Genomic DNA, 264,968 nt, shown 5'->3' with positions numbered 1-264,968 from the left:
AGATGCAGCGCATCGCCGAGGTCCAGCGATCGCGCGAGGTCGAGCACAAGCGACAGCGATCCCGCGATGCCCAGCTCAAAGTGAGCGCCGCCGCCTCTGGGGCCGCCTCTGTTTCTGCCTCGGCCTCGGCCTCTGCACCGGTCGTCGCATCGACAAGGGTGGGAGGCCAGAATCGGCATGGGAGACATGGAAGCTTGTCATCCTTGCTGAGGTTGCCGAAGGGCAACATGAGCGATGACGAGCAAGGCGTCCGTCAAAAGGCCGCATCGCTGATCCAGAGGACCTATCGGGGGTACCGGGTGCGCAGGGAAATGAAGGGACTCGGCGTCAACGCGACAACGCGCTGGACTCATGCGCTGCGCGAAGCCCAGTTTCGCGAAATGACCAGGCCGAGGGCGAGGTCAGAGCTCGGCGAGGGCGGTGTTGTCAGTGTACTGTCTCGGCCAAGCTTGGAGGGCGAGGGCGGGCCGGCGAGCGACTCCCCAAGCCGGTCCTCGACTGCGGCCAGGCAAAATTGGAAGAAGGCCGCGATCATTGCCAAGAGGGCGACGACCGATGAGAATTCCTCATCCGACTCTGATTCGAACTCGGAGTCATCAGACACTACCGGCAGCGAGGCGTCCGAGCACAAGGCAGAGATGAAGAAGCTTCGCCAAGAAGCCAGAGAAAAGCGCAAGAAGGACTCCAAGATGATGGGCCTGCAATACTTCCTCGAAATGGTCGATTTGAAACACCGCTACGGGTCTAATCTGCGAACCTATCACGAGGAATGGAAAAGGGCAGACACTCACGAGAACTTCTTCTACTGGCTCGACTACGGTGAAGGGAGGAATGTCGACATAGAGGCATGCCCGCGAGAGCGGCTGGACAGAGAGCAAGTGCGTTATCTCTCCCGCGAGGAGCGGCAGTACTACTTGGTCAAGGTGGACGAGGACGGCCGTCTGTGTTGGTCGAAAAACGGAGCAAGGATAGACACCACAGAGCAGTGGAAGGACAGCATACACGGCATCGTACCCGCGGATGATCCTACGCCAGCGTTTCAGTCGTACTCGACAAACGAGACTCGCCTTCTGGGAGACACCAGCAGCGGTGAAAGTGACAGCGAGGACGAAGACGAGGCTTCAGAATCCGAGCTGGAGGCGGCGCGGGCTGCCAAATATGCCAACCCGGGCATGGATCAGGCCAAGGGCGTTAAAAAGGTCAAGCACGTCTCGGCTTCAACCATCTTCAACAAGCTGCTTAGGAAGTCTGTCAAGAAGAACACCTGGATTTTTGTCGCCGACACGAGCTTTCGGTTGTACGTGGGGATCAAGAACTCGGGCGCCTTCCAGCACTCCTCGTTTCTCCAGGGTTCTCGCATATCCGCAGCAGGCCTCATCAAGATTAAAAACGGCAGACTCACCTCTCTGTCGCCGTTGAGTGGCCATTACCGGCCGCCGGCGTCGAATTTCAGAGCCTTTGTCAAGTCGCTCAAAGAGGAAGGCGTCGACATGAGCCACGTCTCGATCTCCAAGTCCTACGCAGTGCTTGTCGGCCTTGAAGCCTACGTCAAGTCCAGACGGAAGGGGAAGGATCTGGTACGAAAGATCACACATAGGAGGGACAAGATTATCGCACCGGAAGAGGTCAAGCGGAGAGAGGAAGAGGAAATGGACAAGAGCGAGAGCGCGGCAAAGGAGAGGGAGTTTCTGGAAGAGGAGAGGAAGAGAGAAGAGAAGGAGAGGGAGGAGAACCGTCTGGGAGTGCAGGTGTTGCAGAAGCTACGCGTGACCCCTAGAGAGCCTGAAGGACAGAAGGGGAGCGAGGAGGCTACGTATAAGTGATTGTTGAACGTCATTTGCTTCTTCATAACGGTAACGATTGCAGCGGTAATGTAATACCTGATACCCTTTAGATTAAATTCCAGATGGCTATGAAAATGTTTGGACAATGGTGCTGATTGTTTAGTCAAACTGCGAACCAATTCAAGTTTCAAAGAGGAAAGTGGTTGTTGATGTGAATTGAAGCCAATTGATTAAAAGCATCTATTGTGAAGATTGAGTAAAGGAGGGTTTGAATGGTTGAATTCAATTCCAGAGGGAAGAGCTGGAAACGTCTCTTTGAGTTACAGTGCTTATTTATAGCGATCAATGCATCATCTTTCAGACGAGCCTACAGCAGGCTCATTGCCTATAAGCCGCCCAATAACCACCTAAAGGCCGCTATAAAACGACCACTCTGAGGTCTCCACGTGACGGCATTCTGGAGGGACGTTACCAGAGTCTAGCGCTGACCAGGAGGTCAAAACACCCAGCGTAGCTAACTGGAGACAGCACCAAGACAGCCACCCACACACCCACAAACACCACTAGAAATCGGGGGAGGAAGCAAGACGAAAAAAATCAACAGGTTGTCGACACAACACCACAAACATCGGACTGCCCTCGTGCAACAGATTTCCATCAACGGCGATCGGTGCATCATGATCGCATTGCCCTCAATTGGCAATGGCGGCCTCCATCGTTCGTTCTAGAAGGGCTGAAGTCTCTTCCCCCTTCCAGAACCACCTGCACTCACCGCGTCACCACCGGTCGCAACCCCAGCGACGGATGCCTATCGCCACCGCGGCATCGTCGCGTCAAAATATCCTCCATAACACCGTACAAAACGCCAAACGGGCCCGCGAGGTGTCGGACTCCGACCTAGATCCCATCACATCCAAGAAGGCACGGATCAGTATCGAATTGCTCGCAAAGAGCGCCCGTAAGACGGAGAAGGCTCCGCCGACAAATGCGGCTGCCCGTGCTGAAGTGCCTGCTGTCAACAAGCCCACATCCCTTGCGGCTACAGGCAACAAAACCACCGCCAAGCCCAACCGAGCTGTCGAGGCTGAGCAGCCAGCCAGCACCAAACACCAGGAAAAGGTCATCAAGGGCCTCAAGCACGAACTCAAGGAGCTCCAGCCGTCAGCGCCTGAGATCAAGGAACAGGGCCGCAAGCTGCGGTCGCAAGAAGCGACGCGCTTCAAGAGCGAGCTGTCCGCCTATTTCCCCGACTACGATGAGGTAATCGGGAACGATCCCAAGGAAGAACGTGAGCACACCATCTCCCTCGTTTCCTCTTCCACAATTGCAAAATTGTGGTGTCGTCATCAACTCAAGCTAACGCGCCTTACCTATTTTTTTTTTCTAGATATCCTGAACATCGAGACGCCGATCGTCGTCGTCGCAGGTCAGCCACTTCCTGACTCCAAGGGGCACATTCCCCCGCACGGCTCGACAGCTAGGGGCCAAAATTACGCACCCCACTCCTACGATAAGTGGCCTGTGAGAGGCTACCGCGACGCCCTCTTCACCGATCTATTCGATGCGCAAGTCATCAACTTTGGCTTTCTCGAGACCCAATACAAGGGCAGGACCCCAAACGACCCCCTACCGGATTCATACTTTGAACCGGCGCACAAGAAGGCAGAGCGCCTGGAGAGATCGATTCGGAACTCGGAGAAGGGACGTGCTCAACATGAGAAGGATCAGATCATCCGCCTGCTCGAGGGGCTCCAAGGCCATGACTGGCTGAGGACCATGGGTGTCAGCGGCATCACAGAGAGCAGAAAGAAGACGTTTGAACCGGCGAGGGCCCATTTCATCAAGGGATGCAAGGCCATCTTGGAGAAGTTCAGGCTATGGAGCCAAGAAGAGAAGCGCAGGAAACTCGAAAAGGAACGCGCATTGGCCGAAGAAGCACGGGCCAGAGAAAAGGAATCGAGCAAGGACTCTGAAGAAGAGGAGAGTGAGGAGGAGCACGAAGCGGAGAGCGAGGACGATGACAGCGAGACAAACCCAAGCAGCGCGGGCCGCGAGACCGACCAGAGTTCGCGAACGAGCAGCGACCGGACCAGTGATGGCGATTCCCGCGAGAACAGCGATGTTGATGCCCATATCGAAAAACAGCTGCGTAACGACATCCTGATGGCGTCGTCGAAATCAGACGGCAAGAATTCAAAGCAGCGCAAAGCCCCTCCTGCCCGGCTACCAACCCCGGAGCCGCCACCGCCACCTCGAGAGTTCACTTCCTTTTTCGAAAAGAAATACCAGAGGGATGCAGCTCTGAGTAAAAGCCGCAGGAAAGGCAGGACTGTGCTGGCTTGGGGCCATCCGGTACCGGAGCCACCTGAGGCAGACTTCGACCTGCCCGAGGAGTTTCGAGACGTAGAGACCCTCAGGTCACAGGCCAGGCGGAAGCGACGAGACAGGCGAGGTGTGGGCAAACCTTGAAGATATCTTGTTGGCATCACGGTGACGTAGTTGTCATCGTTCGGTGGGTAGAAAACTACTGAGCAGCACGGCGTTTGAGTGTGGAAGGTTTTATGGTACTCGACTCGGTCAGATGGGGTTGCATGCCGGTGTCTCTTTCTCTTCCTGGAGCTCTCGGGCACTTTGACTGTTTTTTTTGTTAAAGAAAAAGAAAGACGACTTGTACATCCATGGCCTGGCGTTATTGGTTGGTTTGTGGGTTCACATGCCTAGCTGGATGGTAGAAACTCCTGGAAGTGGGAGTCATGCCTATGGGATCCGGATCAGAATATACCCCCAAGAAGCGGAGTTTATGTACTGCTTTGGTAGCATCAAGAGGAATAAGTAAAATAAAAATATCGGTAAAAGCCAATACCCCTAGTCTGCGACCTATGTGCATCTGCAGTCCTGTAGTTCGCAAGAAAATGAATGCATGTTCTCAATCTTCTGCAAAGCTTCAAGCTAATTTGGGGAGCTTTTTGGATCTTACAAAAGCTGAGCTCCAGCTCCCTGGCTCTCTGTTCATGAGTGTACCTAGGTACCTGATGGGCCAAGAGCCCCGCTGAAGCTGAAGCCCCATAACAGTGAACTTCCTATCAATAGCGCGTCACAATCGCCCTAAGCTATTCAGTCGCAATAGAAGGCATGTACAATAGAGACGATTGGTGGTCCGTGCGCCAGCGATCGCAACCATGGGTCTGCTCTCACTGGTATTGCTTAACCTTCTCTAACTTGCTTAGCATTGCCTTTGTTTGCCTCACTATATTTAATACAAAGGCATTTCTCCCTGCCTGACCCTATGTGTGGCTATTGACATGATCCCGCGATACCACGCGGTATCAGCCTTCAATCGCCACAGCATAGCACGCGCTCTACCGAGAGCAGGCGCTGGAGATGCCTGGTACCGTGGATGAGCCATCACTCGAGGCTCACGAGCCATCGCCTCTGGAGGAGCGAGGAAGCGTTCAGAAGTTTCTGGTAATCAACCAGGAGGTGTCGGTCGAGGTTGATTTTCAACAGCGCAGCATTTCGGGCGAGACAAGGCTCAGAATCTTCTGCCTCGACCGCGACGACCAGCCAGAAGAAGTCGCACTCGACGCCCGTCAGTTTGAGATCGCTCTCGACAGGATCACAGTCAACGGCAAGAAGCCGGCCTCTGTGACCTACCGCGACCCCTACGAAGCTCTCGACGTCCCCAAGGAGTATGATTTGACGCCAGCACATCACACGGTTCTGAGAGAGCGCATGCGATCGCTCTTGCCACGACCCCGGAAAGATCTTGCCTTGGAGAATAGGGAATCGGTGGGCTGTTCACCGGCGGACGGTGCCCTGCGAATATCGCTTCGAGAGGCTTCTTCTCTACAATCTCAAGGCAGCAGTGGACCGCGGATTCGAGTATTGAACAATGCATTCATCGACCGAGAGGGCGTATACGAGATCGTCATACCGTTTCACGCCAGCCACATTCGAGATGGCCTTCAGTTTGTGGGCGTCGAAGACTACGACGCTCGCTACCCACATGTCTACACCCGCCATTCCTACGAGCCGGGAATCGCCTCTTGCATCTTTCCGTGCGTCGACGACCCCGGCATGCGATGCACCTGGAAGATCCATGTCAAATGCCCGCGGACTCTTGCCGATGCCTTGAGGCAGCCCCTCGCTTCGCAACCCACTTCGAAGAACTCAAGCCGCCCGCCCAAGCCGCGCTCGAGTCGCGATGTCGCCATGACAGAAGAAGACAAATTACTGGACATGACTGTTGTGTGCTCAGGAGTTCTCATTGGGGAGAAGGTGGATGAGGACGACGACACCAAGAAGATCATGTCCTTTGACATTACCGAACACCCTGCTGCTCCCCAGCACGTCGGCTTCGCTGTCGGCCCTTTCGAGCACGTGGATCTGTTCTCCGAGTTCCGCTCCGAAGAAGACGACGAGAAGCTCGGCGCCAGCGCTCTCAAGATTCACGGATACTGTCTTCCCGGGCGAGAAGACGAGGTGCGCAACTCTTGTGAAGCCTTGGCTGCGGCTGCGGACGAGTTCGCCATGACCTATGGACGATACCCTTACGACAGTTACAAAGTATGTTTCGTCGAGGACATGGTTGCGGACACAGTACCCCTGCTCTCGTTCTCGCTCTGCAGCACGAGGTTACTCTTCCCCGAAGGGATCATCGACACCGAGATCGACGTGACGAGGACTCTGGTTCACTCTCTAGCCTGCCAATATTTCGGCGTTTATATCGTGCCAAACCAGCGCACGGATATCTGGCTCACCGTGGGCATCTCGTACTATATGACCGACTTGTTCTTGGCTCGGCTCTGTGGAAATAACGATTACCGCTTCCGAATCAAGACCATGGCAGACCGGCTACTAAAAGATGACATCAAACGCCCATCGCTTCATGATCTGGGCACTTTTCTATACCTAGGAGACTCCCAGATGGAGTTCATGGCTCTCAAGGCTCCCCTGGTGCTCTTCATCTTGGACAAGCGGATGACCAAGGCTGCTGGCTCTGCCGGCGCTAGTCTCGCCCGTGCCATATCCAGAATCATCAGCAAAGCCAACACGTCCGTCTATGGCGACATCAAGAACGAAATCATATCATCTGAATCCTTTCAGAAGCTCTGTGACAGAACAGCCTCGAGCCAGTCCTCGAAACTCGAGAACTTCTGGGCACAGTTTGTTCAGGGTGCTGGTCTGCCGTACCTCGAGATCAAACAGAGATTCAACAAGAAACGACTCTGCGTCGAGGTGACCATCCATGAGAAGCAGGACACGGAACGGAAATCGCGGCCCCTCCAGAAAGATACCTTCTTTCGTGAGCTCCTGGAAAAGCGGCAGCGTGTGCCCGTACAGAACATCCCTTTGCTGTTCACTGGATCCATGACCATCCGGATTCACGAAGCAAACGGCACCCCCTATGAACACATTGTAGACATCCGCGAGGACGCAGGACGCGGTGTCAAATTCGACATCCCCTACAACACAAAGTACAAACGCCTTAAGAGGAACAAGAAGAACAAGGAGCGCGCTACTGCCGCGGCCCTTGCCGATCCAAGCGGCGAGAATCAAGAAGACGCCATCGTATTCTCGCTTGGAGACAGGCTCGACACTCCAGAGGAGATGTTGGCTTGGAAGCTCGCTGACTGGTCCGAGACTGACGAGAAAGCGATGGAGAATGATTCCTACGAGTGGATAAGAATTGACTCGGATTTCGAATGGATATTTGACGGCAAGGCCAACTTTTCTCCTTGGATGTACACTTCGCAGTTGCAGCAGGATCGGGACGTCGCTGCGCAGCAGGACACTCTCGTCTATCTGAGCCGAATCCAGGCTCACCCTATCGCTGCTACGGTCCTGACGAGGACTCTGTATGACGATCGATACTTTCACGGCCTCCGAACTATGGCTGCAGATATCCTATCCAGGCAGTGCTGGAAGAACAGTGCCGACCCCGATGTTGACTTTCGGGGTCTTGACCAGTTGATTCGCGTGTTCCGGACGTTTTTCTGCTACCCCGATAGCAACACCCCACGTCCCAACAACTTTGCGGACAAGCGGCAGTATATGGTCCAACTTGCGATTCCCAAAGCCATCTCAAAGGTCCAGTTTGAGGACAAGCACCCTCGCGAGGCACAGCGATTCTTGTTGGAGCAACTGCAATTCAACAACAACAATAACAATATCTATTCTGACCACTTCTACGTGGCTAGTCTTTTGGAGGCGCTGGCTACGAGTCTTACCTCTTCCCACTCGGCGCCTAAGAAGCAGGCCGAGATGTCCTTCAGCTTCGACTCGGACGGAGAGGGCGAGCTCGAGATAGAGGACGATGAAACCATGGTTGACACAGAGGGCAAGCAGCTTCTTGACCAGGCGCTGGAGGAGATTGAGCGATACCGCAGGATGGACGAATGGACGGCTTCATACCACAACATCTGGACCATTGCCGCGCTGAGATGCAAGAAAACGTTGATGAAGGCCGGCGTCATCCCCACCTCGCCACTTGACTTCATGCAGTACCTGCATGACGGCACCCTCGACCTGGTCCGCATCACAGCATTCGAGGCACTGATAGAGCTTGGCCTCATCCTGAAGCCAGCGGTGCTCGGGCTGCTACTCTCGGTCATGACCACATCTAGCTCGCCCTTCATGCGAGACAGTCTGTTCAAGCTCTTCTGTCAAGGACTGGCCAGCATTGCCTTCGGTGAAGCCGGCGAGCCGTCACAACCCGAGCGTCAGGCACCACCGGAGGATGGCGCCCTGGTAGTCCAGCAAGCCGACTCGATTATCGAACACAAGAAGGCCGATGTGGCGCGGAAGGCAGACATCATGGTATCCGCCGCTGCTCTCAGAGAGCAGGTCAAGGATAACAAGCAATTCAGAGCGGCGATGTGGAAGGCTGTGAACTCGCCCGTAATCGGCTGCGTCGAGAAACGCAACCTTCTCGAGCTCTGCGATGTGCTGTTCGAGGGCGAGAGCAACTTTGTCGTCACTGTCACGCATCCTACCATGTGGAAGGTTGAGTGTGTCGGAACGGCACCGCGTCTGATACTGAACTTCAAGGCTGTGCCGCGGCCGCTTCGTGAGGCTCCTCCGCCCCCGCCGCCTGCGGCCCCGGCGGCAGCTTTGCCTCCTGCACCGGTCGTTGAGGCTCGCCCCTCCGTCATGTCGCCTCCGCCGCCGTCTGAGCCCAAGAAGCCCGCAGGAAACAGGATCAAGCTTCAATCGAGCAGATCCTCTCTCGGCGCGCTTCCGCAGGCTTCGCCAGCCCCAACTGCAGCTCGTACGGCGCTGCCCTCATCGGCCTCTGCCCCGGCTATCGACTCCATATCCGTGCAGCCCGCCCAGCGAGCGGCGCTGCCCACGTCTCGGCCGGCTCCTCCGCCCAGCGTTGGCCTGTCCGCTGCCGCACCGCCTTCCAGCGCGACGGCCGACATCACGGCGCGCCCGCCCAAGGCGGCGACGTCGTCGTCGTCGAACAAGCGCAAGGCCGACGACGCGCACGCCGAGTCCAAACGCCCCAGGAAGCTCGTCAAGCTCCAGCTGCCCCCCGGCTACCAGAGGAACCTGCCCGAGAACACGCGACGCTGGATCGAGTCGTCGTCGGTGTCGCCCTCGCCGCGGGCCTCGTCCGTGCACAGCAGCGACTCGATCCGCGCTGCGGGCCCGGCGTCCCTGGCGGCCAGGTCGGGGCCTTCGTCCATGTCGCCGTCTGCGTCGGGTGGCGCGAACGCCGCTCGCAGCCCCAGCGTGGGCGCCGGCGCCCCCAAGCCTGCCCGCAGGCCGTTGCCTACGGGAGCGCCGCCTACGGCTGGCCCGGCGAGTAACGGGTCGGTTGCGGCGGCAGCCCCCGCGGCACACCCGGCGCCTCCTCCGTCTGCTTCGCCGCCCGCCGAGACGCCGAAGCCCAAGACGCTACTCAAGATCAAGTTCAAGCCCAAGGCACCTAAGCCGTAAAGGTGTTGGGGGGAAATGGTTCAGGGTGAGAAAGGGATGGGGTATGTGTGTGTGTGTTTGTATGTGTAAGAATACGGTATTTCAGGTTAGATTGTGAGAGGGAAGAAGGGGATGGATGCGTGATGACATCGCCCCCAGAAGCATTTGCTCATTTGCTTGGCGTTTGGTGCTGCGCTGGCATTAGATCGGATGAAATCGAGATCCTGCACAGCTGCATTTTGTGTATTCTTTTGTCCTTTTCGATCATGTGAGAGTCGCGTTGAGTGACCAAGTTTCTGCTTCCCAGGGGACGGAGGGGATCAAGAATGAACAATGAAGAGAGCAGAGTTACGATGACAAGCCCCTAGTAGGCAATGACAAGGCGGAGAAGGAACAACTGTTCGCATTTTGATACCCTAGATTCCGCAGTTACCCAAGTCAAGATGCCATGTTCCCACTGTCCGAGATATGGCCTTTCTACACGCCGTTTTGTAACCCAAACCATGATGATGCCACTCCCGACGATACGCCGCCCTTGTTATTCAGGTAGTAAAGCCCAATGCACCCGATCCAGTCCAAACAATCCCTCATGCACTCAGTAGCCAGCCAGATGGGCAGGTAGACACAAGCCGTCCCCAGAAGGGCGGGAGGACGGGAACCAAACGCCGTAGTATGAATGTATGCATGCCCAGAATCAGTTGCCCACTTGGATAGGACGGAAGCTCTCAGCCGCGTCTCCTCCCCGCCGCGCCGCCAGCACCAGTACCAGCACCGCTCGGAGCGCCCGTGATCCTCTCGTCGCGGCTCCTCGTCGCCCGGGTCGCTTCCGGCCCGGCCCGCGCATGCCCGCCCTGCTGCTGCCTCGCGTGTTGTTGTTGCTGCTGCTGCTGCTGCGCCTGCTGCTGCGGCCGGTGCGGCCCCGCGGCGCCGTCCCCGTAGATCCGCTGCTGCAGGCGCTGCCGCACCTCGCGGTTGTGCTGCACGACCTGCGCGTGCGGCGGCGACGGCTGGTGCTGGTGCTGGTACTCCTGGTGGTGGTGCTCGTCGACGGCCATCATCATCGCCATCATGCCGCCTCCGCCGTTCTGGTGCTGGTAGTGGCGGCGCGCGGCCTCCTCCTCCGTCTCCTCTTCCCCTTCTTCTTCCTCGTAGTCTAGCTCGTAGTCGCCGACGGGCTCGTCGTCATCGGAGGAGAGGGGCATTTGCTGCTGCTGTCGTTGTTGCTGGTGGTGGTGGTGGTGGTGCTGCTGGAGCTGTTGGTGGTGCTGCTGCGCGAGGGCGCGGCGCTCGGCGCGGTCCTCGTAGGCGGCTACGTCCTCGGCCGTGATGGCCAGGGTCGTGGGCGGCCGGCGGAGCATGCTTTGTGGTAGGTCAATGAATGTGTCGCTTTGTCTTTGTGTGAGTTGAATGCGGCGTGTTCAGGCACCGGAGGGTGTGGGTGGGAGGGGGGAGAAGAGGGCGGTTCGACGCAGTGCGCTGGGCGAGCGAAGAAAGCTCAAAAGGTGTGCCGCCGGAGTGTTTTTTGTTGGATCGCGACTAGGTGGGCTTCTTGTTTGGGAGCTATATGCAAGCAACATGTATGATCTTGCTGATCGGCAGAGAGATACAGAGAAAGGATACTGGGTAGACGTCTGTTTCTACATGTGCTGTAGAAGCCCGTTGCATCATATCACGCTTGTCGCGTCTTGAGGCAGGGTGGATGTCGAGATAGAGTGCTAGCATCCATGGATTGGTGGGGTGCGCTAGGCACTTCCCGCTGGAGCTTCTGCTGCTGTTCCGAAGATTAGGCGGCCTGCCGCATTTACAGCCCGTCCAATATCACCAAGATGACTTCTGATGCTTGTCGAAGTAGTAGAGCATTGCTAAAGTGTTATTAAGCAATTATCAAAATGCTGGTCTTCAACAGAACCTCGCTCTCTCTCTCCAGTTCGTGTACCAGCTACGAGACTTCCTCCTTGCTCACTCATTGCACGTCATGAAATTGGGCCAACCAGCGAGTCGTATACATCAGTCTCATGCATTCGTATCTCTCTTCGTATGTGTGACACACCTCCTCGCTCAAAACCCATGAGGAACATACAAAGTGAAAACCTGGGTATATATGTATCCCCTCCTCGCGCTCATGCAAATGACCAAAAAAAACTTCAAGGAAGCTCAGCCCGGCCGGCCGGGTGAAACATAGAGGACCCTCCGCCGCTACCGCCGGCGCCGCCACCACTTCCCTCTCCTCCACTACCGCCACCACCTCCACCTCCCCCAAGTTTCGTTTTCAGACTCTCCTCCATCGCCCGCCTGAGCTCCTCCTCCTCGCCGTCGTCGCCGTCGCCGCTCTTGCTGGCCATCTTCCCCTTCGCCTTCTCCAGCCTCTGGCGGTGCTCCTCCTCAGCCAAGCTCTGTTTCTTGATGTACTCGAGCACGATCTCCTCCTCGGTCCGCTCCCGCTCCCGCTCCTTGTGCACCTTCTCCGACTCGGCCAGGGCCCGCTTCAGCTCCTCGTCGGCCTCGGCGCCGGCTGCGCTGGCTTGCTGGTGGTGTTTCTGCGACTCTGCGATCGCCCGTCGGAGCGCCTCGTCGTCCTCGTGTCCCCGAGTGGCCTGGTGTCGGCCCGACTCCTCCATCGCTCGGCGCAGTTGCTCATTGTCCGCGCCATCGTCATCATCTCTTCCGCGGCCCTGAGCCGTGTTCTCCATCACGCTCCTCCGTACGGCCTCTTCGATGAGGGCCTGGTACTCCTCGTCCGTGATATCACCAGTCACTGGCTCGGGACCACGCTTGAGCTGCTCGGGAGTTGGCAACTCGGCAACGACCTGGGCGTGCGTGGGCAGCTCGCTGACAGAAGTGGCCGTACTAGGGGCACTATACAGGGTGAAGTCGTCCCGAGTCGATGGCCGGCTGCTACCGATTGTGCTCGTCTCCGCGATTCGCTGCATCTGCAGGACACTCGCACGGATTGCTTCCTCCACCCTGGCGTCCTCTTCGGGGTTGCCCCTCGAAGTCTGTCGGACCGAGTCTCTGATGGCCTTCTCAAACTCGTCGTGCTCGTCGGCAGTGTAGAAACTCCCGGTTCGGTGGTGGCTACGAGTGGGCGAAGACGTCCCCGACCTTCGAGCCCTCCATGCTTCTCGCATAGAGTGCCCTATCCTGCGTTCGTCGAATGACATGTTGCGGGTATGGAACCAGCTTGTTCTGCCCTGCGGTGATGTAGCTGTGCCCGCGTCATCTGGACTGAAAGGTGTAGCCGGAGGAGTCACGCTGCTGTCGTCTCCCTGATCGTTCTCTTTTGCCTTGCCCTTGCCCTTCTCCTTCTGCTTGAGGTGGTAGAAGCCTTTCAGCTCCTTCCTCCTGACGCCCCATCGTGCGACAATGTCCTGCTGCTCTTCTTCCGTTGCAGACTGCAGCTCCTCCATTCCCTGCAAAGCTCGCGAGGTTATGATGTAGTTGAGCACACTCTTGCTGAAGAAGCTCCTGATCTGGGCGTCCACGCCTTTCATGGCGTAGGCCGGAAGAGACCAGAACCCTAATGACACGCAATTAGTTCTGCCACCACTCACCAAGGGAAGATATCACGAAACAGCGCAACATACCAGCAGCAGGTTTGAACACCAATCCGCCAATACCTTTCCCGAAGCCTTTGATGAGGCCTGCCGCGCCCTCCTTCTCAGCACCGCGAATTGGTTGTGTCACAAGGCCGGATATGCCGTCGTACAGCCCCAGGCCAAATTCCTTGCCCGCAAGCTTGAGCCCACTGGCAAGATCCGTGACCTTTTCCGGAGGCCGGACGGTGTCATCGTTATACAGCTTTGGCGCGTTCCGGAAGCCGCGTGCGAGGCCCATACAGAAGTTAAGAGGACTCCTGACTCCAGTGGTGACGATCCTGCCCACGCCTTTGCTAGCATCAAGGGCATTCTCGAGGTTCAGGCCAGAGGGGCCGGGGTTCGGGGAAGTACTGCGACTCGGCAACTTGCCCTTTAGAGACGAAGGCGTAAGAGGTCGGTCGGCGCTCGTCGTGGTAGTAAGGTTCTCGGAGGAAGCCGCTGCGGAGGCGGAGGCTGGTTCGGAAACGGAAACGTGCTCAGGAGCACTGATAGTTAGAGAAGGATGAGACTGATGCGTGGATAGGCTGGCTCCATCCGAGACGCTAACGCTGTCCGAACGGGGGAGAGCACCAGACATCGCGGCATTGTCAACAGAGGCAGTCTCTGAGGTGACGGCCGACGCAGGCTCACGGGCCGTAGAAGAGGAAGAGCCTTTGGACTTGCATTCGTCCTTCATCGCCACGCTTCTCTTGAACATCTCTCGAGGGAAGTCTGCGATGGCCATTGAAATACTCCCCACGTCTCCAATGAGCGCCGCGGTGACGGCCGAGATCGGGTCCCAGGGCTGTTCGTCCGTGTTGTGTTCCTTCGAGCGATAGCTAAAACAATGTCAGCCGAATGCAAACTTGATCAGTAGTAGAATAGGTACCCACGGCTTCAGATCCGTGTATTTGATCAGCTTCTCCTTCACCAAAACGGCAGCAGCCAGCGCGCTCAGTCGAATCTGAGTTCTCCGGACCCGCCAGACAGCCACTCTACTTGGTGCGATCGAGCACCTCATGGCTTCGAGGTCCAGGAACTCGTGGAAACTCTTGCCCCCCACATCCGTCCCCTTCTCCTCCCTAATCTTCTCTCCAAGCTCCTGTGCCTTTGCCTGAATCTCGGGCTTGAGGCACTCTTGGATGGCGCCTGCAAGCTTCTCTGCCGTAAGTTCTGCATAGGGTATCGGGTTGGGACCGGCGCCTGCCCGCGCAATCATAGCGCCCCAGAACGGCTGGTCTCCAAAGAAGGGCACCACGACTGTGGGCTTGCCGAGCTTGATGCCCGCAGCACTCGTGCCCGCGCCGCCATGGTGGACAACCGCCGAGACGTGTTGAAACAGCCAGTCGTGAGGGCAATTGCCCAGCATAAAGACGCCATCGGGAATGCCCACAGAATCAGCACCGATACCGCCCCAACCTTTGGACACAAGCGCTCTGACTCCAGTGGCTTGGATCGCGTCAAAGATCATCCGAGTCAGCTTGTTCGGGTCTTCGACAACGATGGAACCGAAGCCGATGTAGACAGGCGGTGGTCCAGCGGCGAGGAAAGCTGCCAGGTCAGGCTCGGGTGTGTAGTTGGAGGCCAGATTGAGGAAGTAGAAGCCAGCGATAGAAATCTCGCGGCTCCAGTCGTTTGGCTTCGGAATCAATGCGGGTGACCAGCAGTATGTGGTGGGAACGTGCAGCCTGCTCAGGATGCCAGGCGCCCAGATCAGCGACATCGGCTCCAAGTCGAGGACGTTGGTCCGAAAGCGGTTGATGACATCTCCCAGACCTTGCCATGTCATCATCTCGACCATGGCGTACGAAACAAAGTTTGTCATGACCACATCGGTGTTGGTGGATTGAATATTGGCCAGCGGGTGTGGGAATGCCCGCGTGGGCGACCAAGGCATGGTGAACATCATGTGCAGCGGAATGCCCAGCTTCTCGGCAATATGAATGTGCGCGAAGCTGGGCGGGTTTGCGATGATCACATCCGCCACGAACGGTCGATCATCTGTCGTCGTCGGCAATGTGAAGCTCCTCTCATCCAGCGGCTCGTTCCTCTTGTGAGGCTTTGGCGGTGGGCCAAGACCCGTGCCCGTCTCGAAGCAGGACCGCCAGCATCCCAGAATGATCTGCTCGATACCTGTTCGACGCTTGGTGACCTCTCCACTCTTCAGGGCGTCGAAGCCGGGCATCAGACCTGGGTTCTTGACCATGAAGGCCATGAGCTCGGCAGGGTCGCCGCCGATGCTGAAGAACTCGAGGCCATTCTCTTCAACAAACTTCTGGAACGTTGCGTGAGTCGCCAGCCGTACACGGTGGCCATAGGTCTCTTGCAAGACTTTGCCGAGTGCCACAAAGGGCTGTACGTCACCTCTGGAGCCAACAATCTGAATGACTACATTCAACTTTGGCGGCGGAGTCTGGCCAGGCCGCCCACCTAGGCTGGGTGGGATATATGGCGGTGGCAGGGACTGAATAGCAGTCTTTTCAGGCGGGTAGACTTGCGATTGCAGGGCGGGTGTCAGCAAGTCGGAGAATTTGCGACTTGTCTGGTTGATGTTGATGTTGACTCTGCCATCGCCTACCTTGGGAGTCAGCTAAACACAGCCTGGGAGTGCAATTCCAAGCTCAGTGAGCTTGCTTACCTGTTACGACAGCACCAGCGGCAAACCCGGATTGTTCAAGCTGGATCTGATCGTACTGCTCGCTGTAAGCCGGCGGCGCTTCTGAATGCCCGCCAAGATCGGGCGGCAGGTCAAAGCCATCGGTGACTAGAGCACGATGCGAGTCGGCATCGTCCTCGCGGGAGTCCGTGCCGCCAGTGAGGGGAGCTGCCGTCATCGCGAGGGTATAGCGACTGGGAGGCTTGGCGACGGGGAGCTTTTGGCTTGCGATCGACCGTGGCGGTCTTGGGAGAGGATCGCGGGTGCGATCTTTATGTAAGGCAAAGATGAGAAGGCTTGCCTAGAGCTTCATGCGGCAGTTGGCAGAGTGGATCAAATAGGTAACCAGACACGAGTTCCAAAGCAAGTAAGTGGGTATGCCGGTAGGTGGTGCTCAATCTTTCAAAGAAACGGAGAGTTTAGCTAGGAGGGAAACCCCTGCCCGAACGAAGGAACGAGAGCGGGCTTGTCTCAACAAGGCCGATGGGAGGATTCAAGAGGCCAGGCCAGAGACTCAAAATTCTTGGCGAGGCAGTGTTGACGTGAGAGAAAGGGCTCGCACTCGCATCCTCCTCATTGAAAAGCAGCGTTGAGATGCAGGCGAGTAGGCAAATGCAGGTAGAGAGTGGTGGTTGAGATACACACTTGGCCATAGGCACGGAGGGAGGCGAAAGGCAAGAGGTAATGAGCAATGATGTAACACATAAGGTACCTAGACACACGCACATGGCCCTGATTGCAGGGCAAATGCGCGGGGGGATTGGGAACCAACACTGAAACCAACGAATAAAGGATGCTCAGAACGCGAGCTAAACCGGCCTCCTCCCTCCGCCCAATAAACCGCCGATCTGTCTGTCGTGCGGTGTAGTTATGACATACATAGGACGACCCAATCATAGACCGGAAACCATATTTGATCAATGAAGGGGCGAATTCGGCACATTTACCCTGATCGTGAAACTTGGTGGCTGTACCTAGCTCCAGGTATCTCAAGAATCCTGAAGAGAAAGCCTGAATCAGCAAGTTCACAGGGCGGCCTGTTGCGAGCTATGGCCCAACCCCAAGCAAGCTTAAGGTGCTGACGAGTCGCTCACGCAATGCAAAGTAGCGCCAGGCGGGCTGTGCTGCCTCCTGTCAGTTGCGCAGCTTGCGCTCCACCGTAGAAAGCCCATGAAGCGGACAGCCTCGCCCTGCGACGTAAGCACTTGGCCATATCCTAACTGCTCAGAGCGACGACTAAGCCTCTTCCAGAGGAGCCATGCCGAGTATCATAAACACCTTATGCTTATTAGCATTGGGGCCGGCATGTTAGCTGATTGCGTATCCTCCGGATGTTTAATAGTGCTGCCTGTCGACCAGCAGCACATGTCACCCGTGGACGTACCTCACTGATCCCTTGGCGTTCAACGCAACCAGGAGGCGAGGTGCCAGCTCAGAGCCCAGAAGCACAGTTGAGGAGAACCTAGTACTGCATTGTTTTCTAGATCTACCCCGGGATATCGTACAAAGAGCCCGTCAACGCAGATAAAATTGCAAGCAACCCCTTCCGCTCGCTCGCCCACGCGAGGAACAAGGTTCCCGCGAACCGAGGCCACAGCACTCAACTAGGTGCTGCTCACTAGCCCCAACAACACCAGGTTTTGAAATCCTAGCCATCTCTCCACGTCCGCACAGGGTGCTTCCATTAGTTCATGAGAGCACTCCTGCCCGCTCATGCCGTGATTTCCATCGCACAACGTAACAGATCACAGTCGCTGCAGGACTGGTTTCCGCGTGGCGAGTTTCCCCGTTTTTCGCCTCCCCCCTATTTAGCTAGAGAATCGTCGAGTGATCTTGGCGATAACTGAGGAAAGAGGAAGGCGTTAGCAAACCCGAACCCAGCCCACATCTCGGCACGCGAGAGAAGACACATACTGTGAAGAGCGACAACGCTGAAGATGAAGACCAGCGACAGAACCAAGACGACGACGGGGTCGACCTTGAGGCCGGGGGACTCGTCGGTGTACAGCCCTGCAAACGCAAATATTAGCATCTCATGATGAAGTGGCACTGTCAATCCCTCCTGGACATAGGGTGGTTGGTCGTGTGAGCACGTACTCAGCATAGTGCTGCTGCTGCCACCGGCACCCGCCGCGCGCGTGCTGCTGGGACGCGCATTGGCAATCTTCTCCTTCTGGTCGGCGGCGGCGCGGCGACGGATCTGGGTCTTGGCTCCTCCTGGGGGCGCGGGCGACGAAGGCCGGACGGAGGCGCCAGAGGCAGCAGCCCCGGGGGCGGGCGACGAAGGGCGGGGAGAAGACTGTCAACATCATCCGTGTCAGCAAGTCCCACAAGGCATCTGGAAGATGGGGATGCAAGAGGCATCACAAGTCGCGCGGTGTCGGGAGAGCTCCGAGCAGTGATCGTGAACCCTCCTCCCTTATGCGATCAAACGAGCCCAATTGCGCCAGTCCGAGAACGTACCATAGTACTCGACGATGTGTGAACAACCGGAAAATAATTCAAATATGAGACACAAGGAGAGAAGAGAAGAGGAGTCACAAAGCGTGTGAGAGCTGGACGTGAGGTTGGACTGGGTTGGGTTGGATGGAGATGAGAGAGTTGATACGTTCTCCCTAAAAAGCTCCGCTCACAAAAAGACCCTCTGCAATTGAGGCCACGGTTTGGAAAGGGCCAGCCCCATGCCTCGATTACTGTGGGCTGGGCTGGGCTGGGGAAAGTTGAGGTTGGTGGGCCCGTGCGTCCTACGGTGCGTCCTACAAGTACAGTGGGTTTTCCGACACACGAATTGGACCAGCGCTACAAGTAACTAAAGGGGAAGCTAGTCCAGTCTGGCCTGGAGGCTTTGGCAGGAGGCGCCTGGAGCAACAATCTAATCTGACCTCAAATCTACTCCTACCTACCTAGGTAGGTATGGAGTACTGCGAGCTTCTTGAGTTTCTCCAAGTGCAATAGTCTACCTACAGCCTACAAGTACATTCACCTCGAGGAGGAATTTCTCGTCTTTGATTCCGTGCCGCTGGACATATCTTTACCCTTCAAAGCTTTTGACGGATCGAGATATATGCTGTCCAAAGGCCCTGTGAGAAAGGGACAAGCAACGAATATCACCCCGTTGTCCAGCCAGGTAAGTCAGGTATTTGGTAGACAGAAGGCTTTCTCGCTCGATCCGCACGTTCACCAGTATATCAATTTGGCAAAGAGACTATATGTATAAAGACCTCGAAGGAACCGCTCACCGCGGTCATTTGAAGGTATCCTGTCTTCCCCGTTTGCTTTCCTTTTTTGCCCCCTCGCTCGCCTTGCTCTACCTCATCTGCATGATGGGGTCCGCTGTGTGTAAAACCTGTACAACCATAAAATGACAACAAGAATGGATTCCGTAGAATTTGTGAATGTCCATGTGTGTGGGGGGGAGTGTGTGCGCGCGTGACACGAATACGATTTGACCCTGTCTGCTCGCAGACATTACTTGTATAGGTAGGTGGTTATGACGAAGAGAGGTGTAAGGTAGATAGCCCAGCAAGAGAAAGGAAAAATAAGAGGTGTAAGATTGACAAATGAAACATGAAAAAAGGGGGGGGTGCTCTCGCCCTGTTGATCGGTCGATGATGGCGTATGCAAGAACACGCAGGGACGAGGCTGCGCCGACGCAGTTGCAGGCGTTCGCCTCTAGTCCAGTGTCCACCGTGGGCGTCGAGCTGCAGCCTCCTATCCCCAGACCATAAAAGCCCTAGCCGATCGCCGTGGCCGAGACAAGGCCATGCGGTTCCTGCTGTTGAAACCCATGTGCTCTTCCTGCGCCAGGAGGGCCACTGAGACAGAGCCTCCTTGCATGGTGCTGTCCCGAAGACCATATGCTCCGGCGTCAAAATTATGCTCGACAAAGAGGGGTTCCGTGGTGTGGAAATATTCTAGAGCCAGATCGGCCGCTCCTGCAGCCGTCGTACTATTTGCAGAATTAAACAGTAGAGCATGTCGGCCGATACACCCGGCAGATTCGTCCAAACGCCTTCCGCTATGATCGAGCAAGACTCGATTTGTGCTCTGAGAGAACAATGTGTGCTCTGGGTTGAAAATGGAACAAAGAGAATGTGACCTTCTAGAGTGTGACGTCGAGGACCAGACTGACGTCTTGAACTGTCGGGCCCGCAAGATCCTCGAGCACCGGAATCAGGTCAAGCAGTTCATTATCGTGCGCATCCGAGAACCAACTGCTGATAGGTACAGCATGCTGGGGGTGGAAGATGTAGGAGGTCGGCGAGTTATCGATGATGATGGTGTCCTTCAGGTCCCGTCCGACCTGCGAAAGGTCTTTGACATAATTGCCTTGGTGGTTGTAACAACTTTCGCGGAACAACCTGTGGTGGACGACATTGTGAATATCCAGCTGATCAAGTAGCGGATCACCATACTACATGTCATGTCAGCGGAACGGCCACCATGGCCACAGAGCAATGTGAATAACATACCTTGGAGACTGATGCGGTAAACACAACGACTTCGTAGAGCTCTCCAACTCGCTTCATAAACTGGTCAACGCCCGGCCGCTTTATGACATAGACATTGTGGTAATTTCCCTCAATCTCTACTGGTATCGTAAAGTCGGCTTGGTGGAGGATCTAACGCATCGTCAGTCGATGTGTCAAGGACCCTTCACTTGATGTGTACATACCTTGAAGGAGCTGTGAACCAAGGTCTCGTCAAGATCTAGAACCAGGCATTTTCTGCCTTTTAAATGCGGTTCGATCGGGGGCAGCAGCGCCTTCTGCTCCGGAACATCAGGGGCGGCCAGTGCCATCATTGGGTCAGGTTGAGGAATGGGTGCACTCGAGGTTGACGGTGGCGGTGGTGGGACCTTTGGCAAGATGTCGGATGTGGCGGGCTGCTTCTCCTTTTGGTTTGCGGTGCTCTCCTCGTCTTGCATGTCGACATCACCATCATCGTCTTTGTGGTTTGCCCTGCCTTGGGAAACATCCGCAGTTCCTTGATTTGGCGGCTCCACCGTCACGACTGGAGCACCGGTAGGTACGGTCCTGCTGCTGGCCTCCCCATTGCCCTGGTCAGGAGTTGCTTGTTGGTCTTGTGCGATGGAGGTGGCGGCTCCCTTCATCCTGGACGATTCGGGGACCGCATGGGCCGGCTGCTGGGCTTCCTTCTCGGATATTTGCTTTGCAGGAGCATTTTGGTCCGACGGCGTGATTGTTCTGTGGCTGTGGCTTGCGGTGGTTGGCCGAGGAGGGATCTTATCCAACTGCTTCACCGGCACATTCTCCTCCCCATTCTCCAGAGCGTTTGCGTTGTCGGGCACCCCACAGCAGCCTAGCAAAGCAAGCAGGCCACCCTTCTTCTTCCGGGCTGGAGCAGCCGCAGTCGCAGGCGAGTTTGGCTGTGTGTTGCCGGGTGTACTTGTGGGGGCTGTGCCGGATTGCTTGCTTGACGCGCTCCCGTTCCGGCGATGACCCATCAAGCTCCCCTTGGACTCTTTCGACTGACCATCCATGCTGCCTCTGGGATCGCTCGCTGTGGCACCACTAAGGCCTGTAGAGGTCGGCGACGGTTGGTGTCTGTGAGAGGATGATCTGGACGGTACGTGGAGCAGGCCTCGTCCCTTCTTGGAATTGGTGGTTTCTTCGGGCGCCAATGTCTCTTTTTCCTTGGATGATGTCTCCGGAACCATCTCCACCTGTGATTTCTCCTCGATGTCTCGTGACATGTCCTTGCTTCCGGTCGTCTCTCCGTGGTCTCTTGGCAGACTGGCGACGGTTTATAGACAGAAACTACGATTCCCGTTAGCCCTTTGTCGCCGAGCTGACAATAACCCGCTGCTCCAACACAAAGTGTCTCTGTTGCGCAACCTCGGATAGCAGATAATATGGTTCGGCTAGGATGTGACCTGCCCTATGATCACGCGAGAGGATGCGAGCCGAGCTGCTGCGTCTTGTCTTGAAAGAGCGAAACCAAGGTCAGGGGTGTAACGAGATGTCGCGGCATGCAACCGACCCCGAGACCTCACAGGCTGCAAATGAGAGAGGAAAGAAGAATATGCAGTGTGACCAACCTCTTCAAGCAGAGCGCTGCCAACCAAGCCAAAAACTACCTCGACAACTACTCCGGCGATGTCAGGCCCCAGCAGGCCAATTCCCGATAGCACCGCCCACCGCTCTTTGAGACAAACGGGACGTCGATGTCGATGCCGAACGGGCCACCGTGCGCGCGCGCTCCGATGCAGGCTGATCCGGAGAGTCGAATAGGATCACGTCGGTGCAGGATCCTGGGAGTTTCCCGCGCGAGCCTCAAGAAAGAGACAAGGAGAGGCGGTGGTGGCTAGGCGGATGGGGGAGAGTGAGGAGCCGCCGGGAAATTAAGGCTAAGAGATGGGCTATAATCGCACAGTCGGCTTAGAAGGGTGCATGGGCGACGACGAAAAACGCGACAATTGCGGGAGATTCAGAGAAAGTTGGACGCAGTACGGATTGGGGGAGGGCGGGTTGAGGAGGCTGAAGAGGTGAAATCGCAAGCGAAATGATTTTATGGAACGCGGAGGTCAGTGATGGACCAGGAGCACAGACAAGGTCGTAGGAAGGGCAAGGCAAGGTAAGGTAGGCGATGGGCGCGCAGAAGCAGGTCGGGCAGGGTGCGCTGGGGGGGGAGCACTGGGTGGTGGACCGTGGTGGTGGTGGTGGGTGCGCGGCGGACGGGGATGCTCAGAGGTGCAGCCAGCGAGCCCAGCGAAGGGGGGGAGGAGATTACCCATAGGCCAGATGGGAAAGGAGCATTTCGAGGTTCCTGCGGGACGAGTGGGAGCTGTTAGTGCAGACTTGACCTCCCACACGGTATCGCGTACCAACCTGGGAAATCCTGCAGACTGCGCCGGCTTGCCAGGTTCCGGCCTAACAGGGCGCTAGCAGGGGACAAGTTCTCTGGACCTGGACCTGGCCCCAGCACGGCTCTAGCTTCCATGATCCAGTTCTCGAGACCGGCCACCCACAGGCCTTTGAATGGACGGCCGCGGGCCTGCCCATCTTCCATCAACTGCCCCCCTGGTCCATCGCTGCAAATAGAATTGCGATTTAATTTGTACTCACCATACCATTCTGCTTTGCCAGAGACGGGGTACGAGCGTCTCGTGGTTGATGGTTTTCATCTTTCCCTTGTGGGAAAGGCTCTTCCAAGGGTTGGCTTCCCTATCTCCATCAGATCCAGATTGAAAGAGAAAGAGATAGCAGCGTCATCAAAGAAGGAGTACAAGTACTTGTACAGGTGCTCCGGACGGAGGAGGTGGACTCCTCCTGGCTGGATCCCATTCGTGAGCCTCAAAAGCTGCCCACGCCACGGACCGTCTCTGCAGCGCCGCCCGCTTCCTCTAGGCTACCTAGGAGGTACCTAGCAGCCAGCCAGGAGCCCAGGACAGCTTCCCGGCTTCCAGTCCGCACTGGCTTCACCTCACAGCACGCTTCTGCTTCCCACCCACACCACCTGCACCAGTCAAGACAACATGCAGACAAGACAAACAGCTTTGCCGTCGCCCACTTCGCCACATGCGACGGTGCGGCAGTAGCGCAGGCCCTTGGTGCGTGCGATGTATCCGTCAACTGGAAGAGGCGAGCTCAGAGCGAGATGGTCTCCAGCGGGTGATGCATGCTACGTGAAGTTCGCTCAGACCTGCATGATCCTCCCCTTGTCGCCCTCCGCAGAACATCTCGAAATTAGGTGTCGGGAGTGAGATCCAGAAGGTCGAGTTAGCTGCTGCGAGAAGCGGAGAACCTGAGCACATCCCCACGAAGTCGTGGATCCAACACACTGATTGGCCGCCTAACCGCCCTCTGCAACAGTACTTGTACACTGGGCGAGTCTGGGCGTTCTGTTGGCGCCCACCCACACGCTTCCCATATCTCTTTGCATCCAGAGCTTCAATGGCTCCAGGCATCTCCCCCGTACGTGGATCTCGGCGGGCCAGAAATAACCAGCGGCATGATGCCGCCCAGATCGGAGAGCAAAGCCGGTGCGCTGTCTCTACTTGTACTTGGACAAGTAGGGTGACTGACTGGCGCGGTGGAGATGCTGGATTCTAGCTACAGTTTAGGTGAAACGGAAGCCGCCCGAGCAGCGAGCATTGACGGCGACTCGCCCGGAAGCCCGGAAGCGCAGGCACGCTCGTGTGATTGATTGTGCACAATGCCTTCTCCGAGGAGGCGTGCAGGGCAGACAGGCTGGCAATTGGCAGCGAGCCCAAGTGTCAAGTTTCGCTTACCTGCCCGTGGGGTTCAGGGACGTGGATAACTACTGGGGCGTCGCAATATGCGTCGACTGTAGAGGATAGACTGCATGGCATTCGGGCATATCATGCATGGTTTGGGATTTATCATTTCCAACATCCCGCCGTCGCGCCACTGTCAAAAATGGCATTCACTCGGGTCTAGGTGAAGTTGGTGTGAACGAACCAAGCTTTGCGAAGATCGCCGAGCACCACCCCATATGTTGTCAAGACAGCATATCGCAGACAACGAAGCCTGGAGGGATCCACGCAGGATGGAGAGCGGGTGTGGCACCAGCTGTCATGTGCTGGCCATAATGACGTTGAAGCTGTGGCTGGTACTTTAGCCATCAGGTAGCGCTCGTGCCTCGGAGTTGAATCTGGGGTACATTCACATGCCGGGCATTCTGTCCCAATTCCAATTGCACTTGACTAGCAGACGATCTCCCACCGCGGGATGCCTTGCCTCAAGCATACCATCCATCAGTTCCAGCAGCTGTAAACATCCGGAAACCATCGCATCTCGCGGCATACGGCCTTTTCAAGTGGCCACCGTCGCAAACCGCATCGCATCGCATCCCTGCCAGCCTAGAACTGCTTGCACTGCGCGGCACATACACCGTGGGATCCCCCGACCATTCTCCCCTCCATGGAGCCATCCCCGATATCTCGCCATCGGTAGTCAAATACAACCTATCTGTGAGCCCTGATCTCTGTCGAGACCGCGGGAGCGCGCATATCGCGCAGACATGGCTGCGCAGTCGACTCTCCGCCACTCGGCGGCCGAGGAGGCCATCGCCGCCTTCATTGACAAGTACAGCGACCTCATCCGGACGCGACTGCGCAACACCTCTCGCACGACCCGCCTGCTGGCCACCCTTGCCCTCGCGACCTCGATCATCCTGAGTGCGGAGGGAGGGCGGAGATGGTGGAAGTCGAGACGGGACGAGAAGGAGCAGGGCCGGAAGCTGGTCCGGACCAATTCCTGGCTACACAACAAGGATGGCTCGCGGACCATCTACGTGCCCTACAAGGACAGCACTTCCAAGGTTGTCATCCACGGGACCAAGCCGCTCACCTTCGATGCCCACCGCCGCCTCTTTCTGAACCCGCCTCGCGTGTCGGGACTGGGCGACGGCGTGGTGCCGGCAGCCCAGACCAAGCCCGGGCTCAACCTGGCCTTCCTCCACCAGTTCCTCAGTCTCATGAGCATCATGATCCCTAGGTGGAACAGCAAGGAAGCAGGCCTTCTGCTAAGCCACGGTGGCTTCCTCATTCTGCGCACATATCTATCGCTGGTCGTCGCCCGCCTCGATGGCGAGATCGTGCGCGACCTCGTGGCAGGCAACGGCAAACAATTCCTTTGGGGGATCACCAAGGTTCGTCGCGCGATTCCTGTGTCTATGGTTCGTTGTTCTGCGTCATCTAACAGTGCGAATAGTGGTGTGGGCTGGGTGGCATTGCTTCATACACCAACGCAATGATCAAATATCTCGAGTCCAAGGTCTCCATTGCCTTCCGCACGCGTCTCACGCGATACGTTCATGACCTTTATCTGAACGAAAACCTCAACTACTACAAGCTGTCCAACCTGGATGGCGGAGTCGGCCAAGGAGCCGATCAATACATCACCCAAGACCTCACCCTCTTCTGCGCTGCCGCGGCGAACCTCTACTCCTCTCTAGGAAAGCCATTCGTCGACATATGTGTCTTCAACTACCAACTCTACCGCTCCTTGGGACCGCTAGCTCTGACAGGCCTCCTGAGCAACTACTTCCTGACTGCAAGCATCTTGAGGCGCCTGTCTCCGCCTTTTGGCAAGCTCAAGGCCGTGGAAGGCCGCAAAGAAGGCGACTTTAGAAGCCTTCACGCCAGGTTAATAGCCAACGCCGAGGAGGTCGCCTTTTACGGAGGTGCGGATATGGAGAAGTATTTCCTAAACAGAGAGTTCAAGTCACTCAAGAACTGGATGGAGGGCATCTACATGCTCAAGATCCGCTACAACATCTTGGAGGACTTCATCCTCAAGTACAGCTGGAGCGCGTACGGCTACCTTTTGTCATCTCTCCCGGTCTTCCTGCCCGCCTGGGGTGGTCTCGGCGGTGCTACAGAGATCGCCGAGCAGGTTGCCAACTCGAGCAGAGAGCGCAGTCGCATGAGGCATTTCATCACCAACAAGCGCCTGATGCTGTCCCTGGCCGACGCTGGGGGCCGGATGATGTACTCGATCAAGGATTTGGCAGAACTGGCCGGCTACACTAGCCGCGTCTACACTCTCATTTCGACCATGCACCGCGTGCATGCTGACGCGTACTATGTGCGCGGCCGCGAGAACGAGCTCTACTCGCTCTCCGACGTCCAAGGCACAATGCAAAAGGGCTTTGATGGAGTTCGCCTCGAGAACGTGCCTGTCGTCGCGCCGGGTCTCTGGCCTCAGGGAGGTGACGAGCTGATCGAATCTCTGTCTCTGATTGTGCGCAGGGGCGAGCACCTGCTGGTATGTCACAGACACATCTTCCCACCATTGCTGATGATACGACTGTACTGACCAAGCATTAGATATCAGGGCCCAACGGCGTCGGCAAGAGTGCCATTGCGCGCATCTTTGCGGGCTTGTGGCCCGTCTACAGGGGTCTGGCAAGTCGTCCCAAGGCCACCGGGGAGGATGGCATCATGTTTCTGCCTCAGAGGCCGTACCTCACGATCGGCACTCTCCGCGACCAGGTCATCTACCCGGACGGCGAGGCTGACATGCGAGAGAAGCGGAAGAACGAGCACGATCTCAAGCGCGTCCTTGAAGACGCTCGCCTGGGCTACCTGCCTGACCGCGAGGGCGGCTGGGACACGCGCAAGGAGTGGAAGGACGTCCTCAGCGGCGGCGAGAAGCAGAGGGTCGCCATCGCCCGCCTGCTCTACCACGAGCCGCAGTACGCTTTCATCGACGAGGGCACTAGCGCTGTGTCCAGCGACGTGGAGGGCTTGCTATACGAGACGTGCAAGGAGAAGGGCATCAGTAAGTTTTCATTTTTAACCCAATATCGTCTGACTCACGAGAGGGGCACACCGAAAACTGACCAGCGATTTTTTTTCCTTTCAGCTCTGATTACCATCTCGACCCGTGCCTCGCTCAAGAAGTACCACACTTACAACCTTGTGCTGGGCATGGGCGAGCACGGAGACGAGTGGGCTTTTGAGCGCATCGGCACGGAGCGGGAGAAGATGCACGTGGAGAAGGAGCTGGCTGACCTGCGCGAGCGCCTAGCCCAGGTCGAGGAGTGGAAGAGGAGAAGGGATGAGATTGAGAAGGAGCTGGCCCAGGTGTGGGTTGAAGGAGGCGATGCTCTCAGCCCGCCTGTGCAGGCGGAAGTCACTGGGCCGGCGGCAGAGGAGACTCAGCCGTAGCGCGGAGATTTGATCTTGGTTAGATAAAATACTCTCTGCCCATAGACAGATGATAGTGTACATCATGATGGGATCTATGCTTGCCGCCTTTTTTTTGACCATAGCGCCCACTTGTTTGAACAGCATATGCATGTACAAGTAGTCTGTCCACTCCTCGACGAAGGATAGGTAGATATGGAACAACACATGAACTGTGCGCTGTACCTGTAGTGTACAAATGTGTAACATCAATATCAAGCCTATCGGCCAAGCATCGTGGCTGATTAGTTATATGGCGGCTCGGTGAAGTTGACAAGAAGTCCATCTGTGGACAAATAAGCAATTTGGTGAGCTTTTCAGCTCGCCGTTGGCTGTTTCCGAGGGCGCCAATCTACCCGATCCCTGCAGCTCGGCACGCCACGACAAGGTTCTGCTCAGGCCCGGTCCAATACGTATCATTTCTTCAACACCCAATTGAACGCTTCGTGTTCGCATGCGTCCATGCAAGCCTCGTTCCCATGGGCAAAGCAATCGAGCGGTCCGCGCCGTGCTGCAATCCAGGGCCCGAGATAGGTAAATGCTTGGCCATCACCGTCACACAGACCTTTGGTGTGATGACGAATCCCCTTCCGTCCTTGGTTATCAAAGGGGCCTCTACCATACCTCGAGGGTACCGGCCAGCGCCCTGCTTCCTCGATGAGGAGCTGCAGCCCTAGCCCGGGCGATCCCAACCTGATAATGCCACCCCAAAGAGGGTTGTTTGCCAACTAGTGTCGGGAGCGGCAACGACCAAGAACGTTAGTCTCACCAGTGGTGCCCCCCATGATGATCCGGTGGCGGGAGGCGGGAGCTGAACTGGGTAATGGGCCCCGTCTTTATCCTCGTCCGCGTGTTGCTTTTTGACTTTCCCAGGCGTCGCCTTTCCACAGCTTCGGGCATCGATGCGGCTTCCCTAGTCTGGAGACGGTCTGCGCCGCTAGGAAGATAGGACACACAGTATGGTTGATCGTATATAACCTATGACACCCCGAGGAAGAGCCCGCTCGCCGGCCTTCCCCCACACTGGGGAACCCGTAGCTCTTCGTTGTCGTCGCTGTGCTTTCCCAAATGAGAGTCATATTTCCTTCCTATGGCTTGAGGTGTCTTGAAAGCTCTTGAGCTACCCACGTGAGGTTGACGGTTGGCGTGTTTCTCGTGGCACGGCAAGTCTTGACCGTCGAAGCCTTACAAGCCGTCTTTTGATACGCCGGGACCAGGCGTAATTGAGTCCTTCAGGATGGCAGGCAAGAACAACAAGACGTCCCTCGCAAGTGTTGGCCGGATGCCAATGATCTCGGAGGATGAGCAGGGACAACTTGCGCCCGCCCTCCCCGCGCGGTCTGGCCGGCGTTCGGCGATCAGATCAGGGGCGGCGGACCCTGTCAGTCAATGGTCGATTACGCCGCCGTCGTCCACAGCCAGTAGCGATGAGTCCCCGTCTGAATACAAGGGACCGCCACCGAGGGCGCCGTCCAAGACGGAGGAGTGGTTCCGACGGAGGGGCGGGTGGTATCGCGTCGGCCTCTTGGCCTTCTTGATCGTTGCTCTCGTCGTTGGGCTGGGAGCGGGCCTGGGCATCGGACTCCGCAAGAAGAACCAGTACGAGACCCCTCCTGACGACATCTTCACTTGTGTGGGGACCAGCTCACTGACAAGTCTTTCTTCTTGACCAGGCACTCTTCGACGACGCCACCAAGCAGCTCCAGCCCACAGCCCGCCCTCTTCCCCTCGGGCTCCTACTCCTTCACCGCCGCCCTGGTCAACACCTCCACGGCCTGCTCCTCCGACCCGCAGGCCTTCGCCTGCTACCCGTACAGCACCTACTCCCCCTCGGACCCGGCGTCCTCGGCCGCCACCTTCCACTGGGTCATCGCGCAGCTCAACAGCTTCACCTACGCCGTCTCGTCGAGCGCCAGCCCCTTCGCGCCGTCCTTCGCCAACGTCACCATGGCCCTGCTCGACGGCAACCAGCACGCCGAGCGCCTCGCCTTCGAGTTCCCCGCCGCCGTCTCCGTCGTCGTGCCCCCCGGCGCCACCACGTGCTGGTACAACGGCACCGTCTTCTCGGCGACGCTGTGGACGCGCATGCGCGCGACCTACCCCCCCGGCGTGGAGGCGGCGCCGCCGCCGACCAACGCGTCGACCAACTTTGCGGCGTGGCCCTTCCGGGTGGAGATCGTGCAGCGGCAGCGGGCCGGGGCCGGGGTGCCGGACTGTCGGGACCGGAGCGGGCAGCCGCTGGACGGGCTGGCCGGGAGCGGCGATTGCGGCTGCTGGTATTCGAATTACGGGTTGGGCAATGGTAGTAGGAGTGATGCTGGGAAGAGGTGGACCGGGTGAAAGGGTTTTGTAAGATGAAGGAGAAACCGAATACCAAGTTGTTGAGTTGGCGAGCAAGCACGGACTGCCGTGGCGAATAGTGTTATAGCACTGCTCCTGCTGTTGCTCAAGACCAGAAAGCAACTAGGAGTTGCTGGAACTCGGGGAGCGTCGTTGGCCCAACACCACGCCTATCCCGCCTGCATCACTCCTCAAAGGAGCCAAGCAGCCTTTCGTGGACGAACTTGCCCACATACAGCAGCATATCATGATGCTCTACTTCCACAATATGGCCTCTAGCAAACCACCGGCTCTTGATCTGATAGCCGCGTTTTCCTTGAAGACGAAAAGTACGCGGGATGACCAGGGAAACTCATGATAGCATAGGAAGGTAACACACCAAGTACTGAATAGTTCTTAATCATTTGTCAATTATACATAGTCAAAACTCGATAACGCATCTATATAAATGGCGATTCGTCCATGCCTCGTGGCATGGTATTGTGGGATTGGCTCACCCAGCCCGAGGCCTTCTGCCGGTCCCTTCGACAACTGCCTTTTTGAGACAGACAGCAGCTCTACCTGTCGATACCCGTCAATACCTTATCACGAAACCACCCGGTCACTTGTTACCCTACAGAACCAAAGATCTGCCATTCATAGGTATCTCCGAGACAAATCATCGATCAATGCTCCTTATCATGCTCCGCGAGAGGTGACGGTCCGGATGAGGCTGCCGTTGGGCCAATGATCTTGCCCTGATTAGGAGCCGGCTGGTGACATTGATAATGGAGGGCATGATGCCATTTTTCTTCCCCGATAGACCTCGACTTTCGGGAAACAAGCCGAGTCAATACGACTCTATCTTGCACAGTACAGTAGGCAGCCTTTCTGCTTCCCGGTTACTCACGAGGGAGGGTTGCCCAGACGGGACAAGTGTGATCTAGGCCATCATGGCCGCGTCGTTTTGAGGATACAAGCTCTTGCTTGCCCCCATCCTTGATATTTTCCCCGAGCCAGCCTGGGAGGGTTGCGCCGAGCAGCAAGAGAGTCGATAAGACAGCATGCATCAGCGGGAGATCCCCACCCAACGACGAAAATTCCCGCCTGATCCTCCCCGGTCTCAACCCCCCAAAAAGCGTGTTTATGACACAAAGGTTGTGGTTCCGTTGTCGAGGGGGAGTCGAGAGGCTGCTCAGCAAAGCAGGCACACAACTTAGACGGCCCCAATAATCAGAATAGCCGCAGCTGACTAGCAATTCAGCCTGAATACAACGGGTAAGTCTAGCGCTGTGGGACTCGGCCTTGTTGTCAGTGAGTTTAGAAAATCCCAAACGCCTTGGAAACCCACTTGATGCGGCGCCTGTGGGAAAGCAAAGTTGTGGACCCTGAACCTCTCCGAGTCAAGTTTCTGGAAGATCTCGAGACGGATGGTCATGATATCCTTCCACGAGTGGCAGGGCGTAGGTAGCGGCAGTACTCGGGGAGATGGGCGTTGGGCCCGACTGTCGTTCGAGTGAAGGCAATCCAGCACCCATCAAGACATACTTGTCTACCAAGTACCAAGATGTCGTGTTCGTGAGCTTTCTCACAAGGTCTCTCTCAATATGTCCTGGGTTCACTCGGATTCCCGTCGAGCACCACCACTGCCGCCGCCGCCGCCGCCGCCAATCACGTCACCGCCCTGTGGACCTTGAAGAAGACCCCGACGGGTGCCGACGATTGGGACGGTGGTTTTGAACGCACATACATCTCTGGAGCGTGGGGATCTTTTAATGGCACTAGCCCTGGTACCGAAGAGTCGGAGGCAAGACGCGGAATGTCGGTCCCTCACGTCACATCTAGATGAAGAAGCCCTTCGACAGCAGCCGGCTGAGTCGCTTGGCCTAGGGCCGCCGCCTTATTTGCCATGTGGACTCGGACGAGGTCGTATAAATATCTGAACAAAACAATCTCCCCCGCTCACCGATAGTCACCTGCTGTCTCTCTGTGCTTCCTCTATTTAACCTGTGATTCCAATCTTCCCTCCTCTCGACTACCTATCACAGGTCCTTCCCTTCCTCTTGAACGACTGTTGTAAGAGTCAGTAACCTCACCAATCCAAACCTCGTACTGCTCGTTCTTCTCCTGACCTCCAGTTTCTAGATATCTTCTCCAAGAACCTTCACCCCTACCAGTTCTCAGAGAATATCCCCCTTCAGATCTCCGCACAATGGCTGTTCCCAACATCAAGCTCAACAGCGGCTATGAGATGCCCCAGGTTGGCTTTGGCCTCTGGAAGGTGAGAGAGCCCAGAAACGCCAGGGAAACAGGTCTGGAGTGTCAAGTCTAATTCGTCTTGGGTGTGATTCTCAGGTCGACAACGCAACCTGCGCCGACACTGTCTACAACGCCATCAAGGCTGGCTACAGGCTCTTTGACGGTGCTTGCGGTACGTACATGCGTTGACAAGATCTGCTGCTTTTCTTTCCCCGGCCATGCCCAGCGATATCACCAGGCGGAGTAACACCTCCTCGAGAAGGGGAGAGAGAGAGAGAGAGAGAGAGAGAGAGAGAGAGAGAGAGAGATGTAGAGAGGAGAAGAGGAAGAGACCAAAGAAGAGGAGCCCACAAGACCTCTCTGCCTGCGAGCTGCATTGCCTCGAGAAGACCAAGAATCAATTTACCCCTCGACTTCTTCATTCATCCACGGAACCCTGGCCCCCCTGCTCGACCAGACCCCCACCGAACAAGCCCCAAATCCACCCACTCGCCCACCCAACCACCTGTACCCTTGCCTGCGTGTACCTAGCTGCGCTAAAGCCAATTCCACATCTGGTAATTTGCTTTGTCCACTTACACGCATCCCTGCAACTCGCGGACCAACACCACCACCACCACCACCACCATCACCACCATCATCACTATCTCCGTCTCAGTACTCTTCACGCCCCCTCCACCACCTTGCAGTTGCTAGAGATCTCCGAAGGAGAGAAAAAGAAGAAGAAGAAAGAAAAAAAAAAGAAGAAAAAAAAGCAATAGAAAAATGCTGACACCCCCCCCTGCACAGACTACGGCAACGAGGTCGAGTGCGGCCAGGGCGTCGCCCGCGCCATCAAGGACGGCCTCGTCCGGCGCGAGGACCTCTTCATCGTCTCCAAGCTGTGGAACACCTTCCACGACGGCGAGCGCGTCGAGCCCATCGCCCGCAAGCAGCTCGCCGACTGGGGCGTCGACTACTTCGACCTCTACCTGATCCACTTCCCCGTCGCCCTCGCCTACGTCGACCCGGCCGTCCGCTACCCGCCGGGCTGGCACTACGACGGCGTGTCCGAGGTCCGCACCTCGCGCGCCTCGATCCAGGAGACCTGGGCGGCCATGGAGCGGCTCGTCGACGCCGGGCTCGCGCGCTCCATCGGCGTCTCCAACTTCCAGGCCCAGCTGCTGTACGACCTGCTGCGGTACGCGCGCGTCCCGCCCGCGACCCTGCAGATCGAGCACCACCCCTACCTCGTCCAGCCCGAGCTCGTCCGCCTGGCGCAGCACGAGGGCGTCGCCGTGACGGCCTACTCGTCCTTCGGCCCCGCCAGCTTCCAGGAGTTCAACATGGAGCACGCCACGGCGCTGACCCCGCTGACGGAGGAGCAGACGGTCGCCCGCATCGCCCAGCGGCACGGCAAGTCGCCGGCCCAGGTCCTGCTGCGGTGGTCCACCCAGCGCGGCCTCGCCGTCATCCCCAAGTCCAGCAGCGAGGCCCGCATGGCCCAGAACCTCGACTGCACCGCCTGGAGCCTGTCCGACGACGACATCGCCGCCATCAGCGCCCTCGACAAGAAGACCCGCTTCAACCAGCCCTCCAACGTGAGTTTTTCCCTTTTTGCTGGTCTGGGACGGGCTTTTCCTAATCCTAGCTTGTGTTTTTGTTTTTTTCGTTTTTATTTGCTGACCTCTCCGCACAGTACTTCCCCACCGAGAAGCTCTGGATCTTTGGCTAAATGCCCATCTGCCTTTTGACCCCCTCCAACACATATTAATACCAGCGATAAAGGAGGACGGACGGGGCGGCATGGAAGCGGGAAAAGAGGGGGGAATCCTTATCAAGGTAGCTTGAACAGCGTCAACATTCCGCCGCATCCATATATCTTTTGGCGCGTGGATCCTTGGGAAAGTGAGGAGGGGCCCGCCAGTTTACATAGACATGGGAATGCATTGATGGGACAAGAAAGAGGAAGGTAAAGTCGCAGATAAAGAGCACCACCAAGAAGCATCTCGCACTATCGCCTATAACCTAGTGGCAGGTACAACCATCTGACAGCCGAGAAGCAAGAGAATCAAAGATGTAGATGAACCGATGGCATCCAGGTGGACAACCACCTTCTTGATTGTATGGATGTCTGTATGCCTGCCGGCGAAGACGCCTGTCAGTCTAATAGCCTTGCTGTCTTCCAGTCTCTGGAACCCACGGCAAGCTATATTCTGCCCTGTAGTGATACATGTAGGAGCTCGTGTCCGTCAAACACGGCTCAAGCTGGATAAAATAAACGGTGCAAACCCCAACGCCGTGCCATGCTATAGTCCATCGTCAGCGCTCTTTGAGCGCATGCATTCCCTCTCAAGTGCGGACAAACGCTATGGGGTGAATTAGTCACCGATTCTGCAGCCACAACGCGTTTTGCCAATTGGGGACTCGACTTACTCGCATCAATCTGCTGCACCTGCGGCAGAGCCAGCCGCACCTTGTTCCTGTACAGGGCCGGGCCCCGTAGCTGGACCGGGTTGCCCTCGAAATAGACCGTCGTGAGCTCCTTCTTGTCCGCCAGCTCTTCCTGCATCTCCATGAAGTCGGAGATCTGGTTGTAGCTTGCCCAGACTTCTTCAAGGTGCACGAGCGGCTTCAGGCCCTTGATACTCGTGATCTTGTTGTTTGAGATCTCGAGAATGCGGAGATTCGTGTTCTTCTCCAGTCCCAAGACGTTCTCGAGCGCGTTGTGCGATATGTATAGCTCCTCGAGCTGCGGAACCTCGCTCAGGGGTGACAAGTCGCGGATGCGGTTGGACTGGATACTGAGCAGACGAAGCTTGGGCAGGCCACCGAGGCCAGTGAGCTCGGTGATCTTGTTCTTGGCCAACCAAAGCTCCTCCAGGGCTTTGAGGGAATCGAGGTTTTCGATAACGCGGATGCGGTTCGAGCCGAGCTCGAGCATGCGCAACTTGTTGAGCCCATCCAAGTTCTCGATGTGGCCGATCTTGTTGGAGACGAAGTAGAGGTCCGTGAGCTCCGTGAGATGATTGATGTGTTTGATGTGGCGGATCTTGTTGAAGCTCAGGTCCAGAGACGTGAGCTTGGTAAGCTCATCGAGCCCGTGGATGTGTGAGATGAGATTGTCGTAAAAGTCAAGTTCCTGGAGCGTTTCGCCCAGAGACGATAGACCCTCGATCCGCTGGATAGCGTTCTGTCGTAGACAGATGCGTAGAACCTTCTTGAAGCGTTCCAGCTTCAGGGCGGGAATGGAGTGCACCCGAGAGTGGGTGCAGATGATTTCGTCCGTGTCCGAGTCTTCGCCGTCGAGCAAGTCTGCAGGAGAATCATAATGACTTAGTACCTAAGCTGCCCCCGCGAGAACTTGATTGCCAACTTACCGTCATCCGCAGCGATCTCCTCGCCAGGCAGGACATTCTCGTCATCTGAGTAGTCGGGGTCTGAGAGCGCCTCTGGATTCGATACCAGGGCATTTTTGGTGTCGCTAAGCTGTCTGCTCGACATGGTCGGACCAGCCGCAACTCGTGGCGGCGTAGACAAAGAGGATGCTTTTTGGTGGTGGTTGTTACTGAAAATGCAAGGGCAAAGTCGGGGATGGTAGGTATTGATGCTGGTGTTGTTGCATAGGTGGGCTGAGCCCGAAAATTAGGTGATATACAGTGGCTCTTGCCCCATTTACACCCTCCACTCCCGGGGGGACCAAAACACAAGTCGACCCCGCCTTGCTCTCCAAGCTGCATGTGCGCTGTCAAGGCGGCTCCAGCGGCGCTTGCATGTGCTGGCCTCGAGGCCCCCACAGAGGCGCATCCATTGTTGCGATCCGTCAGGCATGACGAATGGGACTCTAGAATTGATGACACCACCTGGGGCGAGTCAAAGTCGAACACATCAGGGATGCAACTCACTTCACGCTTACTTGCAGGAGATCGTGAATACAGGGTTGGGTTGGTTGGACCCTTTGTCAGGTGTTTAGGTACCCTTGCTTTTCGTTCATTCTGCTCCTGTGAAGGACGCCTGCTGTGATACCTTATTGCCCAATATTCTGGAGAGGTGAACTCTTATCTTGTTTTATTCACTACCCCGGCCCGACCACTGGGGACCCGGCCTCACAGCCGGTCTTCCGCTCGCGTCCATGAGCACCAATTGAGATCATGACTATTCGGCGCCTTGGCCTGGGTCATCTCGCCCTCCGACATGCCGTCTCACAAGCCAATGGCCTTCGTCTACAAACCAGCTCGTGGCCATGGTTGATTTCCCACGCGCCCTCCCCGCCTGGCGTTGGTCTTGGGGAGAAGAGGAGGTCGATCCATTCAAACGCTTTCATTCTGCCGCCTCTCATGTTCACTGGCCTGCTGGCGGCGATGTGGGTATGGAAGTGTTTCATGATGATTGTCTTTCAGAACAAGATTATCTACATGCCAGGTCTTCCGCCAAATGCTCGGAGCGAGAGGATCGAGACATATGAAAAAGAGTGTACGGGCGTCCGATGGAGGGCGGAACGAACCCGTGCCGAAGACGGCACCAACATAGCACTCGCGGTTGGAGATGTCACTCTACCAGATGGAAAGGCGAGTTCAGAGCCATCATCTCACATATACATCTTATACTTTCAGGGTGGGTTGAAAGAACGACAAAAGATCGTGAACCCTGTCGCAACCAGTCCAGAGCTGACTTGAGTGGCACAGGCAATGCATCGTCGCTTCCACCTCGTCTGCCGTACTTGTCAAAGGTCCTTCGGCCTATTGCGAAGCTCGACGAGGTGCGCAAAGGAAGGACTCGTGTCACCATGGTCTGTCTCAGCTACCGAGGCTACTGGACGTCCAAGGGAAGCCCATCGGAGACAGGCATCAACCAAGATGCAGTCGCGGCAGTGAAATGGGTTGCTCAGCTTCACGAGAACACCTATGCGAACAACCAAGATGACAGACTGGTGAAGCCGACACTGCTCTTATGGGGACAAAGCATTGGGTCGGGTATTGCAACGAACCTAGCGGCTGCATGTGCAATGGATGCGCCCATGCCCGTGAGAGCAATGATTTTGGAAACACCATTTCTCTCGGTGCGAGAAATGTTGGTCATCCTATATCCTTGGAAATGGGTACCCTATAGGTACCTCTGGCCTTTCCTTCGTAATCATCTGGATAGTTGGAGGAATCTCGGCACGATCACCGATTGTCACAGAGCGAAGAATGCAACTTTACCAAAGATATTCATCCTCGAAGCTGGGAAAGATGAGTTGGTTCCCGCTGAGCAGGGAACAAGACTACATCAGAGGTGTCTAGAGCTTGCATTACCGGTCGAGAAAAAGACTGTCGCTGGTGCCTTTCATAACGAGGCGATCGTGCGACTGGATGGCCGACAAGCGGTCACCGACTTCATCAGCAGACAGATCACGACACCGGCGCGGCGGTAACGGGCCTCGAATACTGGAATTTGCGATTGCAGATTAGCTAACTCCAAACTGCTTTCACATCAGCAACCTCATTTGAGAAGCAATCTGGGACTCTCAAACAGGTGCAGAGTTTCAGGAGGTGGCAACACATCCCATCCCCATCCGCATCCCTGATAAGGTTTCCAAGAGGGAGGGGGCAAGAATAATCGACGGAATTCATCAGGAGATACCTCAATGTTAATATTGCATATCTTTGCTCTGGGACCTGCGAGGGCTATTCCGCTGCGGAAAACAGATGGATTTGATGGATGGTCAAGTACTTCTGTTAGCAGCCCGTCGACTTAACTTGGGTTTCTCAATGCACACACGGGGAGGAGGCGATGCTTGTGGAGAGCGACAAACCCAACTCAAGGGACCCATGTTGGGATCAAAAGCAATTTTCCAGAATCCGGTCTAAGCTGGACTCGGCGACGGCTGAGGATGGAGAGGGGTAGGTGGTAGCGGTGGTGAATACTGGTGAAGCTCGGATGAATAATTCACAGGTGCGAGAAAACGGCCCGTTGGACGATGAAGAGTCAATCGGTCCTACGCCGGGCACCCGAGGCCAGACATTGCTCAATTGACGTCGAGTATGACTCGATTAAGGACATGACCATTCTGGTCGCCTTTGTTCTTCGAAATTCCGACATTTTATTTGCGGACTGGGCGAATAAAGTCGGGGGGTTGGTGATGATGGATGCCTTATGATCCCAGCACAAGTTCACGCACATCGAGACAAGGCAAGCAGGCAGCTCTGCATCCGTCAGCTCCGCATTACTTTCGCCATTGGCCGGGGGTGCTTGAGCCCAAAAAAGCAACGAGAGGCAGGTTTTTCGAGCTTCCAAGCCCTGCTAATGTGCAACCGGCACTTGCATCCGCAGCCCATCCCCTCGAGCTGATGGAGCGATTTCCACCCATCAACCCTGTTGGTGTCGGGAAAAGGAGTCAAGGGAGTCACTGCAGTGTCTGAACTGTCTGACCAGCGGCACACCAACTCCACCTTCTGATCCTCACCCCTGCCGGCCCTGGCAGAAGCCCCCGTCGGCCCCGTCCCTCCTACCCACTGACCAGCAAATGAGAATCACGTGTGTTGGCGTTGATATCGCGCTTACGGAGCGACCCCCCCTCGCACCGAGATTACGACTATCACCAAAAAGCGCGCCAGGTTCTCCTCCAGGCAGAAAATGCTGAAGTGTGCATGTACCACCGCATGGGCCCCCTATGGCTGTCCCCTATATATAGGTGGCCTTCCTGCCGCTCAGGAATTTCCTCAAAATCTCGCCTCTCTCGCTGCGAGTCGGTTGCCTCAGGTAGGTCGGTCATTGTCTAGGTAGAGAATCACATCGTTTTTCATTTTCCATGCTCATTTCACAACCTTTCGCACCCGACATCGCCTGCGATACCGGTCGTTTATTTATTTTCGCTCTTAGCGGAATTAAATCGTCGTCGTCGATGCAATAAGTCTCGGAAATCCTGCTCCGGTCCTTTTTCGTCTCATCCAGCCACCATGTTCAGCCGAACACAGAACAAGAGCTTTTCCAAGAGCTCAAAGATACACAAGTCCAGCGCTTCGTTTAGTAAAGATGCCGGTGTGTCGAAGCGTCGTCACGAATCACGCCCTCGTCGCCCGACGACGGCAACGACTGCGACTACCGCTGCCAGCGACGGATCACCGTTGATGACCAAGTATGTCTGCTCCACTGTCATGGCTATTCATGCACGTATGCAAGTCATAGCTAACGGTTTGGCTTGCAGCAATCTGACTTCTGCCATCGTCACGCTTGTGGTCGGCCAAGAACAGAGGATTTTCGCCGCGCACGAAGACGTCCTCTGCGCTTCACCCTTCTTCCAAGAACTGCTCCGAGGCCAATACATGGAGTCGCAGTCGAAGCGCATCGCCCTTCCCGAGGAGGAGCCCGAAATCTTCTCGTCGGTTCTCGAGTACCTATACAAGGGCGACTACTACCCTCGACTGATGCACAACAAGAGGCGAAACTCGTGGGAGCTCGAGGCGCCAGCCGAAGATGGGCGTGGTGTCGAGTCGACCATCTATCATCACGCTGTGGACGGTGACCTCTTGAAGGATACTGTCATCTATTGCGCTGCAGAGAAATACGGGCTCGAGGAGCTTAAGCGGGTCGCGCTTCGGAAGCAGGGCCTTCGTGAGTGAACTGGCCGAGCTAGCTACGCTGTCAAGTATTCTGTGTCAAACTAACACACTACAGAATCCGGGATCCAGTGCAGTACCATCCTCACCTCGGCAAGATATGCGTATGCCAACACTCCCGACACGGATTCCAAGCTGCGGGCCCACTATCTCGCTCTCATTATCCGCAGCCGCAGCACGTTCAAGCGGAGCGGGACGATGCAGCTGGAAATGTTCAACGGAGGCACCCAACTCTTCTTCGACCTCTTTGTAGCCTTGTGCAATCATGTGGATGACATTGCCACCGCTTCGTAAGTCATGCGTCGTTTGCTATTACACGTGTCCAACGCTGACTGGTTTCCGAAAAAAAAACAGGTCAACACCTCGAAGCAACCGTCACTTCTAGGCCTCCGCAAGGCTGTGCTCTCTAGGTGCACACACTGCGACTCTAAGTTTGCCTTGTCACATCACACTCGCCTCTTGTCATCTTGGCCAACCAAACTCGGCCACCAAAAAAAAAATACACCTTCTCAACCGCGAACCTTAATGACTTATGTTTCTCTTACTGTTGTTTCATTCTTACATTCTCGCTCACGACAAAGATTTCGACCATCAGAGGGATAGGTCACTATTGGTATCATTACAAAGACTTGGAGCAGGCGTTTTCTTTTGGGGTGAATGCTTTTCTGTAGTCTTTTGCTTACTCTTGCTGGCGTGGGCTGTTTTCGGAGGATCTTGTCATCGTCTTCACTTGTAACATATCATCTTCAAAAAGTCTTGTGGGCATCGTCAGGCAGCTGGAAGCAATCCCGGACGATGGATGAGGCACACTGTGGGAATAGGGCCGAGCTTTTGCGTTCGCTCACAATTTATGGCTCTTGAGGTTAGACTGTCATCTCGAAGGAAGAGACCGGATTAGTGGCAGGAAAGGGAAATCTACTGTATCATTATCATTCTTGACAGTCTCTTCTGCGGGTAGAATTATCGTGAGATTCAGATTGGCCTACTTTAACTAGCAAGTTTGTTTGCATGGGGTGTGAGATTGGGACTACTCTGGAACCCGGATCGGGAGCATTGCCACTGAGAGGTAGTATCGTGGGAGACATGTCTCGCCATATCTGTGAGGCTTGACACGATGCAAGGCTACTGCACTCCGGCAAGGCGAGTGTGGCTCAGGATCAGACGCAAGAGACAAGCAGGAGCTCATTCACACCAATCGGGGCCTGAAGCCTCATCTCAAGCGGCATCCACACACACCTACCCCTTCGCACAACATCCTTGCACAGAAGAGATGACTCACAGGGTGTGGGTACACGCGAACCGGGAGAGCTTAAGTGCTTGCGTACGGGACAATCCCTCCACGTACAGGCTCCACAAGCTGCACCGTGAATGTGGTACATCCCCCTGTTCCCGACTCTAGCCCGATGCACTTGAGTTTACTTCTTTTCACTGATGTGCCGACTGTTTCTCCCTGTGAGGTGATGGCGGACGGGGGATACTCCCGGCTGGTTGGATGGCTGTGGGGTGGGATGGGTGACTAGTCCTTCACAGATGTCACGTCGCTCCGCAGAGAAGATGATTGTGCAACTCTATTTGTCTAATGCTAAGATCCCGCCGAGCTATCAAAGTACACGGGCCGGGACTGTGAGTCGATGGGGCAGGAGCTAGAAACTGCATGCAGAATGCACTGTCGTGCATGACCAGGGATTGAGCACTTGCTCATACCACCCGCCGGCAGACAACGAGTTGCTGCAGCGAACCACAAAGTATGCAGAGGGCGCCGTGATAGCTTCGCCATCTATGACTCTTGCTTCTTCGGCCCTTGTGTGTCGTCCCATAATCTGCTCGATCTGACGATACAGATTTCCTAAAGAGCTGGCCACGACGTATCAGTGCTGCCATATGATGTTCATGGTACACCAAGTGTGGCTTTGCTGTTGTATTCTGCATTGAATTCCAAAAGCATATGACTCTGTTTCGTGAGAAAAGCCAGCCTTCACGTCTGAAGGTATCGAGTAGCCATGTCAGACACCTGTACCAGGGAACGCACCAGCCTTGCTCAATACAACAATGCCCCTCTCACGATGTATGTAGCCTTTCATGAGGTTCTGTGAAGTTCATGATGTTAGTAAATAATGAATGAGAGAAAGAGAATTCATGCACCCAGGCAGTGACAGAGAAGGTGGTCTGTTCCTGAGTTCAGGGGACTTGTGATCATATGCAGAGTCCCCTTCACAGGTGACAGTCAGTGGTGACTTACCTTGTAGATCATGTTGGCTAGCAGGCACTCGACCTCATCCCCATCGATCCTCTCTTGACTGCCTAGACTGATAGCCGCGGCAAATTCTGCGACAGGTACTCGAGTCCGCCTCATTGGTGACGCGCCAGGCTCCTTGGCTTCCTCAAAGCCGCCAGCAATGAAGACTTTGCGCAACAGGTTTCGCAGGGCGATATCACGGCCTCGTTCTAGAGTTAGGTAGATCCGGCGCTTGACAAATTCCTCCTCGCCTTCTTGAAGTGCTAGGTCAAAGTTGTGCAGCTGACCCTTCTTGATGCATTGCGAGAGCGGGCCGAAAAGAGCCTGCAGTCTAGGATAGGGCCTGAGAAGCTCTTGAGTGGGTAGGGTATGAGTGGTGAGTAGATGGCATGGAATGAGGTAGGTTAGGATCAATCTGTGGTGTGCACGTTAGTCAAGGTGCAAACTGAACACCAGGATGCAGGATGCCTACTCTTGATTTCGTTTGGCATCTTTGTGACAAAGCATCCATGCGGCGGTCAGATGCTTCTCTGCCTAAGTGTTGTTAGCATAGTCATATTGAGTCGGTGATCAAAGCTGCATACCTCTGTGTAGTTCTCCTCAAGGAAGAACAGCACACCCTGGTAGTATTTGAAGGTCACCTGCTGCGAAAGCGGGAATGAGTCAAGAGCTGGCATATCGCCCTGGTAAGCATTCAGTGCTTTGAGGACATTCCTGGAGAGGCTGGCTGAATTCAACCTGAAATATGTCTTGAAGAGAAGGTTGATGACGCCATAAATGCCCCATTTCCTTGACTCGGCAAGATCCGGGGTTCGGTCGCTCAAGCACAGAGTGAAGATGCGGTTCAGTTGTCTTGCACAGTCTTCAAGATGCTGGTGCTTCTCTGTCTCAGGGTCGAAATCGTCCTGGAAAGAGGCGCCTTGGTCATTGGCGTTCTTGCTCCTCTCGTCATCAGCTTTGATCGCGAATATCCTCAGATACTTGCCGATGACGTAGACGCAGGGTATGGACCAGGCCTCAAAGCCATGATTAGTGTAGCCTCTAGTTATGGCAGTGGTCAGATCCCTCCAGGTCTCGAACACTTTGGTCCATGAGGTCGTGTCATTGTCGCCAAGCTGACCAGTCACGGTCAGGATCTCTCCGATTGCCTTCCAAAATAGATAGTACACTTCCACCCATCCCTCTACTGTTGACCTGGAAAGCCCCGTGGACGATGTTGCTCGTTGAATGTTGCGTTTGATAAGGTTCCTGGCCTCATGATAGTTCGTGCTGCGCCAGATCTTCAGAAGGCGATCAGGGTCACTGGACGGGGCCTCGGGCGTGAAAGTGCTGGCAAGTTGATATCCCGCACGCTTCGAGGTTGCCTCGCCAAAGTCGCGAAAAAGCGAATCCATTATGATGGAGAATGCTTCTTCAGCCTCGTATCGCAAGCCACGCGATTCAAGGGATTCCAGTGTTGTTTGAAGGTTCAGGCCGAGATGTATCAGAGCAGGCGTATGGTGGTGCTGAGAGCTTGTGAGAGAGGAATGATGAGATTGATTGGCTCGAGCTGCGGTAGGTGGAGCTGTCTGAATAAGGTTAGATCAGCTCTCGAGTTTCGAGACCCCAGCCTCTGGCTCGAGGCCCACGTGCACCGCCACATCCACTTTGTGGCTCGAACTCGCTAGCGTTAGGTTTTCTCAGCCCTGACATTGAATTTCTACACTACGATTTTTTTCGCAGCCCATTTCTGGTCGAAGTTTTGAAGTCAGCTAACCTCAACAGCAACGACCAAGCATTCAAGGTGAGTCCTGTCCATCACCACCACAATCTATTCAGTACTGACATCTCTCAAGATGGGTAAGCAGTTAATCTTCACTTTTCCCCGGTGCAGGTGTTGGAACGATGGCCATGTCGACCGAGAAGCCCCCCGACGATTTCGCGATCATGGACCCAAGTGCGCCAGGAACCACGCCCACGGACGGCAGCCGACATTTATCGATACGAAGTCATTTTATGTGGCAGTGAGGAATTGATTATGAGCGACTTGGACGTTTCTAGAGTCGATCTGACGCGATATGACGGACATGACGACGGAAGATTCGACAAATTGTCAAGGGGCATCTCGGCGACATTACAGCCGTCGAACTGGGGGAACAAGGCAAATTATCTCTTGCGGGTGGCTAACATGCGGTTTCCAGGTCGCCTTCAGGAATACCAGGTCATTGGCAGACATCTGCCGACCGAGAACAACCCTACCCCGGCCCTGTACCGGATGCGAATCTTCGCTCCCAACACGGTCGTTGCCAAGTCCCGTTTCTGGTACTTCTTGCGCGGCCTGAAGAAGGTCAAGAAGGCCACCGGCGAGATCGTCAGCGTCAATGCGGTATGTTGCGATGGACTCGATGCGCGAATGGCCAGATTGCTCATTCAATATTTTTTTTTAGATCGCCGAGAAGCACCCCCTGAAGGTCAAGAACTTCGGTGTCTGGATCCGCTACGACTCTCGCTCTGGCACTCACAACATGTACAAGGAGTACCGTGAGCTCTCCAGGACCGACGCTGTCGAGGCCCTCTACTCCGACATGGCCGCCCGCCACCGTGCCCGCTTCCGGTCGATTCACGTAAGTATTGCCGTGCGTATTGAGATACGCACAGCCCATGCTGACCAGTGTTCAGATTCTCCGCGTTGTCGAGCTCGAGAAGACCGAGGACATCAAGAGGCCCTACATCAAGCAGCTCACCACCAAGGGCCTCACGTTCCCCCTCCCCCACCGTGTCCCCAAGACCTCCACCAAGAAGATCTTCAGCGCGAAGCGACCGTCGACTTTTGCTTAAAGGGTATCGTGCAGTGGGGATTTGGGCGGGTTTCCAGGTGTTTATTACGGCTCAGGGAAATGTCACTAGCATTTGCTCAATAGGCAGAGCATAAATGAAGTCAAAAATTTTCGCATCCACCAAAAAGAAGAGTTCAACGTATGCATGAAGTGGAGCTGGGGTATCTTGTGATTGAAAACTATGAGAGGAGCGGCTACAACACCCAGCTCGAGGGCATGATGTCTTGAGCATCAGTGTTGGCATCATAAGCGTCCTGGACAAATTCTGTCCAGGTTGTCCAATCCATTACTGGATCATTCAGATCCTGCCCGGCATCTTGATTAAAGAAGCTAGATGCAAACTGTGGAAACTGGTTGAAGTCAGGCAATACCAGTGATGGGGAGTCGGCTGCAATAGGGGGGCTGCGATCGAGATTGAGTTGAGCATTGTAAGCCCTGGGCAGATCAATCTCAGCGGAGTCTCCTCCCGCCAGTGCACTGCTGGCCTCACCAGCCGCGGGCTGCTGTTGTCCATGGCCAGCCTGCGGCTGCTCTTGGGCCCTGGCACGGGCTTCTCGCGCCCTCTTGAGCAGCTTCCGTATCGGCTTCCACAGGGTGCCCCGCTTGGCGTCGGCGATGCGGTCCCTCCACATGGGGAAGACCTTGTCGATGATGCGCCAGGCCCTGTCGACGAGCTCGCCGCGGGTCTGCTCGCACAGCTCGGCGAGGGCGACGGCGAGCGGGTGCCACTGGACGTAGGTCTCGGTCCACCACTCGTGGTGCTCGGCGCCGGAGCAGGTGCGGATGACCTCGCTGAGCTCGAGGACGGCGACGGCCGTGCGCAGGACGTTCTCGCGGGGCACGCTGGGGCGGGTGGCGGCGAGGCGGGCCTGGAAGGGGTACTGCAGGAAGAGCCAGAACTTGAGGATGATGATGCGCACGGTGCGGGCGGCGAGGAAGGAGGGCATGTGGGCCGGGTCGTCGGTCGAGGGCCCGATGAAGAGGGACTCGAGGCGCTGGATCTGCGCGAGGATCTCCTCCTCGGACGAGGCGTTGGCGAAGCGCGCGCCCGGGTCGTTGAGGTGGATGAAGAAGCCCGACGACATGGCGCTGCAGAGGCTCATGGACGTGTCGGTGGGCCCCTCGCGCCCGACGATGGGCGCGTGGTCGTCCGGGCCGAAGTCGGCGTCGTCGATGTTGGTCGGCAGGATGGTGTCGAAGGAGTCGGTGTTGATGAGGGGCTCGGTGCCGCGGTCCTCGACGGCGCGGATGTCGATGACGACGAGCTGCCACCAGACCCGCCGGCGCAGCTCCGCGACGTAGGGCGGGAAGCTGGAGCCGTCGCCGTCCGAGTGCAGGCCCAGGGCGCGGGCCAGGCGCACCGCGAGGGCGAGCAGGGCCCAGGAGGCGCGGCAGCCGCTGTGGGCCCTCAGGCAGCCGACGTAGATGGTCAGCGCCTGGATGACCTCCAGGTCCGTCGTGTTGAGGTAGTCGGCCTTGGCCAGCGCGATCTCGGTGGCCAGGCGGAAGCGCTCGGCCAGCACGTGCTGCGGCTCGCCCAGATTGTCCAGGCACGCCTGGTTGCGGGAGCTCACGGCCGCGCCGAAATACATGGCGAAGAGGAGGCATTCCGGCAAGGTAGACGTGAACTGTGCCCGGCCCGACTTGACAAACCTCTCGATCTCCCTGACTATGGTCGGCTTGTGTATGATTTTCAGGACCAGGTCCACGTTGGTGAAATAGGTCGAACAGAGGTATGATATATGTTCAGGAGACGGCTGGGTGAGCAAGCCCTGTGTTGCTGAGGCCGGGTTACCGAACATGCCATACGAGGTAGCCGTCAGAGGTGCGGGGGGTGATCTTTCCGAAGACTCGGGGCTGGTCTCGTCTGCATCCTCTCCCTCGCTTTCCTCGTCGTCACTCGGTTGCTCGAGAGTCTGCTTGAGGCCTTCCACCTCGCTACATAGCGTTGACCAGAAGACTGGGCTGAGATATTTATCGACCGAGCCACGACTCGGCTCTGGTCTCAGAGGCACAGCCTTGAGTTCTTCGGGGTTGTCCGGCGCCTCGGGGCCTGCTGGCACAGCGGCTCCGGCTGTTGCGGGGGGCAGTGTCGCGCCTCCTGGGCCGGGTCCAAGCTCCTGGTCGACGGAGCCGAGGGCTCCGGGATCAAAGGTACCGACAATACCCTCGAGGCGGGACAGTCGGTTGAGCAGCTCGGTCTGGCGGTTGTTGCGAGGCTTGCGGTGGCGCTTGCGGTCCGGGAAGACGCACGGCACGCCGATACGGCGACACGGGGCGCAGGCCGGGTGGACCTTGTCACACTTGACCTTGCGCTGCCGACAGGTGGTGCAGCTGAGCGGTTTCAGTGCCCTTTCGCCATCCCTCTTGGTACTTGACATGGTTTCTCGCCGGGCGAAGACCCCCCGTGATCTCGGGTGCAGTCTCAGGTGCAGTCTCAGGGCTGTACCTTCTACGGTATGCGTATGCCTCTGGTGGTATGACAATTATGAATCGTGGCCGAGAGAGGTCCGAGCAATTAACCGCGAGGCAAATACGTAGCTGGAGCTAGTTGTACAGCAATTTTGATGCTGGTATTCTTGCGGATCGAGACTGTCACTGCAAAGACTGGAAGACTTGCTGTTGCGGTTCACACTCAAACTCACGATAAGAACACAAAGGAAGATCGGCGACTCGAGACGTCCATGACTTCAATGGTGTCGAGTCTAGAGCGGGTCAAATCCGGGCAGTTTTTATCAAGTACTGCTTTCAAAAATTAGGTGGTGGGCTGCCCCGATTTCCACGAAGCGATACCTGAGGAGGAATCGGAATTTAAGCCTGCGAAGCACTAGGCGGTGGGGATGGTGCCGCTAAGGCTCAAAAACAAGCTTCAGGGTTCTTGACTGGGCTAAGAACTCGAGCCAGACTATACCAGACCCTCAAAAAGGTTCGAATTGATCGAGCTGATCCAGCCCCTGGTGGTGGTGGTGCATTTGTCTAAGTAAATGTCGGTGTGGTTACAATCCGTGCCAAGGCGAGAGAGATGGAGTTGACTCATTCAGCTGCCCTTTTGAGGCGCACACTGCACTCCGGGTGGTTGACTCCTTTTTGGTTGCTGAGAGCAGAACCACGATGTCACTTTGTGAGCCAGGTCGGGGAAATTGAGAGATATGGCGCACTGAGTCACTTCCCTCCTGCAGGAAGAAGGAGCATGGTTGACCCGAATGGCGTGCATCTCCTAGCATCTCAAAAGATGAGTTGTTCGCCGTTCCCAGATTTGATTGCTCCCTTCCCGTCTCGACCAATTTCTTTCCTCCAAGTACTCAGCAATTGCTCCCTTCTCTGGGTTTGGTGATACACAATGGCGCTTCCAACCAGTCTCGAGAACGAGCCGTGGGTGATTGTCAAGACCACGCTGCCCGCAATGCCGCTGCCACCGAACTCAGGACGCAAAGTCATCCACACGGCCCGGCTCACGCTGAAGCCTTGCTCGCAAGACGATCTCGCCGAGTTGTTCGAGCTCCGTAGCCAGCCCGAGGTGATGGTCTGGACAGCGGCCGGCCGGCCAGACAAGAGCCAGGACGAGTCGCAGGCCAAACTGAGCTTGTTCATACCGCCCAACGATGTCAAGACCTTCAACTACTCCATCTTCTGGCGGGAGACGGGCCAGTTCATCGGCATGGGCGGCTGCCACATGTTCCAGGGCGAGTTCGGCTGGCCCGAGATAGGGTACATGCTCCGCAAGGAGTTTTGGGGCCGGGGCCTGGCGACGGAATTCATCCGGGCCTATCTCGATTCGTACGAGAGCCTTCCCCGGGAGGAGGCCGAGTTGAAGGTCATGAAGTGCAGCATCCCTGAGGGCCAGGGCGAGAGCGGAGCGAAGGTGGATGAGCTCTTGACTGGTGTGGTGGAGGGAAACAATGACAGGAGCTTCAATGTTGTCAGGAAAGCAGATTTCGAGATTTTCGTGCACTATCTTGAGCCGTCCGATGATGGTGAGCCTGTCGTGTTGGCGGGAGTGCGACGATTTGTCAAGGCGAAAGCATAGACATACAAGTGGCTCATGCCATTCTTGCTCAGAACAGTGGAACAATTCCTTACATACAAGGTCAACAATCGCGGTCCACCATGAAGAATTTCGGCACCGACTTATATGGTCAGTGCTTGCACGACTTGACCGTGTAAGGTTTGGCTTCAAGACGGCCAGCCAGCCAGGTGCACCTCGGCGCTGTTTTGAGGGTCCGGACTTCGGACACGATGGTCGTGAATGTCCGGGCTGTCCCGCTCATAAACCCCATACGGAATGGAACCACGGGCGCAAGTGGGAGCCAAAAACGGTGGGCCGGGTAGCTCACGTACAAGCGTATAAGCCCAGTGGCCAGTGGGATGAAGCTGACGTTGCCTGGAGGCTAATGATATCAGATGTATGTATATACATACATATATCTCACGAAACCCTCCTGGCACTGGTGCATAAAGTATCCAAGTAATCACCACTCAAAGCTCTTCAACTCAATCCCACACATCGACGCAGCTCCGGATCAATACAACCAAACAGTCCTGCACATATTCAAGATGCCCGAATCAATCCCTGCGATCAGAATCGCGGCCACCACTGGCATTGTCGCATCTGCCTGGATCTCTGGTATTTGCCTCCCCCGCTTTCCATCTACAAGTAGATACCTGTACAATACAGGCCTCCTTGGCTAACACGCTTCACCAAAAAGGATCCATTGCCGGCCTGTCCCTGATGGCAGTGCCGGGCATGGCGGCCGGCCTCGTCCCAGCACAGGAGCTGGCCAGGCAGTGGGAGGCCATGTTCAACATTGGCAAAAACCTCGGCCCCGGCATGGCGCTGTTTACGCTGCTCCCGTACAGCTACGCGGCCTACCAGCGCAGCGCGGGGAACCGCGACTGGAGGAGCTACGCCGTCGCGTGTGGCCTGACCCTCGCCATCGTCCCATACACCCTGATCCTGATGCGGCCGACAAACAACCAGCTGCTAGCGGCTGCTGCGGGCGCCACGCGGTCGCTGGGAGACGAGGCCGTCAAGGACTTGCTGGGCAAGTGGAAGCTGCTGAATCTCGCGCGTTCTTTCCTGCCGCTCTTCGGCTCACTGATTGGGCTCTCGGCTCTACTGGCTTGAAGGGTGGTGATTGGTACACGAGGTTGTGCGTGCGCTTTGGATGGATGGTCTTGGTCCGAGGTGTATGGTTCGATATGTGACGATATGATCTTGTACTCTACTCATTTGTACTCTCCTCACTTGTACTCTACCTACCTACTCAAGGCAACCCTGGGCCCTGGGAGTGGGAGTCTCTTCGACGTAATGAACACATCCTCATTTCTTTGAGCCATTCGGACCGCGTATTTGCACGGCCAGCCTGGCATCAGAAAACGGTCCTTTTTTCACACAAATCGCTATCGCCAAAGATCAATGAGAAGCACCGAAAATTTCCCGGCTCGGTCGGATCGAGCTGCGGGCTGCGGCAAGCGGATGGCAGGTCCTGGCATCCGGCATCACATCCTACAGAGCCTTTCTGCCTAAGGTGGGACGAGATGAGCTCTGATTGACTGCTGTGTCGCGGCTCATATGGATTCTGGACCGAGGAAGGTGATTGCCTTGTGCTGTACAACTGCGAGAAATCAATCCGGAACAATCCCCAGTCGCGCGAGAGAGAGTGTGTGTGTGTGTGTGGAAGGCAAAGTGCCTTGGCCAGGGGTGCACGTGTCGCGCAATGAGCGGTCAGCAGCTCAGGCGAGCGTCGCAAGAAATGTACCGGTGATGTGATGGCCCCGGATGTTGGAATAGCTGTCACACTAGCAGTAGTGTCATGCCCAATACACACAGTTTCTCGGTAAGTACAAGTATTCATGTTAGCATGACAGCTATCTGTTTCCCCAGCTCGTCGCCTGCCAAGGTCGCTCCGGCTTAGTTTGTGGCTATTCCCTGGGTCGATCGTGGGCCAGCGCAGAGGACTTGATGCCCTGCCTGAAACTGCTTGATTTCCCTCCCTCCAACCTCGCCCCCTCCCTCCGCTGCCTGCTTGCCTGGGCTGGGCTCACACACTCGCACATCTCGTGTGCATGTTGTTGCAATCACGGTGCCCTCAATCAGCAGGGTCTGGTCCGAGCCTGACTCACCTGTCCGTTCCGGATGTCAGCCTGTTCCTGTTCGCTACACGCTGCGTCTGCCTGTCTTGCCTTCGCCAGTCACAGAGAGGAGCGCGTCGCCGCTACAAATAGAAATACCGTGCTGTGTCGCATCCCTCCCACACCCCCCGGCCGGTCTTACATACACACGCACAGTCGTCGTCGTGCAAATCGTCACCGCCTCCACCCTTCCGTCTCGATTACACTCTCGCCTGCCGCATGGGTGCAGAACGACCTGCCTTCATCCCAACCCAGTTATGCCGCCGACAATCTTGCCGCTTGCTGCTCCTAGCTCCACCGTGCCCCAAGTCGATAGAGTTCAGATAATTAATAACCTTGCTCAGCTCGAGTGCCCTTGATGGCGACTCCAGCGCCGGTCGACGCGAAAGCGTACTATGGCTACCTCTTCCAGGAGGACAAGGGGCCAACCGCGGTCCTTGACGCATTGCTCAGGGCTATCGGTCAATATATCGTAAGGACCAATCCATCGCGGTCGAGTACGTGCGCTCGCTCGTGAGACTGATGCCGCCGCTCTCCAGATTGACGAACTCGGTGACAAGAACGAACATGTCTTGTCTCCCAAGAAAATGGCAGCCTACTATCAGGCTGTCGGAGGGAACTATGACTGTAAGACACCTTTTGTGATTTGAGACAGCGAGAGATGCATTCTGTCTGTTGCATGTCTAACGGCTACTCGTCCCGCAAGCCCTCTTCCTGAAGGCGCCGCATCAGTCCATCTCGTACATCTGGCAGGTCACCGGCTGTCAACACACCCTCCAGCCTTCAGAGGACGACTTCAGCGCCCCAAACATCCCGGCGCTGACCCTGAAGGGCTTTGTTCGCTGGCAGAGCATCGAGACGCTGCTCTCGCCCGAGGAACATGTGCCCTTCCTGCAGTTTGCTGTCAAGAATTGGGGACTCAAGAACCCAGACACCAACGAGCCCTTCCCTGCCGACCTGCCCAAAGAAGCCTTTCCTACCGAGCCCGACCCCGAGATTGATCGGTGGCACAAGCAGTGCGCAGAGAAACTACGCCGCGAGGCCACACCCAAGGACGACACGCCACCCTCGTTCTCCGACAGGGTGAACAGCTCCTTTGCCCATGTGCGGGTACCTCCGGGTGGGCCGGGTTCGAGGCAGCACACTTCCTCCTCGCCACGAGCCCGGAATATTGAGCAGGAGTACTTCAACCCGACCGTGGCCTTCGCCCACGTCGCCCCCGCGGGCAAGTATGTTCCCCGGTCTGCTGGGCTGCACGAATCACCCGACCGGCTTGGCCGCGGGTTATTTGCGGAGGACCGCGCACGACGCCGAAGCTTCTCAGACTATCCGTCGCCTCCTCACGAGCAGCATCCGATGCGCACGTCTAACTCGGCGACCCATCTGGATCCGCCGCACTATGTCCAGCAGCGGCGCCATAGCCAGCCGCGACACATCTCATCGTCCAGCGACTCGGACGAACCGTTGAGCCCTCGGACGGCCAAGCGGAGGCACCACCCGCGCAGCGATGACCAGCCACCCCCGTCGGTGCGCCGCTTCATGGCACCTCCGGAAGCCCCCAATGCGCCCCCGGCGGTCGCAGGATTCAGACCGGACGGGCACAGGCGTCGGGACGACCGTGGAGAGGAGACGCGACGCCGCAGCGGGTTCCACCCCCTAGACAAAATTACCTCCATACTGCCGAGCGGGCTCATCGGCGGCTCGACGGCCGACAAGCCGCGAAGTGGCTCACGCTCGCATGGCAGCAGCTTGAGCTCCTCGCGCTACTCCCGCGAGAATCTGGGGTCTAGGCTCAGCAGGACTTGGTCCTACGATGATGAAGACGACGAAGATATGAGCGGTGAACAAAGCCCCAGGACTCGGAGTCGCAGCCAGCGGCATCGCGACCGTGATCGGGATCGCGAACGGGGCAGCGACCGGGAACGTGAGAGGGATAGGGACCGCGAGCGGGAGCGAGACAGGGATCGGGACAGGGACAGGGACAGCGATAGACACAGAGACCGCGATAGAGACCGGGACAGGGATAGAGACCGCGACCGGGACCGGGATCGCGATAGAGACAGAGATAGGGACAGGGACAGGTTACGAGAACGTCCAAGGGAGCCCAACTGGGAAGGGGAGAGGTTATCTCGCAGCCGCCGTGACCGGGACCGGTATTTACAGAGACCAGAAGCTCAGCGGAGAACAAGCAGCCATGCTGATATCGACAGGCACAGGGATCCGGAACTGGATGAGCGGGAGCACGAGCGGGAGCGCAGGAAGTGGCAGAACCGCATGCCCAGCCCGGTCGTGACTGGAGTCGGGGGGAGGAAATATCCCACTGAGGCATGGGGTTAGGAGCCCCGTGCCGCGTCGGGAGAGGAGAACGCGCCACGCCGGACCAGGCCGAAGGCTTTTGTACGAAGAGACTCTGGCGTTGAGAGCGAGTGATGACGCGAGAGAGAGAGTGTGTGTAGCTTATATTGATTTTGCAGATCAGGATTCATCTCCTTCAGAAGGAAAGTGTGCAACAGCGACCGATCTGCGAGGCTCAGTTTCCCATGGCAGATCGGGGTACGACAGAACGATTTTCACGATGTCATGATACACAGAAATTTCCTCAGACAGATACACCAATTGTACAATTTACGCGGAACAAAAATCAAATTCTCTCTTCATCAATGCTGATCGTATCTATCTCTGTTTGACCTTGCACAAACAGGTTCTCTTGTCATGAAAGTTCCAAAAATAACACCAATCCATATCCCTCACTCAGGTGGTGCTCGAAATGCACCACAAATAATCTCACCACAGGTAATTCTTCCCAAGTTCCTTCTTTCTCCAGATACTCTCTCCCTCTCAAGGAATGCCGGAAACAACACGCCTGATGAACCCTACCAACTCCGAAACCAGAATCCAAAGCTCAGAGTGCTGCTTGACAACACTGAGCAGGAAAAATCATTGGAAATGACCAGTTGAAAAAGGATCCGTAAGGTCCTCGACCCTACTGAAGGGCAATCGGCTCGTGGAAGATGGCGTACGGTGCCCAACCCGCCCACGCCAGTTCCTCTTCCTGAGCGGGCTCGAGAGCACTGCCGAGCTGGGGCTCGACGTTCTCGTTGTTGATCTGCGCGCCAGGAGTGGCTCGCTCCTCACCGGCGCGATTCTCGTCCGCGGGTCGGGCAGCCTCGCGTTCGCCGCCCTCGGCGACTGGGGTGTAGGACAGCTCCCGGAGAGGCTGGCGCTGGAGGCGGCCCTCGCCGTCGGGAATTCCGCGCTCCTGGTCCAGGTCGATGATGCTGTCTTGGTCACCGAGGTCGTCGTTCGCGAGATAAGTGCTGGCAGCGCCGAAGACGACGGGGATGGGCACGACGTTCTCGTTCAGGTGGCGGTGCTGCTGCTGCTGCTGCGAGCCACGGGCGCGCATCTCCTGCTCCTCGGGCTGAGGAGGAAGGGCACAGAGAACGGGCCTCTCGTCCTTGTTGCCAGCGGAGGTAACGAGGACAGGAGTGCATTGCCAGGATATAGCCATGCCGTCGTATTCTGTGGCGCCGATGCCCGAGTCGCTGCGCTCAAGTTCGCCAGGCTGGGTGGTGTCATCGGTCGGCGGGGTGCTGGTAGCAGACGACGAAGCAGAGCCATCGCTGCCGTGGTCGGCGCGGCGGCGGCGGCGACGGTCCTGACGGGCCTGGCCCTTGTGGTACGGGCACATGCCGGAGTAGGGGTCGCTGTCGTTGACGGCGGCGAAGAGCAGCTTGTTCGTGACGGACCGGCAGCCGGGATGAGCGGCGCCGAACTCGCAGCTGTGCAGAGCATCGGCGGTCTGCAGGATGCAGCCGCAGGCCACGAAGAGGGTGTAGACGCGCTTACACATATTGCTACTGACCTGGTTGGGGCAGCTGATAAGGGGTGGTGATGCTTTTTCTTGTCTTTGTAATCGGGAGGTGGAAAGCTGACGGAATGGTGGTGGTTCTTCTCTTGTCTTTGTGATTGGGAGGTGAACGCTCGGTGTCCCGGTTCTGAGTGCACACTGACGCGGACCTGTGGTGATGGGGACCTGAATAGGGGCCAAGCAGGAAGACTCGGGGAGGAAGTTGCTAGAACGAAGCAGACAAGGGGGGAAAGGGATCGCAGAGCTCGAAGCCAAAGGCAAGCATGCGAGGAGCTATGTGCACAGATGATGATTGTTGATGGGGGAGCAGATCTGTGGATGGCGTTGTTCACCTTGATGTTGGGGAAAAGATGGAAGAGGTTGCAATATTTAGGCCAGAATGTTTTTTTTATAGCAGAAGGGAAGATTCTTTCGGATTCGAAGGCAGTCAGTCTCTGGGAAGGAAAGGACTGAAAAGTGATTGTGATCAATTGCTATTGTTCAAGTGACGTCCAGAGCTGAATAGGGGCGGAGTGAAATCTGAACGCTCTATTGTAACTCCATTCATCCATCCATTCAACGAAGCCACTAGATGCAATTCACTTTCTTCTTTGTGTCAATAATATCGGCAGGGCAGTCTCAGATTGTCCACATTCAACAAGAGGCCGAATAATAGCTATCCCGAAAGCTGCTCAGTCGCCCCGGGCAATGAGCCCTTGAACCACCACATGGCTTCAGCACACACTGGCCCGCGTGTCAATCCATACTTTCTGAGAGCCATTCTTGAGGACCAAACGAGGTATTGTTTGTCTTTGGGGGGAGTGGGGGGGGGGGGGGGGGGGGGGGGGAGGAGATGCTGCTGTCTTTTCCTTAGAGTGCCATAATACCAATTCCGTTTTTCTCTCTCTTGCCCGCTCCGTCGAGTGCGACCGGCCGCAGCCCAGTGACCGTATTGGAGCACCGTATTGCCCCCGTCCCCTTGCCCGCTCTGCCATTGGGCTCTGGCCCTGCTGTGCGATGCTGCCGTCATGTGATGAGAGTGATTCGTGTCGGGCATCACTGCCCAGGGTTATCACGTGATGGCCTTCTTGTGTGTGTGTGTGTGCTCTGCTCAGGTAGTGTGTATGGGGTTCTTGGTAGGTGATGTAGGGAGGACGGGGAATATCTCCTGTGATTGCTCGCTCTAGCGAGCACTCGCTTTTCTGCCGCGGCCCACAGCAGTCCCTCTCGTGGACCAATTGCCCGCGCCATCGCTACCCGACGCGTTCTCCTCTCGCCAGCCAGGACCCGTGGGCCTGCAGGCCGAGCTGCCCTTCGAGCCTGGCCCACGGGTTCTCGTTGCTGCTCGGGTCGTAGTAGCCGATCCACCAGTCTCCCCCGGGGCCGGCGCCGTGGCGGTGCCCTCCGCGACCGCCGGCGCCTCCCCTGCCCGGCCCTCCTGGGACTCTAGCTGGCGCCGTGGCGGCGGCTGGCAGGGGGCCACCGTCGAGCCCGGGGGCCGGCGCCGGCGCCGACAACGACGCCGACGACGACGAGGGGGGAGGCGCGACCGAGCCGTACGTGGCGTTGCCGGCCGCGACGATGGCGTCGATCTGCGCCTGGAACCGGGCCTCTTCCTCCGGGTCGGCGGGCTCCTCGTGGCCCACGGGCCGGGACGTGTCGATGTACTGGGGCTGCCTTTCGTCGTCGTCGTCGTCGTCGTCGTCGTCGCGCGGCGTGGGGTGGAGCGGCAGGTTGGACGAGTAGTGGCGCGCGGGGCCCAGGGGCGCCGAGTTGGCGCCCGTCCCGGCCGGCGGCGGCGGCAGCGGGCCCTGTCTGCCGGTCCCGGTGGCGGCGTCGGCGCGCGGGTTGAAGCGGCGCTTCTTGGAAGGCCGGTCCTGCGCGCCGAAGGAGGAGAAGCCCATCATGGCGGCCATGGCGGCCGAGGTGGCGTCTTCCTCGTCGCCGGAGGACATGGGTGTGTGTGTTCTTGAAAGGGAAAAGGGACGGGGAGAGAGAGGGGAGAGGGAGAGGGAGAGAGGGAATGGGAAAGGGGTTGGCTGGCTTGACGAGGGGCAAGAAACTCTGTAGTGGGAGGAGAGGGTGTATTTGGGCCTAGCTGGCTAGCTAGCTAGCTTGGGAATTTGTACGAAGCTATGCGAAGGGAGTTGTTTTCGACATGAAGACAAAAGTGCAGATGAGGTCTCGACATAAAATTGCGATAGCGTCAAATAGAGTCGGGATGGAATCTTATTCAGCGGGTCCGGGCAGCCACTAGGCGGTTTCCGGCAGGGTTTGGCTTGGGGAATGAGGGAAGGCGCTCTCCTCTCTCGAAAGAGCTTCTTCTGGAAGGAAAGGCGGAAGGGCCTGAGGCATGTTGGCAGGGGAAACAAATCATGGGATGACGGCAGGAACTACCTACCTAGCATGCCGAGAGATACAGTCAAGTAAAAAATGCAGACGCAAAAACTGGCCACCGGACGGGATCCTCTGCAAAACAATGCGAATGCCAATCAGCCATGTTTGAAATGCAGGGACTCGGCACAATTGAGCTGAGTCCGGCTTTGGCACATGGAGGGGGGGGGGGGGTAAGGTACTTGGGCAATGTACCTACCTGGGGACGTGTGGGCAGTCGCTAATTTAGCGGGTCGGCGCTGTGACATCACCTCTAACACTGGCTCTTACAGGGGGTCCGAGCTCCAAGCTCCAAGCTCCAAGCTCCAAAGCTTCCCCAAGCAATGGATGGCGTGGCGCCCATGAGGCTTTCTCCAACAACCTCCATTGACAGAGATCTCCAATAGACACCGCCCCTCGTTCGCAGTGATATCGCAAACTCCTCGTCTTCATGGTGTCTCTCCCTCGCTTTGCTATACCCTGAGAACCGCTCCGCTCTTCTTACCTGATACTTACCTAATCTTGATTCCATTGCTAGCCTGAACCCTGCTCCTCTTACCAGCTTCGCTTCCAGTTCCTGAGAGCTACTCTCCGTAATTATCCTAGTGTACATCACATCCCACAGACACGAGCATGGCCGAGCCTCAAGATCCAACGCCCTCCAGCTCCACAGACGCCAACGCCGTCGCCCCGTCGACAGTCACCATCCGCGCGCCGTCCAAGTACGTCGCCACGCCGCCCCGGGAGGCCGAGGGGGAGGACGACGACTCCGCCTCCGCCGCCGCCGCCGCCGCCCCGCCCCTCGACTGGCTGCACCGCACCTGGACCGTCACGCACTCGACGCTGGGCATGTGGCGCTCGGCCCAGAACGTCCGCATCACCTACTCGCCCCTGAGCCCCGTGCGCGGCGGGCCGGGCGGCCAGTCCACGCCGCGCCTCGGCGACCTCGTCGAGTACGAGTCCAACCGGCCCGGCAGGAAGCCCGCCGGCGTCAAGACGGTCGAGGGCGTCGACACGGCGAGCGGGCCGCGGGCCCACGCGGGCGCCTGGGACTGGCGGGGCAGGCGCTGGCTGCGCTTCGTGCACAGCCACTGGGAGGTGCTGGGCTGGGGCCGCCGGCCGCTGCGGCGGGAGGGCGCCGAGGGGGCGGGCGCCGAGGCTGAAGGGGAGGAGGAGGAGCTCTGGGTTGTGACGTGGTTCGCGCCCACGCTCTTCACCAAGGAAGGGGTCGACTTCTACTCGAGCCGGAGGGAGGGGCTGAGCGAGGCGACGGCGGCCGAGATCCGCCAGGCGCTCGAGGCCGGGCCTAAGCCGCTGGCGGATATGGTCAAGGCGGATCTCAGGCCCGTAGACATCAAGCTCCCTTGGCAGCAGAGGTGATGATGCACCGGTGGGTGCAGGAGGCAGTCATGGTTGCGTGGGGGGAGAGAATTGTAAAAAATAGTACATCGTTTGCTGGGTATCATAAAAGAGGTAAACGCTATCGAGAATGTTCATGGTGGCGGTGGCGGTGGTGGCTTCGATGCCCGTCACTGCGTTCCCGGTCGCTCCTAGGCCGGCGGTAATCCTTCTCATCGTCTCTGCTAGATCTATCCCTCTCCCGGTGGTGCCTGTCTTCATCCCTGTGCCTGTCTCTGTGCCGTTCGTCACGATATTTCTTGTCCGACTGCTTCGAAGGTGGCGGGGCATCGAGGCTAAAGCCCTCGAGGCTCTCCAGGTCGTCGCCGCCGTCAGCGCCGGAGCGCTTCCTCCCCTCGTGTCTCCGCCTCTTCTCCCGCCGCCTCTCCTCTCGCCTCAGGTCCCTCAGCTCCCTCTCGCGTTCCTCCCTCTCGTTCCTCCTGTCCCGCTCCAGCTCCCGGACCTTTCTGGCGCCGCTCCTCATCGCGGCCAGCGGGTCTCCCGCCGAGAGGCGCGCCACCTCGCGCGCCTTGCGCCCGGGGTCTTGCCTCCCGAAGGCGTCCTCGGGCTTGACCTGCATCTCGCCGGCCGCCGCCGCGCCCTGCGGCTCGGCTTCCTCCCGCGCGGCATACCACGGCTTCCTCCCGTCGGCGAGGCCGGCCCGCCGCCCCCCGGCGTCGGCGAAGCGCATGCCGCAGCCCTCTGCGGCCGCAGAGGTCGCGGCCGCGGTGGCGGGCTTCTCCTCCCTCCGCGGCGGCCGGCCGTCCCTCCGCGTCTCGTTGCCGCCGCGCCGCGCGGCCTCCTCATCATCCGCCCTGGCCGCGCCGAAGAGATCGATGTGGCCCCTGGCATCCACGAGCGACACCTCCTTCCCGCCCCGACCCGCACGCGCCCCGCCGGCGCCCCGCCCCATCTCCCGCGCCGCCCGGTCGCCCACCTCGGCCCTCTCCCGCGCGACCCTCATCTCAAAGTCCGTGTCGTCCTCGCCGCGCCTCTTGCGCTTCCTGCCCTCGAACGGTGGCCCCCACTCCCTGTGCAGAGGTCTGGCGGCGGCATTGTCACCGTCGGCATCGGGCCCAGGTTCGGGGAGCGGCGGCGGCGGCGGCTCCTCGCCGCGCAGGATGGCCAGGCGCCGCGCGGCGTCGTCCTCCTGCATGCGGCGCTCCCGCTCGGCCTCGCGCGCCGCGGCGGCGGCCTCGTCGCGCCGGACGCGCTCGATGTTGTCGGCATTGTAGACGTTCCACGACTTCTTGCCCAGGAGGTGGCTACATCGCGGGTGCGCGGGGGAGAGGAGAGCTGTCAGCGTTCGGGAGATTCTTTTCACACACGCCTTCATGTCCAAAAAAAGAGTGTATTCCATTCGAAAGGAAAATTGGTACCTACAGAGGCATAGCTTCGGTTTTTCTTTTTCGCTCGCGGGGTTTTCCCTTTGACGAGACTGAGTTGGGTTTACGGAGAATCTCACGAAGGAGCCAGAAGTTTGAGATATGGAAAACTCCTTATCATAAAACCTGGGGTAAGTAAAGATGTGGGGTACAACTCGTGAGCTTCGTTTGGAATCAACCAATTGCCAGACGCCCAGATACCACTCAGGACCAGCAACAAAGTGATTCAATATCAAATGCTTGCTCATACATTTTGTAAGGATTTTGTTCAAGATTTTAAGATAGCAAGCTGAACTCTACGATCGGGGATCAGACTCGTAGAATTCATCACTCTCCGTAGGACACGAGCCACAGACATAATCATTCTCAGAGAGATATCATATCATTGATTGCATCTGGTCATAACGAGTGAAGTGCACTCTGGCACCGATATACACATTGCAAAGAATCGTGTGGATATAAAACAGCCCTAACATGAACATACAAACGATTGTGGGTATCCTGCCGACGAAGCCAGACCATAGTCCCCTCTCCTGTTCCGATCACCGTTCCGATCATTCTAGTAGGAGACATTTCGTCGTCCAGGGTATCCAAGCTCCATAATCCTCCTCATTAGCCCCGTCGCCTTCCTGTCGACATTGTGGGGTCCTCGTCATTCGTCAGGATCTGTTAGAAATACAAGAATTCGTGACCGAGACCAGTTTCGATTTTGAGCGTGGCGGTTCGAATGTTGGGTATAAAATTGCAGATGGAAAAAAAAAAGCAAACGCGAACAGGGATCTCGATGATAACGATGAAATGACGAGGCGGTGGTTGTCAGTGATCAGGATTAGGTCGTGAAGGTTTGCCAGCCTTCATGTTCATGGGCTAGAGTGCAACAGACAAAACCCTAGAGTCAGCGTGACTGGCCTCTTTGATCAACGAGAGTTTTTAGATGTTCTCGACGATGCGAGCGTTGATGGCTTGTTGGAAACCTGGGTCCCCACCTCCAAAAGTGCTCGACTCGCCATGGTGCTCGCCGTCGTATGGGGAGGCATTGTTCATGGCGGCGTTGAACGCCGGACTGCCGGGCATCGTCTGGTTGGCAGCCGGCAGGAAGATGACCTTGCTGTTGGCGCTCTTGGCCATGGCTTGCATAGCCTCGAGGTAGCGGATCTGCATGGCAGGAGCCGAGGACAGAATATCGGCAGCCTGTCGCATGAGCTTGGCGGATTCGACCTGTTTATCCGGTCAGTCCAGTCCTGATCAATCCACTCCTCAGCGTAATAGCAGTCCAACTTACCTCTGCCTTGGCAGCAATGATCTTACTCTCACCAATGCGCTTGCTCTGGGCGGCCATGGACAGGGACTCCTGGAGCTCCTGGCTGAAGACAATGTCCTTCATGAGCATGCTCTCCACCTTGACACCCCATCCAGCGGCAACATCCTCAATGATTTCGCCAATCGACTGCGCAATCTCCTCTCGTCGCTCAATGACATCCTGCAGAATGCGAGCTCCCACGACGTGTCGCAGGGTGGTCTGGGTGCGCTCGATCAGAGCCTGGCGAACGTTGGCGATACCGAAGGCGGCCTTGTGGGGGCTGACGATATGGTAGTATATGACCGAGGTGAGGTGGACAGTGACATTGTCCTTGGTCATGCAAACCTGCTGGGGGACCTCTGCAAGGGGTGGCGGTCGGGTTAATGGCTGTCCATTTCCGTCGTTTCTTAGAGTGGTGGCTGGAGACACTTACCAACAATCTGAATCTTGACATCGACCTGGATCAGGCGCTCGCTGAGCGGGTTGACCTTGACCAGACCGGGGTCGACAGCCTTGTAGAAGCGGCCAAACTTGGTGATAAGACCAACGTTGCCCTGGCCCACGCTCTTGTAGGGGTTAGGGCAGACGATGCAGCAAGGAATAGCACCCATAGTTCCAACGATAGCTCCGAGAGCGTTGACTATACGGAGACACGATTAGTCTTTACATTGGCGCAATAGACGGAGTCCCGAGGTCAAACATACTCATGGTGCCGTACCATCCTCGGGGGTTAGGGTCAGCACCGACAACGGTAGCATAGCTGGGCTGGAGGTCCTCCTTCTTGGGAGGGATGACGACCATGTTCTGCTGCGGCTTGAAGCCGGCTTCGAGGGGAGCCTTGGAAGAGCCGGCAGTTCCAGGGGCTGTTCCTGCGCCGGCTCCGTTGGTGAAGGTCTGCTGTTGCGTGTTGTGGTCCATTTTTGCTACGATCTCTGCGAGCTGCAGCTCAGTGCGTGGTGGCAGGAGACAGGGGCTATTGTATATGTGTATTGTGGGCTGCGATGCGACGGGCCAGAGTGAAATATTTGATGAGTTGCTCTTTGAGCTCTGACAATGGCAGTGGGGAAAGATGGAGGATGGGGAACCAAACGTGGTCTGAGGGAGAGGACGAAACAGGCCGTATTTATCGAAACAAAGCTCCCCCAGAGCTGGGGGTGGTGCTTGCCTGTCATGAACGACATGGACGAGAGCGCGCTGTTGCCCGATGCAGCATCTTGCGGTATGGTGACACGGTGGGCACCCCCTGTTTAGCGGTTGCAGTGGAGTGTGCCAAGGGGGGGATGGTGGTGGGCAAACGCTACTGGCCGGGGGCTCACAGGTGCCAGGGTGGGAAAATCGGGGGCCTGCAGACCCGAGTTCTAGCGCCCAACATGTTGTCTCCCAGGAGTCCAGGCTAATGCGGCACTGCGAAGGCTGTGTGACGGTATGATTATTGGGCCGTGCGGGGTTTTAGTCTGGGCAGTGCAGTGCCTCCTCACCCCAAGAAACCCTTCTGCAGGCCCTTCTCAGGGTTGTTTTAGGGGCCCACTTATACGCCATGACTGGGAGTTGGTCGTGGCACTTCGGTTTACAAGTACTTACCACGGAGTGCTCCGTACCTATCTGATACACACTTTACGATCAATACGAACGGGGCAGATTACAAGTACTAAGACTATTCACTCTATCGTCAGCAGAGGCGAAAAGCCTCATGGGTGGCAGAGAGGGGGAAAATCCCTCTTCTCCGCTGGGCGAACGCGGCCAGGGTCCTTTTGTCCTGTGGCGAATGCGCGAGCTCACCCTCTCGTGTTGGACGGGAAGGGGGAACTGTTTCAATCCCACTTCAGGTCAGGTCATGAGCCATCTTACACAACTACCTACTCGGTACTAGGTAGGTAATAGAAGTCGAAGCAGAAGCAGAGAAAAAGATATTGCTCTCTAGCACAGCACTACTGACTGGCGCCCCGAGAAGAGCCTAAAGTGGACAGGATGGATCCGGTGCTGGCATGCGTTTGGACATCTCCCCGTCAATGACAACTACAAACGGCACTAACACGATGCCGAGACTAACAAGGGCGATGCACACGTTTTGGATTTCATGACACCACGGAGTACCTCTGCGCTAGGTACACTACACTCCCTCTCCCGGACTTCCTGCAGACTACCTACCGCACGCAGCGAACGACTCCCTTCCCAGTCGCGTAACTTTTCTGACCTGTTAGCTCGAGCGGTGGGCTGCGCATTGCGTATGCCACCCCCGACTAAGTCGAAAGAGCGCCCGGAACATCGCATCCCCTTTTGCCGCAAAGCTCCCATCACAATCACAATTGCCCAAAACCATTGACATGCCGAGATCCGTGCACCGCATCAGCCCTGGGCCCCCGAAAAGTGGATTCTCTACGTAAACCAAAAAGCTTGGCCTTGCTTGGCGTCATCTCATCGTCCCCCAAGTGGCAGAGCAAACCGATCGGCGGACCCCATTCAGGTCTCAAGCTGGAAGATAAAGAATTGAAGGAGATGTACCTAGCTCATGGCTCATCAACCTACACTTGGTACTCGGACCAAATCGCAAGGGAATTTGCCTCTCGATAGTAGACGGAAAATGCCTCTTCTGTGCCGCACAAAGGCAGCCCGGCCGCTCCAAGAGTGATGATGCCCTCCACGAGACACGGGGTGACTGTCAGCCCGGTCTGTGAGCAATCAATCAATCAGGTGAATTGAACGGTCTTAATTATGGACCCTCCACTGAAATCACCAAATTCGGTCGGCCGTTGGTGGTGATCCACCGTCGCCGCTGCAATGAAACTCCATATTACCTAGACGACAATTCCGTCATCGCCTGACCAGACACAGCCTCCCAATCCCACTGGGCAGTCTCCACCTTTAAACATCCCTCTTCCTGGATATCATCTTCAAAGATCAATTGGGAGATGAAGCGTATCCAATCAGCACAGGGCTTAGGACCTCTGGAAGCTCACAAGGTTTACACCTTGGCAATGGAAGCTTGTTCCAGTGGCAAATCGAAAGTCAATCCCGACCGAACCTTCGTAGCCATCCCCCAGCTTGCGCAGCCACCCCGTGGCCAGAACCCTTCTAGAAGCCTTCCCCTTTAGATCTGACATCACAAAAGCGAGGCTGATTGCCAGAGCCACGTTAGGCAGACCCGGGGCCCCGGAGGAGGATCTGTGATCGTCTGTCAATCTTCTCAAGAGCCCGTCCGTCCTGGGTCGGCAAGGCTTGGGCGTGGCAATCACTTCGCTGACCCCGAAGGGAACGCTGTGGCTTGTCACTATTGGTCTTGTCTTCACACGCATGTACATCGCTCACCTCTTGTCCCTGTTTGGTTACACAAGCTCGTAGTAATCAAGTAAAGTAATGCAGCATGTATCGGAGTACCACGACTACGGGAATTCTCTCACTGCTCCAAATTCCACCATACAGCTTCCACCACGCAACTGGTCCATGACCTTACATCAAAGGGGGGGCCCCATTCCCATCCATCTTTCCACCTCAGAAGTCCTCAAATCCCCTGATCTTCGCTCTCATCTCGGGCGAGACCCAGAAGGTGATAATGCATCGCTCTGGCTCCGGCTCCGGCTCCGGCTCCGGCGAAGGAGGCTGCGCAGAGAGGGGGGAACCTCCATACAGGTTTTCCATGCCGGCCTGGACGTCCCGGAGCATCTGCGCGTGGCTGGCGAGTGTCTGTCCAACCTCGGTGATGCCTTGGAGGTTGGCGTCGTTCTTGCGCCGGAGCTCCTGGATGTCCCGCGTGTTCTCCTCGATGGGCTGTGCCAGATTGGTCCTGTCCAGACGGGCCGTCACTCCCCGGTGCACGCCCTCCAGGGCTCGAACCACCTCGGCCGCGGCGTTGCTGGCGGGAGGAGAAGAACCCTGGGAGGGGCCTGCATTGCCTGGCTGCGCAGAGTTGATGGTCAGGACCTCTGCGGCCGCTTGGGCCGTCGAGGGGGCTGGGAATGGTCCAGCGCCCGATGCCTGTGACGGACCTGGCGAGTCGTCGGAGATGTCAATGACATCCTTCGTGCTGTGGTCAGAAGAGGTCATATTGACGATGAGTAGGTAAACAAGTCAAAGTGAGAGTGGTGTAAAGTGATATCACCCTAGATGCAATGTAAGTACGAGCCTAAGAATGAATATATAAATAACATACCTGAGGTGAGGTTGTGGTTAGGAGAAACTGATTCTTGCTGGCTCCTTAAATGACAAAAGTTGGCTCGTCTTTGCAACTGGTCACACTTAAATCAGATTTAAGTGATTGTTGCAATCAGCCTTTTTAAATCAGATTTCAGTGACTGTTGCAATCAATGCATGCCGCAATCGTGTTGGGAGTTGCTAGTCGGAAAGCAGTGGTGAGACCCCAGTCGAAGTCGCGAGTTCTAAGGGATAAATAGAGGAAGTGACTTGCACCTTGGTGATCAAGCAAGATACTTGTCGTTCACCCTCCCCTCAGATTGAGATGACCTGGAGGATTCTGGTTCAAGGTGGGCCAATATCAAACCCGTGCGTGTGTAAGGTAGACACGAGAGAGAACTGGTGTAGACTCTCTCTCTGATGGGAGATCAAGCGAGCGCGTGTCGTATCTTTTTATCAAGACGCGACTCGCTCCCGAAGTGCTGCCGAAATTGGACTGATCGCGAGGCGAGAAGAGTTGCAAAGAGAAAAAAAAATTGAACTTCAGAAAATCTATAGAAACAACTTTTTTGGTATCAGTAGGTACAGAATTCACACCCCAAAGAAGCAATTGCAAACCTACAACCCCTATCTACACACACAAAAGCACCAAAACTCGCACTCGGGGCCCCGTCCGTTCTTGAAATGCTAAGCCCCCGAAACGGTTTCTCCTCACTCCTTCATGGACTTTCCAATCTCGCTCTGCCAGCCGTCCGCCCGCTCGAACCCGTTGGAGTGCGTCTGGTAGTCCATGAGGGCCTGGTAGACCTCCTCCTTGGTGTTGAGCACAAAGGGCCCGTACTGCACGACGGGCTGGTCGAGCGGCGTGCCGGCGACGAGCACGAAGCGCGCGCTGCCCTCGGCGCCGGCGTCGACCTCGGCCCGCACGACCTCGCCCTCGGGCTCGAACACGACGTTGTGGTACCGCTCCACGGCGCGCCTCTCGCCGCCCTCGCCGCTCGAGAAGAGCGCCGTGCCCTCGAGCGTGTACGCGAACGCGTTCCACCCGGCCGGCAGCGGCTGCGCGACTTTCCCGCCCGGCCGGACCTCGACGTCGAGGATCCACACGGGCGTGTAGGCCAGGTCCTTGACCGAGTCCACCCCGTGGCTCCGGCCCGAGATGACCTTGACCGTGACCTTGCCGTCGTCGCTGCGGGCCGTCGGGATCTCGGCGGCGCGCAGGTCGCGGTACCGCGGCTCGCACTTCTTGAGCGCCTGCGGCAGGTCGACCCACAGCTGCAGGCCCACGTTGGCCGAGCCGTCCGCGTTCTGGCGCGGCATCTCGGCGTGCATGATGCCCTTGCCCGCCGTCATGAACTGCAGGTCGCCCGCCTCGATGGTGCCCGCGTTGCCGGCAAAGTCCTCGTGGTCGACGGCGCCCTCCAGGAGGTACGTGATGGTCTCTTGGCCGCGGTGGGGACTTTTGGTTTTCGCCCAAAATGTCAGCATATGTAGCTCCTTTTCAACAAGAGAGAGAGAGAGAGAGAGAGAGAGAGAGAGACAAAACTTACTGGTCAGGAAATCCAGCGCCGGGCTTGATCGAGAAGTGGTCGAGCATCAAAAAGGGCGAAAAGTTCTTCAGCTGGGGCGTGCCGATGGAGCGGCGGACTCGGGCGCCCGCGCCCTCGGCCTGCTCCACGGCAAGGAAGACCTTGCGAATCGCTCGGGCGACAGACATGTCTGTGGCGTGCAGATGCGTGTCTTGCGTAGCTGTGCTGTTGGTGTTCAGGATGTAGGATTTCGAGTGTCTGACGAGGTCGAGCAGTGGCTCTCGGAATAGTATAACCGAGCAGAGTCCAACGATGATGGAGATCAGGAGCGAAATGGTCTTCATGGAGTTGAGGATGGAGGGACAAGTGCCTTATATGCGCCTGGGGAGTCGCAACAGACAAATAGGACTGTATTGTGTAGGTATCTAGATCTAGACCGGGCGCACCAGAGGGTAGAAATATCACGAACCTTCCCGCTTGGCCCCTCCGCGGGTTTTCTACTTTATGGCGACAGCAATGCTCGGTTTCGATGGTCGTCAAGAGCTTCTCTTGCCCCCGCCATAATCCCTTAGTAACGGTTACATCAGCATTGGTCCAGCACTGGCCCAGCTGCTCCAGCCAGCATCGTGGTTGTTAAGCCCGCCCTGTGACAAAAGCGGCTTAGCGCCAGTCCTTTGCTGTTTGTCAGAGGTCAGTCATCCTGCACCAATCATGACTCGCAATTCCATAAGACAGCTCAGTCATCACCACTCTGCGATTCGCGAAGAACCCAGTCAGTCTATCGTAAAGGATTGATTGATGAGCTGAGTCTTGAACATTGGCTTGGAATATTCGACCAATTGTCCTCCTATCGACGGCAACAGTCCTCTACTGCCTGCCCTGGAGCCCTTCCGCTCGGAGCGGCATTATTTTGCCTTCGACACAGCACATCCCGGGCCTCATCACATCCATCGACATGCGCAGCAGGCCTATCAACTTATAATCTATTCGATATTCCCCCCCCAGTATGGGCCTACATTACAAAAGAAGTCGTGGGTATTTTAGACATGATTCCGATCGCGACCAGTCAATATCAATAGTGAAACTCGACACCCGGCCAGGATCGAGAAGGAAAAGAAAACAAAATTGCTCTGCAATAGGAGCACCCACGAAGCCAGTCGTCAAAACAGAGAAACAGGAAACAGCATGTAGGAGCGAGCAGCGCTGCGATGCGACCTACCCGGTCGCCGCATGACATGCCCGATAGGTAAGGGTGAGCAAAGGTGAGCAGAGGGGCAAGCTCAGACCCGTGACCCTTGAGCCGTCCTTCAGCTGGTAGCTGTCTAGTTGTTGCCCTGCTGCTGGGCATGCTGCTGGGCCTTCTGTTTGCCGGAGCTGATCAGGCTGCTCGCCCAGTGAAGCGTCTCACTCGTCACAATCAGAGCCGTCGACAGCAGAGCCTTGCCGGTGGGGACGATGCTATCGCCGCCGGCCTTCTTACGCTCGCCCGTGAAGACCGATACCACATGGTCCTTCTGCTCCACGCCGAAGCGATACGGGAAGAGCACCAAGCTCTTGGTGTCCTCGTACAGCTCGCCGGTGGGCTTCTTGACCACCGGGAAGCGCTGGTCGATCTGAGACAGAGTCTTGTCGCCAAGGTCGTCGGCCTTGCGGACGTAGGGCGAGACGTATTGATAGGGCTTCTCGAGGTAGGGAAGGACGGGCTTGGCGAGGATTTGGTAGGCCGAGTCGCCGAGGGCAATGCCGCGCTGGCCGAGCTTGTTCTGCTTGACAGTGCTGACGCTGTCAGCGACGACGGGGTAGTTCAAGAGGTGCTATGTGTGCAACTGTTGTTAGCTTGGCCTCAGAGCGATGGCAGAGGAGGAGGGGACCATTGCACCACTTACGTCGAAGAAGGCGGAAGGTGGCACATCGCCGTTAACCTGAGGTGCAGCCATGTCGTTTTCGATGTGGGTGTTTGCTCGTTTATACGAGATAAGTTGCAATGGCCTGCGAGTAGAGCTTGGGTGTCAGACCAGATCACAGGTCCCTTGGGGAGAAGGAAAAGCTAAGCTTACCAGTGAAGCAAAGCACAGCAACGGAGCTTGGATGGAGAGAGAGAGAGTGTGTGTGTAGGAGATAAGCGCAAGGCTATCCCGTGAGCTTGAGGATGGGTAACAGTAGGCTTATTCAGAGACAGGGCGCTGGGCTGGTGTGTGCTGTCGATCGAGACACACAAGATGCGGAACGGGTGTGGGAATGTAGGATGAGCAATCACTTACGACAGTGCAAACAGTCAGTTGCAGAGGAGAGACAGGAGACGAGAGGAAAGAGCTTTAAAGAAAGTTGGGAAGGGTGAGGGACTAAGACAGAGCAGGCGCACGCCACACCTCGCTACTTGGCTCCAGACAGAGTGAGTCGCACCTCGATCATCCGGCCGGATGCAGGTTGGGGGAGACGCCTTTTTTTTCCTTTTCTTTCATGTGCTTGCTTCGTGAAGGGGTCCGCCGCTCCAGTGTCTCGCTGTAGCTCTCGCTCTCTCGCCTCTTCTGCCAAGGGTGTCTGGCTCCTCTCCTGCGTAAGGCAACGCGCCAGTCACATCATGGCACGCCGGCTCGGGAGGGTTGTCCGCGATAGCGAAGTGCGACGCCAGCCTGCCAGGATTGCTAATGCATTGGCACGACGGATTGGTGGGTGGCAGCTCGACGCCTGGTTGGACGAGGCGGATTGGGTTTGCGCCTGATATGGTGCTAAGAATGTCGTCCCGCTCCCAGCACAGGCCCCAGAGGCTCTCCCGGATGCCCCCTGCTCACGCCACATGCCACTAAAAGCACCCAAGAGCCACCCTAAAACCCTGATAAGCTCTGGCGGGCCCTCCAGGCACCCCCTGTCACTCACTCGACCTAAATTTTCCCTTTCGCTTTGCTGTGGTTGCAGTTTTGCATGTGAAAGTGTGGCCCCCCTCCAACCACATATTGGCGCTGGGCTGCACGTTCACGTATCGATGACGCCAGGCAGCTTCGTTGCTTGCAGGACGCCCGTTAATGAACTTTATCTACAGGGAGGGCTCAAGATGCAGCCGCGTATGTAGAACATACTTGGTTTGCAGACTGGATTGGCTCGGATAAGACGGGTCTGGAGATGAAACATCCTCCTGGGAGAAGGAACTTCAGGAATGTGCTCTCTGTGGAGAGGTGTTTGGCGCAACTCAGACACTTTGCGATCTTTCTTTCTAAGATGTCGCGCCTGCGGCTACCTCGTGCGAACACCGTACGTAAGCCCATGCCTGTGCATCTACTCCGTACATACAAGGGCGGGGAAAGACAGCCGTCTTCCAAGAGACCATGCAGGTGCCCATCTGTCTCTGTCCATGATCAGATTCGCATGTCTATGCTCTACAGGTTGGCACCGTATATGCCGGCACATCATCGGAAGCACATGCTGGACAGTAGCGACTCGCTCGTACGAGGTAAATCCAAGGTAGCAGTGCATACCAAGATTTGTCGGCTCGAATCATTTCATGTACGTAGTCAGGCACGCCACTGTGATGTCCTCGGCATCAAGGTACTGACAGGGTAGTCGATTTCTCTTCAAAATCTCGCGGAGCCGAAACAGGAGGAGGCTCACGGCCTTGGCTTTGATGAGGCCCATGGATTATCAGGCTAGGAGCGAAGAATTCTCCGGGCGTTGGAAGCGCTCAATCCAGTCGCTCATAGACCCATATAAGGTCTCGATAGGGCTACTTGGCAGGCCAGGATGCTCGATCTGGCCGGGTGTCCCGCCACTGCCGATACTGCCTATCGTGCCCTGGAAACAATTGATACGCAAGGTAGTCCCATCTCGGCGGGGCGCCTGTACTTTCACATGTCAGTACTTGTACCTAGTAGTTGAGGCGTCCACAATCAGCTCTTCATTTGCATGTGTCAATTGACACAGGACGCGAGCGTTTAAAATAATCCGATTGACTCGCGCCTTTCTTCTTCCAGTCCCTTTCACCATGGGCGACGGGACGGAAGGCCCTCCGCGGCCTCTCCTCTTATCACGGCCCAGATCCGACCTCAGGACAACAAACGCCGCATACGTGCATTGACGATGCCTCGAATTCTGCACTACTGCTGTGTAACGCATACTCATGCAGAGCACTTGCAGAAATTCTGGAGCATGGCTCCCTCGAGTCTGGCCCAGCAGTGCCCAAGTCTGATGTATCGGCGATGAAATCCGAGCCAATGCGAACGGCAGTCCTTCATCCGAAGCTGGTAGCCAGAACAGTAGAATTCGAGACGGTGGGTTTCTTTGCGCTTGTACGAGGCAGTCGCAAACAGACTACCTACCTGGGTGCAGGCGTGGTATTTTGAAGCGAGGACTACCTGCGCCAATGGCGATTGCGAAATTTCCGCAATGGTTACCTCCTCTCAACCTGCCGCGATCCGTCGAGCCATGCCATGCGAGAGATCAAAGCAGCAAGACCGGAGCCGGACTCAGTCCGGCGACACCAGCCCGTGCTGAACTTGTCTGCCCACTTTGTTGATTTCGGTCAGCGGTACTGGGAATGGCTATTTTTGTATTTGCAATATTGTGCAAAGCAGTAGCCCGCGTCGAGTTACAGCTATCCTGGCTCCTGACAATGTCTTGTGTGGATGTTTTAAGCCGAGCAGATGCAATACCCCATCGCGCATACGGAAGTGTGTGCTTCCGAAGAAGGGAATCCAATTCCCGAAATATACAGTACCCTCAAGGGCAGCGATATTTGTCAAGAGTTAGGTCGCACAAAGCTGTAGAGAAGAAAGGTTTGCTTTTGTAACCATGACGAGTCGCGTCTAGACAAGATCACGATGGCGGGCCTATAGCTCGACAAAGTATCTTGGAGCAAACACACTGTAGTTCTCTGATGCTAGGTGGAAAATGCCAGTCCAAAGCAACCATTGCAAACTATACCCGTTGCTAGGTCATAGCAAGATCCGATCCAAACAGCTTCCCTTCCTAGGTTTGAAGAGGATATGGAATTCGTCCTCTTGAGATGTCAATGCTTCCTTCCCTGAGGATTGCCCAATGAGAGTTGCGGTCAAAATGGTTATGAGAAGTTCATCAGGACATGTCTCAATGCTACTCACACACACACACCAAATGCATATCTTTGCACTGGAACTCGCGAAGGTTATCCCAGCACCTAAACCAATGGGTTTGATGGACATTCAAGTACTTCCGTTCCAAGCCCGCTGACTGATCTGGTCCTCACTTGCCGAGAAAGCCTCGAGTGATGGGCTAAATGTAAACACTGTTCTCACATATTTGAGCAGACTATATTCTCCCGACATGGTTAATATTTCCATGTCAGGGGAGCTTGGAATAGACTGGGCTCATCATTCTGGTCCTGCTTCAACAAAGAAATCGCTATTTTATGTAATCCTCATGAACTCAAATGAAAGCGTATAATGTGTTTTTCGTATCTTCTGAGCTTCGAGAATAGTACGAGAATTGTCTTAGAACAAGCCTGGACACCCATATTGTCATGCCGAATCAGTGAGGATGAGAAGCTCTCCATGACCTGCTCTTCTCGTAGTCTAGTCGGCCTGAATATTGCCAGAAAATTTATTCGTCGTTTTCATATCTATAATGCTCATTCCAGGTTGGGTCCACAATGACAGTATAAGTGTGATCACTGCCAGGTATTTAATAAGACTAGTATTCGTTGAAACCCAGTCCAAGGTCAAAACGCCGCTCGACTATCGCCCCATTACTCACGAGAGGCGTGATTATTGTGTCTCCTCAGCTGTGTTTAGATGATAGTGTAACCTGGCTTGCACATGATAAAGGTTGACTCCCGAATAACATCATCGTCGGACAAACGCATAAGAGTCTATTCAAGTGAGATCGTTCTCGGTCTACTGGTTAGGTACGGGCCAATTCACACTATGGATCGGACACAGTTAGTGACACATAAGAGTAATCATGACTTGTTGTTTTCAAGACAGACACGGCATTTCACTGGGTTCAGAGTTGTCGGGATGCTTATTCCTATGACCTTTCAGCCAGAATCTTGGAGACTGAATAGCGTCCGCTTCTTTTCACTTGTTTCACCTACGCGCCAGAAGAAGTATCCATTGAAGAGTTTTTAGAGCACCGAGGATTGATCTGAGCCTACAGAGATATGCATAGTAGATATATAAGTATGGACAAGGACTCTTCAGGTTCACTCCCTGATTTGTATAGCCAAAAACAACAGAGTCCAACAACGCATTTCAAAGCTACATATGCAGTATGCAGTATTAGTCGAACCACATCACGGGTCCCAGCCACACGTGATTGCTCTGACCGTCAACATGAAGCTCTGCTACATGTGCCTCAGGTCTTGGGTTGACCGTGGAATGGCGGCCATACAACCCGTCACCAGAAAGAAGTTCAGACTGTAATAGGATTGGGGAAGTGATCACCTTTTAAGCGTCTTGATGAAGCTCAGATAATGGATTTGCAAGATCAAAGTGTATGTCAACCTTGTGTTAGTTGGCACGACTTCAGTTGGGATATGGGTTTCTCTGTCGTGGCCAATCTTTGACTGACACAGAGCCATGAACTGTATAACAATTAACGGCCAGCTTGTAGCCTTCAACCACGCACGTCAGATCAACATTCGTGTTTTCATCCATACTATATTCTTCCCTACCAAGGGTCTATGGTCGAGAAGGTGATAGAGTTATGGTTCTCGCGAGTGAAACTGCCTGGTTGTCACTTCTGCCACGAACCAATCATTGGGCAAGTCGTGATCTTCCAGCAGGAAACAAAGCCACGAAGGGGTATCATTCTCCATCTCGTCTATATAGACCGCTTACTGACAGCCTGGAGGATACAGGTACCTAGTCTCATGGCTTGAATACCTCTTCCACAGACCAGGAGAGTACTGTCCACGTGATTGCCCAGAGCGGTTAGCTCAGGGGTGAGAGAAATCGATAGTTAGTCGGCGGGATGGGTGGATGGGACGCGGCACGGTCCTAACCCAGCTAGGAGTGACCCACCCGCCGAGCAACCAGTGCTCGAAATCATGATCGCCCACACTCGGTCAGCTGGCAACTCCTGCGATAGGTACCTAATAAAGTGAAGAATTGTTGATTGTGAAACACGTGGGGAGGAGGATACAGTCGGTGGTTGGGATTCCATGCGTCGCATCGAAGACAGATCAAAAGCTACCTACCAAAGGTCTTGTGTCCGTACAAGCAGACATCCCAACTTGCGACCTCGACCAGACTCATCAGGGCCTTAGGCCGGGCAGTATGGAAGCGTCGATGTACGGAGGTGCCATGGCCTTCTGTCACATTTGGTTCGTTAGTATTGAAACCGCTCGCAATTAAAGCCAGGGCATCATGACGGGTGTGATACGGCAGCCAAACAAGATGACCAGGAAGGCCGTGTTTTAATAACAGAGGTCTTATTACAAGTACTACTGACCACCACACCTTTTCCCAAGGCGGGGTAATGCCTCCTTGTCGTTATCGAGTCTGGTGCTCATGGACCAGACTTGGACTGGTGATTCGTGCAGCGGGGAGAGAATTGATTGTCGTTCTGGTATTGACCGAGAGTGACCACGAGTAACGGTCTTTGTGAATCAGTAATGAAACCCAATCCGCGTACTAGAGATCGGAATAAATTGTTTCGATTGCCATCGCATTGCCTTGCATTGCATGCAGCTAGCGAGATTGTTTGCAGCGAACCACTGTGTACCCGTCCTTCTCCTGCTGCACCTGGTGTCAAGGCGTGCTTGTGCATACATCAGCTCGAAATGAAGTAGGACGAGTGGATCAATAAGAGGAAGTACCGTAATACTTGTACGTGCAACTATTGGGACGACACAACCGTCCTACAAGCAGGTATGTCAACCCGGGATCAGTGATCATGTTTCTCGTCATAGCAGACTCGCATCACCATGTTAGGCAGGTCAGATCCCTAGCCCCCGGTGTGCCAACAGCATTTGTTAGAGAGCGGGGGATCGTATCGTATTATGAACAACCTTGGAAGCTTGTGCGTTTGGGGCCACAGTGATGGGTCAAAGCGCGCAGTGAACAACTATTTCCACTATTGGCACAAGCGAGTGATACAAGTACTTGTACAAGTATATGCCGCATCAAACAAAGGGGCCCGTGGCACATGGACACGATACCTACACCTTCATCTTCTGTTTCTCGCCGCCGATCTGCCGTGCCGACACTGCCATGCTCGTCTGAACCAGAAAGTCGACGAAAGTCTGTGAGGATCTGCGGTACAGGTAAGACTTGCGGGATCTCTACAGTCAGTCGAAAGTGCAACCGGAAAGTTTCGTTTGGCAGCTGTCCAAGTACCAAGGAGTCGAACAGGCTCATGGCAATTGAAGCACGATGCTTTGGTAGCTTCAACGCTTCCACGAGCCTACCCTCTACCCTCCGCGGGAAGTGGATCAGTGGAGCTGTCTTGCCCTTACCGAAGGACTTCCCGACGCTGGAACTTGGAACGGCGCCCCATCGCTCGTTACCAATCGGTCATCAGCGTCCTGCCCATTGGGATCGATCCATGAGGACGACTTGTACAGGGCTCACTCTCGTGGCATCTGGGATGCTGAATGCCCGCTGAAGTCACCTTCTTGAGAATGCGAATTCGAGTCGGCGTACCTGCAGTCGAGATAGGTCACCACCCCGTTGTATCGAAGGATAACTTGTTCGTTGCTTTTTCGAGGCTTCCCCCCTCGCAGGCGGTGGTCGCTGCAAGTTGGCACATGAAACACGAGAGACCAAGCCCAACTGCTCTGACTAGGTAACTACCTACCGAGTAGGTTGAGACGATCACAGCGCCCACGCCTCGCCTGTCCTCCCTGCATTGAGCAGCGCAGCGTGGTTGGTTGGGCCTCTCATTGCTTATTTTGTCCGATCAGTCACCACCGTCAGCTCAGAATGATAGAGTTGACGGGATACCTACCATGCCCACGGAACTCTCTTTTAAGGTTCGCTTACAGAGCAATGGCCACACTGATCCTCACTCTCGGCATTTTGAGCCCGAGCGAAGCTCATGACAGCGAGAACCTGGACTCCGATCACAATCCTAACGCCGCCCCCCCAGCTGTGAATAACATGACCTGGTATCAAGAGTGCCAATCTGTCTAGGCGAGCAAGGCGAGCCAGACTTGCCCGGACGGCGCTGAGAGCTTTCCTTCTTCTCCAGCCACCCCTGCTTCAGTAGGAGTGACCATTGGCTGAGCGGTAGGATGTGGTGGATCGTCGAAAATTTGAAGGCCAAGGGTCCTGGCAAAAGCAACCCACACCAGACGCTAGGATGGGGGGCGCACCCGGGTTGGGGAGCTTGGGAAGCAAGGGAGCAGGGGGGAGGGAGGCAGAGCGTGGGATCTTGACGAGTGTTGGAAGTACAATACAGTCCTGGGACGGAAGTACTCCGTACAGGGCAAAGTCCGGTGAAGAGATGAGAGCTCGCAACAGTGATGAAGTTTGCTGCCATCCCTCTCGTGTGCCCGCCCGTGTCTGTGTGCGTGTGCTTCGTTCTTGTTGGAGGCAAACAAGGTCGCCTCGCATCTCAGGATGTGCGAAGCAACGGTGATTGATTTTGAGGGTCTCTCTGCTGCAACTCTTGCTGCAGGTATTGTACTTGTACATGCTCCGGAATAGGGTCACCAAGTGCGTCCCCGCCAATGGTCGAGACTGGGTGTGCGAGAAGACGGCCTTTTGGGCCTTGGCCTTCCCTGCCAGCCTGCATGCAGCCCCCTGTCTCAGTCCCCCCTTTATGGAGTAGCTCCAGCTCGGTGCTCTCGCTGGCGTGCTCCACCTTCATTTTCCCATCCCCGGTCAGCACTGCGAAACCCCAAGCTCCAAAGTCGAGTCTGCCACTCTGCTTCACTCGGCCACTCGGCCACTCCATGCCCTGTCCGCTCTTGTCCGCTCTCGGGTCGAGCCAACCTGCATTCGACAGCCCGGGGCGTCGTGCTTCATCCCAGCTCGGTGGAATTGTGCAATGGCTTGAATGGGCCATCTCCTTCCCCTGGCCCTCTGCTCGCCTCCTTTCCGTGACGGCGGCGTATCACTCCCCTCCACCTCGCTCCACCTCCGTCCTCATCTCCCCAACCTTCTCCCTCCCCTACAGAAGCTCGCCTTTCTCCCTTCTTCCCTCTCTCTGCACCCCTAATCCGTCCTGTCGTCGCAGCGTCAGATCGTGGTTGCTGTCTGTTTGCCATTGTCGCAAGCATCGCTTCCGCAGACTTGAGGATCCGCTGCCTTGTTGGTCTGGACAGTGCATCTTCGGTCTGATTTCCCTTCATTTGCCATTTCGACAGAGGTTCTCGCTACCTCTCTCACCATTGTGTCGACCACTCGCCATTCCTTTCGACCCTCCCGTCCGTAGGGAGAGAGCTGTTGCCTGTTGCCGAGAGCAATTGACGACGCCTGCAACTGCTTCACCCTTGATCGCCTCAGTCTGGACTGATCCAAATACTGCTGTTCACTGTTTTGATGCCGTAGCTGATCGATTTCGAGAACTCGACTTTCCTGGGCCCGATATCAGACAACCATTTCAAGATGGCCCCTTCTCTCAACGCTCACTCGTCGTTCACGCGGCCGCGTACGAGCGACCGCCCCAGCACTCGCGACCAGGGCGACAACAACCTCATCATTCCCAGCCGCACCTCCTCCCTCCACTCGCGCATCACCCAGCCTATCCCTTCCACTCTCAACGTCAAGCCGCAACAGCGCACTCCCAAGACCCTCACCCATGCCTACATGGTCTGTGGCGTCGGCCGGGAGCCGTCTCAATGGGTCAAGGCGCCGCCCCCGGCGCAGGGCAAGATCGGCCATATGAAAGGTGCAGTTGGCCAATTCTGGCTCCCCGAGATTCTCGGAAGCAGCCCGAGACTGGAGCAAGACAATGAGATTGCTCGTGCCCTGCACGCTGCCATGAGGGTAATGATGTTCCCAAAGTTCACTCTGCCATGTGCGACGACAGATTTCTAACAAGACTCCAGGCCTGCTTCCCCCATGATGTGGAGATCTGCACCGGTAGAAGCCAGCCTCACTGCGTCCACCACGCCTTCGTTCTGCAGCAGGATTCGTCGCACACGCTCTACGGTATCTGTTTGAGGGTGTGGTCCCGGGCCGACGAGAAGAGGGCCGAGACTATCAGGGATCTGAGGAAGCGGACCGAGACCGACTACTACGACAACCCCGACGAGACCTACTGGATTCCGTACTGCCTGTCTTTCCTTTCCAGATACCCTCTCTACAACCTGCTCGGCGACTACCTGAGGGGCATGTGGATTCACTGGAACAAGGCCACCAACCTGTTCCACGCCGAGGAAGTCTCGCGGATCCTGAGTTTCCCTGCCCCGCGATTGAACGACCTCGTCCGAATCGACATGAAGGACTACGCGCTGTGCTACCAGTTCCCTTCCTCGCCCACGGGCTTCCAGAACTTCGCCATGTGGCCCCTGTTCTGCTGCCTTTCTATTCCCAACATCGTTGGTGTGGTCGAGGCCGCTATCTCGCCGACGCGCCGCATCATCTTTGTCAGCCACTACCCTGCGATGCTGACCATGGCCGCCGAGTCGGTCCGGTACTGCGTCCGTGTCTACGAGTGGAGCGGTCTCTATGTGCCCGTCGTCCATGCCCGCCATGCTCAGGAGCTTGTCCAGGAGCCTGGTCCGTACATCCTCGGTATCACTGCCGAATGCCGGTCGCTCTTTACCGCCCCCAGCGACGCCCTCGTTGTGGACCTGGACCGGAACTTCGTGCTCACCTCGGACCCTCCCACGGCCCTCAACCCCGGTCAGCGTAACAAGTTTGTCACCCGCCTTACCCAGGCGTTGAACGGCGACGTGACACCCTCTGGTGTTCCCCAGCACCTTCGCTCCGCCTACGGTGGCGGCAAGCTGGTCCCTGCTGGCCAGATCATTGTCATGCGCGGGGAGGTTGAGTCGATTCAGGATCCCGAGTGGTGGAACCAGGACTCCGTCATGACTGTGATGGACCATGTCTGCGAGAAGATGGGCCGCAACACCGGCCTCAAGGCCGTCTTTGGCGGTTCCGTCAAGAAGCCCCTGATGACCAAGGTTTCCATGAGGCATCTTAACGAGATCGTGCGTGAGCGCAACCAGTACTCTCGTGATGCCCTGGAGGCTTGGCAAGATTTCATCAACCTCAAGGGCCGCATGGACACGGAGCTCAGCAAGGTCACCAAGCGGAACAACTACTTGGTTGAGGAGCTGGAGAGCTGGAAGCAACAGTTCCTCAAGTTCCAGGCCTTTGCTGAGCAGCTCACCAAGGAGACTCAAGACCTCAAGGTCAAGATTGAGAACCACAAGCGTGAGAACCGTCGCCTGGGTGGTCTTATTGACCAGCAGAAGGATGACAATGCTCGCCTGTCCGTCCGTCTTGCCGGCACCGAGAAGCAGCGTGACGATGCCCTCGAAGCTCTGGTCCTGCAACAGGAGATTGCCGAGGAACTCGAGCGTGAGCGGAAACGCAACAAGAAGGAGCTCTCTGCCCTTCAACACACCAACGTTACTCTCGCTAGGCAACGTGACGAGGCACGCCGTGTTGTGCTTCACCTTCGCAGCTTGATTGGCGGCCAGAGCCACCACATGGAGCATCTCATCCTTTCCCTGACCAAGCCCGACGAGCTGCTCGAAGAGCTCGAGCAGGGCTACGAAGAGGAGGAGGCCGAGCAGATGGTGGAGGGCCCCGATGGTACGTTATTGTGCCTGCCAGTTGATGATTTGAATGCTAACGCAGCGACTATAGGCCTCAAGGCACCTTCCCGCTCCGCCAAGCGGTACTCCGCTGCCAGCTTCAAGGACGTGGCCGACCGCCACTTGAAGGACAAGACTGATGCCATTGCGCACATCATTCGCAACATTGCGGAGCAATGCTCTGCCGCTGTCGACAGCCTCCAGATGGCTCAGGATGCCGAGATCGAGAGCCGCGCCGCTGATGCGCGCCGGGCCAGCAACCTCTCGGCCATCTCGGCTGCCCCCAGCGACGACGGGCACTCTGCCACGACTTCTGAGGCTGGTGACGACAGCCACCTCCACCCGTCTGGCCGGGCATCCAGCATTCCGCCCACCCCCGATCTGATCCCCAACCGGGCCAGCACCTCCATGTCGATCGCGTCGACGATGACGACCCCCGAGCGCTCGTCCCAGCAGTACATGGTCGGCCACGACATCCCGACCAAGATCGTCGAGGATGACGAGGACGAGTATGCCGAGCGCAGCGACGTCGAGCCCCTTCCCCAGGAGGGCGTCGTCGGCAAGCACGCCGAGAGCTTGATCCACCGGCCCTCGGGTGCCCGGATCAGCGCTCTCGGTGGTACCCGCTAAGCCACATCTTGATACGGCGGGCTTGGGTCATGGGTAAGGGGAAAGCGAGACGATTTCGAGCTGCGAATGCAGCCAGCATTTGCTGATTTATCTGATTTTTTCCTGTGTTTTACTGGGTGGCTTCAAAAACCTTTACAACGGCGTTTCAACAATTTCCTTGCTCATATTCCCACGCGCGCTTCTCTGCATAATTCTCCTTTTTTTTTTATTCGAATTTTCCACTCAGCGACTATTTTGGGCAGGACACAACCTGTTTTTGTATAAGTTCTTGTTTCCCATTTTCGAGATTACTAGATGGCACGAGCGAAACGCGGAGGCCAGGGGAGATGATGAACAGCCGCACGCGAGGAAAGGCTGGGGGTCGTGTAAAACCTTTAGGTAGCTTGCTTGTGTGGCAGGAGGCTTGTCCAGGTGGTGGTGGTCCCTTTGGGCCACTCTTCGCTTCATGTCCCTCCTTTGCGCACCTTCTACAGGAAACATGGTTTCTATTTGGCTCTTGTGGCCTCATCAACGAGTTGAAGACTTTGTATTTCGTTCGGTTCATGATTGTGACATTGGCCCCATGGCCCCCGAGGAGTTGACTTGACTTGAAGTACAGCGGGAAGAAAAACGGCGCGTGCAGGACCCACGGACGAAAGACGCCTACCTGCAGGTTGTGATCTTACCTAGCGGAAGTGCTAGACTGAAGGTCTCCGATGTTTCATACATGCAAGTGGCATGGCTGACAGATGTCAGCGCCAGCAGGAGCATCCAGACTGGAGATGCCATTGCAACAGCTCATGACGGCGCGGAATGCTCAAAGAGACGACACACCATACCCCTCAAGACCGCCGTCCAAGACGAGGTGCAGCTCTGGCTTTCAGCCCTCAGCCACATACTGCGGCTGAAATGCCGCGGGGAGTCATCGTGGGAGGACGCGTAGACTTGAAAAGGCGCGCTTCGCCTCGAGCAACGACACAGCAGCCAGCCCTTCTTTCTATCCGGGGATCCCGGCGGTCATAAATGATAAAGGGAAGGTCTCGGACTCGATCGTTTCCGAGATGTCCATGTGCTTCTACTCGCTTTGTCGTTCGTCGATCGCTCACCAAAGAGGTACCTATCCTCCTGGAGAGACGCATGTGTTTTGGCCCCCAACTGGGTTTTCGCCGGCGACGACGTTGCATTGATATCCCCTTGAGCTCTCTGGATGCTGCGATCCCTTTAAAGGACCTTGCAGCTATTAATATCTCTCGTTGTCATAGTGTCGTCTCCCCGCCATTGTGCCTATCTGGATATGTGAAGTAAAGCAGGAGCAAGAGACGAGGCTGCGGGTGTGATGTTTAGATTAGAAGAGACAGCAGACAATCGGTGATGGGTGGTGGGTGCGGGTCGGGAAAGACCGCCGAGGGCCTGGTCTGGATGATCCAATGATGGGAGAACATGGACAGCAGGTATGATGACATTTGGTAGTCGTGCAAATACTACATGATCGTGGGACCTGGATGGAGATGACGACGATGGCCTTGGCCAGATCAAGTTGTGTGGGCGGCCCATGGTGGCAGTGAACCCACCATGCCCACCAATTCATGGGAGCCACCAGCGCTGGCGAATAGCGGTTTGGAGCGTGCAAGGCCTCCAATGAGGACACCTGTGGCGACTGGCTGACCACTGAATGCCCTGCCGGCGCCTAATTTAGGGACCCCCCCTGCCAGTCTTCTTCCTTGCCCTTTCCCGTCCGCCTTCTCCAAGGTTGTTGTCAGCTCTCACCCCCACAGCCTCACCCATCCGCATCTGCTCAGCTCGGAGGACCAAGTGGTGAGAAGGGCAGAAGTAAATTTGACTGGGGGGCTTGCAAGCAGCCTTGCAGCGCGGGAGAGAGAGAATCGTAACACTTTTCTGTTCTCTCCCCCCCAGAACAAAGACAGAGAGCGGACATCACGCCGAGCATTGCCTCAAGTGACCCCTCCCTTCTCCCCTTCTCCCTCTCCCACGACACCACCATCAACTTGCCCAGCTGCGCATTCCGTCGCTCAACATGGTACCACATGGCCAGTGTATAAGCCCAGTGCCATGGCATGCGGTAGCCAAGCCTGTCAAACCCTTTCGGGTCTGTAGTGCGCAGGCTCTTGTTCCCTGATGGGCTTGACACCGTCAGTTTTTCTTCGGTCAAGGCAACCGCGCGCGCCGTACCTCTCCGGCCCTCCCACACACACCTCGACTTACACCAACACCACACTTTACATGCCTATTCCTTTTGTCACCACCCTTTGCTGGGGAGAAAGCAGGTAGCATTCTTTTCTTGGGTTCTTTGTCGCTTTCTCTGCCTCTCACACTCTCTCTCACTCTCTTTCCCACCTCTCTCCTCCTTCCGCCCACCATCTCCAACACCCGGGTACCTTGCTTTCCATGTCTTGTCTCACCCCGAGGGTCCCAGAGTGACTGATTGCCTGGTTTGACACCACACCCGTTTCCTCGCTCCCTCGTTTTCCTCGTGGGCCGCGGCCAGGCGTCTCTGTTTTCCAGCGCCAGAGTCAACCTGACAAGACATCACGGATTGCGCCTCGTGGTTTCGTCGACGCACGCCCCCCTCCCCTACATAGTCGGTAGGACTCATTGCTTTGCTCTCACTGCCCGTGTCCTTCCTGTTTCCCCGTGTGTCTGTGTTGGCCATGACTCCAAACCGGGCTGGAGCAAACTATTTCTTAAGTAGCCAGCCCCCGCCTCCACCGATCGAGCCTCGATCCTAGACTTCCTATTCTCATTCGTTCTATCGACGACTGTTCCTGCAAGTGTGACTTGCATACGCATACTTGGTTGCCCTCTCTCATAGCCGTTCCACTTGGTCCCTGCATATCCACAGCATCTTGTTACCATCACAAGAGAGCTTTCACAAGTGAAGCGTACGGGCCTCGATTCTCCTCTTTATCCTGCTGCCTTGCCCTTCCACCCCCGTGGACGCTTTTATCACTGCCCTCCTCAGGGGTATATAGGGCCTGCAAGCAACCCATAGTCTATCGGAAGCTTTCTCTCCTCTTTGTCATAGGCGATATCCAGGGGTAGCTGCTTTCGAGCACCCTTCCTCACCCAGAGCATTCCGCCGTCATATGCCCGGAAAGCTGTACGTGGAGACGACGCCAAAGGGCCGGCGCCAGTTCGTCCTCAAGCGTTCTCACTCCCACAACCACCACCACCACCACCACCACCCCAAGCATCACTCCGACATCTACGACGATGATGACTCCTGTTGTACAAGCGAGAAGATGAACGATCTGCTACGACGGGAGCGCTCTCTGCGCGAGCGGAACGAGGCACTGCTCCGCGAGAACTACGCCCTCAAGGCGAACTGGACGGCCAGCGACCAGGAGGTCCGCCGGCTGACGGCCTGGGTGCCCCAGCTCCAGGGCCGGATACAGCTGCTGGAGCGCGAGAACCACGAGCTGCGCCGGTCCGTCGACCACGACGCCGACCTCGAGGACCAGGTCCGGGCGGCGCGCAACAAGTACACCAAGGCCCGGAACGACGGCGAGGCCCTGAGGCAGCAGAACCGGCGGCTGGAGCACGACAAGAAGGGCCTGGCGGACCGGGTCCGCGAGCTGGCGCGCGACCTGGCCGACGGGCAGTCGTGGCGCGACCGGTACGACAGGCTGGACCGGTCCTACCGCAGCCTGTTTGAGCGCCACGCGGCGATGCGGACCAACTTTGACAAGGCCAACGGGGAGAAGGAGGCGCTGCAGGCCAGGGTCGACGACCTCTACGACGACAACGACGCGCTGCGCCGCAAGGTCGAGGCGTACGAGCGGATACTGTACCGCCATCGTCTGCTTTAGAAACCCGACATGGTTACTTGTGGCATTTTTGTGCAGGAAGACTGACTGGGCGGACTACTTGATTATTACATCACGGGCGTTTGGAAACTACAGCGATGATAGAGTTGCACTTCCTTCTTTGTACATTTGTTCGGGAGTAGCGAGTAAGGCTATGTTGAACCACCTGAGAAGATATCCGGTCAAGCATTTATTTTCTTTACATACGTCCGACAATCTTTTTTAGTTCCTATGAGAGATATGACTGTTGTAATTGAAAAGACGTCGTCGCAATATATTCAATGTGGAGTTCTTCTTTCTGTCTGGACATTGCAGTGAGACATCCCTACTCCCGTATGTACATCTGACAGCTGCACGTGGCTCCGCCCGACAGATCATTCCCGGCATCAAGACACGGTTTACCAGAGTGCCGGCAAGAGGCGCCCAGTTGGGCTACACGAATGACCCGGTGGCCGCCAAAAAAAGGAAAAAATCAATTGATGAGAAAGAAGACAAGCAAAGAAAAAAAGAGAGGCAGCCAACGCGCGTTCTACAACCTACGCGTCGATCAGCTATGCGGCCCCCAAAGCCTCGCTGACAGGACAAGGCAGGCCACTCTCGAAAATGCAAACCTAGACAGAGAGACATGCTTCCTCGTCGTACATTTGTGCATGGGGTCATATACTGGAGGCTGGCGGGGAGGCGAAAACCTGTTGCTGCGCTTAAGGCATCCCAGTCAGCAGCCAGGGTGCGTTGCTGGGGGGGGAGGGAGGGAGGGGGGATAAGCGCATCACGCGCGCGATTAGCATGGGGCCCGCCTCTCTCACGGGAACGGGAAGGCATTGTGGGCGTGATCTTGGAAAAGAGTGCAAGAGAGAGAGACAGAGAGAGAGAGAGAGAGAGAGAGAGATCGTTATCCCTGCTAGCGCTGAGCACAAGGGAGGTTCAAGTGCTTACGGTCATGCACTGGGGTGTTGCTGCTTGTGAATTGACACAGCCTTGACGTCTGGCTTGAGTGCACCTACCTGACTTACTATCGAGTGTTTCCGATGGGGTGCGGCATAGGTAGTTAGACGGCACTGCCAGACTGTCTCCAGCACGGAGGAGGACGTGAGAGGGGTATCTATGATAGATGGATGCCTGGACGGGTCTTTATCTCTCGAGTCCGACCGTTCTAGACATGGCCCCCCATTGACTAGCACGTACTTGTAATTGCAGGGATCATACAGACTTCGCTTCCTCGTCGCTGCGAGCCAGTGGGGGGCAGAACAACGGCCTCTTGTTCCAATGTCGATGCATGCATGGGAAACAATAAGCGTGGATGCCTCTCGAAATCCAAATCAAGCGAGCATAATTACGCACAGTAGCCCTGCTCGTTGCCTTGGGTTCGCCAAGGACGTCGATCTGCAGGACCAGCGGACCAAAGCTGGTGGGATGATGGATGACAAGTTGAGGGCGGGCTTATGCATAGGGCTGCGGGAGGCCCGCCGCTAGTCGAAACGAAATACCATCTCGTGTATGAGTGAGTGGATGCCTGTCAGGTTTTGTTTGCTAGAGTACTTGTAGTCCCAGGGAAGAAACGAAACGCGCGGACTGGATGGATGGGCGGCGACTTAAATTAGTCGTCGAGACTGACTCCTTGAGACTGACCTTTCTCCGGTCGGTGGTTACTGCAGGCCAGGACAGAGCATCAATTTGATATTGCATGCAGCCGGCATAATCCAGTGTGAAACGGCGAATCGAGCGGGATCACTCTCTCGGCAAGCTTTGTTTTCATTTGTGTCATTCCTTTGTGTGCTCGTTGGCTGGGAGTTTTCTTTTGGGGGGCGCCGTCATCCATCATACAGACAAGGTAGTCGTCGTACCTCGCAGCACAGCAGTTCCGAGAGCCGGGATTTGCCCGTCACAGCAACACCTTCTTCTTTACATGTGCTAGGTAGTGATCGAGACACAGATCGGGAAGAAATGACGCTGCTTTCCCATAGGCCATCCAGGCCAGTGTCGACTGACAGATGCACTCTCTGCATTCTGTTCGGCCAGCCAGGCCAGCCAGTCCCAGCCCGTGCCGTATCATTTCCGCACAAGTGCGAACTACGCTGTAGGTATGGGATTGTTGCGAGCAGAGAGGCGCGTGTGCGGAGTATGGATGGATGCTGTCAAGGTAGATGACAATTACTGATTTGGGCATAGATCCCGATGCCGGGGCAGGGGGGGCGGTGCAGTCCGTCCGTCTGGCCTGCCTGCCCGCCACTGGTACCATCCCCGTGGGATCCACTGTATCAATTCTCCAACTCGCTTGGCTTGGGTGGTCCCCAGTCCCACCTTTCTGTACTTGTAAACACTTTTCTTGCTGCCCGCACTTACAGTTCGTTCAGCCCTGCGAGACAGCCTACGGCGCAGTTCGTCAATATTTGTCAGAAGAAGCCACCGCGGTTTGTCGCACAAGGGAAACAGTCCCCCCTTCCCCCAGGATGACGACGCGTGGAAGGCGGAGGAAGCAAGAGACAACGGCATTCCCCTTGTCACTCCATTCTTTCCGATGTGAGAAGATAGGTACGATAGGTACGTAGGAGAGCTGGGAGATGCTTGGGCGTGTCGTCTAGCTTGGCGGAATGGCATGGCCTCGGGATGCCTATCATGGCGCCGCGGCTCAGACAGGATCCGGATTGTGACTCATATCTGCTAAGCTCGACGGCGGCGGCGTGCGTGCAAGCCAGTTCAGGATGTGTGTGGTGACCGCCCACTGCCTGGGGGTCAGTTGATGCTGTTTCTGTGCTCCACCGCGCCGATGGCATGTTTTTCTTTTTCGTGCTTCAGGACGATTTCTGCCGATGTTGCTTCTCTGCCTTCACAACCGACAGAACGAACGAGGGCGATTGGACCGATCTTGACGTCGACGGCCACTGCCTGGGTAAGTAGGCAGACCGCTAGGTACCCCAGCAGCTAAGGCGGCGACGACGGACCGCATTTGGGGGCTGAAAGGGAACGTACCCTCCTGCTTCACACCACCAACAATCTGGTTTTCGGTGAGAGCAGAGCCAGACGGACCATTCAGAGGCAGCGGTGCCTGGGCAGCCAAGCGGCATGATGATGCTCTTCCCCTAGGTGATGGTGGTGGAGGTATCGCTGTCGCTGGACGAGGAAGAGGGAGGGGAGGGGTGCACGACGCTGAGGGGCACTGCCACCACCACCACCACGAGCTGGTCCGGCAAGTTCATGTCCATGGCCAGCATCGTCGTCGTCGTCGTCGTCTCCTCCCTCTCTGTATTCTGTACGTACAGTGAAGAATGAAAAGAGAACAGCCGAACAATATCGACTGCCATGGTCGTGAAGTGAATGCCGGAGAATTTCAGGTTGGGGAGGGGATTGGAATGGCATGGCATGGCATGGCAATCATGATGGCATGCTCGCAAGGCCTGAAACGGACGTGGGAGCACCACCCCTCCTCCATCCCCTCCCCCTCATCCACTGTCTTGTGTCTGTCTCTTCTGTCTCTCTGTCTCTCTGTCTCTTGTCTGTCCCCACACTCCACACAGGGAAGCGGAAAGCGACATGGGATAAGAAAAAGCCGGAATGCGCATGTGCGTGTTTCGCTTGTACCCGTACAACTCGCCTTCGTCCTGTCCTGTCCAGTCCTTGGCCAGGTCTCTGTGTTTGTGGATGTTGTGTTGCAAAGCTGCATCGGCGGAAGGGCCCGAGACGCAAGGGTCTCCCTGCGTCTGTGTGGTGACTCGACCTTGGACCTTCGTCATCGGGACCATCTCCCGCATTCCTGGTACTGGTACTTTCTCTGGCCGAGCATACCCTGCTAGTCGGCGGCCGGTTGCCTTGGGGAGAGAGTCTTCTCGATGCGCAACTGAGAATCCCTCGACCTCGTTTCTCAGGTCATCCCCATGGAAAACAGAGCGAGGCCGGTCGGTCGGCAGCTGGTTCGCATCTCCCTCTTTTGTCGCAACGAGAATAGGGAACCCAAGGCAGCAGCCATCTCACAATGCCATCATGGCCAAGGGTTCTGAGTGTAAGTGTCGCCCGTGTCTGAATAAATATGAATTGCAAAGACGATCTGGGGACCGGCGTCTCTTTCACCTTTCTTTTCCATTCGCCATTGCTCACCACACTCCATCACAATCACCACAATCACCACAATCACCACCACCAGCACTACCACCACTTACCATCGCGACTTTACCACTTCTCTCTCCGCCAACCAGCATTTTTGTTGCTCTGCCCTCCCCCTCCCCCCCAAGGCACGCACGCAAATAACAACAAAGCATAATCTATAAGACCACATCTTCCTTCACCTTCACAGGCACCCCCCTTTTGATCGGGGCCCATACTTTCTCTTATAGGCCTGGTTCCTTGGGGACGCGCCCTTTTCTGCTGTCCAGAAAATTTTTCCCTGGGCTTCCCATTAGGCTCAATCCCCTGTCCTTATATTACTCCTGGTTGCAGCCCAACCAGTCTTTGCCAAATCCACACGACAAAAGCGTCGACTGCGCACCCACACGCACTAAGCCTAAGCCTGAGCCTAAGCCCCCCCTTTCCCGCACGTATTAGTCGATCGGATACAGCATTCCACGCTCTGCCTGCCCACAGCCTTGTCCCCGGCCCCTGGTCAAAGGCAGTGCCCAATTCGCCCAATTTCCGCGCAAGCTCCCTCAATTTCCAGAATTCCCTTATATCTAGCTTGGGTATTGCTGCATTGAACCCTCTCAGGGTTGCTTGCTCCGTCAAATCAGCACAAACCACATATTTCTCCCCCCTCTTCGGGCCCAACTTACACCCTTCTGCAAGCCTTGCATTCCTCTCCTCTGCCTTCCACCGCGCATGAGCTGCCTGCCTACCGATCCGGACTCGGCAGACCAGACCCTTTTCGTTCTGTCTTGCAGCAGCAGAAAAAGAAGCACTATACCTATTTAAAGGCTGCCAGGCCGTACAACTGGTTCCTCCCCCCCCTCCTCTCTTGCGATGGGAGACTCCAGGAGGAAAGTCAACTTTCGTGACTCACCTCCCGGTGGGTCGCGATCCTCGCGCCAGGCCAGCGACTCGGGCGTCGGGTCCCTGAGCGACCCCGCCAGCCCGCGGGCGACGGCGGCGCAGGTCACCGACGACCAGTGGAACGACCTCGAGTCCCTCCAGGAGGCCTACCGGAGCGTCTACAAGAACAAGGAGCACTGGAAGAAGAAGGCCAAGCAGTCGGACGAGGAGATCGCCGAGCTGCGCAAGGCCCTCAAGGAGCGCGAGGCCTCGTGGCGCGGCGTCGTCGACCGCAACGAGCAGCTCGAGGACGAGAAGAAGAAGATCCTCAAGGACAAGAAGTCGGCCGTCGAGAAGAGCAACGTCGAGCGCCAGCGCGCCGAGGAGGAGAAGGAGAACCTCGAGGACGAGAACAAGGCGCTGCAGGACGAGGTCGCGCTGCTCAAGCGCCAGCTCAAGGAGGCCCGCCGCGCCAGCTCGCCCACCACGAGCGGCGGCAGCGGCGGCGAGACCACCACCAAGCTGCACCGGTCGTCGAGCCGCCGGGACAGCGACAAGAAGCAGAAGGAGCGCCTCAAGGAGCGCTTCGAGTCCAAGAGCAGCACGAGCGAGGCCACGAGCGACGCCACCTCCCTCTCCTCCAAGGCGCCCTCGTCGTCGACGCGCGCCCGCCGCAAGAGCTACGTCGAGCCCTTCGGCCCCTCCTCGCCGACCAGGGCCCAGTACGCGACCTACACCACGACGCCCATCGCCTCGCCGCTGTACGCCTACGCGCAGGAGCCCACCTTCTCCTCGGTCCCCCGGACGGAGCGCCCCACCATCTCCGTCACCACCGAGCAGGCCGTGCCGGACTACTACGACGACTACCAGGAGCCGGCCGGCTACTACCCGCCGCCCCCGCTCCCGAAGCAGCACCACTCGAGCAGCCGGACCTCTCGCTATCCGAGGTGATGATTCCGCGCGCGCGAAACAGTTACGTTTTTCCGCGATGTCGGGGAGGGTCCTATAATACCCCCCACCCCCCCAAATCGCGCATGCCACTTTACGTCTCTCCTCTGATCCTTTCTGCATCACGACCGGCCCTTCATCATTTTCTTTACTGAGATACCCCCCTTCCTTTCGCAAACCTCACGAGCATTTCCTGGGGCAATCGGCCATTGCCTTCGAACAACCACCTGCCGACACCACACCACTGAGACACACACTCTTGGACCCTCACCACTCTGCATCTCCCCTCTCCTCTCTCGCTTTTTGTCGCCGGAGCTTTCAGGCTGGCGGCGGTTGTCTGTCTAGGCAGGCAAGCTAAACCCCCACTTCCGCCCGGCCTAGCACGCCACGGGTGGGACGACCGGCGGGAAAGCCCGAAGGGAAAAAGACCCGCTAAAAACGCGGGCCGTTAGGCAGCCACCCACCCACCTTAGCTCCCCCCCGGACGGAAGCCCGCAGCCCACAAGGGAAGAAAGGTCTTCGGCAGCTGCTCAAAGGCCGCCCGCCTGCCTGCCTGCCTGCCTGCCTGCCTGATCTAGGCTGCGATCCCAAGGCACACACAACCACAATGCATTCCCATCGGCCCCCCGCGCGGCAATCCACACGCTCCCCGGATGCAATCTTTTGCGAGGGAGCCTTGATGGGGCGTGTGGCTGTTTCGCCGGGTGTGTGTCTGTCCTGCTCGCATTGGTAGCGAGCGGGCTTTCCCCTGTTCTTCTTCTTCTTCCCCCCATTCTCCGCACGCACGCTTGTTTCTCCCACCTGCACCATGCATTTCCTTCTTTGTTTTCACAAGTAGATAGACAAAAATAAGGGGTTTCACTGTTCTGGGGGGGGATTGGCGGAGTAGGCAAACTAGACAAAGTCGGGCGCGACTTGCAAAGGCGTTTTTTTTTGTTTATATGGGGCAAGTCTGATTGTACGTTTTTTTTTCTCTTTATGGCTAGGGATATACCATCATGTATTGTTTTGCATCACTCATGTATTCGGGGGATCCGGAGGGGAAAGGTTTCAACCCACAATATAGACTTGCGAAGGCGACTTTTGATTGTTTGACTAGAGATACCAACCGTGCATAGCAGCTGAATCTGATTCCATATGATCAGCCTACGGACGGCCTGCATAAGACGATGTGGTGACTCTTCCTTGTCTCGCAAAAATCCCACGCCGGTCACTGGATCCTCAAACCGGTGCGTCCAAGCTGGATGCATGTGCCTGCTTGGATGATTTGGCATGCTCGATTATGCGAGACATGGCCTGCTTCCAGGCACCGAGACCGTCCAATTATTCATCTGAATCATCGCTTCTCCCTCCCATTCTTCACGGTCTGGCGGGGTGCTATCCCATGCGGTGCTTGCTCCTTGGAGGTGGGGTGTCCGTGCGACACTGCCCACTGGTCTCAAAGCCATGTTGTTCGTGGACGAGACGGGGCAGCTGCACATGCCATGAGTTGAGAACACTGGCCCTGGCACTGCACTCGAGAGGGCAGCTCGGCGCTCAGATGTAGAGCTGCTGCATAAGATGTTTGAACTTGTCTAAGACAGACTAGGTCGGCTCGATCAGATCATCACGTCGCTGGAGGAGGGGCAGCAGAGGATGCGCCCTTCGAACCCTCGGCGTTCTTGCCCTCTTTGCTCTGTCCGTCGCCGCGGCTGCGACCGCCACGACGCCTCCCACCTCGCTTATGCGGCGGCTGCGTCTGCGACTGCTCGGCCTGTTCGGCGGTCGGCGTGGTCGGCGTGGCCGGGGTGGCTGCCGAGCTTCCCGCAGCAGCGTTGGCATTTGCGCTGCTCGCGCCGGCCGCCGAGGAGCCAGCGTTCTTCTTCGTCTCCTTGCGCTCCAGGATCTGGACATTGGCTTGGGCAACAGAGACGGGGCTGGCCGCCATGGCCTTGGCGAGGCCTTCGTGCTCGGCGAAATCGACGTAGGCAAAGCCCTTGCGTCGGTCAATCTCGACAAACGTGATTGCTCCAAAGTCCTTGAGTGCCTCCTTGAGCAGCGCCTCCGTGACACCCTGCGATGGGTTTGCGTGCTTTACGAAAGCTCTGGTGGCGCCTGCAGTGGGCGTGGCGGCGGCGGCGGCGCCTCTCCTCGAGCCCTGTGCTTGAGTGCCTTTTCCGCTGGCAGCTTTCGGTCCAGTGGGAGCAGCAGTAGCGATGGCAGGACTGGGACTGGCTCTAGTTTGTGCTGGTGACGAGGCGTCTTCCTTCTCCTTCTTTTTCAGGAGGACGACTGGCTTGCCCGCGGTCGCAGACGGATTCGCATTCTCACTCTGACCCTTTCCCTTACCAGTGTCTGAAGCGGTGGCATTCTTTTTGCCTCTGGATCCTTGCGAGGCTGGCTGCTGAGTCTGCGATTGCGACTGGGCTTTGGTCCCTGTGGAGGCGGGCTCCTTATCCTTCGAAACTTTGGATGATGATGATCCTGAGGGGGCTGCCGGCGATTCCGGGGCCACTTCTTTGGTAGCATTGGCCTTGGCCTCGCTCTCGGCTTGCGCGGCCTGCTGTCGCGCCCTCCTGTGGGCGTTGCCAGGGCTCAGACCGAGATCACGTTGAAGGATCCTAGCGGCAGCAGCAATGCCGGCTCTACGGCTCTTAGGTGCATCCTCTTTCGAAGCTGTGATCTGCGCCGCAGCTGCCTTGGCTGCTTCGGCGGCAGCTTCCGTCGCCGCTTTCTTGGTCAATATCTTCACCGTCTCCCTGGGTTTCTCGGCAGTCTTATCCGACTTGGACTTTTTCTTTGAGTCGTCTCCGTTCGATCCCTTGCCCTTGCCCTGTGCCTCCTGCCTGGCTTGCTTAGCGGCCTTAGCACTCGCCTCCTTCGCCTTGTTCGCCTTCTTCTCGCGCAGGTAGTCAATCAGGGGTGTCGTGGTCGTTCTGGAGCCTGACTTCGCATCCTCATCTGCCGCCTGCTCATTCTCGCCATCCTTTTGCGTGGTTGGGTTTGCGAGCGCCTCGAGGAAGTCCATAAATTCAGGGTCTTGATCGATCGTGCCCTGTCGCCCATCACTCCGTCGCTTCCCGTTAGGAATCTTCTTGTACATAGCGAATTCTGTAGTTGGGGGTCCGATGAGAACGGGGTTCGTCCAGCTTTCCTTGGCGTCCTCCCACGTGGCTGTCCTCACAACCTCCGACAGCGCCATCAGATCATCTCGCTTCAGGACTTGTAGATAGGCTCGCGAGGGTCTCGACGGCTTCGAGGGGCTGTTTGATCCTGTCAGACAACGAAAGCGCGGGCTGGTGCGACAGTTGGAGGGACTTACTCGGTCGAAATCTTGCCCGCATGGAACGAGAACCAGCCGACCTTGCCAGCACCGGCATGCCATTGTCCGCCTAGGATTTGCAGACATTCTTCTTCGGTCATTCCGGGGGGCAGGCGGCGAATTACAACCTTTTCTCCCTCCATCAACGATTTGTTCTTAGCTGGCTTGGGCGCATCGTTCCCTGTCTGGCTGGCTGGGATGGGTAGTACGCCGTTTGCCTTGCGAGACAAGACCTGGGGTGCGGCCATGTTGGCATAACCGACCGAGTTATCTCGTCGTAAAGAAGAGCGGCTCTGGCCAAAAATCAACGTGGCAAAGAGGTGATAGCCACGAGAATGTCATCTCAGTTGAAGGTTGCTGACGGTGAGGGCTAGCGAGGGTAGTTCGGTTAGGAACTCGTTGGGTTGATAAACGATTTGTAGACGAGACTCTTGCAGAAGAGCTGGCTACGTCGGGCCTTTGCTGTGCAGCCAAGCCTTCCAAGTGAAGCCAAGGATCTCGCAGCAGTCGATGTTGAATAACCCTGGAGCTTGTGCAAAGGTTGATGACTGCAGTTGCAGAGCGTTAAAAGGCTGTGACTATGGTGATCAATCTTATCAGCTGGTGGGGTACTGTAGCCTTTGCCTAAAGTGGTTTAGCCTATCTGTGCCTAGGTTCAAGACCACTTGAGCTTCTCAAAATCTGTGCACGGACCATCTCTTTTTGCACCCTCTTCTTTCCCCAAGCGATACCCTTTTCAGATTAGCGTCAATCCCGGCACGGATCTTCTCACCTCCGAACCAACCAGGCTTCACTATTTCATCAAACAAGTGGATCAACAATCTGCTCCTGGCTCTTGCGAAGATGGAGGGTGGAGATAGCCCCAGGGACGAGAGGGACGACAACCTCTCCGAGGCTGGTTTGTCAGAGCTTCACGGCGAAAACGACCCTCAGCCCCTCAGCGACTCCCACGACCCCCACGACTCGGGCGCCCAAGCCATCGACGGTGACGGCGATAGCAACGACGATAGCGACGACGAGCAGTCTCAGACCTACGTGTCTCCCCCCTCTCTCGACGAGGATCCGGCCCCTCTGTACTCCGACTGGGCACAGCGGGTACTTAACGGTCCCCCCAGTAACTCTCCCCGCGAACAGCGCTTCTTCCAAACCTCTCTAGAAGTTTACCGGCGCCCACCGGTCGAATTCGATCCCAACTTTCGATTTCCCGCCGCGAGGCGAACACTCGTTGTTCAGGTCGTCCCTGCTCACGCCCGCCAACAATTTGAGCGGTGGCGAGCATTCAACCAGACATACCCGGAGGTCGCCCTGCGACAGAGACTCCGGCGGTTTCGCCAGCACCAGCAGCCGCAGCAGCAACAGCCGCAACAGCAGCAGCCGCAACAGCAGCAGCCGCCCCAGTCGCAGCAGCAGCCGCCCCAAGAGGAACACCAGCAGCAATATCCGCCGCCCCCTGTTGGACCGCGCCATCGCCGTACGCTCGCGATATCTCTCCCTCCCGTCGCATTCGCCCAAGAGACACCGTCTCATCATCCTCCTTCTTACTTCATCTCGCCCATCTCTTCGCCATCGCCGGCTCATTTACAAGATTTTCAAGCCGATCATGACGACGACGGTGCCGAAGCCGGGCCCCGCGAGCCTCCGACCTGGCGCTGGACTAGATGAGTGGCTGGAGGAGGCCAAACAGTGCCACTACCTCCCGGAGCCTGTCATGAAGCAGCTGTGCGAGATGGTCAAAGAAGTCCTGATGGAAGGTCCGTACTGCGCTTCTCGGACGAGGTTCTGTTCTTGCGACACCTGCTGACATTCACGCTACAGAATCCAACATACAACCTGTTTCTACCCCTGTCACGATCTGCGGTGATATTCACGGTCAATTTTATGATTTACTTGAGCTTTTCCGCGTTGCCGGTGGCATGCCTGGCGAGACCAACGTTCAGTCGCCTCAAACTGCTACAACTGTCATTAGATCCGAAGATCTTGAACCGCCAACTGAGATTACCAACCCGAAGTTGAGGAAGAAGATAAGAAATGGCGATGCTCCCAGTGCCGACGATGATGACGTTGAGGGTGACACCACAACGGATCTGGCTGACCGTGGGAGCTCGCCGCCACCTTCTGAACAACAGAATGATGTCAATGCGGTCTCACAACCTTCTGATAATCGATTCGTTTTCCTCGGCGATTTCGTCGATCGCGGTTATTTCAGTCTCGAAACGTTTACTCTTCTTATGTGTTTGAAAGCGAAGTGAGTATCCCCCAGACGCCATGTGCATGTGACACGCAGTGCGTTAACGCGGCTATGAAGATATCCTGACAGAATCGTTCTTGTTCGTGGAAACCATGAATCCCGCCAGATCACGCAGGTCTATGGGTTCTACGAAGAGTGCCAACAGAAGTACGGCAACGCCTCGGTCTGGAAAGCGTGCTGCCAAGTCTTTGATTTTCTCGTTCTCGCGGCCATTGTTGATGGCACTGTCCTCTGTGTTCACGGTGGTCTTTCGCCCGAGATTCGCACGATCGACCAGATCCGTGTAGTTGCTCGAGCACAGGAGATCCCGCACGAGGGCGCCTTTTGCGATCTTGTCTGGAGTGACCCCGAAGATATCGAAACTTGGGCGGTCAGTCCCCGTGGTGCCGGGTGGCTTTTCGGTGACAAAGTTGCAACTGAGTTTAACCACGTCAACGGCCTCAAGACGATCGCTCGCGCTCACCAGCTCGTTAATGAAGGCTACAAGGTATGTTGGAGATTTCCCCAAACCCCGAGGCTAGTACTGCATTTGCTTACCAGGACCTCTACAGTTCCATTTCCCTGAGCAGTCCGTCGTCACTGTCTGGTCGGCGCCCAACTACTGCTACCGCTGCGGCAATGTTGCATCCATCATGACTGTCGACAGGGACCTGAACTCCAAGTTCAGCATTTTCTCTGCCGTGCCCGACGAGTTCCGGCACACGCCTGGCGGTCGTCGCGGTCCCAGCGACTACTTCTTATGATTTCGAGCATCAGCATCGTTGTCTTTTTCTTCCTCGGCATTTTGTGTCCCCACCTGTCACCAAACTGCATTGCGTTGATCTTCTCCATCTTTGTTCCTGTTTCTAAATTCGGCTGGCGTCTTCTGAGGGTGTAGGGGGTGGTCGTTGCTTTCTTTTTCATGAATCCGCTCTCAATGGGGCGGCGTCTACGGCTCGAGAATCGAGCTATGTACAAATAGATCATGAGGATATGGGACGGGACGGAATAACATGGCATGACCCGACATGGAATTGACTGGACGCAGATGGCCCCCGTGAGGGTCTTTGATAGGATGCGTGCAATGAAGCTAGATTCACCATGAGCAACAAGGCTGTTGACTCCCTCGCCTGTGTCCCGCGAAGCAATGTGTAAATGTGTAGATCTCAAGTGCTCAAGACCTCGGTCAATGATCGTGATGTGTAGGCGAGATCCTTGATATAGACATGATTGATGAGCTCATAACATACGGGACCAGTCACTTGGGCCTGACGTTGAGGAGAGGATATTGTATTTTCAAGCGCTCAAATACGCTATTGTAGGGCCATTTCATGCATGAATTATGTACATGACTCTGGGTACTTCCCACGCTGGCAATTTACCTAGCTCATCGCGAAACACAACTCATCAACCAAAAAACACTGACTCCATTGTGATACAAATTAGATCGTCCCGGGAGGGGCTGGCGGCGGCGGGCCGTTGTTCTCGTTGTCGCCCTCGGCACCGGACAGCGGCGGGAGCGCGTCGAGAGGGTTGGCGGGTTTGGGGACCGTCATAGGGCCGAGCGGGACGGGGATACGATCCGGCAACTTCTCGCCGGCGATGACCTTGGCGACCTCGCTCTTGTCCAGAGTCTCGTATTCGACGAGAGCCTTGGCCAAGAGATCGAGTTCCTTGCGCTTGGAGAGGAGTAGCTGCTTTGCGCGTTCGTAGGAATCGGAGAGGGTCTTCTGGACCTCCGACTCGATCAAGGCTCGCGTCTCTGAGCTGAGCTCCTTGTAGCGGTTCTGGTACTCGACCGGGCCGAGCTTGGAAGACATGCCAAGCTGCGCTACCATCTGGAAAGCGATCGAAGTAGCCGTTTCAAGGTCCTAGTAAAAGAAGATTAGTTGTGATTCAATAATATTAGAGGATACAGTAAAGCTTACGCTCGAAACACCACTTGTAACCATGTCGCTTCCATAGACGATCTCTTCAGCGAGCTTGCCACCCAAAGCAATCTCAATCGAGATGAGATAATCCTTCAAGCTGAAGGAGTAGCGATCCATCTCGGGGAGTTGCGAAGTGTGACCCAGACTTCGACCACGCGGCAAGATGGTGACCTTGTAAAGCTGGCTGGGGCCAGTCTTGTGATAGTAGCTGACGAGGGCGTGGCCAGCCTCGTGGTAGGCGGTCATCTCCTTCTCCTTGGGGCTGATGACCATGCTCTTACGCTCAGCACCCATGATCACCTTGTCCTTGGCCCAGTCAAAGTCTTTCATCGAGACGGCGATCGACTTGGCCTTACTGGCGTGAATAGCGGCCTGGTTGACAATGCTCTCCAGCTCAGCACCAGACATGCCCGAGGTCTGCAGAGCAATAGCCTGAAGATCGACCTCCGATGCAGCCTTGATCTTCTTGGCGTGATGCTTGAGAATGGCGAGTCGACCACGAACATCGGGCAGCGGCACGGTGACATGGCGGTCAAATCGTCCCGGTCGAGTCAAAGCCTTGTCAAGCAGCTCGGGGAAGTTCGTCGCAGCCAGGATAATAACCCCACTGTTTTGCTCGAAGCCATCAAGCTCGGTCAATAGCTGGTTCAGCGTCTGCTTGACATAGGCAGCATCGCGCGCATTTCTCCTGCCACCAATGGCATCCAACTCATCAATGAACACGATGGCGGGAGCCTTGCCCTTGGCGGCTGTGAAGAGGTCACGGACACGCTTCGCGCCTACACCAACATAAACCTCGTCAAACTCACTGCCGGACATGTAGAAGAAAGGCACCCCAGCCTCTCCAGCAACGGCCCTGGCAAGCAGGGTCTTGCCGGTTCCGGGAGGGCCGACAAGGAGGATACCCTTGGGGAGCTTGCCGCCGAGCGTGGAGAATCGGTCGGGGTTCTTGAGGAACTCAACAAGCTCCTGAAGTTCCTCCTTGGCCTCGTCACAGCCGTGCACGTCCGAGAACCTGGTGGTTTGATTCTCAGCCTTGGCCTCGTTATCAAGTCTACCTCCCGGACGTTTGAACTGGTTCAGGCCTTCGATCATCATCGTCACAACGACGAGACTGAGGTACGTGAAGAGGCAAAACCACAGTAGGAACTTGATCCAGCGAAACAGTATATCGCTGATGGGTTGATCGACAACAACGTGGATAGGTGCGTCCTTAGCGCCGGTTCCCTGCGCTCCCTTGGCTACAGCGATGTTGCCACCACGGGTCTGGGCTGCCAGTGCTTGGCCGACAGCCTGGAGCTGGGCGGCATTGAGATGCGTGTTGTTTGCAGCGACGCCACCTTGACCCGTGAGGTCGGCAGCTCCAACTGCATGTCCGGAACTCAGCATACCCAGCGCTCGCTGATAAGCCTCGGTTGTTGCTTCATTTGCCGCAAAACGCCCGGAATTGTATCGTTCGACAACAATCATGGGCATGTTGGCCTTGAGGAGAACTTGGTAGAATGCATTCTGAGCAGTCGCGCTGTTGGGGTTTCTATTCGCAGCAGCTTCTCGATTGGCCAAGAGATTCCTCGAAATACCGCCCGTGCTCATAGACCTTTGCTGCTGGGGCAGTATTCTTGTGAAAGGCTTGATGGGTGAGAATGAAGGAGCGAAAGCGTTGCGTTTTGAAGGCAGAACTCCTGAGATCCTGAACGTTGACATCAAACGCAGGCCGGACTGAAGTTGAGAGGCGTTTCGGATAGGAGACAAATCCAAACCCAGCCGATGGAGGCAGTTCTGAGCCAATCTTGACCTCGCAGGTTGTGTGCTCGATCCTTGATGCGGGCTTGAGATTGGGCTAGCAGCCGAAAACGAGGTCTTCGGTATGTTTGCTACGACTTGGTGAATGTCAGATGAGGTAGTCGCAGAATCGATGGCTGAGTGCTGGAGGGTTGACAGGTCGACACATCGAAGGAAAACAGGAAGTCGAGGATTGGGACCATCAGACACAGATGCAGCTTCTGAGGGAGTGGATGCTGGCCTGGCCGCATGGCGCGGCGGGCTGTATTTGGGGGATGGTGTCGAGGTTGGGCCCCTCCACGGGATCATGACCGTATTTGCGATCGACGGCCACAGCTCAGTCGTAGCTGCTGCCACGTTCTGTTGTAGAGTATTACATCAGTAAGGCGCATGAAGGAGAGGTGAGATCTGTGCTGCAAAGAACCTACCGGCAGGCCACTGGTGTAGAAAGCCATCCTCCTCAAGGCTGCGTCCCCTCAAGACACGTTCTCAAGGTGTCCCACAGTGGGAAGGAAAAGAAGAAATCCGTTAAAAAAAAATAAAAAAAAAGGTACAAGAGAAGCAGAGTCGTCGAGTGAATGAGAGTAGAAGTAGGTTGGAATGACCGCAGCTTCAGCCTCAGCACCTGGTTGCGACAGCAAGTCAGGCTCCCTCAGGCGGATGCGAGAGGACGATGAAGCTGGCTCGTCGGAGTCGGTGGCGATTGTCGCTTTCAATGGGGAAGGCGGAATACGCAGGCGGCCGACATTCTAGAATACAGGTCAACTGCGTCACTGCTCGCCCGGTGTTGTCAGTGGTTGATGCTGTCACGTCGTCGGGACCCGGGACAGATGGGACGGGGTGAAGCAGCAGGAAGAGGGTGTCGATTAGGTCGTTTCTTCGTCATCGGCCGAGGCGGCGACCTTGCCTTGTTCTTCCCGGCGCACAGGTCCTCTGTTTCCACAGCCTTCCAGCAACTGTGCGCACGCTGACTGGCCAGAGTGGGTCGATCTTTGGTGCACACGTGATCCCCAACCAAAAATTGCCGGAAGGAGTCGGCCTGGGCACCTCCGACCCGACAGGAGCTTAGGTAAGCATTTTGAGCTTCGTTAGGCCACTTGCACATTCGCACACCTAGGTCTGTGCTTGGACCTAACATGGGCTTTTGTATGGAGAGGCAGAAAAAGAGACTCATCCCAACAGAACAAGGGCAGCAGAACAGAAGGATGCAAAGAGGTGGGTGGGCCTTCCCATCTAACTTGCATAGCAGGAAAAGAGGAGACAATATTCCCGCCAATGAACTCAAGAACGGACATGTCAATGCATGCCTGCTGATGCTGCTGTCGATGGGCACGATACGGCACAGGCAGGCAGAATACCCAATTTTGTCCATCACGACACGAGGAAGACTTCAAGCAGATATGAGACATAATGGAGCGAGGTGGGAGGGGAAATCCTTGCAACAACCCAGAAAGCACTGCATCGGGCATCAGGCATCGGGTTCAATATGTTCGGTTGCGGCGCTGACCATGATCTATGAGTTCTTGGCTTGGTTGACATTGTCTCCTCTCCCAACTCAAATCCTCCTTTCCACAGGCAGTCATAGTGATCTCCTTTCCGGTGTCAAAGAAGCACATTTCCAAACCTCTCCGTTGATGGAGACAAATCCACTAGACAACTACCGTCCTGTCTTACCCACCAGCGTTGTATGCGCCCAGGCTCACGAGCAGTGCTCTTCCCACATGCCATGGAAGCAAGCAAGCGAGTTGCTGCAGCTGGACTTCCCAAAACAGTCACCTGCATGATATCTACCAACACATCCTCATCCTCGTCACTTAGACGTCTCTCACTCCCCGGATACAGCCGGCCGCCACCCCGGATTCATCCAAGATTATTTCGAGCACTCCCGGCCCTTCTTCCAGCACATTTTTTCCCCTCCTCCTCTTCCATTGTTTCCAAGTCTTCTAAGAGTGTACTCAAGCTCCTGTCCCCAGACAACCGGCCTTTTGGCCAAGGGGACCGGCTTCTCTATAATTCATTATCAGCCGCAAGGACATACCCGGCAAAAATAAAGAGCATTATGCCTCGGAATTGGCAACTACAGAGAACACCTCTCGCTACCTACTATTCGTGACCGTCGACTGCCAGTGAGGTGGCCCAACGGAGCAGCAGCATTTTCCCTCGCTACCACTTGAACCCGGGTCGAGCACATCTACACTCGGCATTCTGCAAACAATGGCTGGCTCGCACGTCCTTTCGTGAGCTTTACACGCAAGTTCCCTGGCGGCTAATCCTCCGTACAACATCACAAGTCCATGCACTCGGAGGGTTGAGAGGAGAGATGGCATTCGGCATACCATCCGACCTCTATAAGGGACGGCTTACCCGTTGTGTGCTCTGCCGTCGACAACAGCACAAATCACCACTCTCCGTTTTCGACGAAACAAGACTCTCACTTATGGATGATCTTCTCAAGCCGAGGGAATAAGATTCATTGAAATATAGCTGCTAGAAGTACACAAGAGGAAAAAGAGATCATCCTCGTATAAACAGAAAAGACAAGAAAATCATCAAGGTACGCTGGAAACCGCCGGATGAAACACGTTAATACAGCAAGCGCAGTCTCTCGATACGCTGCCCCATCAGCCTCTCCCTTCACGACGCCCAAGTAAGCGTTTTTCTCACCTTCTTTCACGATTCGTCCTTTTCTGTCGATCGCTCTCTTCCTGCCTTCTTTTTGGGGTTTGCCGACTGGCCAAGATGCCTCGCGCCCACCTATCCCCTGCATCCGCATTACAAAGGAAGACTTCACTCTCTCTTTTTTTCTTCACCGAATCTCCGCCCGTTTTTCCTCATCTTTCGCTTTCGTGAAAAATCACCAAGTGTCATAACAGCAAAGGGCCGTCAAATCAGAACATCATAACTCTCGGGGTATTTGTGTCTTCAACATCAGCCGCCCGCCCTGCCCATCCGCCCGTTCGAATGTGCTGGTTGTTGGTTGTCCTCAGCAATCCCGCCCACCTCCAATGGAAAAAATGCTCTTCATAATACATCCTACCTCCAGAAGCCCATTGACGCCGCTTCCGCCATATTATGGAAAAAATGCTCGACCATCCAGATCATGATAAACCAGCTTCTCTCAGCCCTTGTGCAGATCGCAACGACAGCGCAAGAGGGTCGAGAGAGAGAGGATGCCCCCAAAAAGAAATCCAGAAAGACAACCGCAAAGGGTGTCAAAATATCGCCAAGAAATGGAAAATAGCAAAACAAACGAAAAGAAAGCCGACAAGGAGAAGCGCAATGAAAACCGCCTGGATATTTTCGGAGCAATGCGTATTATATGATGCAGACACGATGCAAAAGCCAACGACACAAAGGAGATCGACGCCCACCGAAGGAGTGACGCCGCTTTTGACGAGGCAAAAGTCGACTCTACATCTCGTCAATCCGAGCACTCGGCATGGTCATCCCGGCGGTCTCGAATTCGAGTTTTGGCTCTTCCCAGGGATTATAGGCTACCGTGCCATATGCGGAGATAGGCCCGATGGGAGTGACCTCAACCGGGGACTGGTATTGGTAGGCCCATTGTTCTTCAGACTGAGCCTGGGGTTGCTGATACTGGGCTGGGATTGCCGGGTGTCCTTGGTGTGGCGGTTGGGGTTGGGGATGCTGGTGCATCGGGTCATGGAAGTTGACAAGAGGGGGCTGCTGATCTACCGGGGAGGCGCCCTGCAGCGCATACGTCGCCGCTTGGGGTGGCTGGTGGGTATAGAACCGGTCCATGGTCGAGGGGCTCCGGCCGGGCGTGGAAAACGTGCTCGGGCTGCTCTGGACAGACGCGGCTAGCCCGGGAGCAGGATATGGGATGTCGACCGCGATGCGTTCCACGGCTTGCCTCTGCATAGGATACTGAGCGGCCATGGGTGCCGTGTTCATGGTGGCCACGCCAGGATTGCTCTGGTCGGTCACGTAGAAGGGGTGCTGGGGCATGTTTGCGGCCTGGCCGTGCATCGGCTGGCCGTGGTATTCCGGGGGTCCTCCGGACAGGCTGTGGCGGTGGCTGTACTGCTGCATGTCGAACTGGTTCATCGGCTGGCCGAAGCTGTCGAAGGAAGCCGCCCTGTGGATGATGTGTCCTTGGGGCATGCCGGGCTGCATGCCGTTGCCGGGTGGTGGCCAAGAGATTGCGCCGCTCTTGGGTGTGGAAGGAGACTCCTCGGTGCCGGACTCGGACGTGCAGTCGTCAAGCTCCGCCGAATACATGCCGCGCTGGTGCGACCGCCGCTGGTGCTTGACCATGGTCGTCTTGCGGCAGAAGCTGGACAAGTGTCAGCACACTACGTCTCGCATCATATCAAGTGATGGATGGTTTCTGACGTACCTCTTGAAGCATCCCTGGTGCGCACACTTGTAAGGACGCTTCCCGGTATGGATCCGGCGGTGCCTCGCCAGACTTGAGGACTGCTGCTGGTCAGCATATGCCGAACTATGCAGCGACGGGAGAGCACTCACATCTGAGAAACGCTTGTTGCAGCCCACATGCAGGCACTTGTGCGGCTTCTCGCCAGTGTGTGTCCTGATGTGGACGGTGAGGGCGCTCCGTTGGATGAAGCTTTTGTCGCAGCCCGGGGTGCTGCATGCGTACGGCCGCTCATTGGTGTGAATACGGAAGTGTCTTTGCAAGTCAGACTTGCGATTGAAGCTCTACAGGAGCATCAGAGGTCAGTGAACCGAAACCACAGTACCGACACCCATCTCATCTGGCACGGCGCTTTCTCCCTTTGAGCAGCTCAGCTTACCTTTGGGCAACTCGGCCACTCGCACTGAAACGGACGAGCCGCTGGCTCGACATCCACGAGCTCCATCAATTCCATCCTTTTTCAGAAGAAAGAAGAAAAAGATCTGTCTGGTGTCCCAAAGCACACCGCAGTGGTCTGTACCCGCAGAATGTCCAAGGTTGCTCTCCAACGGGAACAGAAAATAAAAGCGACTATCGAAAGGCGCGATCGTCTCCGGAAAAAAAGGATTGAAGCCCAGGGACTGACCGTGGTTCGTTGAGAGAAGGGCTGCGCTTTACCTGGGATAATGCTAGGGAGTGAATCTGCGGAGTGTGATCGGCCTCAATGCGACCAGCTAAACCGGAGATATGCGACAGGCCTTTTCCGGGTTGTGTCGTCTGATCAGTGGAGTGACAGCGGCACCCGGCAACGCGATGTTCAACACAATGCGCAAATGTAATAATGCGTTTCGGATCGACTTGATGAACAGTTAGTAGGTGGCGGCTTCACTTTTCGAAACAGAGGGGCATCGCTGTTCAGGCGAGAAGGGAATCTCCTCGCTCTTGACTCCCCCGCCGCGTATGGACGACAGATGGAGAGAATCGACTGGTCAGGGAGTTGGGGGAGAAGGTTGGAACTGGGTTGCCAAGGTGATGTGAAGCAAGAAGAGAGTCCGCTCAAGCATCTATGAGCGTGGCTAAGAACTTACCAGGAAGCCTCCCAAAACCGTTTCGAAGAGAAATAGGGTCTCGCACCAGCTTCGTTGGCACTGTCTGCCAATGCAGGTGATTCAAGGTAGGCGGTGTTGTGTTGCCTGTGAGAAGTCCAAATTCGAGCAATATCAAAACTGAGTTGATTTGATATCGGGCAGGTGTTACAAAGTTGACAATCGGCTGTGTTAACTGTCAGGAGCCAATGGCATGGTCAGATTCCGGGATCTGTGTTGAAGTCTTCAAAATCCAGTCCTGGAGGGATGGTCCGAGGTTGAATGAGAAGAAAGGTGTGGCAAGAGGAGGCGATGGCTACCCTGAAGTCCCAACGTCGCCAGGTAGGTGGAAAGGTTGGTGGTTTCAGCGCGTTGTCGCCCGTATGTTCTGGTGATGAGAGTCTTGCACCCGCCGTGGCACGATACCAAAGAGCAAGTGTCTCGGTGGTGGACAACAAGAGTGATGACGATGGCAAAGGCAATGGCAATGGCATACAAGACCTAACAGTCTTTATGCCCACTGACGAGTGTCTGTCGAAAGGACGATCATGAATCAAAATGCAGGAACAGTAGTCTGGAAACCTGGAGAGAGAGGGAGGGGTGCGAGGGGTGCCTGGTGTTTATGTATACAGACGAAGGGGCTGACAGGTGACAGAAGAAGATCGCCGCGAAAAGGCTTGGATTATCGCGGCTGCATTGTCAGGCCTTGTGGCGTTGGGTTAAGTTGGAAGGGAAGAGTATGGGGTTAAGAGATGCAGGGAATATACCGCACAAGCAGCAGCGGCTCTCTGCCCTTGCCGGATCTCTTCTTCTCTACTTGTACAGTCTTTCCCCTGGACAGTACAGACTTGGAGAAGGAAGCGGGAAGATGAGAGGGCACGGAAGTACCCTTTGGGGGATGGATGGCAAGGTGAAGAAGCACGAACCGGCTCGTCTCTCAGTCCGCACTAGAGCACACAGGCAAATGCACCACAGTACATCCACCCGCGCTGGGCTTGCCTCTCGGCCGGTCCCTTGGTCGTGTAGCCGTTTTCTGGTCCGAGTGGAGATTGAGTGCTCGTGCGCAGAGAAACCAGGTCCCCAGGTTCTGCTACAGAGTGCGACTAGACAGACCCGCGACCACCGTCGAGCTTGTTTGGCCGGGGCGTGGCGACCCAAGGGGCGATGCTAAAGTTCGGTACAGATGTTGTAATAGGAATAGCCTCGATATGAATAGATCCAGTTCTCTCGCCCTCTTGTGCATACAACTGCCTTGTCGAGTGGGTTCAAGATTCCTTGCGGCGGTGGCTCTCAAACGCACAAGCACCCTCGCAGACACAACAGATGCAGGCGCAGGAACACTAGAGGCTTGATCCGATCCAAGCCCTGCGTCTGGACGGCTCACAAGGTCTGGACTGGACGGCGTAACCAGCGATGGGGTAGATGACAAGACCCCAATGGGCAATATATGTGTAGGCGGGCCGGAAGTAGAAAGTGATAAAGGCACCCTGGGCCTCGCTAAGTCCTCTTGACGGGACGGGCGTGTCGTAGAAAGTGGCAGTTGCTCCCACGTAAAGAAATGTCGAATGAATGTCAAGAAGGGAGCCGCGTCTATGTAAAACAGGAAGAGACCGCAAGATGGAAATCGAGGCCTGGGAGACGAAAGGGAAGATGGGCTTCGGGTCAGATACATACTACTACGCCCATAAGAGGTAGTTAATTGGCAAGGTCAGGAGCCGGAGCAGCCAGCATGCATGGAGGTAGACAAGTACAATGAGTGTGATGAGTGACGAACGGTGATCAAGCAGAAAAGGGGATGGTGGTTGAGGTACCTGAATGGGTCTTCAGGTAGTACCTTATCGGTACCTCCACCTGCGCCTGTTCACCTTACTCCGTATCCGGTGGAAATACGTTGCGTTCCCGGGGGGGCCTCACTTACACGCCGTGTTTGTCCTCCTTGACTGACTGATAGTTATTAACAAGACCAAGAGCGAGGCGAGGCGACAGGGAAGCGGCTCCGAAAAGGTTCTCGTCGGCATGTCCAATTCGGGCTGATCTGCGTCTTTGCCAGACCTTGTTTAGATCTTGCACTTTAATCTTTTCACCCATTTTCCCTCTGCCGTCCCATTCTACTTAGAATACCTGGCTGAGGTAGAAAACAGCCTCAGGACAGACTGGGGAGGGATGGGCGTCCCAGTGGACTCGTTTGAAAAGTACGTAAAGAGGGCGAGAGAATGACCGTCCCTCTGTGACTTCAGACGAGTGTGGTGAAGAGGAATCATCACCAATGGAGACCGTGTACTTGCATCTACAAGTACTTGTACAAGTAGCCAAACAGCTTAGCCGAACAAAGGTCCACAGGGGGCACCGCAGAGGAGAGAAGGAGGTACTTAGCTGCCTTCGGTCGGTCGATTACCCATGAGACGGGGGGATTTCGTTGATGATGGGTCCTCACTGATGCTTCTTTTGGTGATGGGTCCTGCAGCAGCACCACAAGAGGCATGCATGGACCAACCCTGTTTGGCCTCGACGCTCTCCCGGCCCCTTGTCAACAACAGCTTTTCGGTCGGGGCTCGCGTGGGAATCCCTGCCTCACCACACTTCGCGACCCCCCCGAAGACCCCTGCTAGCCTAGGGGAACAACCGTATTTTCCGGTCAGGAGTGACCAGCACTAGACCGAAATGGCAAAGGAGATTTTCGATTAGAGAGGAGGGTGGGTTCGGCATGGCTGACCGGCCGAGTGAGAGAAGCAAAGCCAACTGGGGACGCTACAGAAAGGAAGAGTACCTACAATAGCTGGCCCTTTTTTTTTTTGGTGTGAGAGGGCGTCGCCCACGGCACATCAGGAAGAAGACAACGGGGCCGGATGGGATCCCCCTGGTCTGTCACCTTAGGACCTGTCTTTTCTCGCCTGCATTTCCCAGATGGAGGACTGGTGTCATATTCTAAAATTTCTTAGCTGCTTGCCCCGCACAAGGACTGATTCAAGACGTTTCGCGAGACCCAAGGCATGGCATTGAAGGAAATGAAGGCAATGGTCGACTGGCTCACCAGGTGATCAGAGCACTCACTCTATTCCTCTGCCGTACCCGCATCACTACACCCCTCTTGGGCCTTCTTCCTCTGGCGTCTTATAGCTGGAGATGCAGTAGGTGGCATGCGATGGTCGGCGGGCTGGTTAGTTGGTGTCAGGTTTCGCAGTTCAATGAAACCCCCGGATGGGGCGGCAGAAGCTCATTCGTCAATCCCAAGGACCGCCCATGTGCTCGACTCGCACGGGCTTCCCGTGCCGTCCCTCACAGTGGAAGGTCTCCAATGTGGCCAATACGGGAGCAGTTAACATGCTGGGGAAAGGTGGTGGTCTGTTTTCCTCGTCCGTTTTGTGGTTCAGATATTGGTGGTCAACTTTTGTACCTATATCAAGCCACCTGGGTGTCCTGGCATGGCTGCCGCGCCTGCAGCAAGCTGATATAGGCCCTTGACCAGCTTTGGCAAGCCACTCTGGGTACCCTCTGCAGGCTTTGCCTCCGATTAGGGCAAAAGCAACACGCCAAGGCTCGTGAAGTTGTAGCAGGGATCCTCAGTGGCCAGGCAGGGCATTCGAGCAAATTTACCTTCCATACACCTTGGCCTACCGCACCACTATCACTACCACCACCACCAACACTGCCTGCAGCAGCGGCTGGGTGACGAGGCGGGGGTATGCGGAGCGGAAGGGTCGGTGGAAGAAGCAAATACCTACCTACTTGGTCCTCTGGTAGGAGTCCAGTAGCGTCCGCGATGTGCACAAACCATGCTGCAAGTCTCTTACAGAATGCGTTGGTCAGCCACGAGGAGCCGGGGGAGCGTTTAACTAGTGCCGGGCGGGTCAGCAGTGTTGGTTCGCTCATCATGGTGGAAATGTTGGAGGCACACCCAAAATCACTCGTCCAGAGCAGAGACAGGTGGAAGCAGAGACTGACGACACCGCGTCCCATGCCACCCACACCTATTCCCATCCTGAGACAGCCAGCTTTCTCAGCGGGCAATGGTCTACAGCACCTGTACCTCCTTTTGGAAGTGCCATCATCCCAAGTTGGCACAGTTCTGCACCGTTGGTCGACGAGTGCGTCTGCCCTTGCGCCGGGCTGCTCATCCGACGTGAGACGACATGCCACGGCATGCGTAGCGTTTGAGATGCCGACGTCACTGGCAACCTGTCGAGGCGTTGAAGCACAAGAATGTCCCCCGTCTGTCAAGCTTCCTCACTACGGGAAGGTTGATTGCTGTGTTGTATGCGAGGTTACCCTGGGGTTCCAGAGAATCCAGATGCCGAGGATGGTATGCCGCGTCAACCAAACAACTCACCTTAGCAAAAGGTAATCGAAATTGTTAATTTTTGGAGGGGTTCATCTACCAATCCCACGATGATCTCCGTGGCAAGTCCGTGGGAAGGCAAACCATGAAAACGAGGGAGTGGAGAAGATATGGCTACCGGCCGGTTCGCGTGGAACTGCGCACCCACTCCGTGATCCCTGATCCCCGGGCCCTTAACTAGCCTGCTGCCCCTTCAAGCCACAGGAGCAATAGTAATAGTATGGTCTGGTGGTGGGGAGGCACTTTGGGAGCCTCGATGTACCGCGAGATGGCTATTGTCCAGTACAATCGCAACCATGTGTTGTGGATGGAGTCCTTGAGAGGCACGGAGTAGACTTGTTTGGCTTGGGCTCCCCAGCCATTGACCTCCTCACTGCCCTGTGTCCACCATGCCGAATCCTACAAGTACTTGTAGAGCGGAGAAAAGGAAAAGAAAAGAAAAAGGGCAATGCAAGTTGGACATGACGACAGGGAACGGCAGGGCTAGCACACGGTACTCTGTACCCGGCGTTACATCGCACCAGGGCGGAATTGAAGAGAAAGGAAAGACTGCGAGATGATCCTGGCCCTCGGGGGTGCACCCATGTCGGTATTCTGCCAGTCTTGCGTTTCGTTATCGACCACTGTCGCAGGCCCCTGTCGCCAGTCTGTCATGGTGGTGAGGGGCAGAGGAGGAGGAGGGAGGAAAGAGGACCTGGGCCAAGAAGGAGTTGAAGCCCCTCATTGTGCGACATCGCGACCTTTTTTTCTTCGCTCTTTTTACCCCGTCCACCCACTCTGCCGCTCCACCGCAAGAACTTGCTTGTTAAAGTCATGAACGGAGCGTGGTCCAGGCGCAAGCGTCACCAGGTGCGCTTCGGTTTTGTTTCACGGGCTTTGCAGGCTGCACATCCCACTGGCCACTTCCCCAAGCGTACCAAACTTCTGACATGGGAGTCGTCCAATGACAGTCCCAGCCAGTGCCAGGGTCCCTCGCCAACAAGCTTCTTTGCTCTCCGTCTTGTCTCGCCAATCTCTGTGTGCCCAAAGTCAGTAAGGAAATACCTACAAACCTGCCCCTCCGCGCGCATCTACAAGGAATCAATCATTGTCGTCGATCGATCCTAGGGACGGGTAATGCAGGAATGCCTGCTCCCTAGTTAGTGCCTTGAAGCCCCAGGCGAATAGCCGACGATCCAGGAGCATTGATCAATGGATGCATCGCCTCGTGTTTGTACTAGTCATGGTACCTTTTCATCTCCGGAGCTTCAGGACCCAAACGCATGATTCCTGAGAAAGGAGGGCTTCCCAGTTTGCCTCAAAAACGGCCGTGACCCTCTTTTTGTTCTTGGATGAGAGATTGTCATTGCTGGAGAGGATACACCGGCAGAGAGACGTCAGATGTTGAGTTAGCCTTCCTTGTCGGAGCTAACGACTCATGTCAAAAGTCGATGGTTTCGCGTGGTGTCTTGCAGGGTCTCCAGGGCTAGGGACTTTAGGGTCGGGCAGACTGCCCTGGCGGGCGGGGATAGAGGGCACTAACGTGGAGCGGTCCAGCTAGGCACTCCTGGTACCTCAACCCCCATTACGCGTCAGTTACTTGCGATAGGGATCCTTGCCTGGGAGCAGCTAGCGCTGGCATTCAGCTGCCCCTCGCTAGACATCAGCCACTGGCTAGCCCCTAAGCCGCGTTTGACAGGCGCTCCGTTAGCGTAAGCGACGCTCGTTAGTGGCCGTGGGCAATCTCGTTTTCCTTTAATTTTATTCGAATCCAGCCATGCCCAGGATTGCCTCGAGGGTTTGTTACGTACATGACGGGGGAGATAGACCAATTGCCAATTGCCGGCCCTCGCGACGCGGCGGTGATCGCTTGAGATGGGTTTACGGAGTCCGGAATAGAGCACGGTAAGGAAGCGACGACGCGGGGGAGCAACTGCCACCGTCGAAAGACAATTGACTAACTACATACCTACATAGACCGACTTCGTAGTAGTAGACTAATTCGAAACCCAATGCCTAAACACCACAGCCAAGCACTTCCTTCTCATTTCTACTGGGCTTCGGCTCAGTCATCTCATCCATCCTGGACCATTGGTCCTGCGTGGCTTGCTCAGTCGGACCGTTAGCACTTGATGATGCTGATATTCTTGACTCAGAAACCATGCCCGGCAAGGGGCCCTGGGCTTGCAGATGCATACCAGCAGCCCAGACCGTGCTAGATCAATCATCACCTCTCCAAGTCATGGTCTCGATCTCGACGTGGTAGCTTCTGGCTCCTACCTACCTCGTCTCTCCTCAAAGGTCTCGGCGGCCGGAACCTGACCGCCTATCCCAATGGAGAATTTTACCTGCACTCGTCTTGCATATGTGCCACAGGCACATGGCAGGCATAACTACAAGTACAATACCTGTCCCCTCGCAGTACTTGTAAAGGCACCATGCCTACCGAGCCAATTGGCAGGGGGGGCTCGATATGCACCTTGGCCAACCTTACCCACGAGGGTAAAGCGTGCCTCTGGGAAGCGGCTGGAGAATCCGAATCGCGTTGTCCCAACCTGGGCAGAGAGTCAGCCAGCCGCCAAAGCCCGCGGCCGCCTGACACCATAGGAGTGATCTTCATGAACTGGACTCTCTTGGAACCCTAATGAGCGAGGAAGCGCCGGCTGACATGACGGCAAGTCTCACCTTCTAGCTAGGTCAAGAAGGATCTGTAATGTCATGCCCCATGTCAACCAGGGTGCCAGCGATGCCTCCAAGCAGGCATTTCGTGGCTATTCGAGATACTGAGCCAAGGTCGACCTGACAAAGATCTACGCGCCAGTGCGATATTCCTAAAAAAAGGGTTTCCAACTCCACAAGGGCGCTCCCGATGAAATGCGGGGACAGTGTGTTGGCAGCGGCAAATGCTTGCCATTCTCAATGTCTCGAGGGTCTCAATCGGCACGCACGAGCCTTAAATGTCCGAGAACCAAGAGTCCCAAACATTTACATTAACGGTTCCTTTCATGCGCAGGATGGCCCTTTTTGCGGGGTATGCCTACATTGCATGCTCTGGTCCTCCTTTGGGAGGCTCGAGATGTGGCCCGTCATCGTGTCTGCCTTTCCGGGTTATCTGGGCGGCATTCACAAGCAGACTTTGATCTCTGCAATGGGATGTGTCGAGGTTGCAGCTATTGAGCCATGTGCGTGCGGGACGGCTCGAGCATCCGATGGCCGATGAAAAGGGAAGAACCTCTTTTGACGACCGCGCTAGGCACGGGACTTTTGTCTTGCACGCAACTGAGCGTGAGACCGAGTCACGGTTCGGCGCGGAGCAACCTTTGAGACGCTCAAGAGCTTCACCGCTGGTTGACGAAGTTATACGCCGTAGCCCGCCGTGACATCGGCTGGCTCGCGCTTGGTTGGCTACAGAGCAAGCCTCGACCGCAGTCCAATCGTGTGGAACACATGATGCTGCAACGGCACAGAATGGCGGCATCCACGCAGTTCCAGACGCACACCTGCAGCATTTCGAGACTTCAGAGTCATGCAGGGAGACAACCATCAGGTGTGGCTGATACGACTGCGGCAGCCATTTGGGCAATATCTGGGGTAGGATATCAAAAGCGTCGTTGTTCCTCTCCTTGCGGCCGATCGGCTCGTCTGTGATCCAGAGATGGGCAACATTCGTGTGGGGAAAGCTGCAGACGCGGCTTGCAGTGAGTGCTACGCACGAGTCTTAGATGCTCGCCAAGCATGTCTTGGTAAGAACTCCTGTTCGTGATGCAGAGGGAGTGTCTTCACTTGCGGGCCTGGCGACGACGGCCCCACGCGACACGCCCTGTGCGATCAGAGGCAGACGGACTCAATCCGCAATCCAGAGCAGACAGTCTCGATCCGCGCGGAGATTTCGCTGCCCCCCTCACATCGGGCCCGCACCAATGCGACAGACAGAATAACCAAATCGGATCAAGAAAAGGCGAGGAAAAGACACAAGCAGCCGAGACCATACCGCCTCCGCAAAGTCTGATTGTCGTTGAAGACAAGCTCTTGGGAGGGCTGAGCCATGTGTTCTCTTTACTCAACCTTCGTCATTTAGATCATTTTGAATGGTCACTGACAGCGGATCGACATACAAAAAGCAATTATCAAGCAAGTGTCGGGGAAGGTCGACCGGGGTACAGACAGGGTCCACAATGCCAAGCGTCTGTGCGCAAACGGCTTGTCGTTGTGGGTGTGTGGGGTAGAAATCTATGAGGCAGGGGTGGATTCTGACATTCCAATCAGGGTTTTTGACATTGACATCGTCTCTACGCTTGTCCATACGTAGGTAGATGGACCTGGACAAAGGACGAGATGACGATGCCCTCCTTGTCCTGGCATAGAGGCAAGGATAAGCTGCTGACCGCCTCGTGCAGGGCTGTCCTGGCAACAAGATTCATGTGTACTCCGTAGGTGCGCACAATGATCGGATACCCGCTTCCGCGCGATTCAACACCAAGCCCCGGGCAGGGATATCAGTCCTGTCGCAGGCGAGGCAAGACGCAAGGAACGAACTGCTTGTAGCTATCGGGCATATTCTTGGAGTGCATGCCTCGAGGGTCATGTCAGAGGTTGAGAGATGCACACCACTCATGTGCCCCTCACAGGCTGCCGGAAGATGGATTATTGATCAGAAAGCGGGAAGAGCATGACGAGTACTTGGCTTTACAACTTTCCTTTCACCTAACTCATTCTAGGGCGAGTCCTCCGCGTACTCCGTACGCAGGGCATGACACGGGATACATAACGGCCTTGTCCTTGAAGAGGTCAGGCGGCCCAGGGCTGTCGACGCAATAAACATGGGCAGCCCGCCGCGACAGGGGTTGACGGATTTCTAAGATCTGACTACACATTGCGGGAAATAACCAAAAAGACAAAAATCCTGTCAATGAAATCGTCCAGACTCTCTGTCAAGCAAATCTGGGCAGTGCTCGAGCCAATGATACAATGTTATCCTGTCCTTCTCCCCGGATCGTCACATCTTCCGCAGCAGCATACATACATACCATACATCCATACTACACGCACTGGCGTCTACCGCCTGGGATCGCCGCTCCATCGGCACGCCATTGCGAAGAGGTGTTGCGACCAGGGTCCCAGGACAGGCGACGGGGCAAGCATTGCACAGTTGCACACGCCCAGAAGCGACCCCCTGGTCCACCATCCAGACCAGTGCAGTGCAGAGGGGCGCATTGGCGGACCTCGTCTTGCTCTGGACGAGTAGATCGATCGACGAACTTTTTTTTGTGGAGAGAAAACGTGGATTGTCAGGGAACTGCTGGCCAGGATTTCGGATGCCGATGCGGCCACGGTCCACGCATCAAAGACAAAAAGACATGCTCAGGTGTGGGAGATGATCTGTGCCACACCAATGCAAATTTCTTTCCAAGTGTAGGCATGACTTGCCATCGATCCACCCAGGAGTCCTCCGGCATCTCGACACGGCATGAGGGGAAATGCCGGAGGAGACACCAAAACATCAGTCTCTGGTTGAAAATTTGAAAGACCGGTTCCCCCGCATTTTCGGCCGGCCCACGGTACAAGCCGTCTGTCCCATTCCGGCATGCCCGGGAGGCCACTTGGCGCTGGCCGATGATCAGCAGTCTACAGTAACGGCCCGGATCACAATGTCCGCCTCGTCGCAGGAAAATCCGCTCATTTTGAGCTAGCCAGCAGTGTCAACCTTGCTAATGACCGGAGCCAAAAGGAGCAATGACGATGGTGCCCATCTTGACCTTGCCACCACCACCACCACCACCAATTCATCCTTCAGAGATCACTTGCGCAATCCCGCGACAGCGCCATATTCAATGCCGCCCCCGAGGGTCCTTCGCCTTCATCAAAGTTTGAGTCGGGGGCACCCTACTGCGTGCACCATACAGCCTGTGCAAGATCTTTACAAGGCCAATCCTAGTCTTATCGCGGGCCGCCAACACCGCACTGACCTACCTGCCTCCTCCATCTACCACCACCTTTAGACTACTGATGATGGTGATGATGATGATGCTGTGTGTGTGTGTCAGTTATCACGATGCCAGTCTTGCAGTGGCGTCCTCCTGCTTCAGGCACTGACCTGCAGATGTGAGGCCCGGCTTCCCAAGTAGCTAGCTCATGGCGACAATCTGCAGAGCTTTGACAGCGATCTCCCCAACTAGCCCACCACCCTCATGGCCTTGGGCTACTTGGTAGCTCGGATTGACCTTTACTGCAGTTCGCTCCCTGCACGCAATGGGGACCGCCAGATCGTCTGTCTAGCATGGCTTTGCTGCATGCATCGTGAGGGCTGTCGTACATGCGAAGGTCATTGGACATCTTTAGTGTAACCTCAAGGTCCGAGCGCGCAGCTTCGGTCAGCCCCTTGAAGATTTTTCTTCTTTCCCTTTCGCATGTTGTGCTCTTTTTAGAATGAGGCTACTTTTGAAACACTCGACTGCCATATCATCACAAATATGGGCAAAAAAAAGAGATGGTAGAGGGTAAACTTTGTTGGACCTACTGTCTAGAAATCCGGACGTGCCACGTACTCGGAAGGGTGTCGAGACAAGGAAGAAAGGGGGCAAACTTGCGGAATAGGTGGACTAGGCCGACTTCCAAGTTGGCTATTAGTTTGAACAACCCCCGTAGTGCACACAGTGTGCTCCCACTCTACAATAGCCATGCATATACGTGCCATGGTTTGTACGGAGTAAAGGTTGTTGGAGCTGTGTGATGTCGGTTGGTCTGTTTTCACTCTACCTAATTATCCCTATATCTTGTTGCCCGATTCTTCAAGGTTTGACTGCGACTCTGACAACCTTGTAGTTACAACCATAGATAAGATCGGTCAAGGCAAAGGACTAATTTTCGACTCGCATCGAGTACGGCCAACAACTCCAACGTCAACGTTCCTTGAAGATGTTTGCAGCAAATGATGAGTCGGCAGGGATAAAACGTGGCAAGACCCTTGTAGGTCCTCTCGACTTAGACCCGGCCGAACTATCACGGCGACTAGTCTGCTGTCAGCGCAAGAAAAGCTCCTAACTTGCGCTCAAACTACCTACGGAGTACTTCGTACAAGTACATTTGCGTGTTCACTGCCACGGACTGCCCTAGCGGACCCTGCTCCGCCTCCGCCGACTCCGGGACGGCCCCATCAGGGAGCACGTTGTGATCGCCCGCTGGGGTTTCAGATGAACAATCACTTGACCTGAAACATTGTCAAAACGTTTAGCCACCTGCGCGGTTTCGTCCGTGCTCCCCCGCTTATTGAGAAACCCTGAGGCAACGACGCAATCGCCCCCGCCTTCGTCAGGGGTCTTCATAGCCCACCCTCCAATCCGTGTAAGTGATCCGTGTAAGTACTTGCGTCTAGCAGGCTTTGCTCGTTGTCGAGGTTGCTTTCGCCCACATGCCCCTCCATCGGATCCCGGTATTCTTTCTTATCGTATGTATGCTTATAGAAACAGTGGCCAGGGGGCATGTAAGTAGGATCACGAAGTCCCGCAAGGGACTTGGCCATGTTCTGTACGACGAAGCCCTGCTTGATCCAGCCCCAACCTTGCTTGACCACGGTCTTCAATCCCTTGCCTGAAGTTCACTGCAAATTGACGTCTTGCAAGCTCGGCCGTTGTTCTGGCACCGACCCTTCCCACAGATATATCACTTCCCGTTCACACCTTAATACGGGCTCGTGGCTGCCCGCCGAACACAGACTTTTCATATTTGCCACTGATATCAACCATTTCAGGCAGGGCCTCAGCCTCGACCCGGGGCACAATGGACAGAGGGGCGGCAGTTGGGAATAGATGTTGCATCGGCGGGCAGAATGTGACCTGGTAATACATCTGATGCAGGAACAAACTACCAGCGACCAATCGGTACTGGGAATTCGTGAGCTTTGCCGTCCATCCAGAGCCCGGTGAGCTGTCTCCGACCCTCCGGAGGGTCCTGAGGCTCTTCATGTCGCACCGGGTTTCCTCCTGCTGTGGGATAAAGGACCTCATCAACATCCCATCGCATGTCCCGCGCCTGTTACGTCTTGACTGCTCGCCAAGCTTGCCATCGACGGTCTATTAGGTGATCGATTGCTCCCATAATGAACGGACAATGCCTAAAATAGAGCCCAGACGGTAACAAGATCAAGCACGCAACCGTCTGAAACGGTGAATCCCAAGCCTATCACGGCAAATGGTCCAGAATATCGGGCCACCCTGAAGGACCCCAGCACAGAAGATGGGATTGAATCATGTCCTGTGCCTCATTTGTTGATTGTTTGAGAGAAACGCCACCGGCCACTATAGTGCTGTGGCATATAGGGTGACGGGCGGGCGACCAGGTAACCTGCATCCTCCACCTCGGGCTCGATTCCTCGATTGAGTAATGGTTTCTTGGACCCTGAAATTATCGCGGCGGGATCCCGTCTCGAGGCAGGATGGGGTTCAAGGTGAGAGGGCAGGCAGTGTGGTCAACTGACACCGGATAAGGGGCTCGCCGCTATCGCCAGAAACAGTCTACGCACGTTCCGAGACGGCCACAATCTCCACAACTAGACAGGACGATTGCGGGCTTGAGTAAGAGGTTGGGAGCATTGTTTCACTTGCCGCATTACCCGCGGAACCACCGTTCCATCAGACTCGTATTCTATCGTAGTGCACTCGTAGTCGCAGATGGGAGTTCATCACGGCATCGAACGTGATCCTACGCCATTTGATGATCGTGGAGTTACATTTCTGGTCTATTACGTCTCAGAATTGGTCTCTGCCCCACGCTCTGGAGGACATCTCCTCAAAGAGCCATAACAGGTTAGAGAGCCAGCTCAGTTCGTTTCGACTAGGCTTTCTCGCCTCGGTCCACCTCCAAGATCCAGGCGACATGGCTTGCCGTGGTGATCCGGATATTGTAACTTGCAAGGCGGTCTCAGTTGGAGCTAGACGCCTTGACTGCGGGTCCCAATCTCGCCTGGAGGAGAAGTGAAGATCGATGCTTTGTAGGTACCTGACAGGTCTTAGTTCAATAGGCGAGGATGCCAAGCGCCATTTAACCCAGCCAGCAGCTCGCTGATGCACCCTGTCCCTGACAGCCCAGACTGTCTCGTGAAGGGAAGTATCTGCCGGGTCTCGTCTCCAGACTCTAAATCCGTACTTTGTCCTCTGTCAAGATATGTAGGCTGCTGATGCTTACTTGTGCCGCCTGCGTGCAGATCCCTCTTCCTGATCTTATCCTCGAGACTAAGAATCCTTCCCGAGCCCTGTCTGCGCGACCATGGACGAGCTGGAGATCGGCGCTCTGCGATGTTTCTTGCGTAATGAGCACCGCAAGGAATCACTGAATGTAGGTTAAACTGTGTAGGTTCTTGAGCCAATAGCCAAGGGACGGGGTTTGCCTGGATCTCGCGTCTACATTTAGCCTCTACAAGGCGCGATCGATCATGACACGATTGAATAGATAGTTTCTGGATTCGTCTGCTTTTGCCCATATTTACTTAGGATGAGCTTTTCCCATCCTCTCTCAGTATCCTGTCTCCTCACACTAAACCCGGAAGCTACAGTGTAATACGAGCGGAGCATGGAACTGAGTCCGCACTGGGTCCTTACCTTAAAGTACGCATGTTATTAAGCATGGATATCATCTACCCCGAAGGAACTCGAGCCATTTCCTGGCCCGGTTTCCGTTACCCACGGATTGATCAGTACACAATATCACCGGCCATTAACAAATGAAGTCGCAGCCGGCAGAGCAGGGTTTGGCAGAAACACTTACCCAACAATATCGTTCAATGTCAACAGGCGGCGGATGAGAGTTCGGACAATACTTCGCACACTACTGCACTCTAATGCACGACTAGATTGGTAAAGACGGCTCACCTGCAACAGTTTCAACGTCCACTGTCCAGGGGCCAATTTGTTTGACTCAACAGACTCCATAGCATGCCACATGACTAGTTAGGGCCACGCTGGTACGCATTTGCTCACTCAGAGAGAGGGGATCACAGTAGCATTTGTGGGGAGTCTTTGCAACTGATAACGCTTGTTTAGAGTGCATCTTGCGAAGCCTGATGGCTGGTGTTACATTGATGCAACGTCGAACAACGGCGTTACAGACTGCCAATCCTCTTCCAACACGCTTACCTTACCCAATTCGGGGGCCTTGTATTCCTAAAAAGAGGGTTGATGATGAGAAAAGGCTGTGCCGCCGCACTATCGTCGTTACAAACAGGGCTGGTCCTCATCACTCAATGGGGACTGTGCCTGAACATGATCATCGCATCCGACAGGGCCAACGCCCCAAGCCAACCTTGCAACTGTGCGACTCAGGTCCTCGACATCTTGGCCAATATGCAGCAGGCCTTTTGGTCACTGTAATCTGCTCCATGTCTCCGCAGTGATGTGCGAGGATGCATGAGACCAAACACCAGGCTTCGACTTGCATGATCGCAGCCGGCTACCGAGCAGCCGATGCATACGCTCCTTCTGACGCAGCACACCTAATGTCACAGCAATAACTCCTACTACAGCCCTAGTCATCGAGATCGGCGCGCCGTCATTCTCATCAACTCTCAGAGGATGGCACTGGTGATAGAGGAAAACCCCCCCTCACAACGTACGGTGGCCGACTTCGTATAGTGGCATATTGACTGTGTGACGCAATCCATATGGGCCGCCCTTGTAGCGATCAAACGTGACCAATTGCGGATACTACTTCGCAGTGTCGAGTGCAAGAGACTGTGACCAACTCTCCTCGAAGAAATACTCCGTAGGTATCGTTGATGACAGTGCTCTACCCTGATCCTTCGACCAATCTCACACCGGATGTCTTCCCCGGCAGGAAGATTGTACGGCTACGGCACGTAATGAATCGCCTCGAGATCCTTCAACAAGGGCCTCCCAATGGATGCTGACAGACAGCTGACCAAAAAGGCCTCGCCCTATCGGCTCTCGCTCGCACTTCTTCTCAATGCGACCCTCAGTCACTTTGCACAAACATGGAGCTGCCCACCTATTACGTCGCCGCCTCCCAGTGCCTACATATCACTATCGAATGAGGATGGTTGACGGTTGTCGTGAGGGGTTCCGGATATTGTCTCTGGCACGCTAATGTAGGCCAAGAAGTCTGTCGACACTGCGCAAGCCTATGTCGTCTCTGTTTTGCGCACACCGCCTTCCTCTCACCTGTAGCGCCACGCGGATGATGAGTGTGCTTTCGACTGTCGGAGAATATATCCACTGTGATGCGATTCAGACTACTACCCAACATGCTTGACTCGACGTTCTGGCGCGATTTCCGAGATTAACTACGAACAAAGTGTGCCCTCCAGCTCTAGCCTCGCATCAGTATGCCGCGTCCGCTTTCTGTTGATCCTGGCTGCCTGCTCAAACACGGAGCGAGATGGCGTTGACATTGTTTTACAATGATGAACAGCCAACACATTGCCCAGTGGCGCACTTTTCGCCTACCCTCTTTGGGTGAAGCTGTTGAGGAGAACGCTGTCCTGAAAGTCCCGGTCGTGGTGATGGCCGGCCTGCATGGCTTGGATGACACCTGCTCCCATCACCGTGCCTTATCTCGGCGAGTGTCGGGATCCGAAAGGAGCTATTGGTCTTCACCTCCTCATTCGACTTCACCGAGATTCTGGATTCTTGAGATGAGACGACATTGTCGTTTCGTCTCCCTTCCCTCGCTGTGTCCCTCAGCCCACAACTCACTCAAAAGTTCGGGTCGTCATGCAGGTCCTAGAGGGTCCAGGGGCGAAGTTGCCACAGGTCAAAACGCAAGCCATCGATCACTAGCAGGAGGACACTGCGCACTTGCATGCAGATGGGCTCCCTCTTCTGATGAAACCTTCAGGTTGAAGCGACGAACTGTTGGCCTCTGCACCTGCGGGCTGGGGACGATCCCTACCCCAGCTTACACGGGAAGCGCCGTGCCACGGGGCGGACGGGCGAACCTCGTGAGGTCCTTGCCATGCCTTCACGATCTTCCTAAAGATCTGCCAATATCTGGAAGACACTAGTGGCGAAGCCCGCAGGTCTCTGACAGTTGTTCCTGCAGGAGAAACGGGACGTTTTTCTTGCCGTTCGACACGAACTGTCTCGGGCAAGTGTCCAGATTAGATGGATCTGGACTGAATCTGGACTCTGAGGGTACTCTGGGCATCTCAAAAACTGGAAGCCAGATGCGCTGCCTATGGATGTCTAGGAGAGGCGCAGAGAAGCGATCTGTGCGCAGAAGCGCAAGGTTGAGAACGGCTATCCCTCTTCAACCTCACTCGAATTATCAGTTGCCGCGACATCTTGGCCTGAATCCGCCAGGCTTACACAGGCTTACAGCTGGAGTTGGGCATTCTTCTTTTTGACTTTGAAAGAGATTCAATATACACACTTGCATTGATTTGCGCATTCATATTGTCTATTTTGATCTCTTCCAAAACCCACAGGAGGTGTTTTAGGGCCTTTTAGTTCTTATCTCGGTGTATGACGAGCTCGATGTCCTCGCCATGCGAGGAGCCTTGTGCTTGAACATAGATGAGTAGACAATGACTAGAAGGAATCTCAATTGCTAGTTTCAGTGCTGCTTGGAAAGACCTAGCTATCTTAAGATGTCGTGGTCTTGAACAGCCCAGTTTCATTATCATCTTCATGTGTCTCTTGCCATGTTTTTAGCCGCATCTAGGCTTACTTTCCAAGGCCATGTCTGTTCGTGAAAGCAACCCTTAAAGCCTGTATAGGGAGCCTTCGGCTGCGGCATGGAAACCAAAGGTCATCAATATGATTCTTTTTCTAGATGCATCAAAGTAAACAGGCCATTGGCCTTCAGTCCTTCAGCAGCCTCGCGAAATGAGAAAGTACTCTACGAGTCTGCGTCGCCCTCTGAGCTCATCCAGCTTCTCATGGCACTGAACTGAATGATTTACCGCTTCTCCTGGCTAGACCCGGCTAGATTTCCGTCCCGTCGCAGTAGTTACATGTCAAGAGGAGGAGTCTCTAGGGATCGCAGTATAAAGACATTCGTGAGTTCACGCAGGCCAATCCGAACGAGAATAGCTCTGAATCTACAGTTACCTCTCCAGTGAGAGTATCGTATTTCTCCCATTAGAAGTTTGATGATCATTTCCACAAAAGATTCCCGTCTTTCCGAATGTCGAGATCAGAGTAAGATATGGTCCACGTATCTGGACCGGAGCAGGGAAAGCCACTGGCGACTGCGTGAGCTTATTCATATTCCCGGGATTCCCAACCCCCAAACCATATCATGGGGTGCGTTGCGAAGGCTACATTGTCTAGAAGGTAAAGATCGCGCTACACATCATGAAGAGTATTTCCTTCTTTGCTCGTCCAGGTCCTTGGGCTTCCAGCGTGATTAGGAGCAGGAGCGGCATCGGAGTGCCTCAGAACCCGCCCAGGACACATGAATCAAGTGCCGTTCTACCGAGGGTCTCTGGTCCAAAGCATCCTCTCACCCCGATGAGCCCAATGAGGCAGTCAATATCTCCTTCGCCACGTGGAACATGTTGCACAGATTTACTAGGTAGTGGGATAACCCTCTGTGGTGTGAATTGGGAACCTGATTGAGAGCCTGGAACAATCCCTGTTCCCGTCGGCAAGGTTTGTCGGATATGTTTATGGAAGTGAAACTGCTTCCACGATCTCGATGGACCCCGATCAGTCGGCCTAGCAGTTGTTCGTTGTGTCCTGATCACAACTCGCGGCCTCAGCCTGTGGTGTTGATACAGTATTGTAGTGAGCATTTCCATCTCATAGCACCAGACGATGTATTTTATTGCCTGATCATTAGCCGACAAGCGGTCCTTCCTCCAATGTATCTTGTCAGGGCGGACCGCTTCCTTGGTCTCATCTCCTTGCACGGAAGGTTATATGAGAGAATGGAAATCTGCTATCATTCCTATCAGTCTATTCCACTCCTAGAGCCACTTTATGCTAATACCTCGGCTCAGATCTCTGTGTCTTGGAGTCACGTCGGCTCGTAGGTTCCACCAATTCTTCCAGGGGGGCAGAACAATGTACGGATCAGACATTCACAACTGGACGCTAAGTGAATAGAACGACTTGGATTGTAGGGACACCGAGGACCCAAGTGAGTCAAACAGGTTGAAGATTGTAGGTGCAATTGAAGGAAGAATATGATGGGCCCCTTTCTGAGATCCAGTTTTCAGCAATGAGCAAGATCAGTGAGAGAACGGAAACAATGTCTGGACGCATTTTGGACGCTCATACTACGCACTTCTTCTAATTACTGTAATAGTCCTTCCCAAGACATAATAGGTACCGTAAGCTCAACTTCTCTCAACCATTCATGAGATACCCGCGCAGTGCTTGTCCATAACCTGTTGTCCACTTTCTAAGCCCAGCCCGAGACGAGTACCTTGAGAAGGAAAGATAACACCTATTGAAGCAATACACAATAGCAATATCAGCATTACTAACTAGTATCACCCTCGAGACGCACCCACCAGAAGTTCTCAGTCCTTTTGATGCGTTACCGTGGCCCCATTCCGGGATCTCCCTGTGAGATAAGGGGCCGTATCCGTAGCAGGTGGATCACGATCTCCTTCATTTTACTCCGTTATCGCACGAGCGGAACCGCCAGCCGATTCGCTCTTCCGAATAGGCGAACGTCCCAAGGCTTCTCTCTTCTCGTCCCCAGACAGCTTGAACAGATCCTCGCAGGACTGCCCTCTGACGCCATGACGCTGCGTATCCCTAATGGGGCTGACTGGGGAAATTGGCGGCGTATTAAACACCGTGTATGGATACAAGTCGTTAGGTGAAGCGGGGGGCGACACCATAGGAGACACCGGTGGGACTGCCTGTATCGCCAATGACGAGGCTGAAGTGGACGCGTCGAAAGGCCACTCAAGGGGTCGGGGTGGACGCTTTGGACTTGGGGCTTTTGTGTGGGCTGATGTCGTGATTGGGCCTGCCCGGTCCCGGTTTCTGGGTTTGTTGATTCCATTTCTCGAGAATGAGCCGAACGGAGCCGAAACAGAGGTGAGTGTACTGCCGAAGCTTGCTGTTTTTGTGGAAGCGTTTGACTGAGTGATGGTTCGTTGCGCTGTATCATCCCTGAATTTGACCGTCTCTTGCCGGGGCGACAGTCTCTCCTTCGACGGAGAACAAATCGGGGAGCGAGGAAAGGAGACTTCAGTTTTCTGTATCGGACTGTGCGGCGGCGAAAGGGAGGTCAGCGGCGGGGAGGGACACCGATTGCCCGGCCTCAACACCGAAGCAAGAAGTTTGCGGTCACGAAGCCTCAAGGGCGGGCTGAGAGGTGCAATGTCATTGCACGCTGACAAAGCTGGCGGTATGAGCGGTGTTGGTGAGCCACCATGAGGGTTTGTGGGACCGTGTGTCGTTCCGAAGAGCTCCTTGAAGCCATGACGGCGACGGCGCGACATCCGGCGTCTGTGTCTCCGGACCACTATCATCAAGCAAATCAGGAATATGATTCCCAAAGCTGAGCCGATCCCAATGGCGGCTCTGGCGCCAGTAGAAAGTGAATGACCTTCCGAATGTGGGTGAGTCTCGGCTGTTCTGATGGCACCGGTTGTTGAAGAGGCTGCTGGGCGCGCAGTATCCGTTACAAGCATGTTCTGCGTAACTGAGGTGGCGATGCCGGCTCTCGCACCCGCTGTTGATGAGATAGAAGAAAATTTGGCGTCATCTATGAATGCCCGGCATAAGCCGGGTTTCCCGGGGTGCTCTTGCTCCTCTCCTGATGTTGACACGCACGAGTAGCCTGAAGGAAGAGGACCCGGGTCGATGATACCCTCGTGGCCGATGCTGAGAAGGTTACATGAGCACCAAGACTTCCTGACGAGCAGAGTGTCGCTTACTTTTTACATCTGGTGATAATCATATCCACGTTTGCTATTGCCTGGGTCAGCATATGGACTTGTTCAAGACTGATTTCGAGTCCAGGTCGACGACTCACGATCCTGACCGCCTGGCACTTGTTGATCAATCGCGACGCCACAATAAGACGAGTCGCACCAATACAACGGCCAAAACTTCATGTTTGGCTTCCCTGTCGTAAGAGCAAGGCAGATATTTTCAAAATACTTGTCGGGCTCTGCTTCGAATGTCCGGAGGAAGGCCTCACCGCAACGAGTGATGCATCTTTGAGCATCATCCCTTCGCGCCCACCCAGCGTTCGGTGGCAGACTACGGCGGTAAGACTTCTGCATCCTGTTTGTTTGAGTAGAATTTAGCAGTCTATGTACCAGACTTGTCGTCTACGAATATTGTTTGTAAGCTTGTCGATACCGTCTTGTAGAAGCGAGTGACTCCAAGGGGAATGACGTAGCATTAACGAGAGACATGAGATTTGACAAGATGGATATCAGAGTTGAATAATTTCCATGATGGCGCACAGAGCCCGCCGGTCCTTGCTCAGTGTTGGCAGATCTGGCCCAAGGATGAAACCTTTCGAAAAACCGAATGTGTAGAAGTCGTCGAGCTGGAAGAAAGACCATTTCTCTTGGAGAATAGAGAAGATCCTGAATCGATATATTGAAGGCTGTCATAGTACACGGCGAAGGGACAGTGTTTGGGTGGAACAAGGGCCAAAGGTGCTTGTCAAACGAGGGCAAACCAACTGGCCATTACACATTATCTGGAGTTACACTTGTCTGTACAGTTCCGTCTTCAGATGATAGCAAGTGGCCAGAAACCAGATCAACGATGTCAACGTTCTGCATGTACCCGTGTTCCACAGGAGTCGCTAGATCTTCCCGACAAACCCGACCTCAGATGGCACAGAGAACTTCCCTGCCATTCAGGTGTTGAATTCCCTAAATTGTTCAACAAGGCCATCTCAATTAACGTGTGATGAAGCCCTTCTGCCCAGTAGATGGCACCAAAAGCCATCGACGCGGGACAGGAGTTGGCAACTCACTCTTTGCTGCTGAGCTGGAACATGGCTAGGGTCTGTGGCGTAGAGATCAATAGGGACAAGGTAGCTGTGTCGAAACGATTGGTGTTGATGCCGGTTTGCCGCGTCTTTTCTGTTCGCCGGAAGACAGCGAAAACTAGATGCAGATGGCCTGCAGGTGGCACGTACACGAGTTGGTAGCATGGCCGGGAGTCTCGCCGAGTGAGCAATGTGAACACCAACACAGTTATCTCCGAGACCAGCCATCAGTAGAATGGCTCTCCGTGGATGCAAAGATGGGACCGGGGGCTGTCCCTTCTAGGAATACCTTGCGAGTGTACGTACGAGATTGAGCAGGAGGTCTGATGGGCACTTGAGAGAACACCAGACGGAGATCCGCTTCTCCAATGTCCAATGGATTGACAACGTAGGCGAACAAGTACGAGCGGTTGCAACATTGATGAGACCTGCATTACTTCTGACCCAGTCCTGTGGTACGGTTTCACCCTCGACTGCGGACAGCGACCTCGAGTCCTCGCATTCGACCAGGGCTCTGTGTTGATTCAGCTTTGGAGTGCCGACTCATCTCACGAGCCATGCACGTGAAGGGTTTTCCTATGTTGCACAGCGAAATCGAGTGCACGAATCAGATTCCAACCTCACGAAATCCCGATAATGACCCTTGCCAGCTGGTTGACCCCTGGCCAGGCTCTTTTCGTATGGTTGACATGGATGAGGTGGAAGTTCTCTGCATCTCTCCGATCCCGAGAATCAGATGAGCTGACAATCCTTGTCAAGAACGTTGTTCTGACATATTACGGCGCCGCTCAAAGCTTCTAGAGTTCAATAGAAGTCCAGGAACGGATGTACAAAGCCTGCAGCGGGCGGCTACTGGGCAATGCACTCTTCAACAAAGCGCCTCCCATTTCTCCGAAGCGTCTTCCTCGGGGACACGAGTCTGTTCGCGAGAGCTTGTTTAAGTTGTGAAAGCTACCGCAATGGCAACACTGTCTCTGTTTACAGATATTAGTACTGAAGGCCCTTGGCAAATGAGAACTTGGACATTGTAATGAGGCTTCCAGCCTACAAAGTTCGCATCCATAGGAAACTGCCCAGTCCGAACGAGACCACAATGAGATCAGTGTGACATCGCCAGTATCCGGGAAAGTGACAGGTTGTGGAATGTAGATAAAATCATCTGGTGTTTTGCTACGCCGAGCAACTCCAGTCTCGTCGCTCATCCAACAGCCCTGCTTTGTACACTCCGATTGTTATGCTAGGGCTGTCAGGGCAAGGATGGGAGACGGCACCGACTCGTGTCCTCCAAAATGTGTGCTATTCCCGGAGAGGAGAAGGAAGAGCCGGATTTCAAATCGACTACCCCACGGCGGCCGGGCAAAGTGGATCTTGGGGTGGGCGGTGGGCGGGGGTTGTGGTGATGGCATTATCGCAAAGCGCTTCCCTTTTGCCCCGAGGTTATTATCGAACGTAACCGATCGAACAGCTTCAGTCTAGAATCTGAGAAAGTCCCCAGCGGCAGCAGTATTCATCATGACCAAGGTGTTGTTGACAGGTACGCACATTCGGTTTCGCTCATCCTCGTGAGAGAGGGATGTCCGTCACCAGAACAGCTCGCTAATCATGTCTGAGTACAGGCGGTTCTGGCTTCATTGCTGGTATGTACGAGAATGTAGTCTTATGCTTGACTGCTGTACTTGGGACTGACATATCCATGTGTAGCTCATATCCTGGACCAGCTGCTCCAGAAGGGGCACAAGGTCATCACCACCGTCAGAAGCGAGGAGAAGGCCGAGAAGATTCGAAAGGCGCACCCTGGAGATGACCTCGAGGTGGTCATTGTTCCGGATATCGCGAAGCCTGATGCTTTCGACGAAGTTGTGAAGTCGCCTGGCATTGAAGTTGTCCTTCACACTGCCTCCCCCTTTCACTTTAACTTCGGTAAGCACACACACCGCATCAGGCCCAGCCCAGACTTTATTCAAGGATAAGCTCGCTGACCTAATTCGGGGAGTCAGACGACCCTCAAACCGGGCTTATTGATCCTGCTTTGATTGGCACGACATCGATCCTCAAGGCCATCGCGCGTTCAGCCCCATCCGTCAAGAGGGTCGTCATTACATCGTCTTTTGCCGCCATCATCCACGAGGACCATCTTGAGGACCCCAATACGGTGTTCTCTGAATCATCCTGGAACCCGGTGACCATCAAGGACATCCACAACAGCAAGGCGACTGCCTACCGTGCGTCCAAAAAGCTTGCCGAGGAGGCAGCTTGGACATTTGTCCAGGATCCGGCCAACAACGTCAAGTTCGAGCTGGCTACTATCAATCCTCCATTGGTCATCGGGCCTGTTGCGCACTATCTCAATAGCTTGGACAGTATCAACACTAGCAACGCCCGGGTTGCGGACTGTGTCACAGGAAAGTGGAAGGAGAGCGGCCCTGCTCCTACAGGCGCTGCGCTCAACTGGATCGATGTCCGCGATTGCGCTCTAGCGCACATCAAAGCAGGCATTGAGCTGCCCGAGGCTGGTGGCAAGCGTCTGTTCACAACAGCCGGATCTTTCTGCAATAGAGGCATCTATGAGGTCATCAGGAGAAACTTCCCTGAGTACGCCGATAAGCTGCCTTCGCCTGACAAGAAGGGTGGGGAGATGCCGCCTGACGACAAGAGATACAGCTACGATGCCTCGGAAACGGATAAGATCCTTGGCATCGACTGGATTCCCTTTGAGAAGTGTATCATTGATACTGTCAAGAGTCTCAAGGAGGTTGGTGCCTAAGCAAAACCAGCGCATTCTGATGTTGCATTCATGCTGCAAGCCTCGTCGGGAGGCCTTCGAAGGAGGAATTAGGTAAATCAAGATGAATCAATGTAACCCATGGTGTGCTTCGTAAAAATCGTTCGTTTCATTCGTGCCAATCGCCCTCGCAGTGAATTACGGATCGATGTCCATAGGTTCCGAAGTAGCCTTTTCAAGCTCCTCAATCCTCCGCATGATTTCTTCTTTCCAGAGCTTGCTCTCATTCCTCCGGGCTTCACTAAGAAAGTCGTACCTGTCCTGGAACATGGTATCGGCTCCTCGAAGCTGCACGGATCCTTCTTCCGGGAACCGGTCTCTGCTCTCATCTCGACGATCCCCGTCCACCTTCCCATGGATGTTTGCGATATCGCGGAACCAATCGCTTTCTAACCATTTGCGGTCAGAGACCATGACTAGAGCTTTTTGGAGCTGCTTCGCCCGTACGTCCGACCACCCTTCCCACGCACTTGGGCCTTCTTCAGTATTTTTGGAGCCCACTAATGCATGTCGCGCCTTATTCAGGGCATCTATGATTGCGTTCTCAGCCGCTTTGTACTGATCCCTGTCATATTCCTCGATATCGTCTGCTTGCTTTGCGACGTAGAAGTATATTGAGCCCAAAAGCTCCGTCAGGTGGGTATGAACCCATTGGTCGTCTGTTCTATGCCCCTGGGGAGCGTAGATCGCCTGCATCCCTGCCATGACAGTAGGCCCGAGGTGCACATGGTCCAACTCCTTACACACGAAACGAGCAGTCGGGCGCACCCATACCGGAAGGGCATTTGGTGAGCCGCCTCCAGACACCCTATGAGACTTGATGCTGGACGGGGTGGCATTCCTGGAGACGGCCGGATTGCGGAATTGCGCTAGGGATTTACCCTTTGAGGGGGTGCCCTTGGATGCAGACGGCCGGGAAAATGGCGAACTTTGTGCTTCTAGAACCTTGGAGCTGGGGGTTCGTACTCGCCCGTTCCTTGAAGTGTTCAGCGATGAGCTGGGGAGAATGTTATCGAGGTGATTGTAGAGTCGCTTGTAGATCCGAGGCTGTATGGGCGGTCGCGGGTCGATTGGAGGTAGGTTCAATGATGTTTTGAGCCTTGGGGTTGAAGTGTCAGCAGCGGTTGTAATGGAGGATGGAACATTGAGACTTTACCTGTCACAGGCGAGATGTGCGCAAGCATACGTCCTCGCTATTTCCTCCTCGGCTTTCAACGTGCTTGCACGGTGACGAGATTGCACGAGCAGTGAACTCGCTAGATCGACCAATGTGGGTGGCAGAACCGCATTTTGAGTAGGGAGCAGAGACAGCAGAGTCTGCTCGATGGTGCGATTCATCCTTGCGATGACTGCAGTGGCCTGTTCTGACTAGCAAAGCCCATGTGAAGTTGTCGAGTTTGAGGTCGAGATCGATAACGCAAATGATGTCCACTGAAAGACGCGCTTGGCCCAAAGAGACGCGACTTGGACAATTAAGCTGTAACTAGCTCCACGCCTCCATCTGTCGTCATACTAAAAGTAAAAAGCACAGGCCTCCATAGTGAGCGCCGGCCCCTGAATTAGCGCTAAAACAAATGCTTATACAAGTACCGTGCACACCTGGCGACTGACCAGGCCGGGCTGATCAGTTGAAAGACGGGACGTAACGCAATATTCAGCCTTCCATTGCCAACCATAGCATCCCATCCTCCCGAAGATCCCAGTCAACACCCATTGACAGAATGCGCGCGGCTTTCTTTCTCGTACCCGGCCTTGTCGGCCTGGCCTGGGCGCATGGCGACCACGGTAGTGGCAGTCAAAAGCCCATTGTCGACGAGAGCGCAAACTGGATCACGAAGCACATGGCTGGTAGGAGAGCGTCCCACGCGAAGCCCACCCCTGGCCTCAACTTTGATTTTGAAAGGGAATCGTAGCTGATCCATCTACCGTTTGATACAGAGGAGCACCACGCCGCAGATTTCGATGCAGCCTCCTTCTTCGCCCTACACGATTACGACACCGACGGCAACTGGGAGCCCGAGGAGATCCTGCGTACTTATGGCCTGATGGACGAGTCTAACAAGCACGTCTCCCAGGAGCGCAAGGATGAGATCACGAAAAAGATCATGAGCCTGATTGATAAGAGTGGTGACGGAAGGATCACCCGCGAGGAATGGGTCGAGTTTCTCGGTTCGGGCGGTACTCTTCCGGACTTCGGCCATGGGCCTGGACACCATGGAGATGACGAGTATGAATACGAGATCCATCATTGGGAGAAGTGAGCATCCACCCCTCGCGGTCTGCGGGCCAGACAGCCGCTGATAAAATCTGTGACTAGGTATCACGACGAGAACACCAAACTTGAGGACCTGACACACCCCGAAGATATCGAGCATTTCAAGAAGCATGAGCAGATGGAAGAGGAGCAAGAACGCATAGAAGCCATGTCGAAACAGTCCATCGTTCTCGCAAATGTACCCATGAAGTTCAGGAGGCAGTAATGGAGTCGTCCAGTGCGGCGAGTGTGGTGACACGATTGAGACGAGTAACGCAGTATATGTATAATATTAATTTATTCTAGACCTTGCAACATATACGTCAAAGACGCAATGCCACACGTCTGGGGCAAATGTTTTGACCAGCTCGACATGTTCAACGTCGACCCAGCGTCTATCGCGCTCATCAGCCCCGGTCCACTGAGTCAACTGCTCGTGGATCGCCTTGCGGCGGTTTTCTATGTCACGAACTCCGACGTTCTCATGCAGGTGAAGCCATCCGTCACCCACGATTTCTAGCGATGGCTGCCATATGGGCTCGCTTGAGGGCAGGAAGCCACAGTTGACATGGAGCGCCTCGAAGTAGGTATGAGTCTCTCTCAGCTCTTGGACTCGACCGAGTGCCCTGGCATTGCTTTCCAAGAAGACCACAATGCGTTCTCCACCGGAAATCAGTTCTGCAGTGGGGAGTTCGAGAGCTTCTCCCGATACGACACGGACGGTCCAACCGTTTTTCAGAGCACCTCTTCTTAAGCCTTCAACGCTGTACGCATTGAGTTCCCAACAAAGAACTCTCATGCCAAGTCTAGCGTATGAAAAGACAAAATATCCGATGCCTGCATAAAGGTCGACAGCCCACTTATCCTTCAGCATGAACTTGGTGCGAGTCCGGCGTGCGGTGATGACTTCTTCTGCGTGTGATTCATCCGGGCTGTGGAAGGAGAGCAGGCGCGCCTTCTCCTTGATATTTCCTCGGCTGAACATGGTCCATCGAGGGGCCCAAGTCTGATATATGCCATTTTGTTTCGTGGACACCCAGAACGCCTCGTCAAGTGGCGCATCTGGTTTGGTAGGCCCAAAATCTCCGTAGAGCATTCGGAGCCCACTGGGACTTCGCAGGATGTTTTCCACTTCCTGGTCCTGAGTCTTTGTGTCGGACTCGACGTGAAGTGGAATGCCTTCGTTGACAGCGAGGTGGGTCACACGTTCTTGGGTCTTGAGCGATACATTGCTCAGGATCTCTCTGTAGAGCGCGGTCCTCTGGACCTCGCCGAGCTTGGCGAATACTGATTTCCACTGTGAGGAAGTGAAGCTGCCGCTGGGCAGCAGCACCATAGGTTCATAGAGAACCCATCTCTTTGGTCCCGAGCTGACCAGTCCAGCTACGTCAAGAGGGTTCAGATCATGATCTAATTCCTCGCTCGCATATCCGCTGAGACGCTGCGCCCAATCTGATATTGCCGTTGAGATTGGGTTGAGCTGTTTCTTCGAGGTCGATCGATGCGACCCGCGGTCAGGCTGCATGATGGATGGCAGGGCAATCTCCGGGAGTGATACTCGATCAACCCTTATTCGCCCGGTCCATTGTGCTGAGCGATCGGTGGTGTCCGTACAACTGGACAGGACAACGCTACAAGCTCACGAAGCTGGTATGGTTAAAAGCCCTTTGGAGAAAATCCCCACTAATGCACGGCAGCCGTCCGTGGTGATCCACTTGGCCTAGATCCAGCTATGGAACATGTAGAATGTATTTGAGCCTGTCTGAGGATTACTCGACGCGGCCATTCGGACAAGAAAAAGAGGTAGAAGGGCCCTGGAATCCAGCTACAATAATTCCACTGGGTATATAATTCTTGGATACCTTTATGAGAACAAGCTTCGTTATTGAGGGAGTCAGCACCACAGGTTGGAGAGCATTAAGTCATCACGCTTACAGTCAAGCTTACTTGCGGGGAAGAGGCCGTCTTACCACTGTCCATGTGGGGAAGCTGACCCAACCTACCTCGGCTCCCATTCCCTATATACAGAGCAGACTTCAAGACTCGAGACTCCAAAGACGATCAATCTCGATCCGTCAGCCTGCGACTGTCTTGTGTTCGACATTTGCTCATTTTCTCTAGTTCCTCGTGCCCCTTGCATTTCGCAAGAAGAACCCAGCAACAAGGGTCGCTCACCCATTTTCGTACAAGCATGGCGGACGCTGCGAAGCGCAGATTGCAAGCCATAGGCCAGCAATTAGCGCCAGCCGCGGGTAACAACGACACTTTTGAAGGTATTGCCAGAATCAAGCATGTCGCAGGGGCCTCCAACGGCCTGAGGGTCGGTGGAAAGGTCGTCATTATCACCGGTACGTGTATCTGGTGTGAGTTGCGCACAGGTCGTCCCTAATTGAAGACTGGACACAGGAGCGAACTCGGTCCTCGGTATTGGCCGTGCTTCTGCGCATCAATTCGCTCAAAACGGTGCAAAAGCTGTGTACCTGTGCGATTTCGATGAGACTCACCTAGAAACCCATAAGAGGGAGATCCAGTCTCTATACCGAGGCGTCGAAGTCCACACCCGCCGCTTCGATGCTGCGGATGAGGAGGCGGTAAAGGGCGTCATCAACGACGCCTTGAGCAGATACGGAAGACTGGATGTCTTTTTTGCCAATGCCGGCATTGTTGGCGCTCATGCCTCGTTCACCGACATTGACGAACAAAATTTCATGCAGACTCTCCGAGTCAACACGCTTGGGTTGGTTCTTCCCCCTACGATACGAACCTATAATAATATGGTTGTGTGGCATGACTGACCCTCTCTAGGCCATTCCTTGCTGCGAAACATGCCGTCCCGGCCATGAAGAAGACCTCTTCGGACAAGCCTGTCAGCTCTGGGAGCATCATCATGACGGCGTCGGTGGCTGGGCTCCGGTCCAATGCTGGCTCCACGCCGTATTCGGCGTCCAAGGCGGCGGTGGTGAGCATGGCACAGACGATGGCATACCAGCTCGCTGGCACGGGCATCAGGGTGAACGCCTTGTGCCCCGGCCTCATCGAGACGGGCATGACGGCAGTTGTCTTTGAGACTGCGCGGGCCCGCGGCACGGAGAAGAAGATCGGCCAGCTGAACCCGCTCAAACGTGGAGGCCATGCCGATGAGATTGCGCGCGTGGCCCTCTTCCTGGGGAGCGACGAAAGCAGCTATGTCAACGGTCAGGCTTGGGCGGTCGATGGCGGGCTGAGCGCCGGCCACCCGTACGTTCAAGGGAAGATGGGTTGAGCCTGGTCGTTACGTAAAAACACCCTCCATATGTGTAATTCATCCTGCATCATCAACCATTTTGGTAATGCCATTGCTACCTACTTGAAGAAGCATGACTCGTTTGCGTTTCCGACTGCGACTGCGAAGGGGCGGGCTTTCACAACGCGAGGGCTTCGAGCTGTCAGTAACCGCAGCTAATCATTACTGGTCCCAAAGAACGAGACATGTTGGTGTGTGCCTGCCCGTCAATAACCGTTTCTGTGTTGATTGCCATGCAGATCAGGGCTGGGATCGCTGAGGTGCATTAGTGCGGGCCGGTTCACATGGGCCTTCATGCGGACGGTAGCAGCGTAGCACACATGCAGACATCGGCATCTCAGGCAGAGCTGTGACGGAAAAGAAAAGTCCTTCCTTGGTTAGCCAAGAATGAGGATTGATACTTTATACGGCATCACAGCAAGTGCTGCATCCGTTGCTTTCGACAATTGATACCAATCTACCGAATTGATCTGCACATGCAGCGGTCCGGCGCATAAATCTCAAAGTCTTGACTGGGCACGTGTGAGGCTTTACGTCAAATCATGTCTGCAGGCTTAGCACTTAGTAATTAGTTGAAGCTGGAGACATCCAGTCACCCGAACTCGTCCAGGTGCAGGCAGGCTAGCTCCACAAGACCGCGCCCCTTCTCCTGCCAGGAGCAGCAATCAGGACCCGAGCTATCGCCTTCAGTGCTGATGCAGATGTGTCTAGTTGGCTTGAACTTACCTAGCAGCTGCCTTAGCCTCTGGGCCGGATGGCGGCGGGGATTCTGCGCCGGATCTCCAGCCTCTCCGTGCTCTCTGTAACTACTGGTGTGCTGGGGTGCGCGCAAAGAAGGGAATGGAGGCTAAGAATACCTCCAAGCTAAGTTACTCGCTCCGCCCAGCTCCAGATCCGCAGTAAAGTTTTGAGCCCCTCGGCTCCAGGTTTGCGATTTGCCAGCCCCTCCCGGTCGCTTCCATACGCCCACTCCCGGGACTTTCCCAAAACCTCGCTCACGCGATTACACCAGACCACCTGCACGTTGTGTCGGCTTGTGTCTCCCTGACAGCATAAGCCTCTACCTTTTCTTGCCAGAGGAGTTGTTGTGCGATCGTCAGCCGCTCCCTCGTACAAGGGTTCGACCTCCCCCGAGCAATTGGCCTCGTATACAACGACCACGGGTCTGCCGCCGCCTGCCGTGATCACCCCGGCTACACTTCCCACCAGACCGGCCGTCCCTGGATGCGCAGTTTATGCGATCGCAACTACCCATTGAGAGAGGGCTGGCACTGAGGGTCTCGGAATACCTGCGGTCGAATCCCAGTCGCGTCTGCACCAAGCCGCAGAACATCCTCTAATGGGCCACAACCTCGACGCCCAACTGCGTAACCACCAGATCCAATGGAACCGGTGTGCTTCCAGTGACCGAAGATAGAGAGAGCCATGGAGAAGAAGAATGGAAATGAGCACAAGTCCGACGCCGACTCTAAACCCAAGGACCATGCGACGGCTTCGGACGACCATAACAAGACGCCCAAGAAGCGGCGCAAGGTCAATCATGGTGTGTCTCTTTCTCTGCCCGGGCCCCGGCCGTCGAGGCCAGACCGACCCTGCTGCCCCTTCGGAACCCTTGTTTCTAGGCTAACGCTGCGTTCGCGTTCCTACAGCATGCGTATATTGTCGTCGATCTGTAAGTCATCCGACGCCTCCAATTCAGCGATTAATTGGTTCCTTTCCGCGGCCTGGCGCAATACTATTGCCTCCCTTTGAGGATCGTTGCAGGCCGTATTCGACCAAGAACCTATATGGGATATCGTTGGTCTGACTCTGGGCTAACGTATCTCCCAACTTTGCCTTGGCGCAGCATATGACATGCGATCTTGTACGTTCCACCACCCATCCTTTGCCAGCTTGGCCGTCCCCTCTGCCTCCTTGGCGGACCGGCTCAGCTGGGGCAAATCAGTGCTAAGAATCCACACGCAACAGGAGCGGCCATGCACACGATGCATCAAAAGAAATATTGGACACCTATGCCATGATGAGCCGCGCGATTCAGAGTCCAAGAAGACCAAGAGTGTGCTCGAGGGCTCGACTGTGGACGAATCGGCGTCCCAGTCCGACATTCGCAGTTCCATAGACCAGTCCGCCAACGCCATGGGCCCGCCTTCTTTTGACGCTGGTGCGGGACAGGCGTCCAAGTCTGCCTTCAATGCAGGTGCGCTGGGCAGAAGTAATCCGCTGCAGCTTGTGCAACCAACGCCTGTCACTGGGATCCAGCCCAACGCCATTAACACCGGTAATGCAAACCAATGTAGGCCTCTTCCCTGTTGCCCCCTTTCCCACCATCCCTGAAATGCAGACAAGTGGCTGAGGGCGTGATACCTGTGGATCAATAGTTGCCGGCTTCTCTGATGCGTGGTTGACGGCGCAAAATCATTTTCATGACATGCACAATTTCCACCCCAACTACATGATTGCTCCCGAGGTGAGCAATGAGTTCAACCTCCTGAACGACTTTCTTCACAGCAGTCTTCTCGATGACGGCGCGCTTCTGTCCGAGGACCAAACGCAACTCGCGCGGAACAGCCAGTCGGCAGACATGGTGACAGGGTTTCTTCCGGGCGCCAACACCAACAACAATAGTAGCATGCTCCCGCCGGGCGCTCTGGCTGCCGGTGCAATGGGCCCTCCCAACTCTGAACACGCCAGGGCGATCTCGCGGCCGGGCAGCGTTGTCCCAATAGACAAAGCCAGGGAGTACTACCTGCAAGCGGCTGATCCCGACGGAAACGACACCCCGGAGAACCGAATGGATCGCGTCCTCAAAGCAAAATACGAGGCTGGTCTCTTGAAGCCCTTCAACTATGTCAAGGGCTATGCGCGTCTTCATGCCTATCTCGACAGTCACATGGTCGCGGCCGCCTCGAAGCAGAGGATTAAGCGCCAACTCGACAGGTTTCGACCGAAATTCCGTGAGAAGATGCAAGCGCTCACCGACATGGAGCTTGTGTACGTCGAAATGTGGTTCGAGAAGACGCTGATGGAATATGACCGCGTCTTCGCCAGCATGGCAGTCCCTGCTTGTTGCTGGAGGAGAACAGGCGAGATTTTCCGAGGCAACAAGGAGATGGCCGAGTTGATCCACGTCCCCGTTGAGCAATTGCGAGATGTGAGTTGTTCACACCTTGTCCAAGCGACGTCCACAACCGCTAGCCGCAGCAACAAAGCTAACAAGCGCCCAGGGCAAGATAGCGCTCCATGAGATCCTGACAGAAGAATCGATGGTTAGGTACTGGGAAGAGTTTGGCACGATCGCCTTTGATTCGGCGCACGATACGCTCCTGACAGCATGCTCGCTGAAAAACCCAGACGACAAGTCCAACGATCCCATCGTGAAGTGCTGCTTCTCGCTCAAAATCCGACGAGACGATCACAAAATGTAAGCATATTACTTCGTTCTCTATTTATTTTATGGAGTCCTGCTCTAACCAGCCTTTCCCGTTCTCGTAGTCCCAGTCTGATCGTCGGCAACTTCCTACCTCATGACCCAGCTTGAGCTGTTCTTGATCATTATAAATCAGTACATACGTATATATATACCCGTCCCGGACACCGTCGCTTGGTCACATTGGTCTTTGTTTGTTGGGGTTTATTGGGGAAATGTCATGTTCGACATTGTAAAAAGCTTGCTGCATTTTCGGACCGGCTTCTGGGATGGATTCCGGCTCCCTCAGATCCAGTCATCGACAGGTCATCTGGGGAAACCACGTCTGCCACGCTGCTTATAGGCTCTGACGTTTGTGTTCACCAAAGGAAGGAACGAGAGAGAGGGGTTGGGTTGTTGCAGAAAGTAGGAGGGACAACAGCGCCATTTTGGTTCCTTCCTGGACGTGTCTCTCCCCATTCAGTCCCACTCTAATAGCGAATCATTCCCACCTCGTCCCAGTTCACGTTTGGAATAACTATGTTGATTTGATCACGGCACAACCTCCGAAGCTCTCGGTATTGCAACAAACCTTCAGCATTGAGAGCCAATCCCAGGAGCACCACCTTCTCATTCCATTCCAGCAAGTCTCGAGATGCCCGTTGGGGATGGCCGCAGCCATCGGCCAGGCACGAGCGCCACCGGACACGAGCAGCGTCTCAAGGCACTGCTTGGTACGTGATAATCATGACACAATATTATCTGAGGGAATGACCCTGACGACACCTCTAGCATTTGCAAAGGACATTCAGCGGCGCTTGAATGCCCGTCAGAATGATCTACTCGATGACGATGCCCTGCGGAAGAATATCCAGGACAACATACAAGATCTTCGAACAGCACGCCTCGAAGCATATGGCCATAGAGAACTCGATAACCTGGGAACAGAGCTTTGGAATACGTGTACACGACTGAAACGCGAGAATAATGATCACTATGAGGAAGCAACTGCTCACAAGGCTTTGCTTCTGAGCATGCGGGTTTTTGCCTTTCAGCTGCTCGATGCCGCACGATGGTCCAAGAATGAAACCACTGCGACCCAGCTTTTTCAGCTACTGAAACCAGCGTTGAAAGTAGGGAGATCATGCATAAGTAAGAAAGAGACAGAGACACCCTAAAGCTGACTTGTAGGAGCTAACCTCGGCATAGATGAGGGAGCGTTTGAGCACGCCCTGTTGATCTTGCAAAGAGCAACGGATCATCAAAAACGTCTGTCTGAGATCGTGCAATCGTCAGAGCAGGAAGACACTGTGGAATGCAAGCGTCTCGAGGCAGAGTGTCTGGTACTCCGAGTCGCTCTGGTATGACCGGCCAATCCCGCGATTCTGCTCACCCAATCTGACTAGGTCCAGGCGTGGCGAGAGAATCGACACGATATCGCAGAGCACGTGTACCAGAAGGCCGAAACCCTGAAAGACTCTCTAGATCCTCAATCTGCCGAATACCTTGCAGATGTCTTGTTTGAGATAGGCAAGGCCGCTTCCGAGAGGGAGGACTACGAGATGGCTGTCAAATGGCTCGAGAGGTCTTACGATATCATTGACCGGCAGAACTTGCAGGACTTGTCCAGAGATGCACTCGAGTTGCGCCTCTCTGTCTCCCAGGCTACCGTCACTGCGCTGCTCGGTCTCGATACACCACTTGCATTCGACAAGGCTCAGCGTGTTGTTGAGTATCTGGAGACTGAAATGGGGAATCACTCACTGGTTCTCTTACTTAGACTGGAGCTGCTCAACAAATCACCAGAAGGAAGTTTTGACGGCGAAGCATTTTGCGGCATCCTCCGACGAATGGTAAAGAGCTTTGGTTTTGTGGAACCACAGTACGAGCTGCTCAGACACCACATCCAGAAGCTACACGATAAGTGTCCCAGATTGGGATGTCAAATCCTGGATGAGTTCCTTGTCAAATTGATGGGCTATGAGAATCGTTCTTGGGTTGAGAAGCTGGTAATTATGCGGATGTGGATGACTACAAGTCAACGTGACTCCCTTGATTCAATTGAGGAAGCGCAGCAGATCTTCCAGAGCATGACCGAGCCATTGAGTGCGGAGGCCACGACGGCGGCACAGACAGTGAGTCTCCTGGGATCATACAGCCTTCACAAGCTAATGTCCTCAAGTTGGCGTGGAAGAAGATTGAATCACATTACAGCACTGGCGAATTTGACCTGGCCTTAAAGTGGTGTAAACTCTCGCTGTGCCGGGCGTTCGACAGTGCAGAACCTCTCAATAGGGCGAAAATTGAAAGGTAAACAGTGATATCTGGGCAGATGCTGGACAATATTGACCTCCACAGAAAGCTCTTGCTCTGTACTCTCAGCCAGAATGATTTGGACAGCGCACGAGCAGTCTTCTACTCGATGCCCGAGACCACGCAACAAGAGCCGGCGTCCAGATTCTTGTTGTTCAAGGTGGCAATTCGAAGTGGTGACCAGGAATTGGCCTCTGAGTGTCTCGATCGTATCAGCGTGCCGACGACTAATCCCGAATATCTATACGCTTGTGTTTTAGAGGCACAGCAGGCCAATAACACTCCTTGTACCATCGCTGCTCTGAAAAGGCTTGCAGATGGGTGCGAATTTCGAAGGCCAGGTTCAGTACATTTGCCTGCTTTGCTTCGATGCATGATTCGAGTCTCAAGTCCTCTCCTCACCAAATCCGCCGAAGGTAATTATGGCCTGGTCATGGACAGTATGTGTGAGGCTTTTGAAAGGGGTAGGTGCAAAGGATTATTCAAATTGACAGCAAAAAGGAATGCCAAGGCTCACAAGAAACCAGTTGTTGAGGGAATCTCGAGACAAGTAATCGACTCCCAAGGAAACCGACTTTTCGATATCCACGAACTTGAATGGTTCTCGAGGAATGCCTACAACATCGCTGTCAGACAATTGTCTGATTGGGACGCTCGTCATATAGTTCGAATACTGAATGCGTGCATCGGAATCATAGAACATTTTCCTTCGGATCTTCCTTCAGAGACTGCTGGGGATCTGGCCCTTAAAGCTCTGTTCTGTCATTTCCTGGCCGCCTCGGCTTTAGTTACCTTGGCGAGGTCCCAAGATAACCGAGAGAAACAAGTTGATGACTACTTGAAGATGCGACATCATGTGGCAGCTTTCGACAGTCAGATGCAAGCGCACGGAGAAGAACTTGATAGCATGGTTGTCAAGGACCTCTCGAGTAAGCAGTCGCTCCTTTTCATGTTCGACTTTGAGGGTGCTATACAGCTCAATGAATGGACCGAGCTCGTCGAAATTATACGAAAGGCGACTGCCTGTAAGAGTCTGGTGACCTTCCAGGGCATGGCCGACTGTCTACTTCGATCACATGCTCCTCTAAAAGGTGAGCTCAAACCCTGAACCACTCCACTGCTGGTGACTGACCAGTATGAAGAGCTCAATTCCGCAATGCGAGCTCTGATCGACGAGATATGGAGTCTTGAAGGATTCACAGCGGCGAAACTCGCCAAGTATGTCCGATGCCTCTTCCAGGCCATTTTACCTCGTGGAGATGACCTGGCTTTCGAGTTGCTCGGCAAAGCAGTCGCAATGGCCGGTGAAGCGTTCGAGGTATGAAACCGAACAAACCATCAACTACATGTGCTAACAGGCACCGGCAATCATAGGCTGGTCACCCCATGGCAAGGGAGGACACCGAATGGATCGCAGCGTCCGCGTACAACCATGCCATTGAGTGGTATCACGGGGGCGACAACACGAGCTGCACCCGATGGGCCGAACGAGCTATGATGTTGGCTCGATACTGCGACGATGATGGGCAATTCGAAGCGATGTTGCACAAGAAGTACACATCACTCAAGCTTGATGCTTGATTCTCCCCTTGGACAATGACGACGGAGTGATCGCGACTAGCATGCAGAAGATCGTTCGTTGCTCATTACTACCTCAAAATGCAAAATAAATGACGCGCCTGGCAGACCCATACGTGGAAAAGATCGAGACATAGTCTTAAATAGCGATGAAGAAGCTCTTCTCCCCCTCCTTGGGTACAACCCGTGCCCGCTCCATGATCGGGTCTACGCAGGCAAGCCTGATCCTTTCCGGTGTCGCCGGGCTTTCCAAGCGCAACAGTCCGTCCTCGTTGCCCTCCTCCGCACCGTCTGAACCGACCTTGGCCACGACTCCGTACTGAGCCCTCGCCGCTTTGAGCGCGTCGCGGATGGCAAAGAAGACGGCGCTGCCCATGAAGAGCGGCGGCTCGCCCACGCCTCTGCTCCGCTGAATCGTGCGCAAGTCCTTCCACTCGACGTCCTTGAGCAGGCTGATGTTGAACACCTGCGGTATGTCGCGGAAGCCCGGGATCTTGTACGCGCCGGGGCCCCGCGTGAACAGGTTGCCGGCGCCGGCGCCGTTGCGCAGCCACAGGCTCTCCTCCATGGTGAAGAGGCCCATGCCCTGGACGAAGGCGCCCTGGATCTGGCCGTAGTCGATCGAGGGGTTGATGCTGCGGCCGACGTCCATCTTGACGTCGGCGCGCAGGCAGGTCCAGGTGCCCGTCAGCGTGTCGATCTCGACCTCGGCGGCGGTGACGCCCTGAGTGAAGTAGAAGAACATCTGGCCCTTGTTCTCGCCCCAGGTGTACCCGATGTCGGGCGTCTTGTAGAAGCCCTGGGCCGAGAGGTTGACGCGGTCAAAGTAGGCCGCCTCGGCGAGCTCCTTCATGGGCGCGGCGGGGCCGAGCTTCTCCCGGTAGGGGGCGAGCCGCTCGTTGAGCTGGGTGCAGGCGTTGTGGATGGCGTAGCCGTTGAGGTCGGACGAGGCCGAGGCCGCCGTGGCCGAGGCGTTGGCGACGGTGTTGGTCGCCGTCTCCGAGATGAAGACGCTGTTGAGGGGCACGCCGAGGGCCTGGGCCGCGATCATGGTCATCTTGGTGTGCAGGCCCTGGCCCATCTCGGTGCCGCCGTGCGCGACGAGGACGGAGCCGTCGTGGTAGATGTGGACGAGCGCGCCCGCCTGGTTGAACCAGAGCGCCGTGAAGGAGATGCCAAACTTGGTGGGGACGATGGCGAGGCCGCGCTTGCGCCACTTGTGCTCGTCGTTGAACTTGGCGATGGCCTCGCGCCGCTCGTCGTACCGCGACTCCTGGAGGACCTGCTTGTACATCAGGGGGACGTGCCAGTCGGTGAGGGCCTGGTTGAAGTGCGTGAGCTCCTCGTCCTTGTAAAAGTTGATCTCTCGGAACTTCTCGACCGGCATGCCCAGCCGGTCGGCCACCTCGGACATGTAGCTCTCCGCTATGAACATTCCTTGAGGGCCGCCGAACCCGCGAAATGCGGTATTGGACATGGTGTTTGTCTTGCAGATGCGCCCCTTCACGTGGATGTTGGGTATCAGGTAGCACCCGTCGCTGTGCGTCATGGAGCGCTCGCATACCGCTGCCGAGAGGTCCCACGACCATCCGCCGTTGTTGAAGATGTCGAGGTCGAGCGCTTGTATCTTGCCGTCCTTGTTCACGCCCACTTTCCACTTGCCGAGGAATGGATGTCGCTGACCCGAGGTTACCATGTCTTCTTCGCGAGTGAGCATGCAGCGGACCGGCTTCTTGGTCTTTTGCGCGGCCAGGGCGAGGATTGTGCTGAGCTGCACAGATCTGGTTTCCTTTCCTCCGAAGCCTCCTCCCAGCCGCTTGACCTTCACCACGACCTTGTTGGCCTGGACCTCCAGCATTCGAGCAGCGTACGTTTGTCTACAAGACATGGTCAGAAACTCGGCTAGCTTGTGGCAGGGGGCGTGGTCAGTCAGCAAACTTACGCTTCGTTACAGTTCTGCGTGCTGGACCAGATCTCCATCTCACCATCCTCAGGTTTCGGGATTGCGAGTGCCGCGTTCGTCTCGAGGTAGAAGTGCTCTTGCCCACCCATCCTAGTCACGCCCGTGAAGACGTGATCGCAGTTCTCAAACGCCTCTTCAACATCGCCCTTCTTGATTTCCCGGAAAAACTTGAAAAAGCTCTCCTGCTCGATGGCTTCCTCCATGGTGAAGACTGCTGGCAATTCCTCGTACTCGATCTTGACGGCTCTCGCGCCTTCGGCAGCCTTGAGCGCGGATGTTGCCAACACCATGGCAATGGGCTGCCCCGTGGTGAAAACCCTGTCCTCGGCGAAGAATAGCTCCTCAAAATGGGGTGCACCCCAGCGATTCAGTTCTGGGCTCGGCACGTCGTTCTTGTCGACAATGTCGACCACCCCGGGAAGATCCAAAGCCGGGGCATAATCGATCGACAGAATCTTGGCGTGCGGTTTGGTGGATAGCACGAAACAGCCGTGAAGTTCGTTGGCGAGAGGGGGGATGTCGTCCGTGTATTGAGCTTCACCCGTGGTCTGTTTGAGTGCAGCAAGATGCGGATTCGCCTTGCCCACAATTTCTTGCTGGTATGCCTCTGTAGATCTCTCGTCGACGGTTCCGGTGGCAAGCTCTCTTTCCAGCTCCTCAACGGCTTGTGTGTCAACGTCACTCGCATCCTTCATATCCAGCATGCAATCATGATAGAACCTGTAGAAGAACCCCAAAGCAAGCGACTTCCTGTACGATGCCATGCCACCAGGAACGCCAAATTGCAGATCAAAATCCCTCCCCAATGCGTTCATAGTTCCCTCTAGAGTTTCCTTGTCAGCAAGCTTTTTCCCCTTGAGGAATTCATTGGCGGATTTTGCGGCTACTGTCATGGGAGCCATGCCGCCATAGACTAGATTGCAGTCCTCGACAATGCCTGCAGCGTCCAGGCGAATTCTCAGAGCTCCCGTCACGATGGCAATGTCGTCGTCTTTCCTCTTAGCCTGTTTGTAGGCCCTGAAAATCTCCCCCTTCGAATGTGTAAGGGGGATACGGATGGCCGCAATGATACCGTCCGGCGGCAGTGCCGTCCTTCTGTAGCCCTTGAAGAAACCCGACATGGGTATATCGACCGTGTCAGTTTTCGACTTTGCGATGAGAACAGCATCCGCGGCCATGAATACCGGGTTGAGGTCAGAGATGGGCGACGCGGTAGCAAGGTTTCCAGCTGGGGTGCCGACGTTTCTTATTTGTCGACCGGCAAAGTATTTCAGTTGCTTATGGATAGCAGAAAAGACCTGGCCCCTCCTCTTGCCATAGTGTTCGACAGCTTCAAGGCAAATGTGTTCAAGATCTGTCAGCACGACATTGCCTCCAATCACAAGATGGTCGTCCTCGAAAGAGTATTGCCTCAACTCGGGAATATCTCCCACAAAGACCGAGACGGGGTATTTCTGAGCCTTGAACTTGACTTCGATCTGAGTTTCGGTGCTGCCGCCGATGATCTTGGCATCCGGATAAGCGCTCTTGATATCTAGCAGTTGGTCGACAGTCACTGGCCGATACCACCTCTTCCTTTTGTTTCCAAAGGCCAAGGGCTTGAAGTCATGCTTTTTAAGTGAGGGAGGGAAGATGAGTTCTGTGTCGGGGTTGTACTCGATGAAGCCTGGCGGTGTGAATCTCTTGATAGGCTGGCCATCTTCAAGGCTTTTGGCCTTGCAACAACCGCCGGCGCCGTTTGCGCCATTGCCATTCTCCATACAACAGCCTGTGCCGCCGTTGGTGGTAGCCTTCCCACACGACTTGCCGGTGCTGAATGTCTGAGCTGCATCGAGAATCGAGCGGTAGCCGGTACAGCGGCACAGATTACCATCGAACGCCTCCTCGATATCATGATCACCAGGGCTGTCGTTGTTTCGGAGCAGCGCGTACAGGCTCATGACAATGCCAGGGGTGCAGAAGCCACATTGGCTACCGTTGCTCTTGGCGACGCGCTCCTGCGCGGGATGGGGCTTCTTGACGTTGCCGATCCCTTCTATCGTGATGACGTGCTTGCCATCAACGCTGGCGAGGGGAGCCAGACAGGCATTTACACTGGCGTGGTAGATCTTCTTGGTAGTTGGGTTATACTGGCTGACGACAACCGTGCAGGCGCCGCACCCGCCTTCGCCACAGCCGCTGAAGGTCTCTTGTCAGCATATATGGCGATGAGATTGAGACAAGAGGTTTCGCGCGTATTGGAGGCTTACAGCTTGGTCCCGGTCAGACCGATCCCCCTCAGATACTCCAATAGAGTCACCTCGGGGTCGATCTCGTCGAGCACAACGCGCGTGCCATTGAGGTAGAAACGGAGAGTGTCGTTATAAGTCGTGGTCAGGGACGCGATGGAACCAGCGGGATCCGGCGCTGGCGAGACGGCACTGGGGGCCATGGTTTCGAGCAGGGCCGTCAAGGGGGGGTGTTCCCGGGAGACAGAGAGAAGCAAACGGAATTGCAACCCATTCACCTAGATCCTCCAGGAAACTAATATACAGACACTTATTAACGTTTCGGTGTCCTGGAGGTGGCGATGGGACGTCAGTTAGGTAACCCAAGTTATGGTAGGGCGCGGGCCAGGGAGAGTGCTCACCCGCCTTATCTTTTTGACGGGCAGGCGTTACGTCAACTGCTGCCAGCCACAGAATAGTTAAACCGTGGGTAGAAGAAGTGTATGGGTTTGAATGAGTGAGATTGACAACTCGCCCCCCCGCGTCAAGCCGTCCATACGCGTGAAGAAGACAGCGTTACTACTTGATCCATTCATTGCATCATCAGCCACTCTGGCCGTGTTTGCTATCTCTCGAGCTGCTGGTTGGCTTATCACAGATGTCAAGCGGGCTGTTTTCCCCCACCATCTTGGCAACCTTGGAAGCTTATCGCCTCGGATTGGGGTAACGACAAGGGTTGTTTCAGGTGGGGTTGGCGCTGGTGTCGAGGGTCAGGTGGGCTCGACTCCACCATCCATCACTGTATGGAGTACCTAAGCAGAGAGCGACCAGCGCGGATTGGGTGGCCACACTCGGCCTAGAACTCGGGTTAGTAAGGCCTAGGCAGTGGATTCCATTGTGAGCGACACAGGGCAGGTAATTAGTAAAATACAGGGAGCTTGTCGTTCTTCATCCATCAGTCTTGCCGATTATCGCCAGTCTCCTTTGTCGCGGCGTCAAGTACAAAAAGACTGTTCAGAGCTGGTTCAATATGAGAACCAAACCACTGGCCCAAGGTTGGCTTTTCTTGCAGGTGGGTTCGCATAAACGCCAGGGGCATCGTGTCGGCAGTTTGAGTCTTTTGTTCAAACATTCTTCCGTACCCCTCTTTCCTCCCCCCTATTCCAGACACATCAACTGCACCGACAGTACCGATGCATCCCCGGCTGTGGGTTCTTGGTGTTGGCGACGAACCTCGCATCCTTGTTCTGTCTCCGACAGCCTGAACTATGAAGCGGACGCTTAGCTCTTCCTGCCATGTGAACCTTGCTCTATAACCCGGGAGCCGCCCGCTTCAGGGGCCTCGCTCTGGGTGCCGTTCGCAGGAGATAAATGCAATTCGGAGCCGATGCACGCAGTCCTCTCCAGGGAGAAAATAAACAGACTGTTCTCTTCCACGTTGTTGTTTGAAAAGACCCCAACTATTTGCCAGTCAGAGTATTATCCCTTTGAGTTTTGCAGTTGACACAATGGGGAGCCTTGATCAAAGGGAGTTCTTCAACATCGTCAACGATGAGCGCAGAGGTAGCTCTGTCACTCATCGAGTGACCGACCCTCGGACCGAAGAAGACCTGTGGGAGTGTCCGGTCGCATCTACCCAGGACCTTGAGGATGCTATTGATGCCGCAAACAAAGCATTTCCGGCGTGGTCCAAGACGACCCTTGCCGAGAGGCAGGCACTACTCGTCAAGATTGCCGATCGCATCAAGGAACACGCTGCCGAACTCACGGAGCTGGTTATGAGAGAGACTGGAAAATCAGTTGAGTCTCCACGACACGGGCTTTGAAGATAACCAAGATCTGACTCCGTGCAACTCATCCGATAGGCACTCATGGGGGCCATCGAGATCAACAACACGGTGGAACAAACGCTATACTATTGTATGTGCGCCCTTTGCGCTCCTACTGTTTTGCATCTCGCATACATGGGAGAGGCCTTTCCCTTGCTGACCCGTGACACTCGATAGCCAAGGTTGGTCTTGAGGACGAGGTGCAGTTCGAGGACGAATCGATCAAGATCATAGCCACACACATGCCTCTTGGCGTCGTCGGTGCCATCTGCCCCTGGAATTTCCCCATCATCCTCAGCAATATCAAAATTGCCTCCTCCATTGTGACCGGAAATTGCGTCATCATCAAGCCCTCGCCTTTCACCCCCTACTCTGTGCTCCGCTCGGTGGAGGTCTGCCTCGGCGTGCTGCCCAAGGGCGTCTTGCAGGTCGTCAATGGCGGCGCCGACCTCGGCGCCCTCATGACGCAGCACCCAGGCATCCACAAGATCAGCTTCACGGGCACCATCGCCACGGGCAAGCGCGTGATGGCCGCGTGCGCCCAGACACTCAAGAAGGTGACGCTGGAACTCGCGGGGAACAACGCCGCCATCGTCTGCCCGGACGTCGACATTCCCCACGCCGTGGCGCAGACCGCCGCCGGCAGCTTCTTCAACGCGGGCCAGATGTGTGTCGCCACGAAGCGCATCTATGTCCATCGTGACATATACGAGCCCTTTGTCAAGACATTCTGCGAAGAGGCGTCCAATGCCTACGTGATCAAGGATGACCCGCAGGAGATGAGCCTCTTTGGGCCGGTGGCCAACAAGATGCAATTCGATATCGTCAAAGACATACTCGAAGATGCCAAGAAGGCGGGCGGCAAAGTTCTCGCTGGCGGAAAGGTCCGAGACGGCAAGGGCTTCTGGATCGAGCCGACTGTGGTTGCTGAGCCCCCCGAGGACTCTTTGCTTGTTCAGGAAGAACAGTTTGGTGCGTTTTCTTCTCATCACATGTCGGAAAAGAGTAGACATCAAGACAAGAGTTCGCTAACCAACTTCTCCAATCTAGGCCCGATCGTGCCAATACTGTCTTGGTCCGAGGAAGATGATGTGATTTCCCGGGCCAATCTGGACAATTCTGGACTTGGAGCTACCGTGTACTCCCAGGATCTCTCTCGGGCCGAGCGCATTGCGAGACGGCTTGAGGCCGGGACTGTTTGGATCAATATGTCTGAGAAGCCCAACCCGGGTGCATGGTTTAGCGGTCAGAAGAACAGTGGATTTGGTGGTGAGATGGGCAAGCAGGGATTGCTCTCCTATTCCTACACAAAGAGCATTCACTACCCCAAGGGGAAATAAGAGGAGAAAGCCTACGGGCACTTCTTATGGGATCATGGTTGTTCTATTCACACTGTCTACTTTTTCTACAAAAAAACAAAAGAAAAGAGCACGTATCATCCAAAATGCACACTGTCATTCCTCCCTACTACTTTCCAGAGAATCACTTCTCCCCAGCCGCAACAGCCCTCTCCCGGAACGCCACGAGCTGCCGGCCCATGTCGGCGATCGTCTCCTCGGGCGCCCGGAACGTCAGCCCGAGGACCTCCCTCGCCAGCGCGCCGCTGCCGTCGTACGAGCCCTCCTCGGGCTGCGCCTGGTCCGGCTCGCCGCGCGGCACCGTGGCCGCGAGCTCGGGCACGCGCTCGCGCAGGATGTTGGCCGCCCGCTGGTACGTCATGTTGCCCTGCTCGGCCGTCAGCAGGAACCGCCTGCCGCCCGCGGCGGGCACCTCGGCCGCCAGCAGGTGCGCGCGCGCCAGGTCGCGCACGTCGACGTAGAGGTGCACGCGGCCCGGGACGATGGGGTCCGCGGGGCCGAGCCCGGGCCGCGCGAGGCTGGCGTAGATGCCGAAGACGGACTCGGGCAGGTCGGCCGCGCGGGCGACGGCGGAGGGGTCGTACAGCGGGCCCAGGACCAGGGGCGGGTTGAGGGCGACGAGGTCGAAGTTGGGCCGCTCGTCGCGGACAAAGTCCCAGGCGGCCTTCTCGGCGTACTTCTTGGAGGCCTGGTAGACGAGGCCCATGTTCTCCGACACCAGGGCCTGCTCCCAGGTCACCGGGTTCCAGTCGGACTCGTCGTAGACCTTGGGCGGGTTGGTCTTGCCCGCCCCGCCGTTGACGATGGCGGCGAAGGACGAGGTGAGGACGACGCGCCTGACGGTCGGGGCGTGGGCCTTGATGGACTTGAGGATGCCCGTGGTGCCCTTGACGGCAGGGTCCAGGAACTCCAGGTTGCTGCTGTTCTTGCGGAAGTTGAAAGGGCTGGCAGAGTGCACGACGGTGTCGAAGGGCGGAGACGACTTGAGGACTTCGTCGAAAGCGCCCGGGGTCGTAATGTCGGGCACCACGCCAAAGTCCAGCTGTGAGGCCGGGTACTTGCTGAAGATGGAGGCGAGCTGGTCGGCCTTGGCCTGGGAGCGGACAACGCCGCGGACAGAGTGGCCATCCTCTAGGTAGGCGGCCAGGATGTGCTGCGCAATGAAGCCATTGGCTCCAGTGAGAAGAACCCTACGAACCATTGTGATATCTAAACAAGCGGTACTGTATTTTCTGGACTGGAGAGTAACTGAAAGGAGAAGACAGACTTGGTCTCCTGTGTAGCAGAGGGTGTAAGTGATGTTATATTGATCTGGCAAGACAAGTACCTCCCGAGACTCGACGAGATCAAGAGAGGACGGGACGCATTTATAGATCTCCTACATTGCTGCGGCGAGACTCCGCCAAAGGCAGTTACCTAACCATTACAGAGCAAGCCATCGAACGGGTCCGGCTCTATACAGCCGCATGATGTCGGGAGTGGAGACAGGAGCTCTGATGGCAAACGCCGGAAGCAATATGGCGGAATCCACAGGAGACTTAACGCCGAACAGTCTCAAAGAGTCGCACCAATTTTGTTAGCTGCGCCCACCGGCAGCCATACTTCTCGCTAACGAGTAAACCGTGAACAATCGCCGAAAAGTGACCTCGACGAGTTCTCTTGTCTTCGACTTCATCTTCAGAATGGCTGGATATTAGACTATATCCGGGAGAAACCCACACCTCATGAGATCTCTGACGCAATAGCCGTCGGTCAGGGAGGGTATTATTCATCATATTTCCAAGTTTGCAAGCGATGATCAGGTCGGGTCCCATGCTGTTCACAGAAGTACTTGACTTCCCATCAAGCCTTGGTTGTAATATCAGAGTTAGGTGCGAGATGAGAAACCTCTATTTCCGTCTAATTTGAGCTTGGAAATCTAGCAGTCATCTACTCTTGGATGTACTTCTTCAGTCCCCTCAGTCTCTCCTTAGCCGATTCCAAAACCTCGTCCGGCTTGCAAACCGCGAATCTCAGATAATCCTCGGCGATTGATGCGTTGGCGTCGGTGTAAAACTCTGTCGGCGGGATAGCTGCCACTCCAAACTCCTGGATCAGGAACCACGCCAGCTTGAAATCCCGAGGCCGGCTTGCTACGTGAGGCGGAAAGGGGTAGCCCTCGGGCACCTTCACTTTGCTCATGTTGACCAGCACGAAGTAGCCTCCTTCCGGGTCAGAGTAGGGCAGGCCGAGCTCGTCCCAGATGGCATTGAACCGTGCTATCTTGCTCTTCATGTCCTTGATGCACTCGTCCCAGAAGCCCTCGGCCTCGGCTTGTTCGAAGCCTGCAGTCAAAGTATGTTAGGCCTCGTTCCAGGAAGAAGGGTCGGTCACCGCCTCGAGGGCGGATGGGCCGTCACTCACCAATGGCACATGCTTCTTGCAGTGGAGAGACAGATGAGTAGCAGATCCTTGTGTGTGCAGCCGCGACATACTTGATGAGATGTGCAGGCCCCATGAGCCAGCCGACTCGCCAACCAGTCGCGTAGAAGTTCTTGCCAGCCGAGCCCACAGTGAGGGTAAGACGCTCCACCTCGGGAGACAGGGTGGCTACGCGAGTGAAAGGAGCATAATAGAGCCTGTCATATACCTCGTCCGATACGATAATGATCTCGTTCTCCACGCAAAGGTCTGCAATCTTCTGCAGTTCATCTTTGGAAAAGACCTTGCCGACAGGGTTATCTAAGACATGTGTTAGCGCAACATCGAGCACGGGGAAAAGGGTTGTTGCAAGACGTACGAGGTGTGTTGATGACCAACATCTTAGTCTTGGGACTGATTGCTCTCTCAAGCTCGGCAAAGTCGATGACCCACTCGCCCGCCGAGGAAGTCCGGCTTCCGCCGTCTTTAGGAGGGTGCAAGGGCACATAGACGATCTTGCCACCAGCCATCTCGATGTTGGGGATGTACCTGGATGTATGTTTGTCAACACACGTACGGCCAGATTGGGTGCGACACTGCCTGATAGAAGCTGCTTACTGGTCGAAGAATGGCTCGAAAATGATGACCTCGTCACCAGGCTCGATGAAGCCCATGAAAGCACTCAGCATACCTAGGAGATGGCAGTGAGCAGGACGGTGTTGCTGCATCAGAGCATAATCTCTCGTTGGCACTCACCTTCATTGGCACCAGTAGTGATGACGATCTCGGTCTCGGGGTCAAGCTTTCGACCCCAGTAGGGGGCGTAAGCATCCGAAATGGCCTTCCTGAGACGCGGACGGCCCTTGGTCGGACTGTACTGGTTGGCATCCACGCGGTCGAGCGCCTGCTTTGCGGCATTGATGATGAAGTCGGGCGGGTTGTAGCCGAAGAAACCCTGGCCCATGTTTACAACTGGCTGCGTTGGGGTGGCCGCGGCAGCCTCGTTGATGATTGACCTATGCAGGCATTGTCAGTCATGGACTCTGATATGATATCTGGCAATATGCCCCATCCGTCTGTCTGCTTTGGTTTGGACAGTGACAGTGACAGTGACAGTGACTCACCATACATCTTGCCGGTTGTTGGCGACACGAGCGGCGGGCTTGAGTTTTTCGGAATTGAAAGCCATGGCAGTATGAAAAGTTCTGTGACTCTGACGGGCACTTGCGCCAGCAGCCACGATAGAACGCCTAAGGAGGGGCTGGATGAGAGAAGAGGTGTACATGAGCCTCGACGTTAGCAGCGGCAGCGAAAACGAGAACTGTAGCGACCGCACACTCAAGAAATCAAAGCCGTCGGCAGGGAGTGGTCAAATCGGCAAAGAGACCCGCGACCGGGCCTCGACCGGAGGCGCGCAATCTGCCGTAGCGTTCTAGTAGGTACCTAATTAGGCAAGGTGGAGCCTAGCTCCAGCAAACACTCCGCGCATGACTGGAGTCATTCACAGGTACTGAGATGCTGAGTAAAGACGTCACAGCAGCCTGCAAAGACGTGCTTTAGCGCTTACTCCACCAGTCTCCCAACTTTAAATCTCCCGCCTCCAATGCTGTGGTTGTACCCATAACTCACTAAACTTACCCAATCAGGACAACTACAAAGACCTCACTCAATTGATGTAATCGTTTACATGCAGCTTGAAGCTATAATTTGGCTGAGCAAGAATTGATTGAGCTTCTAGTTCTGATACCTGGAGGACTTATGCATCAGATAGCTGAAGCCATCCTAGTGACTAGCCGACTCAAGTTGTTCATTGTAAACAACATACCTAATATATGGGTGCTCTACCTAGACATCATAAGGCTGCATATATGCTGGTTGACACTCAGCAACTTGACTTGAATGACCAGGAAAACTCTCTATATATTCCCAAGGATAACAAAGCAAGGACGGGGAAACTGTGTGCTTTCTTCTCATCTATTTGACAAGTCTCACTCCTTGATGTCATTGCTTGTGTATGTGAGTTCCCCAGATGTCTAAACATCAAAGAACCAGATATTGGGTAGGAAGCATACTACAAGACGAGGTTGACTAAACACAAAGAGTATGAGCTCCCATAAACGTCTTGATGGCTCTCAAGGCTTAGACAGTTGTGGTTTCTAGCCGCACTGTAAGCCCAGACTCATATCCAGCTCAGACGTGAAAGTGAGCTCAGGCTGAGTGCACTCGTTCAGACCTTTCTCACCTTGTCGTCAGTTCCTATTCCAAAACAACAAAAAATAATCCTGAATCACTAAGTGGCGATTTTTTTTCGCGTTCTACCGCAGCTTGCCTCTCCCACCTCTTCCACTCCTCCCACTTCTCCCACCTCCCAAGTCGTTGGGCGGCATCTCTCGCATCCTCCAACCACCACCACCACAAGGCGCTTCTCTCGTTGCAGGACCGTTGCTTGTCTTCCCAGCTCCTCCTTTTCACAAGACTCTAGAATTTCGACTTCCATCTTCGAATTCGGCATCTTGTAAAACCATGGCTGAGAATCCAGCTGGTCCGCCTGAGGACATGCCTGCTCCTCCTGCTGCGAGCCAGCCTGAGCACGGCCTTGATCCATCCAGATACCATTTGTACACCAATCTCAGAGGAGACACTCTTTACGTTCACGACCGCTTCACTGACTGGCTGGATGATCTTCCCCAGACCCTGACCCCTGCCGAGCGCTACCTGCTGGGCATCGATCCCCTTGCCGATCACCCATTGCACCCGCTTCCTGCTCTGTCGCCCCGGGAGAGATTCATGACGCATTTCCCCATCGACACACCTCTGAGAGTAGCTTCTGCCCCCGTCGCTCTTCCATCCTCCCAGAATGTCGCGCATTTTAACAATGGACCGTCCACAGATGTGCCGGTCGATGGAGGACCTCAGCTCACTCTCACTCAACCAGAGACTGCAAATAGCTTGGCTAGCAGAAAACGTCCCACCGACGAGGTGAGATACTCACTACCACATTTTCAAAACAGCCATGTTGCCAAAATTGAGTCCATGCTGACCTGTATTTGACTCTCCCTAGGACCTCCAAGACGCAGAGCCCCCTCGCAAACGGAGCCGCCTCCAGGAAGTCAAGGCTAAGGTCTCTCTCAGATTCTCAACAGCCTTTTCTACGGCTAATGGAAACGCCAATTCCAAGGCTCGTGCCGCGAAGAATGACAGCTCTCTGCCTTGCTTGGCTGTTACCGCCGCAGCGACCGGCGTGGCTTCCCCAGGCGAGACCCCGGCGGCGTCCCAAGGTGTGCAAGGCATGCAAGGAGGTCAAGGAGTGCCAGGCATGCAAGGAGCGCAAGAATTGCAAGGCATGCAAGGCTTCCAAAGCGTGCAAGGCATGTCAGGAGTGCAAGTCTTGCCAGGCTTGCCAGGCGTGCCTCAAGAGGAAGACAAGTTCATGAAGCGCATGAGCCGCATCCTCTCGGCGGCCACCCCTAGCGTCATGCCGTCTCTCCGATCGCCAGTTTCCGTGGCTCTTCCAGACTGTCTTGTTCGAATCATCTTTATGGGAGATGCCAGCGTTGGCAAAACTACGTTGATCAAGTCAGTCATTTTTCCCGGGATACTTTACCTTGTAGAGCATCGTGCACTCCTAACACTGATTGTTTGGCAGGCGATTCAGCAACAGCCGCTTTGATCAGGTAAACACCGAACTGTCATGTCTCCCATAAAGGATCTATTTAGTGACCTCTCAATTCTCTCTTAGACTTATACACCGACACACCTCGAGACTGCATTCACCACCATTACCCGAGATAATGAGACCGTTGGACTTGAGCTCTGGGAGGCCGGTGGCACTGTTGAGCCGACTCGAACCTCGGCCATGAACTTTGCCTGGTTCGATGTTGTCGTGATCTGTTTTTCTGTTGGAGACTCTGGCACGATTCAGAATCTCAAGGAGGTAAGGGGGCGGCACTCTCAGAGACGGGGATACAAAGTTAACAATTCCCAAGTACTATAACCATGCGATGCTGCGTACAGAAGGAGCCTGCATTGTCCTTGCCGGCCTCAAGAAGGACCTTCGCCGAGAGTACGGCACTCTCCGCCTGAGCTTCCTGGAGGAGCCCGACGCTGTCTCATACCACGAGGTACGATCTCTGCCTGATTGTGAAACGCCCCAACCTGCTGGCTGTGCCCTCCAGTCTAACCAATTTTTGTTCAGGGCCAGCGCAAGGCACAAGAGGTTCATGCACAGGATTTTGTAGAGTGTTCTGCGGCCACCGGCGAGAACGTTAATGAGCTGTTTGAGAAGGTGATCGCCCTGGGTGTGCAGCGAAAGAAGGCTATTGAGAAGGAGGCGGCTCGCCTCCATCGCGAGGCAAAGATGGAGCAGCGGGTCTCACAGGTCGGCAAGCTTGCTGGACGTCTCTTCTGTTTCGGCAAGAGCTGAGAATCGACTGTTTGCGGATTGTGTCTTTCCTTGATCATATCTTAGAGGGGTGTCGGTGGTCGTGGGTCTAATATCTGTGGTGTATGAGTAGCCCGGCATGACGGGCACTTCGTCGAAAAGTTCTATGAATTGACTACATTTGTTTCTGAATTCCATGTACAAGAGATGTGAATGACAGCACTGTACCAGCCAGCCTGCTTTTGACAGCGGTCATTCTGGCTTTCGCCCCCACATGGCGAAGAAGTTGGTATAAACGTGCATATTGCCCGTCAGAAGCCCTTCATATGTCTCCTTCACCTTCGCTTGTGCTTCTTCCTCGGTCCATCCCAGTCCCTTCGTCAGCGGCACCAGAAAGAGCATGGGGTGCACATATTGAGCTACTGCAAACAGACGTCCATCCTCCTTGTCCTTGTCCGTGTCTCCCCATGTACCCGCGCGCAGCATAACTTTGATCTTGTCGACGTCGAGGAATCCGCCATTCTTGAGCAGATCCGGCAGCTTCGGGGTGACAAACCAGTCGAGTCCCAATTTCTTTATGCCCTGGTCCCACGACACGTAGAAATCTTTCATCCCGTTTGTCTCCCAGGAGTTATCGTCGCACTGGATGGGAAACTGAACTTCTTTCATCTCGACATAGCCGCCCGGTTTCAGGTGGTCGAAGATCTTGGCGACCAGTTTTCGCCAGTCCATCTGCACGGTACACAGCAGCCGAGAGTGAATCACGTCAAACTTCTCTGTGAAGCCCCAATCATCGCTGGTGATATCCAGAGTTCTAAACTCAAAGTTTGGAGGGGGGCTACAAGAGAAACGATCAGCACAAAACATGCCTGCAACGAGGATGCTGACACTACTCACTTCTCGCCAATGGCGTCGACAATGTCAACACCAATGACCCTGCAGTCGGGGTGTACTCGTGCTGGATTCCGTCAGCATCTCGAAAGACTTGGATAGCTTGGTTGGGATCCTCTACCATATTCAATCGCCCAGACGCCTTTGAGACTTTTGGTAAGCATCAGGGTATTCTGATCGGACGACCGGTACTATACCTGTTCCCGTGCCCAGCTCAAGCAAGATCTTCGGTGGCGACTTCAACGGTGCTACAAGATACCTGTTGTCGAGGATACTCTGCAGAACCATATGCTGGGCATCTGTTGTGTAAGGCCGTCAGTTGCCTGAGGGAGAAGCCACAATACAGGACGTCCCGCCTTACTCAGTCTCTCTTGCCCAGCCTGTAAATATACCATGTAAGCTACCGTATGTTGAAGACCAAGGGAATAGTGACTTACCTTTGCAGCGGTATCCAGTACGTAAGCTACGATACATGTCAATGTCCCTCCATAGGAGTCAATGGGCGTCAAGAGGTCATGTTCTCACCATTCTCGGGAGCACTTGTCGCCATAATGGTGTCACACTTGAGTGAAAGAAAAGATAGGAGGAAAGGATGCTCAAAGCCGGTAATGTAGATATGAGAATCAGCAATGTAAGTCTGCTCTGGAGACAATGCAGGGTAGGTGTAGCTCAACCCAATAAAGAGTAGTTTGGAAGCTAGATCCGTTGCTCAAAGAACATGTCAATGTCTACGGGAGCCCGACTTATAAGTGTCAAAGGCTGCAATGAAGATATTGAGTTGCTTGGCGGAAACTCTGAGCCACCTGCCTACTACGACAACTCACGTCTAGTGCTGACGAAGGAATCGAACGGATCACCAGATACTTCTTACATTTAGCGTAGACTTCATCATCTTCCTGCCATGAGAGTTTCTACAAGCTCTGTAGATCTGACAGCCTTTGATGGCTCTAGGTCCACAAACCGGACCATTCGAACCGAACCAGGAGCTCGTCAGGACGCATACGATCGGCGACGAACGCTTCAACCCTTTTGGGGTCGGGAAAAGAGCAGCAGCCAAGTTTGGGAAGCAAATCCTTGTAGATACCGAGATACCCTGGTCTAGGATATTATCATTGGATGCTTGAAAGCAGAGCATTGATTCTGGCCCCCAAGTGAATAGACACAGAGACCTTGAAGTTCTCTTGGTAGTTGACTGTCGTGATCGAACATGAACAATGCGAGCAATACGAAGTAATATTATGTGTCATGATGAGAATGATTTTGCGGGACCGCCCTACAAAAGCACAACTTAAGAAGGGACCAAGGAACGGGCGGCCGACGGTTGTTCCAAACGATACAGGGTTCTGACGAGTTTCCAGCGAGCGAGGAAGCACTTCGGCATACAGCATTTGACGGAGACAGTGTTGTGGTAATATTTTGGTGTGACATTTAAGTTACGTGTTGACGGCACTGGGGAGCTCCGCTGCTTATCTTATCAGCTCAACGTCAATCATCAGTTCGCCCGCTAAGAGCTCTGGGATCCAGCACCTTTTCTTCCCAAATCCAGATCTGACGTTGGATCATCAATCAAGCGCGGCCGCCCAGCCCATTCTCGTGTCCCATACCGCACGCAGAGCCATGACCACGCGGCACACCGCACCCACATCCCACAAGTCGGCACGATGAGCGGCGGAAGCAGCGGCGGGCCCGGCGCCTCCTCGCCCACCAAGCCGCGCCCTTCCACGCGGTCCCCGACCCTCCATCCCACACCCCGCGCCGCCGCCGCCGCCCAGGACCGGCGGCGCTCGCCCCGGGCGCCCTCGCCCCTCCCGCCCCCGCTCCTCCTGACCGTCCGCTTCTCCAGCTCCCTGCCGGACCTGCTCCTCGACATCCCCTACCCGAAGCGCACCACCGTCGCCGCCCTCAAGCACCTCATCCGCGGCCGCCTCGCCGAGCCCAACTCCCAGCGCCGCCTGCGCTTCATCCACGGCGGCCGCATCCTGCCCGACGCCTCCGTCCTGTCCGCCGTCCTTCGCGCGCCGCCGCCTCCCCCGCCCTCGTCCCCGCTGCCCGGCGGCGGCGGCGGCGGCAGGGGCGACCGCGATGCGGCGGCAGCCGACCCCAGCGGCAAGGGCAAGCTCGTCGAGGGCAAGGAGCTCGCGCAGCGCGTCTACGTCAACTGCAGCATAGGAGACTCCCTGACGGACGAGGAGCTGCGCGCCGAGGCCGAGGCCGCCGAGACCCCCGTCCCCGCCGACGAGCCGTCGCCGGCGGCCGCTGGCGGTGGTGGACCCGCGGGACTACGACGGGACAACGGCGGGCGGCCGCGCGCGACGGGCCTGCAGGTCGACACCGGCGTTGCGGGTGGCGGGAGCGGCCTCCAGGCCCGCCGGGCGGCCAACACGACGCAGGCCCCGCGCGGCTTCGACAGGCTGCTCTCGACGGGCTTCACGACCGCCGAGGTGAACCAGCTGCGCCTGCAGTTCCGCTCCATCCAGGCGTCGAGGCACACGCCCGATACCATGCCGTCGCCCGACACGCTGCGGAGCATGGAGGACGCCTGGATCGACAATAACAATAGTGGCATGGGCGTGACCCCCGGGGAGGGAGGCGAGGGCGTGGCAGGTGCCGACGGAAATGTAGACGAGTTCGGCATCAACGGCCTGCTCGACGTCCTGTTGCGTGGTATGTTGATCGGGTTTATCTGGCCGCTTGGCAGTGTCGGGTGGCTCGTTCGAGAAGAAGGCTTGTGGAGTCGGAAATGGTCTGTTTTCGTAACCTTTGGCTTTGTCCTGAGCCTTGTCATCGGCATGATACGTGCCATATCTGGTGATGTGTAGAGATAGAGATGTGTACCTGATAGCTTTGAGATACCCACCCCAATACAAGTCGGCTGTTGGCAAACAAAACATACTTGTTGTGTCTACGTAGTGCGTCACTCACTCCCGGCTAGCATAAGATAACGCCTTCAAGGCTGATCAAGACAATTTCTTTTCTTTGAGTCTATTGACATGGGAATCATCACCAAGATAAATCGCTGATTAGTGGATTGTCCTTTTCCGTACGCCGATGCATGCCGTGGCCATGCGAATCTGGAACCACCGCCAGAACAAATAATACAAAGCGACCGCCTGCTAACTTAGAGGTAGAGAGACTGTGCAGCCACGATATCCCTCTTGATTTTCTCCAGACTCTGCTCGAACTTCTGGGTGAGCTCATCGCTGCCCATGACCTTTGCTGCCTGTGCCATCTGCCGAAGAAGTTCCTCCAACCGACGGAACAGACGAATCAGCGAGCCTTCGTAGGCATTTGTCATTTTGCTTTACCAATGGTCAGCCTGTACACTTCAACATGGGGGAAGTGGCTTGAGAATACATACCAGATTTCCGCAAAGGAACGTCCATTTGCCCACGTGAACACCGTCTCCATCAGTTGCCACTTGAGGCTCTCAACGTACTCATCCTCGTTGACGTCAAGCTTGCTCTCCCTGCTGACCTTGGCAATGATCCTGGCCTGGGCCTGCACCTCGCGGTAAGGCTTCGCAAGCTGCTCTTTCAGGGGTGTTGCCTCGACCCGCTCGTCAAAGATGAAGCAACTGAGTACCGAGGCGCAGACCTCCGGAGTTAATTCGTTGAAGAATCGGTTGAAGAGCAGCTCGGATAGAAGCAACTCGTGGCCCTCAGTCGAGGAAATCTCGCAAGCAACGCGCGCCTTCATTTGCACAACCTCGGCATCGTTGATGAAACCAAGTCGTCGCAGCACTCGTTTCCTGGACTTGAGCTCGTCAAGTTGAGCAATGCTGTGAGCCTTTGCAATGGCCTTCTTCTTCTCCTTGATCTTGTCGCCCAACTCGACCTTCTCCTTGTACTTCTCCCAGAGCTCTGGCAAATTGGGCGAGCCGTGCAGAGGGTTGGAGAGAAGTCGCGACTCGAGCACCTCGATCTTCCTCATCAATTTCTTAAACGAATCATCGGTGATCCGCATGCTTTCGATAGGATCGAGGATGGGAATACCGTCAGGAAAGCGTTTCTTAACCTCCCGGATGACCTTCCCAAGGCCAGCCTTGCCCTGGTTTGTCCGTACTTCATCGGGCATGAATACGCGAATCTGAGCGAAGGATGCAACACAATTAAGAAGGCATGGAACAATTTCCAGTTTCTTGTAAACACCATCGTCCGGGGGGATGAGGCCTTGCGGCATAAAATTGCCATTCGGCACAGCCGGCGAGAAGTTCTCACTGTCCTCCGCAAGGAAGAGAGCAACATCAACGAAATAAGATTCTTGAGGCGGGAACTCCGGCTCACCAGCCTTGGGCTCGCTGCGAGGGGTAAAGGAAACAACCACTCCCCAATCAAAGTCGACGCCATCCGGAGTTTTGATACGAACTAGACGGCCTGGTTGGAGGAATTCAAGACAGTAGCTCGGATGGTGGATGACCGAGACCATATCTTTGGTGTACGCCTCGATCTGCCGTCGGATGTTGTAGTACTCCTTCACAGTGTTCTCGTCCGGAATAACCATGTTGTCCCGCTCTTGCTGAAGGCTCATGAGCTCCTTCTCCAGGGCCGGAACACTAGCCGCATTCTGGAATTGGAAAAAACATCTCTCCAGCATATACTCCGGTGACACAGTCTCAATACGTTGAAGATTGAGCACCATGTTGTAGCCGAGGTAGAAGGCGGAGTTCAGGCGGTCCTGCTGGCCGGCAACGATAGCTTTCGCAGTCTCAGGCTCAAGTTTGTCGTCAACCATCATGATGACAATACCACGGTCATCAAGACCTCTTCGCCCAGCTCGGCCGGACATCTGGATATACTCAGACGAGGTCAAGGGTCGCCTCGATACACCATCGAATTTGGTCACTTGCGTGAACACGACAGTTCTTGCCGGCATGTTCAGACCGATGGAAAAGGTCTCGGTGGCGAAAAGCACCTTGATCAAGCCTTCTTGGAAGAGAATCTCGATCGTTTCCTTCAGGATGGGGAGCAGCCCGGAGTGATGGACACCGATGCCCTTTCGGAGCAGTGGAAGAATGTGCGTGATCTGGGGTAGCTCTCGGTCTTCCTCAGATAGCATCTCAATAGCGTTCTCAAACACCTTGTTGACCATTGTCTGCTCAGAGTCGTTGTTGAAGTTCATGGCAGAGATCTTGAGTGCCAAGGTCTCGCACTCTCTCTTGCTGAAGTTGAAAACAATCACAGGATGGAAGTTCTTCTTCATGATCATCCTGATGATCTTGGAGATATCGGAATTGGCATCAGCTGATTGGCCCTTAGCAATCTTCTTGTTTTTGCCTTTGCCTTTCTGGCGAGCATTCGGGTCGGCAGAATCGGCGCCCTTGTTGAGCTCGACTTGAGCCATCGCCGTGTTGAAGTTCTTCTCCTTGAAGACACCTCGCTCATCCACGACGAGGAAAATGCCACTGCCACCTGCTGGGAAGCAGTAATTTTGCAGAGGGGTAGGACGGAAGTCTGTGTAGACAACATGGCAGGCCTGCCTGTGGATCTTGGCGATCCACTCAGCGAACTGGAACGCATTGGGAATCGTGGCCGAGAGGAAGACGTAGCGGACTTTGTCAGGCAGCAGAATGATCGTCTCTTCCCAGACAACACCGCGAGACTTATCTCGTAGGTAGTGAATCTCATCAAAGACGACCCACGCCACTTCGCGCATGATCTCCGAGCCTCTGTACAACATGGATCGCAGAATCTCGGTGGTCATGACGAGACAGCTTGCGGTGGGGTTGATCGTGACATCGCCAGTCATCAGACCGACATCACCGAACTCTGCTTGAAAGTCTCGATATTTTTGGTTGCTCAGGGCCTTGATGGGGGAGGTATAGATGATCCTCTGGTTACGCTTGAGACATTGCGCGATGGCGTACTCAGCAACGACCGTCTTTCCAGCACTGGTGTGCGCAGACACCAACACACTCTCCTCTCGTTCGATAGATGCGACAGAGAGACTCTGGAAAGGATCCAGTTTGAAGGAGTAGACACGTGCTGGCTCGTCAGGAGCCTTGTGCTCGGAAAGCGGGACGTATTCGTAGTCCAGATCGGGCGGCAGAGCGACCTGATGCTGGATGTTATGGGACAGAACCAAAGCCTCAGTCTCCTTGACCGCTGTGAAACCAGAAGCAGCTGCAACTTGTCTCGACTCGGCGGTTTGGAAAGAGTCGGTCAGGACCGGCTCAGCTTCGTCCACCCTCTTCTGTCGCTTCGACTGTGTGTCTGAAGGCTCTTCCGGCTCCTCCACTGGAGGTTCCTCGTCGTTTGATGTCCCATCCACACCGTCCATATCCACGTCTCCATCTGGGCCCGCTTCCTTCACGACTCCATCGGCCTTGCGCTTCTTGCTCTTGTCCAAGTTCTTCTTCTTCGAATTCTCGGGCTTTTGAGGCCTCTGCGAGGGCGGCTCGGCACTGCGCTTGGAACCGGGCTGCTCGTCGAAAACGTCGAACAGCTCATCCATGCTGGCGGAATGCGAGTGGAAGCGCCCACCCTGCGATGCCGTGGTCCTGCAAAGCTGACGAGGTTATGATGGAGTTGTAGATAAAGAAGGGTGAATGCACCTGATAGAGATGCAGGCAAGTAGGTCGCAACCTCAGTGATAGGTGAGCACGAGAGGTGAGCCAGCCGTGTTTATCAGAGGGTTGGCGTGGCTTTGTCGAGCAGAGCAAGGACCTAGTCGGCAGCGGTCGCGATCGCACCTACAGCTAAAGATCGAACAAGAAAAAAAATGCTGGTCGTGCGAAGTGGGGATTGGGCGGCAGAAACCAGACGTCACTAGCTTAATAGAGAAAAGCGTAGATTGGGCGGTCAGTGGATGGAAAGGCACAGCTGGCGTGCACAGGCCATCAGTCCAGTCTTGACTCCGAGCGAGCTGGAGTCGCATTTCTCCGTGCCGAGTCTTTGCCGAATCAGGCTCACCCCATTGGACGAGGTCTACCAAAGTCAGACCACCAGCTGGGCCGACCTCAAAGCAAATCTTCCAAACGTCAGAGCTTCAAAGCACAGCTTCCCAACTTCAACAAACCACGACACTCCGCTCCCTGCGCCTCTCACACATCAGCAAAGGTCCGCCGCCGTCTGGCCCGTCTCCCACCTGCTCAATTGGCCCCTGGCTAACCGTCGATTGGACTCGACTACAGATGCTTTCTCGCGCAGCCGTCCGCGCCGTGCCGCGCACCTCGACCGCCCTGGTTGCCCGCCGCGGCTTCCACGCCACCCGCTCCCAGCTCTCGTCGCCCTACCACTACGCCGAGGGCCCCTACACCAACATCCCCTTCAACCCCAGGACGAAGTGGTTCGGTCTGCGATTCACTCTGTTCTGCGTCACGGGCTTCTTCGCCCCCTTCGGCATCGTTGGTACGTGAAAACTGTCCACCTCCCGCCAATGCACCAATCGACCGATCTGATCTAGATTGCGGAATTCCGAGGATGGAGAGAGTATGGTTGCTGACCGTCAATTTTAGCCTGGCAAACCTACAAGCCCCGCAACTAGAGGGTTCGTCGTGATGGGATCAGTGGGATGGATAGCGTCTCGAGGATTGTTTGATGGAAGCCCGCTGGGCGAGGTGTATGTTTAGCCATCATAGAGTCAAATCAGACAAGTCTTCTTTGTCCACACGCCACGCATCTGTCCTCTGTGCGACCCAACAGATCAACTCCGGGCTGCGCCGCGACACAGGTTCTCTCGAGTACAGTGTACCAAGCGATGGGCAGACGAGGTTGAGAATGCGAATGCTCTTGTTAAAATTATAGTTATATGTACAGGTGGTGGTATCATGCATTGTCTATCCCGCCCCATTCTTTTGCCGCAGTAGTCTTGCCCCGACCCGAACTCCTTATGTCCAATGAGTCCTCCAATAGTGTTACACCTCCTTGCCTCTTCTTCAGAAGATTATGCAAGAATCCCATCAAGAATTCGATATCAGCCGGCTCGAGCTCCCATCTCGAACTTAGAGCATCATACGCCTCCAGAACGGCCTCGGGCGAACTGCATCTGTCAAAGGCCCTGAGGGCCCATATGACCAGCCAGGTGTCAATGTAGAGGCCCGAGGTCTGGTTGTCAAGAGCCTGTAGAAGGGCGGTCCAGACACTCTGCAGCCTCTGCTCGCTCCAAGCTGAGCCGTCATAGCCGCCGTGAGCATTGAAGCCCTTGAATAAAGATAGGAATACAGCGCCGTGCAACGGCACCTCGAAAAACTTCATCTCGTCCAGATATTTGGCGACGCTTTCAAGATCCCCCAACTTGACGGCGTAATGGTAGATCAGGATGCGAAATGTCGATAGGTTGGGCGTCATCGGCGTGAGCGCTTGGAAGCTGTTTCGCATCTCGGGATGCTCTTTGCCGACCTTGGCAAACATCATGAGAACTCTCGTAACAACCTTTTGGGTGGCGTAATTGCGCTCCGGCATTTCTGGCGCCTTCTTGTGGCTGGCTTTCATTCGCTCGTAGACGCGGGCAGCGGCGTCCTCCTCGCCTGACCGCAGCAAGCCTGCGATCACGCAGTTCAAGACCAGCGAGTCGATCATCTCGCCCGATTCAACCATTTCCTTGTAAGCTGCCCGGACACCATCGCCGTCCATTTTGAGGCCAAAGAAGTGTATCAGGCTGACATGGTGATAACGGTTGAAGCGGTGACCTCGATTCTCCATCTCCTTGTAGATCATCTCGGCGAGTGTAAAGTTACCGGCTTTCGAGGCAACATCGAACATAATGTTGAAGGTAACGTCATTGCCCTTGATACCAGCGTCTTGCTCCATTTCTCTCCAGAGGCTCAGAGCAGATTCTGTCTCAGAGTCGGTAGAGACGCCCACATATCGGCTTGCATAAGACATAGCCGTATTCCACTCGGCTCGGAGGAGAGGAAAGCCACTGTTCTTGACATCTGCGATGACCGCAAAGTAGCGCAGCATGGACTTGGAGTCCTTCTTTTCAGTGACGCCGATGGCCCTCAAAAGCTGATGTCGAAGTGCTCCGGACAAGTACGGCATGCGAGGTTCCGGTAGTTGTCGGTATAGATTGTAGACCTCATCTGCACTGGCCCGCAAGGGATTCCTAAGCCGTTTCAATACAGCGGATCGCAACTCGCGGAGAATTTTGTGTTCACGCTCATCAGCGGGCTTGGTTTCGTCGCGGGAGGGGAACCGTACGTCCTCTTCCCTGTTTGAGACCGTAACCTCAGGCCCATTGTCGGGTGCATAGCCTCGCCGGTATGGATCCCGGAAGAACTCCAGGTGCTCATCCACCGAGTCTTGGTCGTCGTACTGATCCACATATGACAATAGTTCTTTCTTGCTCGGACTTGGCCTCGCCTGCTGCCAGAAAGTGTCACTGGCTACCGGCGTGGCCACGGCATGGCCGAATCGGCGCTGGTTCTTTTGGTGTGCCGCCGGTGACTCCGGAGTCGTCCTTGAGACGGACAGCAAAGATCTTGGTGGCAGCTGAGGGATGAGGTTATTCGATGGGGGTGTAGATGCGGTTCTCGGTACGGTATTAGATTCATAATGCCGTCTCTGAGAGCGTGCCTCGATTGAGCATCGGCCGCAGAGCCGTCGATTCTGAAAGAAACCCGGGGCCGGCCAGCGCGATGACGGTCGACTCGAGAGGATCGCGCCGCATATCGACCCGTCAATTCGACTAGAAGATTTCATGGGTCGTCCCTCATGGTGGTTCCCATGTCACCGCCGCGCTCTTGTCCCTGTTGTATTTGGAGCAGACGGAAAGGTGGCAAGAGTTCGTTCCCCAAGATACACACACGAGGCGTAAAACACAGATTGCCCAGATGTTGCTGTATCGCCTCTAGGTAATAACCGAAATTTTGGTCTTATCAGTTGTTCAATCAATGGGCGGGCCCGGTCGATAGGGGTGCGGGTCTGTGCTGTCGCCCGCGTTGGCGCCAGTCAAATGCGACGCCTACGGTTGGGGAACAAAAATTGACCCGGCATATCATGGATCCGTGCCTTGAATTTCAATGCTCCAGAACGAAGCTTCATTGTCACGCCAGGAGCCTCGAGATCTACGAACACCACCCAAATCGGCTGCAGAGGCTTCGGTAGAAGTCCTTGAACCCTGTAATATTCTGGGAGACAAGGGCGGCTTGCTCCTTCAAGCCAATTGACATGGCAAGGCACTTCAAAGCAGCGCGAGTCTTCCGGACTGCGCAAAAGAATCTCGCAGTCCGGACAGTCGCAAGCGTCGAGGAAGTACCACCACCATGGCTGAAGGTTGTCGAATCCATACCGCCGTCAGAGATCCTCACGAGGCCGTATCCTGTACAGCACCAGCCTCTGAACCCGCGTGCGCGAAAACCGAAGAACATCTTCAAGCCGCAACAGATCACCTTCGAAGAGGACGAATACCGCCGAACCTTTTTCAGAGACCACCCGTGGGAGCTTGCCCGGCCCAGGATGGTTATCGAGATGGATGGAAAAGATGCAAGGAGGTGTGATTGGAGCAAGGGACTTCGGCAGCCTGGAATTCCGCTGACCGGAGAGAGGTCAGTTCAACACAACGTGTCAAACTGTTTGGCGCTCTGCTTTACTGACAAAACCGCAGTGTTGTGCAACGACAACTCTGGCTGATGCACAATGTCCCCGATATCACGAAAGAACAGGCCTACGATGCAGTTCGGCGAGAATTCTACGCCTTGAGGCAAGAGGAAGAAGTGGAGAGGAGAATCGCCCAGGAAGAGGCTCGCATGGTGGGCGCCTACTTCGGCAAATCAGCTATGCAAGTAGGCATGGAGCTTGAGGACGCGCAATTCGAGAAGTGGAAATCATGGGCGGCAACTCAGACAGAGAAGATCGAGGCCGAACGTACCGCAGCCTACACATCCTTTGGTGACCAGGCTGAGACGCCAGATGTGGTTGCTGAGGAGCAGGTTGTGTAGTGGGCTGGCTTCGATAACGAGATCTCTTGATCGTGTACAAAGCCATGTACTATACTGCATAAAAAATGTACCATACACTGTACCATTTGGCCATCTTGAACTCATTAGGTGTACTAGCAAATTGCTTTACAATGAACGTCACATTCTGTTTTCGCAACAGTACATGGAGTACCAATGTATTTTGTTGCTTTCTAAGCGGGTCCTTTCTCTGCATCCTTCAGAGGTTGCTCCTTGATTCCAAGAAGATTGCCTTGCTTGCTGATGTCACCCACACAAGGCCGGCCAATCTTCTCAGCCAGAGTGTCATGTTGCACAAGAAACATGTCGGCGATATCTGTTGCATAGAACAGCTTGCCGGTCAGGCTCAAAGTCTTGGGATGTGCCCACGTCTCGATATACATGATCTTGGCACGATTTTCAGGCACAAGGAAGCAGAACTTCAGCATGTAAGCTACCAGGCAAACAATGAAGCCTGTTCCTGGCCCATTGGTGACAATAACATGAGGGTATCGAAAGTTCTTGACCTCGGCCGGCCCTGATCGATCCTGAGGAGGCAGCATGATAGTGTTGAGAATGGATATCGTGCTGAGAATCGAGGTGTACCACGCAGTCCATAGCGGCTGGTAAATATCTCGGGCTCGACGAACTCTGACAACATCCCAGGTCCCACCGAGGCCGCGAGGGTAAGCCTTCTTGATTTTGTTCTCCAGCTTGAGAACCTCGCTGAGAGAATAATTGTCGCCCGAGCTGATGATGTAGCGGCGGTGGAGGTTTGCATGGCCCCTGAATTGGTACCTGATCATGTTGCACAATTCAGAGGTGTGTCCTCCCGACCCGAGCACATACGTGAAGGACACAGCAGGAAGATTCCTGATGGCAGGCGCCGGAGCTTGTTGATGCTTAGCTGCGTTCCATGCTTGGGAAGAGAGCTGTGCCCTGGCTCTTCTGAGATATATGAAGCGACTCTGACTCTGTGTGTTGGTTGACTGCTCATGTCGTTGGAGTGGGTTGACTTACCGTCACAAATGTTCCAGCAAGGAGTGCTAGAGCCGTCAAAACTGGCAGTCTGATGAAAAATAGACTGAGTGCAATAGCAAGCCCCAGGATCAGGGAGACTGCTACAATTTTCAACGTGAATGAGGTAACGGCAGGCGCCTCAATAATGTGAATGTCGTCCCTGGTGAGATCTGTCTGGGCTTGATCTGTGTTGTCTTAGCAAGGCGATATGCCAATGAACCGGGACGACAGACTGACCCTTGCGTCCATTATCATCCTCGGGTGAGTGAGATACCTGGTGTTGAGATAATGCAGACATTTTTAAGGTGCCAAATGACCATCCCTCGTATCGTGCCTCTTCTTGTCAATGGTGCTTTTCTTTTCTTAGGTACATCAAGGCCTTAAGTTGCACGCCTTCTTTGTTGGAATAGGCAAGTCTTGACAAACTAAGCCTTGTGCGGTTTGCATACCGAAAACGGTGCTGAACAACAATTATATGGCGGTCCAAGCTGCTTTTTGTATTGTCTCAGGCTGACTCTTGTCTATAAAGTCATGTTGTGGTTCTTTTCGTGTTGAGAGTGAAGGATAATGGAAGTGACAGCTGTGAGCTCCAGGGCTGCTCAGTGAAGGAAGGCCACATTAACTGCAGCGGGTGAAGTAACTGAACTTGAGCACGTTGGGACTAAATTCCAGGTACCTGAGGTGCTAACTGCATTGTGGGTTCAAGGCTGCTCCACAAAAGTGCCCGTCACCGCCCTCACAACTTTGCGACAAACAGCTACTTTAACCACACATCCACCGCCCGGCAGTATTCCCCAAAGCTCCTTGAATCAACAGAAAATCGAGCAGAGGCCGTCACGCAGTCTTGGAAGTGTTTCCTCACTTCACTGATGATGCGATGGCTGGGTTCGGGCGGAAGAAGCGTTTCCTCACATGTTTCTACTGTGGGCGACGCACATCCACCCAATACGACGGTGGCATCCGTCGATTTGACTGCCCAAACTGCGATGCGACGAACTATCTCGACGAGGTTTGTACATACAACGAGCTCTTTCAAAGCATGGCCGTTTACTGACCTGGCAACTAGAATGGTGACATCACCGATCCACCGGTAGCGACCACGTCTATCGAGCCCAAAGCCACGCAGTATGCTACCTCTCGGCCTAACCCGTCACGGGCCAAAGACAACGCAGACAGCATTTTCTGCGATACTTGCCTGAAGAACCAACATCTCTTCACTGCTTCCTTGGCCCAGTACCTCCCCGAAGACCCGGATCATCCCGAATACGAAGAACTTGAACGGAAGTATTACAAGTTTCGCAAAGGCCTGGAACGCAGATATCCCCAGGTTTGCGCCGACTGTGAGCCCAAAGTCCTCGGTCGAATCACACAGGCAGGATACACTGCGAAGACAGATCATCTGCGACGTATGATAGATCGGAGTCGGGAAAATCGCACAAAAGCAAGCCTCTCTGCGGTCAATGTTGTGAGCTCAGCAGGCAGGTGGTTATGGCTCGCAGGCCTCTGGCTGCAACTCCTATGGCACCTGTCTCTTTGCTTAGAGCTAGTCGAGGACCCCGCCAACCTTCAGTCATCACCGCTACCCTCGGTGCTCGAGAGTCACAAATTCATTCTGTCGCTCCTGCATCTGCTCCCATCTCCGGAAGACCTGCTCAGATACTGCCTCTATGCCAGCATTCTGAGCTTCGCATGGAACCCACAACTGTCCCAGACACTTCGGGGCTTCAGCAAGCATATCAAGGGTCTGTCGACTTGGTACATTTACCAACTCATGATCACGGTTACTCGAATCGCTTTCTCAAAAGCAGCGGCGCTGTTGATGCGACAACAAATATCTGCCATGGCCCAAATCACAGCCCATTGTGTCATGGCAATGTTCACCATATATGTAGGTGCTGACCCTCTGTAATACTTTTGCGCGTCACTCTAACGTTCCCAGATTTACGTTGTCGCTGGTCGCTCAGTCAAGATCGACACGACGCCCCTTTTTGGAACAAGTCCCAAGAGACCCTCTTCCCCGCCACCGCCGCCCCGATCTAAGTCCTTGCACACCTCTGCTCGCGAGGAGAGAAGCATGTCAGACCTTCTCGACGAGATCCTAGAAGCACCATCCAAACCTGCAGATTCTATTGGAGATATGGCTCATGCAAAGGGTGCCATGAACGGTTATTCCACTTTGAATGTCATCCAGAATGCGCCGGGAAATCCACAGGCAGCGTCCGACTTTCACCTTGGCTCTTTGAACATCTCCGGACAAAGCTTTTCCTCGGGCAGATCAGACCCTGTGCAATATTCCGAGGAAATGGATTGGACACCGACACAATCCCGCCACCGAGCTTTTAACACATCCGGTAGCAGTCAGTCCCCCTTGAAAAGCTTTGGCGACGCACCTGTTGAGTCAGATCGTGCGCAGTTCTGGTACAAGATACCTCCCGCACCAACTAGTATGGCCCAGCGGATCCTCAACCCTCCAAATCAGCCACGATTGCATAGTCCGGTCAATAAACAGGACCTCAATTTTCGAGGCACATCGGGGATGTTCAAGCCATCAGCCAAGACCGACAACACAGGCGTCGAGTCAGTGGAATTCGCCCAACCCTCGTTGTTTCTCCCAGCGGCGACCGACGACCCTCGTGACCCGCTGTCCGACATGTTCACGCAAAGCTTCTCGCTGAGCCAGAGCCAAGCAGATGGAGCACACTTGAAGCGCGGGAAGCGATCCACCCCTAAGAACACGGCTGTCTCGAGACATATTTCTTTCTGCGTGGCTGAGCTGGCAATCCTTTCAGTGTGTTTACTCGGATGGCTGTACATCGGAGCGGCCGGACACCAGATTTCCACCAGGGCTGCTCTGCTCATTTTTGGCCTCTGCATCGCGATTTCGATGGACGCAACGAAAGACTCGTTCTACGCCCTTAGGGCTACTAAATCCTCAATTTGGATACCAGCTCTGGGTGTGATTTTTGGGGCAGCAGAGCTGCTATTGACCAGCCTGGTTGTGTTCCAGCTCTGGAGCACTGACTCCACTGCTGGCCACATGAATATGGGTGGTTGGCTCATTGGTGCGACAATTGTACACCAATTGTGGAATCTTATGTTTCATTAAATAACTATGCATGGGCTGGACAAAGAAGAGTGTACATAATATATGGCATTGGTTGAAGGACTAGGGATTGGCATTGACGATGCGGAGTTTTGCATGCGCATAGCACAGGTGTTTGGGAATTGTTGATGAATAGACTCCCCCAAGGAGACCAATCCGTCGAGGGCTTTGTCGATTTACGGCGTCAACTATGAGATACACGAATATATCTGTCCCTCAGTGAGACATCTTGTCTCTGAAATTAGCTAATAGTAGCTGGATAGCGATCCCGTGCATAAGAAGGTCTCGAGAACCGTCCCGACGGTCGATCCAACAGCATTCAAATCAAGCCGAGGCAACCTCGCTAATTGTTTGCAGCAGGCGTACCGGATCATGCCCAAACCGTCCCAGGAAAAGTCCGTCAGCACCGTCCTTGAGCTCCTCAAATAGGCCTGGACCTGCACTGCCGCCATAGATGATCCGCGTCAATCCTCTGCGAGATGCTATGCAGGGGGAGCCCCTGAGGGCTCCGATCACGCCAAGGACATGCCCGGCGTCAGCGGGTTCTGCCGCACCGATGGCCCAGACCGGTTCGTATGCCAGAAGCACTTCGGCGTCCTCCGGCAAGGCTTTCAGAACGGCCTCTACTTGAACGGCGCACTCGCCGACAGCAACGGACACATCGCCCCGCGTCCGCTCGCCAATGCAAACAAGTGGTATCATGCCATTCCTCACCACCGCGGCCGCTTTCCGAGCAGTATCAGCATCGGTCTCGCCAAAGAGCCGGCGGCGTTCGGCGTGACCCAGCTCAACGATACGACATCCGACTTCGGCCAGGACAGCGGGCGAGACTTCTCCTGTGAAGGCGCCTTGATCTTCAAGGTGGGCATCTTGGGCACCGACGAGGACTTTTGTCCCTGCAGTCTTGTCAACGACGGAACAGAGCGTGATGAAGTCCGGGATGATGAAGATGTCGAGTTTGTCCTGCAGCGAGGGCGACTTGGAGAGGAGGGCGAGGATTTCGTCTACATATTGCCGCGTCCTCGCTGCTGAGAAATACATCTTGGTCGAGACGCCGACTATGCGACGTCGTGGGGCCGCCATTGCTCGACGATATTAGAGTGGTGCAATGGTGCAAAACACCAGGATGATCACAGGTGATGCAGGGAATTGTAAAGTAGCTGAGGCGTTGAGGAAGGATAGGGGGAAACGTGCTAGGAATTCAACATCTATTAGGCCGAAGAATCGTGGTTTAGTTACAGAGGGGAGTCAATCCTCCCCTCTTACAGAATCATATCCCGGAGGCACAGGCCGGGGATTTTAAGTGAGGAGGCGGTCCCCACCTCCGAACCGGCTTCGGGGGCCAGGATCAAGCACAGACGACAGGAGTGGAGACAGCCCGCATGCCCCTGAGCCCGTCCATCTGATTGATCTGACCCACATCTCCATGCCCCACAATTCGAAAACCCTACCGGTCAAATCACCAAAATCGAAAAAACGACTAAAAATTGAAGTCACTTTTTTTCCTTTCCCAACCAACAACGTCAATCACCACCCGTTATCACTTTGCCGCAACGCAGCCTACCGAAAGGTCCTCGTTCGAGTCGTAACGGAAATCATCAACCCCTGAACAAAATGTCTTACCAGAAGGGCGACAAGGATGTCGGCGAGCAGCCCGTACGTTTGCGCCCGCATTTGCCCCGCCATTGGGGAATGGGATTCGGATAGACCGCTGACAATGGATTTTCCTCCGCGCAACAGAAGGCTCACCGTATCCGCATTACCCTGACCAGCTGCAAGGTCCAGTCCCTCGAGAAGGTCTCGACTGAGCTCCTCGACCGCGCCCGCTCCAAGGGTCTGACCGTCAAGGGCCCCGTCCGCCTGCCCACCAAGACCCTCAAGGTCACCACCCGCAAGACCCCTTGCGGTGAGGGTTCCAAGACCTGGGACACCTACGAGATGCGCATCCACAAGCGCCTCATTGAGTACGTTCAGATGATTGAGCTCCAAGTAGCCCCCGGCCGGACACGCGCTGACCTGGATCGTTCTATAGCCTTCACGCCCCCACCGAGGTTGTCAAGTCCGTCATTGTCAACAGTAAGAGCCCGCGCCCGATCTACTTGGCCGAATGTTCGCTAACAAACCGCAGTCGAGGCTGGTGTCGAGGTCGAGGTCACCATTGCTGCTTAAATGTAAGCAATGCGGAACGAGGTGTCCAGTGCCGCGCATACTTGTTGTGCGAGACAAATGGGAGGAAGGAGAAGCCGAGCGGTTGGCTCTTTGCTCTTCTCTGGATAGCGTCTCTCGGCCCTGGACGATATGAAGGGGCAAAAAGGCAGCTTAGACAATCAATATACCGATTGACGAGAACTTGTGTGCCCAAACTCGTGATGGTGAATGTCGGCCCCGCCATGACAACCATGCGACTTGCGTATATATATTCAATCGAAACAACGGCCCAATTTGGATTGTTCGGTACTGACGGTGCTCTTAAGCAGGAATGTATTCACTCCGGAACGAAATCCCCGGCCGCTAGCCAGGTGGCACATAATTTGTAACCGCCAGATTGCCGCTGTGCATATTGAACATTGCTTTTGATTCAACTAGGACCTCATCGAATTCAACCTTATTCTTTTGACGAAGAGACTCGTGAAATCTATATCCCATTACACTAACATCAGTTCGACACCTATATGCCCTTCTCGAGATGCCGTCGAACATGTTGCACGCATGCATCGGATGACTCGTTGTCCATGTGTCGGGCGTCCGACCTGCTACAGGGTCATGACGAGGCCGGAACCTCGTGAAAGTCGTTCTCATACTGCATGATGGCCTCTACCTTCGCAGCACTGGCGCTGTTTGGGTCGAACTGGTAGCTCAGCCACTCCTTGGCCAGTCTCCGAGCCAGCTCGATCCCGACGACACGCTCTCCCATGCACAGCACCTGGGCGTTGTTGCTCATGACGGCGCGTTCCACGGAGAAGCTGTCGTGCGCCGTGACGGCCCTGATCCCCTTGATCTTGTTGGCCGAGATGGCCACGCCCATGCCCGTCCCGCAGATGAGCAGCGCCCGGTCGCATTTGCCCTCGGCGACGAGCCTGGCCGCCTGGATCGCGCGGTGCGGGTAGGCGGTCTTGTCGTGCGTGCCGTCGCTGCCGACGTCCGTGACGGACTCGACCCGGGGGTCCTTTTCAAAGTCGGCCTTGATGGCGTTCTTGTAGCTCACGCCTGCGTCCTGGTATGAGAGAGAAAGAGAGCTTGGTTAGCGGTTCGCCCTTTCGCGCTTCACTCTAGCTCAAGGTTCTCACGGAGGGGTCTGGACTACTGACATCGCATCCTATAGCAATTCTATACTTTGGCTCTGACATGATGGGCTGGTTTATGGATATATGTTTGATAAAAGAAGTTTGGAATTGGGCTTGTTGACCAGGCACAATGGTAGCATTCAGTCCTTGGGGAAGTTTGGGGGGTCGAGAAATCACCACCGCCACCAACTTGCCTTCCAGCCATTCACACGGCCCTCCTCTCACTTCATCCGGGATTCAGGTTTCCAAGCACACCCACTTCGGGAGCGCAGCATTCATGGCCGAAGCCGGGCGAGCTCGATGGACTCCCCCACGCAGTGATGCGACCCGATCGTCATGTGTGCGGAGGATGCGGAGGCCCAAGAGATCAGCATACCCCGCGTTGTCAACAAAACAGCCTGAACGACCTTAGTGTGTTGCCACAACCACTTACCGAACACCCAGAGGAGAAGGCATTCGCTGTGTTGGGGCGAGTCCTTCGGATTACCCGATTAGGCAATGCGGCGACTTACACCAGCATTGGTACAATCCTCCGAGGGTCGGATCACACACACACAGTCTAGGCGTCGCCGAAGTGTCGTGCGGAGGTAAAATCCGGAAAAATAGAGGGATGATGCAATGCCCCGTCCAGGGCATTCGCATTGGAGAATATAGGGATCTGCGTCGTGTTGTGACAGTGTTGTTTTGCTTCGATTGTGTGCCGGTCTCAACCACTGCCTCATCATGTCTCGAGCTCACCTCTTCAATTCCTCGGAAGGCTTGGTCAACAAGGCCCTTAAAGGGCTGATCAGCTACAATCCCTCACTGCGCTTCGATGAGACCAACAGAGTCGTTTACAACTCGAGCTATGACAAGACCAAGGTCAGCATCATCAGCGGCGGCGGTTCCGGCCACGAGCCCGCGTGGGCGGGATACGTGGGCGAGAACATGCTGGCCGCCTCTGCCTGCGGAGATATCTTTGCCAGCCCGAGCACAAAGCAAATAGTCGCTGCCATCGAAGCCGTGCCGTCTGACAAAGGCACTATCCTCGTCATTACCAACTACACGGGCGATTGTCTTCACTTTGGCCTGGCCAACGAGAAAGCGAATGCGAGCGGCCACAACTGCCGGATGATCATCTGCGGCGACGATGTGTCTGTCGGCAAGAAGGGCAGCCTGGTCGGCCGCAGAGGTCTTGCCGGACAGATTGGGGTCTTGAAGGTGATGGGAGCGGCTGCCGGGGCTGGCGGCTCCCTCGACAACGTCTACAACCTCGGAGTCGCCGTATCGCAACAAATCGTTTCCATCGCGGCCACACTCGATCATTGCCACGTCCCTGGGCGAACCGAGCATGCTACCCTGGGTGAAAACGAGGTTGAAATCGGCACAGGACCTCATAATGAACCAGGCTACAAGAAGCTGTCCCCCGCACCTTCAGCCGAAGAGCTCGTGAAGATGATCCTCACGTACTGCCTTGACGAAAGCGACCAGGAGCGAGCTTATGTCCATTTCGAATCCGGGCATGAAGTTGCGCTCTTGGTCAGCAACTTTGGCGGCGTCTCCCATCTTGAGTTGACCGCCTTGGTTGACGAACTGCTTGTTCAACTTGCCAGCGACTGGAAGATCGAGCCCGTGAGGGTATACTTTGGAACACTGGAAACCTCTCTCAATGCTCCGGCGTTCTCGGTATCGGTGGTGAACTTGACCGCTGCGGCTGAGAACTGCTCATATTCTGTTGAGCAGATCAAAGACTTCTTTGACATGCGAACGGATACGCAGTGGGAATCTATGGCGGGATCACAGTCCGTCCGAGGGCCACGCCAGGAACAACTCGTGCAATCAACTCCGAGGGCCAAGAGCCCCGTCCCAGAGGACAGGGATTTGCATATAGACGCACAGCTCTTGGCGAACATGCTCAAATCGGCATGCGAAAGCCTCGTGGCTGCTGAGCCTGACCTCACGAAGTGGGATACAGAGATGGGCGACGGTGACTGCGGCGAAACATTAAAAATCGGTGCAACGGCGCTTATCAACGCCATAGATGCCGATGGGATCGCGTCAAAGGGCTCGGTCGTCACAGTGATGCAGGAGCTCGAGAACATCGTGGAGACAAAGATGGGTGGCACGCTCGGGGGCATCCTCGGCATCTTCTTCGTCTCGCTCACATCCGCGGTGCAGCACAACGTCGACTTGGCCAAGTCGGGGCTAGACACCACAAGCCTTTGGGGCAAGGCCGTATCCATTGCGCTGGAGAGCCTGGAGCGGTACACGCCTGCAAAGGTGGGCGACCGTACGGTTATGGACACTCTAATACCCTTTGCTCAGGCTTTGAAGGACTCTGGCGAGTTTGATAAGGGCGTTGAGGCAGCTGTTCAGGGAGCAGAAGCTACCAGGGGCATGACTCCCAGACTTGGACGTGCCACGTATGTTGCGGCTGGTGGCAGTTTGGGCAAGGAATTGCCTCCTGACCCTGGTGCATGGGGAGCCATGGTGGCGATCAAGGGCTTGAGAGAAGGGATGGAAAAGGTCTTGTCGTGAATAATATTTTGGAGGTAATAAACGTCATGAAGATGCTGTCCATCATTGCAAGTAAAGACAGGATTCTCCGTGAAGAATGCTACTCACGAAGTGTCACTCCTCATCAATTGTTGAACGCCGGAGCAGTTTGAGTTTCTTTTATTATGATGATGCATTTTGCTGTCTTCCTGCATTCTAGATAGCCTTTCAGGCCTTTCCTGCACTCCCAAACCAGCGCATGTACCGCTCGATAGCTTCTTGCATCCTATCCGTTCCAGCCTCGATGACGCTGGTCAGAGGCTTCCCGCGCATTTCCTGCTGCACTGCCGCGTAGTGGTTGTTCATGCCCTTGTTGATGTTGATCTTGACAACGCCGGCGTCGATGCATTTCCTGAAGATCTCCTCGTCAAACGGATCCGCGCCGTGGAGCACCAGGCGCACGCGATCACCGACAGCCTTGTTCACCGACTGGAGGCGGTCGTATTCCAGCTGAATGCCCCTGGGTCCATATTCCCCATGCACGTTGCCAAAGGCCGGCGCAAGCATTTCGATGCCGGTGGCCACAAACTCCTCGGCCTGCTCGGGCGTCGTGAGCACGCCCTCCAGATCTACCGTCTCCGCCACGCCGTCCTCGCCGCCCTCGATGCGGCCGGGCTCGGCTTCAGTGGCGATGCCTCGCTCGTGGCAGTAGTTGACCAGCTCGGTCGTCAGCCTGAGGTTCTCCTCCTTCTCATAGTGGCTCATGTCGCACATGATGCTGTCGAACCCCTGGGGGATGTCCGCCGCCCGCCGCACGAGCTCCGGCGTCTGGGCATGGTCGAGGTGCAAAGAGACTGGCACGGAGGCGGCACGGCAGGCCTCCGCGGCGGCCAGCACGAGGGCATTGCCGGCGTACTGGATGGCCCAGGGGAAGAGCAGGACCATGGCGGGCGACCGAGCCGCCTCGGCGGCGCGGACCGTGGCTATGACACCTTCCATGTTGTAGCAGCACATCCCCGGGACGGCATAGCCGCCTTTGAGAGCCGCATTGAGAATGTGCATGGACTTGTTCTGGGATAGGTCCGGAGGCGCCATTGTATAAGGTCTGCTGTCTTGTGTAGCTTCTCGGAATTGTTGTCGATTCCTTCAGGGGATGTAGCTTTAGTCGAGCTTCTTGAAGGAGGCTCGGGGAAGAAGACCAAGGTATCTCTCGAATTGACCAATACTGGGGATCTCCCTTTCCGATATTGGACTGGACCTAATGAACATCGAACTAATAGAAATCGGCAGTCATAGGAAGCGAGACCGCAGAGGCGCGCCAATCAACCTCTCCATACAGCCTATATTGAATTGCTAAATCGAAAGGATTATGGGTACTCGCCTCCATGGGGCGTGGGGGTGCACACCACCACTTGTCATCAATATGACGATGCGGAGTCTCCAACGTGCGGGACCGCCGGTTTCGGTGTGGATTCAGCCGGTGGAGTGGATATCAGGATGGGCCTCCGCGAATTCCTCGGTCCGGGGGGGGGCTGATATTCGGAATTGTTGAAACATTCTGTAACTCGTTCAGGTTTGTAATAGTATCATCAGATCTTGATAGCGAAGGTTGATCCTTGACTTCGATCTGCCACCCCGAGGCATCCAAGAACCTCAATTGCTTTCTTGGTACGCCCGGACTGACTTACACGGGAGACCGAGTGCACGCCAGCCTCAAGAAAGACGAAAACGGCATTTCCGACAACAAAATGGCACAAAATACGAAGCCAGAGATTGCCTTCATTGGCCTCGGAGCCATGGGCTTCGGAATGGCCACGAACTTGGTTAAGCAGGGTTACCCAGTGACAGGCTTCGACATCTGGGGGCCGACATTGGACAAGTTCAGAGTAGCGGGCGGTGCCACAGCGACGACACCGGCAGCAGCCGTCAAGGACAAAGATCATTGCGTGTGCATGGTTGCAACAGCTCAACAGGCACAAGCCGTGCTCCTGGACGGCCCCGACCCTGCCGTTCCCGCCATGCCTCAGAACTCGACGCTTCTCCTCTGCTCCACTGTGCCGTGCGCCTACGTCCAGTCCCTAGAGAAGCAGCTCGCAGAGCGAGGCCGAGGCGACATCCTTCTGATCGACTGTCCAGTCTCTGGCGGAGCCGGCCGGGCCGCGGACGGCACGCTTTCCATCATGGTCGGCGGGTCGGACGCCGCGGTCGCGAAGGGCCGCTTCCTGCTGCAAGAGATGTCCGACGCGAGCAAGCTCTACATTGTGGCTGGCGGCATCGGAGCGGGCAGCAACATGAAGATGTGCCACCAGGTGCTGGCCGCGGTGCAGATCTTGGGAGCTAGCGAAGGGATGGGCTTCGCCAGCCGGCTCGGCCTCGACCCGCGCGCGGCAGGCGAGCGGTGCCTGCAGTCGAAGGCGCGGAGCTGGTTCCTCGAGCACAGGCTGCCGAGGATGCTCCACCCGGAGTTCCAGCCCGTAGCCAGCGCGCTCACCATCATCCTGAAGGACACGAGCATCATCACGTCCGAGGCGCGGCGGTACGGCTTCCCCACGCCCTTGACGAGCACGGCGGAGCAGGCATATTTCTCCGCAGTGGGCCGAGGCTGGGGCGCCGACGACGACGCAAGCCTCATTCGTCTCTACACCGAAGGAGCCGGCAAGGTCGGCCAGGTTGCTGGCCTGGCCGAGACCGAAGAGGCCAAGACCTCTCTGGTCGTCAACCTTCTCAGGGGTATCAACCTCTGCTCCGCGACGGAGGCGCTATCCTTCGCGAAGCGCGTCGGTCTCGATCTCGACCAAGTCTTGGATCTTTGTGTCAATGCCGCGGGCGGGAGCACCATGCTGCAGGAGCTCGGCCCGGATCTGGTCAAAGCTCTTCAGGGAGACGCCGGAGCACCCAATGGAGGCTTGAAGCTCCAGGAAATCGCAACAGGGCTACAAGAGGCCGTAGAGGAGGCGCAGCGGCTCAAAATACCGGTGTATCTTGGGAGTGCCGCATTGAACTTGATAAGTATTGGTGTCTTGCATAATCCGGCGAAGGCAGATGATATCACCGCGACTTCCATAGCAAGACTTTGGACGCCATGATAGACGTGGCCGAAGAAGAAAAAAATGTGCAAAAGGGAGGGCAACTGTTGTTCAGGGCTGTCATTCATGGGATACAGAGTATTGTTTGAAAACAGTATATTCATATCGTTAATGGATAACGCACCCCTTTTCAGTCAGGAGAAATTGGCTGATATCGGTGATCAAACCTGAAGTACAGGTAATTCAGATATAAACAGATCGAACTGAGATCTTCTTTGATGGGCTCTGATCTTCTCCAAGTTATAGGAGCCCCGAAGCAAGCTCAATAGTCAAACTGACCATGCTTCGAGCAGGTACCGACAGACCACCAACCGTTCCGTCAGGATTGACTGTGACTTCCACAGCGTCCATATCGCGCGTGTTGTCAGTCACCCAAGCTTGAGCTGATCTCGCGGGAATCAATGTATTTGATATCACAACGGGGGTCGCGGATGCGCCTGTGTTGATAATGTTGACGGCCATCGTCAGGTCTTTGTTCTGGAACGCTGTTGTCTTGAGGTTGCTTGCATCATTCAACATATCCAGGCGCCAGGCTCCGGGTCTGACTGTGCGGCTGTACTGGGCGAAAGCCCAGAGGCGCTTCGAGACGGTGTATGTGTCCTTATCGACCAACACCAGCTTCTCGTTGTTGTTGTTATTCGTAGCCGGATCTTGCGTCCCCACCCACCATAGGTAGGCACTCACATTACCTGTAGTCAGACCTGTATAGATGTTCATAGCCCAAGTGAGTCCATCCCCAGCTCCGCCGTCGGAGTCCCATGCGGTTGACCAGTGACCTTTGAGGTCGCTGCATTCTGTCTCCCAGACTCTGAGACTCGTTGGCTGGGTGCCGCTGATTCCGGAGGAGTAGGTGTGGCCTGTAACAACACCAAGCAAAGGCTCGGCTCCTGCGGCCACCATATCCCGTGTAATTTGTTGCTGGGCCTTCCATCCTGTCGCATCACAACAGGCAATCTGCACATCTGAGAGGTTGTTCTTCTCGAGGGTCGGATGCAGAATCTTGATGAAGTCGGCAGCTTGGTTTCCATCCATCAACATTGAGGCATAGCTCGTGCTACAGAGAGGCGATGGGTTAGCAGAGCTACTGGTATGTGACTCCTTTCCCTCTCATCACTGACCTCATGTCTGGCTCATTGAGAAACCCGAGATGGGTTATGTTGACACCACTATCCTAAGGCAGGGGTGAGCTTCTCAGGGCCTTTACCAGTTGGTGCGGCGACTTAGCCCAGACTGACCGCATATAATTGAACAAGCTTGACGAGGTAGTTGGCGTACGCCTGTCGCCAATCCCCGCTGCTGCACTTCTGACCTGGGCTCCCGCAGAGGTAACCCCCGCCGGAATCCTTGCCGTTGGTCTTCATGAACCCCGGGGCCGACCACGCATCGGCGTAGAAGGTCTCGACGCCATACTTGACTGCTTGCTGGGCCACCCAGAGCTGCCCGGAATCATTCCCATCCCATACATAAGCCGGCTCGGCGTCGGGACTTCCAGGGCTCTGGGGTAGAATTGTGTTCATCCAATCCAGAGAGCTGTCCGGGCTGCTGCCAATGCCGTTTCGCAGTATGGTGAAGCCAGCACCTGAAGTTTTGTTGAACAGTAGATCGACTAGGGCTGCTCGTTTCTCCTCGGGTAGGTTGACGATATTGTTGGCACGTTGAAAGGCCTCGCTGAAACCAAACCCATCAATCCGCTGATTCAGTTTCCTGATGTCCATGTCCACCTTCAGCATAGTCTCGCTCTGACGAGGAGATACCTCGGCCGGAGACGCCTGTGCGAGACCGGCTAGCAAGGTGCCAGCCAAGTAAGGGAGGTGCATTTTGTCTGATGCCAACTGTCTACGAAATACCAGGACCACGACTTCAACACTGAGATCATGGCCAGCCTAGAGGGGCCGGAGGAAGCTTTCTTCCTGGACGTCCTTTTGTACTTATCCCTGATAATTCTTGGGGCTGACCCAATGAGCACGGGAGCAACGGGATAAAGACCAACTTGCTCGGTAGGCAGATACCAGCGGCTATTAGCAACAGAGATCTATCCATTAGATTGACGGCTTGCGGAAACGCCTCCGGCCGCATGGGAGACGCGCGATGGCAGGGACGGAGGTCCTGGCGTGATTTAGCCTGCGCCGAACCACGGGGTAGCACATCTTGGGAAGCTGGAATAGATGGCACGCATTCCATATACCTTTGCCGTGCAATTCTCGGCGAAATGGGGAACTCTTGGCCCATGGGAGGAGAAAGTTCAAGTTCACATGACGATGGCAAGTTGGGGTTCACAAAGGATCCAAAGTCGGACAAAGCAGGATTGGACGAATAGGACAACACTGAATAAGTCCATGGGCAGCTTGGGCTAGCATGGAACGTGATTCGGCCCCAAACAAGATGTTTCGGAGAGAAGTCAGATGTCCTGCTTCTGGTGTTTTAGCGTTGGGGATGCCGGAGTGACTTGAATTTAGCGCGTCCCACAACCTCGGCTGGAGGTACCTTGGACAGCCAACGTACAAGTAGTAGCCGCTTATCGGGGGCGCGGCACTCAATCCCACCTGTGATTCCGTGGCGACTCATACCTAACCCAGCCATTCATTCCTCGACACATCATCCTTCCTGTTCGCTATCAACAACGAGAGCTCACTTGAACCATCTGGTCTTCTTTCTTCTCGGCCTGGCACTACCGTCCTGCGACACCTCATCATCATCATCTGCAGCCCCTCTCGGCGCGCTCGCGACGGCGGCTTGACAACCCCAGCGTCTTCCCCGCGCCCCGGACTCGACACGCCAAAACGACCTGATGCCTTGAATTCTCCCACCATCCCCTACACGCACAGTCTTGTTCTGGCGAAGGCATTTCTCCCTCGCCATGCCACCGCCAAATACACCAGAAGACATGGAACAGGAGTTCCAGAGGCGGCGGGCTGACGCTCAAGCTGCCCGTCGACAGATTCGCGACGACTCTCCTGACAACAGCAGCGGCATTCTCCTGCCGGGTAACCTACCAGCAGAGGGAGTTGAGCAATACCTGGAGGACACGATAGAGGTCGATGGCCAACTTTATCAGTGGCCTTCGAGCGGAAGCCCGACCAACATGGCTGTGGATGAGCCTCTTCGAATCAACTTACCCCAGCGACGACCTTCAAACCGCGGGGCCAGCAGATCTCGTTCGCGATCGTTAACCCCAACACGGCCACGCCGGAACCGTACCAGTGATACCCAGCCATTAGCTGGCCCCGGATCCCGGAAGACGCACACCGATCCCGCCAAGAGTCCTGGGTTTGAGCTGGCAGCCCTGGAATATGTCGGCGAGCATGACGACAATCTGGACTGTCCAATTTGCCAATCACCCTTTGTGGAGCCGCATGTCATCAAGTGCGGGCACGTCTTTTGTGCCGATTGCCTCGACAAGACGCTGGAGAACAGCCAGGCCTGTCCCATAGATCGCAGCAGGATCGAATATTGTTTCAGAGTTCCGGGTGGCAAGGACTGCGCGCTGCCCGCGCCCTTGATCATTCGGAATCAGTTGGACGATCTTCGCGTGAAGTGTCCAAACAAGCTCTGCAACCATGTCTGTGCGCGGGCTTTTGTCAAGCATCACTACAAGAGGGACTGCCCTTATACGAAAGGTTCTTGCCCAGATCCAGAATGCGACAAGCTGGTCACTCGACTCGAGGCTGGAGATGGGGTCTGTCTCCATCAAGAAGTCAAATGCTCCCAGTGCGATAAGGTTGTCGAGCTGGCTTCGCTAGAGGAGCACTATGAGACGGAGTGCAAGCAGAGGTCCGAGAACTGCGAGTTCTGCAATGCCGAAATCCGGGTTCACCAGCGTGTATCTCACAAAAAAGTCTGTCCCGACATGGACGTGGCTTGTCGACACGCATCAGCAGGTTGCGGATACAAGGAGAAGCGCAAAGACTATGATCCTCAACATGAACGTCAGTGCCTCTACGGCATGATTCTCAACATGCAGCAGCGGCACAATGCCGAAATGGACAACATGCGGTCCAAGCTGGCCAGTAGCGAGGACCAGTTGCGCAAGCTCCTGCTCGATCGAGCTGCTACTCTGTCTTCACCTCCAAGCTTGACTGGCAGCCCATTAGGTACCATCAACCTTGGCAGTCCCAGTCAGGCGGGAGAGCGTACGCCAAGGCGTCGGCGACGGTCATCACGGCGTCGCCTGTCAGGGACAGATCTTTCTGTTCAAGAGAGTGATGACGGCAGTGATCAGCCGATCGATGCCGAGGCACGTCACCACCAGATACTGACAACGCTTGACGTGTTCGACTCCAAGGTCGAGAACCTGCGCCAGTGCATGGCCGAGCTAGATGCTCGCCAGAACGCATTGTTGATGACCGAGGTCATCCCTGTCAAGGACCAGCTTAACGCTCTACGCAGCGATGTTGGGCATATCGGCATGCATGTGCGGTGGCTCTTGGAGCTACATCAGAAGAAGCAGCGGGCTGGCTCTGCAGCCGCAGCTACGCTGAACGGAGCTGCCAACGCCAATAGCGGAAGGTCGCCGGCCGACAACGGAGGCTCCAGCGGCGGTGGGAATACCAACTCTGGAGGGCAACAGGAAGGTCAACTGCGGTATACACCGCGGCGACAGATGAGCGGAGAGAACCCACCACGTCTGTGAAGAATGCTTTTTGCTTTTGCTTGTGCTTTTACACCGATGTGATAGCTCGCTATCTCCAACAGAGTGGTGGTTGACTTACCAGAGATGATACAGTCCAGCAGAAGTCCGCTCCAAAGAGACGAATGGCGGTGATCAAGTTGGTTCAATGAGAGGGAGGGGAGGTTTCTCTCCGTTACTGAGTTACAATTTTGTTGATTATGGCGTTGAATGGGAGGGCATAGCTGCTTTAGCATAGCGTTTTGAGGTTTTAAGGTCAAGGGGCATGGGAATGGGAATGGCTGGAGATACCCCTTCTTACCAAGTTAGGTATACTGAATCAAGAGAGGTTTTGATATTTCAATTACAATTGGTTTGTGTCTTTTGTAAAGTCTAAGTCTGTGATCAATTTGATTGCTGCTGCCTGGCGACAAGGCTGCCTGCAGCGAGAGAGGTACTCGCAGACGACTCGTGTCTGGGGGCGAAGATGACGTGGTTACAGCTAGTAGCCCAGCTAATCCGGGGTAGTCTCTAGGTACCAGCTGGCCTTCACGCCACCCGTAGACCCCTGCTAGCGCCGGTGCGAGCCCGTATGGATGTGCTGTAAGGCCCGCCAGTGAGACAGAGCGCTCAAAAAGTACCCAACCATTCATGTAGGTACTCGGAGAATGCGCATTTGTGATGCTCCTCGGGGTCGAGATCGAGAGGAGATCTGCCACTGATGCCTCTTCTTCTTGCAAATTGTATCATTTCCATATCTGTGCGCAGCCAATAGCAACTGGGCTGTTTCCAGGCCGGATGGTTGTACTCTGCATCGCTTTTCTTTTGATCAGCCAAGGAATCCATCAGGTACCAAGCACGGTTACGTATCTTATCTTTTTTGGCGTGGGACAGGTGGTGTGTTGCTGGTGCTGGCCCTTGTCCGACCCGCTGACGCAACTTTCGCGAAACCCTGGAGCTCTCGACTGTCAGGTAGTCCCATCCACACACACACATCCAAGCCTCCATGCCGGCTCAGCTTCACATCCTTGACGCATTCGTCCTTCTTTTTTATCGCCAGCCGTAGCTGACCCGCCACTTGACGTGGCCTACAAGCAATACACTTTGCTCATAAGCATAGCAAGCCCATCCTCGAGACCACCTAGTGCAAAACTCACTCATAGAACCCTTTCTGCCGTACTGAGCGACCTTTCCGACCTCGCGACAGTGCGGGGTTGAGAGACCACGATGGTTACACGCAAACCTATCACCCAGGATGAAGCCGCGAGCACAGCTGCTCCGCCGGAACTTCGTGTCGAGGGCATGAGGCAAGAGCTGTGGTCACCCTCCGAATCCGAGCAAGCCAGCGAGAACGCCTGGGCCAACGAGAGCCACCAGAACAGGCCCGCCACGCAACAGCAACCGGGCCCGGGCTCCAGCACGGCACAGTCGATTCCCGCAGCCCTTCGGCCTGGAAACCCCGGCAATTATTCCGACTTCGAGCAGGAAGAGGAGGTCATCTGGGGGACGCCATCGCAGAAGACCGATGACCCTCCCGCGGAGAACAGCAAGCAGAGTCTATCTCATGTCCCGACCGTTCTCCGTCCCGGCGGCGGGGTGAAACACGAGACCAACCCTTTCAAGAGAAAGCCCGCTCCGGGAAGTGTGCAAGAGGCTGTCAACGTGCCGCCGATGCCCAGTGCCAGCCCACCACCTCCGCCCCCGCTGCCGACTGGTGCGTTCTCCGACCTTTCTATAAACGAATCGAGCAGAAACCCTTGGCAGCCTGCCTTGGATGATAAGGGCCCATCGCCTGTTCCTCTGCCAGATACATCGGACCAGGCGTCGGGGAAGAATGCGTGGTCCTCCGAACAACCGTCGAGAGAGCCATCTCGGAAGCCATCGCAGACGGGCCTCTCTGGCTCGCCCGCGCTGTTGTCATTGGCATCCGACGAAGAAGGTTCAGCGGCATGGGATGAGGTTCCACCGCATAATGCTCCCCCACCTCCCCGGCCACCACTTCCCAGTGGGCCTTCGGATGAAGAAGCGTTTGCGGACCAGCATGCCTGGGATGATGTTGGGCTTCTTGACAAGGGCAAGGCCCCGGCCACGCAGACCATGCCCGACTTGACAGCTCCGGGGCCGAGCGACGGCTGGAATCTGGTGGATACAGGGCCTGCTCCGGGCCAGCTGTCGAGACAGAGCACGTGGGAGAACTTCGAAGATGACGATGACGACGATGGACGAGGCGTGAAGAAGAAGGCTCCAGCCGAGCCAGCCACTCAACCGGCTGCGGACGAGCCCGAGCTGCCTCCAGCCCTGCCTCCCAGGAGATCTTCAGACGCGGCTCCGCCTCCGCCACCACGCCGCGTGGATACAGATAGGACGGAGACATATGCGATCAAGAATATTACGTGGCACGACGCCAAATCAACCAAAAACCCGCGGACTTCGCCAATCTTGGTACAAAACGCGAACGGTCCATGTCCCTTGGTGGCGCTGGTCAATGCGCTCACTTTGACCACGCCGGCAGATGTCAACACCGCGCTCGTAGAGACACTTCGGACCAGGGAGCAAGTCAGCCTGGAGCTTCTGCTCAATGCCGTCTTTGACGAACTCATGTCGTCGAGGCGGACGACCAAAGACAGTGAGCTTCCGGATGTCACCGAACTGTATGACTTCTTGAAAGGACTCGACACGGGCATGAACGTCAACCCTCGGTTCATTCCTACACCGGAAACCGTCAAGGCGTTCAAGAGAACCTCATTGACGCATCTCCATCCCACCGAGCGTAGCGACCTGATCCCCGGGACGTTCGAGGACACGAAAGAAATGAAGTTGTACGCTACCTTTGCCATTCCTCTCATTCATGGGTGGATACCCCCGCGCGACGATGCGGTCTACGAGGCGCTCGAGAGGCGTGCTGCCTCGTATGAAGACGTTCAAAACATCCTCTTCCGGGAAGAAGAGCTCGAGGAAAAGTTGAGTAGTCCTACGCAGCAGGGACTTACTGAGGAAGAGCAAGAGCTCTATCAAGACATACTCACGATCAAGTCGTTCCTGAGTATATCGGCTACTCAGCTCACGGCTTGGGGCCTAGAGGTGCTTACGAAAGCCATACAGCCCGGCACGATTGCAATTCTCTTCCGCAACGACCATTTCTCTACATTGTATCGCCACCCCCAGACCCTTGAGCTGTTCACACTCGTGACAGATGCTGGATATGCCGGTCATGCTGAGGTTGTCTGGGAGACGCTGTCTGATGTCAATGGCGAACAGTCGGAATTCTTCTCTGGCGACTTCCGCCTAGTCGGTGGTGCCAACCAACACCAACAGGCGGAGGGGAGGGGAGGCCAGGTTCCGGGGGCTTTCCCGGGTTCATCCAGTGGTGGGCAGGATTGGACAGCGGTCCAGGGCGGTAGGGGACAGGAACGGCAGTCCATGCAGCAAGAGCCGCCTCTATCGCCCGCGCACGAGCAGGAGGACCGGGATCTTGCGCTTGCGCTTCAACTTCAGGAAGAAGAAGATGAGCGGCACCGCCAGGAGCAAGCTCGCAGGCAGCGAGAAAGCCAGCTCTCGGAGCAGTTTATCGAGCAGCAGGCGACCCAGCCCACTCCAGCTATTCGGGGTGGACGCGGCGGGTCGACAGTGCCGGGCCGTGGAGGCCGAGACGCTTCAAACGGGCAACGCCGGCGCAGCTCGGCTGGCGTGACGATACCTGTGACCTCGACGAGCAACAACAGCAGCACCGCGAGCGTCTCCACTAGCGCGACCAGGGGCCGTGGTGGGCGGACGGGGCAAGTCGTGCGGCCGCTGGTACCGCCCCCCGGATCGACGCGGTTGACAGTGCGGCCACCTGAGGACGGGCTCGACGACGCTCCGCCATCGTATGAGCAGGCGGCCTCTCAGACCGCCTATGAGCCTCCAGCGGGCCACCCTAGCCATCCTTCCAGCAGCCCGGACAGGCGCTCTGCCAGTATCTCGAGCCCCAGCGCGTCGACGTCGCGGATCAGGCCGGTGCCCAGCAACAACAGCAGCAGGCTCGGTGCGGGACCACCGCCGGCGATGCGGCCGAGTGCGTCTCCTGTGATGAACACGCCGACAGGCGGGAGGGACAAGGACTGCATTGTCATGTAGCACGCAACAATTGATGAAGGACTGGAACTGGGGGTTGGAGAAGAGAGGGAGCAGGAGTATGGTTCTAAGGGCAAGGGGATACGCCTCTTTTGGGTGCATTTACATGGCGTTTCAAGGGAAGATAAGGGCAAGCGAAGGATTCAGCAAAGCGATACGTAGCACGTGAAGCAACACAATGGAACATCTCATCCTCTCACACATACTTCACAGAGTTAGAGTTCAGTTTGGACGTCCACAAGATGCCAGCAAAATGGGTACGGACCCAGAAAGGCTAAGCGCGCCTGTCAACACAGCCTGGAGCAGAGTCTCATAAGCACTGGCCCCCCTTTTTCCACCCACTAGAACGCCTCCAGCTGCAGGTACCTGGGCCTGCGCGACAATCCGTAATCCCTATTTGACGTGAGTTTCCCCGGATCTAAAATTTGGGCCAACCACGCCACAAAACAGACTCCCATCCTTGACATCATCGACAAGTAATGCAAGGAACACGGTCATTTTTTGTTCTGCTTTTGTCTGGGTTTTGGTACATATTTTCCTCATTTCCTACCTAGTTCAAGGAAGGACCTTCGTTTCTCGTGCGCTATTTCATACAGAACTCTGATCTGTCACTGAAAATGGCCATCATCGAGGGGTGGTTTCCTCCCAGCAGGGAGAATTATGAGACGATTCTCTTTTGCTGGCAGTTGTTTCCGATTGTAAGTCATCTTGGTCTCCCTTTTTGATGCCCTTTCAAGAATATCGTGGCGCCATGCCTTGTGCAATACACTCCTCTGGTCTCTTTTCATACCCGCGCGCACACACACACACACACACACACACACACACCACATACTCCTTGTATCGACCAAGAAGAGACCCGGCTAACCCCGGACCAACCATCCTGCTCCCGCAGTTCGCCTCAGTCCAGTGGCTGACCTCGTGGTACGGCATGGGCAAGACCTCGGTCAAGTCGCCCCTCAACATCCCGGGCCGCATCGCCTGGATCACGATGGAGTGCCCGGGCTTCCTGACGCTGCTCTACACGCTGCGCTCGGTCGCGGCGCGCGAGGGCGTCGCCGACCTGCCCTGGCAGAACCAGGTCCTCGCCGCGCTCTTCGTCATCCACTACTCGTACCGCGCGGTCCTCTACCCGCTCCTAGCGCCCTCCATGTCGCCCGTGCACGCCCTGGTCTGGGCCTTCGCCCTCGCCTTCCAGCTCGCCAACGGCGTCTGCCTCGGCGGCTGGCTCGCCGGCTACGGCGGCGGGCCCACGACGCCCGCCGCCTGGGCCCGCCAGCTCGCGCCCTGGCCCGCGGCGCAGTTCGCCGCCGGCCTCGCCGTCTTCTACGCCGGGCTCGCGGCCAACTACTACCACGACGACGAGCTGCGCGAGATCCGCCGCCGCGAGGAGGACCGCCTGCGCCGCGTCGCGCGCGAGCAGGGGAAGCCCCTGGGCAGCGTCGAGAAGCACTACTCCCTGCCCCAGGCGGGCCTGTTCCGGTACGTCCTGTACCCGCACTACCTCGTCGAGTGGATCGAGTGGACCGGCTTCTACATGGCCGCCGGCTGGACCTGCGCGCCCGCCCGCGCGTTCGTCGTCAACGAGGTCTTTGCCATGCTGCCGCGCACCGTCAGCGGCAAGAAGTGGTACATCGAGAGGTTCGGCGAGGACAAGGTCGGGCGCAGGTGGGCCGTCATTCCGGGCGTCATCTGAACGAACGTTTGCTTTCTCACACACGCATCATCGTCATCGCCGCAGCGAGCCGCCGGGGAATGTGTTTGTGTTTTTTTCTTCTTCCCTTGGATATGCCGAGGCTCCGACTTCTATAGAAGGAATAGGTAGATATTAGAGCATCAGCGGGGTTGGCCAGAAGATATTTCCAAGGTGTCTAGACAAACAAGACTAGAATAGAAAGGGATGGCTTTCCTTGCCAGAGACTTCTCAACAAACGAATGCCGCCCCGAAGAGCACTCGGATACGTTATGACAAACCCACCGTGTTACACAAGATGAATCAATACTCAACAACTTTCTTTTCCATTCGCTTCATTCTTCTCTAATGCGAGATATGCGTCCGCCTGTAGCAGAAGCGGTCGTTACTATGGATGCCATTTTCATACCTACAACCAATGCCAAGACGGCTCTTTCGTGAGGATGGCCGTACCATCCATCCATCCATCCATCCATCTCCTCTATCCACCAGGCCAAATAACAGATACACATCGCAGAATGCATGTAATACGCAATGCTCGTCTCTCAGGTGGTGTGCGTTGAGCCTTTCCGCCGCACAGACACATTACAACCACACCTCTCTCCCACTCACACCCACACTCACACTCATCTCTTCTTCTTGGCCCTCTTGCCCGCCTTGCCCGGAGGGACCACTATCTAATCTTCAGTCGTGTCCATGGCGTCCGCAAGCTTGGCCTTTGCGGCCGCAAGCTTCTCCTTCTTCCACGCGTTGATCCGCTCCCGGAGGTCGTCGGCCGGGATGGCATCCTCGATGGTCATCGCCTGCCGCGTGAACGGGTCCTTGGGGTCCGACAGCAAGTGCTGGATGATCGTGGAGCGGTCCACGATGTGGTGCGAGGGCAGGATGACCGGGTCCTTCATGAGGTCGCCCATGATCGGGTCCTCGAACTCGGAAGGAATCTCTCCAAAGTCTTGCTCGACCTGGTCCGCGATCTCCTTGGCCTTGGCGAACTTGTCCTTCAGCGCATTCCAAGCCGCCAGCTTCGAGGGGTCACTAAGACCCTTGGTTGCCAGGATTCTGGACGCGTTGTTAAACGTATCCGTCTTGTACGAGCGTCCATCGTTGGCAACAGCCTCGACGAAGCTGACCTTTCCACTAAGGTTGAGGTATATGTCGATCAATTCGGGAAGCAGCGTTCTCGGGCTAAAGTGGTATTTCTCTGGGTTCTCGACCCTGAGCTGTCGGGACTTTTGGCCAGCGAGGATATCGAGATTGTAGTCCAGCATACCTGCCAGGCGCTGGACAATCTCGGGCATCGTGAACGCATCACTCAGCGCATTCGTGAACAGCTTCATCATGGCTACAGTCTCATTGGCGAGCTGCATGTACGAGGATGCCTGATCCTCAGCCTGCTGGAGTTCGGTCTCCTTCTGCTGGCGTGTGTCCTGTGGCATGTCAGGGGTCTCCCTGAGCTCCTTCTGGAGGTCGTGGATCTTGGGGAACTTTGATAGTGCTTCGTCAAGCACGTAAGTTGCATCGTTGAGCAACAGGTTCACGAAGCGTACAAAGAAAGACCGGTTGGTCCTACATAGATAGAGTTAGTGGGTGCTGAACATTCGTCTTGGCTAGGATTTCATGGTGGGAAGATGCTTACTCGCTCTGCTCCGTCAACTGCCTCTTGTAGACGTCGTTAGGCCATACACACTTGATGACCTGGAAGATCTCGTAACGGATGTTGAACTTGTCGTAGAATTGACTACTCATTCCCGTCGACTCGCACTCGATGTAGAACTTCATCAGAGAGTGGAGGAGATACGTGTTGGCAAACTTAGTGCTAGTCAAAGCATCGCCTAACGCGCCATTCCGGAGATGATAGATGGGCCAAGTGCCCGAGAATAGGAGCGTCACCAAGGACGACTTAAGGTACGGGTTGCGGATGTACTCGGACGACTCCAGGAAGGTGACTGCCAGCACGATCATCTCGTCGCCAATGGCCGACAGAATTATCTGCGGCACATATCGGAAGACGAACTTGAAGTTGTCGACCACATTCTGCAAGGCGTATTCAGGCAGGCAGCTGAACGCCTCGGGCTGGTCATCCGGGAGAGGAAGCTTGAGCCCCTTGCTAGGGACATAGTTCGACTGACTGGCAACGCGGATCAACCAGACCGAGACATATCTCATGAAAAGTAGAGACTTGGCCTGCGTCTTCTCATCCGAGAGAACGCCCTCCACGGCGTACTGATACGATATGGCCCTCTCGAGGGCCGCAGTAAAGTTCTTCAGATGTCCCTCCACCAGCGTCAAGGTCATCTGGTTTCCAGCCGCGCGATGTCGTTGGGACTCGAGAAGTGCGAGCTGTTGCTCCATTCTCTTAATATCCTTCCCGAGGTCTTTCAACTTCTGCTTGGTGGAACCGCTTCCGTAATGGTGGGCGGCAAGATTGAGAAAGAAGAGTTCGGAGACAAAGTTGGACGATCCGGTGGCCTTCTTTGCATAGAACTCATCAGATTGGGTCTGGTCTGCGTTGAGTTTGGTCTCGTCTGAGATGTCGATTCGGGGCTGGCGCTTGAGGTAATTGATATCTATCCTCTCCATCCTGTCGAATGAGGCGTCCATGAATGGCTCGCACATGCGGTCCAGAACGGCATTGACATTCATCATGAACCCGTCCGAGGCAACCTCTTTGGGGTTAACCTGCATCGCGCGCCGCTTGTGGTTGACGTTCATGATGTAGGCAAACCAGTCCAAGAGCCTGCTCTTGGGCTTGTCGCCGGCTCGAGCGAACGCCATAGCGACGGTGTGGAGATCGGTCTGATAGGCGGCAAGACCTATCTGTAGTGCATCTTGTGCATTCTTGATTCTCCCCTTATCAAGAGTGCGTGGGCCGCTGAAGTAGACCTTCGCAACTTCTGGTTGCAAGGGAGAGATGCGGAAGAAGGGCCCGAGAAGAGTGAACTTTTCTATGTTAGGAGCAGACTGGGCCATTTGGAAGATCGGGTGCTCTGCAAGCGCCTCTACCAGCGGCTTGAACCTGGCGTACGTCAGCAAGACGTCCATGTACGACTGATACCCATCGTTCATGGTCATCCTGGAGAGTTGGTTGCTGATCTGCACCATAGCATTGGTGAAGATGGGGGTGATAGTATCATCGTCAGGGATGCGCGCAACAGCCTCCTGAATGAAGTCAAGGCAGATACCATCATCGTGGGATAGACCACGCAGCAGATAAGGGGCGAGCGTGTCGTGTTCAGGGTTTGCCTCGCGGCTGAAGGTGAGACTGTTAGCGAGGCACCTGCCAAGTAAGAGCTCTGGCGGGCTTACCCAAAAAGCTCCGGTACAGTCAGAGCGAAGATGCAGTTGCTCATGCAAAGCCTCTTCGCCTCTTGGAGCACGGACAGCTTGTCGGCTGGGGGCTCCCGCAGAGGCTTCAGAGCCCTCATCACATTCTTCCAACAGGGTAGGAGATACTGGAGTAGAGGTCGCTTGTGGGGGACTGCTGTCGCAGCCTCGAGGATGGCAGCGTCGAGATCATCGGCGGTGAGCTTCAGGGGCTGACCCCGATCTTGAAGTTCTTGGCTCAGATTCGGGAGGAATGTAAGATGGTGGCCGTGTCGGTCAGTGGTGCGAGTGGAATCGACGGTGAGGCGAAATAGATGTGACAGGGTGCTGTCTGTCCAGTCCTCAATGGACTCGGCCTGCGGTCTCTTGGCCGGGGCCTCGGTTGCCGGTGGTGGGGTTGCTGAGGCCGGATCAATGTCTGCTGCTGTTCTCTTGGCCTTGTTGCGAACAATACCTGATGACACCGACGTTGGTGTTGCTTTGCCGCCTGTCTTGGTTTCGGCAGGCTTCTGTGAGGGTGCGCCGGTTGCCGCCGCTGCTGGCTGGGAGGGAGGAGCCGGGTTGATGTTGATCGTCGGGGGCTTGCTCGGCTCTGTTGGCTTCGGAGCTATGGCGGCGTTGTCGACAGTCGGCGTGGCAGCTCTTGAGGCTGGAGAAGACGACCGGGTCTGCGATGATTCCGTCGTCGCGGATGAGCTGGATGCTGTATTAGCGGCTGCCAGCTTGGCCAGCCGACGAGCTCGCATCTAGACCACCTGCGCGTCAGATTGACTTCAAGATAGAGCGGGTGCGAATTCCTTTGATGAGACTCACCTGCTCCGCCGGTGGCAGAGTTGGCTCGGGCTGGTCATTGGGGTCCATGATAGTGATGCTTCACGTCACGATCTCTGCCCCAAAGGTCGCGCCGTAGTAGGGATGTGAAGAGGAGAGAGTATCGTAGGATGTAATGGAGAGTTGAGGGAGGGTTGAGATGCGTCGTCTAGCTGTGTACTACCTAGGTAGGTAGATACCTAGGAGATAGGTAGATAGTGTGGGGGATGATGGGTCAGGCAGCAGAGGCGGTACCTGCTGCAGTCACTGAAGCGTTGTTGAATCAGGTACCTGTCAAGCGCCCAATAGGCATCATAACCCCACCGATTCCGCGATCTTATCGCTTATCAACAGGGGAGTTGATTCGCTGGGTCTTGAAGAAAGAAGCTCGGAGAAGCGTGGAAAGAAAGGCGCATTATTAATTTGGGACCTAGGTAGACGCGAAACAAAGGGCTGAGGAACACAGCAGCGGGCTGGCATGCATGAAACAAGCTCCTGTTGCCTCGTATGCATCTACTCTGTCAAAAAAATTATAAAATACAAAGTCCGGGGTGAACCATGCACAAGTGCAAGACTCCCCTCCACTCCATCCTTGGCCTGTGAAGCTTTGACTGCTCTTTTTCGCTGTGGCTGCACCATGATATGATGACGATCCTTGATACAAGCACAAGACAGGTGTATGCAAAGTAGTCTCGCTCCATTATATGATATCTACTGCGGCTCCGTGACCCTCACCTCGTCTCTACCCCCGAGAAGAAAGGCTCGGAATGCATGGGGAAAAATAATAAATGTGCAACAGAAAGACCGCCCCTGTGTTTTCAAAAGAATTTGCCTCGAATCGCTCCTAGAACGCCACTTGCTTGCTGCCCTCTCAGTAGGGAGGAGCTCCAGGATCACCGGGCCAGGTGCGCCATCTTGTCCAACCTCTGGCACGACTTCATCTCAAACTCTTCCGCAATCTTCATCTTGGCCGCGTCCTGCACGAACCAGCCCTGCGCGTCTTCCCGCAGCATCTGCTTGTGGTGCATCTCCCGTTCGCACTCGTTCCGCAGCGTCCGTACCAGGAGCACCTCGGCATGGTGGTCGAGCTGCGACATCTTGGATGGGTTCTCCCGGAAATAGTTGTATGCCTTGTCCTTGGGGTTGACAAAGTACTTGACATCATTCTTGGTGGTCCGCCGATGTGTGAAGGGCGGTAACGGTTTGTCAAAGACCATGCTCGGCATGGCCGGGCCCGAGGTGGCGCCCGAGAAAAGGGAGGAAATGATGGGGAATACAAAGAGAAGTAGAATGGGCAGCAGGCCGATGAGGGTGCTGGCAAAACTTGATTCCTGCTGGCCCTGTTCCCCCTCGCGCGGTCGCCTTCTCGGTCGAGCACCGCCGAACTGGTGCACTCGAATGCCAGGGCCCCCTCCAAAGTTGAAGACGAACTGCGGGCCCGTGTCGAAGCCTATACGGGGAGCATTAGCATGTGTAGCGTAGAATCAGCCAAGGCTGGGGATGATCGAGTATGATGACTTACCACCACCGCCGAAGGGTCCAAAGCCGCCACCCCCAAAGAACCTCTGGAACATCTCCTCGGGGCTCATCTCGTCCTCGAAGCCGCCCATGCCCCCGCCCCGCCGCCCGGCGCTTGCATTCCTATTTGCAAACCCGGAGAACGGATTCTGCGCCTGGGCGCTGGAGAACCGCGAGTCCGGGTCCGTCCCGAACCTGTCGAACTTGTCCCTCTTCTCCTTATCGCCCAGCACGCCGAACGCGCGCGACACCATCTTGAAGGCCTCGTCGGCATGCTCGTGGCCGTTCTTGTCCGGGTGCGTCAGCAGGCTCTGCTTGCGGTACGCCTTCTTGACCTCGGTGTCGGTCACTGTCTTTTCGATGTCGAGGATCTCGTAGAATGCCGTGGGCTTGCAGCGCCGGATGCGCAGGACGGCGGCTTTTTGCTCGACTGTGTACTTGCGGTCCTGGTTTCCCTGGTTGTGCTCGCGGCTGCGGGCGCCGCCATTGTTGGAGGCATCAGCCCCAGAGGTGGTCGCGCTGGGCATGGCGCCCGGCAGAGTGGTGGTGGACGGGTTGTATGTAGATGAGGCTATTGCAATTCGGCTGGTGGCTCTTTTTGTGCCCAGGAGAGTCGATGCAGACGTTCCGTCCAACTCGTCTGGTGTTCGGTCACGACTGCCGAATACTCGTTCGTTCCGTATGGCCCTTTCCAGCGGATGCGGTCTGGCCCTTTTCAATCGAGGATGTGTGGACAAGGTTGAGTGAAGCAGGTATCGTAAACAGCACAGTACCCTGGTAGTGATTTGGGTGGGGCTAGCTGGAAGGTGGCTTCTTCGGGATACTGCACTCTCTGGGATCCTCTGGATTGGGCAAATAACTACAAGTAGATCTCTGGCTACATAATCCTAAGCAGCCCCAGGATAACATGGGTACAGAAAATGCACTTGGAGCCTGGTAAGATTCAATATACGTGGGCTTCGGGGTGCATTCGCAAATCCAGGTGATAAGCCAGGCCCTGGTTACGAAAACGAAAACGAAGACGTGCGTGATCAGAAATGATGCTCCAACTTGCGGCATCCATTGCTTGTGTTGGTCTCCTTTTTTTTTCCTTGGTCTCTTTTGATAGTGCTGTAGTGATCACTGGGGCTGCTGTGCTATGCTCCCAGCTCCCTGGGTGCGCCGATAGGTACCCAGCCAGCCGGCCCAGCAAGCACAGCTGAGTCATCAGCTGTGTTCTAGGCCCAGCCGGGCCGGCAAGACTTCACGACGTCACTTGGTAGATTGGCATGTGCGCCAAAAATTGTTGCGACCCATGCATGGCTGAGGTATCCTCATGTCATACCATTTTGAGAAGTCCCTGCCGAGAACCAGGCTCCTAGCATTGTGAAAAGCGACCACACAAAGCTCTTCCCCATATTCAATTGGCAGCCATGTCGTCTTCCGATCTGCCGACGCCCGTCAAAAAGGCACCGACCGGCCTCGAGGCCTGGGGATGTAAGTCTTGCCCTCCCCGAGCCGCATGCAATCCCCCCTCCCACAGCTGTGGACATATGTATTGACGCAGGGACCTGCTCCTCGCTGTACCAGTGTCGTCCATGCCAGCAATGGGCCTGGCGACTCTCATCACCGCGCTGCACTGGCGGCCCTTCCAGCCCTTGCCCATGCTGTTCGTGCCCGTCCTCCTGGGATCCAGCTACCTGAACGTCGCTGGCTTCCAGATCGACAGCGCCGGCATCACAGCCGCCTGGAGTGGCTTGTATGTCCTCCTAGCGATGCGGCGTAGACAGCCCCTCAAGCGGCGCTTCATGGCACGGGGCATCGTCCGGGGGGCGGCCATGGGCTTGGGCACCGTCAATGCTGTCGCGTGTGGTTACACCTATGCCAAGGGCGACAGGAAGCAGGAGGCAGTGGAGCGGAAAGCAAGGAACCGATGGGGAACCGAGAACTGAAATGGCGATTGGCAAAGAAGGAATGATCTTGTAAGAGTAGATAATCCCTTTCATGTTTCACGAGCTGGCCAAAAAGGGCCATGGATGTTGGTGTAACGGATAGGCTCAATTGGTTTTTGTTCCCATTGATCTCGAGATAAAAACCAAGTGCTCCATGTTGGAGCCTCAGGTCTGTGAAGTAGCTCTGTATGAGCTGCGCTCTGGAGCTCTTTTCCTCTCGAAAGGAGCTTCCTCGATGTAAAAGTACAAATACATAATACACACTGAAACAAATACAAAACAAACAAGGCCATTTGCCTGATCAAACTCCTGGAGACGCCTCAGCTCTTGAATGGTCTCCTCTGGCCCCTCTATCCATGCATGGTGAGTGTGCTCTTTTCTTTGACAAATGAAAGAAGCCGCAGACCTGTCCGTATACAACGAGTTCTCCTCCTGCGGAAAAGAAGGAAATAGCCTCCAGGCCTGATGTTACCAACACCAAATTGTAAGCTGCCGCCTATGAAGGCCCGGCGTCAACACAACCGGATCTCCTGCGCCTTTTTTTCAAATGCGTCAACACAACCAATGAAAACATAGTCATCTCCTCATCATATCTCGCGTGCTCGCTTTGATGGAGCGGTCATCCTGTTTCCGGTCATGTACCAGATGATGAGAACACACAGGGTGAAGAAGGTGTAGCGGAAAAAGTTCGGGACTCGGAAGCCCAAAGCCGTAGTGTCCTTGCTGAACAAATGAGATAGGCTCGTCAGCTTGAAGGAGGATATGTACTGCAAGTCGCAGTCCCTGACTTTCGGTTCGGCATAGGCACGATATTCGTCGAGGACAACCGGCAAGTCCCAGCCAGTGACCTTCCGGATAATGGCAACAACGCAGCCCGTGCGGTGCTATCGTCGAGGTCAGCAACGAGTACGACTTCAGAGTGAGAGCCAGGAGTTGGCTGTGCACGCACCTTGCCGTGGTTGCAATGGATGAGTAAAGGGTGATTTCGTCTGTCGAGCACAAGCCGAAGAATAGCCTTCATCGTCTTGATCGGGATCTCTTCTTTCTTGGTGCCCTTCATGCTGAACACATAATGGTGAATACCATTGGCTGTGATGAAGGCCTTGTAGCCTTCAGGGAAGTCTTTGTCGACCAGAGTTCTGCCATGTAGAATTAGACATCTGGTCATCGAGAAACCGTGTGTGGGTGCGCGCAAGACTTACACGATGCTCTTGAGCTTCAGACTCCGAATGAAGTCGTAATCCTGTGCCTGCGGGTAACTGCTCCGATACACGCCCGGCACAACCATGCCAAAATTGATAGGCTGCCCAGCGCGGGTGCTGGGGACCGAAAATCGCTTTGGGAGTGATAATGCTTCGCCGAAGTCAGCTAGGAGCACACCAACTTCACCAGAGGTTGTCGCACCTTCGGGCCCGAGAAGCTCTTCCAGCTCGGCGCCCAGATCGACAGTAGCTTGCTCGGGGTGTGAGGCCGAGGAGATGTCGGAGCCGGTTCGACTGCTCGAGGTTGACGCCCTCCTAGTGGTTGTCGCCGAGCTAGCAGACGAGTCCTCCTCGCATCTCGAGTTGCGTTTTGACGTGGTGTCCACGACTTGACATTGGTCTTCATCTTCAACATACGCCCTCACGCTCCTCTTAGACACCATGTTGCCAGAATCGGTCATTTCCTCCCACCCCTCTGCAACAGTGCTGGCCGAGGTCATGTGCGGTGAACAACTCAATTGTCGCCAGATCCGCCAGGAAATTATGGTTGTGTAGTCGGCCAGACAGTCTCTCGGGAGACCCAAGGTAATGTAGCGCAGTAATAATCAGAACTCCAAGTACGAGGGGATAGAAGAGTACGTGCGACTCGCAGTTCGCACAAAGACCAGCGAGTAGCGGGCGGCTCTGTACCTCCTAAAGAGGACCAGAACAGATGAACTGGCTGTCGAGGCGTAGCCGAGGAATCATGTTGTCGTTGATTGTCGGGGTCAAGTGGAGGTGGTGGTATTCTCGATCGCGTGCCGAGTGCGGAGGGTGGACTTGTACTTTTTTTTGAGAGAGAAAGGTGAGAAGCAGATGGCAGGAGGTTGTCTGCTGGAGGGATATAAGTGGGAAAATGGAGTGAACAGACGTGGTGCAAGTGAAGTAGTAGAAGTCAGGAGAATGATTTGAGAAGGATTGAGGTTGTTCGACCCAGAAACGGGCGCGAGGTGGAACAGACAGCACGGAGCCTAGGCAGAGACTCCAACTTTGCCAGAGAAAGCAAGAGACGCGCCGCCAGCGCCAAAGGTCAGCAACCGATTATAGCGCCTTTTCGTGAGGTGTGTATGGTGTGGTGTGGTGTGGTGTGTGTGTGTGTGTGTGTGTTCTCCTCTCCTTGCACACGACCCAGAGAGAGAGTGTGTGTGTGAATTGAGAAGCGATGCCAGAGCAACTGGCTCCCAGGACAGACAGGCTGGCCCTTTGTCCTGAGGAGGCGGTCCTTTCTTCTGTTGCCCAACAACTGCTGTAATCTTGATTTTCTGGGTAGATTAAAGAAGAAGAAGCGTACTATCAATGAACCTTGGAAGAGGAGGGGTGTGAACTTTTTTTTCCCACCAGGCTTATTATGGTCCGTCACTTTGTCTTTGCTCGATCTACGGAGTACGGATCTAAGTCGGGGGCGCGCCAGAGCCGGACAGACAGCGGCCATTGATGGGTTGGCCAGGTAGGCGTCGCTGGGGACTGGGCCTTTTGGCCTTTTACCGACAGAAGGTGGAATAGCGTACCCACTGGAGCCACCTCAATCGTGTCACCCCATCTTAATTGACCATTTCATATTACTCAAGATCGGCACGGTTGGCTCGGCTGGCAGGTTAACGTTAAGTTTGTGCGTCGCTAGTAGCGTTTCGAACAAGCTTGGAAGCTTGAGACGCAGCAGGGCAATTTCTCTGCGCAACCACCGTCACCATTCTGCAGTCGTGGCGTAGGTCCGGCGTGTCTCGCTCGGGCTTACAGTTCGCCTCGTCCGACATGACCGAAGGTTCAATTCAGTGCCTGGGTAGCGCTGCTTGCCCAGCCTACTGGCCTTGGTGCAGCCCGAGACGCGCACCCATCTCTTCTCTCCCCTCAGCTCGCCAGCCAACCAGAGAGCTTATGAATCAGTCCCTGTCGTGTGTCAGGGACAAACTCTGCTGACATACATTCAACAGACGTCACGCGAGAATCACCTATGCGATCCTTCACGAGGATGCTTGCTTGTATTATTTCCATTGGTGTATTTGCAGTATGCTGCAGAATTCTCCCCCTCTAGACCTGATTGCCACCCTGGTGGATGTATGCTTCTTTCCGGGGGGTTGGAGAAGAGCAAAAAAGAAAAAAGGAAAAAAAGAAAATTAATGATGTTGTACTGTGCTCGTCTTCTCCTTCTCCAGCATGAGCAGCCTTGGCAGCCCACGTGCACTGTCGCAGAGGGATCCGCCAGCCTGGGGCCAAAAATCCATTTAAAGTGGGAGCTGTCGCGACGTGTTTCGCCAGCACCTGCAGCCAGCCCGCCACAAGACCCTGGAATGCTATGCGACGTCATCGACAGGGGCCAGCCTAGGACGGCTTGGGGCTTATCCTTATCAGCCCAGCTGTCACGCACTTGAATACCTATATGTACTCCACCTCCACTCAAATCAACCGCAAAAGTGGTCAAGTAAACACCATCCCATGATTTGTTTCGATGGTGAAAAGCAAGCGGGAAGAGAGGATGGGATTCAGTACTAAATATGCTCATCTTCCTCCAAACAGCCCCGTCTAGTGTAGCGGTAACATTGCGTTTGACACACCAGATAGTAACTCCAAAGCCTAGGTACCGAGCTGCGGGGTGAACCCTGGTGCCCTTCGGGGCGTAGTCCCAGGTTCGACTCCTGGGATGGGGAAATTTCTTTTTGTCATTGTATGCTTCAGATGTCGGTATGTTCAACCTAATTGAAATCATCCCCTTGCTGGATGAAACCGGGCTTTCTGCACATACATATATACCTAGGTACCTTCTAAGTAAAGATGCACCTGTATTACAACAAGTCAAGAGTGCTGCTTTTGAAGAGTGGCAAGTCAACATACTGAGAAATATAGACCGATGACAGATGATCTCCCTCTCATTGAGTGAGTGAGGCGTCGAAAATCAGGTGTGATGATCGCCCTTTTTGTTTTCAAACAAGGATCTTTCAAGGATCTTTCAGGGTGGTTAGGTGATCTTGGTTGACTTTTTTGTATGGAGGAGTACCGCAAAACCACTGCCGATCCGTCAATCTCCCCAAGTAAAAATAACATGAAGAGAAACATGTGTCTGCAATCGCCCTGGTTGGCTGTTGATCAAGGTAGTAAGTAATCACCGACTGAGTCCAGAACAACCTTGGGAGTCCCATGCATTCCAAAGGTTTCTAATTTTGTTGAAACAGCCTGGGTATGCTATTGTGTGTCAACTCGCACTGGCAGCAAATGCGACCGCCGCTGTTGGTGCACACAATTCTCAAGTCACTGTGCCGTGGTGATAGCGGTTGTCTAATCAATATGGCAGGCATCTGAAACTGATCCCTCAAGAATCATCAACCCAATGAGCACAATGACCGGACTCGGGATGGTGTGCACTGCGTTGCATGGCTGGATTGCAAGCAGCTTGACCGTGCTGTGTACCTCTGTCTCCATCTTAAAAGGTATTTTGCTTAGTGATGCAAGAGTGCAGGGTCGGAACCTACCAGGCCGGCGCGACAGTATCTGCTGCGCAATTGCGCATAACGCGACCGCAGCTGGATGCAGGAGGCCCCAATTCATTGGCCAGCCTTGGGAGTCTGTCTAGGGGTTCAACTCCATCTCAGACGACTCTGTATTTCGCGTCTCTGTTCATTTCTCTGTGAGCATCATTCTACACGATCTATTCACATGTGCATTACAAGTTGAGGCACTGGTGGCAAACCAGTTGACCCGAGAAGACTCGAGCCCACTTCCACTCACGAGCTCGTCAGCTTTTGTGAATCATGTAGGTATCCAACCAGTTTCTTGATCAGATCGCTGTTTGAAATTATTCCAGTTGAGAGCTCTACTTTTCTTTTTATTGCCGTCAGTTATTTTATTTCTCAGTCCGAGAAACATCAGCATCCAACAGAGCCCCTGACAACAACCCAACCAAGAACAGTCCTAGAGTTCTGAGAGCAAGTGCCAGGAGCCCTCCTCAGAGAAAACGATGGCTTGTACAATTCGAACTGCACAGATCAACGACTAACTTGGTCAATACTACTTCGACTTTTAGAATTCATCTGGTAGCTAAACCACGAGAACTTCTGATAGATATCATCCAGACCAGGAGACTTGGATCATGTTTGGCGAGAAACAAGACGTATCCTCCATCTCAGCCTCGCCAGTGACGCGGCCTCCCCCAATCCTTGTGCCATGTCCAGGCCATGATTCTCGAGGACAGGCCGCGAAACCGTCCGAGGCGCAGCACTCTGTTGCCTCCCATCGTACGGCCTCAAAGATGACCAATGACTTGTTTCGAGATACAGGCCTTGTGTCAGACGATGAGGCACTCCCGGATCGCAGATTCATTGACCGCTTGCACAAATTAAGCGTGGTATCGTCCGACTCTGAAGACTCTCGCCCTGAGCTGGTTATATCAACTTCTAGAAGGCAGCAGCCAAGGAAACAGTCCCGCCCCCTACAATACCACGCAAGCAAGACCATCCCGAAGAGTGATCGAAGCTATTCCAACGGTCATCGGAACAGGCCAGGCACTTCAGAGAATGAGCTCTCTGGAACGGAGTCGGCCCCGGATGGGAGAACGAAGGGCTTGCGGTACAGAGCCGGACGGTCTGACAGGCTTTCAGGATATGCGGAAGACGGTGTCGAGGATCCGGCACTGCTCCCAGCTGCGAAACGCCATCAACCTGGCTCCGCAAGGAGCTCAATATCGATTGCAAATGCAGCTCATTCCGGAGGGACTGTAGGGTGCAACACGAAACGGAGCCGAGATCTTGCGCTTCCGAGCGGTGATCAAGATGTCGACAGCGACACGGATGGCACGGCCGAGTTGCCCCCGCGGGCCAGCAAACGCTCCAAGGCAGCAGACATCTCGCTCAAGCTCGCATGCCCCTTCTTCAAGCGCAATTCCGAACAGAAGATGCCGAGCCGGGCCTGCTTCGGCCCAGGCTGGGAGACAGTCCACCGTGTCAAGTATGCCTCTCTCATCTTGGGCCCTCCCCCCGCCGCTTTCCCTTTTTTCCCCTCTCGCTTCAAAATGTCGCCCAAAAGACTGAACGTGGACTCCCCAACAGAGAGCATCTCTATCGCTGCCACGCCGCTCCCAAGTTCAAATGCCCGCGGTGCTGCAAGCCCTTCGCCACCCACGCGGCCCTGACCGCCCACCAGCGGTCCGCGGCGCCCTGCGAGCTCGAGGAGCACGACGACCTGAACTGCTTCGACGCCGACAAGGAGGCCGCGCTCCGCTGCAGGAAGCGAGGCGGCGCCAGCAAGCCGGAGGCGGGCAAGTGGATCGCCATGTTTGCGATCCTCTTCCCAGACGATGACGAGTCCAAGTATCCCTCCCCTTGTAAGTGTTCCTGGCCACACTGATTGCATATCGCCAAAGAAGAAAAAAAAAGCATCGCAGTGCAATTGTTGCTCATCGTTTACAAAATAGATTACGAACATGCTCCGCAAAGGCGGCCCGGTCCTCCGCCAGCCAGTTCCGAGAAGGACCTCCTGTCCCGGTTCGACTCCTTCGCGCGCCGCTCGATACCGGAGATTGTAGAGCAAGAGGGCGGCGCTGTCGATCCCAAAGACCCGGCCATCGAGCGCTCAGAGATGACCGATCTCGTGCTGAGAGTCCACAGCAGACTCATGCGGATGTACTCGCAGCAGTGTCAAGCAAGGTCACCCCCGAGGGATTTGGAAGACCCTGCGCCAGCTGCTGCTGCAGATACAAATGGCACCGACCCGGATGGCAGGGGTCACGACCACGTCGACGTCCTATCAGAGCAGACTTGCCGCGACAATACCAACCTAGACGATACTATAGACTGGAGCATTTTTGATTTCAGCACTGTTGAGAATCATGAGTCCAGCCATGAAATAGCAGGTCCACACCACAGCATAGACGATCTACCCTTCGACTATTTCGTGGACCTCGGCGGACCCGCGAGAGGGTTACAGCTCGAGCCAGAACCTACGGCCGTTGACGATTCGGGCTATATTTCCGGAGCGTTCAACATGGAAGATCCCAAGAGTCGGCAAGAGCCTGATAAGAAGAAGCAACCGGGCGTCGAAAATTGGGGGTTGTATATCTAGTTTTTTTCATTGCACTATGAGAAGAAAGAAAAAAACAATCCGGATGAAAAAGTACTGTAAAGGAAGGGGTATCACGGACTTCCCAATCTAACAGAGAAAGACCCAATCTAAACAAGATGAAAGCTTCAGCGCATGGCGCGCTCAAAGCCCGTGTAAAGGGCATGCAGATAATGAGAGACTCTGTGTGATTCCACCGCTGGTCATGCTCAGCCCGCGGCCTCGGCGGCCGCTTCCGACTCCGTGGGCATGGGCATGGGGGACTTGACATCGAGCGACCCGTCGGATCCATCCAGGCTGCCAGACTCTGACGGCGTCGCGATATCCTCGGTGATGACCGCTGGAGCTGTCGACGCCTTCTGGGCCTGCTTGTATGCGGCGTTCCGCTCTTCGCGCTGCCGCACGAGCTCCTTCTCCGCTTCAATTGCTTTTGCTCGTCTGGCCTCCACGTCCTCCCTCCGCACGACTTTCCTGAGGCCCTCGGACGCCTGGATGAGGCCGTCGATGCTGATGGCATGGTTCGTCATCTGGTGGTTGATGTAGGTGTAGATGCTCGCCGGAGTGACGCAGCTGAGGAGCTGCTGCTCGTTGAGCTTGAGGAGCGCCAGTGCAACTTGGAAGAGGAAAGTGCTGCCGTCGTTGAAGCACAGCACGACATCCCACACACGAAAGAGAGCCTCGGCAGACAGGCAATCTGTAAAGACGGACAGGAACCACTGGAAGGTCATGGTTTCGAGATCGATGCTGAGGTCCTCGAAGTGGGCGGACAGCTTGGGCAGGACCTCGCTGACATACTGACGTAGGACTTGCTGGTCGGCGCGGCTCGCGAGAAGAGAATGGTCGTAGTATCCCACAGGCAGGATCGTCTCTATAATCGAGGCTAGCAACCAAAAGGCATCCTCGGCAGAAGGCGTGACGAGGAGCAGATTGGCGGTAATGAGATTCATCCCTTGGCAGTAGCCCACATCCGGATTTCGGCGAGAGTAGGCCAGGAGCACCTCGTTGAGTTTGCTAACCCCGGGCCCTTTGCGGAAGAAGATATTGTCCGTCAGCGTGCGGTTGATGTCTGCCCGTATCTGCGTCACGACATCGGCATTGTCATCAGTTTCCGGCCTGGAAACGAGGTCGTCATAGTATCCGGGGACGCGCAGACTGGTAGCCCCTGAACACTCAGCCCAGACTTTGGCTCGAAGGACGACCGGGATCCCAGCCAAAACGAGTGAGCGGAATTCACTCCATTTTGCGCGCCCGACTTTGCCCTTATTGCCCAGGCCTGCTACGCCGACGATCTCTCCATCGGCCAGTCGGCTCTCTGGCATCACTGCGGTAGCCCTTTGAAAACGGGCCTCAGCTGCCGCGGCGGCGCTTGCGGCAGCCACCTCGCCTTCCCGCTTCCGCTCAGCCCGGACCTTTCGAAGAAAGTCATTCCACCGGCTAGCGCGCTCTTTCTGGAGGTTATCATGCAAGTCGCTCAGCTGCTGAAGCAGAAGTTTGACTGGCTCGGCATCCTCTTTGACAAGAGTGCCCGTTGCGGCAGCTGGCTCGCTCTCTGGTGTAGGGATAGTCTCATTGTCCAGGGCTGCTGTGGTACTGGCAGGAGGCACAAACCCCCGGTCCTCCGCGGTCATCAGACCCGGCGACTTGGGCATATCCCCGCCCTCCGTAACTTCGACCCCGGGGACACTCATTGCCGGAGTGTGAGAAAGCAGTTCCGTAGGGAATGTCGCGATCCGCAAATAATCCTGCCACCTCTTTGGTTTGCCCTCTTCTCGAACACCCTCCATTGACGACGGAGATCCTGGCCTGCCTTCACTGCTTGCCGTATCTTTGAAACTGCTGGTGTCCTCAAATAGGCTTGGCGATAGCTTTGCTCTTCCATTGGTCAGCATCTCTGTCCGGCTGCCTCGCTTGTAATTCTTTGCCATCTGAGTCGCTTCTCTTTGCCTCTTCTTTCTCCGCTGATCGTAGATGAAGCCAAAGCGGTCGGTCAGAAATTCCGCGCCGTTGTAATTGTTGTATATATGTGTCAGTGTCGGGGGTTGAGCCTCTGGGGAAAATATCGTGTCCATTTCTACCGGCCCCGAGCTCTCTGGACGATCGGCCGTCTCGCTCGTGGGACTTGCGAGCATTGTGTCCCAACGATCTGGGGCTTGAGTACGAGCTAGCGTGCCGACGGGCCCATTCTGTCCGACAGTTGTACGTCTCATGGCCATCAATGCCTTTGGGCCCCCTTGTACGGACACGGCCCTAGTAGAAGCGGTTGTTTGTTGGCTTGATGTGGAAGGGCTTCTCAAAGATCCTGGAGCCGTGACGCTATCCGCCCGGCCTCGGGGATCTCCTTCTCGCGCGGCTCCACCACCAGCAACAAGTCTCAGGGCCAGACTGGCCAGCGACGTCGACGGCTTCCTCCCAGATTGGCCTGCTTGAATGCTCGACGCGCGGCTAGAGCTGCGGATGGACCCTGCAGCCTCTGGAGGGCTGAAGAGGTCATCCTGCAGAATCGGTCGACGATCTGGGGGCACGGCGGGTCGAACTACGGTTTGCGACCTGCCCCCGTCTCCGTTCACGCTGCTTGCCCTGCTGGGCCTCTTGCTGGTAGTGGACCCCCAGAAATAGTCCTTCCAGCCCCTTGTGGTACCCTTGCCATCACCTTGATCAGGGACTATCGACTGGCTGCTCGCTCGGATGGTAGCGTCGTTTGCGGCAAACGCACTGTCGTATAATGTATTGTCGGTCATAGCATCGCTCATCAAGTCTGAGACTCGCCTTGCCTTGTCGTTGACTTTGGCCTCCTGCTCGATGGCGCGCAACCGTGTCTCGAGATCCAGTGTTGACAAACCACACTCCAGTATGATCTTTCTCAAAGCCCGCTCTCGGTCCTCGGCCCGTCGCCGCAGGCTGGCGATCTGCGCATCGCGCTGCGCAAGGTCCTCGGCGACCTGGCGAACAAGCGGAACAGCACCATGTTTGGCAATTAGGCGCTCAATATTCTCGTCCGGAGCGACATGAAGCGATCCGGGGATCTTCCTGGTGGACAGGGGCGCATCCTCGAATAGCGCACTCCGCGCCCGCGTCGGGTTTGGCGAGGCGATTGTGAGGCTTTCGACGATCGAGCCGGACTTCTGCGAGCCGGGCGATTTTGTTGTCAGGCTGGTCGCCCCGCCAGAAACTTCCCGCTGCGAAGAGCGATCCTCCCTTGGTGAGTCAGGCGAGAAGGACGGGAAGGACGTCAGGGATTTGTCGGATGCTGCAATAGACGAGGCCGAGCTGGAGGGATACGAGGCAAGCTTGCCTCTCTTAGCGGCGCGAACTGTAGAAGAGCGGTAACTCTTCACCGAAGTAGTTGACTGTTGCGAGACGGAGCGCTCGAGAGGGGCAGATGGCTCGTTGTCCATGGCCTCAGCTCCGTTCGCATGATTGCACCTGCAAAGCTTGTAGGCATGCCCATCCACAGCCTGTCATGAAGCACCACTACACCGAGCGCAGTGCTGAGTGTGCGCGTCTGACGGGAGTAGCAGTAGGGCTGTCAGTATCGGGGGTGGGTGCAGGAAACGAGAACAAGGAAGAGCTTGGTATGAATGGGAAAAAAGAAAGATGACACAAGGGCAGACGAGCTGCTGTTGACTGTGTTTGTGTGTGTGGATGTGGGTGACGCTATGGTTTATGCAAGATCATCGGGTGGGCCTCGGCCTACCTATCAAAGAGCCACAGAACTGGAGGCTTCAACTCTAACTACCTACTGCCTCTGCTCTAGCACTTTCTACGGAGGCGCGTAAAGTGGGCAGCGCGGGAGGACGCGGTTTTAGCCAGCTTTTAGACGGCAAGCTTAGCGGCGTGGTACCAGCTATTGTCCCTCCAAAGCTCCCTGCGGTCGTGAGCTCCCAAAACCAGGGGTCCACTGTTGCGTTCTAACATACAGCGTGTTGAGCGTGCTAAGGGAACGGCCCCGTCAATAAGGCGCGGCCCATCTTTCTGTCATTCCTCACAAGCTTCATCCCTAGACGCCTCCAATGAGGGATGATCCATCAGTACCCTGCTCCATCCCTAGGAATGAGAATTGCTTCTTTTTTGATGCTCTGTTCGCTTCTGCGATAGATGGGCAATGAAGAATTTTTTCTCAGACCATTTCGCGCTTCTCGACGCGACTTGATCTCGGTCCATGTTTACGAATAAACTATTCAGCAGTATTATCACTGTAGCCGAGATCTGGCGGCACTTCACGCGCCGCACTCTCTCGACACGAGCTCAAACATCTGCATAAGGTTACTTTCGAGGCCGTTTGGAACCATGTGGATCACCTCCGGGTACCTGCATTGGTCCTAACTGAAGCTTGTCCCGAATTCTCGGGCGGACCACGATTGGGGAAGTCGCATTATGATCTACTTGGCTCACGCCGTCGCTCCTGTGAGTTGGAGCTGATAGTCCAACCCTCTGCTGACTTCACTCGTCAACGAAAAAGGGTCGTATAGATACAATGTGGCTGGCGTGTTGACCACCACCAAGCTAGCTTCCTCTCCGTTGCTGAGCGTCGCGCTGCCTGACCCTCCGGGAAGGTCGACGTATCTCACCGACCCGCTGGGCGATCGGACTGCCAGCGTTGCTGTGAAGGGCATGCCGCTGGAAGCCGTTACGACGACGCCTATGCTCGTGCCGGAACCTTTCAGAGGGATGATGTTGGCGCCCATATACCGCGGTTGTCTTGACGACTTGACCCGGTAGCGGCCACCTCCCTGGCTGTCGAGATTCGCGTAGTTGATGCTGCTCCTCTGTGCAGCGAATTGACGGGCCGCCTGGGCGTGGCCGATGTCGACGTACGCCATGCGCGCCCAATACCGAGCAACTACCGTCTGGATGCGAACCGCAGGCGACACCAGGCGGTTGAGCACGTGCAGTGGCGTCTCGTTGCTGTTCCGCTGGTAGCGTGTCCAGACGCCCGGGAACGTGGCGAGACCGAGTCCGGCGTAGTTGTCCGGGTTGTTGTGCATATAGGTCAGAAACGGCCAGGACTGGTAGTAATTCCCCGAGTCGCGTGTCCCGTCAACGATGACCTGGTGCGAGTCGCCCAGCACCTTATTGAGGTCGATGAGCGTGCTCCCCTCGGCCTGGCCGAAACGGGACCGCGCGGGGGTGCAGAGCGGCGAAGTCAAATACGTGTCGGCGACGAAGTTGGCCACCGGCTCCCACCAGGCTCCGGTGCGGATCTGGTCGATCCAATAGCGCTCTGCATATGTCAGCGCGTGGCCGAACTCGTGGACCGTGATCGAAGGCTCGGTCAGATACTGGGTGACGACATTGAGGAAGCTGAGCCCGGCCGTCTGGTCCGTGCCTGTATTGGCGGCCGCGCCGGGCAGGGTGCTCACGGTGTACACGTTGACCTTGTACCACGGCCCGTTGTCGTCTTCCTGTCTGAATGATAAGCCGCTAGACCGCCAGCCGAGGTCGTCGACAAAGCACGAATAGGCTGCCTCGAGGCTCTTGATCGCAGAGTCGGCAGCACTATCGCTTGGCGAATTATAGATGCGGAAGTGTGGTGAGTCTTTGAACCTCGTTCCGCCCGGGCCAACTCTCGGGTTCGCCTGGAAGACTGCTGGCGGTGTGGCCGCCAGGGCTGGCCATGAGAGAGCTGCAATGGCGGCCAATGACCGCCACGGCCCTCGTCGGTTTCCGTGAGGCAGCATAGCGTTCATTACGATTGCCAACCCTAGATGACAGTCTGGTCAAGCTGGGGAAGGTCAACATCACCGGCACGCGGAAATATACTTATATTTTCACCAATACCTCGAATAGCAGTCGCGGAGGATGGCATTAGCCTCCTCCGTCTGGCCAAGGGTGAAATCAGGATGCCATTCCCACAGCGTGTATTGTTTTGCCTAATATGCCACTGCTGCGCAACAGCACAACCCTATAACAGGTATGTTATAGATAGCCGGCAAATTCAGATGCAACAGCAACGAGGACACCTTCCCACTTGGGCGTTGACAAGACTGTATGATATGCGCTGTAAGCCAACCATGAGCTGGGGTCGTAGGAGGCCATATCAATCGATCCTCAAATGTTATCTCAAGCCAGAGGGAAAACAATCAAGGAGAAGAAAAGTAAGAGGGAAAAGGATAAGGCAAAAATAAAAAGCAAGCTGGCGAACAATTTATTCGATTGGCACTGTAATGGAATATGAATTGGTTGATCCCTTGATCCAGGCACTCTGGGGATGCTGAGAAAAGTGGTTCGGAATAAAGAAGCAAGTTGACAACATCATCTTGTCTGTAAAGAAGCACTCCTAGTACCGTTTTCACCTTTGGCAACTCAGAAGTAGAAACTCGGTAACGGCATCATTGTGTTTTGGAAAGTGTCTTCGTGAACTCTCTTTTGTTGATTCCTCTCGGGAGTTTGAGGAGGATCATCTGAGAAAAGGGGCTAGAGAACTTCCGTGAGAAGAGTTGCATTCAGCACGCTGACCAGCCTGCTTTCAAGGCAAAGTAACGTTGTGATCACTGCTTTGCCTTGCCTTGTTGAAAGCTGGCAGGTCGACCAAGCAGGTCGTGGTGGAGAGGAACCCCTGTGAGTCCCTGGATGTTCTTCTCTTTGTCGACTGAGCAAAATGTTGACCCGAGATTCCACCTGCATCGGCTCATTCACTGACACGGGGATGTCACGGTCCAGGCTCACGGACTCAATATTGCTCCGGGCGCCCCAAGGGATCTTCGAAGTGGCTTTCGGGCTGTCGAGAATTTCTATTTCTCGCGTGAATATCCATGATCCCGGGTCGAAGAACGCGGGCAGTCTGTTCTCGTGGTGATCATTTCCCCAGAAATCCTCCAAGCACAATCAGGGGGCATGATCCTTCAGGGGTCCGCGGACTAATGCAGATCGATCAAAGGCCTCGCTGATCCGGCTGAGTGCCCGGTGGTTTGCAAAAATTGCTCTATTTGGGGTTGCTGGTCGCTCTCCCGGACTCCGCGATGAGAGGAGCCTCTGTTCCGGCTGGAGGAGTCATCATCGCCGTGTGCAGTCGAGGTCAGGGCGAGCAGCGCTTGGTTGGATTGCCTACAGCCAGGAAATTCCGAAGCTGCCAAGGTATAATAATGTTGAAACCCGGCTTCCACTCGCCTCTCCGCACCCGAACAGTCTTAGGGCTTGTGGCCGGTTTCGTCCGGCGAGGAACGGTCAAGGACGCCACAGACACCATCTTTCCTCAGCTCTTGATCGACGGGAGGTCCCTGTCGCCGTGCTAGTTACAAGTAGTTACCCCGTGAAGCTCGAGTCTGGAGAAGTTGGCTGAGGTACGGGACCCACCAGGCGAAATGCGATACAGGCATCCCTTGTCTCTTCCTTGCGCCACGAAGAGAGGTCTAGGCTGGAGGAGGACACCAGCCTCAATGCAGATTATTCACGGCGCAGTCCTCACAGATGAGCCAGTGCTTGTTTTCAGGGCCCATGAATTGGGACGTGTATGAGACGGAACCCTGGGCGTCTAGGGTCAGCAACGGTATCGCTGTGCGCCTGAACCTGACCGTGAACACTCCTTGACAATCATCTTCAGGGCTGGTTTGAGGTTTCGGGGCGCAGCACACCTTATCACAGCCTGCTATATCCTGCATCGATACTAACGTTACTGCAGAGTGAACACGGGCTGCGGAAATCCGTCCGTTGTTTCGCCCAAAGTGGTCGTTGTACGCTCCTTCATCTGGGAGTCGCAGCGACGGCCTCTGAATGGCTTGTCGCAGGTGTGCTGTGCCGCAGCCAGGAGCGCCAACAAGGATGGCTTGGAGAGAGTAGTACTTTTGCACGCAGCTGGGAAGTTGCATGTCGAGGATGAAACATTTACGACCTATCGCGGGAGCCCACCGACATCCGTATCGGGAAGATTCAAGGCTCGGCCCCGAGCGGAAGAGATGCCGCGTCGGGGGTGATGTTGCTCCAGGCCACCCCAGGCCAATTGCGGCCAAGGGGTTTCGTAATCACCTCAAGCCACTTCTGCAGCAGCACATCGAGATTTTTCTTTAGGTGGCCAGGTTGAGAGAGAACTCGCCAAGGCGCCACTATGGGTTGGCTCCTCATACGGACTTGGAACCTCTACCCAAGTTCAGTAAATAGTGTTCCTTCAAGCGCAAGATAGTGGCGGCCAGTCGTGCTTAATCCCCAGGCCAGTCGGAACCAGCCGGAGGGGTTGTCGATGCTGAAGAATCTCTTGTCAATGGCCATGAGAGTACGATGAGAGAACTGAACCAGGCTTGTTGCAGCACGCAAATTGACGCAAGTGCGGACCAGCGTATACCCGACATCATTCATACTAGGTACCTGCGAGCCACAAGAAGGCTCCAAGCTGTAGAGAGCGAGAGAGATTTCTTCAGTGGCGACAGTCCATGCCCGCCTGATGAGCAACAACAAAAAACCGTTCGACAGTCTGTAAATTTAGCATTACTTAGCATCGAACATCCTTACTGGGGAGTCCCTACAAGCACTCTTCAGGTCTTGGGGCTGTGGTGGTTCAGGAGGTGGATATCATGAACAGAGTAGGGAGACTTCATCTTAGCCGTCCGCGTTTCTTATTGTAGTGGAGTCTAGTACCTGCAGGTTAGTGAGTCTCTGCTACTCTTGGGCATTTGCGGGCCCCCCAGACACCTCACACTCGCAGAGTGCACTAGCAAGGGCAACCTGGACTGGGGCGAGACAAAGTACGAAGTAGTCGCCGAGTTAATGGATGATTGGTCTGGGGGCAGATCCGGGGGAAGATGGGGATGAGGCCCACGAAGTGCCCATTCTTTGGGTGGGTGGTCTCATCTTTCTCCATCCTCAAGGCTCTCTTCCCCAGACTCACGTTCGTTTTTCTCCCCTCTCCCACATTGCTTCTTCTGATGTGGCAGTATTTGACACCCTTCAGATCCTCATTGTCTCCCATTTTTTTTCCCTCCCACGCCCACAAATGGGGAAAGGGAAAAAAAAAAAAAGAAAGAGCAGGGACTCCTTGAGTGGCTGAACAAGGGTTTAGATGACTCGACGCACGTCAATCGGAAATAAAAGAAGCAAAAGCAAAGGGGGTTTTGTTGGTTCCTATTGTACGATTGGTCCCTCCGCAGCCCCTTTAATTGTATCGTACCAACATACCATGTCTCCCTCGTCGCTCGGATTTCGTTTCCCGGCACTCGCAATCATGCCAAGCTGTGGCTGCATGGAAGGATTGTGGGTTTCGAATTGCAAATCCAGGATATTTTTCACTCTTATTCGTTCTAAGCTTCTCACGCGTAACACAACACACATCCAGTCCCCAAGTCGTAGATGTCTGCGCGATTGACCCATGAAGCAGGCCAGGTCTGTGACCCCGATACCAATACTATTTGTAGATCCTTATCACCCTGGTGGTTGAAAATGAACGTTCTAGAACATCGGGCCACTGTGGCTTTCATCAAGAAGACGGTCTTCAACCGGCCGGCGCCATTTGCTCTTGTGACCGTTCCTAGTCCGTGTCTAGTGGTGCGTGCCAACCAGTGCTTTGCGTGCGTAAGTCAGTAGTTTCCGCCAGAATCACAGGCAAGACAGTAATCGCCCAGCAAGGCAGGGCAGGGCTGGGTGGCACTGGTGGCTTGCCTCGACCACCAACATGAGTCAAGCTAGAGAGACAAGCGCAAGACTAGACGGTCAGTCGCAAGGATTTCTACAAGTGTCATGCCTGAAGCTGAAGAGACCCGTCCAAGGTTGCAGCATGGACTGTCTGCTAGTGGGCGTTCTGATTCGACGTTACACCGAGCATCATCTCAAACAGAGCAAGGATCGTCTGTTCTGGGGTCGGCATGTCGACATACCCTCCCCGGTACGCCAGTGTGGGTTCTCAGTTGGGATCACTAGGGGTCCCCCCAGCATGCAACTTGATGTCTCCGGCCTCGTCCTCCCAATGATGCGAGCCGGATCGTCCCAGGGACCCAGACGAATTAAAGCCCGCCTGCAGCCTGCACCGAATCCGGTATCGACCGCCTTCACCAACAGCCATTCTCCTCACAACACTTCGCCCGTTTCAGAAGCCAGGTCATCCATGTTGGAGCGAGCAAGCCCTGAGGGCTGAAGCCGGATGGGAACCGGGTTGGAGAACAGGACTCGTCTGATGGTGCCAAGCCTTCTCTTAGTCTTCTCGACGCGCCACTGTCTCCCCTTCACCTCGTGGTGAAGGGTCTTCATGATCCCAGGCTAGCGCTGTGGTCTATTAATTGCTCATCAACGGCGGTCTTTACGTTGATAGGAAAGTGGCTTCGAGAACCCAATCAACAATATCCCTCTTTGCTGGACAAGGACTGGGCCTGTCTACTCCGCTCGCCGTGTCGATCTTGCCCAGGACTGCCCTCACTTCCCCTGATATCTTTGCTCGAGCCCCCCGGTATGCCCATGGGGTCGCCCGTCGGTTCTCGTCTGTCAGTTGTTTAAGCTCAGATTTCCCCATTAATACCATCCGTTGTCCCCTCCGCCGCGCGAGAGAGGGTTTCTTTCCCGAATAAGCCCATGATCAGCGATTCCTAGGTCAGCATGGAGGTCGTGAATCGCAGCCTCCCGGTGCTAGTCGCCAACGGCGTCTTGATTGCCATGTTGGCCATCTTCCTGGGCATGAGGATTTGGGTGCGCTTCGGCCTCTTGAGGCAATTCGATTGGGACGATGGTGAGTCTTCCTTCCTGATGGCACTCGAATCGTCTCCTCTTCGACTCTAGAGGACAAATTGCTGATAACTGCCATGCAGCCTTCGTTCTCGCAAGCGCAGTAGGTGTCTATTGCTCCCGCGAGCACAAAGTTTGACCTAGTATTCTGACAATCACGACACTAGTTCTTCACCTTTGCCGTGCTTTCGTGCATGATGGCATGTAAGTCTTGACCCGTCCTTGACTTCCACCCCCCAACCCTTGGGTGTTGCCCTGGTTTTGCTCTAACACTTCGTGAAGCCACCAAGTTTGGCCTCGGAAGACACCGCAAAGACATCCCGGACGCCGAATGGGATACCTATGTCAAGCTGAACCTGGTTGTCTCCTGCAGTTATATTTGCGGATTCGTCCTGGCCAAGATGTCGTTCGCGTACTTGTACCTGAAGGTGCTTCCGGAACGCAAGTACCAAAGGCTCAACAAGTTCATGCTCTGCTTCTTGACCGCGCAGTGGATCGAGGAGATCTGCGTCGTGCTCTTTGAGTGCAAGCCAATCAACAAGCTGTGGTCCCCTTTCATAGATGGAAAGTGCTTGGACTTGACTTATTTCTTTTACGCTGTGGTATGTTCCCGAGGCTCTTCACTCTTGCGGTTTGCCCTTTGTGTGTCGCACAAGCTCATTGCCTCCTTTAGTTTGGCGTCAAGCTCGTAACGGACCTCATTCTCTTCATCGAACCTATCCCGACAATGTGGAAACTTCAGCTTCCGTTGGCCAAACGAGTCGGCCTCATTGCTATGCTGTCCATCGGTCTCTTGTGAGTCGTGCAGTAGTCCCTCACAGCGGATCAGCGACTAACAAGTCCAACAGTGTCTGCATCATTTCGATCATACGTGTCACCTACCTCAGCTACAACAAGGGCGATCCGTCATGTGAGTACCACAAACAAGATACGAGAGTTGGCTCCTCTGTGTGATTGTTCCTGACTCGGATTCGTAGTTACCGGCGTGGATGCTCAGATCTGGTCCAGTGTCGAGGTTACAGCATTGCTCATCTGCTCCTGCATCCCCTCGTTCCGTCCCGCCATCAAGAAGTTCCCCGCGCTCAACCGTGCCCTGGGCCTCTCCTCGGATCACAGCTCGAACCCCTACTACGGCGGCAAGACGGGCTCTGGAGGCGTGTCCATCGCCCTTGCAAGCAGGCATAAGGACAAATATCTCCAGTCCCAGAAGACGAGCAACCAGAGCCGCGTGCGCTCCAACCACTTTGGCATCACGAGCACAGCCGCGCCCAAGGTTCTTTCGAGCAGCGCGGCCAGCACCGACGAGATCTTCCCGCACGACGTGGACAAGCACGGGGGCATCCTCGTCACCCGCGACATCCAGATGGGCGTCGAGGACAGGCGAGACAACGAAGCGGTCGAAGACTCTGCTTCTCAGCTCAGCGATGACTCGGTCACGAGGCCCGGGAAGGCCAAAGTGGGTGGCAAGGCTGGTGGGAATATGAGCTGGCTCGCTTCCCAGTAGAGGAGATTCTGATACTCCTCCTACGCACACTGAGGACTGCTATTAATGTATATGAAATGTCACGACCGGCTGTGTATACCAAGAGAGGCGGGCGGTGGGAAGAGCTTGGCGTGACGATAACAAAAGCACAGAGCATCGTGGAAGGGGGGAAAAGTGGTAGCGTTCGTTGCTGTCTGCCTTTTGCGGTTCGCGCGTGGACTGTGCCCGGATCCTGGGACAATATCTACCTTCCTAAGGTATTGTCTTGCGTTTAATTCAACGCGAGTTGCTCGCCATCCCACGTATTGGGCACTGCTATGTACTGTCAACTTGGAGAGGATGGGATGCATAAGGTGCATGACCGAAGTTGTGTTTGAGTTTCCGACTCTGTCTTGACTGGTCAGGGGGCCCATGTTCATTGTACTTGCAAAGGCTCCAGGGCTGCTCCTCCTCTGTGATCAGAATTGCGCACAGACCAGCCCACTTTTTGGTCCTTCCATCCAGTGTGGTGTATCCGCACCCCCTGTCCGTTCCTTCTAACTCCGTATCTTAATCTACATGTATTATCCACATGCGGCACCAGCCACAGTTGCGAATGAAGCTTACCCAAACCGCATGTCCCGGCTTCGCGCATGAGCCTCTCTCGAATCAACCCGGCGTGTTGCAAGTGTTGTTGACATGCAGTCAGTCCTGCTTCTCTGAGCACGGGCAAGTGAGTCGCAGCGCGGCGACAAGTTACAGTTGAAGTCGAGAGTCTCCGACGCACGCTTTCTACCTACAACCTACAGAGGAGAGACAGCAGCAGCAGCAGCAGTGACCACCCCGCCGCTGCTGCCGCCGCCGCCATCATGGACGCGCCACCCGTCAAGCTCGCCGAGCTGCTGCGGCACCCGGACGACCTCGACAAGATCCCCGCACTGAAGCTCGAGTTTGCACGCAAGAAGGGCGCCATCGACTCGCAGCTCCGCGGCGGCCTGCGCGACCAGCTCGAGACGACGCAGGGCGGCATGACGGGCCTCGCCGACGGGCAAAAGGCCGTCCAGCAGATCAAGGACGAGATGATCAAGATCGACAAGCTGTGCTCCGAGAGCCAGAACATGATACGCGACTTTGCCACCATCAACCTCGTCTCCCAGGCCCACCGCAACTTTGGCGCCGTCGAGGCCATGCGCCGCAACCTCGAGACCTTCAACGACCGCCTCGCCGCCGTCGAGGCCATGCTGCAGCAGGACGAGGACGACCGCGAGAACATGCCCAACCTCCTGCCCATACACTACGAGCTCACCCAGCTCAGGAATATTCGAGACGATGCTATCGAGCAGATCGGACGCGCCGACGACCCCAGCCTACAGTCGACGTTGGAGGATTATTTCGAGAGGCTGGACGGTGCTATCGACTGGTTCGATGAACACGTCGGCCTGATCGCGACCAGTCTCATCAACCTCGTCACGTCCGAGAACAATGGACTGGTGGTCAGGTTCGCGCTGATCATCGAGGCAGAGGAGAAGAGCGACCAGAGGGTCATGGCCCTGCAAGAGGCGATGAGGGATCACAAGGAGATCGCATCCAGGTTCCAGGGCATCACAGACGGTGCCAAAACAGTCAGAGGATATAAAGACAAGTTCTTGCTGGCAATAAAGGCTTTCGGAGAAGCCCAGTTCGGGGCCACCAGGGAAGAGTTCCTGCAGGATCCCACGAAGCTGGAGAAGCTGCTCAAGTGGTTCTTCAATGACCTCAATGCAGTCAAGCTGGGGATGGTACCGCTCATGCCCAAGAAGTGGAAGATTTTCAAGACCTACGGAGAGATATATCACGGGCTCATGCACGACTTCCTAGTCGGCATGATCGAAGACCCCGAGGCCAGCTCGGCCAACACGCTAGAGATCATCAACTGGCCCGAGAAGTACTACAAGAAGATGACCAAGCTCGGCTTCAAGCAGGACGAGCTGAAGCCTCATGTCATTGACAACCGGGAGACGGAGCTCGTGCGAGACTTCAGGCAGCTCATCATCAAGTTCCTGGACGAGTGGCTGGACCGGATATTCAAGCAGGAGAAGAAGGACTTTGCGGAGCGCAACGTCGAGGGCTCGAACCTGGACCAGGACGAGTACGGCTACTTCCGGACGCGGAACCTGGTGGACATGTGGAGGATGCTTAGGGAGCAGCTCGACGTGGCCGCCAACTCGCAGCGCACAGACGTGGTGGAGGGCGTCATCGACGCCATGTTCCTGCGGCTGCGCGGCAGGCAGCAGAGCTTCCAGCGGATGCTCGAGGAGGAGGCGCAGCGGTACGAGAGCGGCAAGGAGCCCGAGCTGGAGGGCTTCCAGGCCCTGCAGGACTGGCTCGTGGCCACGGCCAACGACCAGATCGCCTGCATCGACGACAACGAGGACGAGGGCCGGCTGGCGTACCTGTCGAGCTTCCGCGAGAAGTTTGAGCCCCTCGTGTCGCAGCAGTACATGGAGCGCGCCGAGGCCGAGGTGGCGGCCCTGCGCGACGGCTACGTCGACTTCAGCACGTGGTGCATCACCAAGTTTGCCCACCTCATCTTCGCCGTCGACTTCCGCGCCGTCATGCCCGACTTCTTCACGCCGCGCTGGTACACGAGCACGGCCATGAAGCAGATGGTGGTCACGTTTGAGGAGTACGTCGGCGACTACCGTCAGGTGCTGCACCACTCGCTCGTCGACATCTTCATCGAGATCTTCTCGGACGAGGTGCTTGCGCGCTACCTGTCGGCCGTGCGCAACAAGGGCGCCCGCTTCCGCCGCGCCGACCAGTTCCAGGACAAGATCTTCAACGACATCTCGACCATCTTCGAGTTCTTCGACGCGCTGCCGAGCCCCGAGGTCGCCGCCCAGCTCAAGCAGCAGTGGCGCGTCACGGAGCACTTCCTCGCCCTGCTCGCCGTCGACAAGGAGGGCCTGCCCGACGCGTTCGAGCAGTTCAAGGCCGCCTACTGGGACCTGCAGATCAGCTGGGTCGAGGCCGTGCTGCGGTCGCGCGACGACTTTGAGAGGAGCATGCTCAACGCCGTCAAGGCGCGGGCGGCGCAGATGTACGTCGACCGGGGGCCCGAGACCATCATGAGCAAAGTCAAATGAGAGAAGAATAACGAGCACGACATTTTTATATTCTGTATTATCAATAAGCACAATTGAATCTACCGAGGAGCGAAGGGCCTCCTATCTTGATCTCAGTAATTTCCAAGCAAGCACACACTCGTGATAGACTTTTTGAGTGTGCAGCAGCAGCAGCGCTGACTGCCGATTCCGTTCAATTCCAAATTACCACGCTGTATCATGATAGCCACCACCACATCTAGATGATATATATATATATATCCCAGCCGGCCCATTTTCTACTCTATACATGTAAAGCCCCCCTCGCAACGCGAGATAAAAACCATGGCAACACCCGCTCATCCATCTATTTCAGCGTGACCAGCTCCTCGGCGCTGGTGGGGTGGATGGCCACCACGTTGTCGAAGTCCTTCTTGGTGGCCCCCATCTTGACGGCGACGCCAAACCCTTGCAGCATCTCGCCGCTGCCGAGGCCGAGGATGTGCAGGCCGACGACCTTCTCCTCGGGGCCGACGCAGACCAGCTTGTACTTGGTGGGGCCCTTGTGGTCCGCCTCCATCATGGCGTAGTACATGGCCGTGAAGCTCGTGCTGTACACCTTCACCTGGTCCCTGCCGTATTTCTCGACGGCCTGGGGCTCGGTCAGGCCGATGGAGCCGACCTCCGGGTGGGCGAAGACGACCGAGGGGATGTTGGCGTAGTCGAGGTGCAGCGCCGAGAACTCGGGCCCGCCGAACAGGCGGTGCGCCAGCCGGCGGCCGGCGGCGATGGCGACGGGCGTCAGCTCGACCTGGCCCGTGACGTCGCCCAGCGCGAAGATGTTGTCGACGGCCGTGTTCTGGTACTTGTCGACCTTGATGTAGCCCTTGTCGTCGAGCTCGACGCCTGCGGCCTCGAGGCCGATGTCCTTGGTCGCGGGCGTGCGGCCGATGGCCCAGATCAGGTGGTCGATGTCGGAGAGGACGGCCTCGCCGTCCTTGTCCTTGTAGTGCATCCGGAGCCTGCCGCTACCGTCGTCCTTCTCGACCCTGGATGGCGAGGACTGCTTGTGCAGGTGCACGCCCAGGCGCTCGTACTCGGCCGTCACCGTCTCCTGGACCATGGGGTCGAAGTGCCGCAGGAAGGTGTCGTGGCGGATGAACAGGTGCGTCTCGACGCCCAGCGCGTTGAACATGCCCGCGAACTCGACGGCGATGTAGCCGGCGCCGACGAGAGCGACCTTCTTGGGCAGCGTGGCGATGTCGAAGAAGCCGTCGCTGTTGGTGCCCAGCTCGGCGCCGGGGATCTGGGGCGGGACGGTGGGGTTGCCGCCGACGGCGACGAGGATCTTCTTGGCCCGGACGACCTGCTTGGAGCCGTCGTCGAGGGTGACCTCGACCTCGTGCCTGCTCAGCAGCCTCGCCCAGCCGTGGACGTACTCGACCTGGTCCTTCTCCAGGTTGCGCTCGTAGATGCCGTTCAGGCGCTTGACGTAGGCGTCGCGCTTCTGCTTGAAGGTCGCCCAGTCGAAGGGGGCGGTCTCCTGGACCGAGAAGCCGTAGGGCTTGGCGTCGTGCAGGGTCTCGGCTATCGCGGCGGCGTTGAATGTGATCTTCTTGGGGACGCAGCTGTTTTCCCCGACTATCAGTGTCTTGGTCCACAAGAAGGGGGAATAGTGACGAGAGCTCACCCAACGTTGACACAGGTACCGCCGAGGCGCGCGCCTTCGACGATCATGGCCTTGGTGCCGAACTTGGAGCTGGCCATGCGCGCAGAGGCGAGGCCACCGCTACCGCCTCCGATGACCAGGTAGTCGGTCTCCTTTGATATTGACACGGGGGCCATGATTGCGGGCGCGGAAGAGAACTGTCTGGACAGACCGGCGAGTCTGGATGTTGCCAACTTGGAGGAATGTGTTGTGACTCTGGAGAAGAGCGAGAAGGCTTGCATTGGGCCTTGGGGGGGAGGGAATGACGGCTTGACTCGAGAAGGAGTATGCGGGCGGGGGAGCTCAAGGTGGGGTTGGATCGAGCTTATGTACTCCAGACAAGCAGTAGTAGCTGCTCTTATGCAGTTGAGGATTTTTTTGTAAGCGGCCGAGTCAATGCAGAAGGGCGCTCCCGGCGGTGCAACGATCTGCTTCGGAGAACAAGTAAGCTAGGAGGGGTGTGGCGCCCGGGATGACGTGCGTTTGGTGCAGGATGATTGATTCAGTCGCATACATCGAGCTTCGAATGCAAGGCGGGATGAATCATCAACCAGTGCCAGTGCTCTCTCTCTAATTTTTTTTTTTTTTGTTTTTGGCCTGGCGCGGAGATGCCCGGTTCGCCGAGGCACACCAAAATGGCCCGGGAGATCGCCGGGGGGATCATGTAATCAGACGGCCTGGAGGAAGGGGCCCTGCACGATTGGTAATGCTCCAGCTAGTTACTTGTACTCACAGCCCGTCCCATGCAGTGGGTAACAATGAATTTAGCCCCTGAAAAGGATGCGCTACTGTATCTCTTCTAATTACTACTGGTTGAGATGTGCAGATACATGTACATGTATGTACGGGCAATTGCAAATCATCAAGAAAGGACGGTCCGAATGAACTATTAAAAACACACACCCACACCGTGGGAATTCCAAATCAGAAAGAGTATCACAAAGGACCGGCATTCGGCATCTCCTGCCTGGCTAGCACTGACGGTAGCATGCCTCCTGGCAGGCTGCCTATCGTCAGCCCTTCCTCGAGACTTGCCGACTTACAGAAACTTGCTTTCCACTGCGGGCTCAACTCGTCTGGGACGAGAGCAGCTATTGCCAACCACGTCAACTCCCAGCTCAGCAGCTGGAAGCCCGCGCCGCCAGACTCTCGCATCCTCAGCATCGATCTCGGCGTCCGCAACCTCGCCTACAGTCTCCTGACGGCCGGCGGCGGGAGACGCCATCATGAAGCCGTCGCGAACGCGGTAGGCGCAGAGGCATCCAAGCCTGCTCAGCTTCACACATGGCAGCGGCTAGCGCTGGTCCCACGCCGCGCCGGCGGCCCCGACGGCGCATGCGAGGCCGCGCAGGACTTCAGCCCCGCCGCCATGAGCGACGTTGCCGTCCGGCTCGTGCAGGAGCGCCTGCTCCCCCTGCGGCCCTCGCACGTGCTCATCGAGCGGCAGCGCTTCCGCTCCGGCGGCGGCGCGGCCGTCCTCGAGTGGACCGTGCGCGTCAACTCCCTCGAGGCGATGCTCTACGCCGTCTTTGCCCATCTGCGCGCGACCGGCGCGTGGGCCGGGGCTGTGATACCCATCGAGCCTCGCAAGGTGGCTCCTTTTGTGCTCGGGGAGAGGTCTGGGCCCGGGGAGAAGACGGCGGGGCGCGGTTTGCCGAGGAAGAAAGCTAGCGATGTCAAGAGACTCAAAATCGAGCTGCTGGCTCATATGCTGACGGCCGGCGAGATCGACATTGTCAGTGATGAAGCAAGAGACATGGCTGCGGCCTTCTTGCAACGCCAGGGCGCCAGGTCTTCACGCAAGAAGAGCTCGCCGCCCTCCTCGCCGCTTTTAGGGTCAGAGAAGCTAGACGACCTCGCTGATAGCCTTCTGCAGGGGCTGGCCTGGCTGAGATGGGAGCAGAACCGGAGCACGGCGAAATCCCAGGGTGATAAGGCGGCGCTGATGCCCTTTAGGAACTGAATGAGATACCCTTCCACAAGCACATGTTGATTTGTCTATCGCTATGGGTCACGGCAAATCATGCGGCTCTCCCGCTTTGCGTGAATGCACCAGCTCCAGCTTTCTGATCACTCATCTAGTCGTACCAGTTGACACCATCGAAAGCTCCCTCCTGCTGCTGGGTGCTCACCCACTCCTCGCTGGCCAGGCCCGTCTTCATCCTTCGCTTCAGATCCGACGAGTCCTTGTGCCAATCGCAGGCATAATCACAAACCGGGACTGCGGTCTCTCCAAAGTAGCGGCAGATGGCGGCGTGGCGACACCCTGTGGTGTCCTCGCAGTAGGCGATGAGCTGCTGCAAGCTCTTGATCCGCGCGTCCCTGTTCGATCCCTCCTTGGAGTCCCTCATGGTCAGGTTGAAGACACGGTTGCTGTCCTCGCGGCTGTAGTATAGAAAGCAGTAGCTCGCCTTGCCGTCACGCCCCGCCCTTCCCGCTTCCTGGTAATAGCCCTCGAAGGACTTTGGCAGGCGCCAGTGGCAGACAAATCGCACGTTGTCCTTGTCGATGCCCATCCCGAACGCGGTGGTAGCGACAATGATGTCGTATCCAGGGTCGTTGTTGATCCACTTGTTGAGCGTCTCCTCTTTGGTGTCCTTTGACAGCTTGGCGTGGAAAGGACGGGCGCCTATGCCCTCTTGCCGTAGTGCGACCGCTATGGCCTCGCACTCGTCCCGAGACGTGGTGTAGATGATGCCGCTGACATTTTCCACACGCTGCCCCAGAGCGTCGATCTCCAATCTTCTCTCCTCTGAACCTCGCCTCTCGTAGACGCCCTTCATCCAGGCGCAAAAGTTGTCGAAGCGATCATTGGCCTCGTCGCTAGTAAATCGAATCTCGAGGTGCAGGTTGGGTCGGTACGCGGTCATGGTGAAGCTCTTAACCCTTTCCGGTGTCTTGTCCAGGCCTAATGTCGAAAGTACATCCCTACGGACTTGGTCATTGGCCGTGGCTGTTAGGCACATGATCGGTACGTCAGGAAAAGTCTCGCGGAACCAAGACAGGCGCTTGAAGTCCTTGCGGAAATCATGTCCCCATTCCGAGATGCAGTGCGCCTCGTCAATGGCAATCCGGGCAAGCTCCTTGTGTTGGTATACGATCTTGAGGCGCTTGCGGAAGAAGTCACCGGAGCAGAGCTCTGGTGTCACATAGAGCAACCGCGTGCGTGGGTGGCCGGATGCTAGGTCCTGGTATATACGGTCTCTCTCTTCTTGGGATGTATTGCTGTTGAGTGTCCGCGCATCGACATTGGCGGACCGGAGAGCCTCGACTTGGTTCATCTGCCAGCATTTGTAAGGCGTCGACCTTTCCTCCTCGAGAATGAGTTTGTGTATGACTTACCATCAAGCTCAGGAGGGGTGAGATGACAATGGTGACTTGGGGGCATGTCAGCGGCCGTGATGGATCTTAATTCTGCAAAAAGACTTACTGCCATTGTTAATGACGGCCGGAAGCTGAAAACAGAGGCTCTTGCCAAACGAGGTTGCAGCTTGCACAAATACATCATGATGGTCGAGAGCTGCCTGGATGATCTCACGCTGGTAGGGCCTGGCCGATGCTGTCAGAGCCGGGCTTCTGGATCTAAAGTAAACGGAAGCTGCAACACAGACCTGAATGAGGCTTTGCCAAACTGCTTTCTCAAGGTGAAATCCGGATCGGCGTATGAGTTGGTTCGCACGAGTGTCGGCATCGTGCAGCTCCGGACCTCAGCTCACACCGAGCCGGACGAATGACGTGTTGAGAGTGTGTCCGGGTATGAAACACCAGTCTGGGACGGAACCCTGCAGACTTGATTTGGGGAGGGAACTACTTGTACCTCCAGTCCCCGTGTTTGCAACGGCGCTTCGCCACGAGGGGACCCGTGACTGTTCGTCTCCGTGAAGAGACCATGCCAAGTTGACCCGTTGTCATTCGATCTCGAGACAATGTTCAAGCATACGGCAGGATAAGTAGTACCTTTTGAATAGATTTACGTCATTTTGTCTTAGAGCACGAAGCTCGGGAAAGTACGTAAAGTCGGTACGTTTTGGACGCGTTGTCGCGTAATAATATTGGATCGAAGCCAAGGCGAGATTGTTGCCAGTTTACAGTTGATCTGCGGGCTAGGCCGATGATGTTCTAGAATCCATCTCCAGCTGTGGTCGCTACCGGGGTAAAGTGCCCAGGTGTCTTAGGCACACCCCACCCCAACTCTGCCAGGTGGCTACAGGCATTATTAGCTCGGCCGCTAGGCAGCCTCCCGACACAACAAGCGCTGACGAGGAGCAAACCCATTGTTTCGGTAGACCCTTGAAATCGGCCATATCGCTGTCTGATCTTGGTCGCGTCGGCCAACTCCTGGAATGGTCGGTCGGCCGGGTTTTGGGCTTGGTACTGTAACTTCGTACGTACAATATTGGGTGGGCAGTTTAGCTTCCAGTCCAGAATCAGGGCTGTATGTCAGGCTCTCTCTACCTGTATGTTACCTATCTTAGGTATTGTCCAAGCCTGGGCAACAGAAGAGCAAAGTTACCATCCAATACTTCATACATTAGCTAAGGTAAGCTTTTGATTCCTAGGTTTGCCAGGTCCGATGTTTCAGTTCCCAAAGCATCATTCCACTGGCAGGAGGTCTTGTCGCAGGTATTCTTGGTTGTCGCTCTTCGCTGTTTGCGTTGCCTGCTTTTGAAACATCTGATCTTTGCTGGCGATGGCCCCTTTGAGTTTCGTTTCGTTTGGCAATGCGGCTGGCCAATGGACGGCGAGACGGATGCCTTCTGCGATCGGAATGGAGCGTTGACTGGCGGCGGAGCGTGCGTGTGCCTTGCATTTGTGCGGCGCGCTAAGAGCCAGCGTCCTCGGGATCCGTCATGGATGTCCCGGGCACCTTAGCAGACTCCTGCAGGAATTGCCACCCGGAGGGAGGTGTTAGCACTGGCCCCCAAAGGGCCAAAGGGGTGAGAAGACAGCCAGGGGGCCCGTTGATGACACGCCCCTTGCGAGCCCAATCCCCACGCAGGAAACAGGGTGCCTGGCATCAAGCTTGCAGCGCTCTATTCCCAATCAGGCCCGGATCCACCGCGGCACCCCTCTGGAAAGCGTGTGCTCAGAGGCGTGCCAGCGTGCCAGCGTGCCAGCGTGCCACCAGAGTGGAGGTGTGCCAGTGCCAGCAGCGCACTTGCAAGGTTGGCGTGAAAGTTTGCCCGCCCGCCCTGGAAGTTCAGAATCCCACCCTCCAGGAGCTCCCTAGAAACTCACTACTCCGTAACTCGGTACGGCGTGTGTGCGGTGCCCCAAAGGCTACAAGGCTTGGCTGAAGTCGCAGCCCGCCCCCCTTTCCCACACCACACACGAACCGCCAACCGATACTGGTACCGTACCGTACACCCCAGTCATCTTCCTCCCATCCAAGCTCCCTGACAAGGGCACCACGAAAATTCTATTCCTCTCCTCAATCTCGTAGCGACGAGGGCCCCCCGACGAGGTTCTACGCTGCCTGGCTTCCGTCCTTTCTCGCCACCATCGTCCGGAAGCAGCACGCATGCTTCGCTTCTGGTCTGTTGGCGTCGTCTCTTCCCAGTGAGACCGACCCTCTTCTCTTGCATCCCATCACGCCCTACAGCCGCCCAGCCGACCTCGTTCGCTTCTCCCCTCCGGTCTGCGTGCTTGAGCTGGGAGGTCGCCCTTTTTCCCGCGGGTTTCCTACGCCATTGATGAAAATTGCTCCTTCCTCCATCGAATCGAAACACAATCATCGCGAGTTTCGTGACGGACCCGATCCTCCCTCCCTCCCTCCTCCCTCCTCCCGTACATATAACCATTCTGCGATCTACCTAAATACTTCTGCCATGACGGCCTCGAATACTTTGTTCACACCACGGACGTCCCACAACCAGAGACTGGCTTAAACAGTCTGGGTCTTGTCTGTTCGCGTTCGGCTGTGGCCTGGCCGGCACAGAGGCGCCGTCGCTGAAACGCCACACCTTCAATTCACTGACGCAATTGCTTTTCGGCATTCTTGCTCTAGCGTTTTGAGTATTTGGACGCCGGTGCACCATGGATCGGCTTGATCGACCTTCAGCTCTCCCGCTGGGCGGAAGAGGCCTTCCAGAGAACCCAGCTCAGGGTCGACGAGTTGCTGCCGCTGCTGCTGCCAATATCCCACCTCCCCCGGTGCCGCCCATGCCCAATCTTCGCGATGTCCCGTCCGTATCAGTCTTGTCGGCATCCGCTCCTCTGTCAGCAAGCCAGGTACTTGCTCTTGCCAAGGAAGCTATGGCCGATGCCCGTCGAGAAAACCGGTCACAAGCCGCTGAGGCGAGCGGCGTTAGCAACGAGCTCAAGCCCGGCCTTACGATTGACCTGAGCCGCAAGAACATCCAGAAACTACCCGATGAAGTGGTCGATGTTATCAAAGGGGAATTGGAGCGGTAAGCTGTTGAGTATGCATACCTTCGTGTCTCGAGAACCGGTCCGCTAATGCATAGCCGTTGACAGTTTGGCTTTGTCCCATAACAAACTGACCTCCTTTCCGACCAAGTTCTCCGAATGCCTGTCCCTGCGCTATCTCAACGTCAGGAATAATGATATCAAAGAATTCCCACTACCTGTATTTGGACCCCCCTCCCTCACAATTGCCCCGTGTCCGCTCATGTCTAATTATCTTGCCGTAGCTCTGTGACCTGAAATCTCTGGAGATCCTGGATCTGGGCCGCAACAAATTAAAGGTGCTACCGCCGCAAATCGTAAAGCTGACATCCTTGAAAGTGTTTGCTGTGCAAAAGAACCGCATCGAGGAATTGCCGCTCTGCCTTGCCGAAATGGGCTCCCTTCAGGTGCTCAAGCTGGACGGAAATCCGATCAAGTTTCCGCCGCCAGAGGTCTTCCAGGTCCAGGCCACCAGTCCGCCCAACGAAGGCTACCTGGAAAAGAACGAAGTGGCAGAAGTCGCCGTGACGTCACATATCAAAAAGTTCCTCCGACAGAGAACCCAGAACGAACGGACGGAATCTGACGCCGGAGGTGATGAATCAAGTGAAGGGACGGAGACGCCAAGGCAACCGATGAAGCGCGTCGTAAGTGGACGCTTCCCCATCAAAGTGAACGGCACAGACCTGCCCGACCTTCGATCTCCCTCACTGTCCAGGCCACCACCCATACCCACACGCTCCCACTACCGCGGTCTATCCCAACAAAATACGGCTGTGCGCAGGCCTGGAGTCATGCCCTTGACCATCAGCAACGCCAATGAAAGGCTGCGCAGCAATTCGGAGACCTTGTTGCAGCCCTCACGCGCTGAGCGTGCAGGCGATCGCTCAAGGCGGATGGGCATCGTTTCCAAGAAGGCTCAAGAGCTCGGGACACTCGACGAAGTGGAGGCTAGCAACCGATTCAGTCACTATCGCGGATTAAGTCACGGTTCAGCGATGCAAGGGAGCGTGGTCCCGGTGGGCGCAAAGAGCCCCAACAGCCCTGGCGATTCCTTGGTCACACGCCCCGTCTACGTGCGCCGCCTTTCGGTGCTCCCGGAGCGCAAGCGTGAATCGAAGTTCTTCGACCCCGTCCTAGAAGCTGCCAAGGGCATTCTATACTCGATTTTCCAGATCCATCCCTCAATTCAGATGCTGATGGGTCTGACAAACGATGGATCGACGCGGCGCTCAAGCCTCGAAATCGTGTTCTATAACACTACTTCACATGTCGAGGAGCTTGAGCGCGAAATTCAGCGGCACGATCCTTCAGTCGTTGACCCCGAGAATCATGGCAGCAGAGACAACGAGAACGTCCATCGAGCCTGCGTCACTCTAGTCAATGCTTATGCCCACGTATGCTCGTTACTCGCGAGCAACGTTGACCATTTCATTGATAATGGTGACCCGCGCTACATCCGGACACTTCTTTTGCAGTTGTACAACAGTATCATGGAACTGCGCGTCACGGTATCCCAGCTCACACCCGACGAGAGCACTCAGAGAAGGGTCAACAAATCAGCAATCGGGAGGACGTTGAAGCCTCACTCGCGCGAGAGCTCTGTAACGCCGACAGCTGATCGGCCCTTGCTCAACCAACGCGTGGCTAGGTCCAACTTTATACACAACCCTAGTAATCTGCGCGTCGCTACAGACGTCCCAGCTCCTTACGTGAATGGCATGAACGGCGGAAGCAGGACGGCCACCATCGTCTCGGCCACGCCTCGATCTGGCGAGTCGTTCGTCTCGTCGGGGAGCCGCGGCCCTACAGGCGACTTTACAGAAGAGGACCGTATGTTTGACAGGATATTCTTGTCGCTACAGAAAACCTCGGATCTCGTCATGCGGATCCTTCCGAATTTCAACCACCAGTTTACCTTGGCGTTGAGAAGCGCTACAGCGCAGAGAGCGCCAGACCGAGTCATTTACTCATGGCGAGTCCTCATTTCCAAATGCTCCACAGCCATACAGCAGTGCGAGGAGCTGAAGAACCGCCTGTCCATGATCAAGCTCAAAGAGCCCGGCCTCCGCACGCAGGGCGCGTTCTGGACCCTGTGCAACAACTTCATCCACTCATGGGCAGAGCTGGCATGCAATGTTAGGGAATATATGAACAAAATCCAGCTGCCAATCGATACGAGAACGCGCCTTCGACCGGTCCAACAATGCATGAGGGAGCTGGTGGATCTGATCCTGCAATCGCCGTGGTCCTACTTCATCAAGCAGGGTGCTCTGTATGCTGGGGTCACCAGCCCATTATCTCAGCAGGTTCAATTACCCATGACCCCCCAGAGCGCGGCCCTCGGCCCTGCCGTACAGGCCACGGTGCCGTCTACGCCCCAGAGCGCCTCCTTCTCTCAAGCTTTCTCCGGGAACGTTTTCGAGCGAGCCGATGCTCTCATCTCCATGGGTGGCATTTCCATGTCTCGCGGAGGCACGTTGTCGTCGACGTCGGCTTCTTCGAGCTTCAATTCGATCAGTACTCTGCCTAGCAATTCGGACGGCGTGATGACGCCGTCCTCGACGATTAGTCCAGGTCCGCCTGGAGGCATGTCGTTTTCTGGATACCGGCAGGGCAATGGCAGCAAAGATGCCTTCTAATGGTATTTTTTTATCCACCGCTTTGTTGGATACCCAACATCACCCCTCAGCCCAGCACGGAGACTTGGGCTCCTGCACATACGTCGGGCAGAGGCATGTTCAGTACATACCTGTCTCATCACAGCATAGTACAGGGCGTTTTCTTGCTTCTTTTGTTTTGGTGCCCAAGAGCCGGTTTTGTATAACCGTGTGCCATTAACTTGTAATGTGTTCTTTTCTGGCCTTTCTTGTTCTGCGGTCACGTTTTGGGACAGTTCTCCTCCGTGGACTTGGGATCATCTACTACTACCCTTTACACTCATTTTATCATCTCGTCACTCATTTCGTCACTCATTTACAAAGATACACCAATCAGCATCGCGTCGGCGTTAGGAAGGAGGAGGATGGACTTAACCTAGAATGCGCATGGCTACAATCCTTTTTTTGGGCGGGCACTGCAGTGCTGCACTGTGCCTTATCATGAAGTAAAGGGAGGATATCGGTCTTGCGTTTGTTCATTTTCAAAAGCTACAGTTAGGTTCACCAGGCACATCCAGAATCCAGAATGGAGAGGGGCGTGGACATAGTATCAAACTATTGAAAACCCTCTTCACTTGTTGCTTGCACCTCCTTCGTCATCTTGCGGTGCGTATGGCTTGTTGTCATTATTACTTGAAACGTGCTGCAACTTGTACGTGCAATGGGCCACCTGCACCAATACGACGGACAGGGCAACAACAGCACCTATGGACTGTCTGCCACCCGTTTCAGATGTCGGTGGTTCCCTGCGCTCCTCCAAACGGCAATGTTCCAAGTTGACGAGGGCTGCCTTGGGAGCATTGGGCAGACCGCCGTGGGACATGACGAGGCTGGATCGGCATCGCGTCTCAGGTTGTCGATCTTCTTTGCCCATCCGTTCATCAGCCGCGTTGATGAGCCAGCACGGAGATCACTCTAAACCATCGGCCCCCCACGTCCAAGCTGCATATTGCAAAAAGGTCATCAGTGACATGCTCGGTTAGCGGATCCGAGGCGGCCCTTGTTCATGCGGCTGTTTGCCACATCAGGTCATGGTCCTGGGGGGGGAGGCGGTGGCCTCGACGTTCTGGAGCACCTGGCGCAGAGACGCCTCGGGAGGGTCCCAGACAATGTCCTTTATGTCGCGCCTCTGCCTCGCAGGGACGGATACCGCGGGTTTTCCGGGCCCCGCGCCGCCGCCGCCGATCTCGATCTCTCGCTGGTTCTTGAACATGAGCATGGGCCGCCACGCCTCGCCCTCCCGGAGCTCCTGCTCGTCCTCCTCCTCCTTCCCCAGCTGCTGCTGCTGCTGCTGCTGCTGCTCCTGCTCGCGGCGGCGGGAGACGCAGCCGATCGCCCGCCTGGCGCGCCAGCTGACGCACCCGTAGAGCAGCTCCGCGTCGGCGGGCGTGCCCGCGTGGTAGAGGCCGACGCCCCAGCTCGCGAGCTGCAGGGGGTCGCCCGTGCCGAAGGGCGTGAAGGCGTTGCCGACGTTGTTGACGCCCAGGCACGCGTCCAGCCCGTAGTCCTTGATCAGGTCGGGGACCTGGAGCGTGCCCCGCGGGCGCGAGTGCGGCGCCTGCTCGTCGTCGTCGCCGCCGCCGCCGCCGCCCGGTTCGCGACGATCTCGGGACCCCGAACGGCGGTGGCGGCGGCGGCGCAATGCGGCCAGCATTCGCTCGTAGTGGGTGTTGAAATCACCGAGCTTGTCTCGCGGTGTGCTCTCCGCCAGGGCTTCGATGTCTAGCATCTCTCCTCCGTCTCGGGCGCTTCCTCCGGCGGGACGCCCCATCATGTAGATGTCGCTCGTGGGGAGGCCGACGAAGTGGACCGGGAGCTTCCAGGCCCGGATCAGGGCGGCGAGATCTCGGAGGTCGTCGTGCGCCAGGCGCGTCAGCTGGGTGCAATGGCCCAGCACCACCGTCTTGGCAGGGTCCGCTCTGCCGACCCAGTCGTGGGCGTGGAGGTAGCACAGGACCGCGTACACGAGGGGCAGCTCGTCCGGCCGGGAGTAGCCCCGGTGGTCGTGGTCGCCGAGGTTGTAGTCGAGGTGGAAGTCGAGGTGCAGGCCGCGCTCCAGCGCCGTCCGGACGGCCCAGTCGATGTTGGCCAGGCTCGTGCCGCGGCTCGCCTCGACGTACGGCGTGGCTCCCAGCACGTCGACGTCGGCCGCGTGCTCGCGCAGCGCGCGCTCCATCTCCCGGCGGTTCTCGCCGCCGTCGTCGTCGTCGTGGTCCGCGGAGGAGGAGGAGGAGGAGGAGGAGAAGACCGGGTCCTGCGCGAAGGCGCAGACCTGCACGTCGACGAGCCCCGCGAACTGCCGCCTGAGCTCGGCGGCCGCGGCCACGCCCCGCGTGCCCGTGACGCGGTCGACCTCGACGAAGGCGCGGGCGCACGTCACGCCCTGCGCGTAGCCCGCGGCGAGGAGCTGGGCGCCGCGCAGGCGCAGGTCCGCCGGCGTGTAGCGCTCCTTGGCGCGCGCCGTGTTGCGCAGGGCCTCCTGGAAGGAGCCGTCCTGCGGCGCGAGGTCCGCGTAGTCTGGGTGGTCGTGGTCGTGGCGGTCTGGCGACGACGAGCGAGGATGGTTGCACGTCAGGATGTAGGCCTTGTCCAGGTGCACGTGCGGGTGGCACAGAGTTGGTAGCACGACCGATGGCGGCGGCGGCGGCGGTGGCTGCTCGCCTTCCGTGGCGGTTCCGTCGTTGTTGGCTGTGGCCGCGGCGGCCGGCCGGATAGACGTGATGATATTGTCATTGGCTATGTCTATGTCCCATGTCGTCGAGCGTCCCCTCGAGGGCAGAATGATGTTTCTGAGCTCCATGGCCCGCTACTTCAGACACTGTCGGAGAGAAGGGTGTCCATTTACATCATCATCATCATCATCACCACTTTGTTGGGTGGAGGATTAGTCGAGTAATTTGGTCCCCGCACCATCCGTCCCCACGGGGCACTAACACATCCCAAAGCGGTAATAATCAGGTATCGAAGACATCCTTGCAGCACCTAGTTTTGGAAAGGTTCAAGATGCCTCTGCAAGTGATGGTCAGATTAGTTGACGGACTGCTAACAGAAGTACTTGACTATCCATCGAGCCCATCGGATTTAGGTAGTGAGATAGCCCTTCCGAGTTCTCGGGCAAGGATGTGACAAGGATATTGATTGTTAAGATCGAGGTAGCTCCTGATGAACTTCCGTCAACTATTCAGACACCCACTTGCTCTGAAACCCCCGTGATATCTAATAGATAACATTTATACATTGTCTTTTACTTGAATGGAGATTGTCACTATTGCCCTATCCTCAAGATGGATGCTATGTACCCCGTCATTCCTTTACGCCCAGCAGCCCTAGAACTTCCCACTGCCCATGAACGATAGCAACTCGTCAAAAGCGTCCATGTTGCCAATGCACCCAACATAAGCGTCCGGTCGGACTAAGACATACCCTGGGCTGGCCATACCATACCGAGCGTGTAGCTGCCCATCGAGGTCTGAGTAGGCCCCTTCTCCGTCCGTCGCCGCATTGAAGATTCGGATCACCTTGACGTGGTTGTCGGTTTTAGATAACTTCGCTTCGAATCCGGCAAATTCTTCGCTCCTGAGGGGACCTTGGCCGACTCCCGCGAAGAGAAGCAGGTGAGAGGAGGGCCCATCACACAGGCTCTGCAGCATCACGACATCCCCGCTTGCGGATCTCAGCTTCCCATCCCGGAGACGATCGCCACCCTCGACGGGACCCGAGAACCCGCCGGCCGTGTACACAACAGAGCTGCCCCGGTAGTTGATCGTAAGTTCGGATATGTATCGCAGGCCCGCGGCACGGCGCTTTGCACTGTTCGTGAGCCACGGCAGGACCCAGGGCAGGAGGAGGTTTCTGCACATCCTCCAGACGGGGTTCTGCCACGTGGCGTACGAGAACATGCGGTCTGTCGTGTCGACGACGTTCTGGCCGACGGGGCGCCTCTCGGCGTCGTATGTGTCGAGCAAAGCATCCCGGGCTTCGCCTCGCAGGACGCGCCCGAGCTTCCACCCCAGGTTGAAGGCGTCTTGCATCCCGGTGTTCATCCCCTGGCCACCGGCCGGGCTGTGGATGTTGGACGCATCCCCGGCAACGAAGAGCCGCCCGTCGCGGTACTGGTCTGCCACGCGGTGGTGCAGGTGGTACTTGGCAAGCCAGGTCGGGTCGTGAAGCGTCCCTGCGCCCGGAGGCGCCATCTCGGCGAATAGTGCCCTGAACTCGTCCACTGTCGGCTGCTCGTCCATGAGCACCGTCCCGTGCGCCTGGAGCTCTTTCGACCCGTCGTGGATGGTAACGAGACGCCATTTGCCCTCCTTGAGCGGGAACATGGCCAGGGTGGCCGACCCGAAGCAGAGGAGCAGCCTATCCCGCGGCAGACTGCTATCAGAGACGTGGAAGTCGCCGAGGATGAACGTCTGGGGGTATGGTGCGCCTTCGAACCGAAACCGGCCAGCATGGCGCACGCTACTGTGTGCTCCGTCGCATCCCACGACGTACCTGACGCGGAGAGTCTCGCTGAGCCCGGTGCGCTCGTTCTCGAGTTTGACCGTGACGCCAGCCCCGTCTTGGGTGATAGCTTTGGCGATGACCGGCCGCTCAATCGACTTGTCGTACTTGGCAAGACATTCGTCGAGGAAGTGCTCCGTCTCCTGTTGTGGCACACAGAGAGGGAATGGGAACTCGGTGTCTGCCATGTCGAGACCGTCAAGTGACACAGTCCCTGCCTCCCGCTTATTAGTGTATAAGTTGGCGCCGTGCAGCTCGAATCCACGAGATAGGAGCTTCTTCGCCGTGCCGTGCCGGTTCAACAACTCGAGAGTACGAGCTTGGACGACAAGGGCCCGACTCTTGTCAGACCGAACGGGTGCTTTGTCTATGATTCGGTAGGACACATCTTGCATGGAGAGCTCGAGGGCTAGAGCCATGCCAGTCGGCCCTCCGCCGACGATTAGAACATCCACATTTGCCATACTGTACTTGTAAATGAAGTAGAAATAATCTCAGTGCCGAGAGGCTTCAATGAATAAGAGAATAGCATGGTCCAACGATGAACTGATCTGTGCGAGCTAGGTGTATTGTTATATAATGGCGAACGAGACATGGATCGCCTCCATCATTTGAGCCAAAATGCACCTCTATTTCTCCAACTGTCTGGTCAGGTCATTAGCTCCAACACCATCGCGGCGAGTTGTGAAAGCGCGAGCCGACAGAGCGGCCGCCAAGCGCCGCCAATACCCTCCCGCGAAACCACACTGTCTTACCCGAGCCCTGAGTTGGCTTCGGCGACGGCGTAGCGGGCAAGGCGCGAGGATCACGAGTTTACACCCTCCTTTTGCATGTGGCAACCTTGTGCGACCAGACTGGACCGTCCCCCGAGCGCACGGCATCATCTAAATAAAGTACGAAATCGGATCAGAAGACTTTCATGGCTGGGGTTCTGAAGCTGCCGGAACCTCCAAGTCGGCGTCATCGACGACGGGAACTCAAAGGAAATCTCGCTCGGGCTGATTGACCTGATCCACCCCGCCGCATGCACCGGCCCTTGTGACCTGGATGCATCCATACATTACTTTGCGTTGTCACAAGCCAAACGGTTCAGCTTGCGTCCGCTCCTTATTAATAACTTTCTGGCAAACTAAATCCCCAGGAACTTGAATCCCGCAATCTAGTGCGGTTTGACTAGATAAAACGTCCCGCTAGTTCCCGCCTCAGTTGTGGGGGTTCTCCAAACCAAACAATGTCATCATCAATAGCCTCGTCATCGCTCAGCGCCCCCGAGCCGTCCTCTGCGTCGGCTTCCACGGCCACCGGCCATGCCAGCACGGCATCGCCGCCTGCACCCTCCACCGCCACGTCCGTTTCCTCGCCCCAAGACCACCCACCTCCTCCTCCCCTTCCGCAAGCACAGCATGGCGCCCCCCAGCCACAAGACCAGCAGCAGGCCCTGCCCCATCCACCGGCCGGCGGCCTCGGCCTCGGCCTAGTCCCACACCCGGACGCGGCACCCGGCACCGAAGGCGCGGCGGGTCCATCCGCTCTCCCACCAGCAGCAGCAGCGCCAAGCAGCCAGGCACACCAACCACCGCCGCCGCCGCCGCTGCAGCGCGCCCTGCCCCGCCCCTCGACGCAGCGCGAGATCGACGAGGCCCGCGCCGCCGTCGTCGCCTCCCTCGGCAACATGCTCGACCGGGAGCTCTCGTCGCGCGCCGCGGCGCTGCACGCCAACGACGCGGCCATCGCCCGGCAGCGGCGCGACGTCGAGCGCTCGACGGCCGCCCTGCGCCGGGAGAACGACCGCCTGGCCAAGGAGGCCGACGGCGCGGCCCGGCGGCTCAAGGAGGTCGGCAACGTGCAGAACTGGGCCGAGCTGCTCGAGAAGGACTTCCTCGTGCTCGAGGAGACGCTGCGGCTGGCGCGCGAGGGCGGCGCGAGCAGCAGCGGCGGGAGCGGCAGCTGGACGGGGAGCAGCAGCTGGAGCGGGAGCAGGACGCCGAGCCGCGAGGGGAGTAGGAGCGGGAGCAGAGATGCCGGTGGCGCGAGGGAGGCCTGCCCAGATGGGCCTGGCACTGGCCCGGCCGCTGCTGCCGCCGCCGCGGCTCCCGACTTGAGCAGTGTACCTGGTCAGCAAAAAGATGCGGACGGGGACATCACAATGGGTGATGAAGGCACAGACTCATCTCGAGTCGACAAGGGCAAAGGAAAGGAGATAGCAGCTCCCGACGACGGCAGGTCCAACACACATGCGCCAGAGAATGTTGGGACGTGATGCGCTTGGTGATCGAGTTGTGCAAAGTCGATGAACGCAGCTAGAGGCAACTGTTTAAGCGTGACTCGCCGCCTGTTGGAATTGATGATAATGATGCTATGACGGAACGATATGAAGTATTTATTGCTTTTATGGAGTCCTTCTCACAATTCCCGGTTCAATTACTTTTTATATTGAGATACTATATGCCTTTTCATTAGTGTAAAATGCTTCATAGTCGTGTTGATACACGACATCCATTCGTTTGCTGCCCGACTCCTCATTCCTCAAAACATCTAAAGTTGTCTTATAGTACAAATGCTTGGGAAGACATTGGTCTCCATAGCATTGTTTTGCCTTGTCCGTTCAGATAAGACCCGGAAGCATAGTGTACTTCTTCTTCTTGTACTCATCGGGGAACAGACGGCGAAGGGCCTTCTCCTTGTCGCGAGACCACGACGCCATGTACATAATCCCGGTGAGGATGAAGATGACGACGGTAACATCACGGCTGATGAGGATGACCATGAGCCAGCCTAGGACCTCGAACATGTAGTTGGGGCAGGTGACCAAGCTACTACCAATGCAGGATGGGATGCCCTTGGCGGTGCTGTTCTTGGGGCGCAAGCTGACGAGGTGCACATGCACAATGGCATTGCAAGCTTGGAAGACGGCCCAAAGCGCGACGAGCACGTAGTCGAGTGTGGTGATGCCAGACCTGGGCTCCGCGGGGAACCTCGCAGGAGACCAGGTAGCGTAGATGGAGAGAGCGCACAAGAGACCAGCCTCGCCCCAGTAGAAGGCCGAGTTCCGGAAGATGTTCCAGGCGGGCATGGTGTTGGCCGCGAAGCGATGTACAAAAGCCGTCTCAAACTCGCGCTTGAGGAAGTGGAGCTGGAACAGCCAGAACAGTAGCCACTGGACATCAGTCAAGGGAGTCTTGTCGGTGTTTTCGTAGAACCAGGGAATGTTGAGATACGGCCGGATCCAGACGAAGAGTGCGTGGAAGAGGATAGGGCCAAAGTATTCGACCAGATAGACCGTCCTCCACGCGAATTGAGGACCTGTAGCTGCACGTCAGTAGGAGATCCTTCCTTCAGGTAAAGCAAAGGTTTCACGTACCTAGATCTTGCACCAGCAATGCTTTGGACGAGACGACGTTGCTCTGGGCATTGACCAGGGCTTTGCGGTCGCTGAAGATCTTGCTCGTCTCAGGATCGAAAATGCCGATGCGGTTGTAGTCGCCGACGCCTGCCTTCTTGGCAATGGCCATCTTGACGTCCTCAATGGTGGCCTCATTGGGGATGTCGACTGAGGGCGGAAGACGCTTCACCGGTGGCTTCCGCTGCCGATTCGCGAGCTTGAGGGTGATGGAAGGCGCCATTTCTGCAGCGAGATCTCCGACTCGCGACGAATGAGGGATCGTAGGGGCGCGGACACAGAGAATGCAGGCCAGGAGTTGGGCAGCGGACGGATCGGAGAGAGGGCGTCAATGTGTAGAATTCGTCGAGCCGCCCGAATTTTGGGTTGAGCGTTGAGCTTCGACCTGGTACGCCCGGTGGGGCCGAGGCAAGTGCCAACCAACTGAGCTTGCTGTGTGGAACAGGGCCCTTTTCCACAGTTTCTCACCCAACTGTAACGTCTCCCTTTTCCACTTCTTTTTCACATGCCAAATATGGCATCTTCCTTCAATCACCACTTGCGCCTGGTGATAAGGCTGCCATATGAACCACTTGAACATAATTATATCGACTTCTCATTTACGTAGACAGTGCCAGAACTTCCCGGAAGTTCCTCCAGCGAGCGAGAGCGCGCTCGCCAAGACATCATTCACCCTGGAGATAAAACTCTCGACGCGATTCGGCATGGTTGATAGGACTAACGAGTATATTTATTCTCACTATGCCCTATGCACTACTAACTGTTGCATTTTCTTCACCTTTGGAGCGACAGAAAGCCAAGATGAATGTATTGCAGTCGAAAGAAGGAGCAACTCAAGTCTCGGACATGCCTCGTTCCAACCGCACTTGCACCTGGTGGTGAAGATGGACATCCTAGCAACGATGCGGCCCCTCCTTGGTTGTTCTGTACATATCTTCGGGACACCTTCCGAGATGCTCTGTTCCGCGTCAGCTCGTGTCCAACATGGGCCGGCCGCCGGGCCGCCAATGCCGATGCCGATGCTATAGAGGATTTGACTTACTCATTGCTGGCCGATCGATGGGCCTCGTCTCTGTTCATGGCAAACAACAGGACCCGTGAGATCCGCAGTCAGTGCGGTGGCAGATCTCATAGTTTGACCTAATCACCATCTTCCCAGTCCTGACCCCGTGGAGGGTGGAAAACTGGTGTATCACCCTAGGCCGAAGTGGCAAAGCGAGGCTCAAATGCTGCTGGGAAGAAGATCCAGTCGTCTTCGTCGGAAAATGGCTCTGGTTGGGTGACTTCGATGTTGACCTTTCGCTCCGAGATTGAAGTGTCAGTCGAGGGAACAGACTCTGCGTCATCCCCAGACCACGATTTGCAAGCCGATTCGTCAGTCGATGCAACCGGAAGGATCTGAACGTCGTGTGGCGGGATCGATCCAGCGCATTTGTTGGCGTCTACCAGTGCTTCAGCTTCTTCATCAAGGAGTCAGTATTCCAGTCTGATCTGCAATGGAGACAGGCGCTTACCGGCAGTTGTCGGCAAGGGATCAGGAGCCTCCTAGGCCACCGATGCCTTGACAATGTCGACCAGCTGTGACAGGTAGTCTCCCAACTTCGGGCTGCTGGGGACGTTCTTGGCCAGTGTATGGCCCGTGGTGTTCATGGTGGGCAAGTTGCTCGGGACCTCCATGGCAATAAGGTAGTGATTTCGCGCTGCCATGCGAGTCAGTATTTTATTCCTGACCACGGTGGAATCGAGATCTTACAAAGAGCAGAGGTGAAGGTGACGAGTATAGCCGCGGCGACTGGTACAGACCGAGATTCCAGACCTTGACTGGCTTGGTTGAGGAATAGCAACCTAATCCATGGGCATGACAGGAAAAAGTCGCCAGCTGAGAGACCTGGTCGAGGTAGAGAATTGCAACAAATTTGGTTGGAGAAAGAAGGCAGAGCCTGAGACACAGGTGACGGGGAATGGATGGCGATGTTGGAGCCGAAGCGACAGGTTCTATAGTCCTCGCTAACAGGGATCAATAAGTGCGAAGTCGCTGGCGAGATGTATACTCGTACCCGAAGTGACTACCTAGGTAGCAAGCATCAAGTGATGGCTTACCGAAGTAAGGCAAAGGAAGTGCTGGGTTAAGCTTGGCGGACCCCAGGCCTGGGAAAGATATAGGTACTCTGCCTAGCCACACAAAACAAGACACCAAATTCGAACCATGTCTTCGCAATATATTGGGCTCCGTGGCCATATGTACGTGCCTCACAGGACTTCTGAGCTAAGGTATGTACCTGGTCATATTTCCACGGCCTGTCATTGGACTGCGAAGCAGTGCGTCACAACTATGAATGTAACGACGCGCAAACGCTTCTGACGATGCTAGGACTTGTTGTCAAGAAGTGGTGCAAGCGTCCCAAACTGCGTCGATACTTGCTTGCTGTACTCCGTAAGTACCGACCCAAGTAGGTCTGGTACGTGCTGGGCGTGCAGGGGTCGACTTGACAGGTACAGCGGTACCTGATTGCATGATTAAGAGCACGTGACTGCCTACATTCTGCCCCATAAAAAACAAACCTAGGCTTTCTTCATTCGCGCGTGTGTTTTGAGGGTCCAGTCAATTAGGGCTCGAGAAAGTGGACCCGGAAAAACTGAAAGGGCGACAAATTTACACGCACTAGACGCACAATCGATCATCCATCAAAGTGGTCCTGAATTTTCTCGTCTGCGTTTTCCACACCTCGAATTCCCCACGACCAAATTTCCACAGATTGCGCTGGTGAACTTGCGAATCATCAGGTCAGTACTCGAGATGCGACGGAACCCTTTCATTTTTGGAGATGCGATGTCCTGGAACTGCGAGGTCACCAGGCAAATGCCGGGATGCAATCGCGAATCCCGGCATTGGGGCGCCTTTCATGTTCCATTCCCCTCATGACAACTTCAGCTTGCTAATAGTTGCCTTGCTCTGCAGAAACCGCAATCATGGGTATTTCCAGAGACTCCCGTCACAAGCGTTCCGCTTCGGGCGCCAAGCGTGCCTACTACCGTGCGTCGTCCCCATGAATACTGAACAATCGAAAGCCCGTATCGTTCAGGATGGGTCACATCCTGGAACATACGTTCTGACCTCCGTCAACAGGGAAGAAGCGCGCTTTCGAGCTTGGCCGCCAGCCTGCCAACACCCGTATTGGTGCCAAGCGTGTCCACGTCGTCCGCACCCGCGGCGGCAACCACAAGTACCGTGCCCTCCGCCTCGACTCCGGTAACTTCGCCTGGGCCTCGGAGGGATGCACCCGCAAGACCCGTGTCATCGGTGTCGCCTACCACCCTTCCAACAACGAGCTGGTCCGCACCAACACCCTGACCAAGTCCGCCGTCGTCCAGATCGATGCCGCTCCTTTCCGTCAGTGGTACGAGGCCCACTACGGCCAGAGCATCGGCCGGAGACGCCAGCAGAAGCAGGGCAAGGAGGCCGCTGAGGAGGTCAAGAAGAGCAAGTCGGTCGAGAAGAAGCAGGCCGCCCGCTACGCCGCCGAGGGCAAGGTCGAGGGTGCCATCGAGAAGCAGTTCGAGGCCGGTCGTCTGTATGCCGTTGTCTCCAGCAGGCCCGGCCAGTCCGGCCGCTGCGACGGTTACATCCTGGAGGGCGAGGAGCTTGCCTTCTACCAGCGCAAGCTGCACAAGTAGATGGGCTGACGGGCTCAGGAGGTGGAAAAAGACGGGGTTGGGTTTCTGGTCTGGGTGTTCAGGTCTGCGACCGCTTAGCGGTTTTGCCATATCAGCACAAAGCACCTGCTACTTGTGATTTCTTCGTTCATCAATGCATGGAAACGGAAGGGGATCATACGGTCAATCAAAACGAAATAACTTCACAGCCCGATTCTACATGTTGCAGTGAGATTATTGTGTGTGTGAAGACTTGGACTATCATGATACCATGTTTTCTGGCTCGAAAATAACATCCATCCATTCCGGTATCGTTATTCGCACCTCAATTGAGCCGCACTGTGAGGTATGTGCGGGTGCAACGGCTCTAGATCTGATCTACCAAGAGACATTGATTGGCAGCGCCCTAACCCAGACCCATTTCCTGATCTCATTCCTGATAAAACGACAGGTTGCAGTTGCAATTGACATCCCAGTACTTGGATGATATGATGGTCTGTGGCCATGCAGGCTATGCCACTACCTCAGAGATATTGCTGCCTTGGCTGCTGCCCGACTGTCGCTCCTTGGCTCAGGATCTGGCTATATACTCGGTATTTTAGGTACCAAGGTAGTAGTGATGTGAAGAAGGGTGAAAGGTGTCTGTCTCATTAAGAGGTCACAATGAATAGCCAGCTCCAAATAATGAATGGACCACTCTGGCTGGCCAGGTAGAAGGCAAGGCTGAGGATGGGGGCATGTGAAGGTGGCATCCAGGACTATTAACATTCAAGCACCTATTTACTCAAGAGACAAATGCATTCTTACGGTTCTTCAAGAGAGGAATTCCTCAGCTGTGCTCTAACTGATGTAGACGATCTTTTCTGTAAGAGGCCCCCTTCGCGTGTCTGCCCTCCCTGGATAGCACAGCCCTGAGAACGCGAATCAGGTGTATGCCGGAGCAGGAGCCACTGTATTGCTCTGGAGGGTGAAAGCATATTTCTCGGGGAGCTTTTGCACTAGGACTTATGCAATACTCAAGTATCAAATACCACCGCGATTTCCACCCTACATTTCCACCTCCCGCGTCTCGGTAGACGGTCGAGAACTGAAGGCGGCACGGCAATGCCCGAGTTACGTACTGTAGGTATTGGGGTGGCACTGCGAAGGCCTGGTTGAGCAATACCGTACACCCAGCCTCTTCACAAAGCGCACCGGTTTTCTCTCTCTCTCTCTCTCTCTTTCTATCTGGTATCCAACGGCGGCAAAGTTAAGGTGATGGCGCGTATGGCGTACTGCTGGATGTCTCAAGCTTTCACACTAGGTGGCCCATCCCTCTCTTCGTTCCCGACTACTGCAAGAGAAATTCTACTAAGTACTTGAAGCTTAATTATCGTGGGGCGCCACCACCGGATGGAGGATCGGCAGTGTCCTAGACCCGCTCTGGATGTCCCCCTTGTTGGAGCCGGATGGGCGAGAGTGCGCCACCAGGCGCGGCCGGGACCTGGGAAAAGCATGGGCTGCATCGCTAGAGCTCAGGGGGAAAGGTTCTAGACTGCGTGCGTTGTCGGTAAAGAGCTTTCTCTTCGTCCGACTGGAGAGGGAGGATCATGCAAGTTTCCGGCTTTAGGGAAAGCAAGTCAGAAGCAAGGCCAAGACGAAAATGAGAGAGGCAGAACCTTCAAGTCGTGATATGATGCAGAACAACAACGCATAACTGACTACGTACACTGCGTACGAACACGAGCGGCCCGCTGTTGCTGGGTCGGATGGTCAGCTACCACAGCATTTATTGATCATTCGATTGGGCCAGAGCTTGTGCCCCAAGTGCTCTGCCCCTGGCACGAACGATCAGGCGAATCAGGAGCACAGGTGGCGGGATGGTGGCGTCGTGTCGTGGTGGGTAGGCCTGCTTGGCTGTGGTGAGAAGGTCAAAAGTCTCGCGGGACGACGACGAGTCCGACAGGGGTTCACAGGGCGGGCGGTCCTCTTCTTTTCTGCTGGATGGGTCGCGTAGCTTATTCCTCGACGAAGCTCCCCGGGACGCACACCAGCCAGCGCTGGCTGCACTGACCAGGCTCCCACGGTCGACTCTCTGGGGAAAGCTCTGGGACGCGGGAATGGGGACCCGGTGGAGCTGGAGGGCCTGGGATTCGCCGCCCGAGCTAAAGAGGATCCAGGATGGGTCCAGCTTCGTTGAAGGAGGACCCGAACCGCATGGATCATGGCGTGAACGTGCTCCCCTCCCAGCTTGGTAACGGATAAAGCGCTGGGCTTCCCATCTTACGTTGCTCTCGCTCCTCTTCTCCTCCTCTTCCTCCTCGCTTCTCACCAACCATCGCGTTCTCATGCCGTTGACATCAATTGCTTCAACTTCCATCTTCCCAATCCAGCTCTGTGTCGTGTCTTTGCTGACACGCTCTACCAACCACACTCGCTCGCCCAGTCACCTAACACTCACGCCACACCCCGGCAACCACACCACCTTCCACGTCGTCACCATGAAGAGCGCTCTCGTCCTCGCCGTCGCCGGCATCGCCGCCGCCCAGAACCTCTCTGGCCAGCCTGCCTGCGCTGTAAGTTCCCCAATCCTCTTTGCTGGACCAATTGGCCGGCCGCAGCGGAGATACAAACCTCGCCCGCGTGCTCTCCCATGGCCTCTTTCATTCTGGACTTCACACAGCTAACCCCGTGCCTCTTCTGCCCGAAACCAGACCTCCTGCCTGTCCTCGGCCATCACGGCCGCCGGCTGCCAGGCCACGGACCAGGCCTGCGCCTGCGGCTCCAAGCAGGGCCAGATCGGCGTCCTCGTGGCCCCCTGCATCCTGAGCGCCTGCTCGCCGGCCGACGTCGCCGCCGCCGCCTCGGTCGGCAGCCAGCTCTGCGTCGCCTTCAGCGCCACCGCGACCGCCTCCTCCACGGCCTCCGGCTCCGGCTCGGGCTCCGCGTCCGCTACGGGATCCATGACCACGGCCGGTTCCTCCTCCTCTTCCAAGGCGTCCACCGGTGGCGGCGGCGTCGGCACCGTCTCGACCGTCACGAGCACGGCCGGCGGCGGCAACGGCACCATCACCACGGGCAAGCCCAACCCCACCAACGGCGGCGGCAGCGGCGGCGGCAGCGGCGGCAGTGGCACGACCTCCAAGCCGTCTACGCCTACCAATGCTGCTGCCCAGCCCGTTGTCTGGGGCGCCGGTGCCTTTGTCGCCCTGATCGGTGCCGTTGCTGCCCTGTAAGGCGGGGACGCTTGCAACTGATCGCTGCGACGTTGCCCGAATCTTTGTTTGGGCTTTTCGGGGGGCGGACCAAACCCCTGAAACGAACGCCAAAAGAATTGTGTGTCTGGCCAGTTCAATGGGGGAAAAAAGACTGAGAGAGCGTTTTATCTTCACGAGAGCAAAGGGAAATGTAATGGATGTGTACGACGTAATGGGATGAGAGATGCAGCAAAAGGAAACGCTCTTCAATGTGCCTTTGATGTAATGCCAGCAGAGAGAGGAAAAAGAGAAAACCGCTCCTGGGCAGATACTGGCTAGGAGGGGGTATCTAACTAGAATAGTCTAATCTTGATCATCATCATCATCATCGTCATCAAAACAACGCTGTCTGCTATCATACATGGGCGAAGTCCAGCTTCGTAGTGATGTCACCCCAGCCGTTGATCCCTCTCCTTGCTCGCCCTCCCCCCCCCCCCCCCCATCGAAGAGATGGGTACGATACACATACACCTGATGACAGAAAGCACGACGTCTTTCTTCACCTCTCCTCCGGATCCTTGGTGACCGACTTCATATCCAGCGCGGCCTCGATGGCAGCAGGCGTGGCCTCGGCCCGCCTCCTGTCCTCCTCGGTCGCCTCGTCCAGCTCGAGGTCCACGAGCCAGGGCAGGTGCACGGGCTGGTAGGCGAGGTTCATGATGGCGGCGTTGACGAACAGCGTCTCGGCGCCGTACTCGAGCGGGCGGGCGTCGCCCTGGCACAGGCTGGCCGAGATGCACCGGCGCTCGGCCAGCGCGTTGTGCCGCGCCGCCTTGGCCCGCTTCTCCTCCGGCGGGTCCCGGGTCGGGTGCGGGTCCAGGTCCTCGAGCCGGGCGAGGTCGACGGACTTGTTGTTGTTGTTGTTGTTGTTGTTGTTGTCGTCGTTGTCCGGGTCGTCGTCGTCGTCCTCCTCCCAGCGCACGAGGCGGGCGCCCCACGACTCGTGGATGTGGCCGAAGCAGTGCAGCCGGGGCCGGCTGGCGGCGGTGCGCGCCAGCAGGGCCGGGCAGCCGACGTCCTCGCCGCTGCTCGTGCGGTCGAGGACCAGCCGCGGCGGGCCGTGGGACATGACGACGTCGACGTCGCCGCGGGCGGGGATGGCAAAGTCGTGGCCGGGGCCGCCCTCCGCGGCGGGCGTGTACTGGAAGCCCCAGAAGCCGTAGGCCGGGGTGTGCGGGGTGGCGTAGACGGTGAGGCGGGCGCCGCTGGCGAGGACGAAGCGGTAGGTGCCCTCGTCGAGGACGAGGATGCCGTCGTCGCGGCGGGCGCGGTCGAGCATGTCGAGCACGCGGGCCGGGTAGCGGGTCTTGTCGGCGCCGTGGCGGTCGTGGCGCGGCATCGTGGTCAGCAGCTCGGCCCAGACGGGGCGGTCCATGGCCGTGTCGTGGTTGCCCGGGATGGCGAGCTTGAGCGGGGCGTCGACCTCGCGCAGCAGCGCGACCGTGGCGGCGTACTCGTCGGGCCCGGACGAGCGGGTCAGGTCGCCGCAGTGGATGAGCACGTCGGCGGCGGGCAGGGGCCGGCGGAAGCCGTGCAGCATCTGGATGCCGTGCTGGGCTAGGTTCTGGCCCACGCGGTCCCGGCGGAACGGCTGGTCCTCCGGGTACGGGCGGGCGCCGTGGGTGTCCGAGATGATGAGGAAGCGGGTCTTGATCTTGCGAGGCGCCGCCATTTGTCTTTTGCCTGCCGGGAGGAAGTAGGAAGGGAGTCTTTGCGGCGCAGGTGGGCGGATCTGGGAGGAGGGAAGTGTTTTTGTTTACTGGTGGTGGCCACCAAGATGTTACTGTGTGGTGTTGAGGACCAGCACTGGCGAGCTGGACGAAATTCAAAGCAGGTGGGCCCGTTTTGATCTCTGCCAGATCAAAAAGATTTTTGTCCTTGTCTTTTTTTATCACCTCAACCACAACCTAGAAGTTGTTGCAAAAGTGAGCTTTACAAGGCAGATGTGGTAAACTCCTGAGGTTCCATGTTCAACCCCGCTGCCTGCCAGACGTGGCAACCACCAATCCACTTATATGGATTTCGATCCTGGGTTTCGCGCCCCTATCCACCCACTTTGCTTCTTCTGTCTTTGTTTGTACAATACTGTCTTGTCACCTACAGCCACCCAGTGACTTGCCCGTGCCTGGTTGGCGACCTTTCAGATTACCTTAGGTACTTTATTCAAAGCTGGCTGGTGTGATGTCCGTACTACCTATGAAACATCGCTGTGGATTGGACAGGAGAGAGCTATGATTAGCTAGGCAACGTACGAATGGCAATGAGGGTTCTATTATAGAGACTCCATTGTATGAATACATTATCAGACTTTGACCTTTGACCTGTAACTTTAGGTACCCAGCAGGGAGTATGCGTTGCCGCTGCAAGCGGTATTGAATGCATTTCACCTGAGCGGTGGGATTGTAGGTACCTATAGGCTAGGGAATTAAAGTACGCCCAGCCAACCTGCAGCTGCCAGAACACCGACACGACACCCCGCAATAAAACCCCTGCTAGGTCCGTAGTCTTCCCATCAAATCAATCGCTTCTTTCACAGCTCGAGCTCTGGACTGTGCGAGTTCCTCCATCCAAACCCACCACCACCATCCTTCCATCAATCTTCCCTCCTGATCCAACACCACACCTTGGGCATCATCGGGATCTCAAAAAGCAGGAGGCAAAAAAATGGCCACCGCTTCAGAACCTCCGACACTGCAGGCGGCCCCCGTCGAGCCGAAATACGGCGGTGCTACGCGCTTCGAGCTCGAGCTCGAGTTCGTCCAGGCCCTGGGCAACCCGCTCTACGTTAACTACTTGGCCACCCAGAAGTTCTTCACGCAGCCCGCCTTCGTCGCATACCTCGAATACCTCCAGTACTGGAAGCACCCGCCGTACTCCAAGTACCTGACGTACCCCGGCCCGGCCCTCAAGATGCTCGAGCTGCTCCAGCAGGAACGGTTCCGCCAGGACGCTATCAGCCCCGACGTCATGAACAGGCTGATGCAGGATTGGCTGCGGGATGCGGTGCTGTGGCACAGAGAGTCTCAGTGATGCGATACCGGAGTCGATTACGAGCATGTTTATTTGGTTCTTTTTGTATTAAGTCTCCCACACGGAGCGAGCGTATACCCCCGAGCGACAGAGACGGACAATATCTCGAGATGACGAAAGAACAAAAACAACCCCAACTCCAGATCTTCTATGAATGCGCCGAGCAATGCAGTCATCAAACCATAAACCTGCTAGCACCCCCGATAATGCCAGCCCCAGAAAGAAACCCGCCTTAGTTTTCTCTCCACCTGTGCCCGCAAGTCATGCACTGGGAGCTCGGGTCAGAATCACACACAAGAACACCACCCACCACACTTGGCCGTGTGCGCAAACGTACCTTGAAGAAACTGGTCATGGGCTCATCGGCGCTGCGGATCTGCACCTGGAAGAAGGCGGCCTCGCCGCCGTCGCAGCCGCCCTGGGGGCACTGCGCGCTCGTCTTCTGGGCGTTGTCCCAGGCGCCCGGGCCGCCAAAGACATCCTCCTTCTCCTTGCGGGTGAACTCGCGGCGGCTGTAGAGCGGGTCGTTGATGGCGTACTCGTACGGGCAGGTCCGGCATTCGAGCCGGTTCTTGCCCGTCTCGGGCATCACCGAGACGGTGAGGACGTTGGCGCACCCGGGACAGACTTGGGGGGGTTGGAGAGGGTCAGCTTCTTTGCTCGGGACGAGAAAAAGAGATTGGAGGCATACAGAGTAGCATATTGATTGGCAGGAGGCGAGGACAGGACCGCTAACGCAGTGATACAGTAATGCGAGAGAGAAGTTTGCTGAAATTCTATAAATGTTCTCCGCAAGGAACGGGGGTTCAGTGCTCCTGTTGTGCTTGATCGAGTGTTGAATTCGTGGATGAGTCTCGAGGTTGTAGTCACAAATTTCGAGTTGATGCATGCTCAGCATCGACAAACTCTTTGCGACGGCATTACTATTGGCCCAAAGCCTCCAGTGCTGTGACCAGCCCGAGGCGCTGGGGACCCAGCAACCTTGAACCTAACATCCATTGGAAGCGCCCGCCGGAAACCGCAAGAAAAACGCCGCCGAAACCCCGCTGGGCGCCCAATGTGGCCCCCCTAAGGCGCTTGAAACACCCCACCACACACCCTCAGACATCAGCCCGAACTTCCCACTGCCCATCACTGCCACCTCCTGCATGCTCCAGTGGCTTACTCCCAGACAACAAATGGAAAGTCCCAACCAAGATCCAGGCTCCCACCTCGCCCACACACAAGACTGGGCAGCAAACGACGACAACGCATATACAAGCTCTAATCCGGCTCCATAGCCTTTTTCTCCGGCCGGATATTCCTCTGACCTCCTCAGCTACTGGGCCGACGTTCCCTATCACATAAGTACGCAAGCAGAGCGTCACATCACCCGGATCCCGCGACACATCTATCATGGCGGGGGACAACGAGGTGCACGAGGTGAGCTTCTTTCCCACTGCTGCCCGCACACTTCCAAGGGTTACAGCACCCACGGGCAAATGCTGATTACTCTTCTCTCTACAAAATAGGGCGCCTCGGTCAAGGAGATCCTCATCGAGGCCTGCCGGCGCAACAACACGGAGCTGCTGACCGAGACGCTCGAGGGCAAGTCCGAGGAGGAGATCGCCAAGCTGCTCAACGAGACGACGACGGTCATGGGCAACCACCTGTACCATGAAGCCGCGTCACGGGGAAACTGTATGTTGCAACGGAAACTCTCCCCCATTACCCTCGCTCTCCTGCCTCCCTCTCTCCGTCATATCCCCCCTTTTCCAAAAATAGGGCCAAAACTGACCCTTTTTTTTTCCCACACAAGACGAGATCATCGACCTCCTCCTCGACCAGCCCAACTTCGAGTGCGACCCCGTCAACCGCCAGGAAGGGGACACGCCGCTGCACACGGCCATCCGGTGGATCAACTCGGAGCCGCCCGCCCAGCGCGAGTTCGGCAGCGCCCTCGTCGACATGATGCTCGAGGCCGGCTCGTCGACGCGCATCCGGAACCGCGCGCGCCTGACGCCCTCGCAGCTCGTCGACCCGTCCAACGCGGCCCTGCGGGAGCTCATCCAGCGGCACGAGTACGCCAACCTCAACGCCGGCGACTTTGTCGAGGTCAGCGAGCCGCGGGCGGCGGCGCACGGCGCGGTGCCGGCCGGCAAGTCGGCGGCGGTGGTGCGGCAGGAACAACAGGCGGAGGAGAGCGATGACGATGCCGAGTTTAGCGGGAGTGACGACGAGGAGAGGGCCGAGTGGGAGAGGAGACGGAAGGAGAGGAGGGCGAGGAAGGGTTGAGAATGTGGGGAGGGGGGGGGGGAATGGTTGGAAGAGAAATAGAAATAGGGGTTGCTTTCTTGTGTACCAAGGCATTTTGATAGCGATGCACCCTGCGAGATCAGACTACAAATTAGAGATGCGCTGATTCCTCGCTGGACGATTTGGATTCTGGACAGACATCGATCCCCAGGTTGGTCTGGGCCTCACATGGTTTTTCAAGTGTAAGAAATGCATTGCTAAGGGTATCTATGTCCTACCTACTTATACCAAGAAAAAAAAAGGGGTATCACTTGAGTGCCCAGCACTCTCATCATAATCTCGTCTCTCGTAGTGTATGTAGTCCAACAAACCCGTTTTCCAGAACGCAAACCCCGATCCAACTCCATAAAATAAGTCTCACCACGTCAACAACAACAGCCCCAACACCACCGCCAGCCCAACCACCCTCGCGACAGACACCGGCGCCGCCGTCGCCGTCCCGCCGCTCGTCGAGTGCTCCTCGATGTACGTCAGGTTGCCCAGCTCCCGGGCCAGCGCGTCGCGCGAGACGGCGCCGCTCGCCGCCAGCGCGCGCAGCTGGTCGCCAAACGTGCGCAGGATGTTGGTCGACCTGCCCCGGGGGCAGAAGACGACCTCCCAGCCGCCGCCGCTGGGGATGATGAAGGTGCTGGTCTGGTCGTCGAACGCGAAGCTGTAGGCGTCCGGGCAGACGCGCTTGGCGGCGCGGCTGTACAGCGACGGCGTGCACCTGTCGGCGTCGGCGTAGGCGCCCGTGCAGCAGTCCTCGGGGCGGCCGTGGGCGGCGCAGGCGCTCCGGCAGGGGTCGAAGACGGGCCGCTCGATGTCGTCGTCCGGGTAGGGGAAGACGCCGTCGCCGGGCTTGGTGGGCGGGCGGGACTGCAGGTCCCAGGGGCACCAGCGGGCGACGTCGGCGTCGCGGACGCGGCTCTCCCAGGGGACGGGGAAGGACGAGTTGCCGTAGACGGTGCCGCTGCGCCGCGGGGGCTCGGCGAGGTAGCCGCCCCTCGTGGCGATGCAGGCGGCGTTGACGAGGTTGGGCGGGATGAACGAGGTGTTGGGCGCGGGCAGGTAGACGACGCCCAGGGGCAGGTTGTAGCCGTCGACGAGGCTGATGTCGTAGAAGGTCTGCCGGCCCTCGACGCCGCCCCAGAGGTTGAACTCGGCGAGGGTGCATGGCGTTGCGCCCTTTTGTCGGTGTTGTATCGATGTCAGCGCGGCTTTTGTTCTTCGTTCTTCGTCTTCTTCTTCTTCTTTGTCTCGTTGGTAGGTAGGTAGGTAGGTAGGTAAAAGGGTTGTCGCAGCACGACAAAACTCACCGTGAACTCGCAGTCCAGCTTGCCAAAGCAGTCCCCCGTGGTGCAGGCGGCGCCGTTGCCGTCGACGCCGTTGAGGTTGGCCGGCCCGCTGCCGTCGTCGTTGAAGCTGCAGTTCGTCCTCCCCCACAGGCGGCCCTGCCAGTCCCACGACACGTTGAAGCCGACGGTGCGGCCGGGGTCGAGGACGAACCCGCCGGTGCCCGGCCCCACGCCGTGCTGCGTCGCGATGCCCGGCCACAGGGTCTCGCCGCAGTTGTTGGTGACCTTCAAGGGGACGACGTACGTCTCGGACATTCTCGCCTGGTTGTGAGGAGGGTGGAGGAGGAGGAGGGAGGGGAGGTCCGATCGGCCCTGTCGAAAGGAAAAGACCGATCGATGATCAAAACAGGGAGGCGGGCAAAGAGCAGCGCAAGGGCTTCTCGAGGGGGAGACGGTTTCAGATTCTTAGGTCAAAGTAGAGATGCGTGTATAGTAATGCTCACACTCACTCTGATGCGGGCGGGTAAAGGCAAAGGAGAATATAGATAAAGATTTCGAAACAGGAGAAAGCAAGAGGAACCAAGCAAACCTGCCTGTGCCCTTACCAGCATGCATTGCATTATCTACTTGTATATCTTGGACTCGAACCAGGGCGAGCGACTCGCTGCCCAGTTCTTTCCCGGATTTGCAGGCCCTGGAATCCGGGGACGATCACCACTCTTACCCAGCTAGGTAATGGAGGTAGGTACCTAGGTGTGAGTGGTGAGCGGTTGCGGTGGCCTTGGACCGCGTACGTAGACCATGGATGGCTGCCAACCCGGGATTGCAGGATGACGCAGGAACGAATGGTTTCCCGGAAATCCTTGGAACAGTCGACATGCCTCTCTCTCTCGGGACTGCGCGCTTCCTGGCCTCCTCCTCCATGGCTGGACTTGTAGTGTGTGATGCGTGTAGAGTTGCAGGGATGGGCACCACACACACACTAGCACTAGTGCAGGGGGTCTGTAGTCTAAATCTGTTAAGCATCATCGTCTCAAGAAGGCCGGGTTTGTATGCGAGACGAGGCCCATGCACTAACAACGTCGGTCCCTCCCGTTCAACTCGTTGTACTTGTACATAGGCAGGGCGCAACGTCCACCAACCAGTCCTGGTGCTCCCCTCCGACCTGTGACATCACCGCCCTGTATCAAGCGGATTGATTAACTAGGTAGGCAGGCCCCGCCGACGAGCATTGTCGGGAATGGTGGGCTCCCAAGGCTCCCTCCAACAAGGTGGAAGGAAACCTGGGAATGCTAGATGAACTCATCAAATGTTATATTAGGTATCTCCCATGAGAAAACTGCTAGCCTCGGAAATCGTTCTCGGTCTAAAAAAGTACTTCGTAGTGCAAGTCTTCGTATCAGTCAGTAATAGCCAGTAGGCAACTACACGGCCTCGTATCAGGTATTTCTTGCATCTCACGAGGTTTTATTATATGACTTGGCAACTGTCAGCCAAACACCCACCCATGAACATGAATTTGACCACACAGCTCAGCTCAGCGAAGACGAGGGCTTGTCTTTGACGGATCATCATTGGCCGACTGACTATGTACAAGCATAAAATAGAAAGTGCTTCGCGAGAGAAAAGCGGTTTGGTTCGACGCGCCGAAAAAACACCCAGGGCGTTACAATTCATTTCACACAAAAAGCGGCGGTTTATCCCCGACGCAATGTTGGCGATCCGGGTAATTACCCACCCCCAATGCTTGCAAAGTGTATCCTCCGCCAAATGCCCCCCCTCTCCAACCAATGTCCCGACCAACAACCCCTTGAGATGCGAGGATATCCTGGGAGAAAAACAAGTCGTCATATTCCTAGACTCCATCGTCTGTCACCCCCACCCCCCTCCCCCCCTGCACTTCCGTGTATTTTTGTCTTTCTGGCATATGTCTTCCTGAATTATCGCAGATCAAATCCTAGCCTGGCAATAGCACCAGAACTCGGGAAGAACATACGCCCGCCAAAATCCAATCAGCTTGGCCACGATGGGCCGAGGTATCAAGATGGAACAATTGGCGCCATATCATCGTAAAAGTAAAATGAATCGAAATGTGGCTGTACCACCTCCGCACGGCTCTCTCTCTCCGAGCGGCCGTTCATTACCTGAATCGGGCTCGGCACCGGCCCATGACCTCTCCTTGGCAGACCAGCTCGGCGTTGAATTCTGAGCCGTCCAGGGTCAGGTAGATGTCGAAGTAGACACGGTAGAAGGTGCCCTGCGGAGTGTCCATGCGCTCAAAGTCCTTCTCGAGGTTCTTCCGCGACAGATCGGAAGTGAGGGTGACGACCTCCTTGATGCCTAGGGGGAGGAGGAGGGTGAGCAACACGAAGTGAAATGAGTAGCAATAGGTGGACTTACGAGGATCCTTAGTATACTCGGGGCAGACATCGTCGTCACATGCGTAGAGGATATCCTCGTACATGAGGGTGGCGCCAGGGGCAACCTGGCGGAAGAAGGAAACCTTGACGGGCTCGCCGTTCTTGACCTTCTGGCCCTTCTGCACAAAGATCTGCCGCGTGAACTTGCAGCGGTCCTTGCCGTCCAGGGAGGGCACACGGTAGGCCTCGGGGTGGTAGCCCTCCTTGAAGGGCTGGAGAGTGGCCATGAGGTAGTGGCGGCGCGCGATGCGGTGGGTGATGACACGCTCGGTAATACCGGCAGTGACAGCGCCCTTGACGATCGCGGCGACCGAGTCCATGGGCCGCACGACCTTGGACTGGAACTGGGGAGGCACGTGCAGCTTGATCTGCTGGAAGAGGTACTCGGAGGCACCGAAACCACCGACGACCAGGATGTTCTGCAGCGTCCTATTCTGCGCCTGGATCGCGATGATCTGGTTCCGCACGAGCTCGAGAATCCGGTTCACAACGGGCTCGAAGCACTGGAGAATCTCCTCGTTGGTAAAGGTCATGTAGCCCTCCTCGATGCCGGCCTCGGGGAACTCGGCCTCGATGCCGACATCGACGGCCCACTTCTGGCCGTTGTTGCGGAAGTCGGCCTTGATCCGGTTCTCAAAGTCCATGATGCACTTGGCGTAGACGCGGCCGGCCGTCTTGGACCCGTCGGGCAGCTTCATCTTCCGGATCTTGGTGCGCAGAATGTTGCTGAAGTTACGGTTCAGCGCGGTGCTACCGCACGAATCACCAGACCCAGCCGTGCATTCGGCAACAGTAAAGGGGTTCTCGTCCTCGACCTCGTAGGCGATCAGATCGACGGTACCACCGCCGCAATCTACTATGAGCACAGCGTCGTGGACCTTGAGGTTGAGCAGGCCCGTCTTGGAGCAGAACAGGGCGGCGGCTTCGGGCTCGCTGACCAGGGTCAGGCGGTTGTCGTTCTCGTCCCTCAGGAAGCCGGCCTGGATGGCGGCGGCGCGGGTGGCCGCCTTCCCGGCGTCGTTCCAAATGGCGGGCACCGTCAGGTAGTACCGGATGTTGCGCTCCTCCCGGTTGAAGACCTCGCCGAGGGTCTTCTGCAGGGCGGCCCGCATGGCTTGGCGCAGCTTGAACAGGTAGTCGGCCGCGACATCAATCTCGGACTTTCCTGGGGGCAGTGGCGGCAGGTTGATGGGGTCGATGTAGGTGTTGCCCGACAGCATCAGCTGCAGCTTGAACCATTCCACCTTCTGCACCCCAGGCTTCGGGTATCCGGTGGGCGCTAGAGCATCTGCGATGTCGGGACCCCAACCGACGACTTTCTGGTACTGATCGTAGTAGAGCACCGTGGGAATCTTGGATGGCACAACAGGTGTTAGTCGACGGACCTCGTCAGATGCGCTTGCGATGGAGACCCCAGGTACGAACCTTCTGCTTTGTGTAAGAACCAGCACCCGGCCACTCAGTAATGATGTCTTCTTTCGCTTCATTGTTAGTAGCAAAGGCGAAGGCGACACCCGAGAAGGTGGTTCCCTACAGACGGGTAGCTGTCAGCGACAAGACACCTCAGAGCAGAGACTCGGCCGCGCCTCGGAGAGGGCCGACTTACAAAGTCGATTCCGACAATCAGCTGGGCCTTGCTTCGGCTGTTACCCTCCACCTCGGCCGCTGGATTGCCACGGAAGGGCGCCGTGGGCATGGGCTGGCCCTGCTGTGGGGGGGCCGGAGGAGGATAGCCGGCGCCTCCTCCGTAGCCTGGAGGACCGCCAGGGACGGGCGGGGGGCCTCCTGGTATCTGCATCGGGGGCGGGTATCCTGCGACAGGAGCGCCGGTGTTGATGGGCGGGGGGCCACCGATCATCTGTGAAGGGGGAGTGCGCGTTGGGCCTTGGCCGGTCAGAGGGCTGGTGCGACCGAGAGGTGCTTGGGGACCGCCCTGGGGAGGGAAGTTGGCCGTGTAGCTCGGCGGGCGAGGACCAGGGCCCGGGTGGTTCATCGGGAGACTCTGCTGTGAAGAGTTGGAGGCGATGGAGGGAGCAGCAGGGCCAGGACCAGTCGGGAACTGCTGCGGTATTTGGGGAGGAGGGGTACTGGTCTGGGGCGGGTCGGGGCCTCCGTGGATGCTGGCGGTGGACTTGCGTTTACCAAAACCGAAGGCTTTTAGGCGCGAGTTCATAGAACTCATATGGAAAGGGAGCGACGAGGGACAGGTCGCTCGGGAAAAGCAATAAAGAGGGGGGGGAGTAGGTGTGTTTTTGAGAGAGGACTGTGGACGGGGACTGGGACTGGGGAGATGTGCGAGCTGAGACACGACAGGGACACACAGGAATACCTGGAGGAAGGACAGCAAAGACAGCCAGGCAGGCAGGTCGGGTCGGGTCAGAAATTAGGACTTTGCATTCCCAGGGCCAACCCGAATCAAAGAGAGGATGTGGGCGCACGCCAGGCCAGGGCCGACTTGTCAATTCGGCCTCTGCTCCCACTCTCTCCTCTCCTCCGCTCGTTGGGCTAGGTAGGTGGGCTCGTGGGCCGGTGGGCTGGGGGCGCTGAAGGCCAAGGAGTGTGGGTGGATTGGTGGTCCTGGAGCTGGACTGTACCGGACAGGCAGGCCGCTAGCGGGGGTTGATCTTGGACCTGCGCAGCGGCGGTTGCGTCCTGCGGATCTAATGCGCGTGCGAGGGTGGTTCGTGAGCCTTTTCAGACTGTTGGATTAGTTGCATGCGGGTGCAGGCTCGGTCGACGAGGACGGTTAAACCAAGGTAGATAGGTAGTGAGTGAATGGGGGGTGTTTCATGGTTTTTGAAGAGAAGAGCCGGGCAGATATGGAGGCGGAGAGCTTCTTGCTCAGGTTGGTTCTCGGGAGCCTCGAGGGCTCGATGAATGTTCCCAGGAACAGAGCACAGACGCTATGACAGTACTCCGTATAGGGATTCAATCTGCAGCACTGCTCTCTGCTAGCATTTCACAGACGGGATTGGGCGCCCAAGTCCCCGCAGCAATGGTGGCTGGCTCGATAAATAGAGGCACCTTACCTACTACGGCGCTGGGGCGCTTGCGCCAGTCTTACGGCTGAGCTCGCGCTACTCGTTTTAGCAAGCCAGGTAGCGTAAGGCTGAGGCGTGCGGATGTGCTGGCAGTGCTGCTGCTGGCGTGGAACGTGGTGGTGGTGGGATGAGATGATCAAGGATCCATGATGGGATGGGAAGCACTTCTGGTTCTTCTACTTGTAGGGCATCCATGGATTCCCCTCTCGGCAATGAAAAAGTTCTACCGTTTGTCTCTCTTCTAGATACCACTCCCCTAAGCTCAAGATGTCTGCTTGGGCCAGCGTAGTTGGTGAATTTGGGTACAAGACACAGAGATCATAACGTAAAAGTAAACTGGGACATGCTCAGGTGGAGTAACTACCTACAGCGACATTGAGGACCGTGTCCATGCATGCATGCACGTACTTGTACACTCGAGTGGGAACTCAGAGTCGCGCTACCCTGCTCTTGGGCTCGTATCAAGAAGGGGGGTCTGCGTAGCCTCTCGAAGGGTTCCAGAGCAGTTAGAAGGTGGTCTTGACTGTCGCAGGGAGAAGAAAGAAAAAAGAGTAAATCGTTTGGTCGGTTAGTAGGCCTGTGCCCTTCTCATTTTCATCGTACCTGCACGGCCCTGACACAGGTGCTTGACGAGGGCATGGGCATCCTGCCCTGCGGTGTGTGACTGTGGCAAAGGTCTTGATGTGCCTTGGGGGCCGAGAATAGCAGAAGAGGATGCCAAGTCAGATTACAAAGATAAAATGGCTGGCACCCGCCCAGGAATAGCAGGACACAGATTTGAATAGATTGGCCACCCTCTGTCGTTACTCGGTCGTTCCTCTCGGCTCAGAGCGGGCGTCTGCATTGGGATGTTGTCATCAAAACACTCCCACACTCGGGGTCAGTAAGCAACTGATGCTCCCTTCAGATCTTGCGATGGCCACCGAGAGCTCCATGGGGTCTCCAAGGACGGTTCTACAGACATCACTGTCAGCTAGCTCGACTTGTGCTTGACTACTTCCGATTATTCCAAGTCGGCGAGCATATGTAGTCAAGTTGTCCGTACCTCACTGTATGGATGAAACAGACTACTGCTACTCCACAGTAGGTACTCTACTTGTACTCCAACTAGAGGAATTGGCCTCAAGGTTCCAGGACTCAGCAGGGCCCTGGATCCAGGACAGACCCAGGACCCTTGGAAGGAATCTAGGACTTTGAGAGCTGTCGCGGAGGCCCTCTGTGGCTGTACCACCGATGAGCCCCTCTTTTCAACGGGTTAGCAGACGTTTGCTCCACACTTGTACCTAAATCTGTCATTGGCGCCAAAAGTGCGCTCAGCCGCAATCGCCTGGAGCATTCCGTGGTAGTGGCCTCCTCTCCCCAACTCCCCCATCCCCCAGATAAACGATAATGTCCATCTTCCCCAAGGTTGGAACCCATTGCGAGGCTGGCATCGGTATGCCAGCGGCAGATGAGCTGGGCTTGCTTTTTCTGAAATGGGTATTCGTTCGAGAACTCTCTGGCTGTCTTTTTGATTACCCGGTGTCAGCTGACTGCCTCCCACTTCATCTGTCTGAATGTTTCATGCTTCAACACAGCACTCGAGTGAGCAGGACACCCCAACTAACCCTGTCCAATATGCACCTGGCCTGCAGTAACGTAACAGCCCTCTTCATGTGGATATAATTGGGCTGAAACAGACTGATTGTCTTTTCGCTGTATCGACTTGAATCCCACATCGGTAAGCCGACTGACTGGTCGTGGTCGGCGATGAAGGCAATGTTCGGTCAGCGGCACAGATGCGCCTAAACCCAAATCTGGGAATGGCTTCAACTGCCCATATCCACTCTTCACTTCTTATCCCACACTTGCCTGAACACAGGGTTGATAGTGTGTGTCAGTCGAGAGTATTGTACGGAGCACATGGCCAAGGCGTGGCTAGACCATCCCCTTTTAGTGCAGGCTCGCTCGCACAGCAAGCCAGGGTTGACGACACCTGGAGTTTCAATCTGCCCAAATAGCTACGCATTGCTCGAGAACCTTCTCCCACCACGATTCTGGCGGTAAAGCCATTCTGTGTTCCCTAGTTTCGTCAAGCCGTTTGCTGTCCAACGTGACACTCTTGTTTCCGGCCGAGGACGACAAATAAACCCTCAATTCCAACCCCTCCTGCAATTGCCCGAGTCGTCTCTTCATTACGAGCGTCCCATTGTGTGCTACGCATACTCTACCTTACCTGCGATTTGTGCTACGCTTGAGTCCTGTCCTTGTCCTCGATTTCTTTTTCGGCGCCGCATCCCAGTTCCTTCCCAGGCACTCCTCGAGCCAGGAGCAGCCACGAGCGTTCTTTCTCTTTGTCCCAGTATTCACAGGGTTCCAACAGCGCCGCGTTCGTCCGGGAGCGTCATTGAGTCTGAGGCAATTTCTGGAGACAAAGGATCTCCGTTCAACAAACCTTGCGTCAATTCCTCGATTGATCTCGCCGAGTCCCACGCCGCCATATCCGACGACCTTTCTGCTTCCTGCCGGCCCCGTGTCCATTCCTCCATTCAGGAGAAGCTTCTTTGACGGCGACTAGCTCCACCACACCCGTTGTTATTGCGAGGAGCTAGCATTTCATTTTTTTTTATATTTTTTTTTTTGCAGTGCCCTCCAATCTGCGCAGCTTTGCCTTCCAAGGTCCCCATCCTAGCCCGGACCCATGACATCGTTCTTGTCGGGTGGGTAGATCTAGCGCCATTCCCACCACCAAATTTGCTGGTGGAAAGACGTACAGAATATTAACTGCATCGATAGGAGCCGGAGTTTGACCGAAATTCGTTCCTGGCGAAGCTGCCAGCCCGCTCGGCACCACTTCTTTTTTAGGTCGACGTCGTATGACTTCACTACGGGGTTCTTGAGCCTGGTAGTCTGCTCTTTGTGTGTGGGCAAGCAGCTCGTCTGTCGACCTAGTACTTCTGCATCAGGAGTTCCAGGCCCTCAGCCCGCCCAATCAGGGTGTACGCTCCGCGCTGTGGTGAGACCCAGCGCTTTGCACGCAGAGAGAGGCCCCGACATCCGTCATTCACAGCTCCATCTGCTCACCCCGCCAAGCTGAAGAGACGGCACCGGACACCACCAGACCAGCAAGCCACTCGTCTCACCCCGCCGTGCCCGCCCAATCCCAGCCAGCCTTTCCCAAGCTTATTGTCTCTTGCTCCAGTACGGAGAATCTGGGCCCCCACCAACGCATTCGCGTGCGTGGTTAACCTTTCGGGCGAGCGAAATCTCCAGAGCTGTTTGGGTCAAAAGGCAGTCGACGCCTCGTGGCGCTCAATTGGTCTTGACCCCGGGACTGCTACATACATGAACAATTCCCGCATCCCTCTCAAAAGCCAGTCGGCCCGCAAGTCCCAAGGTTGCCTCAGCTTCGTGCATCTCTTCTCGGTAGCTTTCCTAGTTTTGGTTCTGGTAAGTTTGTGCCTGCATGCCTGCCTCTTGCGGTCTTAGTGTTGCATCATGACCAACCAGCCTTGGCTCTCCTGGCCTTCGTCTTGGATCATGATTCCCCCCGCACCTGCCGAGCCGTAGCTCCAGACTCTTCCTCCCCTTGGCGACGCACGAGAGAACATGAGATGTTGGACTGACCCCAGACACGTGTGTATATAGGCCGCGCAGCTCCTGTTCCGTGACGCCAAGCTCCATTACTCTCACATCTTCACCGGACAGCCTTTTTTGAGAGCTATTCCTTCCCCTCCAGCTCGGATTGACCCCGAACCAGTCTGCGAGAACCAACCCTTTCCCACCAGTCTCCCAGTTTCTTGGCCTCTCAACATGGCTCTGGCAGAAGAGACCAAGGCTGTTGTCGCCAAGTTCGACTACACCGACGAGAACCTCAATGCGGGTGTCAAGGAGTTCATCCGCCAGATGGGTACGTCTCCGGAACCCCGTTGTGAGTGAACCATGTTGACAGTCTACCAGGCGAGGGATTGGAGCAGGATGGCACGAGTTTGAGCCAAATTCCCACATACGTCACTGCGGTGCCCAACGGAACGGAAAAGGTATGAACTCTCTGCCGATTACGCGTTGTAGCTCTGCCATTGACCTTGCGACCACGATAGGGTATGTACATGGCAGTGGATCTTGGCGGTACCAACTTTCGAGTCTGCTCCATCCTGCTGAACGGCGACACGACCTTCAACCTCACCTACTCCAAGGTCGCCATCCCCAAGGAATTGATGGTTGCCAAGACGGCGGGGGAACTGTTCGCTTTCCTGGCCAAGCAGATCGAGGAGTTCCTCAAGACGCACCACCAAGAACACTTTTACAAAGCTGTCAGGCGGCGCCAGACGTTCAGTGCCCCCGAGGGATACAGAGATGAGAATGCCTTGCAATTGGGTTTCACCTTCAGCTTCCCGGTGAACCAGATCGGCATCAACAAGGGCAACCTCATCAGGTGGACCAAGGGCTTTGACATCCCGGACGCGGTCGGCAAGGATGTTTGCGCGCTGCTCCAGGTTGAGATTGACAAGCTGCACCTCCCGGTTAAGGTCTCGGCTCTTGTCAATGACACTGTCGGTACCCTGATGGCACGCTCATACACCTCGCCCGGCAAGACGGGGGCCATCCTGGGGGCCATATTCGGCACGGGTACCAACGGCGCATACATTGAGAAGCTGGCCAACGTCAAGAAACCCATGACAGGCGAGTTCGACAAGACCACAGGGTTGATGGTGATCAACACCGAATGGGGCTCCTTCGACAATCAGCTCAACGTACTGCCCAATACCACCTGGGACATCCAGCTCGACAAGAACACCCCCAACCCCGGTATCCAGATGTTCGAGAAGCGGGTTTCCGGCATGTTCCTCGGCGAGATCGTTCGCTTGACCATCGTCGATATGCTCAAGAACGACGACATCCATCTATTCAAGGACATCAACTCCAGCCACAACGACTGGAAGTCAACGACCAACATCGCGCCCCAGTCAGGCATCTTCCAACCCTGGGGTCTTGACAGCGCCATCATGTCGGTGGCAGCTGCAGACAACACCCCTGAGCTTGGTACTCTGCGCCAGTCGCTCGAGTCTGATCTGCACGTCTACTCTCCTTCTCTCGAAGACGCTCAGGCCTTCAAGGCCATTGCCGGCGCCATCGGTCGCCGGGCCGCTCGTCTTTCGGCCGTGGCGGTCGGTGCGATCGTCCTCCAGACCGGTAAGCTGACGGATCCCGAGTGGGCGGGAGAGGCCATCGACATCGGCGTCGACGGCAGTCTCGTCGAGCACTACCCCTACTTCCGAGACATGATGTACGAGGGCCTGAGGGCAATCGAGGGCATCGGCGAGGAGGGCGCCAAGCGCATCCGGATCGGCATCGCCAAGGACGGCTCCGGCGTCGGCGCCGCTCTGATCGCGCTGGTCGCCGCGGGCATGGAAAAGAACCAGTCCGTCGCGGACCACCTGCACGACGTACGGACCGAGGCCAAGGCCAATATCCCTTCTGCGATACCCGAGGCCGGGGAGACGAGCACGGTCATCTAAGGGGCAGGACAGTTGTAAGGTGCAAGATGTCGTTTTGTATGTGGAGGAGGGTTTCCAAAGAGAAATGATCATGAAAGTTGGGCGAAAGTATGGGCAACAAACTAAAAACCAAAGTCGATGAGGGCACGCATATGAGCCGACGTACTGGCGTTTTCAGGTCAAGCTGGGTGGGCTTTACGGAGCATATTCATAGCAGTATTTGATATTGGCGCTTTTTGGCGACCGCACTCTGTTTGTCACTGATCTCCATCCATCCTGACCCGGTGCACTCACTAGCTGGATTTCTCATTCGTACGCTTTGGTGGTTTACCAAGTACTCTGTGTGAATCAGGTGTTTGAACGAGATTATCAGAGTGTTCTATATTGTTCTGCCTAGCCACACCATCTAGCCACACGAAGCAATGTTTGCCATCTATTACTATATCTAAATGTCCCCATACGGTCTCAACGCCCATCCAACCTCCAGGTATCAAAATTGAAGCCTTTGAAATAACTTCGCCAAAGGTAACAAACGAGCTCCGTGTCTCGCTGTCTGACACCACAATATCGCCTCGTACTCCTTTTTTTAAAAAGTCCTCCAAACAATTGTCACATAACATCATGAGCTGCTCGAACGAATCCCTTTCCGAGTTTCTTTCTTCTTCACTGGCCAAACGCCGCGGCGGGGTAGGCACGGTCCTTCTTCTTGCGCACGGCAGAGCTGCTCCGCGAGCTCGCTCCCGAGGCGCTGCCGCTCCGCGGAGGCTGCAGCCCTCCTCCTCCTCCTCCGCCGCCGCCGCCGTTGCTCTTCCCCGGCTGCGCCACCATGTGCTCCGGCAGGTCGTTCCACTCGGTCTCGGGCCGCATGTTTTGGAAGGACAGCGAGGGCGCCGGCGAGGGCGAGGCCGAGTGCGAGGGCGGCGGGCCGGACGCGCTGGCCTTCCTGGGCGGGCCGGACGCGGCGCCGTCGCTCGCGGCGATGGGCGGCAGGTTGACGGCCGCGGCGGTCGTGCTGGGCCCGGTGC

General features: G+C 55.9%; 92 protein-coding genes across 92 annotated transcripts in view; 47 read left to right on the top strand and 45 right to left on the bottom strand.

Annotated features, from left to right (window-relative positions):
- The window catches only part of E0L32_003282 (uncharacterized protein), a gene marked incomplete at both ends in the record, with an annotated part of 2,091 nt that extends 268 nt beyond the window's left edge, over nt 1-1,823 (top strand). The window contains one exon of the mRNA XM_031137565.1: nt 1-1,823. This exon is cut by the window's left edge and continues 268 nt beyond it. Coding sequence (XP_030998875.1) covers nt 1-1,823 — 1,823 coding nt within the window.
- A 663-nt stretch (nt 1,824-2,486) lies between these two features.
- E0L32_003281 (uncharacterized protein) lies at nt 2,487-4,253 on the top strand (the record flags this gene model as incomplete). The annotated part of the gene is made up of 2 exons (XM_031137564.1): nt 2,487-3,126; nt 3,172-4,253. 2 exons carry the CDS (start codon nt 2,487-2,489, stop codon nt 4,251-4,253), a joined length of 1,722 nt encoding a protein of 573 aa, XP_030998874.1.
- Nucleotides 4,254-5,165: 912 nt separating this feature from the next.
- On the top strand, nt 5,166-9,728 carry E0L32_003280 (uncharacterized protein; the record flags this gene model as incomplete). Its single annotated transcript, XM_031137563.1, has 1 exon — nt 5,166-9,728. The coding sequence occupies one exon, from the start codon at nt 5,166-5,168 to the stop codon at nt 9,726-9,728; it is 4,563 nt and encodes a 1,520-aa protein (XP_030998873.1).
- Nucleotides 9,729-10,432: 704 nt separating this feature from the next.
- On the bottom strand, nt 10,433-11,065 carry E0L32_003279 (uncharacterized protein; the record flags this gene model as incomplete). The annotated part of the gene is made up of 1 exon (XM_031137561.1): nt 10,433-11,065. The coding sequence occupies one exon, from the start codon at nt 11,063-11,065 to the stop codon at nt 10,433-10,435; it is 633 nt and encodes a 210-aa protein (XP_030998872.1).
- Nucleotides 11,066-11,851: 786 nt separating this feature from the next.
- On the bottom strand, nt 11,852-16,116 carry E0L32_003278 (uncharacterized protein; the record flags this gene model as incomplete). The annotated part of the gene is made up of 4 exons (XM_031137560.1): nt 11,852-13,224; nt 13,292-14,121; nt 14,176-15,856; nt 15,921-16,116. 4 exons carry the CDS (start codon nt 16,114-16,116, stop codon nt 11,852-11,854), a joined length of 4,080 nt encoding a protein of 1,359 aa, XP_030998871.1.
- Nucleotides 16,117-17,742: 1,626 nt separating this feature from the next.
- Nucleotides 17,743-18,404, bottom strand: E0L32_003277 (uncharacterized protein; the record flags this gene model as incomplete). The annotated part of the gene is made up of 3 exons (XM_031137559.1): nt 17,743-17,948; nt 18,036-18,237; nt 18,402-18,404. The coding sequence occupies 3 exons, from the start codon at nt 18,402-18,404 to the stop codon at nt 17,743-17,745; spliced, it is 411 nt and encodes a 136-aa protein (XP_030998870.1).
- Nucleotides 18,405-19,649: 1,245 nt separating this feature from the next.
- E0L32_003276 (uncharacterized protein) lies at nt 19,650-21,654 on the bottom strand (the record flags this gene model as incomplete). The annotated part of the gene is made up of 4 exons (XM_031137558.1): nt 19,650-19,985; nt 20,071-20,352; nt 20,411-20,560; nt 20,614-21,654. The coding sequence occupies 4 exons, from the start codon at nt 21,652-21,654 to the stop codon at nt 19,650-19,652; spliced, it is 1,809 nt and encodes a 602-aa protein (XP_030998869.1).
- A 3,290-nt stretch (nt 21,655-24,944) lies between these two features.
- E0L32_003275 (uncharacterized protein) lies at nt 24,945-27,597 on the top strand (the record flags this gene model as incomplete). Its single annotated transcript, XM_031137557.1, has 4 exons — nt 24,945-25,574; nt 25,637-26,692; nt 26,755-27,208; nt 27,293-27,597. 4 exons carry the CDS (start codon nt 24,945-24,947, stop codon nt 27,595-27,597), a joined length of 2,445 nt encoding a protein of 814 aa, XP_030998868.1.
- A 1,255-nt stretch (nt 27,598-28,852) lies between these two features.
- On the top strand, nt 28,853-29,955 carry E0L32_003274 (uncharacterized protein; the record flags this gene model as incomplete). The annotated part of the gene is made up of 2 exons (XM_031137556.1): nt 28,853-29,214; nt 29,289-29,955. 2 exons carry the CDS (start codon nt 28,853-28,855, stop codon nt 29,953-29,955), a joined length of 1,029 nt encoding a protein of 342 aa, XP_030998867.1.
- Nucleotides 29,956-32,146: 2,191 nt separating this feature from the next.
- Nucleotides 32,147-33,907, top strand: E0L32_003273 (uncharacterized protein; the record flags this gene model as incomplete). The annotated part of the gene is made up of 4 exons (XM_031137555.1): nt 32,147-32,215; nt 32,290-32,365; nt 32,983-33,773; nt 33,872-33,907. The coding sequence occupies 4 exons, from the start codon at nt 32,147-32,149 to the stop codon at nt 33,905-33,907; spliced, it is 972 nt and encodes a 323-aa protein (XP_030998866.1).
- Nucleotides 33,908-34,524: 617 nt separating this feature from the next.
- E0L32_003272 (uncharacterized protein) lies at nt 34,525-35,676 on the bottom strand (the record flags this gene model as incomplete). Its single annotated transcript, XM_031137554.1, has 3 exons — nt 34,525-34,541; nt 34,609-35,487; nt 35,553-35,676. The coding sequence occupies 3 exons, from the start codon at nt 35,674-35,676 to the stop codon at nt 34,525-34,527; spliced, it is 1,020 nt and encodes a 339-aa protein (XP_030998865.1).
- A 739-nt stretch (nt 35,677-36,415) lies between these two features.
- E0L32_003271 (uncharacterized protein) lies at nt 36,416-37,585 on the top strand (the record flags this gene model as incomplete). Its single annotated transcript, XM_031137553.1, has 3 exons — nt 36,416-36,539; nt 36,595-36,786; nt 36,858-37,585. 3 exons carry the CDS (start codon nt 36,416-36,418, stop codon nt 37,583-37,585), a joined length of 1,044 nt encoding a protein of 347 aa, XP_030998864.1.
- A 1,525-nt stretch (nt 37,586-39,110) lies between these two features.
- On the top strand, nt 39,111-40,064 carry E0L32_003270 (uncharacterized protein; the record flags this gene model as incomplete). Its single annotated transcript, XM_031137552.1, has 2 exons — nt 39,111-39,765; nt 39,829-40,064. The coding sequence occupies 2 exons, from the start codon at nt 39,111-39,113 to the stop codon at nt 40,062-40,064; spliced, it is 891 nt and encodes a 296-aa protein (XP_030998863.1).
- Nucleotides 40,065-41,773: 1,709 nt separating this feature from the next.
- E0L32_003269 (uncharacterized protein) lies at nt 41,774-43,400 on the bottom strand (the record flags this gene model as incomplete). Its single annotated transcript, XM_031137550.1, has 4 exons — nt 41,774-41,857; nt 42,010-42,421; nt 42,479-42,540; nt 42,591-43,400. 4 exons carry the CDS (start codon nt 43,398-43,400, stop codon nt 41,774-41,776), a joined length of 1,368 nt encoding a protein of 455 aa, XP_030998862.1.
- A 773-nt stretch (nt 43,401-44,173) lies between these two features.
- Nucleotides 44,174-44,823, top strand: E0L32_003268 (uncharacterized protein; the record flags this gene model as incomplete). Its single annotated transcript, XM_031137549.1, has 3 exons — nt 44,174-44,371; nt 44,433-44,609; nt 44,665-44,823. The coding sequence occupies 3 exons, from the start codon at nt 44,174-44,176 to the stop codon at nt 44,821-44,823; spliced, it is 534 nt and encodes a 177-aa protein (XP_030998861.1).
- Nucleotides 44,824-45,016: 193 nt separating this feature from the next.
- E0L32_003267 (uncharacterized protein) lies at nt 45,017-47,203 on the bottom strand (the record flags this gene model as incomplete). The annotated part of the gene is made up of 1 exon (XM_031137548.1): nt 45,017-47,203. One exon carries the CDS (start codon nt 47,201-47,203, stop codon nt 45,017-45,019), a length of 2,187 nt encoding a protein of 728 aa, XP_030998860.1.
- A 959-nt stretch (nt 47,204-48,162) lies between these two features.
- On the top strand, nt 48,163-48,849 carry E0L32_003266 (uncharacterized protein; the record flags this gene model as incomplete). The annotated part of the gene is made up of 1 exon (XM_031137547.1): nt 48,163-48,849. One exon carries the CDS (start codon nt 48,163-48,165, stop codon nt 48,847-48,849), a length of 687 nt encoding a protein of 228 aa, XP_030998859.1.
- A 527-nt stretch (nt 48,850-49,376) lies between these two features.
- On the top strand, nt 49,377-49,947 carry E0L32_003265 (uncharacterized protein; the record flags this gene model as incomplete). Its single annotated transcript, XM_031137546.1, has 2 exons — nt 49,377-49,446; nt 49,529-49,947. The coding sequence occupies 2 exons, from the start codon at nt 49,377-49,379 to the stop codon at nt 49,945-49,947; spliced, it is 489 nt and encodes a 162-aa protein (XP_030998858.1).
- A 1,365-nt stretch (nt 49,948-51,312) lies between these two features.
- On the top strand, nt 51,313-53,291 carry E0L32_003264 (uncharacterized protein; the record flags this gene model as incomplete). Its single annotated transcript, XM_031137545.1, has 3 exons — nt 51,313-51,426; nt 51,494-51,581; nt 51,661-53,291. The coding sequence occupies 3 exons, from the start codon at nt 51,313-51,315 to the stop codon at nt 53,289-53,291; spliced, it is 1,833 nt and encodes a 610-aa protein (XP_030998857.1).
- A 646-nt stretch (nt 53,292-53,937) lies between these two features.
- Nucleotides 53,938-54,807, bottom strand: E0L32_003263 (uncharacterized protein; the record flags this gene model as incomplete). The annotated part of the gene is made up of 1 exon (XM_031137544.1): nt 53,938-54,807. The coding sequence occupies one exon, from the start codon at nt 54,805-54,807 to the stop codon at nt 53,938-53,940; it is 870 nt and encodes a 289-aa protein (XP_030998856.1).
- A 1,250-nt stretch (nt 54,808-56,057) lies between these two features.
- E0L32_003262 (uncharacterized protein) lies at nt 56,058-56,759 on the bottom strand (the record flags this gene model as incomplete). The annotated part of the gene is made up of 1 exon (XM_031137543.1): nt 56,058-56,759. The coding sequence occupies one exon, from the start codon at nt 56,757-56,759 to the stop codon at nt 56,058-56,060; it is 702 nt and encodes a 233-aa protein (XP_030998855.1).
- Nucleotides 56,760-57,810: 1,051 nt separating this feature from the next.
- Nucleotides 57,811-58,557, top strand: E0L32_003261 (uncharacterized protein; the record flags this gene model as incomplete). Its single annotated transcript, XM_031137542.1, has 1 exon — nt 57,811-58,557. The coding sequence occupies one exon, from the start codon at nt 57,811-57,813 to the stop codon at nt 58,555-58,557; it is 747 nt and encodes a 248-aa protein (XP_030998854.1).
- A 100-nt stretch (nt 58,558-58,657) lies between these two features.
- E0L32_003260 (uncharacterized protein) lies at nt 58,658-59,911 on the bottom strand (the record flags this gene model as incomplete). The annotated part of the gene is made up of 1 exon (XM_031137541.1): nt 58,658-59,911. One exon carries the CDS (start codon nt 59,909-59,911, stop codon nt 58,658-58,660), a length of 1,254 nt encoding a protein of 417 aa, XP_030998853.1.
- A 979-nt stretch (nt 59,912-60,890) lies between these two features.
- On the bottom strand, nt 60,891-62,178 carry E0L32_003259 (uncharacterized protein; the record flags this gene model as incomplete). Its single annotated transcript, XM_031137539.1, has 4 exons — nt 60,891-61,178; nt 61,243-61,619; nt 61,694-61,900; nt 61,965-62,178. 4 exons carry the CDS (start codon nt 62,176-62,178, stop codon nt 60,891-60,893), a joined length of 1,086 nt encoding a protein of 361 aa, XP_030998852.1.
- A 2,571-nt stretch (nt 62,179-64,749) lies between these two features.
- E0L32_003258 (uncharacterized protein) lies at nt 64,750-65,301 on the bottom strand (the record flags this gene model as incomplete). The annotated part of the gene is made up of 1 exon (XM_031137538.1): nt 64,750-65,301. The coding sequence occupies one exon, from the start codon at nt 65,299-65,301 to the stop codon at nt 64,750-64,752; it is 552 nt and encodes a 183-aa protein (XP_030998851.1).
- Nucleotides 65,302-66,099: 798 nt separating this feature from the next.
- On the bottom strand, nt 66,100-67,261 carry E0L32_003257 (uncharacterized protein; the record flags this gene model as incomplete). The annotated part of the gene is made up of 2 exons (XM_031137537.1): nt 66,100-66,847; nt 66,939-67,261. 2 exons carry the CDS (start codon nt 67,259-67,261, stop codon nt 66,100-66,102), a joined length of 1,071 nt encoding a protein of 356 aa, XP_030998850.1.
- Nucleotides 67,262-68,239: 978 nt separating this feature from the next.
- E0L32_003256 (uncharacterized protein) lies at nt 68,240-68,854 on the bottom strand (the record flags this gene model as incomplete). Its single annotated transcript, XM_031137536.1, has 2 exons — nt 68,240-68,731; nt 68,804-68,854. The coding sequence occupies 2 exons, from the start codon at nt 68,852-68,854 to the stop codon at nt 68,240-68,242; spliced, it is 543 nt and encodes a 180-aa protein (XP_030998849.1).
- Nucleotides 68,855-77,437: 8,583 nt separating this feature from the next.
- On the top strand, nt 77,438-80,232 carry E0L32_003255 (uncharacterized protein; the record flags this gene model as incomplete). Its single annotated transcript, XM_031137535.1, has 3 exons — nt 77,438-77,818; nt 77,881-79,600; nt 79,655-80,232. 3 exons carry the CDS (start codon nt 77,438-77,440, stop codon nt 80,230-80,232), a joined length of 2,679 nt encoding a protein of 892 aa, XP_030998848.1.
- Nucleotides 80,233-83,315: 3,083 nt separating this feature from the next.
- Nucleotides 83,316-84,038, top strand: E0L32_003254 (uncharacterized protein; the record flags this gene model as incomplete). Its single annotated transcript, XM_031137534.1, has 1 exon — nt 83,316-84,038. One exon carries the CDS (start codon nt 83,316-83,318, stop codon nt 84,036-84,038), a length of 723 nt encoding a protein of 240 aa, XP_030998847.1.
- Nucleotides 84,039-88,982: 4,944 nt separating this feature from the next.
- Nucleotides 88,983-89,942, top strand: E0L32_003253 (uncharacterized protein; the record flags this gene model as incomplete). The annotated part of the gene is made up of 1 exon (XM_031137533.1): nt 88,983-89,942. One exon carries the CDS (start codon nt 88,983-88,985, stop codon nt 89,940-89,942), a length of 960 nt encoding a protein of 319 aa, XP_030998846.1.
- A 1,603-nt stretch (nt 89,943-91,545) lies between these two features.
- On the bottom strand, nt 91,546-93,488 carry E0L32_003252 (uncharacterized protein; the record flags this gene model as incomplete). Its single annotated transcript, XM_031137532.1, has 2 exons — nt 91,546-93,181; nt 93,241-93,488. 2 exons carry the CDS (start codon nt 93,486-93,488, stop codon nt 91,546-91,548), a joined length of 1,884 nt encoding a protein of 627 aa, XP_030998845.1.
- A 595-nt stretch (nt 93,489-94,083) lies between these two features.
- E0L32_003251 (uncharacterized protein) lies at nt 94,084-94,902 on the top strand (the record flags this gene model as incomplete). The annotated part of the gene is made up of 1 exon (XM_031137531.1): nt 94,084-94,902. One exon carries the CDS (start codon nt 94,084-94,086, stop codon nt 94,900-94,902), a length of 819 nt encoding a protein of 272 aa, XP_030998844.1.
- Nucleotides 94,903-94,948: 46 nt separating this feature from the next.
- On the top strand, nt 94,949-96,231 carry E0L32_003250 (uncharacterized protein; the record flags this gene model as incomplete). Its single annotated transcript, XM_031137530.1, has 4 exons — nt 94,949-94,991; nt 95,056-95,485; nt 95,546-95,975; nt 96,040-96,231. 4 exons carry the CDS (start codon nt 94,949-94,951, stop codon nt 96,229-96,231), a joined length of 1,095 nt encoding a protein of 364 aa, XP_030998843.1.
- A 678-nt stretch (nt 96,232-96,909) lies between these two features.
- On the bottom strand, nt 96,910-99,489 carry E0L32_003249 (uncharacterized protein; the record flags this gene model as incomplete). Its single annotated transcript, XM_031137528.1, has 2 exons — nt 96,910-97,338; nt 97,396-99,489. 2 exons carry the CDS (start codon nt 99,487-99,489, stop codon nt 96,910-96,912), a joined length of 2,523 nt encoding a protein of 840 aa, XP_030998842.1.
- Nucleotides 99,490-102,591: 3,102 nt separating this feature from the next.
- On the bottom strand, nt 102,592-103,814 carry E0L32_003248 (uncharacterized protein; the record flags this gene model as incomplete). The annotated part of the gene is made up of 2 exons (XM_031137527.1): nt 102,592-103,477; nt 103,672-103,814. 2 exons carry the CDS (start codon nt 103,812-103,814, stop codon nt 102,592-102,594), a joined length of 1,029 nt encoding a protein of 342 aa, XP_030998841.1.
- Nucleotides 103,815-123,530: 19,716 nt separating this feature from the next.
- On the bottom strand, nt 123,531-125,159 carry E0L32_003247 (uncharacterized protein; the record flags this gene model as incomplete). Its single annotated transcript, XM_031137526.1, has 3 exons — nt 123,531-124,755; nt 124,809-124,842; nt 124,907-125,159. The coding sequence occupies 3 exons, from the start codon at nt 125,157-125,159 to the stop codon at nt 123,531-123,533; spliced, it is 1,512 nt and encodes a 503-aa protein (XP_030998840.1).
- A 2,237-nt stretch (nt 125,160-127,396) lies between these two features.
- On the top strand, nt 127,397-128,648 carry E0L32_003246 (uncharacterized protein; the record flags this gene model as incomplete). Its single annotated transcript, XM_031137525.1, has 4 exons — nt 127,397-127,418; nt 127,501-127,521; nt 127,586-127,804; nt 127,882-128,648. 4 exons carry the CDS (start codon nt 127,397-127,399, stop codon nt 128,646-128,648), a joined length of 1,029 nt encoding a protein of 342 aa, XP_030998839.1.
- Nucleotides 128,649-128,804: 156 nt separating this feature from the next.
- On the bottom strand, nt 128,805-130,004 carry E0L32_003245 (uncharacterized protein; the record flags this gene model as incomplete). The annotated part of the gene is made up of 2 exons (XM_031137524.1): nt 128,805-129,765; nt 129,823-130,004. 2 exons carry the CDS (start codon nt 130,002-130,004, stop codon nt 128,805-128,807), a joined length of 1,143 nt encoding a protein of 380 aa, XP_030998838.1.
- Nucleotides 130,005-130,387: 383 nt separating this feature from the next.
- E0L32_003244 (uncharacterized protein) lies at nt 130,388-131,146 on the top strand (the record flags this gene model as incomplete). The annotated part of the gene is made up of 3 exons (XM_031137523.1): nt 130,388-130,514; nt 130,605-130,923; nt 130,984-131,146. The coding sequence occupies 3 exons, from the start codon at nt 130,388-130,390 to the stop codon at nt 131,144-131,146; spliced, it is 609 nt and encodes a 202-aa protein (XP_030998837.1).
- Nucleotides 131,147-131,212: 66 nt separating this feature from the next.
- On the bottom strand, nt 131,213-132,445 carry E0L32_003243 (uncharacterized protein; the record flags this gene model as incomplete). Its single annotated transcript, XM_031137522.1, has 1 exon — nt 131,213-132,445. One exon carries the CDS (start codon nt 132,443-132,445, stop codon nt 131,213-131,215), a length of 1,233 nt encoding a protein of 410 aa, XP_030998836.1.
- A 666-nt stretch (nt 132,446-133,111) lies between these two features.
- Nucleotides 133,112-134,182, top strand: E0L32_003242 (uncharacterized protein; the record flags this gene model as incomplete). The annotated part of the gene is made up of 3 exons (XM_031137521.1): nt 133,112-133,268; nt 133,327-133,657; nt 133,726-134,182. The coding sequence occupies 3 exons, from the start codon at nt 133,112-133,114 to the stop codon at nt 134,180-134,182; spliced, it is 945 nt and encodes a 314-aa protein (XP_030998835.1).
- A 1,446-nt stretch (nt 134,183-135,628) lies between these two features.
- On the top strand, nt 135,629-141,503 carry E0L32_003241 (uncharacterized protein; the record flags this gene model as incomplete). The annotated part of the gene is made up of 13 exons (XM_031137520.1): nt 135,629-135,746; nt 136,242-136,496; nt 136,582-137,354; nt 137,428-137,624; nt 138,258-138,343; nt 138,402-138,761; nt 138,819-138,970; nt 139,022-139,744; nt 139,792-139,919; nt 139,968-140,362; nt 140,417-141,013; nt 141,065-141,240; nt 141,297-141,503. The coding sequence occupies 13 exons, from the start codon at nt 135,629-135,631 to the stop codon at nt 141,501-141,503; spliced, it is 4,167 nt and encodes a 1,388-aa protein (XP_030998834.1).
- A 136-nt stretch (nt 141,504-141,639) lies between these two features.
- E0L32_003240 (uncharacterized protein) lies at nt 141,640-145,894 on the bottom strand (the record flags this gene model as incomplete). The annotated part of the gene is made up of 3 exons (XM_031137519.1): nt 141,640-143,377; nt 143,443-145,641; nt 145,713-145,894. 3 exons carry the CDS (start codon nt 145,892-145,894, stop codon nt 141,640-141,642), a joined length of 4,119 nt encoding a protein of 1,372 aa, XP_030998833.1.
- A 1,284-nt stretch (nt 145,895-147,178) lies between these two features.
- On the top strand, nt 147,179-148,839 carry E0L32_003239 (uncharacterized protein; the record flags this gene model as incomplete). The annotated part of the gene is made up of 3 exons (XM_031137517.1): nt 147,179-147,445; nt 147,536-147,590; nt 147,677-148,839. The coding sequence occupies 3 exons, from the start codon at nt 147,179-147,181 to the stop codon at nt 148,837-148,839; spliced, it is 1,485 nt and encodes a 494-aa protein (XP_030998832.1).
- Nucleotides 148,840-148,981: 142 nt separating this feature from the next.
- E0L32_003238 (uncharacterized protein) lies at nt 148,982-150,058 on the bottom strand (the record flags this gene model as incomplete). The annotated part of the gene is made up of 1 exon (XM_031137516.1): nt 148,982-150,058. The coding sequence occupies one exon, from the start codon at nt 150,056-150,058 to the stop codon at nt 148,982-148,984; it is 1,077 nt and encodes a 358-aa protein (XP_030998831.1).
- A 728-nt stretch (nt 150,059-150,786) lies between these two features.
- On the bottom strand, nt 150,787-152,446 carry E0L32_003237 (uncharacterized protein; the record flags this gene model as incomplete). The annotated part of the gene is made up of 6 exons (XM_031137515.1): nt 150,787-151,181; nt 151,261-151,578; nt 151,637-151,806; nt 151,876-151,948; nt 152,014-152,273; nt 152,382-152,446. 6 exons carry the CDS (start codon nt 152,444-152,446, stop codon nt 150,787-150,789), a joined length of 1,281 nt encoding a protein of 426 aa, XP_030998830.1.
- A 1,334-nt stretch (nt 152,447-153,780) lies between these two features.
- On the top strand, nt 153,781-155,680 carry E0L32_003236 (uncharacterized protein; the record flags this gene model as incomplete). Its single annotated transcript, XM_031137514.1, has 6 exons — nt 153,781-154,236; nt 154,319-154,833; nt 154,904-154,931; nt 154,997-155,191; nt 155,244-155,378; nt 155,453-155,680. The coding sequence occupies 6 exons, from the start codon at nt 153,781-153,783 to the stop codon at nt 155,678-155,680; spliced, it is 1,557 nt and encodes a 518-aa protein (XP_030998829.1).
- Nucleotides 155,681-155,890: 210 nt separating this feature from the next.
- Nucleotides 155,891-157,079, bottom strand: E0L32_003235 (uncharacterized protein; the record flags this gene model as incomplete). Its single annotated transcript, XM_031137513.1, has 6 exons — nt 155,891-156,476; nt 156,536-156,596; nt 156,727-156,828; nt 156,891-156,909; nt 156,967-156,992; nt 157,055-157,079. 6 exons carry the CDS (start codon nt 157,077-157,079, stop codon nt 155,891-155,893), a joined length of 819 nt encoding a protein of 272 aa, XP_030998828.1.
- Nucleotides 157,080-158,190: 1,111 nt separating this feature from the next.
- E0L32_003234 (uncharacterized protein) lies at nt 158,191-159,348 on the top strand (the record flags this gene model as incomplete). Its single annotated transcript, XM_031137512.1, has 1 exon — nt 158,191-159,348. One exon carries the CDS (start codon nt 158,191-158,193, stop codon nt 159,346-159,348), a length of 1,158 nt encoding a protein of 385 aa, XP_030998827.1.
- Nucleotides 159,349-159,647: 299 nt separating this feature from the next.
- E0L32_003233 (uncharacterized protein) lies at nt 159,648-162,979 on the bottom strand (the record flags this gene model as incomplete). Its single annotated transcript, XM_031137511.1, has 2 exons — nt 159,648-159,828; nt 159,888-162,979. 2 exons carry the CDS (start codon nt 162,977-162,979, stop codon nt 159,648-159,650), a joined length of 3,273 nt encoding a protein of 1,090 aa, XP_030998826.1.
- A 679-nt stretch (nt 162,980-163,658) lies between these two features.
- E0L32_003232 (uncharacterized protein) lies at nt 163,659-164,011 on the top strand (the record flags this gene model as incomplete). Its single annotated transcript, XM_031137510.1, has 2 exons — nt 163,659-163,875; nt 163,983-164,011. The coding sequence occupies 2 exons, from the start codon at nt 163,659-163,661 to the stop codon at nt 164,009-164,011; spliced, it is 246 nt and encodes an 81-aa protein (XP_030998825.1).
- A 281-nt stretch (nt 164,012-164,292) lies between these two features.
- On the bottom strand, nt 164,293-166,167 carry E0L32_003231 (uncharacterized protein; the record flags this gene model as incomplete). The annotated part of the gene is made up of 1 exon (XM_031137509.1): nt 164,293-166,167. One exon carries the CDS (start codon nt 166,165-166,167, stop codon nt 164,293-164,295), a length of 1,875 nt encoding a protein of 624 aa, XP_030998824.1.
- A 468-nt stretch (nt 166,168-166,635) lies between these two features.
- E0L32_003230 (uncharacterized protein) lies at nt 166,636-167,405 on the top strand (the record flags this gene model as incomplete). Its single annotated transcript, XM_031137508.1, has 2 exons — nt 166,636-167,012; nt 167,072-167,405. The coding sequence occupies 2 exons, from the start codon at nt 166,636-166,638 to the stop codon at nt 167,403-167,405; spliced, it is 711 nt and encodes a 236-aa protein (XP_030998823.1).
- Nucleotides 167,406-167,596: 191 nt separating this feature from the next.
- On the bottom strand, nt 167,597-168,720 carry E0L32_003229 (uncharacterized protein; the record flags this gene model as incomplete). Its single annotated transcript, XM_031137506.1, has 4 exons — nt 167,597-168,200; nt 168,252-168,376; nt 168,423-168,607; nt 168,660-168,720. The coding sequence occupies 4 exons, from the start codon at nt 168,718-168,720 to the stop codon at nt 167,597-167,599; spliced, it is 975 nt and encodes a 324-aa protein (XP_030998822.1).
- Nucleotides 168,721-169,299: 579 nt separating this feature from the next.
- Nucleotides 169,300-172,557, top strand: E0L32_003228 (uncharacterized protein; the record flags this gene model as incomplete). Its single annotated transcript, XM_031137505.1, has 5 exons — nt 169,300-169,431; nt 169,489-170,310; nt 170,362-171,484; nt 171,883-171,924; nt 171,980-172,557. The coding sequence occupies 5 exons, from the start codon at nt 169,300-169,302 to the stop codon at nt 172,555-172,557; spliced, it is 2,697 nt and encodes an 898-aa protein (XP_030998821.1).
- A 582-nt stretch (nt 172,558-173,139) lies between these two features.
- Nucleotides 173,140-173,694, top strand: E0L32_003227 (uncharacterized protein; the record flags this gene model as incomplete). The annotated part of the gene is made up of 4 exons (XM_031137504.1): nt 173,140-173,181; nt 173,233-173,489; nt 173,558-173,601; nt 173,654-173,694. 4 exons carry the CDS (start codon nt 173,140-173,142, stop codon nt 173,692-173,694), a joined length of 384 nt encoding a protein of 127 aa, XP_030998820.1.
- Nucleotides 173,695-174,286: 592 nt separating this feature from the next.
- E0L32_003226 (uncharacterized protein) lies at nt 174,287-174,872 on the bottom strand (the record flags this gene model as incomplete). Its single annotated transcript, XM_031137503.1, has 2 exons — nt 174,287-174,739; nt 174,834-174,872. 2 exons carry the CDS (start codon nt 174,870-174,872, stop codon nt 174,287-174,289), a joined length of 492 nt encoding a protein of 163 aa, XP_030998819.1.
- Nucleotides 174,873-175,532: 660 nt separating this feature from the next.
- E0L32_003225 (uncharacterized protein) lies at nt 175,533-177,326 on the top strand (the record flags this gene model as incomplete). The annotated part of the gene is made up of 1 exon (XM_031137502.1): nt 175,533-177,326. The coding sequence occupies one exon, from the start codon at nt 175,533-175,535 to the stop codon at nt 177,324-177,326; it is 1,794 nt and encodes a 597-aa protein (XP_030998818.1).
- Nucleotides 177,327-177,512: 186 nt separating this feature from the next.
- Nucleotides 177,513-178,379, bottom strand: E0L32_003224 (uncharacterized protein; the record flags this gene model as incomplete). The annotated part of the gene is made up of 1 exon (XM_031137501.1): nt 177,513-178,379. One exon carries the CDS (start codon nt 178,377-178,379, stop codon nt 177,513-177,515), a length of 867 nt encoding a protein of 288 aa, XP_030998817.1.
- A 653-nt stretch (nt 178,380-179,032) lies between these two features.
- Nucleotides 179,033-180,370, top strand: E0L32_003223 (uncharacterized protein; the record flags this gene model as incomplete). The annotated part of the gene is made up of 1 exon (XM_031137500.1): nt 179,033-180,370. One exon carries the CDS (start codon nt 179,033-179,035, stop codon nt 180,368-180,370), a length of 1,338 nt encoding a protein of 445 aa, XP_030998816.1.
- A 240-nt stretch (nt 180,371-180,610) lies between these two features.
- E0L32_003222 (uncharacterized protein) lies at nt 180,611-182,187 on the bottom strand (the record flags this gene model as incomplete). The annotated part of the gene is made up of 3 exons (XM_031137499.1): nt 180,611-181,424; nt 181,489-181,541; nt 181,606-182,187. 3 exons carry the CDS (start codon nt 182,185-182,187, stop codon nt 180,611-180,613), a joined length of 1,449 nt encoding a protein of 482 aa, XP_030998815.1.
- Nucleotides 182,188-183,227: 1,040 nt separating this feature from the next.
- On the top strand, nt 183,228-185,000 carry E0L32_003221 (uncharacterized protein; the record flags this gene model as incomplete). The annotated part of the gene is made up of 1 exon (XM_031137498.1): nt 183,228-185,000. One exon carries the CDS (start codon nt 183,228-183,230, stop codon nt 184,998-185,000), a length of 1,773 nt encoding a protein of 590 aa, XP_030998814.1.
- Nucleotides 185,001-186,203: 1,203 nt separating this feature from the next.
- Nucleotides 186,204-189,092, top strand: E0L32_003220 (uncharacterized protein; the record flags this gene model as incomplete). The annotated part of the gene is made up of 1 exon (XM_031137497.1): nt 186,204-189,092. One exon carries the CDS (start codon nt 186,204-186,206, stop codon nt 189,090-189,092), a length of 2,889 nt encoding a protein of 962 aa, XP_030998813.1.
- A 748-nt stretch (nt 189,093-189,840) lies between these two features.
- On the top strand, nt 189,841-190,785 carry E0L32_003219 (uncharacterized protein; the record flags this gene model as incomplete). Its single annotated transcript, XM_031137495.1, has 1 exon — nt 189,841-190,785. One exon carries the CDS (start codon nt 189,841-189,843, stop codon nt 190,783-190,785), a length of 945 nt encoding a protein of 314 aa, XP_030998812.1.
- A 674-nt stretch (nt 190,786-191,459) lies between these two features.
- Nucleotides 191,460-194,967, bottom strand: E0L32_003218 (uncharacterized protein; the record flags this gene model as incomplete). The annotated part of the gene is made up of 4 exons (XM_031137494.1): nt 191,460-192,348; nt 192,419-194,032; nt 194,089-194,852; nt 194,920-194,967. The coding sequence occupies 4 exons, from the start codon at nt 194,965-194,967 to the stop codon at nt 191,460-191,462; spliced, it is 3,315 nt and encodes a 1,104-aa protein (XP_030998811.1).
- Nucleotides 194,968-195,809: 842 nt separating this feature from the next.
- On the bottom strand, nt 195,810-196,961 carry E0L32_003217 (uncharacterized protein; the record flags this gene model as incomplete). Its single annotated transcript, XM_031137493.1, has 2 exons — nt 195,810-196,366; nt 196,439-196,961. The coding sequence occupies 2 exons, from the start codon at nt 196,959-196,961 to the stop codon at nt 195,810-195,812; spliced, it is 1,080 nt and encodes a 359-aa protein (XP_030998810.1).
- An 885-nt stretch (nt 196,962-197,846) lies between these two features.
- E0L32_003216 (uncharacterized protein) lies at nt 197,847-198,365 on the top strand (the record flags this gene model as incomplete). Its single annotated transcript, XM_031137492.1, has 2 exons — nt 197,847-197,910; nt 198,004-198,365. The coding sequence occupies 2 exons, from the start codon at nt 197,847-197,849 to the stop codon at nt 198,363-198,365; spliced, it is 426 nt and encodes a 141-aa protein (XP_030998809.1).
- Nucleotides 198,366-198,952: 587 nt separating this feature from the next.
- On the bottom strand, nt 198,953-200,067 carry E0L32_003215 (uncharacterized protein; the record flags this gene model as incomplete). Its single annotated transcript, XM_031137491.1, has 3 exons — nt 198,953-199,249; nt 199,315-199,504; nt 199,568-200,067. 3 exons carry the CDS (start codon nt 200,065-200,067, stop codon nt 198,953-198,955), a joined length of 987 nt encoding a protein of 328 aa, XP_030998808.1.
- Nucleotides 200,068-203,846: 3,779 nt separating this feature from the next.
- On the top strand, nt 203,847-205,654 carry E0L32_003214 (uncharacterized protein; the record flags this gene model as incomplete). The annotated part of the gene is made up of 3 exons (XM_031137490.1): nt 203,847-204,541; nt 204,643-204,917; nt 205,008-205,654. The coding sequence occupies 3 exons, from the start codon at nt 203,847-203,849 to the stop codon at nt 205,652-205,654; spliced, it is 1,617 nt and encodes a 538-aa protein (XP_030998807.1).
- A 206-nt stretch (nt 205,655-205,860) lies between these two features.
- E0L32_003213 (uncharacterized protein) lies at nt 205,861-209,046 on the bottom strand (the record flags this gene model as incomplete). The annotated part of the gene is made up of 1 exon (XM_031137489.1): nt 205,861-209,046. The coding sequence occupies one exon, from the start codon at nt 209,044-209,046 to the stop codon at nt 205,861-205,863; it is 3,186 nt and encodes a 1,061-aa protein (XP_030998806.1).
- Nucleotides 209,047-210,039: 993 nt separating this feature from the next.
- E0L32_003212 (uncharacterized protein) lies at nt 210,040-211,338 on the bottom strand (the record flags this gene model as incomplete). The annotated part of the gene is made up of 1 exon (XM_031137488.1): nt 210,040-211,338. The coding sequence occupies one exon, from the start codon at nt 211,336-211,338 to the stop codon at nt 210,040-210,042; it is 1,299 nt and encodes a 432-aa protein (XP_030998805.1).
- Nucleotides 211,339-216,163: 4,825 nt separating this feature from the next.
- On the top strand, nt 216,164-217,793 carry E0L32_003211 (uncharacterized protein; the record flags this gene model as incomplete). Its single annotated transcript, XM_031137487.1, has 7 exons — nt 216,164-216,293; nt 216,373-216,392; nt 216,457-216,493; nt 216,572-216,891; nt 216,963-217,084; nt 217,138-217,199; nt 217,267-217,793. The coding sequence occupies 7 exons, from the start codon at nt 216,164-216,166 to the stop codon at nt 217,791-217,793; spliced, it is 1,218 nt and encodes a 405-aa protein (XP_030998804.1).
- Nucleotides 217,794-218,343: 550 nt separating this feature from the next.
- On the top strand, nt 218,344-220,876 carry E0L32_003210 (uncharacterized protein; the record flags this gene model as incomplete). The annotated part of the gene is made up of 2 exons (XM_031137486.1): nt 218,344-218,484; nt 218,561-220,876. The coding sequence occupies 2 exons, from the start codon at nt 218,344-218,346 to the stop codon at nt 220,874-220,876; spliced, it is 2,457 nt and encodes an 818-aa protein (XP_030998803.1).
- A 325-nt stretch (nt 220,877-221,201) lies between these two features.
- On the bottom strand, nt 221,202-222,679 carry E0L32_003209 (uncharacterized protein; the record flags this gene model as incomplete). Its single annotated transcript, XM_031137484.1, has 2 exons — nt 221,202-222,462; nt 222,525-222,679. 2 exons carry the CDS (start codon nt 222,677-222,679, stop codon nt 221,202-221,204), a joined length of 1,416 nt encoding a protein of 471 aa, XP_030998802.1.
- Nucleotides 222,680-223,530: 851 nt separating this feature from the next.
- E0L32_003208 (uncharacterized protein) lies at nt 223,531-224,505 on the top strand (the record flags this gene model as incomplete). The annotated part of the gene is made up of 1 exon (XM_031137483.1): nt 223,531-224,505. The coding sequence occupies one exon, from the start codon at nt 223,531-223,533 to the stop codon at nt 224,503-224,505; it is 975 nt and encodes a 324-aa protein (XP_030998801.1).
- Nucleotides 224,506-224,620: 115 nt separating this feature from the next.
- Nucleotides 224,621-226,233, bottom strand: E0L32_003207 (uncharacterized protein; the record flags this gene model as incomplete). The annotated part of the gene is made up of 4 exons (XM_031137482.1): nt 224,621-225,823; nt 225,885-225,919; nt 225,973-226,091; nt 226,154-226,233. The coding sequence occupies 4 exons, from the start codon at nt 226,231-226,233 to the stop codon at nt 224,621-224,623; spliced, it is 1,437 nt and encodes a 478-aa protein (XP_030998800.1).
- Nucleotides 226,234-228,578: 2,345 nt separating this feature from the next.
- On the top strand, nt 228,579-231,592 carry E0L32_003206 (uncharacterized protein; the record flags this gene model as incomplete). Its single annotated transcript, XM_031137481.1, has 3 exons — nt 228,579-228,952; nt 229,020-229,131; nt 229,196-231,592. 3 exons carry the CDS (start codon nt 228,579-228,581, stop codon nt 231,590-231,592), a joined length of 2,883 nt encoding a protein of 960 aa, XP_030998799.1.
- A 1,042-nt stretch (nt 231,593-232,634) lies between these two features.
- On the bottom strand, nt 232,635-234,410 carry E0L32_003205 (uncharacterized protein; the record flags this gene model as incomplete). Its single annotated transcript, XM_031137480.1, has 1 exon — nt 232,635-234,410. The coding sequence occupies one exon, from the start codon at nt 234,408-234,410 to the stop codon at nt 232,635-232,637; it is 1,776 nt and encodes a 591-aa protein (XP_030998798.1).
- Nucleotides 234,411-234,936: 526 nt separating this feature from the next.
- On the bottom strand, nt 234,937-236,577 carry E0L32_003204 (uncharacterized protein; the record flags this gene model as incomplete). Its single annotated transcript, XM_031137479.1, has 1 exon — nt 234,937-236,577. The coding sequence occupies one exon, from the start codon at nt 236,575-236,577 to the stop codon at nt 234,937-234,939; it is 1,641 nt and encodes a 546-aa protein (XP_030998797.1).
- A 767-nt stretch (nt 236,578-237,344) lies between these two features.
- On the top strand, nt 237,345-238,373 carry E0L32_003203 (uncharacterized protein; the record flags this gene model as incomplete). Its single annotated transcript, XM_031137478.1, has 1 exon — nt 237,345-238,373. One exon carries the CDS (start codon nt 237,345-237,347, stop codon nt 238,371-238,373), a length of 1,029 nt encoding a protein of 342 aa, XP_030998796.1.
- A 345-nt stretch (nt 238,374-238,718) lies between these two features.
- On the bottom strand, nt 238,719-239,736 carry E0L32_003202 (uncharacterized protein; the record flags this gene model as incomplete). The annotated part of the gene is made up of 2 exons (XM_031137477.1): nt 238,719-239,422; nt 239,475-239,736. 2 exons carry the CDS (start codon nt 239,734-239,736, stop codon nt 238,719-238,721), a joined length of 966 nt encoding a protein of 321 aa, XP_030998795.1.
- A 481-nt stretch (nt 239,737-240,217) lies between these two features.
- On the top strand, nt 240,218-240,827 carry E0L32_003201 (uncharacterized protein; the record flags this gene model as incomplete). The annotated part of the gene is made up of 3 exons (XM_031137476.1): nt 240,218-240,237; nt 240,330-240,622; nt 240,673-240,827. The coding sequence occupies 3 exons, from the start codon at nt 240,218-240,220 to the stop codon at nt 240,825-240,827; spliced, it is 468 nt and encodes a 155-aa protein (XP_030998794.1).
- Nucleotides 240,828-242,483: 1,656 nt separating this feature from the next.
- On the top strand, nt 242,484-243,188 carry E0L32_003200 (uncharacterized protein; the record flags this gene model as incomplete). Its single annotated transcript, XM_031137475.1, has 2 exons — nt 242,484-242,547; nt 242,641-243,188. The coding sequence occupies 2 exons, from the start codon at nt 242,484-242,486 to the stop codon at nt 243,186-243,188; spliced, it is 612 nt and encodes a 203-aa protein (XP_030998793.1).
- A 2,459-nt stretch (nt 243,189-245,647) lies between these two features.
- On the top strand, nt 245,648-246,382 carry E0L32_003199 (uncharacterized protein; the record flags this gene model as incomplete). The annotated part of the gene is made up of 2 exons (XM_031137473.1): nt 245,648-245,722; nt 245,861-246,382. The coding sequence occupies 2 exons, from the start codon at nt 245,648-245,650 to the stop codon at nt 246,380-246,382; spliced, it is 597 nt and encodes a 198-aa protein (XP_030998792.1).
- Nucleotides 246,383-246,902: 520 nt separating this feature from the next.
- On the bottom strand, nt 246,903-248,075 carry E0L32_003198 (uncharacterized protein; the record flags this gene model as incomplete). Its single annotated transcript, XM_031137472.1, has 1 exon — nt 246,903-248,075. The coding sequence occupies one exon, from the start codon at nt 248,073-248,075 to the stop codon at nt 246,903-246,905; it is 1,173 nt and encodes a 390-aa protein (XP_030998791.1).
- A 992-nt stretch (nt 248,076-249,067) lies between these two features.
- E0L32_003197 (uncharacterized protein) lies at nt 249,068-249,433 on the top strand (the record flags this gene model as incomplete). Its single annotated transcript, XM_031137471.1, has 1 exon — nt 249,068-249,433. The coding sequence occupies one exon, from the start codon at nt 249,068-249,070 to the stop codon at nt 249,431-249,433; it is 366 nt and encodes a 121-aa protein (XP_030998790.1).
- Nucleotides 249,434-249,665: 232 nt separating this feature from the next.
- E0L32_003196 (uncharacterized protein) lies at nt 249,666-250,022 on the bottom strand (the record flags this gene model as incomplete). The annotated part of the gene is made up of 2 exons (XM_031137470.1): nt 249,666-249,701; nt 249,771-250,022. The coding sequence occupies 2 exons, from the start codon at nt 250,020-250,022 to the stop codon at nt 249,666-249,668; spliced, it is 288 nt and encodes a 95-aa protein (XP_030998789.1).
- Nucleotides 250,023-250,828: 806 nt separating this feature from the next.
- On the top strand, nt 250,829-251,707 carry E0L32_003195 (uncharacterized protein; the record flags this gene model as incomplete). Its single annotated transcript, XM_031137469.1, has 3 exons — nt 250,829-250,855; nt 250,945-251,113; nt 251,232-251,707. 3 exons carry the CDS (start codon nt 250,829-250,831, stop codon nt 251,705-251,707), a joined length of 672 nt encoding a protein of 223 aa, XP_030998788.1.
- Nucleotides 251,708-252,085: 378 nt separating this feature from the next.
- On the bottom strand, nt 252,086-253,320 carry E0L32_003194 (uncharacterized protein; the record flags this gene model as incomplete). Its single annotated transcript, XM_031137468.1, has 2 exons — nt 252,086-252,895; nt 253,027-253,320. 2 exons carry the CDS (start codon nt 253,318-253,320, stop codon nt 252,086-252,088), a joined length of 1,104 nt encoding a protein of 367 aa, XP_030998787.1.
- Nucleotides 253,321-255,145: 1,825 nt separating this feature from the next.
- Nucleotides 255,146-257,607, bottom strand: E0L32_003193 (uncharacterized protein; the record flags this gene model as incomplete). The annotated part of the gene is made up of 3 exons (XM_031137467.1): nt 255,146-256,777; nt 256,851-256,955; nt 257,032-257,607. The coding sequence occupies 3 exons, from the start codon at nt 257,605-257,607 to the stop codon at nt 255,146-255,148; spliced, it is 2,313 nt and encodes a 770-aa protein (XP_030998786.1).
- A 4,183-nt stretch (nt 257,608-261,790) lies between these two features.
- On the top strand, nt 261,791-263,964 carry E0L32_003192 (uncharacterized protein; the record flags this gene model as incomplete). The annotated part of the gene is made up of 4 exons (XM_031137466.1): nt 261,791-261,895; nt 262,094-262,355; nt 262,406-262,485; nt 262,546-263,964. 4 exons carry the CDS (start codon nt 261,791-261,793, stop codon nt 263,962-263,964), a joined length of 1,866 nt encoding a protein of 621 aa, XP_030998785.1.
- A 642-nt stretch (nt 263,965-264,606) lies between these two features.
- E0L32_003191 (uncharacterized protein) lies at nt 264,607-264,968 on the bottom strand (the record flags this gene model as incomplete). Its single annotated transcript, XM_031137465.1, has 1 exon — nt 264,607-264,968. A coding segment is annotated over one exon (362 nt), but the record flags the coding sequence as incomplete, so codon positions are not given.

This window comes from Thyridium curvatum (genome assembly GCF_004353045.1).
Source record: "Thyridium curvatum strain D216 chromosome Unknown NODE_14_length_560046_cov_85.173820, whole genome shotgun sequence".
Taxonomy (NCBI): domain Eukaryota; kingdom Fungi; phylum Ascomycota; class Sordariomycetes; order Thyridiales; family Thyridiaceae; genus Thyridium; species Thyridium curvatum.
Note: the sequence above shows the minus strand (reverse complement) of the source record. Positions and strands in the feature narration are given on the sequence as shown.